At 39.9% G+C, this 288358-nt stretch overlaps 4 protein-coding genes and 1 non-coding gene across 19 annotated transcripts in view; 2 read left to right on the top strand and 3 right to left on the bottom strand.

Moving 5' to 3' along the window:
• The window catches only part of AKAP7 (A-kinase anchoring protein 7), a 134909-nt gene extending 118969 nt beyond the window's left edge, over positions 1 to 15940 (bottom strand). The window contains exons 1-3 of one of the 3 annotated variants that reach the window (XM_043457293.1): positions 15480 to 15940; positions 9996 to 10124; positions 2913 to 3052 (exon numbers count right to left, since the gene is read on the bottom strand). In XM_043457293.1, coding sequence (XP_043313228.1) covers positions 2913 to 3052; positions 9996 to 10124; positions 15480 to 15726 — 516 coding nt within the window. In that variant the 5' untranslated portion in view covers positions 15727 to 15940. The remainder of the gene's footprint in view (positions 1 to 2912; positions 3053 to 9995; positions 10125 to 15479) is intronic. The other 2 variants (XM_043457292.1, XM_043457291.1) reach the window with 2 other exon arrangements.
• A 4677-nt stretch (positions 15941 to 20617) lies between these two features.
• Positions 20618 to 20689, bottom strand: TRNAK-UUU. Its single transcript has one exon. It is a non-coding gene; the product is annotated as a tRNA-Lys (tRNA).
• A 44545-nt stretch (positions 20690 to 65234) lies between these two features.
• EPB41L2 (erythrocyte membrane protein band 4.1 like 2) lies at positions 65235 to 270476 on the top strand. 13 transcript variants are annotated; one of them, XM_043456950.1, is made up of 23 exons: positions 65250 to 65378; positions 121410 to 121522; positions 165456 to 165919; positions 166689 to 166901; positions 188670 to 188774; positions 202050 to 202092; positions 208022 to 208097; positions 209971 to 210189; positions 211738 to 211825; positions 215956 to 216108; positions 216598 to 216695; positions 221077 to 221249; positions 226283 to 226455; positions 231222 to 231284; positions 233192 to 233338; positions 234702 to 234803; positions 241049 to 241102; positions 241311 to 241871; positions 243713 to 243835; positions 245583 to 245681; positions 247341 to 247421; positions 251930 to 252035; positions 269219 to 270476. In XM_043456950.1, the coding sequence occupies exons 3-22, from the start codon at positions 165470 to 165472 to the stop codon at positions 252032 to 252034; spliced, it is 3126 nt and encodes a 1041-aa protein (XP_043312885.1). In that variant the 5' UTR covers positions 65250 to 65378; positions 121410 to 121522; positions 165456 to 165469; the 3' UTR covers position 252035; positions 269219 to 270476. The 13 variants fall into 13 exon arrangements, with proteins under 13 accessions (XP_043312884.1, XP_043312889.1, XP_043312890.1 ...); XM_043456949.1 differs by lacking the exon at positions 121410 to 121522 and having other exon boundaries at positions 65235 to 65378; XM_043456954.1 differs by lacking the exons at positions 121410 to 121522; positions 269219 to 270476 and adding an exon at positions 263570 to 264407 and having other exon boundaries at positions 65235 to 65378.
• On the top strand, positions 226462 to 231215 carry LOC122433906 (band 4.1-like protein 3). The gene has a single exon (XM_043456962.1). It carries the CDS (start codon positions 228375 to 228377, stop codon positions 228981 to 228983), a length of 609 nt encoding a protein of 202 aa, XP_043312897.1. The 5' UTR covers positions 226462 to 228374; the 3' UTR covers positions 228984 to 231215.
• Positions 270477 to 276330: 5854 nt separating the features above from the next.
• Positions 276331 to 282206, bottom strand: SMLR1 (small leucine rich protein 1; the record flags this gene model as incomplete). Its single annotated transcript, XM_043456784.1, is given in 3 exon segments — positions 276331 to 276590; positions 281946 to 282096; positions 282099 to 282206. Coding segments are annotated over 3 exon segments (345 nt in total), but the record flags the coding sequence as incomplete, so codon positions are not given.
• Positions 282207 to 288358: the final 6152 nt, after the last annotated feature.

Here is a 288358-nt window from a genome sequence, read left to right as displayed (position 1 = left end):
TTCATGCAGTCATTCTAATTCATTTTCCAAATCTATCTCTTAAAAATATGAAAATCATGACCTTCCAAAACTAAAGCATTCCAAATGTCTACTAATGTGTTTAAAAATCAAAGACCCATGTAAGTCTGAATCCTTTTTCCTTTAAAACTAGATGCCAGCAAGTAGAAGCCAAAAGTAGAGCAGCTCATTGTCAATGTGCTAGCTTCCAAAAGCTTGTTTGCAGGTCACTTAATTGGAACTTGGAATACAGTCTCCCATTGAAACAATGTTATAAATGCTGCTCCTTTTCCCAGGACTCCCCACAAAAGCCCATAAGCAGTTTCAAAAGAAATTAACATTAGATACTTTCAAAGAAACAAACAAAAAAGGTACTCATACAGAAGATATAAAAAAGATCTTCCTCATCTTGTCCTAGTCCCTAATCCTCCTCCCCATATAGGCTTTAAGCTTTGTTACCCACAAATCAGTCACTTGAGAGAGAAACATGAAATTCTCTGGTTTCCAGGTTACTTGAAACTTGTGTGCCCCACTATTACAAGTCATGGACCTCCTGGAAAACAAACTATCACTGAACCCATATTACAGAAAATAAACATGTGTAACACTGTATCTATTATTTGTAAATTTGTCCTGGTTGGAATTTGGCATTCTGGAAACATCTTCTGCCCTGAAATGACAGTATTTTGTGTGTGCGCGACTCTATTCCTGCCAAACTCTGTTCTAGGTACTGGGGAGGGGCTGTAAAACTGAGGAGGACCGACAAGTGTCAGATTTCAAGGATGACAACGGTGGGGGGAGGGGGTGACCTAGTCAGGGTGCTCACGGGTGGGAGAAGTTTAAGCTGAGATTTTTGGCATTAACAAAACCAAAAGGAGAGAAAAGAAAACTTCTAGCCAGAGAAAGATTTCCTGCAGGCAGGGGGGGATTGGCAAGTTCAAACAAGGTCAGAGGGGCTGAGGTGGAGAAGGTCAAACCATATAGAACCTTCTAGAATATGGTAAAGCCTTTGTCTTTATCCAAGTATCAATGGGAAGATACTGAAGCGCATAAGGATGAAGGTGATGTGTCCCAATTTGGGTTTAGAAAATAATCATTATCACCTTCACTTTACACCTCAAGACACTGAAACTACAAAAATTAGGTAATGTGACCAACATCCACAGTGGCATTTGAGATCCAGCTGCTATCTGAGCAAGGCTGGTCAGGTTCCAAAGCCTGTACTATACCCACTTTCTACAGAACCTGCCAGCAGCAAAGAGGCAGAAACAAAGGCTACAGTGGCTTACAGGATAAAAACTAAGGGTTGCAGATGGCCCTCTTTCATCTCCTCCTCCCATCTTTGTGACCTGAGTCCCAATCTAAATGTCAGAAGAAAGGAATCTCTCCACCCTCTCTCCCCTCAATACCCTTCCCCACCGGCCTTATCCTAGCACATCCCCCCACCAATCTTTACTGGACGAGGTGGGAAGCCGGCCCAGCGCTGGCAGGGGCTAGGGCAGGCTGGAGGGAATGCAGAGCGGCTGCTCGGACCAGGGGAACCAAGAACAGCTATTTAGAGAAGAGCTCACCCAACTTCTACACACACAGACTCTGGAGTGGAGCAATTTCTAAGCAAGAAACCAAAATAAGGAAACTGGCATCTCTTCCAATCACAAAAAATATGGGGATGTCACTTGGCCTGTTTCACATGCAGTTTCCTGAGGACCTAACCTGCTTTCCTACAATGCCCATAGGTACACAAGATCCTAAGTCTTGTGGAAAACCTGTCTGAATAAGTTACAAGTATTTTAATGTAATCTATAGTTGTCAAAAACATTAAACTTGCCATCAGCTAAACACTTAAGGGCTATTTTACAGTTAACCTACCACTACATACCAGTAAATTTAAACTTTGATTCTTTACTGTATCAAATTCTAAAATTCCGTATGGCTAGATAATTCCACTTATCTTTCTAAGTATCTTTTCTTCCCAAGTGAACTGTACCGCACAGACTAGAAGTTTCCTAGAATGCCCCAACAGAATTTGTTCTCTTTTATATTTATTTCTTTGATTTCAATTTTGTTTGCTCTGATATTTAAAAACTCATTAGCATTCTGTAGAAACATTCTAGTTAAATAAAGGGAGGAACAGCCTGAAAATACGCCCAGTTAAGAGATCAGAGTCCATGGTCAAACAGGAATTCAGATCTAGCTCTGAAGACATTAAACTGGACCAAGTACAAGCAGTCAGTCTTCCAAACGAGGTGTTCTCTCCTAAGGCGTTATAATTCCTATCTCACTGCTCTAAAAGGCTTACCTACTATAGTTTTCTCGCTCAGTCATATGTTAGGGTATCTTACTGTGGGCCAATGGGCTGGTTTCATTTCCTATTATTGATGCCACATTAAATTTTCAGACTTTTAATAGATTTCTACCAAGTTTACTGTACACCATTAAGTTGGTACAACAATGAGTAATTTTTGAAGAAACTATATTGCAATAGTCATTACCATAAACTGGACTAAGCAGCAACAAATCCCAGTTTACTTTCCCCACAGAGATTTCAGAATCTTTTTTTTTTTTTTTACCAGCTCTGTGTTTCTGAAAGATTCTTCCATTATGATGAACAAAACTTTAGAAAGAACCTTGACATGCTATCTGGCAACATTTTTTTTTAAGTGGCTTTTGTAAAACTGTCATTTAAATATGATTGTTTAAATAATATTTTTCAAAATTATTGATGAAATATATTCTATAGTCCCTGTATTTTATATTCCGTATGTGTGTGTGTATACTCCATATTTCCTGCCCAGCTAAAATGCCACCGAAGACTCTTAAAAGCTGAAAGCAAAAGGGCTTACAAGCATTTAGTGCACCTTAAATATAATGTAGAATAAAATATAGTAAAAATACTTCTAAAAAAAAAACAGCACCTCTTTGTTGGTGATCGGAATGGATAGGAAATAGTTGGGTTGATAATCTTTTCGCTTTTTTTTCCTCTTCTTTATTTGATCTTTATTGTTGCATCCATTTTCTTTACTTCTCTCCAAATTTACTTTAGGAACATCAGTGACTAGAGAAAAAAAGTGAAACAATAATATGTCTAATGCATTTAAACAAAGATGATATAATCAGTAAAAAGAAAAAAAAAAAGCACTATACAACTAGCAGTCATTCATAATTGTCATTTTCAAATCTAAAATAGGAATTGGCAAATTCTTCTGTAAAAGACCTAATAATAAATATTTCAGGCCTCGCGATCATACAGTCTTAACGACCTAAGTCAGCTGTAGACAAAACACAGCTGAATGGATACAAATGTTTTCCAATAAAACTTTCATTTACAAAGCAGATAGTCAGATCTGGCCCATGGGCCATGGTGCACTTACCTCTGATCTGAAGCATAACTAACAACCGTTCTCTTCTCCTTGCCACAATTTTCATGATGCTAGGAAAAATCATTTTTTCTCCATCCTGTAATATGTATATTCCTAACTTTTACAACAAAATCACTTGTGGCAGTGCCACTCAAAGTTCAATTTCTGGCTAATGTCACACTACAAACAATTAGCAAAAACTGAGAGGATGCTTTATAAACTTTCAGGGCAAGTAGGCAAAGTAATTTTGTCTATTAAATTCTGGCTTCTGTTTTGCAGATCTTTTTCTTTAATTTTTTTTCTAATATTTAATGGTATATTATGTATTTTACAAAAGTATCAGTCAGCAACAAATAAGAAACTAAAGAAAAAAAAAATAGTCCTTGACCATAGCTAACTTGAGAAACACTTAGCATGCTTTTTAAAGTCATCTTCAAAAGACATTTCTAACAACCAACAATTTTTATTATGAAACTATACTGCTAGAAGTAATTTCCAAATCAGTGCAAAATTCTTTTTTTTTTTTAAAACAGATTCTATCAGGGGCTTCCACATGCATGGAAAACTACCATTAATTTATATTTCAGGTTGTGTCTTCTTGAATAGCAGAGTACCTCATAGCAACTTTGTAAACTGCAAATATAACTATATCTTCCGAGGTATGATTTTGGAAAGGAGGAGGAAGTACCTTGCCTTAGATTCAATCTTATGAAGTTGGTCTCATCTTTGAGATCAGCTCTAACAAACCATAGTGACCAAGAGGACAAGATCTGTGCATATCTAACTAAACTCCTTATTTTACATACAATGAACAGAAGAGGAAAAAAAAAAGTTTTAAAAACAGTTCAGTGTCACAGAGTCAAACCTGGTATCCGGACCTTTCAAAGCTCTCCTTCTAGTGTAATTTCCACTGGAACAAATTGCTTCCTTCTTATGGTTCTAGATAAGTAGTTACTACTATGAACAAAATCAAAGAGCAGAAGAAACTGTCCTTATTCTGTTTTTCTTTGAAATATTAACAGTAAATAATTTTAAATGAGTGTTGCAAATAATATTTTAATGCGAACTTCTAAGAAAAATAGTAGAAAATGCTTAAAATTTAAAAATTAAGCATTTGTGGGAACAGACATGCTTTCTTTCTAAGATCAACATACCTGGGAACCCTAGAAGGAGACGTAGAAGATGGGTCAGTTAAGAACAAGGTGATCTGGGTAATGAGTCTGACTGTATTGTTACAGGTTAAGACAGAATTAACTGGTCTGTTTGTGCAACCATTTCTCTATTACACTTCTCCACAATATGCATAATGATTAATATGGTTAAAATGACATACCTTCACAGAGAATACAAATTTGAAATATAAATTAGCTTCTTCTATACATGTGAGCTTGTCAGGACTTTTATAAAAAGTTCACAGCACTCTTATCCGCATTGTCTTGTGTGTGTATGCTCAGTCGTGTCCAACTCTTTGCGGCCTCATGGACTGAAGCCTTCCAGGCTCCTCTGTCCATGAGATTTCCCAAGCAAGAATACTGGAGTGGGTTGCCATTTCCTCCTCTAGGGGATCTTCCCAACCCAGGAATCAAACCTGTCTGCTGCATTGGCAGGCAGGTACTAGCACCACCTGTCAAGTATGAGCTGAATTGCCTCATGTGATGCCCCTGGGTTTTATCCCCATGCAGCTTTTTTCATTTGGAAAATCAAATATGTTGAGCTGCTTGTAATTTCAGATACATATAAGAAACAGTCCTTACTTTGTAGTAACATGAACTAAACTAACTTTAAACAGAAGCCACAATATAATATGCTAATGAAGTAAGTACACATATTTTAAATCCACTTCTAAATACATTCCAAGCCCACCTCCATCTGCTGTTAGTAAACTGGCCCTCATGAACAGGAAACCAATTTTAATATAATCTGTGATCTGGAATAACAGAGCCAACAGCTATTACATCTGTACTAATTAAGATATTTTATGTTGAAACTGGGCTTCCAAGGTGACGCAACTGGTAAAGAATCTGCCTGCCAAAGCAGGAGACACAAGAGATGCAGAAATTAAATAAAGAACGGTGGCCAAACTAATAATCCAGTTGATTTTATAACCTTTAGTTCATCTCAAAATTAACATAGTAGAGAGAGAATCCAGAACCTATAGTCTACCTTTTCATTTTTCAAACTGCAAGTATCAACCCATTAGTGGGTTATGAAATCACCATAGAAGATAATTTTTAAAAGAACTTTTTAATAACCAGAATGGACAGCTTGGAATGGAAAGGAAAGCAAAACAAAATAACAGAATGGTAAACAGTATACTGCTGCTGGTATATGTAAGTATTACTTCATGAAATTTCAGTTTTTTACATATATGTGTATATTGGGTGGCACTGCAAAATCTATGTCTTACTTTGAACATAAGACACAGTTTTGCTGTGTTTTACTCAATATAAACAGTACTAAGCCAGAGGAACAGACCACTGAAGTCTTCAGTATTTTAGTTGTTTTATAGCTTACCTGTTTAAAACTAAAGAGCCTCCTGTCTGTAACTATTTATTTTTGCCATTTCAAATGCTCCTTAAGTCCATTTTGCAGATATTCAGAGAAGGAAAATCATAATCTCTGAAGGTAACAGTTATAATTTATAATAGTTCTAACAATTCCAGTATCATGAGAATGATACAGCATAAAGCCCGCAGTTCAGAATACAACCTCTTAATAAAAATAAAGAAGTAGAGCATTTTTCTACATTCCCTTAGCTTCCTTTTATCAATAACTAGTAAGCGTTTCTTTGAACTGGATTATCTAAATTTTTTCTTTTGTTGGACATCACAGATACGGTAAAGTTTAAAATAATCTGATGTGAGCTGGACAAATAAAGGGGGGACATAAGCCTGTATTTACTGTTACAGCACAGTTTAATTTACACTTGTAAGTAGTATGCTTGTGTTTTTCTATTTCAGTGAGTCCTGCTGCTTTATGATCAACTTGCTAGACACTTGTTTGCATATCTTCTATGCCTTTCATTAGCAGGTTTATTTGTATGACCAGAGTATAAAATCCCTTTTTTCCTCACTGAACTTCATTTTATTTATAACTTTTAAATCATAATCTAAGTTCTAAATTACAATTTACTATTATCTTTTTATTTTCCTTAGGTCGGGAAGATCCCCTGGAGAAGGGAATGACCACTCCAGTGTTCCTGATTGGAGAATTCCATGACAGAGAAACCTGGTGGGCTACAGTCCATGGGGTCACAAAGAGTTGGACATGACTGAGTGACTAACACTTTTATTTAATGCATATGAAAATACAATGAGCAAAGTATTCAAGTAACATCAAGTTTACAATAAAACCATTAAAGATCAATGACAATAGAAGCAAAATGTAGAAAGCTTTGGCCATGTGCCCTGGATCTTTCTCCGGATTATTTAGAGTAACTTTTACTGTTCAGCAGAAAAAAAGTATTAGTTGTAGTCAAGCTTGTAAACCCATTCCATAAATTTAATTTATTATACTTGTGAATTTTCATAATGATTTCAGTAGCCATTTTAATGTGCTCTAATGAATCTGGTCTTGTTGACAAACGCTGTAACTCATCCATGCATTGGCTTTTTTTTACCTAAAGCACCACATGTGTCATTTTAATGTAAATTATCTAATTTTCTTAAAGGCGTTTTAATTCTCTCAAAAAACTACAAGGAAATGAATTATGAGAGAAATTAATGTAATGTAGTCCATCTGTTATTGTTGGTTGACTGTTTTTACACTTGCTGTTAGCCAAAAGACTGAGTGAATTCAATTTTGCTTTTATATTCTTTTTTTGTTTTCTTGCTACTTATGCCATCAAATCTCTGAAGCAACCATTCTTAAAATTTAAGTATACAGCATAGACTATTACCTTCTATATTTCACAGAATTACTCTGAATAAGGAGAAGGAAATGGCAACCCACTCCAGTACTCTTGCCTGGAAAATCCCATGGACAGAGGAGCCTGGTAGGCTATAGTCCACGGGGTTGCAAAGAGTCGGACACGACTGAGCGACTTCACTTCACTTCACTCACTTCACTCACTGGAGAAGGAAATGGCAACCCACTCCAGTATTCTTGCCTGGAGAATCCCAGGGACAGAGGAGCCTGGCGGGCCATGGTCCATGGGGTGGCAGAGAGTCAGACACGACTGGAGTGACTAAGCACTCTGAATAATCTTCAGCAAATTACTAAAGCTTTCTAAAAAAATAATTTACCCCTCTAATTTTCTGTGAGAATTAAGCAAAGAAATGGAAAGCATTTAGTGATGGGCTAGAAGCACTTGATGATATTATTATAAAATACTGCTTTCAAGGGACACATTTTTAAATACTTATTTTGACAAACTTATTAAGGCAGAAAATCTTGGTAAGATTAAATTAATAAAGATTTGTGGAGGCAAGTTCTTTGCCACACACAATTGGAAGGACTTTACATTATTAATAAGTTAGTTGAATCCTGTCAACAATCTTATGAGACAGCTACCATTTTATACCAATTTTTGAGACAGTGAAAGCAAGCCCAGACACCTGCTCAAAGCACAGAACAGGAAAACGTAGGAGCAAATTCTGTCCCTTGACAGTCTGACTCCACAGACCTCACCTGTAACCGTCTCAGTTGAACACTATTAGTAAAATCTTGGTGGATAACGTCAAGGAAAAATGAGCTTCTCTAGCTCCCTGTTTACTGAATCAATGAAGCATACATCTTTAAAAGCAAGTTTCTAACCACAATTCAAAATCTAAATCGTATTTTTTCATGAAAAGAATCAAGAGCTCACAAAATTTGAAGATTAGAAAAAGGAATAAAGAAAAAAAAAAAACTGTTCAGAAACCTACTATCTTAACAAAATCACTATGAATTTTGGTGACAGATCACCTAAAGCACTTACACAATCGTAAACTAACATTACATATATTTCCCCCCTAATTTTTAACTTTGCATTTTACATAGGAAAGATTCTCTATTATAGAGTTTTCAGAAATATTTTCATAATATGCAATTCGATACTATGTGGGCTTGCCTGGTGGCCCTAGTGATAAAGAGCCCTCCTGCCAATGCAGCAGGCCGTGGGTAAGAACCACGGGTTCCATCCCTGGGTGGGGAAGATCCCTTGAAGAAGGGCATGGGAATCCATTCCAGTATTCTTGCCTGGAGAATCCCATGGACAGAGCAGCCTGGAGGGCTACAGTCCACACGGTTGCAGAGTTGCACACAACTGAAGCGACTTAGAAATGTTCCCCATTACATAGTTTCCAGAAATATTCTCATAATATGTAATTCAATACCATGTAGCCTAAAGGCACCGGTATAGCTTATTCAGCCACAGTCTAACGGACATTTGGGCTTTCGGGCAATATTTTTACTACTTAAAAACACTGTGACACACGTTTATAAATAAAACCTCTTCCCACAAGTAAGACTATGTCCTTACGTTAGGAATTCCATGAGTGACTCCACTCCATGTATGAACATTGCTTAAGATTCCAATAAATCCCATTCTAAAAGGATTACTACAACAATACACTGTCAGAAGCCACAAAGATATAACCTTAAAATCACAGAGTATTATTTTTGAGTGATATTCCCAATCTGATAAGTTACAATCATATTTTAATGTGCATCCTTTGATACTTATGAAGTTGAATAATTTTCCATATATTTATTTACTAACTGGGCTTTATTTTTACATCCTTTGCCAGGCACCAATCATTTTTTCTTATTTGGGACAAATATTTGCCTTAAGTCCTTTAATAATAAAATTTGGAATAAACATTACAGACTTCTCCAATAAATTACAGAGAAATACAGGACACGATTTACACTTTTTAAAAAACTGACTCAAGACAATCACTTACTATACCAAGTACTAAGACTCAATCTTTATTTGATATACATTTTTCTATTAAAACTTTTTTTCAAGTAAATAAGGTTTTAATCAATACTTTAAAATACTTTAGATCTGAAGTATTTTTAACATGCAACTTAATAGTATTAGCTAATGAGTAAATAATAACATGGTGATTTCCAGTATCTCTAAAATCTCCAATAATTACAAAGCCAGACTTAGAATTCGGTGAGGTAAAATAAGGATTATGATCATTTCAATGAGGAGAACTGAATGCCCCATTTAGGAAAGACATATGACTGAAAGAAGGAAAACTCACTGAACTACTGTTTTGAACCTTGATTTAAGTTAAGGTTAACTTAACCTTATCATTTAACTTAACCTTAGGGTCATAGTTAAGGATTACAATCATCTTGGGAGTTGTCACTGTTGTTGTTTAGTCACTCAGTTGAGTCCATCTCTTTTGCAAACCCACAGACTGTAGCCCACCAGGCTCCTCTGTCCATGGGATTTCCCAGGCAAGAATCCTGAAGTGGGTTGCCATTTACTTCTCCAAGGGATCTTCCTGACCCAGGGATCGAATTCACATCTCCTGCATTGGCAGGCGGATCCTTTACTATGGAGCCAAACAATTATTAATTAACTGCCCAAACTCAAAAACACAGCAATACTTAAGGTAAAATAATTTATTAAGAAAAAAATATGTATCACTAAATTTACTGTTCATTGCTTCTAAACACATATTTATTTAATAAAGTACTTACTTTCACTGTCATCTTTAATATCTATGGTAGCAAATGGCAAATCTACCAGAGAATCCATGGTGTTGGCTTCAAATTCTTCTGACATTTCTTGTTTGCTTGATACACTTTCACACTCATTGGAATTCACCCCTATAACATCACAAAAAGAAAACTGTATTATTTTATTTATTTTTTAATTCATATCCTACGCTAAAGCAACTCAACTAACTGAACTCAATATAAATTAACATCTGTTAAGAAATGGTAAAACTGGCATTCAAATATACTGTAAGCTACTTATATAGTTATACCATAGTCTACATTTCTATAAATCCATTTTTATGTTAAACAGCTTTAATATTTTCCTGAAGCACAGTACTCAACTCAGGGTTAAAGTTGAGTTAATCAACAAACCTCAAGATCCTTTATAAGACACATTTTCTTAATTCCAAAACTATGTTTTTCACATAACTTTTGAACACAAGCCAACAAGATTTTGGCAATCTCTTCTATGTTTATTTGTTAACAACATCAATTATGTGTTCTCACCTGTATAAACTCTGACTTTTATTTTTCCTTCAGAAAAGATATAAAATTTTTTTTCATTCCATTATTAACATGGGAAATTCAAACATTAAAATTCACACATTAAAATTACATAGCTCTAAATATGCTTTTCTAGAAATTCAATGGTTAAAAGCAAAAAGATCCTATAGTTTCGCTGACAGCCCTTCCAAGGACAGGTACTAATATTAGAGCGACATTTCACACTTGGTCCTTGTTTTTTTGTTTTCTTATTATGGGTAGAACAATTATATGCCTCAGGAGGAGGTTAAGGGGAAAAGAGTGTCTGTTTAAACTGATAAAGTCAATTGCTAAATTTATCAGCTGGTAGTCTCTCCACACCATTATCCTCCATGCTTTTAGACACAAACGTTGTTTGGACCAGAGCTGAACAAAATCCTGGGATACTTACATAATTTTTATTCTATATATTGACTAACGATTAATTTACCATTGAAGATATTAAAAAAGTCATTTCTTTCATTCTGTTATAATCCTCTATTTTCATATATTAGACCTTTAAAAACACACTCCATTAAGAATATGGCTTACAATATGCAAGATAATAAATATTCATGATAAGTTATAGTTAACAAAAGCCAAAAAAACTAAATTTTTATTGTAATTTCAGTAATCTTTAATATTATTTACAGACACACACCTGTTTTGTAGATAAAGCAAAAATGACAGCTAAAACCTTTTTATTGCTGATTTTTTTATATCAACCAGTCATGTTCAACACCAAAACCAAAAAAATTAATAGTACACTCTTAATAATGCTATTTATTTACATTACAGTTCATACCTTATTAAGCTTGACTGCCTGGCATGCAGGTGTTCAGCAAGTGTTATTTACCATGAATCTATTCACAGCTATTGAAATATGTGAGAACAAGTAAATGTTTCCTTTCTATTTTTTACACTTGTGTTGAAAAATACACAGCTTATATTTAAACAAAAGTTTTAATAAATCAATACATATCTTATATTTGGGCCAAATGCACCTACATAGAAAAGATCATCACTGATCACTTAGCTTACACAACACTATAAATAAAATGTTTAAAAAATCTTTAAATTTTTTAAAAAATAAATAAAATTCTTGAATGCAATGGTATGTCAAAATCAACAAGAGTCTAGAACTTGATACACAAAATTTTTTCTATTAAATTACCAAATAGCTGAAAGCCTTTTTGTAGATATGAATTATTAACAGGCTTTCCTGGTGGCTCAGACTTGGTAAAAAATCTGCCCACAATGTGGGAGACCTGGGTTCAATCCCTAGATGGGGAAGATTCCCTCAAGAAGGAAATGGCAACCCACTCCAGTATTCTTGCTTGTGAAATCCCATACACAGAGGGGCCTGGTGGCCTATAGTCCATGGTGTCACATCAATTATTAACTCAGAGATAAGATAATACCATTTCCAAGTAACTCTTGGAACTCCATGTTCTATGGTCATCCTATAGAACAATGTTTCTCAACAGGGCTCAAATCTGAAAGACTTCCTCCAGTTCTCTAAGATCCAGTGTTTCGGCAAAGGCTGGCAGACATGAACTAAACACACCCGCATCCAGCCCCATCACTTCATGGCAAATAGAAGGGGAAAAATGGAAACAGTGACAGACTTTATTTTCTTGGGCTCCAAAATCCCTGCGGAAGGTGACTGCAGCCATGAAATCAGGAGACGATTGCTCCTTGGAAGGAAAGCTATGACAAACCTAGAGACAACACTTTTTCAACAAAAGTCCCCATAGTCAAAGCTATGATTTTTCCAGTAATCACGAACGGATGTGAGTTGGACTACAAAGAAGGCTGAGTGTCAAAGAATTGATGCTTTTGAACTGTGGTGCTGGAGAAGACTCTTGAGAGTCCCTTGGACTGGAAGGAGATCCAACCAGTCCATGCTAAAGGAAATCAACCCTGAATATTCATTGGAAGGACTGATGCTGAAGCTGAAACTCCAATACTTTGACCACCTGATGCGAAGAGCCAACTCACTGGAAAAGACCCTGATGCTGAGAAAGATTGAGGGCAGGAAGAGAAGGGGGCGACAGAGGATGAGATGTTTGGATGGCATCACTGACTCAATGGACATGAGTTTGAGCAAACACCAGGAGACAGCTGAAAGACAGGGAGGGAAGCCTGGCATGCTGCAGTCCATGGGGTCGCAAAGAGTCAGACACACCCGAGCGAGCCACTGAACAACAATCATAACTACAGTTTCTTTTACAGAAGTACAAATCTTTGTTTTGGGACAACTGCCTTAAAACAACCAACCTTTGCACTTGCCTGGTGGTACAGTTTTGGGTAAGAATCTGCTTGCTAATGAAGGGGGCATGGGTTCCATCCCTGGTTCAGGAAGATTCCACACGCCTCGGGGCAACTAAACTCAACTCATGTGCCACAAGCAATGATGCCCGTGCGCCAGGACCACTGAGCTGGAGCTCTAGAACCTGCTAGCAACAACTACCGAGCCTGTGTGCTCTAGGACCTGCGAGCCGCAACTACTGAGGCCCGGGTGCCTACAGACTGTGCTAAACAAAAAGAGAAGCGACTGCAATGAGAAGCCTGTGCACCACAACCAAGAGTTGCCTCGGCTCTCTGCAACTAGAGAAAGCCTGCGTGCAACAACAGAGACCCAGCATAGCCAGAAATAAAGAAATAAAATAATAACCAACCTTGAAATAAAGGACTTTATCAAGGTAATATTAAACTCTTTTCACAGACTAGCCAATTAAGCAACTTGCCTCAGGTTACAGGTTCTGGGGCTAGACTTTGAATCCAGTTACTCAACCACCAAAACCTGCCAGCAACAGCACTTCTGGAAAGTTCACATACACAGTTTATGTTATAAGATACACAGTTTATATAATATAATACGCCCAGATATCTGTCTGGTATCTGTTCTGGTTAAGAAGAGCATTTTCATTTTAAAGAGCAGATATAAGAATGCATATGCACTTGTAGTATGTGTACAATTATATACGAAAAGGCTGACATAGTTGTTGTACTCAATACATTTCTGTTATTCCAATATTTCAAACAGAATCATTACTTTTATAAGAAAACAATTAATGCATATGTTTAAAATACATTATAAAATTGTACATGAAGTATACACTAATATTCAAATATATGTGTACTTCCACAAATGACTTCATCAAAGACAGACCAATAGAAGAAAAAAAGAATAGTCTGCCCTTCCTCACACAAACTTCAAGTTTCCTTTCTGGATAACAAAGCACAACTTTATTAAGCAAAATTCTCTTCTACTCACTCTACTAGGTAGGTATATTCCCCAAGAAGGTATATCCAATATTCCTGCCTGGGAAATCCCATGGACAGAGGAGACTGCTGGGCTACAGTCCATGGGGTCACAAAACAGTCGGCAGGATTTAGCAATTAAACAATAGATATATAGTAGGTACAGTCCCCAAGAATCAGTAGAGTCAGTTCATCCTAGCCAGTTCTGGCCTAGCTACTAAAAACACAAACATCTTACAGCTGGAGAAATGTTGACAGCTGTCAGCAAGTCACCTGACCTCCATGCTTGGGTTTCCACATGATGAAAAAAGGAACAAAAGTACAACCCAAATTACTAGCCAGAAATGGACAAAGTAAGCTAATAATATTTGAAACACAATGTAAAAAGGCATTAAACTCCACAAACATCTTAAAAGTATGCTATCAGCAGCCCCAATTGCAAGGCCACACACTGAAGGAACTGGGGTGGGAAACCTTTCTCTTTGACACTAACAATCCCCTACACGTTTCCCTTTATAAGTGCATCTCAAAAATTCCCGCCCTCGGCACTGACCTTCCAAGGTCTTCATCATTTCATTCCCTCAACAATTGTAAACATATTTACACTAGTTAACGGTTATTACATAACATTTTAAGATTTTCATGCTTTGTTTATTTTTCTATGCAGTGGCTCAGACGGTAAAGCGTCTGCCTACAATGCGGGAGGCCCGGGTTCAAACCCTGGGTCAGGAAGATCTCCTAGAAAAGGAAATGGCAGCCCACCCCAGTACTCTTGCCTGGAGAATCCCATGGACAGAGGAGCCTGGCGGGCTACAGTCCATGGGGTCACAAAGCGTCGAACACGACTGAGCGACTTCACTTTCACGCGTTTATACTTCAAAAATCTCACATGAAAAAACCCTGAAAGTCTCTCAGCTGTGTCCCACTCTTTGTGACCCCGTGGACTGTAGCCCACCAGGCTCCTCCGTCCATGGGATTCTCCAGGCAAGATTACTGGAGTGGGTTGCCATTTCCTTCACATAAGACCACCTTTTCTCTAACTGGCTTGTTGGTGCCTTTCATCAAAAGTCCAACCCCTAACTCGCTCTGCCCACCAACTTCAGTTCGCAGTAAATGCTGACATAAACTGGAAACTCATCCTCAGCCCTACTGCAGATCTGGCGCCAGTTTAGAGAGGTCACTTCCACACCGAGAATAAAATCCTACGAGGAAAGCCTAACTGCGGTGGTTCAAGCCTTTGTTTGTGATAAAATATAAAAACGGAGCTTTTTCTAGATTTTGCTGATCACACCAACACCAAAGGAGGGTATGTGTCGGAGGGTATGTGTCGGCATGAAGTTTCTAAAAGGTTAGAAGATCATCGGGAAAGAAAAGTGAAATTTAAAATGGGTTCACACTTCCGGCCTCCCGTCGCAACAACAGTGCGTGCAGTAACGAACACACTCGCTGACAAGCAGCGCTGATCATACCCGGTTGTACCGGGTTCCTTGCGGCTACACCGAATTCCGCGCAGAGCGGGGAGAGGAGCCCCAGGGCAGAGCGGGCGTGGGATCGCGCTCCAAGCGCCGGGGGCGCAGGCGGGGCGGCGAGGCCGGGCCCTCCCCGCGGCCGCGCCGAGCCCACGCCCCCAGACTCCAGTCGCCCCACACCGCCCGCTCGGCCGCCCGAGCTCACCGGCTCCGGGGAGCTCCATGCAGGCGGCGGTGGCGAGGGACCGGTCTCTGCAGGCGACGACGGCCGGGCGCTGCGACCCCGGGCGAAGCGCGAGGAGGGGGCGGAGGCGGGGCCGAGGACTGGCGGGCGGCGCGCGGGGGCGGGGCGGGGGGCGGAGGCAGCGGCTGGCGCCCGGGGCTCGGGCCGCGGCGCCGGGGCCTGCGGAGGCGCGGAGCCCCGAGAGCCGCAGTCCTCGAAGCAGCTGCATGCCCAGGCCGGGCGCCCAGAACGAGCGGAAAGGGCCGAGCAGATGCGCCCGCAGTACCCGGATTCCGGCGAGCGACGCAGGCCAATTGCGGGGAGGGCGGGGGGCTCCTCTCTGCGCGGCGACGCTCCGCCCCCGACCCCGCCTCCGCCCTCGACCCCGCCTCCGCTCCCGGGAGGGGCCCTCTGCGGTCTTCGGCCGGGCTCGTTCATCCCCAGCGGTGCTCCCTTTCCCATCCCAGGCGTCGAGGGGTGAGATTGGTTGCTGGCTGATTGGAGTCTCCTGAGGATCTATGTTTTTAGTTTTGCAAAGAGCTTTCAAAACATAGAATTCTGATTACAGAATATTTGAGAAGAGCAAGATACATACAGTAACGAGACCTTGTCTGTTATAATTAAATAATTTGCTTAACAGGAAAAAAAAAAAAAAAAGCCAAATTGTGGCAGTCTATAGTTTTAACAGTGGTTTCATGCCTGGAAATTAAATGGGAAGCAGCTACTTGTGTTTGCAGATTGAAGCAATGAGTAAAATGGAAGGAAAAGTACTTGTTAGTTTGTTTTTTTTTTAAGACTTTTAGCTTTAGATCAGAATTTTACTGGAGTTTTCTTTTAAGTGCAAAGAAACCTTGCAGTAAGAAAATTAGGCGTGTCTCTCAACAAATTAATGTAGCCTATTTTACAAGAGACAACGCTTATCTTGAAGGCACCCTAAAATGGAGATGAAGCAAGGACCTCAGTCATAATAGTTGACATTAAAACCGTACACAAAAAGTCATAAACCTCATTATCCTGGTTGCAAAATAATTCTAGCAAATTGGATATTTGGTTTGCATGCCCATAGTAATTATGAACTGATTCCGCTAAAGTCTGCTCTGTTCTGAGGGTGTGCAGATGAATAAGATAAGTCTTCTTCTCAAGGAGTTGGTCATTTAATAGAGAATTAAACATGCTGCTACTGCTGCTAAGTCGCTTCAGTCATGTCCAACTCTGTGTGACCCCATAGACGGCAGCCCACCAGGCTCCCCCTTCTCTGGGATTCTACAGGCAAGAACACTGGAGTGGGTTGCCATTTCTTTCTCCAATGCATGAAAGTGAAAAGTGAAAGTGAAGTCACTCAGTCGTGTCAGACTCTTAGCGACCCCATGGGTTGCAGCCCACCAGGCTTCTCCTTCCATGGGATTTTCCAGGCAAGATTACTGGAGTGGGGTGCCATTGCCTTTTTTGGAATTAAACATGAGTAATTGCAATAAGCAACAAACTAAATGCTGGAAAAAAAAAGAAATCCATAGTCAACAGTTGAAGGGGCTTAAAATATGCCACTTTAGCATTAAGATTATTTTTGGAGGCAACCAAGAAACATATTGAAGAACTGTCTGCCCTTCCCTTTCTGCTTAACACCAGAGCATCAATTTTACTTTGTGAAACTGACATAAATTTCCACTTGTAGAGGCAGTCCTAAGCACTAGATCTCTAGGCAATTCCCCTTGAAGGCACAGACTGTTTTAGTGTTTGATTTCCCAAGGGTATAGAGTTTATTCAATGAATAGTTGTTAAATGAATGAATAAAAGTTTTATAACCATCAGACCTGTGCTCCTATTAAAAAAAAAAAAAAAGAAGCAACAACCCAAATGAATTTCAAGGAAAAAAAAACAGTATCATGGGAATCTTAATGTCATAAACCTTCACCAGCCTGAGGCTAAAAATCAGCTGCTATTAACATTCATATCTAAATCTGGGTAGTTGAATTAACATATTTGCTTAAGCCAGAACTCCAGCCCTTAGTGAAATCCCTCCAGAATACATCTAATGTTTTACACTGTGCCTAACACCACTAATGAATCTTCGAGGCTGCCACCCATGCCCAAGCCTCATCTCACTGATCCAGTCTTCGTTCCAGAAGTCCTCTGTCCTCACATCAGCTGATTGGTGGTTCACTTGGTCATGGTGAATCCTCTCCGTCCTCAAGGTGACAATCTCTTGCAAATGAACAGACCAATTCATCCTCCATGTGCTATGCTGCATAGCAGATAGGGCACAGTGACTGATGTCAGAAAGATGATTTGGACCCCTGAGAGTTACAGAATTCATTGAGATAGCATGTTCCTTTTGTTAAAAACAAAACAATCCCAGAATGGAGTTGCTTATATTAAGCCCCATGTTAACCTGATTTAGAGTTTCTACTCTCCCAGAAATGGTATATTAAACCAGTCAATTAGGAACTGTCTGATCAGCTAGGTAATCTGCCTGATAAATCCCTGCCATCCCCTTAAGGAAAGTAACCTTGCAATTTGTGATTGTTGTTTAGTCACTAAGTCATGTCCAACTCTTTTGTGACACCATGGACTGTATCTCGCCAGGCTCCTTGGTCCATGGGATTTCCCAGGTAAGAACACTGGAGTGGGTTGCCATTTCCTTCTCCAGGGGATCTTCCCCACCCAGGGATCAAACTCACATCTCCTGCATTGGCAGGCAGATTCTTTATCCCTAAGCCATCAGGAAAGCCCAACCTTGCAATAACCAACTCAGTTTTTTGTGTAGTATAACTTTCTTGTTCCCACTCCTTCTACCTGTAAAAATCTTTCATTTTGTACCATTCCTTGGAGCTCCTTTCTAACTGCTAGGTTAGTTGTTGCTAGATTTAAATCAATTTTTGCTCAAAAAACTCAAAATTTGTAATATGCCTCAGTTTATCTTTAAACAGTTCACATACACCTCTTTTTCTCCCCCAGATAACAGTACACACTGTCAAGATAACTAGATTGGAAGGGTTCCAGTTCAAGCTGCCACACTTTTCCTGTACCTGTACCTTTGACCTCTGACCTTCAAGACCTGCTGTTAAATCGGCATATTTGTTCTGCAAGTCGTCTTCTGTGTGGTGAGTTCTCTCTTTAGTTCCCTCATTCTCTTTTGTGATACTGAAACAGGACAGAAGAGGGTAGGCACAACCTTTAAAAGAATGGCGTAGCCCAAGGACATGTAAACTAATTAAAACCAAATAGGCCCAAGATCGTGGACAAGTTGACTTCCACTAGACCTTGGGCCACCGGTCTCCTTGCTTGGCCCTTCATTAAACCTTTCCCTGCTCCTAACTCTGATGTTTTGGTTTGTCTGGCCTCACTCTGCATCAGGCACATGAACCTTCATTTGGTAACAGGAGAATAAAATCATGCAGTTCCATAGAAAAGTGAAAGTGAAGTCGCTCAGTCATGTCCAACTCTTTGTGACCCGATGGACTGTAGCCCACCAGGCTCCTCCGTCCGTGTGATTTTCCAGGCAAGAATACTGAAATAGGTTGCCATTTCCTTCTCCAGGGGATCTTCCCGACCCAGGGATGGAACCCAGGTCTCCCACATTGCAGGCAGATTCTTTACCACCTGAGCCACCCAATAGAAAATCAGCCGAGACTTTTGGTGACCCACAGTGACTCTGGATGACATTTCATTTTGTTGGAAGAGGGACATATGCTTAACAATAAAACATGTATGCTTTTCAACTAATGCTCGAGTATAGAGTTTGAGAAATCACTGTTTAGGACATTAAAAAATAATAAAGGGGCAGGGGTGGGAGATAGGAGGGAGGTTCAAGAGAGATGGCGTATATGTAAAGCTATGGCTGATACATGTTGGTGTATGCCAGAAACCAACACAGTATTGTAGAGTGATTATCCTTCAGTTAAATTTAAATAACTTTTTAAAAAAATAATAATAAAGGGGCAAAGGGAGGCCATGTTTATTACATTAAAAAAAAAAAGAAATCACTACCCCTATTTCATAAGGGCTTCCTAGGTGGTGCTAGTGGTAAAGAACAAGCCCGCAAATGCAGGAGATATAAGAGACGGGGGTTCGATCCTTGGGTCGGGAAGATCCTCTGGAAAAGGAAATGGTAACCCACTCCAGGATTTTTGCTTGGAGAATCCCATGGACAGAAGAGCCTGACAGATTACAGTCTATAGGGTTGCAAAGTCAGACACAACTGAAGTGACTTAGCATCCCTATTTCATAATAGTTTTATTTCAATAGCCAAATACAGTTAAAGGGTCTGATAATATTAAGAATCAGGATGAACATTTTAAATTATTTTAAATATTTCTGACTTCAAGTTTCTAATTTGTGTAAATAAATTTTACTGTTTTATGCAATTTTTCAATTCAGAAAAGCTCATAGAATAACTAACATTATCTATAATACATCAACCAGAATTCTATCTCTCTAGATACATATATGCATACACATACCACTATAGTATATATTTATAAAAATAGAATTATATTGTGTATTGCTTTGTAGCCTGCTCTGTTTCTTGCAACATATTGTGACAAATATTTCATGTCATTAAATTGTGTATTTTCAATGATTGCATATTGAATCTTTATATAAATGTATCACAATGTATTTAATCAATTGCGATTGTTCAGCTTTCTTTAAACACATCTCAGGTTTTTCATTACTAAAAATAGCTCTATGATAAAGCTTTATTCTATAAATCTTTGTATATATATATATATTATTTTATTATTTCCTTAAAATAAATTCCCAGAAAGAGACTTGATAGGTAAAAGATTATAAATCATTGTAAAGCTTTTGAAATATATATTGCCAAATTATCCACCAATTTTCATGCTTACAAGCAGTTTATGAAATTCTAATTCTAATTATTTCCTCATTTTTATTTTAAAGGTATAAAGGCTTGTTATTTTATTCATTGTAAATGAATTTGAATATTGTTTTATGTATTTAATAACCATTAGCCTGTCTTTTATAAAAAAGAATTTTGCTTATTTTTCTTCCAGGTTGTTTATCTTTTTTGACTACATCATAAAAACCTGTGTATTTATTAATGATTTTTTGTTTTGTTTTGTTTTTTTGGCCATGCTGTGTGGCTTTCATGATCCTAATTCCCTGACCAGGCATTGAACCTGGGCCCCAGCAGTAAAACTGCCAAGTCCTAACCACTGGACCATCAGGGAATTCCCTATTTATTAAAGATTCTTTTAATGATTTTAAAGCATTTGTCATATATGTTGAAAACATTTTCTCTAATTTGTTATTTGCATTTTAATTTCTGTGCAGTAGTTTTTTAAGATGGAGAATTTGAAAGTTTGCATATAGTCTTATGTATTAATTTTCCTTAGTGATAATATTTCTTTGCTCTAACAATTAAAAATGTTTTCCTTTCTCGGGACTATGTATGGAGACGTCTCCATCTTTATTTCTTTAATATTTCACTCTTTATGAATCTGGAACGTATGTTATTTATTCCCTGAGATAAGTACTTTTTTCCCTCCGAAGTCACCAGCCGCTCCATGCCATCTCTTTTTTTATATTTATTTGTTTATTTGGCTGTGCCAGGTCTTAGCTGCAGCATGCATGATCTTTAGTTGCAACATGAGAACTCTTAGTTGCAGAATGTAGGATCTAGTTCACTGACCAACGATCGAACCTGGGCCCCCTGCATGACGAGCCCAGAGTCTTAGCCGCTGGGATACCAGGGAAGCCACTCCATTGAACCTGGGCCCCCTGCATGGGGAGCCCAGAGTCTCAGCCGCTGCGGTACCAGGGGAAGCCTCTCCATTGCTATTTCTTGACAAAAAATCCGCAGTCAGCACTTCCAGGTCCTTTCCCCACACAGAACATCCTTTTTTTGTCAGGTCATACTTTCAGTCAGTCAATCTCACAACTAAACTGTGCTAATGTACTAATAATTCTCTATGAATTATTTTGTGAAAATACTGTATGCATGACAGCCATTTAACTGCTTAATTTCTATTTAACAATTATCATTATCCAAATTGTATTAGTCAGCTACTCACTTCATCTGTCTTTCCTACTAGAATGCAAATTCCATGAGAGTAAGGATTTTGTAGTGCTCACTCAGAGACTAGCACACAGACATATCCAAATAAATACTCATTGAATGAGTTATTTACTTGATGAATTGACTAAAGATTGAACCTGATCCTAAGTCGATGAATAACGGGAGTCGAGGATGGAGATTTGGGAGGTCTGACAGCCTTTGCCTGCTGTTTTGCCCACTCATAAGATTAGCAGTGCCTGTGGACATTTACTTCAATCATCTTAAAGTTACTACATTTTTGGATATTAAGTCTGCGTTCACATAGCTAATTAACCTCCAAAGCATGACTTCTGAAACACAGGAATACAGTAAGCAATTAGTAATTTTAAGTACTAATGATTGGCACTCTGCTTCTTCCCAACCAAAAAAAAAAAAAAAATAGAAAAGAAAATAAGCAAATCCCATTAAAACTATTGCCACAAGTTGTAGACAATCTGGGCAACCAATAATATGCCACAAATCTGTTGACCAAAATAGTTATATACTGTCTCAAGCTTCAAATTTGTGCAGAAATAGAACTTATTTATTAAAGTGAATACTCATTTAATAACAGAATGCCAACTGAAGAAACACACCTTTGTGAAAGATGAATGTTCTTCTGAAATTGTGTCATGCAGGAAATTATCTTGATGCAAAGTGGCCTTCAAGTCTTCTACTGGGCAAGCGAGTGCAGAGGTCATGGAACAGAAACATTCCCAAACCAAATTAAAATGCTCATGTCACAGAGTTTATCTAATCAATTTAAAACTACAGTAAGGAACGAGGGGAAAAAGAAGGAGTGCATTAATAGACTTAGAGTTGGACGTGACTTGGGTGAATGGGCTACACTACCTGCGTCTTAAGAGTGTGCAGTATTCATGCATGCTATCTCTCTCTGCTGCTCCATCAGCTTTCTCTCCTTATGGTGTGGTTTCTCTTATGAGAACCAGAATTGAGGATCAAGCAATCTCTAGCATATTCCTTGAGCCACTGACACACCTGCTCTGATGGAAAGATACAAGGATAAGTATTCCTGGCCACAGGTTCCTGATATACATCTAATGCCTCATGATTATTAGATACTTCTTGATTCTTCCATTCATTTTAACATGCATCTACATTTAACCTGTACATGCTTTGCTTGCTAACCACTGATCTGTACATAATACATCTTCATTCATTCATTCCATCTTTTGTTCTGCAACAGAGGAAACAATTATATTGTAATTGTTCTGTAATAGATCTGAGTATTCTCAAACAATACAACATGGACATATTAGAAATCTCTAACCCAATTCTCTGACTGGTTAATATGCTGCTGTATTACCAAACCTTCATAACTCACCTTGGATTTCAACTTGGCATCAGAAAACCTCCAGAACTCTGACCTTAACTTCTAGATTTCATTTAATTCTCCTGGTAGTGAATAGCTCTGATTCTAAGGAAACAATAAAAGGAAAAAGTTGTTTACCTGTTTAAATTTTCCCTTCAGTTCTAAGAGTTGTGATTTTCCCACCCAGTCTGCTCCTTATTAAAACTCTTTTACTCAGCATGTATCTTTTTATTCCTCCTTGTTTTTCTTGCCGCTGCTGCTGCTAAGTCGCTTCAGTCATGTCCGACTCTGTGCGACCCCATAGACGGCAGCCCACCAGGTTCCCCCGTCTCTGGGATTCTCCAGGCAAGAACACTGGAGTGGGTTGCCATTTCCTTCTCCAATGCATGAAAGTGAAAAGTGAAAGTGAAGTCGCTCAGTTGTGCCTGACTCTTGGCGACCCCATGGACTATAGCCCACCAGGCTCCTCCGTCCATGGGATTTTCCAGGCAAGAGCACTGGAGTGGGGTGCCATTACCTTGTTTTTCTTAATTCCTTAAAAAGAGAGAGAGAAAATGAGGGAAACTGCAGCAGTGGAGTCCCTTTGGCTATGTGTTTATCTGAAGGTCTCAGCCCAACTTGGCCTATCCTTAGATCCAAAAAGTGTTCTTATCAGGGACCTCCCTAGTGGCCCAATGGTTAAGACTCCAAGCTTCCAATGCACCTGATGCAGGTTTGATCCCTGGTCAGGGAACTAAGGTCCCACATGCTGCGTGGGCATGGCCAAAAAATTTATGCTATGAAAAGAGAAAAGAGTCCTTACCACCTTCCTTTTCCCTCCCTGGAGTTTTTTGTGGCCAGCCCTGCCATCTAAATTTCCACAGTAGGCCTGTACAAAAAGCATGGCCTTCCTTCCCTGCCCCAGGTCCCTTGCCACATATATTGCAAGTACCATATATATTCCAGGTAGAGTGACCAACTGTTCCAGTGTACACAGGACTGTTCATTTTTAGCACTGAAAAGTCCCATGTCCTGGGAAACCACTCAGCCCCTGCAAACAGAGACGATAATCATTCTCATACAAGTGGAAAGAAATGAGATCATATGTCCAAAGATTTCTATTGGCTTAGAGAACCAGGAAAGTCTTGAAAGACGAAGCAGTATTTGAAAGCAGATCTGAAAATGAGTGGATTAAGAAAACTGGAGCATGGAGGGGTGGTATTAGTAACACATTCAACCTTTGGGAGGCAAGATGGTAGAAGTAGATGCAAAAGACAGTGGGTCTACCAGTTTGACTGGATCAGGTGTCAGAGGACTGGGAGATAAGGTGAGAAAATTAGTTTAGGACCAGATTATTGAAGGTCTTAAATGTCAGACTAAGCAGTTGGGATTTTTATTACATAAGATTGGGGTTTGCTAAAGAACTGCCCTTGGAAGTGACTTGGTGAAGTGTGCCTTTAGAAAGACACATCGTTAAGGTCTGTGCAGGATTTATGAGGGAGAACAGAGTCCAAACCCCATGTCATTAGTTCACTGAGGAGTTCCAGTAATCCACGTGTGAGGGTCAGAAACCCAACCTAAGGTGATGTCCTAGAAATAAAATCAAAAGTCGTAGATTTAGATTTCAAGACAATAGTTAGTGAAACCTAGCAATCAGCAATGTGGAGAAAGAGAAAATTGATCTGCTGGCACAAAGATGTAGAAGTGAGGTGAACTGGGTGCTCCCAAGCAACCCAGAAAAGGACATCTAGTGAGACGGTGGGCACGGGGCTGAGTTGAGTGAGCAAGACGGCAGCAAGTGTGTGCTGGCTGACGGGACCCGTCCTCCATCTCTGACATCCTCAGGAGAGTCAGTAAATACATTCACTGATCTTAAGTGTGAGCGAGCTTGTTGTGAAGCTAAAGAGAAGGCTGAGGAACAGAAAGCGCACAGGATTCTGGGCTCAGAGGCTGGAAGGGCTGGTCCTATGGCTGCGAGCACCTGAGAATTTGAGTTCTCAAACATGCCTTCAAGTGAAAGCCAGTTTCACTGAATCTTGAGGGGTAGGAGTGACATTCAACTGGGTTCCATTTAAATGCTTATGGAAAGAGAGAGATACAGTAAAGGAGATATGTGGGCTTCCCATGTGGTCCTAGTGGTAAAGAACCTGCCTGCCAATGCAGGAGATGTAAGAGACGCGAGTTCGATCCCTGGGTTCTGAATAACCCCCTGGAGGAGGGCAGGGCAATCCACTCCAGTTTTCTTGTCTGGAGAAGCCCGTGGACAGAGGAGCCTGGCAGGTTACAGTCCATAGGGTTGCACAGAGTCGGACACGACTGAAATGACTTAGCATGCATGCATAGCTGATCCACTTTGCTATACAGCAGAAACTAACACAACATTAAATCAACTATACTCCAATAAAAGTCAATTAAGAAAGCAATAAAGACAAAAATCTGATTGAATAACATTAGGAGTATAAAGTCAGAACAAAATGAAGGCATTGATCTTAGATAAGAGAGATAGGTGGGAAGCAAGTTCATGGAGGTGGGTCTTGGTAGATATTTGGATGAGATTGTGGTTAAGGAAACAACTTTCTAAAGATGTCAGTTTTCCTAATGAAAATAAGTGAAGTTATTTGCTGGAAGGAGAAGATGACACTGAAGGAAGAATCTTGGTGATTTGGAAGTTTTATAGATGTCGTTGAAACGATGGGTTTATTCATTCAGGAAGAGTGTATGGACTTGGGGGACTATGGATGAAACACTTTCACCATCTTTGTGATAATGATCGAAATTTTTTTAAAAATACATTTCATCAATTGCCTGGATTATTACATGAAAGTAAAAAAGTGAAAGTCACGTCCGATTCTTTGTGATCCCATGGACTATACAGTACATGAGATTCTCCAGGCCAGAATACTGGAATGGGTAGCCTATGTTTTCTCCAGCAGATCTTCCTGACCTAGGAATCAAACCCAGGTCTCCTGCATTGCAGGTGGATTCTTTACCAACTGAGCTATCAGGGAAGCCCAACTTATTACATTTTTTCATTCTGGGTAAGGATAAGAAAGAATCATTGTAAGAAGGAATTCAAGAACATGATTCTTCTTCAGTCAAGTGAAAAGGAAACATTTACTTATTATAATGAACATGCTCGTTTGTATTATTACTCAGAGATAATGATGTTCTTAAATTGTTGGTTTTGAGACCATGTCTATTTTTATACTCTAAAGTAGTTAGTGCTCCTGACCACATTTTGGGCACAAGCCAAATTGGAAGATTAGACTTAACAGCTCTAATTATGCTTCCTGAATTTGATTAGTGCTGGGGATTAGGTTCTCATTTGATAGTTTATAAGATATCTTAGCTAGAAGCTGTATGTTTTCTTGACTATTTTTGGTATCAAACACATCATGTAAGCCACCATTATACTTTTCAATAGAGCATTCTGCATTAATTTGTTGTTATTACTCGCTAGTAAGACCTCCTAAATACTAAAAGGAAAATGTTAAGAGCTATGTCAAACTCCACTTTCCAGGGTCATCAAGGCTGTTATTTTTTTTTAATTGGGAGGATGATTGCTTCACAATATTGTGTTGGCTTCTGCTCAAAAAGGGCTGTATATTATTATTTGTTGGTTTCATTGTCCTGTTGCAGGGGGATTCTTTACCAGCTGAGCTACCGGGAAGCCCTGTTCATGTGCTAGAAAGTATTAATGTAGTTGATGTTTAAATTTGTTATTTTTAACTTTAAATGCGTGCTATAATTATTTTCAGGGAGATATTAATATATATTATGTTCTGGCTTAGCAGATTTCACATCGTTCTAAATTTAGTCATCTTATGGCTTATTTGGCATAGGTATTTCTCATTTTTAGCTGTGTAATTGATATTTAAAACAACATTACATGAGACTTCACTAGCAAGACTAATCTTATTTGCGTGCTAATCAGAGTATAATTGACAGTATGAGATTTTCTATGACTAATGTAAGAATTAGATGATATAAGAAATGAAAAAAAAGGCAAGTTTAAAAGTCTTTCAAATACATCCAGAGAAGTAATAATTGGCTATTTTCTAAGTGTCCTTGAAGACTTCCAGCAACTATATTCTAGTGTATGATGTAAACTTCACCTAAAATATCTTATTCGTTAACTGTAGAAATTATTTCAGTTCTTCCCTAAATGTCCATCTCGTATGTCCCCTTTATCTGATCTTCCCAACCAAATAGGAATATTCTCTACACTAAAAATACTCTGAAATTTATTTTCTTCTGCAGTAGTTAAAATAGTCTGCCTTCCATGATAGATAATCATCTTATTGGATAATTAGCACCTTAAGGAAGGTGAGCACTTCACTTAATATTTAAGAAGACTAGATTTTTTTTTTCTTCCAAAATAAATGACAAGTTGACTGATCCACATTGACACACCAAAGCCTTATCTCATCTATGCTATAAAAATAAAGTGGAAAATCTAGGCAATTTCCAGGTAATATTTTTAAAGATTTTTTTATATGAACCATTTTTAAAGTCTTTAAAGGTATATGGGATCTTAACTCCCTGACCAGGGATCAAACCCACACCCCCTGTGCTGGAATCCTGGGGTCTTAACCACTGGACCACCAGGGAAGTCCCCCGAACTAATCTTAAGCAGTATTTTTGAGTTGATGATGCAGTGATTTCCTCACCAAAACCTTTGAGTGGTCATACTTTTTTTTAATATTTGCCTTGTGTCCATTAAAGAGATTTGCCTTCCTTAATTTTCATGGCTGAATCTTAAAGTAACTGACCCCAAGATTTTAAGCTAATCTTGACAAAAGCAAGAAATTTACCAGCGATTTTACCTCAATTACATGCTATTATTATTACCTAATAATCTTTCTTCTCTCCAACAGTTTTTAAAAATCATCTCGTTGTCTTTGGAGCACTATAGTTTTGCTTTTCTGGATCTAGACATGAATTTATTCTCCTTATCTTCTAGGAAACATGGGTCTTCCTGAATCTGAGAATTAGTATCTCTCAACAATTCAAGAAAATATTCAACCATTGTTTCTTGTATTATTGCCTATTCCTCATAATCTTTCCTTCTTCTAGAACTCTAATTGAGTTGAGTTAGAAATCCTGCTTGTCTCCAACTAGTTTTAACCTCTGTGTATTATTCTTCATCTCTTGGTCTCTCTGGGATTCATCTGGATAGGTTCTTCAAATGTTTTCTCCAGTTCACTAATCCGTCCTACAGCTTTGTTTAATAGGTCATTCACCCAGCCACTGAGTTTTGAATTTCAGGCATTATATTTTTCATTCCTTCATAGACCTCTATTCGTTTTTCTTTCACATCTACTCGTATTTTTTTTCTAGGCTGTTGCTCATGTTTTCAGGTCTCTTTAATTCTTTAGACACATTAATCATGTTATTTTATATTTTAATGTGGTAATTGTAATTTCTAAAGTTTTTGTGGATTTGATTATACTTCCTGACTTTTTTCTGATTCATACTTATATTTCCTTTTTGTTCTTACATATTTTGTGATTTTTTTAAATTATGAGCTTGAAAAAAAAAAGAAAAAAAAATAAATTATGAGCTTGTGTTGGATTTTAATCTAAGGAAATTCTTAGAAACCTGGCATGAAGTTCAGTTCAGTCACTCAGTCATATCCGACTCTTTGCAACCCCATGGACTGTAGCACACCAGGCTTCACTGTCCATTACCAACTCCCAGAGCTTGTTCAAACTCATGTCCATCCAGTCAGTGATGCCATCCAACCATCTCATCCTCTGTCGTCCCCTTCTCCTCCTGCCCTCAGTCTTTCCCAGCATCAGGATCTTTCCAATGAGTCAGTTCTTCCCATCAGGTGGCCAAAGTATTGGAGTTTCAGCTTTAGCATCAGTCCTTCCAATGAATATTCAGGACTGATTGCCTTTAGGATGGACTGGTTGGATCTCCTTGCAGTCCAAGGGACTCTCAAGAGTCCTCTCCAACACCACAGCTCAAAAGCATCAATTCTTTGGTGCTCAGCTTTCTTTGTGATCCAACTCTCACATCCATACATGACTACTGGAAAAACCACAGCTTTGACTAGATGGACCTTTGTTGGCAAAGTAATGTCTCTGCTTTTTAATATGCTGTCTAGGTTGGTCATAGTTTTTCTTCCAAGGAGCAAGCATCTTTTAATTTCATGGCTGCAGTCACCATCTGCATTGATTTTATAGCCTAAGAATATAAAGTGTCTCACTATTTCCATTGTTTCCCCATCTATTTGCCATGAAATGATGGGACCAGATACCGTGATCTTAGTTTTTTGAATATCAAGTTTCAAGCTAGCTTCTTCACTCTCCTCCTTCACTTTCATCAAAAGGCTCTTCAGTTCCTCTTTTCTTTCTGCCATATGTGTGGTGTCATTTGCATATCTGAGGTTATTAATATTTATCCCAGCAATCTTGATTACAGCTTGTGCTTTATCCAGTCCGGCATTTCTCATGATGTACTCTGCATTTAAGTTAAATAAGCAGGGTGACAATATACAGCCTTGACGTACTCCTTTTCCTATTTGGAACCAGTCTGTTGTTCCATGTCCAGTTCTAACTGTTGCTTCCTGACCTGCATACAGGTTTCTCAAGAGACAGGTCAGATGGTCTGGTATTCCCATCTCTTTAAGAATTTTCCACAGTTTACTGTGATCCACACAGTTGAAGGCTTTGGCGTATTCAATAAAGCAGAAATAGATGTTTTTCGGAACTCTCTTGCCTTTTTTATGATCCAGCAGATGTTTGCAATTTGATCTCTGGTTCCTCTGCCTTTTCTAAAACCAGCTTGAATATCTGGAAGTTCACGGTTCACGTATTGCTGAAGACTGGCTTGGAGAATTTTGAGCATTACTTTACTAGCATGTGAGATGAGTGCAATTGTGTGGTAGTCTGAGCATTCTTTGGCATTGCCTTTCTTTGGGATTGGAATGAAAACTGACCTTTTCCAGTCCTGTGGCCACTGCTGAGTTTTCCAAATTTGCTGGCATATTGAGTGCAGCACTTTCACAGCATCATCTTTCAGGATTTGAAATAGCTCAACTGGAATTCCCTCACCTCCACTAGCTTTGTTTGTAGAGATGCTTCCTAAAGCCCACTTGACTTCACACTCCAGGATGCCTGGCTGTAGGTGAGTGATCACACCATCATGGTTATCTGGGTCATTAAGATCTTTTTTTGTATAGTTGAAGTTGGCTCAGACGGTAAAGCACCTGCCCACAATGCGGGAGACCTGGGTTCGATCCCTGGGTTGGGAAGATCCTCTGGAGAAGGAAATGGCAACCCACTCCAGTACTCTTGCCTAGAAAATTCTATGGATGGAGGAGCCTGGTTGGCTACAGTCCATGGGGTCGCAAAGAGACGGACATGACTGAGTGACTTAACTCACTCACAGTCTTGAAGGCTTGAAGTTACAGTCCTCCTAAAAGGATATGAGTTTGTTTCTATGTCACCAGGGGGCACTATTAATCAGGAACAATTTAAATTTGCTGCTGGATGCTTCATACCAGGTAGGTACAGTTGCCAAACAAAACACAGGACACATAGTTAAATTTAGATTTTGGATAACAAATACTTTTTAGTGAAATATTTGGAACATATACTAACAAACTGTGCATTTAGCTGAAATTTAGGTTTAACTGGGCATCCTCTATTTTTATTTGCTAAATCCAGCAACCATACACATATAAGTAGCTTGAAATTGGCTTCAAACTCACATTAGGGCTTGCTTAAGGTTATGAAGTGTCAAAAAAAAAAATTTTTTTTTTCCATTCTCCCAGGGCAAAGATTGAGACTGATAAATCTGCAGTATCTTCTTCTTTGAGGTAGATTTATTTCTTGCTCATTCTTTTTTTTTTTTTTTTTAAATTCTACCTATTTATTTATTTTACTTTTGGCTGCACTGGATCTATGCTGCTGCATGGGCTTTTCTCTAGTTGTGGCAAGCAAAGGTACTCTCTAGTTGCAGTACATGGGCTTCTCATTGCAGTGGTTTATCTTGTTGTAGGGTACAGGCTTCAGTAGCTGTAGCACATAAGCTCAGTAGTTGTGGCTCCAGAGCACAGGCTCAATAGTTGTGGCCCCTGGTCTTAGTTGCTCTGTGGCATGTGGGATCTTCCCAGACCAGGGATCAAACTGTGTCTCCTGCATTGGCAGGCAGATTCTTTAGCGCTGAGCCACCAGAGAAGTCCCTTGCTCATTCTTATGATAGTATTGTTCATTAGAGTCTCAGATCTCTGCAGTGATTTCCCACAGATCCTTGACTTTATCTGCTGTCCTCGGTTCAGCGTGTAATTTTCAAAATGTAAATTCAAGGTCCCTTAAGTTGATTCTTACTGTAAAAATCAGTTTTACAGATCAGTTACCTTTTCAGAGTCTTTTCTTTTTTCTTTCTTTGTTGTTGTTTCTATAGATTCCTTGCTGTCTTGCCAACTCCGTGAAATATTAAAAATATTTCTAGGTAGTTCATGCAGTAAGTCTAGTTGTTTTTGGCAGCAGGGGACCAAGAAGTTGGTGTTGTGAAGGGGAGTCATCCAGAGTATCTCAAATGATATTCTATCAGAACCAGATGTCCTTCAGTCCTTTTTCTTGCTAACCCTGAAATCTGGGTATTCTTGGTATCTCCTCCAGTTTTTCATATTCCTTGCCAGTCAGTGTATGTAATTTAGAAAAGCTAGTATCATTTGACTTTGATTTCATACTCTGCAGAGACTGGTGATCTATGCAGTGATGAAGCGTGGAAACTGGCTCTGAACTCTGTTTAATGACTTGGGCTCCCTGCCATATCTATTTCCTACCAGCCAATGCTCTTTCTCTTCAGTTAAAACCGACTTCCCTGTCTCCTAACCTCTTGAGGAATTTTATTAAATACAGGTTGATCAATGCTGCCATCATCACCACTCCAACTTGTCTTCCCAGTTAGTCCAAAGGAATCACATTCTTATTGGTGTGTCTTAACTACAGCTTCTGTAGTTAAGACTACAGAATTCTGAGACTTCTCGTGGAATTAGCCTTAGATTATTTTTCTAGTTACCTTTAGAAAGACTAGTTTTCAGAGCAGGGTTAGATTTCCCTGGGCACCCCTGCCTTCATGGGTGAGTTTCATCAGAATTTTAATTTGTTTTTTTTCTAGGACCACCCAGCAAGGTACATTCTTGGTACCAATGGTGTGCTGGAGCTGGCTTATACCAAATTGCAGTAGCCAATTGTTGAGCTTCAGGAATTTTGAAAGGTGGTGATTAAGTCCACCTACTACTAAAAATAATAGAAATGATAGTAAAATAAATTAAATTTAAAATAATAGTAAGCATAAAACTCTTACAAAGAAAATGTAAGGGTCAATCTTTATGCCTTGGGTAGGCAATGATTTCTTAAATATAAAATGAAAAATAAAATTGACAGGAGAGAAAAGTATCAAAATTGGACTGCATCACAAAACACATCTAAGAAAGTGAAAATGCAAGCTATACAATGAAACAAAATATTTGCAAATCATATATCTGGCTAAGGACTTGTATCCAGAATATATATTTTTAAAACTCTTATAACTCGATAATAATGAAAACAACAACAACAAAAATAAATAATTAAAGGATAAATAATTTGAACAGACACTTCACCAAAATAGATATACAAATGGCCAATAAGCGAGTGAAAAGCTCTTCAACATCATTAATCATTAAGGAAATGCAAATCAAAACCTCAATGAGATACTTACCCACTAGGATGGCTGTAATCAAAATACAAACAAAACCAAATATCGGTGAGGACGTGGAGAAATTAGGAATGTCCAGAATATGCATATCCATAGAAACAGAAAGTAGATTTGTGGTTGCCTATAGCTGGGAGGCAGGGGAAGGGATGGTGGTTTTCGGGTTTCTTTTTGGAATGTTGAGAATGTTCTAAAATTAGATTGTGGTGAAGGTTGCCCAACTCTATAAATATACTAAAAATCATTGAATTGTATCCTTTAAATGGATGAATGGTATGGTATGTGAGTTATATCCCAGTAAGCTTTTTATTTGAAAAAAAAGATAATAAATATCAAAACACACTATTTTCTGATTATTTTAGTTTACCTATGCTCTTGAAATTTTTACTAAGAGATGTTACCCAAGTGCCCTATTGTACATGATGTTAAACTGGCAAGGACTGTTTATCTCAACTAAGGTCTTGTTTATCTCTTTGTATCAGACGGCCAGATGGCAGTGAGTGATAATACTCTGTACTAATCCCTTAGGAAGACTCTTTTGCTTGAGCTTTAGATGTGAAAATAATGATCTGCACCATTGTAAGAAATACAATCATACCAGAAAGGGCTTTATGACAAATAAAATTATTAGAATATGGTACATAAACAAGATCTCTTCATTCATCCTGCTCACTTCATTGACAAATACTTGTTGAGAATTACAGAGAATACAAAACTGAATTGGATCCTATTTCTATGTGCAGTCAAGGCTCAGTCAAGAAAATAGTGTGTGTTAGTCGCTTAGTTCTGTCCAACTCTTTGCAACCCCCATGGACTGTAGCCTGCCAGGCTCCTCTGTGTATGGAATTTTCCAGGCAGGAATACTGGAGTGGGTTGCCATTTCCTTCTGCAGGGAGTCTTCCTGACCCAGGGATTGAATCCGGGTCTCCTGCATTGCAGGCAGATTCTTTACCATCTGAGCTATAGGGAAGTCCCTTAAGAAAATAGAAAGCAATTTAAATATTAAAGCTAGAGGTATTTAACACCAAGAAGTAGGTAGGACTTATAAGCTTGTGAAAGGGTTTAAGGAGTGAAAGTCAGAGGCGCTACCACCCGTTTTCAGATTCACCGAAAGTGAACCTGAGGGAAGACTTAGCTGGCAGTCCAGTGGTTAGGACTTCGCCTTCCAATGCAGGGAGTACAGGTTCCATCCCTGGTTGGGTAACTAAGGTCCCACATGCTTCATGGCCAAAAACACAAGACATAAAAAACAGAAGCAATATTGTAACAAATTCAGTAAAGACTTTAAAAATGGTCCACATCAACAACAACAAAAATCTGAAAAATTGAATCTGAAAGTTCTTGCTTTCTTGCAGAAACAAGAAGATAAAAAAGGTCTGAAATCAGTCATCATGGTTGCTCCTCTCCCCCACACTGGGGTGACAGGGTGAACAGGAAATATGGAAGGTGTTGTAAAAAGTCCCATCTTAAACACATGTTCACCACCACTGCTGGAGAAAGAGGAATGGCTTCTGTCTCTCTTCTACCTTCTAATTCATGCACTTGTGCATCTCATTGACAGAACCCAAGCTCTACTTAGAAGCCATTTGGCAAGTAACAGTGTGGAAAATGTAGTTATCATTCATCCGATCCCTGCAATGAAAGAAAGGGAGAGAATCAAAGGGATTGGAAATGGTGCTAAATAACAACAAAATAAGATATGACTCATTACCCTAAGGATAGTCAGTTAATTCTCTGAGACTGAATGTAGTGTGAGTTAGTGATTGTTTTTTAGCATTGAGTTAGCATGATTGGGTTGTAAGTTGCAGAAATTAAATCTTTCCCTTGGGTAACTTGCCATCCCTTGAGCCACTGGACTCACAGACACTTTACCAAGTTAGCAGGCCCTGAAATTTTAGGAGTTTATCTCCCACACTCTGGCATATGCCTTAAAAAACATAAAGGGTACTTGTGAATTCCTCTCACTTGTTTCAATCATCATTACATTACTAATATATAGTGGACCAGTGTGAAGTCCTGTGGGGTAGCAAGACTAGAAAATTTCCTGTGGGCTAGATTAAGCTTCCCAGGTGATATAGTGGTAAAGAATCCGCCTGCCAGTCCAGGAGACATAGGAGACTCGGGTTTGATCTCTGGATTGAGAATCAGTTCAGTTCAGTCGCTCAGTCGTGTCCGACACTTTGCAACCCCATGGACTGCAGCACGCCAGGCTTCCCTGTCCATCACCAACTCCCGGAGCTTACTCAAACTCATGTCCATTGAGTTGGTGATGCCATTCAGCCATCTGATCCTCCGTTGTCCCCTTCTCCTCCCGCCTTCAATCTTCCCAGCATCAGAGTCTTTTCCACAGAGTCAGTCCTTCGCATCAGGTGGCCAAAGTATTGGAGTTTCAGCTTCAGCATCAGTCCTTCCAATGAAAATTAAGAAATTATTTCCTTTAGAATTGACTGGTTGGATCTCCCTGCAGTCCAAGAGACTCTCAAGAGTCTTCTCTAACACCACAGTCCAAAAGCATCAATTCCTCAGTGCTCAGCTTTCTTTATATCCAACTCTCATATCCATGCCTGACTACTGGGAAAACCATAGCTTTGACTAGATGGAGACCTTTGAAGGCAAAGTAATGTCTCTGCTTTTTAATATGCTGTCTAGGTTGGTCATAGCTTTTCTTCCAAGGAGTAAGCGTCTTTTAATTTCATGGCTGCAGTCACCATCTGCAGTCATTTTTGGGGCCCAAGAAAATAAAGTCTCTCACTATTTCCATTGTTTCCCTGTCTATTTGCCATGAAGTGATGGGACCAGATGCCATGATCTTAGTCTTCTGAATGCTGAGTTTTAAGCCAACTTTTTCACTCTCCTTTTTCACTTTCAAGAGGCTCTTTAGTTCTTCTTTGCTTTCTGCCATAAGGGTGGTGTCATCTGCATATCTGAAGTTATTGATATTTCTCCTGGCAATCTTGATTCCAGCTTGTGCTTCCAGCCCAGCGTTTCTCATGATGTACCCTGCATAGAAGTTAAATTAGCAGAGTGACAATATACAGCCTTGACATACTCCTTTCCCGATTTGGAACCAGTCTTTTGTTCCATGTACAGTTCTATCTGTTGCCTCTTGACCGGCATATTGATTTCTCAGAGGGTTGGGATTATTCCCCTGGAATAGGAAGTGGCAACTCACACCAGTCTTCTTGCCCGGAAAATCCCTGGACACAGGAGCTTGGCGGGCTGTCGTCCAGAGGGTCACAGAGTCGGACACGACTGGACACTGACCACAGTGCAGATTAAGACAGAGAGCTAGAGAGTCCATATTGCCCTGGGACCGGACCCTGTGTACTTTTGGGTAAAACTAAGCTATTTCTGGCTTCACTTATTTAGCTTGAAACAAGAATTGGAGAAAACTAGAGCTTGCAGGCTGGCCATGTTTTTGTTTGTAAACAAAGTTTGATGGGATCCTTTCTAGTTCCCATTGATTTATACATCATCTATGGCTGCTTTGACCTTCCAACAGCAAACTGAGAAGTTGAAACAGGGACATTACTGATCAGTCAAAATATTGCCCTTAAATTAAAGACAACAGCAAAGTACTGTGTTTACTTCTAAAAGTAAATACTAAAATGTATTTGTACTAATTAAAGCCAAATACTTTTTTTCTGAGATTTGAAATAATCAATAACTATTTAAGTGAACTTTCAGTCTTCAGATTCTAATGTAAAATAGAGCTGTGCTGCTTTCAACCACTGATAAAAAATAAAATAAAATTTAAATTAAAAAGCCTGGGACCTTTTCTGGTGGTCCAGCGGCTAAGATTCCATGATCCCAGTGTAGGGGTCTGGGTTCAATTCCTGGTCAGGGAACCAGATCCCACATGTCACAACTGAAGATTCTTCATGCTGTAACTAAAAGATCCTGAGTGTTGCAACTAAGACCTGGTGCTTCCAAAGTAAATAAATAAATAAATAATATACATACATACATATATATATTCATAAATATAAATCAATAAATCTTAACACCTAGGGACAAAAAATCTATGTATAGTCTCTACCAATTGAACAAAGTTACTCACAATATTTGATTGACAACCAAATAGTGTTTCTAATGAAGCACATTAAAAAAGTTTTTTGTTTGCCTATTTTGAAAAAGCTCCAATGCAAATTTCAGCACAAGTCAAGACCCTCATTTAGAATTCACTGGAGGTCACTGCTGAAATGCCTTTTGATTTGAATGAAGAGAAGCTGGTCTTCAGTAGAGACCTAGGGGTCTGTGTTTATGGAGTAGAGTTAACACTTCGGCTCCAAAATCTAGAGGTAGGTGGTGAAAAGACAATTGCAGATGTTGATTCTCTGATCTCTTAATTTGTACTGCCATTTGTACTTTTTTAATATATATTTAAATTCTTATCTCCCCATATAATTTGCAGTTTTGTAATGTTTCATAGGGCTAGTGTTTTCAATATCCATATCATCCCAGAAAGTATTTTCTACTCACATTTTATAGTTGAGAAAACTGAGGCTCAGAGTCAGTCAATCACCAGCCTCACAGAGAAAAGGATCTAAGAGAACAAATATTTACCAAGCATCCACTCTATTATAGGCACCACCTTAAACCAGAACACATCTTGATTTTTAGACTCCAAGTCTACTATTTTTACTAGACAATTTATTAAGTCCCATCATTGTGAATATTGGGGCTGGCTATGTGGTGGTGGTGATAACTTTTAACATATAGAAGTATACCAAGCCCTGCCCCCAAATTGAGAATAAGCTGACTACGAGAAGGGAGACAGAGCTCTAAGACTTTGTGGCCAGGGCTTCCCTGATAGGTCAGTGGTAAAGAATCGGCCTGTCAATGCAGAAGACACAGGTTTCATCCCTGACCCAGGGAGATCCCACATGCTGCGGAGCAACTGAGCCCATGAGCCACACTGCTGAGCTTATGAGCCACAACTGTGGACGACCATGTGCCTCAGAGCCTGTGCTCAGAAACAAGAGAAGCCACCACAATGGGAAGCCCCCACAGCTTTAACAGGAGGGAAAGGGGCAAGGCACGACTTGTGAAACAATGCCCTAGCCCAAGGACACAACATAAACTGATTAGAATCAGATGGGACCAAGATGGGAGACAAGACCTTGATCCTCAATCAGCAAGTGAAATGATGCACCCAGAAGGGCCATGACAGTTCCAAGGCATGGTTAAAATACCAAGGACGGGGCAGTGCCCAAATCCTGGAACTCTCTGCCCCTTCCCGAAAATAGGTGGAATAATCCTCCCACTTATTAGCATATGAAATTACCCAGCCTATAAAAACTAGCCCCGTCACATTTCACGGCTGCTCTCGCCCTCTGCGATGGGCCCACACTCTTGTCTGTGGAGTATGTTTCTCTCTGTATCTGATTAAATCCACTTCTTGCCTATCACTTCATCTCTCACTGAATTCTTTCTGTGATGAGACATCAAGAACCTGAGCTTCATTAGGTTCTGAAACCAGGTACCGTGGGTTTTGGCTGGGTTTGAGTCCCAGCGCATGGGTTCAAGTCCCAGTCTGTGGTTAACAGTTTCACAGCTGGACAGTAGCTCCCATTCCGCGGCCGCTGCAATGAGAGAAAAGCCCGAGCAACAACAAAGACCCAGTGCAGCCAAAAATAAATAAACAAATGAAATTATATATCTAAAAAAACTTTATTGCAAAAAAAAAACTTGCTATTACTACATGAAGAACAAAGCTTAAGAAAAGGAAGTACTTTATAAGAGTTTATTTGCGACATTCTGAAATACCTAACCACAGGAAGCTGTAAAGTGTCTACGAATTTGGATTATTATAGATCAAACATCTTTTGAGAATGATTTAAATACAGTCCTGTGTAAAGTCAGAATCTGTATAACATGTTTCCCTTCTAGATCTGTAGAGAGATGGTTAGAGAGTCCTTGAAGAAAGAGAAGCAGAATGGCTTCTTGACATAAGAGAACACAGTTTTGGCTTAAGCCTAAGTCATTTTGTGATCTCTAGGGGACTGGAATGCAAAAGTAGGAAGTCAAGAAATACCTGGAGTAACAGGCAAATTTGGCCTTAGAGTACAGAATGAAGCAGGGCAAAAGCTAATAGAGTTTTGCCAAGAGAATGCACTGATCATAGCAAACACCCTCTTCCAACAACACAAGAGAAGACTCTACACATGGACATCACCAGATGGTCAACACTGAAATCAGATTGATTATATTCTTTGCAGTCAAAGATGGAGAAGCTCTATACAGTCAGCAAAAACAAGACCGGGAGCTCAGATCATGAACTCCTTATTTCCAAATTCAGACTTAAATTGAATAAAGTAGGGAAAACCACTAGACCATTCAGGTATGACCTAAATCAAACCCTTTACAATTATATAGTAGAAGTGAGAAATAGAGTCAAGGGATTAGATCTGATAGACAAAGTGCCTGAAGAACTATGGACAGAGGTTCATGACATTGTACAAGAGGCAGAGATCAAGACAGTCCCCAAGAAAAAGAAAAGCAAAAAGGCCAAATGGCTGTCTGAGGAGACCTTACAAATAGCTGTGAAAAGAGAAGTGAAAAGCAAAGGAGAAAAGGAAAGCTATACCCCTTTGAATGCAGAGTTCCAAAGAATAGCAAGAAGAGATAAGAAAGCCTTCCTCAGCGATCAATGCAAAGAAATAGAGGAAAAGAATAGAATGGGAAAGACTAGCAATCTCTTCAAGAAAATTAGATTCCAAGGAAATATTTCATGGAAAGATAGGCACAATAAAGGACAGAAATGGTATGGACCTAATAGAAGCAGAAGATATTAAGAAGAGGTGGCAAGAATACACAGAAGAACTATACAAAAAAGATCTTCATGACCCAGATAACCATGATGGTGTAATCTTTCACCTAGAGCCAGATATCCTGGAATGCGAAGTCAAGTGGGCCTTAGGAAGCATCACTACGAACAAAGCCAACAGAGGTGATGGAATTCCAGTTGAGCTATTTCAAATCCTGAAAGATGATGCTGTGAAACTGCTGCACTCAATATGCCAGCAAATTTGGAAAACTCAGCAGCGACTGCAGGACAGGAAAAGGTCAGTTTTCATTGCAATCCCAAAGAAAGGCAATCCCAAAGAAGCCTCAAACTACCGCACAATTGCACTCATCTCACACACTAGTAAAGTAATGCTCAAAATTCTCCAAGCCAGGCTTCAACAGTATGTGAACTGAAAACTTTCAGATGTTCAAGCTGGATTTAGAAAAGGCAGAGGAACCAGAGATGAAATTGCCAACATCCTTTGGATCATAGAAAAAGCGAGAGAGTTCTGGAAAAACATCTCTACTTCTGCTTTAGTGACTACACCAAAGCCTTTGACTGTGTGAATCCCAACAAACTGTGGAAAATTCTGAAAGAACTGGGAATACCAGACCACCTGACCTGCCTCTTGAGGAATCTGTATGGAGGTCAGGAAGCAACAGGAGTACATCATGAGAAACGCTGGGCTGAATGAAGCACAAGCTGGAATCAAGATTGCTGGGAGAAATATCACTAACCTCAGATATGCAGATGACACCACCCTTATGACAGAAAGAGAAGAAGAGCTAAAGAGCCTCTTGACGAAAGTGAAAAGAGGAGAGTGAAAAAGCTGGCTTAAAGCTCAACATTCAGAAAACTAAGATCATGGCATCTGGTCCCATCACTTCATGGTAAATAGATGGGAAACAGTGAAAACATTGAGAGACTTTTATTTTGGGGGACTCCAAAATGACTGCAGTTGGTGACTGCAGCCATGAAATTAAAATCACTTGCTCCTTGGAAGAAAAGCTATGACCAACCTAGACAGCATATTAAAAAGCAGAGACATTACTTTACCAACAAAGGTCCATCAAGTCAAAGCTATGGTTTTTCCAGTAGTCATGTATGTATGTGAGACTTGGATCATAAAGAAAGTTGAGTGCGGAAGAATTGATGCTTTTGAACTGTAGTGTTGGAGAAGACTCTTGAGAGTCCCTTGGACTGCAAGGAGATCCAACCAGTCCATTGTACGTGAAATCAGCCCTGAATATTCATTGGAAGGACTGATGCTGAAGCTGAAACTCCAATACTTCGGCCACCTGATGTGAAGAACTGACTCATTGGAAAAGACCCTGATGCTGGGAAAGATTGAAGGCAGGAAGAGAAGCGGATGACAGAGGATGAGATGGTTAGATGGCATCACTGACTCAATGGACATGAGCTTGAGTAAACTCCACGAGTTGTTGATAGACAGGGAGGCCGGGTGTGCTGCAGTCCATGGGGTCGCAAAGAGTCGGACACGACTGAGCGACTGAACTGCACTGAAGCTTGGCTGCAATGTACTCTGTGCTCAGTCGCTCAGAAGCTTGCCCTTAAACAAGTCTCAGCATTCACTGATCTTAAGGAAAGTAAGGGCATGCAAGAACAAAGGAATAGCAATCAAGAAACAATAGTTTAGCTTTAAAACACAAGTCCTAGTTCCTCCTCAAGGGATATACATAACAATCTGATACTGTCTTTGAGTTCTGCAGGAACTAAGACCCCTATCCAGTGGAGGACAGAATAACAGTGACCCTCCAGAGTCCAGTCTACTAAAGCTTTGACCTGTTGACCTTTGCCCCAATTCTTTTCTGAATTCTCCTCTGCTCAAATCCCTTCATGAATATGCAAATACTCTTAGTTTAAAACTTCCTCAGTTTTCCTGTTTGGGGAGACACTGTTTTAAGAAAGATCCCGTGTTTTCCTTGCTTGCTGCAAATAATAAACTCTTCCTTCTCCCAGTCTTTTGTTTGGATGTGTCCTAGGGGTTTCTTTTGTTTGTTTTTTAAATATTAATTTATTATTTATTTGGGGCTTCCTGGGTGGCCCTTTATTGTTATTCAGTTGCTAAGTCATGTCTGATACTTTGCGACTCCATGGACTGCAGCAGGCCAGGCTTTCCTGTCCCTTCGTATCTCCCAGAGTTTGCTCAAATTCTTGTCCATTGAGTTTGTAATGCCATCCAACCATCTTATCCTCTGTTGCCCCCTTCTCTCCTGCCCTCAATCTTTCCCAGCAGCAGGATCTTTTCCAATGAGTCAGCTCTTTGCATCAGGTGGCCAAATCAGGAGGCACTAAAGACATAAGAGTTGCAGGTTCGACCCCTGCGTCAGAAAGATGCCCAGGAGGAAGGGGTGGTAACCCACTTCAGTATTCTTGCCTGGAGAATCCCATGGCAGGCTACAGTCCTTGGGGTCACAGAGAGTCAGACACGAGTGAAGTGAATTAGCACGTACAAGTCTTAGTTATGTCTCTTGGGATCTTATTTGTGGCATGGATGCGGGATCTAGTTCCCCAACCAGGGATAGAACCTGGACCCCTTGCGCTGGTAATGCAGAGTCTTACCCACTGGACCACCCAAGAAATCCCTGGTTTTGTCTCTTGGCTCAGTACTCATGAAAAGACAAACCCGGTTTTCAGGTAACAGTTCTGTTATTCTATGATACTGTCTCTAATAACAAGATATTTATTTCCCCAACTTTAACATCTTATAAATCTGGTGGGAAGGAGTTATAATATCAGATATGGACATGCTTCTTGCAATTATCCATCATCAAGCTCTGTTCACATATGCAGCAAGAATAAGTATGCCTTTCTTTAACTTCTTGCTGCATGCTTCCAGATTCATTGGAGTTACTTACTAATTTCTCTGATAAACCTTTATTATATATACTCTAAGTGCTAGATTTGTGAAGAATATGAAATACTTATTAAATCTTTTCCTATATAACAGATTTTGTGTGGCCTAGTCAAAAGCAACACTAGTGGCACATAGCCTTGATGAGAAAGGATAGATAATATACAAAAGAAACTAAACAAGCATCCTTTTGCCATCTAGGACCGGAGTCAGCAGATTTTTTTCTGTAAAACCAGCCAGACTAAATATTTTCAGCTTCTCAGGGCCATTTGGTCTTTGCAACAACTACTTCCCTAGTGGCTCAAACGGTAAAGAATTTGCCTATAATGTGGGAGACCCAGGTTCTATCTCTGGATCAGGAAAATCCCGTGGAGAAGGGAATGGTTACCCATTCCAGTATTCCTACCTGGAGTTTTCCACGGACAGAGGAGCCTGGCAGGCAACAATCTATAGAGGTGCAAAGAGTCAGACGTGACTGAGCGACTTTCACTTTTTTAAATGTGTTTTGTTGCAACTACTTAACTCTCCATTAGCATGTGAAAACAACCATTGATAATAGATAAATTAATGAATGTGGCTGTGTTCCAATAAGGGCATCCCAGGGGCGCTCTTGGTAAAGAACCTGCCTGCCAATCCAGGAGACAAAGAGATGTGGGTTTGATCCCTGGGTCAAGAAGATCTCCTGGAGGAGAGCATGGCAAACCATTCCAGTTTTCCTGCCTGGAGAATCCTATGGACAGAGGAGCCTGGCAGCCTACAGTTTATAGATTCACACAGAGTTGGACCCTACTGAAGCGTGTTCCAATAAAATTTTATTTATGGACTTTGAAACGTGAATTTCACATAATTTGTATGTGTCACAGAATACTATCTTTTTTATTTGTTAAAAATCATTTAAAATATAAAAACCCAACTAAGCTTGCATACCATGTGAAAACAGGCTATGGACCATAATTTGTCAATCTCTGACCAGTGAAATTAGTATCGATGAAAGAAGTTACAGTTGTAGATGATTACAAAGGATGCAAGCAATATAATATTAAAATAAATATAAAACTAAATGTTAAATAGGGCTTCTCTGATCGCTCAGTTGATAATCCGCCTGCAATGCAGGAGACCCCAGTTCAATTCCTGGGTCGGGAAGATCCCCAGGAGAAGGGATAGGCTACCCACTCCAATATTCTTGGGCTTCCCTTGTGGCTCAGCTGGGAAAGAATCTGCCTGCAATGCCAGAGACCTGGGTTCAATCCCTGGGTTGGGAAGATCCCTTGGAGAAGGAAAAGGCTACCCACTCTAGTATTCGGGACTAGAGAATTCCATGGACTGTATAGTCCATGGGGTCGCAAAAGAGTTGGACATGACTGAGCAACTTTCACTTTCAGAATGTTAAATATTGGGAAGATGATACAGTGTATCTAGATGAAACAGACCTAGCTCTCCTTAGATAGGTAATTTCAGCAACTGGTAGATGAGGAATCTGAACGACTGAGTATGAAAAGATGAAAAATAAAAACACGAACCCCTCAGGTTTGTCATAGTTCTTAGCCTTATGTTGTCTGGAAGTTGAATTGTTTCCCATACAACTCTCTATACTTGGCTTCTGTTTTTTGTTGTTGTTGTTGTTATTTAAGTAACTGACCTGTATATTAATCAGGGTTTCCTGGAGTAACAGAAGCAATAGGGAAATAGATATACATATATTTATATATAGACAGTATCAAGAAGCAGTCAACAAGTCAGAGTCTTAGTCTGCTTGGGCTGTCATATCAAAACACAGTAGACTGTGTAGTTTAAACAACAGAAATTAATTTTATCGTAGTTCTAGAGACTGAAAGTCGCAGATAAAAGTCGATAGGGTTGGTTCCTAGTGAGAGCTATTACCCTGGCTGGTAGATAGTCTCCTCACTGCTGTGTCCTCACATGGCCTTTCCTTGGTGTGCGTACCGAGAGGGAGTGTAATCACCTTCTTTTATGTAGGCATTAATCCCATCGGCCCAGGCCTCAACCGCATGACCTCACCTGAACCTATTACCTCCCAAAGGCCCCATCTCCAAAAACCGTCACACTAGGGGTTGGAGCTTCAGTATACGAATTTGGGGAGGATGCGAATACTTAGTCTGTAACACAAAGTGAAAAAAAAAAAAAAAAGAAATTCACCTTTCCCCTGGGGAATTGCTGCTTATTTTCACTCACACAGTTATCCTGGCTTCAGAGGCCTCCATTCATCCTTTAATGCTCTGATCCAAACCTCAATTGGTAGCATAAGTAGGAAAATTAATTCATCTGTTGACTACTTTGTAGAAGCCAAGTAACATTATGGTGGTTAATTGTAGAGGACATGGATTGTAAAATAAGATCTCCTCTCAGTTCTCTGAGGACTCTGGTAGGAGTCTAGCTCAGATTGCTGCTCCATTGACTAATATCAGACTGCTGTAGATCAGGCTTTCTCAGCCCTGTCTACACAACAGAATCACAGAGCAGGCGTAGGCAGGAGAAAGGGTGAAAGATACCAATGCTTTAGCCCACCTCCTGAGTCTAATTTGGTAGCTTTGGTTCAAGGATTGAAGCTTCAGTATTTTTAAATGGTAATGTGCAGCCTCAGAGGTGCAGACTATGGTCCTACCATCCTACATTGGCCTATGCAACATTGTCCAGTACCTGCTGTGAGTTTTAAGGTTTAATGTGTGGCTGTATAGTAAGGGGATAAGCAATTTAAAAAGCTCTTTGACTCTCTAGAGAAAATAAACACTATCATGTTTAAAAACAAAACAATGTACATCAATGTGCACAGAGCATTTTTGACCATAGCCAAAAGGTGGAAACAATCCAAAGGTCCATCAACAGATGAATGGATAAACAAATTGTGGTATATACACAAGATGGAATATTATTCAGCCTTAAAAAAGAATGAAATTCTGATATATGCTACAAAATGAATGAACCTCAAAAAATATGCTGAGTGAAATAAGCCAGACACAAAAGGACAAATATTGTATATTCATAGAGAAAAGAAAATAGATTAGAAGTCACCAGGAACTTGTGGTTTGGTTATGGTTTGGGAATGGTTAGTTGGTATTAAATGAGTATTTAACAGATTTTCTGTTAGAGATGATGGAAAAGTTCTAGAAATGGATTGTGGTGATGGTTGTACAACACTGTGAATATATTGATACTTAAAGTCAATGAATTGGACATTTGTGTGCATGTTCAGACTCTTTGTGACCCCATGGACTGTAGCCTATTAGGCTCTTCCAACCATGGGGTTTTCCAGGCAAGAATACTGGAGTGAGTTGACACTTCCTCCTTCAGGGAATCTTGTCAAACCGGAGATTGGACCTGCATGTCCAGCATTGGCAGGTGGATTTTTTTTTACTACTGAGCCACCTGAGAAGCCCAAATTGGGCACTGGAAAAGGTTTAAATGGTAACTTTTTTTATTATGTATATTTTATCACAATAAAACAAGACAAAATAAAACCTCTTCTTTACAGGTGTGATACTTCTGAATGAAAATTGAAGCTGCTGCATAATTGTGAAGGCTACCATTCCACTAATAGTAAAAAGAAGAATCAGCAACAGTGACAGAGAAATCCCATTTAAAAAGGATTTTTTAGAATGTTATCAACAGTCTGAAGTCACTAGGAAATACCTTTACATGACATTTTCAGTCTTTTAAATATCAGTATGTGTGTCCAAGCCTTTTAAAAGAAAAATAATGCTTTCTTTGTTTAGAAAGTAATTTTTCTGAAAAAATTTGAAGTCAAAATTAACATTTGAAAATGAAAGTAATGACAATGTCATCAGCTTAATCTGGCATCACTGTATGTTTTTAGACACAACAGTATTAAGTGTGTAGTTCTCAGCCTTAAAGGTTATCAACCAATGATTAGCGTAATATTGGAACAGGTGCCATAAAGGATGAAGATTGTCATGCTTTTGAAATTTCTGACTCATGCTATATAGTCTGCCATAAAGAGCAGTATAAAAAGGGATTTGTTCAGACCAAAGAAAATCACATAATTAGTTCTTTTAGTGACATTAAAAAGTGCTTGTAATAAGATAATGTCTTTCTTGTAAATCAACCGTCACCAGCTCCCTTTTTATTCCATGACAACGAATGCAAAATTTTACTCAAATTTGGATAACGCGTCTTTCTTTGCTTACTATTAACTTGGTTAATCCCTTTCTCACACCTCCATCTCTCTCTCTCTCTCTTATTTCTCTGCCTCTCTCCCATATGAAATCTTTTCTCAAGGTAACATATTCCCAGAAATCATAATGAATGTAATGGAATAAAGTAACTCATGATTTCAACATTTGCTTTTGCCAACAAGTCTTTGGCTGTAGATCAGCAGTATGAGGCTATGCAGTGCAGGTAACCAGGGCATCAGAAAGCGCTTCTTCAAGCTGTTTACCAGCCTCTCCTGCAGGTGGGATTTTTTGCTGTGTTAAAAGTTCAGAGTTGACTGAGTGAATGGGGGAAGAAATGGAAATAGTCAAAAGCATTCAGGTTTATAAGACTGCTACAGCATGTCTTAGAGTCCTGCCCTCCCATGATTAAATTCCCCTCCGCATCTCTCTCCCACATCAAGGTAACTTGCCTCAGAGCTCAAAGGCTTTTGTGAGTGACCTTCTCTGTCTATTCCTGTCTTCTAACCTGACTAAGGATTTTTAGAAGCTTCCCTTTTCTTTCTTGCTTCCTTTGGGCCTTGGAAAATCTTTACCCGAGTAGCTGGGGCTACTGGACAATGTTGCATAGGCCAATGTAGGATGGTAGGACCATAGTCTGCACCTCTGAGGCTGCACATTACCATTTAAAAATACTGAAGCTTCAATCCTTGAACCAAAGCTACCAAATTAGACTCAGGAGGTGGGCTAAAGCATTGGTATCTTTCACCCTTTCTCCTGCCTACGCCTGCTCTGTGATTCTGTTGTGTAGACAGGGCTGAGAAAGCCTGATCTACAGCAGTCTGATATTAGTCAATGGAGCAGCAATCTGAGCTAGACTCCTACCAGAGTCCTCAGAGAACTGAGAGGAGATCTTATTTTACAATCCATGTCCTCTACAATTAACCACCATAATGTTACTTGGCTTCTACAAAGTAGTCAACAGATGAATTAATTTTCCTACTTATGCTACCAATTGAGGTTTGGATCAGAGCATTAAAGGATGAATGGAGGCCTCTGAAGCCAGGATAACTGTGTGAGTGAAAATAAGCAGCAATTCCCCAGGGGAAAGGTGAATTTCTTTTTTTTTTTTTTGGGGAGGTATTTTCCTACTGGTCAGAGTTGAACGTCACGAATGGGTTTTGGCTTAGACGCAATGCCATCCAAGGAGCTGTGTCTCATAGGTATAAGTATAGATACATGGTTGAGCCACGTTGCAGTCATGTGACCCAATCATTCATTTGTTTGTTCAACGTGTACTTATATGTTTATTTACTGAATTTACTGCTATATGCTAGGCAGTGTTTTACAGGCTAGATGTAAACCAGGTGAGAATCGTTGCTCTTGTGGACCTCATATTCTACATGAATAGAATAGAAACAGAAACAGGTAACAAATCAACAAATAAAACCTAAAGAACATAAAGGATGTTAAAGTGATAAGAACCAAGAAAAAAAATAGCAAAGCAGAGAAGAGAGAGAGAGGCTGCATAGCATTAAAGTCGTGAGAGAAGAGGAGGTAGCACCTGAGCAAAGATTCGAAGGAGGAGAAAGAACAAGTCTTGCATGAATCCTAGGGAAGGACATTCCAGACAGAGACTTCAACAAGTGCAAAGTATCTACCTGAGGTCGTTGTGAAGGTGTGTTCTGGGAGGAACAGGAAGACCAGTGAGGCTGCAGTGGAATAAGAAAAGGGGAGGGCATCAAAGGATGGTGACAAAGAGGTTGGCCAAGTCCCATGAGTCCTTGGAGAACATGGTAAGGACTTTGTGGTTCTTCTCTAAGTAACATGGAAAACTATGGGGAGGGAGGGGGTTTGAGCAGATAATTGACGTGAACTGATTTTTATTTGAAAAGGCTGATCCTGGATACATATTAAGTCTGAAGTGGGTAAGAGCAGAAATAGTGAAACCAGTTAGGAGAGTGCAATAATCCAAGGAAAGGTGATGGCATTTGGCCCAAGACAAGAGTGGTGGAGGTGATGAAAGGAAATCTGAAAATATTGTGAAGATAGTCAGTAAGCCAACACCTATGGATCCAATATAGGGTGAGCAAAAATGTGATGAGTTGAGATGATTCTGTCTGATTAAAATATTCTGGAAGCTATTGACATCTCAATTTGTTCCTCTCCAGTTGAAATAGATGCTCTCAATAATGCCAGTATTTACAGGTGAAGAAATGAAGTTAAGGAGATTAGATAATTTGCCTAAAGTCACACAGTTTGTAAGGGAAAGAACCAAGGCTTAAACCCAGATCTGTCTAATCAGAATCCATCATTTTAACCATCACTATTTAGAAATATACCTTTTAGACAAACATAAGAATAATATTTTAATTTAACTTAACTATCTACCTTAAAAGAAATTTTTTAAGTAGCAAGTGTCATTCTAAAGGTATATGCAAGAGAAAGACAGCTATGCACACTGAGTTATAAATTTGCTCCGTTTCCTATCATCATTCATAAAATGACTGCGTAATAAAGTGTGACCAGTTTATAAGCAGAGCTTTTAAGAGTAGGAACACTCCTTGCAGAAAATGGACTTGGCTGGAAAGTGACTGTAAGTAGGAGAATGTCTTCCTTTTAGTTTAATTTGTACAGCCTGATGGATGATCTTTAAGAAGCTGTCCCCAATCTGGGGAGGTGCGCTGTATGCTGAGATTTTAAATCATGAATCACCAGGCTTCATCCACCCCACACCCTGCTCTTTGATGTATTTTCAACTGTTTTCAATTCATTCTCCATGGACAGCTCAGCCTGAGCTGGTCCAGTTTGCCCTGTGTTTTGGTACATTCTGGCCTCAGGCCTTGCTCTGATTCTCAGCTATTATTTTTGCTTCTTTTCTAGAGTTCAGGGTATCAGCAAACAGTTTTGCAGGTAACGCTGCTCTTGATTTATTTACATGTCTTGTGTACTGCCCTTTCTATTTTTTGTTTGCCTGTTTTTTTTTTTTTTTTTGCCACACCATACAGCTTGCAGGACCTTAGCTCCAGCGCAGAGTCCTAACCACTGGACCACCAGAAATGCCTTCTGGTTTTTTGTTTGTATGTTTTCTTCTTTCTATTTTTTATTATTTATTTTTTCTTTTTCTTTTTTTTCCCCCTTCTTTTTCTTTCCTCTTTTGCAAACCCTTCTGTCGAGGGCTGACTTTCAATAGATCGCAGCCAGGGAGCTGCTCTGCTATGTACGAAACCCCGACCCAGAAGCAGGTCATCTACAGATGGTTTAGCACCAGGTTCCCCATGAACATGTTCTTGTTTTTAAGCAGCATTCCCACCCAGATCTGTCCTGACCATCTACATCTATTCATAAGACAGTGATTTAAACTCAAAATGCATTTTCTGTTAACACTGTGAAAAACTGTTTGTCCCTCAGACACATCTGTAAAAGCAAATGGCAGCATTTTTGAACAAAAAGAACATGAGCTTTAGAGGCAGGCAGATGTGACTAGTATGAGGATAAAAATGAGTAAATATTATAAGACGTGAAGTAGTATTGGGCTTCCCAGGTGGCGCTAGTGGTAAAGAGCCCTCCTGCCAATGCACGAGATGTAAGCAACTTGGGTTCAATCCCTGGGTCAGGAAGATCCCCTGAAGGACAGCATGGCAATCCACTCCAGTACTCTTGCCTGGAGAATCCCACGGACAGAGGAGGCTGGCAGGCCGTGGTCCATAGGGTCGCAAAGTGGGACATGACGGAAGCAACTTAGCACACACACGCTCAGCATCGGGTTCAATAGATTCAAGTTTTCTTCTTTTATCTGTGACTCACTGCCAAACAAAATATACACTCACAACGTTCCCCCTACACTCCTGTCCCCGAGGAGCTCTAGTGTTTCAAACTGTTGGTAACAATGGAAAAGTATGAAATACGTGGAAGTTTATAAAAACCTTTATGCAACATCCCCTTAGACTCTGAAGTGGAAAGCCAGTGTAACATACTAGTAACGGTGGTGAAAGAGGAGGAAGCAAGATAGCAGAGATGGGGGAAAGGCAGGAAACATTTATTGAGCGTGAACTCAGGGTGAGGCACTGTGCTAGACTCTTTCGGGTATTATGTACTTAATCCTCTTGGTTTTTAAAAAGAATGAAATGATGTCATTGGCAGCAACATGGATGGACATACCGGTTATCATGCTAAGTGAAGCAGGCCAGAGAAAGACAAATATCATATGATATTGCTTGTATGTGAAATCTGAAAAAAAAAAAAAGATACAGATGCACTTATGTACAAAACAGACACGGACTTATAAACATAGAAAACAAATGTATGGTTAATAAAGAATCAGAGACGGGGAGGGATAAATTAGGAGTTTGAGAGTAACATATACACACTACTGTAGAAAAGAAACAACAGAGTCTTATTGTATAGCACAGGGACTGTACCCAATATTTTTTAATAACCTTCAAGGGAAGAGAATCTAAAAAAAAATATATATATAGATATATGCATAACTGAAACACTTTGCTATACACCTGAAACTAACACAACATTGTAAATCAATTATACTTCAACTAAAAAAAAAAATCTCTGTTCTCTACAGAGAAGAACATCATGGCTGCAAGTTGACAAATCTTACCTAAGTTTATGCAACTAATATGTGGCGGAGCTAGAATTTAAAGTGAACTCTGAACTCTTAGGTCCATAATATTTCAATATGTTTAATAAACATCAAGATGAGTGCAAATAGTACCTTAACATTATTACTAAAATCAGCATTTACGTACCTATCATAAGATAAACACGAAGTCATTGATCTCCTAAAGGGTAATTGTTTATTTTAATTACAATGTTCTTAAGTGTCTAGGCTTAATGAATATGAGAAATTCAGGTCAAATGGCAATGGTAATTTACTTTTGTTTTTCATAGACTCGCTTTATAAGGAATTTACAGTAAAAATACCTTCCTAAATTTAACTGCGGCGTAACTTCCTCAGTTCTTTAATAGCTTCCAGATGTTTAGATAATTTTGTTTAGAAACTTTGTATATTATCAAAGTTTTTCCCTGATTAAATAAGACTTATAATAAAGCATGTCTTCTGTACCCTGTTAGACCTCATGATGTTGAAAACGTTTTTGAAGTCCTAACTTCAAAGTCGTTTACAGGGTTATAGTCTCATAATAAATACAGGATTATAGACTTTTCTGTGAGATTATAAAGGAAATGAAATAGAAATAATGACAAAATGACTTCCCATGTTCATATCTCTGTCTTTCAATGTTTACCAATTGGCCAGCAAAGCTGATATGTTGAAAAGTCTTATTGACATCAAAGGATATTTTCCCTAGCACAAAGGGTCAAGTGCTGTGCCTGGTCAACCCACAGACCACTGGTGACAGAGTAGTTTACTTAAGATAACGTCAAAGTGAATGACAATGTGTACAGTGGGGAGTAAAAAGTCTGGATCTGTTGGCTGGAGATGTGAATGCTAACGAGTTAGTGAAGGTGAGGAATCAATTGGGAAAACGGTGAAAGTGAACAGAAAGTGTTAGTCGTTCAGTCTTGTTGGACTCTTTGGGACCCCATAGACTGTAGCCCGCCAGGCTCCTCTGTCCATGGAATTCTTCAGGCAAGAATACTGGGGTGGGTTGCCATGCCCTTCTCTGGGGGAATCTTCCGGACACAGGGATCGAACCCACATGTCCCATGTCTCCTGTGTCTCCTGCATTGCAGGTCAATTCTTTACCATCTGAGCCCCCAGGGAGAAATATTAATGAGATGCTTGGTTAGCTACTGTGGTTAAACTCCAAATCTCAAGGAGTCTGAAGTTTAGAAGAAGAGTTCTGATTTTTAAAATAAAAGCAAAAAAGGCTTGGGACAGTGTGTGAAAGATTTTTAAGAATCTGATTTCTTTGTTTTAAAGATAGACAATATTTTAAGGCTGCAGACAGTAACAACAAAAAGAAAGACTTGAAATTTAAACCGTGATAATACAGTAGAGATGTCACATGTAGCCATTGTCATTTCGTGTGTGAGGTGAACTAGCGTTACTTTCACACTTCTGATAGAGCTTTGTTGGGTTGCTTGCTTCTCTCTACTGATCATCACCATCCTTTCCATCTGAATTGGTGTGAGTACAAAAACACACGATTCTTTTACAGAAGGATTTACAAGATAGCACTAAGTCCCTTATAGTAAATTCACTTTTAGAGTGTAGCTTAAAGAACTTTGAAGGAGGCATATATTGTACATATTATTGTAATGGAAAAGTCCACCTGCTTAGAATTAACCCCATTATATCCTGAACAACTGGTGAAATACTTATTTAGAAGTGGTTTTCAGTTGCTTTTATTACATTGTTTTCTGGCTCGTCTTTTACATCCTTTCCCCTGGGAATCCTCTTTGCTGAAATTGTTTTGTAATCCAACAAAGGAATCATGTGGCCAAACTGGAAAAACATAAACTGTTTACTTAGCCTATTACTTTTTGCCTTGATTTGTCTTTATTCTTTTTTGCTTTTTGGTTTTTGATGGATAACAAGATTATAGTAAGGCAAGCCTTTCTTGGCCTAAATAAATACTCCCACAAGCTATGTGTCCTATATTCTGTGATTAAAAAAAAAAAACACTTCTGACTTTGGAACCTATATGTGATGGGAGATGTATTTCTTCAGATGAGTCCATGTTCACAAGCATAATTATAATACTACCCTAATTTCTTGAAAAGAACAATCACATCTAATTCACTTTGTTATGTTGTTTAAAAAAAATGAGTACATACTTTGGGAATCAAGGTCATATAGGGAGAAATAAACTTCTACCATGTGTGAGAATATATATATATACATATATATATGTTGTTGTTGTGGTGGTTGTTTTGGTTGCACCATCTGGAACTTCCCAGACTAGAGATCAAACCCTTGCTCCCTGCAGTAAAAGCTCAGAATCTGAGCCACTGGACCACTGGGGAAGTCTACCATGTACTTATTTTAACGTCAGCAATTGATATTCCTAAATAGAAAGCAAAACTGAGAAATAAATATAAAACATGTTTATTTAAACAAGAGGCCTAAAATTTATCTACAATTTTGAGGGACAGAAGCATATTTAATTTTGACAACCATGCTCCTTTAAAATTTTTTTTCAGAAATAAAAATAAAAACTAGTAATTACTCACTTGGTAGATAACAGGTTGACATTAAGGAGACAAATCAATCCTATTCAATCAAATGTTAAGGGTAATATCTATGCTATTTTAAAGCTGGTTTTAATATTGTTAAGACAATTTGAAGCACATTCACCAAGTGAGGAATTATTTAATTCTCTCTGCTGTGGAGGCCTGAGATAAAAGCAGAGACACACCAGAGATATGATATAGATACACATTTTTTTCTCAGAATTTTTAAAAATTAAACTTTTTAAACATGTTCATACAGGAAAGTGCGCATTCTTAAGTACATCATTCAATGAATTTTTCCAAGGTTAACACATCTGGGTAACCACTACCCACATCAGGAAGTAAATCACTCCTAGTACCCAGAACCCCCTCTTGGTCATTACTCCACCAGTAAAATTAAATCATCTTTGATTGCTGTCATCATAGACTTATTCCTTTTTCTGAACATTACTTAAATAGAACTACACTGTATATATTCTTTTGTGTCTGGCTTTTTTTTATTCAGCATCATATTTTTGAGGTATACCGAGTTTTGCTTGTAGCTATAATTAATTCATTTTTATTGTTGTATTATAACTGACTTTATGAGTAGAGCATAATTTTATTGTTTGTGGATATTCTGTTATCTGGGCTTTTACAAAAAATGCCGCTGTGCACATCTGCATACATGTCTTGGTATTTTTATGTAAGCATTTCTTTAGAATATACTTCTTGGAGTAAACTTTTGAATGCATACTATATGCATATGTCCAGTTTTACTATATATTGCCAAATGCTTTACAAAATGCTTTTACCAACTCTCACCATTCTTAACATCTGGTGTTATTCTTTTAATTTTAGTCACTCTGATGGGCATATAGTGGTATAATACTGTTATTTAAATTTGCATTCCCCTAGTGGTTAATGGGCTTCCCAGGTGCAGTAGTAAAAAATCCATCTGACAATGCAGGAGATGGAAGAGTCTATTTGATAGACTTGATATCATATATTGACAGAACCATCCTTTCTCCATTTCCCTACAGTGGTTCCTTTCTCATGAATAAGTGACCATATATGTGTAGGACTGTTTTGGGGCATTTTATTGTGTTCCAGTGGTCTATTTGTCTATCCTTCTAGAATTATCACACATCCTATAGCTTTACAATAAATCTTGATATCAAATACTTAAAAAAACCCCATAAAGTTTGAATTAAAAGAATATTTTTAAATGAATAAAAGCAAAAATGTAACAGGAAAATGTGCAGAATATTTCAAGAGAATTTTATAGTCTTATTAGAAAACAAGTACCAAAAATCAATTATATGAGTAATTTTTTCAAGATTTTTGGGGAAAAAAAGACAAGCAAAATGAAAGAATAATAAATAGCTGCAAATACTAATTAGATAGAAAACACTTGGATATTAAAGTTTTTATTGAAAATAAATAAAATAAGCCTCTGGGAAGATGAACCAAGGAAAAAAGATAGGCACGATGACCTGGATCAGGAATGAAGTAAAGGATATCACTACATTTTGATATGCAAAGAGTAATTAAAAGCATTATAAACTATGAATGTTAATAAATTTGAAAATTTAGATGAAATTTTAAAATTCCTTGGAAAATGTTACTTACCAAAATGTTATCTAATACAATTATGAGCCCGTAATAATTCTTTCCACAAAGAAAACTCTAAGCTCATTTGGCTTTACCAGTGAATTACTTATACAGTTAAGGAAAAAACAAGATGAATATAAACTTTTTATTTTGTTTTATGTTTAAGGTCGACATAATTTGTGGCTCAGCTGGTAAAGAATCTGCCTGCAGTTTAGGAGACCTGGTTCGATCCCTGGGCAGGGAAATTCCCCTGGAGAAGGGAAGGGCTCAGTTTCATTCAGTTCAGTTTCTCAGTCATGTCTGACTCTTTGAGATCCCATGGACTGCAGCATGCTATGTTCTCCTGTCCATCACCAACTACCGGAGCTTGCTCAGATTCATGTCCATTGGGTCAGTGATGCCGCCCAACCATCTCATTCTCTGTCTTCCCCTTCTCCTCCCACCTTCAATCTTTCCCGGCATTAAGGTCTTTTCCAATGAGTCAGTTCTTTGCATCAGGTGGCCAAAGTATTGGGGTTTCAACTTCAGCATCAGTCCTTCCAATGAATATTCAGGACTGATTGCCTTTAGGATGGACTGGTTGGATCTCCTTGCAGTCCAAGGGACTCTCAAGAGTCTTCTCCAACACCACAGTTCAAAAGCATCAATTCTTTGTCACTCAGCTTTCTTTATGATCCAAGTGTCACTTCCATACATGACAACTGGAAAAACCAAATCTTTGACTATACGGACCTTTGTTGGCAAAGTAATGTCTCTGCTTTTTAATATGCTGTCTAAGTGGGTCATAGTTTTTCTTTCAAGGAGCAAGCGATTTTAATTTCATGGCTACAGTCACCATCTGCTGTGATTTTGGAACTTAAAAAAATAAAGTCTCACTGTTTCCATTGTTTCCCCATCTATTTGCCATGAAATGATGGGACCAGATGCCATGATCTTAGTTTTATGAATGCTGAGTTTTAAGCAAACTTTTTCTTTCGTCTCTTTCACCAAGAGGCTCTTTAGTTCTTCTTCACTTTCTGCCATAAGGGTAGTGTCATCTGCATATCTGAGGTTATTGATATTTTCCCCAGCAACTTTGATTCCAGCTTGTGTTTCATCTAGCCCAACATTTCAGATGATGTACTCTGCATACAATTTAAATAAGCAGGGTGACAATATACAGCCTTGACATACTCCTTTCCCTATTTGGAACCAGTATGTTGTTCCATGTCCAGTTCTAACTGTTGCTTCTTGATCTGCATACAGATTTCTCAGGAGGCAGGTCAGGTGGTCTGGTAGTCCCATCTCTTTAAGAATTTTCCACAGTTTGTTGTGATTCACACAGTCAAAGGCTTTGGCATAGTCAATAAAGCATAAATAGATGCTTTTCTGGAACTCTCTTGCTTTTTTGATGATCCAACGGATGTTGGCAATTTGATCTCTGATCCCTCTGTCTTTTCTAAATCCAGCTTGAACTTCTGGAAGTTCATGGTTCATGTATTGTTGAAGCCTGGCTTAGAGAATTTTGAGCATTACTTTGCTAGTGTGTGAGATGAGTGCAATTGTGTGGTAGTTTGAAAATTCTTTGGCATTGCCTTTCTTTGGGATTGGAATGAAAACTGACCTTTTCTAGTCCTGTGGCCACTGCTGAGTTTTCCAAATTTCCAAATTTGCCAAAAGATGGTGGAGAACAATGAGAGTTCCAAAATTACAACTTGCTGCTGAACAACCATCAACAGGAGAATGTTGGACCCCACCAAGAAACTATACCCCTCATCCAAGGGCAAAGAAGAAGCCCCAGCAAGATGGTAGAAGGGGCAAAATCGCATTTAGGATCAAACCCCATACCTGCCAGAGATGCTCGGAGGGCTCAAACAAACATTGTGTGCACCAGGACCCAGAGATCCCAAAGAGACGGAGCCAGAAGTGTGCTTGAGTGTCTCCTGCAGAGGTACAGGTCAGCAGTGGTCTGCCGCAGGGGCAGAGGCTCTGGGTGCAGTAGACCTGGGTATGACATAAGCCCTCTTGGAGGAGGTCGCCATTAACCATACCAAAGAGCCACCAGAACTTACACAGGACTGGGGAAACAGACTCTTGGAGGGTACAAACAGAACCTTGTGCATCAGGACCCAGGAGAAAGGAGCAGTGACCCCACAACAGACTGACCCAGACTTGCCCGTGAGTGTCCAGGAGTCTCCGGCAGAGGCACGGATCAGCAGTGGCCTGCTGCAGGGTCGGGGATACTGAGAGCAGCAGTGCGTGCATGGGACCTTTTGAAGGAGGTCGCCATCATGCTCGGTACCTCCACCATAGTTTGGCCTCAGGTCAAACAATATGGAGGGAACATAACCCTGCACATCAACAGAAATTTGATTAAAGATTTACTAAGCATGGCCCTGCCCATCAGAACAAGACCCAGATCCCTCTACAGTCAGTCTCTCCCATCAGGAAGCTTCCATAAGCCTCTTATCCTTATTGTCTGAGGGCAGACAGAATGAAAACCACAATCACAGAAAACTAACCAAACTGATCACATGGATCACAGCCTTGTCCAACTCAGTGAAACTATGAGCCATGCTGTGTAGGGCCATCCAAGATGAGTGGGTCATGGTGGAGAGTTCTGACAAAACATGGTCCACTGGAGAAGGGAATGACAAACCACTTCAGCGTTCCTGCCTTGAGAACCCCATGAACCGTATGAAAAGGCAAAAAGATAGGACACTGAAAGAGGAACTCTCCAGGTTGGTAGATGCCCAATATGCTACTGCAGCTCAGTGGAGAAATAACTCCAAAAAGAATGAAGAGATGGAGCCAAAGGAAAAACAACACCCAGCTGTGGAAATGAGTGGTGATGCAAGTAAAGTCCGATGCTGTAAAGAGCATATTTCATAGGAACCTGGAATGTTAGGCCCATGAATCAAGGCAAATTGGTAATGGTCGAACAGGTAATGGCAAGAGTGAACATCGATATTTTAGGAATCAGCAAACTAAAATGGACTGGAGTGGGCGAATTTAACTCAGATGACCGTTATATCTACTACTGTGGGCAAGAATCCCTTAGAAGAAATGGAGTAGCCATCATAGTCAACAAAAGAGTCCGAAATGCAGTACTTGGGTGCAATCTCAAAAACGACAGAATGATCACTGTTCGTTTCCAAGGCAAACCATTCAATATCAGGGTAATCCAAGTCTATGTCCTGACCAGTAACACTGAAGAAGCTGAAGTTGAATGGTTCTATGAAGATGTACAAGACCTTCTAGAACTAATACCAAAAAAAGATGTCCTTTTAATTATAGGGGACTGGAATGCAAAAGTAGGAAGTCAAGAGATACCTGGAGTAACAGGCACATTTGACCTTGGAGTACAAAACGAAGCAGGTCAAAGGCTAACAGAGTTTTGCTAAGAGAACATACTTGTCATAGCAAACACCCTCTTCCAACAACACAAGAGAAGACCCTACACATGGACATCACCAGATGGTCAATACTGAAATCAGATTCATTATATTCTTTGCAGCCAAAGTGGAGAAGCTTTATACAGTCAGCAAAAACAAGACCAGGAGCTGACTGTGGCTCAGATCATAAACTCCTTATTGCCAAATTCAGGGAAAGGCTACCCACTCCAGTATTCTGGCCTGGAGAATTCCATGGACTTTATAGTCCATGGAGTCTGAAAGAGTTGGACACAACTGAACAACTTTCACTTCACTTCATTTCCCCTTGATGTCAAAGTCTGAAAAGGGTATTATTAAAAAGGCAATATTACAGTCCAATTTCTCTCATGAATAAAAATTTTAAAATTCTAGCTACAATACTAGCAAACTGAATGTATCAGATCAGTGTATACAAAGGATACTACTTCAAAATCAAGTTTTATTATTGGAAGGCAAAATTGATTTAATGTTTGAAAATCATTTAATGTAATTTACCTCAAAACCAGATAAAGGAAATAAATTATTTATGATCATATTAATAAATTCAGAAAAAATTATTTGAGTCAACAAGTGTTCATGATTTAAAAAGAGAAAAAGCAGTGTCTTGGCAATTTAAGATTAAGAAGTATTTTTAATTTGATAAAGGATATTGACCAAAAGACTCCTACATGTACTCATAGACATAGGTACAAGGATATTAGTTTTGTTGTACGTATTGCATATAGAAGCAAAGATTTTTAAATATATACATGTCCATTGGTAAGAGACAAGTTCCATACATTTTAACCTAAACATTGAACTGTTAAAAAGAATGACACAGATTATTAGGTTTCTTTCACTCTGTCTTATTTGCATATATATTATAGATGACTCTTCCCTTGGGGAAATTTTAATTTTTTCACTATGGGTTTTCTTTACCCCTCCCCTCCAAGCCCCGTCACACCTTGGTTAACTCTGGACAACCAGACAACCTTATTAATTTTCTCTGTGGTGTAAGGATTAGACACTACTCTTATTTTCAACGTCTGTCCTTGTCTGTTGGTGTTTTCTAAGACATACCAAAAACCTTTTATTTTTTTCTATTAAAGCTCTAAATGAAACTAACTGGGAAACCTGTACTCTGGGTCACAGCGTTTCTGGAAGTCCAAACAGGTGTCAGTGTAGAAACAGGAAAGCTGCTTGACCAGGTTGATAAGATTTATCAAAGTTGGTGGTTTAGTTAATAGGTGTCCCAATCAGGCTGTTCTCACTTTAGACTTTCGTTCTCCGAAAAACTCCCATGTGTCTGGAATTCTTCTTGTGAGTCCCTACTCCACTCCAGTCAATAGAGCACCCAGTTTAACTTGCCAAGACAGCTTTGCTTGACATCACTGAGCTCAAACAAATAATCAGATCTTACCGCAAAGTCTCATGTCCATCCACCTTTGGAAGATTCCACTCAGTCACACTCTTTTAGTTCACCTACATTTTTTTTCTAATTAAGTACTTGACATGTACAACCATTAGGGTGAATGTCATACTCTTACAAAAGGTACATGAGGCTCTCAGATGAAGTATACATTGTTTTTTTATATATAATACTTTCACTAAGCAACTATTTACTTAGGTGTCACTGAACAATGGGTTAAATAGTTGTAAGCCAAGTGCTACTCTTTTTTTGGGGGGATGGGAATGGGGTGGCTCGCCAGTCTACTTAGCACATGGTGCATCAGATGAAGGTATTTGCTCAATCTGACTGAGTGTGAATTTAAATAAATCGAATTAGCATGCTTTGGGGTTTTTGCTTAGCTAAAACTTTCTGGGAAAGTTAAGTTTAAAATAACAAATGGATAAAACATTTAATAGACTAACAATCTTATGAAAACCTGCAGTGAATCCTAACTCAAGCTCCTTTTTAAAGCCTTAACACCTTTGTTTATGTGTTTCCTCTTAAAAGCTACCTACCCACTTTGTCCAATTTCCATGAATACCCTTAATGAGAATTTATCATTCTTTTCCTTATATTACTACTATCTTCAGTTAGAACTATTAGAACTGTTCTGCCTGTTTTTTGACATTAACCTCAAGATCTTCCCTGTGGTATCATTGTCAGTGACTTTTGGTTTTATACAATGACTTGAAGCATGTTACTTCTTTTCCTATTTTCTGGAAGAATTAGTTTAGCATTGCTATAATTTCAGGATAGGCTCGTGCTCAGTCACTTCAATTGTATCCTACTCTTAGCGACCCTGTGGACCGTAGCCCACCAGGCTCCTCTATCCATGGAATTTTCTAAACAAGAATACTAGAGTGGGTTGCCATGCCCTCCTCCTGGGGATCTTCCCGACTCAGGGATCCAACTCCTGTCTCCTGCACTGCAGGTGGATTCTTAACCACTGAATCACTGGGTAAGTCCTGTAGATAGGCTAATTGCTAATTAAAAAAACCAACCTCAAAATCTTATTGGTGCAACCATGATAAAGGTTTATTCTGTACCTACTTCTTGCTCATAATCCAATGTGGGTTATGGATGGGGATGAGGAAGGACTCTGCTCCATACAGTCATTCAGGGATCTTGGCTCTACTTTCTAGAGAATCTATCATCTCAGGGCCCAGAGTTCTCTGGGCCCTCTGCATCTAGCAAATAAAGTAAGAGAGATGAGCAGCATGAAAGATCACACAGGAGATTTTTTTAATAGGAACTATTCCTAGAGGCAGTTTACATCAGCTCTAACCACATTCCGTTAGCCAGAACTCACTCACATGGCCACATTTAATTGCAAAGGAGGCTCAGAGATACAGATAGTTTTGTGCTCCAGAGGAAAAGAAAATATGGTTTGGTAACCACATAGCCTTGTCTCTGCCATTATCTACTCTGTCAGCAAATACCTGTTTTATCCTTCCTTCCACACAAAGAACATATATCTTTCCTCCACAAGGAAAACAATGCAAAGTCTCCTGTCATGGAATCCTGCACAATGTCCAGGATCTCTGGGAAATGGGCAATCTTCTCCATTAGTATCAGTTGTGTTCCTTGTGATCTAACAGGCTTGATATGCTTATTTGCATTATTAGTAATAGTGGGAATGGCCTTTCAAAAGGAGATTGTCATCACACAGTGTGTCTTAGATGGAAAAGGGGCCTTGTGTTGCTTTTGAGGAAAAACCTGTGGAAAATTTTACTATACATGGAAAGGAGAAGGGTTGCTTAAAAATGCTGGCTTCTGTGATGAATTGTTTACCAGGATGACTGCCAACAATTCTTCCTATCACTGTATACACCTCCCACTCCTCCCAGCGAGAGATGAAGCCTATGAAGAAGAGATGAAGTCTGGAAAGAAGTCTTCTCAAATTGGGGCTGGCTCTCTGACTTGCTTTGATCAACAGGATGGAGCACATGTGAGGCTCTAGGACTTCTGGGCCAAGGCCTGCAAGATCTTGCAGTTTTTGCTTCTACCTTCTCAGAAGCCAGGTGTCACGTAAGGAAGTCTGGGGTATCCAGCTAAGAGGCTGCGTGGACAGAGAGAGGCCTTGGAAGATGAGAGTTGATTGTAAAGAAGAAATTAAGCTCCCCATGTGACAGGCAGCACCAACTGCCAGACATGGGGGGGAGGCCATCTTGGATCCTTCATTGGTGGATGAGCCTCCCAAGCTGACACCACATGGAGCAGAGATGAGCCATCTTGCTGAGCGCTGCTTGCATGGCGGCCCTGAAGAATCAGAAGCAATAGAATGGTTGTCATCAAAATTTGGAGTTGTGCAGTCACAGGGAGCACAAACTGCTCCAATGAGTGGCCAAGTGATAGTGACTCCTCTTGGCATCTGCATGGAGTCCTTGTAGCTTCTGGCAGTAGAACTGGGATGCACGCATTCACAGGGAAGCCTGAGATTGCCTCCATCACACAGCGTGCTAGGGCATTGCTGGGTCTTCTTGCCTGTGCATCATGGAAAGAAGGGTAGATTTCAAATCCAGAGTCACCCAGATACTTCCACCTGGTTGGGCTTGGTGCCCAGAAGGCAAAAGATAAAAGAATGAATCACCAGCATAGTGAGATCAAGATTTCTCAGGAGCATGCCTGTGTGAGTGAGTGGGTAAATAAGAACACCAAAGAAGTCCTGGGTGAATTTATAGTCCAAATTGCCAGACTGGCTTTGCTTGCAGATGGTGCCCAGAATTAAGGCTGTGATGCTAAACATGGATGTAGCATGAATCTCAGATCTGGTATCTACTCCTGTCTTTTCTCAGTGTCAGTCTCGCCTGTCACTCCAATCTGTCTGGTGGGAAAACCCAGACTTGCTCTTATCAGTCTGTTTTCTGAGGGATTAATATTATCGCCTTATCTGTGTAGCCAGTGTTGCAGCCTGCTTACATCTCTGCATATCACCTGTTCAGGACCTTGTCCTGCTGTCCGTCTGGTCCCTCTTCTTGCCCTGTGAGGACTCCTCTGCTTGCCCGGACCACCACCTGTTGTTTACTGACATCTGTGTGGTACCATGTTCCACCTGTTTTCTTCACTTCCTTATAGCTCCTACTTTGTGATCTTCTTACCTTCACTTCCTTCTAGGTCTTTGCTAAATTTGCTTCATTCCATTGAGATGTTGGGGCCAAGTAAGGCTGTGTCCAAAATAGAGTATAATTCTTCTACATAATAGCCTTTAGATATTTGATAACAGTCTTTCCATCACCTTTAATTGTCTCTTTAGGCTAAGATTTGCTGGTTCCCACATTATCAAGGTTACCCATCTATGGATATAATTTAACTTGTCAACATTCCTCTTAAAAGGTGGTGTGCAGGGCTTCCCTGGTGGCCCAGTGGTGAAGAATCTGCCTGCCAATGCAGGAGACACAGGTTAGATCCCTGGTCTGGGAAGATCCCTCATGCCACAGATCGTCATGCGTCACAGCTCTTGAACCTGTGCTCTGGAGCCCAGGAACTGCAGCTAGGGAGCCCATGCGCTGTGATGACTGAGGGCCACATGTCCTTGTGCTCTGCGCCAAGAGAAGCCACCGCAATGAGAAGCCTGCACACTGCAGCGAAGAATAGCCGCTACTCATCGCGACTAGAGAAAAACCTGTGCAGCTGCAAAGGCCCAAAATAGCCAAAAATAAACAAATAAATACAATTATTTTTTTAAAAAGTGGTATACAGAAGTGATTTGCAGACTTCAACAGATGATATAGCAGGGACATAATGTCCTCTGATAAGGACATTATGTTTTATAAATTATGCCTACATTTAATTTATTATAGTGCATTAACATTTTAAAAGGGTTTCATCACAGGTTGATTAAAGTTCTATGGGTCCTAAGTCTTATATAATTTTAGAGAGTCTTTAAAAAAAGAAAATGACACATGTGACGTTAGTTTCAAGGTCTGCATAGTTTTAAGACCTGTGTAGTTTCAAGTCCTCATTTCATTGTAAATCTGCCTGAAAGTTTATAATAGTATTGTCTCATAATATTCCCTGGTCTTCTTTACCAGAACTGCTTTCTAGTCAGACTTCCTCTCTGTGGTAGTTAACCTACCCTATTAAGTTTTACTTGAGTACTTGGCATAGGGGGCATTAACTAAGTTAACTCATGTGTGGGACAGAGAACAATCCCTGGCACACAAAGCAAGCAATAAATGTTAGATTTTATTATTTTTATTATTCACTGGCAGGACCTTAGCAAGTAACTTATCTTCCTGACTCTTTTTTCTTTGATGTAGTGAAGATAACACTTGCCCTGCCTTTTTCATAAAACTCCTGTGAGGATCAAAAGATAAAATGTTAATATGCTTTGTTAACTGAAAATATCATACACGTGAAAGGTATTATAACTGATGTTTCTTTTGACATTGGTAATTTTAGAAAAGACTGTTTAGGAAAGAAAAGACCCGGCTTTAGCCGAGGTGGAGTCTTTAAAGATCTCAGTCGAGGTGGGAGGAGGCAAAGAACAAGAGGTACATGTGTGGCCGACGCTGGAGGTAATGATCAGGACAAGCCGACCGACGGACATGCCAACTTTCAGAGAAGAAGAAAGGAGTAGAATCTGAGAGAAAGCGATCTAATTATACAAAAGAACCGGAAGAAATCGTCTGTTTGTCTTTCCACAACTGGCCTGAACCTCGGGTTTCTAGCCTTTTTTTTTCCGCCACATTCTGCTCCGCAGTCCGGGCTCCTAGGCCCCTGCCTGGAGATCTACCCACACTTTGGGTTCAGTATAAAAGCCCCTCTTCCAGAGGGCTTCCCCAATCCCTCCGGTGCCTCCCACAGGAGGAATAAACGGTTCCCTTTCACTGTCTTGGCTGTGAAAGCACTTCTTCCACTCTAGACAGAGGAGAACCTAGTTTTCCTTATTTCTGTTTCACCAGGGCCTAGCTTGGGGTCTGCCACCGAATAGGTGCTCAAGAAAGGTTTAGTAAGCGGATTCACTTTGAAGAAATAACTTTTGGAAGTTGATAAAAGGGCATTTAATATCTGGATGCGCGGGTAAGAGCGGCTTGAATACAAGCATCAGCAGTCATTATCTAGGGTAGCTCCCAGGGCGAGCCGCGTCCTTCCGCGCCGGGTATCCGGCGACCCCGAGCCGCTAATCCCGCTGAAAGAGTCTGTCGGATGGCCGGGGCGGGGAGGGGGCGTGGCCTGGGCGTAGGGGGCGTGTCGTGGCCCGCGGGGGTTTCCGCACCGGGGGCGCGTCCGGCGGGGGTGCGGGAGGAGCTTCCGCCGCGAGGGGGCGGGGCTGGCGCGCGAGTCCTCTGACGGCCCCAGCCAGGGAATTTCAATTTGAAACCTAGCGGAGGGAGGAGGCGGGCGCGGCGGGCCGACGGCTGGGGCTGGAGCGGGACTGGTCCCCGCGGCGAGCGAGCTTCTGAGTGCGGCGTCCGGGTAAGGAGGCGTGCGGAACTGCGGAATGGCTGGCCCGGGACGGGGGAATCCCGGGGCCGAGCGTCTGGTCTCTGCGGATTTGCAGGGGCGGCTCGGATTTTTCCTGTGGCTGCAGCTGGGAAGCTGATCCCGGGCAGGAAGCGGTGGCGGGACGGTCCCACCGGGAGGGGGAGGGCTGCCGGTGTTGGGGTTTTCTGCGGCTCCCTGTCTGCCCTCCTCCCCGTTCCCGACCCGGGACCGGTCCTGTTGCTCCAGGCCGGATCCCCGCTCCACTGCGGTCCCCCTGCTTCTCCCTTCGTGAGAGCGGGGGCCGCGTCTGGTCGGCGCCGAGAGAGGTGGGGGCACGGGGAGGGCTGCGCCGGCCCCGCGGGGGTGCAGTGGGGGTGCAGTGGGCTCAGGGTCACGCGTCCCGGGCCCCGCGGCGCGGCTGCAGGACGGATCCGGCTCCATCCTGGGCGCGGGCCGCGGCGCGCCAGCCTGTCCCGATGCGGAGCGGCCCCCTCCTTCCGGGCCGGGGGGCACGCGGCGGCAGCAGCAGCGTTGCCCTTCAGCAGGATGGTTTTGGGAGAGGAAACGCGGGCGAGGACGCCACGCGTCTCGGGGCGGGCCGCGCGCCTGGGCGCTCCGGGTAGCGGGGCTCGGGCGGCGTCACTCGCTCGGTCCCTCCAGACGAGGACCTCCCGACCAAAGCGGAGAGAAACGCACGTTTTGGTCTCTGATCCTTGCAGTCCCGGCACCCAGGCCACCTCACCAGCGATGGCTTATTTTTCTCCACTGTTTGACGGCAGAGAGTTGGGAACATTTTTAGTTGCGCTGCTGGGGTAGGGACCGGGAGCGAGCAGGGTTGGAATCAGAGTCTAAATCCCCAGCAGGAGTCCCTGCCCCGGGCAGCTCGGGAAGACGTCGGTAGTAATTTCTGAGATCTCTCATCTCCCTTGAGGTCAGGGTGTTTTGGCGAGGTTAGAAGAGCCCTTGCTTAGTCTATTATTTTGGGGAGGGGGTCTGTGTAGATCCTTCCCGCTGACTTGCTGCTGCTGCTTAGGACGCCTTAAATTGCATTCCCCACGAACAGCACAGCTGGCCGTTTTTAAGAGCTCTAGTGGGGTGAGACGGAAGGAAGAACCTAGAGGATCTGTGAATATATGTTCTCTTTTCTGAATCACATCCTTTCCTTAGTTTTTTTGAACTTCTCGCATCAGAAATGGCACGTGTATGCCAGGCATCTTATTCTTGTTACTGTTATTTAAGCTTTTTTTAAAAAATGAATCTCAACAGTTTATCCTTTATTCTTGCTTTTTTTTTTTTTTAGTTCTCCTTTTATTTTTCCCTTGTTTTTTTCCTTCTTTAGCCGGAATCAGCTATTTCTGTATTCTCGATGTATAATACTGTATGAGGAATTTGAGTTTTAACTCGCATCCTATCACATTTCCTCTTGGGTTTAGCACTTGAGGGAAACTGAGTCAGTTCCTTGGCCGCAGGAGCTGGGAGTTAAAATTCTGTCTGTGAACAGGTTTTACTCGGAAACGGATAGGACTTAATCCTATTCAGTTTCCTTTTGCAGGACTCTGCTGTGAGAAATCACCATCTTGGATTGTGATAAGGGCCAGCTGAGTACATCCATCAGGCTGACACAGCTTTTAAAGAGCTAGGTTGTGTCACCTGTCAGAGCTCCAGGGGTCAGTCCTAAAATTCAATTGGAGAAATCACCATCGAATCTCAGATGTCTACTTTATAGAGGTTATTGGAGAACTGTACAAGTGGTAATGGCTTGGAACAATGGCCTGGATTTAGGGCTAATTTAATCCTCCCTGTCTTCCTCACTTCTTGGGCAGAATTCCCACTGAAGTCAGTAGTGGGCTTGTGTGCAGAAGGACCGCTGAGAACAAGAGGCTGCTCATTTAGAGTAACAGGAGGGGACAGTTTCTTTCCTTTTAAAACATCCCTCTTTAAGAAAGACCTAATCATAACAGTGCTTTAATCTTTTATTTCTAGTCAAAGTTAGGCGTTCCAGAGAAAATACGTGGTTGAGTGGAGCCCCCAACTTCAGATTCTTGATATCTAAATTGGATGGGGATTGCCTAAAACAATTAAAAGTGATTAAAAAAAATCATTTAATGAATTTCAGTAAAATTATTATTAACTTCAATAAAAAATTTAAACTATATAGTATTCCCAACTGGGTATGTATACTAAACTGGGTGTATGCATATATATGTATGTGTGTGAATATATATATATGTATATAAAACTGGATATGTATATTAAAATCTGAAACTTAATTCCAAGTAAAAAGGAGCAGATTTGCAGATTTAAGAGACAAACGCAAAGAGAAGCCCACCCTCAAACAACTATGGCAATATAAAACAAGAGAATTCCGATAGCCCTTGCTGTATTTGGAGAGGTAGCTTTCAGTTCAGTTCTGTGTGCGCACAGGCATTAATGACTGGGCCTATCATTAGATTTGGAGGTTTCTAAGTTAGTTTTGTGTTGATCTGAGTTGGTAAGCTTGTTAGGTCCTTTGCTCCTTAAGTAACGTCCTTGTGGTTTACCCTTTCCAAATTACCCGTTCGAAAGAACTGAGTTTAGAAAACCTATCCAGTCACCAGGTCTTAAAAATAGATTTTTAAAAAATCAGAACCATGTCCACGTGGAATTCCCAACCACTTGCTTTCAACTAAAAATACTTGCAGAGATGACAAAGCAGTCCTTAACTGGAATATTTATTGGTAAAATTACTCTGTAATTTAGTAATATCGTATAGTTATGTTTAAGGTCGGGTTTTGCCCTGAATCACCACTCCCATGTAACTGACTAGAGAACTACAAAGGTTCTGTCTTTGTCATTTTATTTAGGAATGTGGGGTTTATGTTTTATGTAGCAGAATGCTAAATATTTTTGAAGATTTAGTTTTGTTTCTGTTTCCACAGGAAAGCATAGGCCTTTTTCCTTTGTTTTTTGAACTGACATAGTCTTTTTAGAGACTATGCGTGGACTTTCTGGAGAAGTACCAATTGCTAGTATCTGTTTAAGGCATTAATATAGTTTATAGGGATCAATCTTGCTGAGGATCCAATTTTGCATTTCTGAAAGTCTGTATTGTTAACTCAGAGAAAACAAAGGAAATATGCTGACCTCCCCCACCCCCACATTTATTTAGAAACATATCCAGTGGCCTTGTTTGTTTTTTTCAGATTCAGAATTACTGTACCTAACCACTGGCTACCCTTTACACATTTAAAAGCCTCAAGTAAATGTTTATGCTGGCTTCAGTACTCAGCAAATACTAGCCAAACTCTAATTTACTGCCCGTTTATAGAATCTTGGAATCTCAGGGCCGGACCTTGAGGAGTCAGCAGATCCACTCTCAGCCCTTGCCCTCAACACACAAACATTGCCAGCCTCCATGGAAGGCCTTAGTTCATAGAAGATTTGTATATGATTCCCCCACAGCTTCCAGACAGAGTGCCCTTTGGGGATGCCATGTTTTGGCATAGACCAGCAACCTGATACTCATAAGATTTCTTTCATTCCTCTGACAGAGCAGTGCCCCAGATTAAAATCTAAAATGGAGTCAGTGCCTGGTATCCTTAAGTATAGGGGAATGGCTTCCAAGTGTAAATACTGTTGTTACTTAGATGTTACAGGTAAGCCAAAGGAGAAAATAATTTCTAATATCAATTAGAAATAAATGGTGATGGTTAATGTTTAAAAAAATTTTTTTTTCTATAAAGTATGTATATTTTATATGAGAAAGGGAGTCCATTTGTAGAGTTATGTGAAGTGTCTATGGCGTTGTTGGTACTTAATAATTTGATGAATTAATTTGTTGAAACTTTATGTAATGTATTGGAAGTGCTGTTAGTGAGGATTTTTTGAAAGTTGGAATTAACATTGTAGAATCTGGTATGGTTGCATGTAGAAATGTTATGTAGGTTATATTTCATATAGAGGATTTGGTTTTCTTACTCTGATTATTTCCTCTTGTTCTGTGGTTGGCTTAATCTATATGGGTTTCTTAGATGCATGGTTTTCATGTCTAGGAGGGTAGATAACCTGTACTTTATTTTCCTAAATATCTGGTGGTTGGGATATCGTTGATTTAAATGAGAGTTTTAGTGATTTTTCTCAATTTTCTCATTTTTTAAAAAGTGATGTTGCTTCCCTCTTAGTATGGGGTAGATCTCAGGTGGCTCATGAGTACATCCATACTGCTTCAGCTTTTTTAAAAAAAAATTACTTATTAGATGGCTGTGCTGGGTCCTTGTTACTGTCTGTGGGCTTTCTCTAGTTGTCATGCAAGGACACGGCAGTGGCTTTTGTTGTGGAGTTCAGGCTCAGTAGTTGTGGCTTGTGGGCTTAGTTGCTCTGAAGCACGTGGAGTCTTCCCGGAACCCATGTCCCCTGCATTGGCTGGCAGATTCTTAACCACTGGACTGCCAGGGAAGTCCCTTCTGCTTTTTATTTCCCCCCCTCAAAGATTGAATTTGGACTAATTTCATATTCTTAGTTTTAAAATAGAAATATATTTTCATATCACATACACTCTGCATTTTGGTATTATTATTATTATTTTTTACTCCAGGATATTGTGCATGTGTGCTAAGTAGCTTTAGTCGCGTTCGACTTTTTGTGACCCTGTGGACTGTAGCCCGCCAGGCTCCTCTGTCCATGGGATTCTCCAGGCGAGAATACTGGAGTGGGTTGCCATTTCCTCCTTTAGAGGATCTTCCCAGGGATTGAACCTGCATCTCTTATGTCTCCTGCATTGATGGGTAGTTTCTTTACCACTTGTGCCACCTGGGAAGCCTGATATCTAGTGTATTAGATAGAGCCATAAAGATCTAAATGTATATAGACTGCTTCAGAAGTAATCTTTATAGTAATATGGAATCAATTTGAAGAATAAGAATTATCTTTTTATTTGCTCTGAGAACTATCATAAGTAAGATTTGCTTTAGTAGTCCAGCTGACATTTTACATTTGTAACTAAGTTGGGTGTCGTGGGGATGGTTTTGGTTCTTTCCAGGTTAAGAACCAGAGGACATGCAAAGAGTTCCAGAATGATTTTGTCATATGTTTACCTGTAGGTCCTTGTCTAGGTCAGTTAGGGGAGTTCATTGTATTGATATTTAAATTGTTCATACTTTTACCAAAAAGCCAGCTTCCTCTTGCTTTGCTCTTTTTATGGCTTTTATGTCTCCTCTGTGAAGGAATTTTCAATACTTGAAGACTAAGTAAGTAAGTAAGTAAGTGTTAGTCGCTCAGTTGTGCCCGACTCTGTGTGACCTCATGGACTGCAGCCCACCAGGCTCCTCTGTCCATGAGATTTTCCAGGCAGCAATACTGGAGTGGGTTGCCATTGCTTTCTCCAGGGGATCTTTCCAACCCAGGGATCGAACCCAGGTCTCCTGCACTGCAGGCAGATTCTTTATCGACTGAGCTACAAGTGAAGACTTATGTTACCCTCTAATTGCCTTTTTCCAAGAAAATTGTGATTTTAAAAACTTTTCACATAAGTCTGATTACCAACTCTCTAATCATTTTTTCTAAGCTTTGAATTCAGGTTTCCAGACCTCCTGATGAGTGTTGGAGCTGGACCTACCACCTTGATAAAAAAGTGCTAAGTTTAATCATGTTTTTGAGTTTCTTGTAGTCTATTAATATATGTACACATCCCAGCATCCTGAAGCTACTAAATTAATATGTAATGTACAGTTTGCTATAATTCTTACATCTTTTCCTTTTTGTCTAGTTAGTCTACTTGTTTTTCACTTCATCTCCCTAAGGTACGAGAATGGAGGGTGAGTATCATTTAGTTTAGATTCTTGACCTTGAGGTGAGAAGTGTGGGTTTGGTGGGGAAGGTGTTGCTCAGGGTGAGTGGGCCCCACGGGTTCATGAACTGTCTGAGACTGTTAAGTAAAGTGTGTGTGTGTCAGAGAGAGAGGGATTTTGGGGAGAAGATTTTGAAAGGGTTTTGGGAAACAGAAAATGTTGAAAACTGCTGATGTAGTTCTATTCTTATTTTTGAGATTAGAGAATCAAAGTCTTAAGAGATTTCCTTTTTTTGTGTATGTGTCACCCCATTGCACTTTCATGCCCCCACTATTGTGCTTATTTCCTTTCAGTTGAATTCTTTTAGTTGTCCCATTTTAGCCGATTGTCAAGGTTAAACTAAATTCTGGTATAATATTGGCCTCTTATTTTCTTACCTTGAACTTAATGTGCCACTATTTCCTTAAAAATCTCTTTGATGAAAATATTAATTAGAAGAGATCAGTGACAAGTCCACACTTTGGTATTGGTTAAACTGCCATTTATGCCAGTGGAACCTTAGGTAAATTATTTTTCAAGGACTCAGTTTCTTTATCTTCACTATGGGGATTAATAATCATAACCTACCTCAGAAAGTTAAAAGAGGACTAAATGAGCTAGTGCTTATAAAATGCTTCGCACAGGGCCTGGCCTCTGTGAAAATTGTTAGGTTAGGAAAAGATCTAGTGGGTTTCATGTGAATATGTGGTAAGCAGTTTTTTTTTTTTTGCAGTGATCAGGAATAATTATCTGTGTGGAAGTACAGTCTTCAATATGAAACTGTAATTTCCTATGGTGATCGCAAGTTAAAACCACTTTTTCACAATTTCAGTACGGTATCTCTAGAATTTTTTTTAACAAACTACCCACTGTTTTTGGCAGTGTTTAAAAAGCATATAGGTGGCAAAACTGTTTGGATCTAATTTCAGTATCACAGACAGATTTTAGTCTTTTTTATTATGTTGCTGGAGGTAACTAATTTGTAGTATAAAATTTGTATGTATATGCTATCGTATTATAACTTCCTTTGTAATTTCGGTGAGCTTGGTGCAAGAAAGTTGTTAATGAAATTTTTATTGATAGTGTTTAAACCTCTACATATGGCATTAAAATATGACCTTTTTACATCTAGTACATCTTTTTGTACATGAAGTAGATCTGCAGACATGTTTTCCCCATAACAGAGTGTTTTAACTTTCAATTAGTTGACAACATTAAGAAATCAGGAGGTTTCACAGAAATGTCTTTTTTAAAAAAGAAATTTTATTTATTTATTTATTGGGCTGCGCGGGGTCTTAGTTGTGGCATGTAGGATATAGTTCCTACACCAGGAATCTGACCTCGGCCCCCTTCATTGGGAGCATGAAGTCTTAGCCACTGGACCACCAGGAAAGTCACAGAAATATCTTTATTTTAGGTTTCTCTGGGGAAATTGGAGGGGCTTGGCAACCCTGGGCCCACACTTTTCTCTTGGAGCTGAGGAGTTCTGCCCCATCTGGCACAGATCATGCTCCCCCTACTTTGCCCAAGTCCCTCCCATTTTCCTTCAGATTACCACTGGACCTTTTCATTCATTTGCATCAAATACCTGGCTCTTTTAGACTGTTGGGTTGAAAACTCATCGAGTTTTCATTGAGTAAATGAAATGAATTTCAGTAAATGAGATGTAAATTCAGTAAAATGAGATGAATCTCTTTTTACTAAATAGCAATTTTGGAAGATACAAAAAGGACCCAATCTCTATGACCTTCAAGAAGGTGTCCTGGGCAGCGGGGCTTTTCTAGCTTCAGGGCCAGAGGTCATTCCCCACCTCTGCCTTAGCAAAGACTGACCTCTGGCTCACAGTCAGCCATGGTTTCTGGAGCGTGGCATACAGCAGATCCTCAGTCAGACGTGGAAAGAGTGCTCTCGAGGTTCTTCCCAGAGTCCCTCACCCCTTCTCAGAAGCAGACTGCCTGATCCTCTGAAGCCTAGTGTGACGCTGCCGAACCCCATAGCTGTGCCTTGTTTATATGTTATTCAGGTTTTTTAGAGGACCTTTTTTTTTCATTTCATCATTTAATATTTTGGTATATATATCTAGGCAGATAATTCTTTGGTAGACATGATTGGAATACCATCATCACACTGAAAATTCCTTGATTTCATAAAATATTCAGTTTTTGATATTCAAATATTTGATATTCAGATCTCCAATTATCTTAAGTACCAATTTTGAAAATGCTTGTTTGAATCCAGATTGGGTTAAGATCCTCATGTTATGATTGGTTGGTGTATCTTTTTTTTTTAACATTTTATGTTGGAGTATAGCTGGTTAGGAGGAGAAGGGGACGACAGAGGATGAGTTGGTTGGATGGCATCACCGACTCGATGGACACGGGTTTGAGTAAACTCCAGGAGTTGGTGATGGACAGGGAGGCCTGGCGTGCTGCGATTCATGGGGTCGCAAAGAGTTGGACACGACTGAGCAACTGAACTGAACTGACTGATAGTTGGTTAACAATGTTAGTTCTGGTGTGCAACAGAGTGATTCAGTTATGCATGTATCCTTTTTCAAATTCTTTTCCCATTTAGGTTGTTTGGTTGGTGTATCTTCTAAGACTGATAAGCTCTGGTTTCCCCTTCATCTCTTTATTTCTCTTTGCAGGAGTTTGTATGTTGAAGAAATTTGATTTGTTGTTTTATGTTCTCACAGCATGAATTTTGCTGGTTTCAACCCTCTAGTGTAGTTAACCTATTCCTTCTCCTTTGTATTTTATTTAAATAGGTAGTATTTTATTGTATTTTATTTAAATAGGATATAGGAAATTGGTCTAATTCAATTTCTTTATTTTCTTTCTTCCTGTTTTTTTGTACCATTCCTCCGTGATGTAGGCTTCTGTTTGACACTTCTTGCTTGCCTTCCATCCAGCCTTCATCCTGGCCGGAGGTGCTGTCCCATCAGCTGTGTTCTCTTGTTTGTCTCTGCTGGACAAGTGCATTTGATGCTAGTGGCTCAGCCTGGTTCTATGTTTCACTGTATGCCATCTGACAAGGCTGGAAGCATTGATAATAAACAGGTGAAAAAGAAAGAAAATTAACCTTTGGAGCGCAGACTGAACAACAACAGCCAGCTACTGTAGTTGGTGCTTTATACTTCTTAATATTCCCCAATCCTTCTTGTAACAGCACCTTGAAATAGCTGGTATGCTCATTTCACCGATGAAAAATTGAGGCTTAAAGCCAGAATAATTTGCTCAAGGGCACCCAACTTGTGTGCTGCTAAAACTTCTGTTTCTTCTGCAGGGAAGGGTGAGTTACTTGCTTTATTTGATTAATGCTATTACTCTGTAGAACTTAAAGATTTCAGACATTTATTGGCATCTACAGTATGTGACTTAACAGAAGGTAAACTTGTTTTCCTAACTGGTTTTTGCCTTCTAGTTTCTTTTGTTATGGTGTGATTATGAAGCAGAGTCCTGCTTTTAGCTGCATGAGTCTTGACTCAAGCTGGAATGGCAAGAGCCCTCCTTCATCTTGTTTTTCACATTAGTGTAATGTTGTCAGGCTGATGTTTCAATGTAAAAAAAATGTCCCAGAGTATGAAACACATCAGAATAAAATGTGTGCCTCCCTCCTTTTTTGTTTTATTTTTCAGGCTTTTTTTTTTATTTTTCAGGCTTTTTGTTGCTTCATTCACAGTGCAAATGGCATTCCCCAGGGGGCTAGTGTATGATTTAGAAAGTCAGGTACTAGAGTAGGGATTATAAAGAAAAGCAGTAGACCCTTGCTTTTCATGTTCCTTCATGACAGATTTCTGCTCCTTAGAGGCAACTGCTTTCAGTTCTTTTGGTTTTATTATTATTATTATTATCTACATGTTTTGTTTAAAACCATGATTTTCTTGCTTTCTCCACTTTAGACAGTAGTAGCTATTCACTTTCCACCTTGGTTGGGGTTATTCTCCTTTACTGACTCCCTCCTCCCCAACACAGATACACACTTTTCTCTCTTTCTACAACACATACAGTCAGCAGTCGAGCTGTGTATCCTGCTTTGGCTGCATATACTTTCTTTTACAGCTTTTTGCTTTATCCTGAAGTTAATTGCCTACTTCTTCCTCATTTGTTTAGTTTTCTTTGTTCCTATCCTTAACTCTAAACTGTGTTGAAAACTATATTGCAAACCATTTTCTTTTTTTATTAAGGACATCCTTCCTGGGCTGGTTTATTTCTAGAACTGCTTTGCAGTTATGTTCTGTACCTGTGTGTGTGTGCTAAGTCACTTCAGTCTTGTCCAACTCTTTGCAGCCCCATGGACTGTAGCCTGCCAGGCTCCTCTATCCATGGCATTTTCCAGGCAAAAATACTGGAGTGGGTTGCCATGCTCCCCTCCAGAGGATCATTGAAATTGCTCTTTTCCTCTCTTCCTAACTCCAGGGTGCCAGACTTCCTGTCTCTTCTTTATCTCTTACTTTACATGAGTACATCCTCCAGTAGTTTCCCAAGAAAGTGCAAACAAGATGAATTTCTTGAGACCTTGCTATTTGAAAGCAACTTTTCCCGCTCTTAAAATGCCTTTTTGTACTCTCAATTTGAATGCATTTATAGTATGGCTGGGTATAGAATTCTAAGTTAGTGGTTACTTTCCCTCTGAATTTTGAAGGTGTTGCTTCATCATATTAATATTTTAGAGCATCCCAGTGTTCTCTTGAGAAGACTGACCAGATTCTAATTTCTGATTCTGTGTATGTGGCTGGTTTGCTTTCTTTAGAAGTTTTCAGGATTTTTATCTTTGGACTTGGTGTTTGGAAATTTCATGATGATGTGCTATGGTGTGGGAGTCTTTTACTCATTGCGCTGAGCACTCACTGGGCCCTTTCAGCTTGGAAACTCTTGTCTTTCAGAAATATTCCACTCTGACAATGACTCCCTCTTTGTTCTCTGTGCTTTCTGGAACTCCTGTTAATTTGGATGTTGAATTTCCTGCAGTGCCTTCAGTTTTGATACTTTTTTCTCTCTGATGTCATCCCTTTGTCCTTTTGTTCCCTCTTTTCGGAAATTACTTCAGTGTTTTCTTCTAATCTCTCTACTGAACTGTTTTGCTTTTCTATTTTCAAAGCTGCTCCTTGGCTACTGAATATTCTTTCTGATAATGTCCTTTTCTTTTTTCGTGTATGTTGTTTCTCCAGTCCTGCCCATCTGGATGTCCCCCCTTGCTTTCTCTCTGTCTGAAATGTTCTTCCCGCAGATACCTGCACAGCTTACTGCCTTAGCTCCATCAGTTTGGCTTCCATGATCATTTATTTGAAACTACAACCCAGCTCCCATCCCCTTTACCCCAGTGTGCCCTGAATCCGTTCTTTGTGTTTCTTTCTTTCTTCTGCAGTGTGTATTGCTGTCATCTGATACCCTTATATTTTAGTTTTTGTGTATAGAATCTCCCCCCAGTAGAATGTAAGCTGGATGAAGGTGTTAGGTAGTTAGAATAGGAAACAGGAGTCCAAAATGGCGGTGACTAAAAGACAAGGAAGGGAAAAGCCCGTGAAAAGAGAACAAAAGAAGGTCAAAGGAAGGCCTGAGGGCCAGAGTGAAGACCTCAGGTAGAACAAACAGCACTCCTGGCCGAGCGCAACTTGCATAGGGCAGGCCCAGGGGGAGGAAAAAGCATATAAAAGGAGGAGCCAAAGCGCTTTCTCCACCCCCCACCCCCCACCCCCCACCCCGCGTGTGTGCATGCTGCTCTCTCCCCCTTCCCCTCCCTCCCTCCCCTTCCCCTTCCCCCTCCCCCCTCCCCATCCCTCCCCTTCCCCTTCCCCCTCCCCCTCTCCCCCCTCCCCCCTCCCATCCCTCCCCTTCCCCCTCCCCCTCTCCCCCCCTCCCCCAGCTGCTCCACTCTCTTCTCTTCCCGTCTTTGGGTTGGCGTGCCCTCACACTTAGAGGATGGATTCGCCTGCTGTCTTCTAAATAAAATAGAGCTGTAACCCTGGTTTGTCTAAGAGCTATAACGCGGTGTGTCCAAGACCCGAGAGCTGTGACGCGCCGAGGCCTTTCGTGTCCGTCGCTCCGAATCTTTGCTGTGAGGAGACAGAACCAAGGAGCGTACACTCGCTTGACAAAGGCACGTCTTTCTGTCTTGTTTTGTTCAGTACTTCTGGTACCTACCACAGTGCCTGTGCCGAGTAGGCACTTGGTCAATATTTGTTGACTGAGTAACTGGACCCCCTGTTTTACCAGGGAGAACCTCACCTCTGCCCTCTGAGTGCAAAGCCTTTCCTTTTTAAGTTCCCTAGAGTGAGCCTCTTGTCTTCTGGCTGCCAAGGTTTGATGAGAGTGTGTGTGTGATTTAAACATTCCTTGCCCTTATTTCCAACAGGTCCCTGTCTTCAGCCCTCAGAAGTTTCTGGAAGTTCCAGTTCCTAAGGCCCTCAGGGCTTCTCCAACAATCAGAGTGTTTTTCCTAGGTCCCCACCAGAATAGCAATTCAAGTTTAGACTTTCTCTGCTCTAAGTCAGTTACTTTGTACATCTGTTTTCCATCTTCTAAAATTCTGTTGATATATCTCATCTGCTGGCCTGTCCCCTCCTTATTTCTTTCTTTTTGTGGGTTTGTACCTTTTTTTTTTTTCCCTTTAATTTTCCTTCTGTCATTTACTGTGGTTTTCGGAGTGAGCAGAAATTAACTCATGTTCAACCCACTAGATTTAGGGCTTTCAATTGATAAAAATAAATTTCCAAGATTATTGTGGTACTCACAGTTGGTAAGAACTGCAGCCATCATAAAATTGTCCTTTTTTTTCATGCCAGAAGCTGAGTTGAACTTCAGTTATATATATATATAGAAAAACAGAAAAGTCAGGTGATTGAGTCAACCTCTAGGGTGGGTGGGAGTGGGTGACTAGTATGTCATTAAATAAGAAAGTGCTTCTTAGGAAGAGCTCAGAGAATGTATTATATTTTTTTCTTGTGATATTTCAAGGACTAATTCAGTACACACACTTAATCTTATGTATTTGAACTAGATTTAAAAATACACAGTAGAAACCAGTTTGATGTATATGTATCAGAAATGGCAACCTTATTGTGGAATTTATTGAATATCTTAGTTTGTCTTTAGACTGACACATGATTGGCATACATACATTTGAATATTCTTTGACTATTTGACTATTTGGTTATTAGAGGAAACTTTGAACTCATGTGGGTTCTGTTAAATGCTTTAAGGGTGAAAAATTTCATTACTAGAGCATAAATAGAGAGTGGGACTTATTCTAATGGAAAGACACACACATTAGGGGTTTTTGTGCATGAGTTTTGGGAAAAGTGAACCAAAAATGGAGGATCTGGATAAGATAGTGGCTGAAAGGTCTGAGAAGCTCTAGGATGATCCCAGGGCTCCTGAGTACATGTGATTAGTGTTAGTTAAGTTGCTGAGTGGGTTTTAGCAGTTTATTAATTCAGATACTTTATACATTAATGTAGAGGATGTTATAGGCAAATAGATCAGGGCAGTATCTCCCCAAAATGTGGTGGTATGTTAAAATGATTTGAGGTGGTACACAGATGAATCTTTTTCTTTTAATGGTTAAATACACATGTCAGTGTTTATCAGAAAAATACCCAAGCACTTCAAAACTATGATTCATTGATATTACATACTATAAGGCTCAAGTAGGTATTTTAAAGTGACAATAAAAGGATAAGTGTCACATCAGGAATAATACAGTGGCCGTTTGGATTTGGCAAGAATTATAAAGCAGGTCTGATTACTAGAGTTTGATAAACTTTGGGCAGGTTTAAAATAAGATTTCTCCTAGTAGATAACAACATAAAACTGCATATGCTGACTGTGGCGTAGACTTCTGTTTCAGGTAAGGAGAGTGAGTCAGGAAGGAGTTAAGCGTTCTCAAAGGCATTCAGCAATTTAGTAATGGAGCTTCACGCACAGCCAAGGTCTCCCAGTGTCCAGCGTTGTTCCCTCTAGTGTGTGTGTTCTTTTGATGTTAATGGAGTTGCCAATTGAAGTTTTCTTGGAGAACTTAGGAAGCCTGCCAAGTTTTATAGCTGTCTGTAGCTTTTATATATTTGTATCTTGAGCCCTGAAGGTAGACAGAGCTAGGTCTTCCAAAAATAGTTCAATAAATGTGTCAACGTTTTGAAATACTATTGAAAAAACGAGGAAGTAGAAGTCCTATGGGATTATTGGAAAACGGTGCCAAATGCTTTCACAAGAATTTGAAAAGCAAATGTGGCTCGGTGGTCATATGCTAGACAATGGTGCATATTCAGCCTTCATTTTGGAGCCCATTTTTATATGATAATCTTTTACTTTTCCCCAGTACTCTCTGTTTAATTGCTTTTAGACTCTGGGAGGAAAGCTGCTAAATGAACATCTTTCTTAAAAAGTGTCTTTAATTCACTTCTCTTAGGGAGAAAAAGGCAGACTTCTTTTTTCGTAATAAAATGAATCCAAATTGTGTATGGGAAAGGTTAGAGTGCTAAGTAATGAGTTGGGTCTCTCCACTGACAAAGGAATTGAGAGTTTATCCACGGGCTTGTAACCAGAACTGTTTTTGGATCTTGGCCATTAAAATCAACATCAGTAAAGCCAGAGTCCTAATTTCCTTAATGCTAAGATTGTCTGTTTTAAATTACGCACAGAAGGGAACGTGAACATTGCTCTCCCTTCCGCCCTCTCTGCCCACCCCCAAACAGAAAATCAGAGGTGCGGGGAAGATCGCCTCCACCCGGGCTGCTCTGCGGGGCGGCTGCACGTGTAGCTCAGACGCGGCTCCCACTTTTCTCCTGGTTGAGGCCAGTTCACTTTCATCCTCAGTGTGGCTGACTTAAATGGAAAGACTTGCGGGCGGAATCTAGAGCCTTCTATAGATCTGTGATCTGTCTTACTTACTCTGCGCAGCACTCATGGAACAATGAAGGATAATATGGCTCTTTTTTTTTTTCTCCACTGCCCAATGTGGCTCTTTAAGACTTTCTCTTTTTGTTGCTGCTGTTAGGTTTTTTTAAAGTCATGTTTATACTGTATCTGATTATTATGTTTTGAAGTGGTTTTTTTTTTTTTTTTTTTTAGAAAAAAATGTACCATTGTCAGCAATAGAAAAGTATTTTTCTTTTTTAAATTTTTTATTATGGAAAAAATTAAACATATTCAGAAGTATAGAGAAGCCTCACCCAGCTTTGACAAGTACCAGCACAGGGCTGGCCAGTCTTGTTGATACCCCCCACTCTCATGACTTTGAAGCAAATTCCGGATACTATATAATTTCATTTGTAAGTAGGTGAGAGTCCCACCCTCCGCCTCTGTGCTCTGTGGTCTCCAAAATAGAATTCATGTTCATTACTGATTTTGTAGAATTACAGAAATTAGTTCATTTACATCATATTCAGTTGTCACATTTTTGGAATAAATATCTGAATATTGTTTTGATCAGTAAAAGCAATTTCATCTGAGTTTTAACCAGTGAAAGCAGTTTCATCTAAATGCAGTGCCATGGACATAAAGGAAATGCTTTAGCCAGTGCTCAAAAATGTAATTTCTAAGCCAAATCTGAATGGATTTTCAAATTCTAGTGCATTCTCAAGGTAATGTTGATCTTCTATGAATTGTTTTTCCATGGCTCCTGTCTATGTTAATGCTAGATTTTAATATTCTTATTTATTTTTATTTCTATCTTTTATTTATTTAATTGCAATATGACTGATTTACAGTGCTGTGTTTTAGGTGTACAGCAAAGTGATTCAATGATTTTGTTTTTAGATTTTTCTTTTTTCTTTCCCTCTCTCAGTTCTTTTTTCTGCCTTTCATTCTTTTGCTTAGCATAGTTTTGTGTCAATATGTTGGAATAAGACCAGGTGAAACATTTTTCTTTTTTAGCTGACTAAAATTTAATGGGACTATGCGGTTATAAAATCATAGCAACTTGCCATATGTGTAGTTTTGTCTGGCAGTACAGTGGGGAAAGTATACGCCTTAAACAATGATCATATATTTGTTGAGAAATCACATGTAAAACATTGGCATAATAGCCAAAGCTGGCACTCACTTAATAGTTGAAGTGCTTTTCCTAATTAATAAGCATGCCTTTTATGTTGGAGATAGTTTACTTTATATTTTAATTTTTTTAAATTAGAGCATAGTTTAATATATATTTTGTAAAGGTATCACATATTGAATTATAAAATGCTGACAATGATAGATAATAGATAACATTTCTTGAATGCTTAGTATGTGTCAGACACTATCCTATAGGTACTTTGACACATATTATTCATTTAATCCTCACAGAAGTCCTGTGTGGTTGTACTGTTATTCTAGGTTTGCCTCTTAAGAAAACTGAGGCACCATAAGATGAACCAGTTTGCTCAAGGTCACTCAGCTAATTAATGGGAGAGTAGGGATTTGACCCAGGCCATCTGAGTCTAAAGTCATAACGACTGTCCTACATTATCCCTGAGAATATGTAAATTCCTCTTCATACCCTATTTGTGCTTGCATTCCCCTCCCCAGAGGAGCCATTTTGAACCAGAGCCAAAGCTCCACCATTGTATGAGATTATAATTTGATGACTGGGTGGGTATTTTTCACCGAGAAACTTGAAAGCTGTTGATGAGGCTCTGCTCCTGTTCCTTTAGTGGCTTTAGTCATAAAGGGGAAGCGTGTGAAAGTGGAGTGGGAACCACCCACGTGTCTTCCCCCACCCCCACCCCCCAGTAGAAGGCTGAGCCCATCTGGAATGCTCACAGGTCACAAAGCAGCTGTTGAAGCCAGTACTTCAGAGTAGCACTGAACCTTCAGTTGAGTACCTTGAAGTGCAGATATATTGTTGGAACGTTGGTCTTCGTTGGTCTGTCCTGAAAAGTGTAGACTTTGTGGGGCTTTGTCCTGGGTCTACAGTGACTGGAATTTTAACAGACCAGGTATCTGATATTCTTCCCTGTCTCCCTCCACTTTTTTTTTTTTCCTCTTCTGAAAGTAGCAGAGGATAGAAAGAAAATAGTTCACCAATTACTAAGTGTGACATTGGGCAAGTGGCATTGTTCTCGTGTCTGTTCTTCTCTTTAAGTGGTTCAGTTGTCATAGGTCCAAATCCATTTAAGATATTGTCTGTGGCTCATTCGTTTGTCTCCGTTGAGAAGGTAATTTAAGATGCCTTTCTGTATAGGAAAAACATAGACATAGAATTTTGGCAAAACACTTGATAATGTTTTCATGCTGTCTGAATGGCAGCCTTAGGGAAAAACTGTGTATTAGAGGGAATCTATGATGGTGTTTGTTACTGAAATTTTAATCTTTGTCATCTTCTATCCAAAATATTTTTGCCTATAATCTTCCTGATGACAGACAAGGACTGCTAATCAGATTTACAGATTTCATGGACGTGTGCAGGGAAACTGAATAAGGCTTATATAGATTGTCTTATTAGCTACAAAATGGGTTGAAATAAAGAAGATGAAAGTTGTTGGAAGTAAAAGTTGTCTATTATAAGGTCTTTGAAAGAGAAACAGGATAGCTAGACCTTCTTTTGAGTACTTCTACTTGAAAAGTAGTAGATAACTTTTTATTCCTTTTATTGACTTCTGGCCTCACCACCCCAGTGGAATTGTTCTTTTCCATGTTGCTCTGGAAACAACAGAGATTGCTCTGTCCTCAAGTCCACTGAATGCATTTTCCTTATATTATTTTTGACATTAGTGACCAACCGTATTGTCTTTGAAATTCTCTCCTGACATGTTAGGGCTCTTTTTCTATATTCCTTCTGTTCTTTGCAAGATTTATATATTCTTTCTGTTCTTTCTTTTCTTCTGACGACCCCTTCATTTCTTTTCTGTTTCCCAGGGTCCTCGGTCTTTGATTCTTAGCCTTGACTGTTTTCGTATCACCCATGACTTAACCTACAATCATAATTTGTTAACTCAAGTCTCTCACCAGGCTGTCTTCTTTTCAGCTCTGAATTCTTATATGACTTAGAGGAATCTACCAGTATCTCAAAGTTTTTTTTTTTTTTTTTAGTGAATATGTGAAATGTCTTGTGCTTAACCTGGAATAATTTGTTCATTTTTAGATACTACATTTTAAGAGATATGTTGTATGCACTAAGTATGTGTTTGTTCTGTAAGAATGAGTGGAAGCATAGACATACTGAGTCCATGTCTATGGAAGGGCTCCTGGAATGTTGAAGTTCGGAGAAAACATAGCACATGAGGAACTAGATGTTGAAACAGCTGAAAGAGTAAGACTTGCTGGGGTGGGCGGCTTATTAAGACTGTCTTTTGAGCACTGGCTTTCTAACTTTCTCAGGACAAAATCCACTTTAAAAATAGACTTTGTACCTTGACCCTTTATTCAGTGTGGAGGTCTAGGTGTGTATATATGTGAAAAACAGACATGCTTTGTAGATTTAGTTCTTAGCCTTACTTATGTGCTGTATGCTCAGATTTTCTTTTCTAAATAATGATGATAAAATGTCAGTTAACAAACCACTAACTAGATTTCACAACTCACCAGTGGCCTGTGATCTGTTTATCCTTTTTACATGGATAAAAATAAGGGATTCAGAGAAGAGAAGTTTCCTACCCACTATGAGAACTTTTTAACAGTTGAAGCAGGCAGAGAATGGAATGGATTGCCATAGGAGGGAGTGACATTTCCAGGGTTTGAAAGACCCCAGGGCTATGGCTGATTCATGTTGAGGTTTGACAGAAAACAGCAAAATTCTGTAAAGCAATTATCCACCAATAATAAATAAATAAATAAAAAGAAAGACCCCAGGGCTGATAGTCACCTCTTAAAAGGTGTGGGAAAGAGTCATTGGGTGAGGGATGGGACCTTGTGACCATTAAGGTGTCTCCCAAGTCTAAGATTTTGATAAAATTTTGATAAAATAAAATTTTGATAAAATGGTTCCCATTTTGATAAAATTTTCTGTTTGATAAGCTAACTTTATTCCATGTTTTATCAACAAAGAGAAGTTTGGGAAGTTTTAAATATATACAGAAGTAAACTGAATACTATAATGACACCCCTCATCCCAACCCGTGCAGTCTTATCTCTCAGCTTTAACAGTTTATCAGCTCATGGCCAGCCTTGTTTGATCTACATTTCTGTTGCCTTCACCCCAACTGTATTATCTTGAAGCAAATTCCAGGCATCTGATCATTCAAATATAAGACTTCTAGAAAAATCACAATACCCTTATTACACTTAAGAAGTTAACAACAAATCTTTAATATCAAATATTAAACTCCAAGTTTCCATGTGTTCTTTTTTTTTTCATTTATTTTTATTAGTTGGAGGCTAATTACTTTACACTATTGTAGTGGTTTTTGCCATACTCCATTTGTTCTTATTTTCTTTCATAGCTTTTTTTTTTTTTTTTTTTTGCTGAAATGGGGATCCAAGTTAGGAATCACACATAGCAGTCAGTGATTCTTTTTAATCTATAGGTTGTGTCTTTTGCATTTCCTTGTAATCTAGTTGAAGAAATTGGGTTGTTTGTCCTCTCTCATTCCCTATACTTTTGATTTTGCTGATTCCATCCCTGTGGTTTAGTTTGACCTGTTCCTCTGTCCCATAAATTGGTCGTCATATCCAGAAGCTTTTATCAGCTAGAGGTTCAAATTTTAAAATATTTTTTGGCATGAATATTTCATTAGTTCTATTCTTAAAGTTGCTCAGGGTATACCAGATTTAATTGTAAGGATGACTGGTTGGGTTTCTTAGTTCTTCATTTTTCAAAGTCATCCTAAGCCCAGTTCCCCATAAAAACAGATGGAACCACTTAGAAGTTTGGGAAGATGATAATCCCGCAAACACCACATCCAAATACAAATTACAAGTTTCTTGTCCAGCTTCATTTCCAAAAAAGAAAGGGAGAAAGCAGATGCCTTGGTAATTACTTCAGACCACAAATCAGGTTTTCAGCTAAAGTGAGACATTTTACAGTAAAGTCAGTCTTGGTTATTCTAGCACAGTATGGAAACCTTGCAGTTTTGCTGGTTAAATTTCCCACTCTGCAAGCAAGTATTGTCAGTGGTTACTCCCCATCCCTTCTTCGTTGGCCGTTGGACGTAAAAGAATAAAAATGGGAAGATGGCAGGTCAGAAAGGAGTGTATTGTGGTTCAGTTGCTAAGTCGTGTCTGACTCGCTGCGACTCCACGGGCTGCAGCACCCTAGGCTCCTGTGACTTTCCTTCACCATCTCCTGGAGCTTGCTCAGGCTCATGTCCGTTGAGTCGGTGATGCCATCCAACCATCTCATCCTCTGCCCTCCCCTTCTTCTCCTGTCCTCAGTCCTTCCCAGCATCAGGGTCTTTTCCAGTGAGTCGGTATGTATGCGAGGAATCAAATAACTGCGTTCTTTGGTGATCCTTTTGAAGGATATTGGTAATCTTCTTCCTATTTTTTTACTATGGAAAATTTCAAATGTGCTAATAGAGAAGATAGTATAATGAGTATCCATGTTTCCATTACATAGTTTTTTTCCCCTTCTCATGTTTAGCACATTTTCCAAAATTGGGTCAGCGGTCATGCTATAATTCAGCAGCATCTTTGTTTCATTTGCCTTAAGACTTGTAGGATAGGCCTTACATCTTTTCTTCTTTGTTTTGTTCGTGTTGGTAAATCTTTTGCTGGATTTTATTTTATTTTGGTTCATGTTTATTATGTTAGGTGGTAGGTGAAGAAGATTCTATTTGATGAAGATGCTGTGATTAGGCTTTATTCTCTGCCTTGTTTTAATTTTTTTTTTTTTTATAATGGAAGCTAACATTAATGTAGAGAGATGGAGAGAGTAGAATAATGAAATCCCATGTGCCCATCTCCTAGGTAATTATCAACATATGGTCAGTTTTGTCTCATCTATGTATCCGCAAATCCCTGTGTTCCCACCCTGTCATGCTGGATTGTTTTAAAGCTGATCCCAGACATTATATTACTTTACCCATAAATGGTTTTTTGTATGTCTGGTAAGCATTTTTAAAAAAAGACCAAACCCACAATTCCATTGTCACATCTAAAAAATTTAACACTTCTTTAACATCAGATATTCAGTGACTGTTCCTATCTTCCCATTTATTTCATAAATGTTTTTCTTGTTGGTTTCTTTATAGATCTGATGCTTAATAAGACTCCAAGTTGATTTTTGGTGGTGGTGGTAGTGGTTTGGAGGATCCATCATAGTTACTGGTATTTATTTCTTATTGCAACTTCAGGATGTATGGCAATATATGGTTGGCCCACTTTCTCCCGTCCAAGTACTAACCGGGCCCAGCCCTGTTTAGCTTCTGGGATCAGGGCACGGTCAGGGTGGTAAGGCCGTAGATTGCTGGCTCGCTTTCTGAGATGAAGGTTGCTTGGTGGGCTCGGGTGTTGTCAGCCAGCTCAATCCATCCATTGTAGTTTCTTAGGGAGCTTTTGCCTAGAGGTTTTTAGCAGCTCTGATAATCTTTGCCTAGATACATTGTTTCATTGCATTAACTTATAACCATGTATTTTTTCCTCTGAATTACTTAAACTATGGAACTCATAACATTTTGCCCCAATCTCTTTATTATATATTTGTAAAAAATGAAAGTTTTCACATTTAACTGGGACACTACCATAGTATATCACACTTGCCAATAGTTCTCTAATATTATCTGATATTGAGTTTATATGAAAATCTCTCCCATCACCCCATGACTTCCTTTATAGCTCATTTATCAAACTAGGATGCTGAAGGAGCATGTATATAGTTATGTCACTTAAGTCTTGTGATTTAAAACAGTCCTCCTCCTTTCTCTTTTCACTGTCTTTTTCTGACAGTGACCTGTTGGAAAGATGCAGGACGGCTGCCTAAGGTCTTGTAGAGTCTTTCTTTTTTTGCTGGGTTTGTCCGATTGTTTCCATGTGGTGATGTTTACCTTAGTCTTCAGTACTCTTTATTTTCTGCAAAGTAGAATTTAAATCTAAAGGCATGATTAGATTCAGAATAAACATTTTTGGTAAGAGTACTTAATAGCCAAGTTGTATATTTCATATCACATCAAATCAAGACCCACATAATATAGTTATCCCACTGTTAGTGAAGCTAAGATTAGGATGGTGACTAAATTCCTTATTTAGAGTTATGTTTTCCCCTTTGTGGTGGGCAAATAATCCAGGGGGAGTGAGACTTTAGCACCATACAAATATTTTGGTTCTTTATCAGTTATTCATCTAATGATGTTAATATATGTTGATGGTCCCGAATCAGTTATATCACGGGGAGTTGCAAAATGGTGATAAAATGGGATTAAAAATATTATGGTAAAATACACATAATGAAAATATACTATCTTAACCATTTTTAAGTGTATAGTTCAGTAGTGTTAATACATTGACACTGTTGCACAACTAACCTCCAGAACTATTTTCATCTTGCAAAAGTGGAACACTTTACCCTAAGAGTTTTCTCTTGCCTTCAGCTTTGTAAGCTTGCAATTTTCTGTGAAAAATAGCTTTTTTCTCATCAAGGTAGGCTATTTGATTACCATGAAATAGTTTTTAATTTAAAATGTAGGAGTAAACAATTAAAAACTTAATTTTCCCCTTTATCAAATTTTAGAATGAGCCATTAATATATAATAGTAATCTCAAGATTTTTTGTTGGCTTGTGGATTTTTATATATTCAATGTATTTCCATCAAGTACAGTCATTCTTTTTGATGTTCAAATTGTTCCAAGCTTGGCCAGTGGGAGTCCCTTTAAGTTGGCTCTTAAATCCTTTGGACATGACCCTGTCAGGCTTTGAAAGTAAGGGATATGTTTGTTTAAAGGCACTAAAATTTTCTTTGGAGAATAGGGTCAAATCTGTGTTAGCTGAAGCACAAATAGCATCCATATTATAGAAAAGTGCCATAGAGCAGAGTAAAATACCAAGGTCCTAATTCATCAACATAAGGAGAAATAAGGTGAAATTAGAAGACCTCTTAAGGCCTCTTCTCATTTTAATTGTGTGATCTTTTACCATATATAAGGTTGTTTTTATCATTTTGTTATTACTGGAGCAAAATATTTCAAGAGTTTGAATGTTGTTAGGTTTTGCCTTAAGTAACATCTCTATTACTTTCTTCCTATTCTGATAGTCAGCTTCCTGGGCCATGGATTAAAGGACTGTAAAATGGAAATGTGAGGGTTTCACACGCATGTTTCACAGTTATAAAGTCCATCCTCAGAGGAAGCATGAAGGGGTTTGCATCCTAACCTTTGCCTTTTATCCCAATAAAATGTGGCTAAACATTGCACGTAGAGAAGGTCAGCCTTAAAATGCTCGATCGATAAGCTGCTGTCTTGTTTCCTGCAGACAGCTTTATTTCCTCTCATTTGAGTAAACAGAAGAGGCTTTATCAAGAGTTTAAATGTATAACTGAATTTGTGAGGACCAACATCATAATACTTGTATCATGTTTTCAAACCTCTGGACGATACCATCTGACATTAAAAAAAAAACTTTTGGTTTTGAAAATTGACTTTTCCCAATGTAATGTGAATAATGGTCATCCCATAAGCAGTAATTCTTTTCCATTCAGTTTTCTTTTCCAGAATAAGTGTGACTCGGTTTTATCCTTATGCCCCCAGTAGTCACTATGACGACTTTTGGTTAGGAATTGGATATGAATTGCCAGTATTTTTTTGAATACTTTGAAAACATACTGAATGTTGGGCAGAAGTACAAATAATACAGCTGCATACCAAACTAATAAAAACAAAATGTTTTGCCTTGAAAAACAGTTTCTTCTCCTAGAAAGAAGTATTATGGAATTCTGTATTTATTCATCAGTGAGTTTAGTTTTTATGTAAATAAAAGACTATACTGTGTTTTAGTTAGAACTATTTCTTTTCAGTGTTAGGCGTGGCTAGTTTGTACAATAACCCTCTAAGATCATTTTTATATGTATGCGAAGATCATTAACTTTTTCAAAGAAAGCCAACCCTTTAAAAATGTGTTCAGTTGCTTTAATTGCAGAAACTATGAATATTGTTATATCTAGTAAATTAAGTTCATTCTGTGAATTTTCCAGATGGTGACAGCAACTGGAAGAATTTGATACATTTCTTCTCATTCGTAGTATTAATGAATTGTGAATTAGTGCAGTTGTAATCTGTACTGGATTGTCTGTATAAGACCATAGAGGCTTGCATGAGAAATACCCAGTGTATGTATTTAGATTTAGTTATTTTCTCCACCACTGTAACTGGATTTGAGATATCTTATACGGAGTATGTATGATTAAGTTGCTTAAGTAAAAAGCAAATTGAAGTCTGGTAAATTAGAAATTAAAAGAAAATATCAAAATGAAAATATGTATGGCCGAGTCCCTTTGCAGCTGAAACTGTCACAACATTGTTAATTGGCTTTACTCCAATACAAAATAAAAAGCGTATGTGTGTGTGTGTTTAAATCTGCCCCCACACACCCCTCCTTTTCCGGTACCTATCCCTGGTGGGTCAGTGGTAAGGAATCTGCCAGCCAATGCAGGAGATGTGGCTTCCGTCCCTGGGTGGGGAAGATCCCTTGGGGAGAGAAATGGCAACCCACTGCGGTATTCTTGCTTAGGAGATCTCATGGACAGAGGGCCCTGGGAGGCCACAGTCCACGCGGTCGCAAAAGAGTCCGACAGGACTCAGGGACTGAATAGCAACAGGCATACATTTTTATTGATGTTTTGTTTTGTATATATTTGTATATGTTTTTACACAAGTATTTTTAAAGAATATAATGATAAAGTCATTACTCTTCTCTGAAATGTCTACTGGAGATTATTGAAGATTCTTTTCCATGAATATTATCTTTAAATGTTTTGGCATTTTAAAGTATAAAGATGAATAACATTTTTGAAAAAAGGAAGTCATGATACTTAATAGTTGAACCTGATATTTTTTAAGTTTTTAAAAAATGACAAGCATTTATATTCTTGAAAGACAGTTCTTTTAAACCCTGGTCCCTGTGAAAGTGAGTCATTTCTTCCAAGGTACAGCTCATATGTCAGATTTTCTGTGAAGTCTTTTCTAATTTCCACAAGTACAGTTAATAATATCTCTTTTTCCTGTCTCTCCCAAGAAATCTGTTGGCAATTACCAGGTTGGATTTCAGAATCCTAAAAAGGTCAGTTTTTCTTATTATATGAATTTTTCCTGGGCAACAACCCTATATTACTTGTGTATTCCCAGTGACCGACATAGAGGAAAGCATTATATAGATGTTTGTTTGTGGATTGAATGAAGTGAAATTAAAGTTTTTTTTTTTGAAATTAAAGTTTTAATAGAGTTTATAGTATTAAATATTTTGCTTGTTTTGGAAGAAGTGAATGTTTTGACTGAGTTTGATAATCTTTCTAAGGTAGAGAAAACTCCGAAGTGCCAATAGTAATGTGAATTGACTTATAGAGAATTTGAAACAGATTCTTATATGGAGAAGATGATGGTCAGCTGGTAACAACTGCTTTTCTATCCAGCACTGACTTACCCATCCTTTCCTCTTTCCTGCCCCCCAGTGGAAAGGATAGCCTCCTTCTATTCTGTGGATAGGGAAGCTCCAAGTTGCACCCTAGAATCCTGTCCTCATCACTTTTGGCTGTCTCAGAGATACCCTTCTGTGAATTAACTGCTAAACTGTTTTGTCTGTTTTTCCTTTTAGACGGTGGTTCTCAACCTTGGCTATACATTAATGTCACCTAGGGACCTGTAGGGAAAAAAAGCCTGGGCTCCGACAGAGATCAGTTGTATTAGAATCTTTGAATCCTAGAATTGTAGAGTTGAAAGAAATAAAAGTTTTGTTTTACTTTAATTAATTAGCCCAATACTTCTAATTCAAGACGAGGCAAGAACTCAGGGATTTGTAAATCCTTTCCTTGGCTGCCATTCTCCATCTCTCCACCCCAGAATCATTGAGTTCCATCATTTAGTCTCCTAGTTAAGGACATCACTGGTGGCTCAGAGGGTGAAGAATCCACCTGCAGTGTGGGAGACCCCGCTTCGATCCCTGGGTTGAGGAGATGCCCTAGAGAAGGCAATGGCTCCCCACTCCAGTCTTCTTGCCTGGAGAATCCCACGGAGAGAGAAGCCTGATGGACTACGGTCCATGGGGTTGCAGAGTCGGACACGACTGAGCGACTACCACTTTCCCTTTCAGTCTCCTGATCGGTTTTTGCCCCCTTAATCTCCCCTTCCCAGTTTATTCTGTCCTTTATTTCCCCATGTTCTTTTCCTGTTCATTGTTCTCACGCTGCTCTCCTGCCCAGGCACCTCTAGTAGTTCCCTTTTGCTGTAAGCGAAGTTGAAATGAGCAGTTTGTCTACCCCACCACCTTCCTTCTTTAGCCAGAGGATTCTTCCCTGTCTTTTGTACAGTCACATGTCTGACTTTTTTTTTTAAATTCCATAAACTGTACCTAGATTTATTTCCTTCTTTCATTTTGCCCATTGGTTCCTACACCAAATCGTATAATCTTTGTTTCAGGATATTTTAGCAGTCATTTGACTCAGATCTTTAATTTGTAGATATAGAGACTGAGACTTTGAAATGTTCAATTACTACCACCACCCAAGCCTCAGACCCGGGTTATATCCCAAGTTTCTTTGTTCACTTTTCTCAAGACCTTTTTCTAAGATGCAGCTCATTCTAGCATTTCTCTCAGACTTTCTCTGATCACCTCGGTTAGAGAGTCTATTCTGGCCTCCAGTCATTGGTGCTGTTTATGGTCTCATGGCAGCGTTTGTGCTTCTGTGTTCATAATAACTAACAATGGCATTACTGACCTTTGAATGCTTGCTTACTAGTGCTTCCTAGTTGAAGAACTGTGAACACTAGTCAACTGGTCAACTCAGTGCTTATTTCGTTTTTACTTTACAACCACACGACAGAGTAGGTATTGTTATCCACATTATAGAAAGAAGAGACTGAGGTATCAGTTCAGTTCGGTCGCTCAGTTGTGTCCAACTCTTTGCGACCCCGTGGACTGCAGCACGCCAGGCTTCCCTGTCCATCACCAACTCTTGGAGCTTGCTCAGACTCATGTCCATCAAGTCGGTGATGCCATCCAACCATCTCATGAAAAGATCAAGGCTTAGGTTTGAGCTCAGATGGGTTTTATCCCAAAGCCAAGCCCATCTGTGGTGTTTGTAGTCTTTTTTACTGGTAAACATCTTTTATTTTTTCTTAAGGGTGGTAAGCATCTTTTGTTTTTCACTGGATTATAAATTTCTTGATAACAAGGAACAGGTCATTAATGTCTTTGTATTTCCTATAACATCTATCATAGAAGAATTCAGTAAATACTTACTGATTTCAGTTGGGAGGATCATAACTTGGGGGCTATGTTCTGAAGGTCACAGTATTGATGTGCTCTGGGGAGGAACAGGTAATCTGTGAAGCTTTTCTCAAGTTTAGGCGCCAGATCTAAGAAGGGGATGTAGGTGTGGCATTGACTGAAGGGTCTATGGAATGATGAGGACAGGAGAGCTCTATAACTTTCCATGTTTAGTGGCTGTAATGAGATATTATACCTTTATCTACCTGTGAGATTTTGCAAAAGCATCTCAGTGGCATATTGTTTTCTCTGGCTTTGTTCTTTGTATTGGGTGTTGCCTTCTTGAATAGTCTTGAATTTCTCTCTCAACCAGGGTATGAGCAAATATCTTTCCAAATATGATTGTTAAAAAAAAAAAAAGAAATCAAGAGAGGTCTCTGGCTCTTCTTTCTAAGAATTTCTTGAACTTTGTCTTCTCAACTGAGAACTTCCGAACTTTCGGGATCCTTAAACTGTGCAGGTACATTTTGATTATGGATGTGGGTTACATGAATGACTGCCCTTTTGTAGTCAGGCAGTTAGATGTGAAAAATCTTTTGTGCCTTCTTCCTATTAGCAAAGTGACACCCTTAAGCTTTCAGGCATATTGGCTTTCCATTTTTCTAGGGTTTGAGGTTATTAGTTGTCTTTGTTCTCTTGAAATACCGCTCCCCTCCCCCATAGAAAAATGTGCCAGCTTAATTCATTAGTGATCAGGAGTATGGGAATGAACTGCTTTCAGTTAAGGGAGGTAGATTTAAGGGTTACAGAGTGTAAAAGTGAAGTATAATTTTCAGGACATTTGAATAACCTTATTTAAAATTCTGCTGCTGCTAAGTTGCTTCAGCCATGTCTGACTCTATGCGACCCCATAGACAGAAGCCCACCAGGCTCCCCTGTCCCTGGGATTCTCCAGGCAAGAACACTGGACTGGGTTGCCATTTCCTTTTCCAATGCATGAAAGTGAAGTCTCTTAGTCGTGTCTGACTGTTAGTGACCCCATGGACTGCAGCCCACCAGGCTCCTCTGCCCATGGGATTTTCCAGGCAAGAGTACTGGAGTGGGTTGCCATTGCCTTCTCCTTATTTAAAATGAATGCTTATCCATATCTTGAGAGGGAGGATAAGTAAAATAAGCTAAACCAAGTGTAGAAAGCGCACTACAGATGGGACACCTAACTTGTTCCAGTCTTTATTTTATCATTAAAATAAAGTAGTTTGGAAAAGTGGTGTGGTTTTGGAAAAGTAACTCTGAGTTTCATTTTTTTCATTTCTCGTTTTTAATAACTTGGAGTGTATACTACCCGCCCCCATCATGTTCATTCACTTCAGATGTCAGATTCACAGTTTGTTTCTGATAGATATGAAACCATAAGTAATATTCTTATTTATTTGGGAAAATATGACTCATGTCAATTTGCAACAGTATTAATCCTGACTTGTATTCAGAAGCTGGAAATCTGGCTTTATGGTTCCCCATTTTCATTAGGGGGTGATTTGATGGTCATGAATCCTTTCTGTGCCTATGTCTTCAAGTAATGGTTGCTGAGTATAAATTTAGCCCTTGAGTTTTATTTTTATTGTGGTAAAATACACATTAAAAATACATAAAAATGTATTATAAATTTACCATTTTAACCACTTAGTGGTTATATTCAATAGTGTATAATTCAATAGCATTGAGTGTATTCACGATGTTGTCAATATCACTGCTATGTATTTCTAGAACTCTTTAATCTTCCCAAGCAGTGTCTCCATATCCATTAAACAGTAGCTCCTCCTTCTTCCCTTTTCCTAGCCCCAGGAAACTCTTATTCTACTTTGTCTCTGAATTTGCCCATTATAGGTACTTCATGTATGTGGAATCATACAGTATCTGTCTTTTTGTGCCTGGCTTATTTCACTTAGCATGTTTTCAGAGTTCATCTATGTTGTGTCATGTGACAGAATTCTATTCTGTTTTAAGGTTGAATTTTTATTCTAGAAATTATGCCACATTTTGTTTGTCCATTTATTGATTGATGGACATTTGTGTTGGTTCTACCTTTTGGCTATTGTGCCTGATACTGCTGTGAATATTTATATGCACATATTTGTTTGAGTCCTTGTTTTCAATTATTTTGGGTGTATACCTCAGAGTGGAATTGCTGAGTCAGGCAGTAATTCTTAAAACTTTTGAGGAACCATCACACTGTTTTTTCCAGTGACTGTACCATTTTACATGCCCTCATTAGCAATTCTCAAAGGATTCAATTTCTCAGCATCTTTTCTGCGCATATTTTTTCCATTAAAAAAGATTATCACTGCCATGCTAATGGGTCTCAGTGTAGTTTTAACTTGCATTTCCCTAAGGACTGAGTGATGCTGAGCATCTTTGGAGAAACTTCCGTTCCATACCTTTGCCTAATTTTAATTTTTTGCTCTTGTAGCTGTCGAGTAGTTAGACCTTGACTTTTAAATCTAATGTGATTATGGAAGCCACCATTGAAATGGCAGCCCACCCCAGTATTCTTACCTGGAGAATCCCATGGACACGGGAGCCTGGTGGGCTACAGTCCACGGGGTCGCACAGAGTCAGGCACGACTGAATGCCTGAGCATGGTGGTGATGATACTGACCTCAATGTTGGTAATGTTCGGTTGTTACCTTACTGTTGTTGTTCTGCCCTGGCTAGTAGAGAAGAAAGCATCCTCATTCATACAGTTTCTCACAAATACAAATTCTTTGTGCTTTGGGATCTTAAGTGATATTAAGTACACAGAACTTGGGTTTTCAAGTTCAGGACCAGAGTCCTTGCCTTGGGCAGGTTAGCGTGTCAGGATGACCAGCTGAGTTGAGGGTTGTGCTGCCTCACTACTGGTCCTTGAGACTGAAGTATGAATCTGAATGTACTTTGTAAAGTGGATACTTCCACTGATGAGTTTTTACTTTTGGCCCAATGAGACTCTGCAATCTATGTAAGCCATTTTTTTGAAGCATGAGAGGAAAAAAATGAAGGTAGCCTAGCAGTTTCTTCAAAGGGTCCCAAATTACTTTCTTTATTCCCCTGACATTCTCAGGAGCTAAAGGGAGATGAACGCTAGTGTATTTTGATGCGTAAAAGAAAACAAAGGAAGGATAAATCCATCATGCTGTTGCACGGCTTTCTAAACCGCTGGTGCTCAGCTCTCTGAGCAAGACTTCATTGTGCTGTCCTAAGACACCACCTCTTCTCTTGTTCCTAGTGTGATCACGTATACAAAGCCATTTGATCATGAGTGTATGTGGTCAACATTTCTTTGAGTGGCTTTCTTTTCCACATGTGTTTTTAGGGACAGCTCTCAGAGTTGAAGCCGTTCTGAGGTTCGCTGTATGGTTTAAACAGATGCGGGTTTCCTTTTCCCCTGTACACATTATTCTCTTGGGGTCAATGACCTTGTCATTTGTGGATGTGGTTACACCCTCTTCTTCCTCAAGAAATCACATGCGGATTCGATCCCTGGGTCAAGAAGATCTGTGGAGTAGGAAATGGCAACTCACTCCAGTATTCTTGCTGGGAAATCCCATGGACAGAGGAGCCTGGTGGGCTGCAGCCCATGGGGTCGCAGAGTCGGGCCCGACTGTGCAGTGCGGCAACAGCAAAGAGGAAAATAGACCTTTCAGTGTGAATATTTTAATAGATTTTTTTAAAATTCTCATTGGTATATTTTATTAAATGCTGCCTTTGGAGTTGGAGAATGGTTGAGATAGAAGATGTATTATTAGACCATCATTGTCAGAATTCTGGATAACACATCCATATTTTCCATGGTTCATTTTAGAGCAAATGTAATCAATAACTTATGGGTTGGATTATTTACTCTTTTGATTATGAATGTTTATAATTCTACTGAATTTTTAGTATGTTTATAAATTATTTTCTTTTTTTTTTGGTGGTAATTCATATAATGGAAGAACTGAATGAAGAAATTAGAAAATTTAACATTGGCCATAAGTTGGATTTAATTTGTAACTAGTAAGATTTCCAGTGAATTAAAGCAGATGATTCTAATGCTTAGAATTTAGCATCTATTCTTTCAACCTGCTTATTGGCACAACATAGTGAATTTGCTGCCTGTATTTTTGATTATTTTGGAGCCACTTTGGTTTCCTAGTCAGCTCTATGGAATTATTTTATTTTGTTCATTGTTGTTGGTTAAATTTTGTTTAATCATTGTACCTTCTTTGTTTGATCTTTGCGTGCTTCCTCATCTTACTTGTTTTTTCACTTTTCTACCTCGTAGTCTAAATGAACAGTTAGATAATTCTGCTTTTGAAGTACTTAACACTGGCAGTTCATTTTTGCCTTTTTATTTTGAGTTGCCCAGTAGAGATTTAACACTATGCTACACTTCAATATTCTATCACTCTTTGTAAACTTTTGAATCAGAGCATTTGGCACCTCTAGGCAAAGGATGTCATTTAATTTATTAGCAGCTGTTGCTATATACATGTGATTATTGTATTTGACTGCAAGTGCATTTTTATAAGATGAGTCTGGTAGAGTCATTATATAAATGATCCAGATTAAGAAAATTATTGACCACTGAGGTAAGTGCTTGAGAAATTGCCTGTTTAGACAGGCAGTGCATTTAAAACCGATACTGTTGATATCTATGGACCTAAGATAGGCAGGGGAGGCTGTATATTTTATTCTGATGTTACTGCTATACAAAAAAAAAGCTTGTAGAAAACAAATTACTTGCCATTTACTTTTCGCTTTCTGATGATATGAGATATAGCAGAGTGTTATGCAAGTAACTCCTGGCTGTTTAGTTAAGGGAGAAATAGTTTTTGTTAAAGTGGTTAAGGAACTGCAAACAATGGTTCTGAATAGTGTGTGTGCGTGTCTGTTGATGGCTGCAGTCCGCACGTGTGTGTGTGTGTGTGTGTGTGGCTGCAGCCCACACTGTGTGTGTGTGTGTGTGTGTTGATGGCTGCAGTTCACACGTGTGTATGTGTATGTGTGTGGATGGCTGCAGTCCACACGTGTGTGTGTGTGTGTCTGTGTGTGTGTGTGTGTATGGCTGCAGTCCACACGTGTGTGTGTGTGTGTCTGTCTGTCTGTCTGTCTGTTGATGCCTGCAGTCCACATGTTCTTCTCATTGGGTTCGGGGTGCTCTGTGGGAAAAACAAAACAAAGCAAATCCTCCCCTGAGGATTTCAGAGTTGGCTAAAGGGCTCCGAACAGTCAAGGCTTGGTTCAGACTTTAAGGCAGTGTGGCCACCAACAGCTGTGGCCTATTAAAGATCAACTTTCAGCAGTTTGGTAGCAGTTAAATGTCACTGGAATGTTTATGCACTTGCTTTGTAATTTGACAGGCATCTTAGATTTTCCAGAGTAAATGTATAAAATCTAAGTTGTTCTTTGACATGGGAATCATAGTCAGGATTACATGGAAGGAAATGCCCTTTTAACTTTTAGAATTAATTTGGCAGCTTAAAAACAGAGCCATGATAACTAATCCTTTCTGTTTAAAAAAATAATTGCATAGAATGAAATTATAGAATGTAAATTTAAAGTTTGAAAAAAGTGATTAATGTACTATTTACCCAGGTGACTCTTTAGAATTTGATTAGTAGAATTTACTGAAAATGCCTTTACACAAATGCTGAAGTGAGGAGTGGGGTGCGGTGATATTTTCAGATTTTGGCAAAGTAAACACGAAACTTTTAAGCTCTTTCAGTCCTAAACAACAGCCCTCAGCATTCACTGGATGCTTTTCCCAAATATAGACCACCAAAGAGGGAAGTAAATCTTAAGGAGATAAAATTTTATATGCCCTTATCAGAATTTTGGAAAGGAAGACTTCTAGGGAGGAAAATTCCCATGTAAATATGGATAGTTTAAGATTTTCTTTTTCCTTTTAGTATTCTCTTTTGAATACTGATTGGAAGACTGGAAGGTTGAAACGTTTGCTCTTTGATAAAAGCAACTAAGGGCTTCTCAGGTGGTGCAGTGTTAAAGAATCCGCCTGCCAATGCAGGGGATGCAGGAGACGCAGGTTTGGCCCAGACCCTATCTGGGAGGGGAAGATGCCCTGGAGGAGGAAATGGCAATCCACTCCAGTATTCTTGCCTGGAGAATTCCATGGAAAGAGGAGTCTGGCAGGCTACAGTCCACGGGGTCACAAAGATCGGACTTGGCTGAGTGCATGAAACGGCACCAAAAGCAACTGATCCTCAGAACTCCCGGGGAGAGCGGCTCCTCCCGACAAGGAGACCTCTTTCTGCTCTGCAGCCCTCTTCAGCCAAGTTCCGCAATCATTAGGGTGTTTTCTCAGTCATTCGAGCATTCACAAATGTGACAAGACTTTTTTCAGATGGTTGGAGAAGTGGGGCCACGAGGAGTAAAGGCCTGACAAGTTCAGATTATTTCAGAGCTAGAAACATTATTCTCAATAATTATTATTTATTATATCTGAGTCATCTGATTACTCAAGGATGATTGGAGAGCAGTAATGAAGAGAAAAATATATATGTAAGTATGTATTTATCTGTAGTAGGTAATGTACCCTGAAGACCTTTCCATGAAACTGATATCACTTAGCACCTGATTTGGATAATTTGAGCTTCACCGGTGACTCAGATGGTAAAGAATCTGCCTGCAACATGGGAGACCTGGGTTCGATCCCTTTGGATAATTTGGTGTATGATTTAGAGACTGCATGATCTTCTTTCCTGTTTTTCTGATTACGGAGACATAAAAAATTCATTTGTCTGAGGGCTGCTTTGGGAAGGGACATGTACTTTAGATGAGATAATATTTTAATGTTCAGAGTACTGGATCAGACATGAGGATTCCATCATCCATTTATAGTTAGTATTTTCCGTTTTTAAATAATAGACCAGTAGAGTCAACTTGTGTAGTCTGGTAAGTCATGAGCATCAGACAATGGGATATTTTTACTTCATTGCTTTATTCTCTAGAGAGCAAAAGCGTCACACTGTCCATTAGTGACAAGCAGCACATGACTGGGTAATCTCAGAAGGGGAAAATGAATGCGGCACACAGAACAGAAAGCTGTGTTGTGCCCATGGCATGAAGGACTTGTTTGGTTTTTACTTTTCTTAGGGGCCTCATAATTGCTTTATCTCTTTTAAAAGGAGTATTAATTCTCCAAAGATATCAATAAGTCTGATGTTGCTCTAGAGTAACTGGTTACATGAGTTGGTGATTTGATACGATCTCTTTTCATGGTAGTAATGAAGAACAAATTTACTTTGTGAATAAGAGTTTTTAAACTCATGTCCCTGATTTATAAAATCCTGTTGGAATGCTGGCTCTCTGTTTACCCTTAGCAGTTTTTTTGAAATTATCTTTTGAAATTATCTCAGCAGCCACCAAATAAATACACAACATGGTGGATGCTTGTATTTTGCTTAGGCGCTTATGACATAAATGATGATGTAGAAGTTTCACTTTGCCTTCTTTGGAAATGCTTCAGATCCTGGCAGTTTTGGATAAACTGTTTAAAATTCAGCAGAAAGTTGAATTGGCCTTGAAATGTTGTGCGACTCTTAGAAACATACTTTTTAGGTAGTTCTTCTTTAAACTTTCAAGGAACTGAAGATCACGGTCATCATTAAATTTCTAATTCCTCTGTTAGGAACTGAGTACTTTTTTTGTTGAATGAATGATTTTTTGGTTGTTATTGTTGGGAGGCTTAATAAGTTGATGTTTTCCCACTTTGGGGACCATTTGAAGGCAATGATTTTAAATGTACATTTACCCAGGAAATTGCATAGACACAGCTTTTGTAAACAATTATTATGAGAAATAGTCAGAGTTGCATTACATGGTTTCCTGATCTGACGGAGAAATGATTGGTCACTATCGGGCCTGGAAACAAATTAAGGGCTAATGGTCCCCAGAGGTTATGCCTCATTTATTTTAAAAGTGTGAACAATGTGCTATCCTTAGTGAAGTGTTATCTTGAGATAAACATTGGAATTTCATTTTTGCTGACATAACAGCGTCCTTATAAACTTCTCAGAGCGATGCCAGTTCCACTGCTGTGGCGTTTGGCTCATGAGCCACTATTAGCCATTGGCTGCATTCACTGTTGGCCTTGCATCTTTCTGGAAAACACTTGCATCTCTGCAGGTTTGTGAGGTAATGGGTAATAATTGTTTGACTTCCTAGGCAACAGCCTGCTCAGACGCACTGTGTCCTGTTCCAGAGGGAGCTATGTGGCTGCAGCCTGGCTGTGTGGGAAGGAGGCGGTGCATGTGCCTAATTGTCAACTTTTGTGGTATTAAAATACATACTTGAATGTGAGTGATACACACTTAGATGAGAATCTGAATCGTAGGCCTTCACGTGAAGTGTATCTCAGATTTAAAAAATCCAGTTACACCTAATGGTTCTGGCTTACAGAGGGAAGAAAAAATAAATTTCAAACCCAAACCTGATATAGACAAGAAATTTTAACTTTTTAGAATTTGGTTATTACCAAGTATTTTAACTCATTAGGAACACATGCATTTTCCCTATGTATTTTAGCCCATACATACTTGGAATGAGGGATATAAAAGTGATAAGAATTTTTGTACTTGAACTTATGCATTAACAATGAGCTAATTAGATAAAATAAGACAGTAATGAAAACAAATTTTGTATATTCCATTTGGGCTGCAGTGGGTCGTTCTTTGCTGCTCCTGGGCATTTCTTTAGTTGCGCTGAGCAGGGGCAGCTCTGCTGCGGCGTGTGGACTTATCACGGTGGTGGCCCTGTGTGCTATGGAGCGCAGGCCGAGTTGCTCTGAGGCACGTGGAATTTTCCTGGACCAGGGATCAAACCCGAGTCCCCAGCACTGGCAGGCAGATTCCATCCACTGGGCCACCAGGGAAGTCTGACAGTAATTTTAAGTAATTTTATGTGTTACATAAGGTATCTAAAGGAACTGATAGTAAGGGAGAAGGTTTGGGAAGAGTTTATAAATCAGATTATAAGGGAGGAGCAGAGGATGGAGGTTAAAGGGGTATGACCTGCGCTGAGAACGGGCTGAATGCAGAAAGGCCGGACTATGGCCAGAGGACCGGGGGAGGCCTTCAGTGCAACTGGAGGAGTTAAAACTTGATCTGAAAGACAATAGGGATCCATTGTAGCTGCTAAACTGTGGCAAGATGCAAATAAGATTTATAAAAGATGGACAGGACTTGGCAGAGATGTGCTGGGTGGTGTATGTGAAACACCGGAGAAGCAAGTTTACTGACGCACAGGGCCTCCCTCATGGCCTGACGTTTATGTTGCTCGGTTCTCTCTAGCTCAGGGTTTGAGCCTCTGCCTTAGGGAAGCAAATTGGATCTTGTCAGTCAGTATCTTCTTAATAAAAATGGGGCATGGGAAAGAGGAACCAGGCTTTTCTTCCTTCCACCTGCCAAGCAAGAAAACTAAAAATCCCAAACCTAGTACCTACAAACGAGTAAATAGTGAACTTTATTTTTAAGAGACAGGAGGTTCTGGATTATCAGAATGCCAATCTATTAACTTGTGGAAGGAAATAAACGGACAAGAGGAATAATTTGCACCTTTCTGTCTAATGTGAGTTTCTGCTTGTTGGTCATGAAGCTGTCAGATAGTGAGTGGTGAGTGTGGAGAAAGAACTGAAAGGTTGGTTATAGTAAGAGAAGGCTTACGAGGAATTCATTCATATTTTATGTATCTGTTACCTTCCTGTTCCTGGGCTAGATGCTGTCTTACTCATAGAGCGTCAGCAGAATGGATGCATTCCCTGCGCTCATCCATCCTCACAATAAAGCTATTCTTGCTAGGAGGGACTAAGTATGTGGCTCAGTCTGATCACATACTCTCTCCCTCTGAGTTCCTTTTGCTTTGTCAAGACTTGTCACACTCAAGTCTTAGTGACCTGGGGGCTGTTTGGTACCTTTGAGGTGACTTTGCACAGCTTTGATTCATTTTATGATTTTGTGTGTGTGTGTGTGTGTGTGTGCGCTCTTAAAGGACAATCTTATATTTGGGTTTCCTTTAGCTCCCATGAACTACATACAATATGAAATATGCCAAGATTGCTGCCAGGGAAGTCAACCAGGAGGTCAGCTCGGGTTCAGCTTCTGCTCACAGTGGTATTCTGGCTCTGAGCTACGTTGCTGCTTACACGGTGTTTCCACAACCTAGAGGGCTTGTAGAGAGGGTTGGCTACGGGAATGAAGACAAAGGGATGAGGCTACTGACCTTTGCAAAGAATAAATGGCATATGCTGATGATGACAAACATGAGTGAAGGAGAAGGTGGAGTTAGAAGTGAAAGCCTAAAAAGGGGTTGATTTTGTGGAAAGATAATTGATTTTTGACAAAGCCACTATAGATCATCCACGTGGAGATGAGCATGGGTCAGTGGTTTGATATTGTGACTCTAGTGATTGATTAAGGTCAGAAATATACATTTGGGCAATCTCCATTAGAAATAATGGCTGTCTTATCTTTAACTTTTAAAAAGCTCCTTAAGTTCTTTAGAATGTTGGTTAATGATTAACAATATTAATGTCTCTAACTGTGGTATAATGCTGCTTACTATGTACAGTATCTCTTGTAACCTTTAAAATAAGTAGGAATTAGATACTTACCCCTAACATATGGGTGGGGGTAGGGGTGGGAAACGGGCATACAGAGGCACCTAAAATCATAGGAAAGGTGGAGTTGGAACTTGCAGGTGTTTACTGCTGAGCTTACGCTCTTAATCACTATATCATATTGCCTCTTAAGTAGATAATTTATATGAAAGCAATTAAAAAAAGCATAAGGCTTTCAAAACAAAACAAAGTGGAGATAAGCAGGGTAGAATGAGACTGCCAGTGGAGAAGGAAATGATTTGGATTGAGGTTGTTGAATAATATCTCATTTTAGGAATATAGAGCAAGTGGACCAAGAAACTGGAGAATTCCAAACAGTTTGAATCCAAACAGAAGGGTATTCAGAAGGAGATGATTTACTGTTGATCATGAGCAGAGGATATAAGTAGGGGATAGGAACCGAATATCCTACAAGCTGGATTTTTCTCATTCGTAGGTATCATCTGAAATATCACTTTCTCAGAGAAGTCCTGAGATTAGTTGGGATGAGTATCCAGTGCTTGTTATAATTTCTGTTGCGTTACAGGCCTTTAATATCTGTTAAGCAAAGGAATCGCAGCAGTAGATATTTGGGATATAAGCTGTCATAAGACATCAGAGGCCTCTCGGTCTAGTCTGGGAACTTGGTTATTAAAGCGGTAATAAGTTGTTGTGTGCTCATAGTTGACACGGAGAAGGCGATGGCACCCCACTCCAGTACTCTTGCCTGGAAAATCCCGTGGACTTCGTAGTCCATGGAAAATCCCGTGGACGGAGGAGCCTCGTAGGCTGCCGTCCATGAGGTCGCACAGAGTCGGACACATCAGCAGCAGCATAGTTGACATGAATGCTTTGGTTAGTGGTCCTGCTTATTTGCCCGTTGGTATATGCAAAAACTCTCAGTACAACGCATGGCGCCTGGACGTATTAGTTGATGCTCTTATTATTATCATTTTTAAAGGTTATTCCCTGGTTTATTTTAAAGGTTATTCCAAGGTTTTGTGAGAGTTGGTTGGTTGGTTTTCTTTTAGAAAAAAAAGTTGCTCTATATTTGAATACATGTCATCTGTACTTTCCTGATTTGTTTGTTTTGTATCAGTTTGGTGGTTTTCACCAGGGTTTTGCTTAGAAGGGTATTGAATGTGGCTCTTTGAGTCTGTGTAGGATTTTTAGTGTTTGTCATTTATTCCTGCTTGCTCTCCCTTCTAACAGATAGTTTGAACCATCAGTGTATTACAGCCCTCCAGCCTTGAGAGGATGCTTGCTGAAGTGGTGTTCTTCCAGCTGAGCGTCACTGATGCAAGCGTAGTTTTCCAGGTAAACATCGCTAAGCCACATGCGGTGGGAGAGAAAGGCAGGGGTTGAGGCAAGCTCAAAAATGGTTTCAAGAGTGTGAGCAGCACAGTGAGAGCTGGATTGCGAGGGGCTTGTGGAAATCCTGTCCGTGATCTGAGCAATTTTGATTATAATCATCAGTGACGGGCTAGTTGATGCCATATATTCAGTTCAGTTCAGTCGCTTAGTCGTGTCCAACTCTTTGCAACCCCATGGACTGCAGCACGCCAGGCTTCCCTGTCCATCACTGACTCCCAGAGCTTGCTCAAATCTCATATCCATTGAGTCGGTGATGCCATCCAGCCATCTCATGCTCTGTCGTCCCCTTCTGCCTTCAATCTTTCCCAGCATCAGGGTCTTTTCCAATGAGTCAGTTCTTCGTATCAGGTGGCCAAAGTGTTGGAGCTTCAGCATCAGTCCTTCCAGTGAATATTCAGGACTGATTTCCAAAGTGAGCCTAAATTGTTGATTGTCATCTCTCAAATATACTAGAGATATTTAGCATGGAAAATCAATTCACTGGTCTCTTTGCTGTCATTTCATTCAACTGTGAATGAAACTCCAGTGTTGGTAACATCTTGGAATATGTGTAAGCAATAGATAGGGAGAGGAAACCACCTTGGGTCAAGGAGAATATAAAAGCTAGAATTACAGACTATTTAGAACATGGTAACGAGCGAAACACTACAGAGCAAAATTTGAGAGAGACCACAAAAGCTCTCACCAGAAATTAATAGCTTTAAATTACTGTCATATTCAATGGGAAAAGAAAAAAAACTTTGAAATGAGCTAAGCATTACATTTAAGACAATAGAAAAAGAACCAAGAATAAACCCTATTGTTTCAAAATAATACTGGGCTTTATACTTAACAGTATGATATAACAGTCTTTTAAGTTCAGAATAAAAAATTACTACTTTTAGTCATTTCTGTGGTTCTTGAAATTCAACAATACAATATTATAAGGAAAAAAATGAATATAAGTATTAGAATCAACATTATTTTTCATGGTTTATGTAATATTCTGTGCAGAACTCAGTTGAATCACAGATTGCCAATTTAAAAATGCTATGTAAAGATCTTATTTTTATTTCCTAATAATGCAGAATATCTATGAACAAATCTAACAAGATGTGTATTGGGTAAATTATAGAACACGGAAGGATGTAAAAGAATGGCTGCCAATTGAATGGAGAGTTGTTCATTGTCCATGGATGGGAATGATTGTTATTATAAACCTAGCAGTTTTCCCTGAGTACATCTGTAATTTTAGTGAAAATCCACTCAAAATCCAGGCAAGATTTTTATGGAACAGTTGATTGGAAAATTCATGTGGAAATGAGCAGGTGTTCAAGAATAGTCAAAATAATCTTAAAACGTTGGGAAGACTTGCCTTACCACACTCCTGTGGCAAGGATAGATAATTAGGCCAATAATAATAGGATAGATAATTAGACCAGTAATAATTAGACCTGATAGAAACTGGAAACTCCATATAAACCAGTATATTTTCTTTACCATCTGAGCCACCAGGGAAGTGTACTGAAGAAGAAAGACAAGGCTACAAATATGTTTTAAATGGATGTGTGAAAGACATTACTAGTTGCCTAGCTTGTTTATTCTTTATTTCTAACTTTACTAATTTTATACCCATTTAAAAATGACTGTCTTCTCTGATGTCCTTCAAAAGTCATCAGTTGTGAGCAATGAAATTTAAGCTAAAAATTTCTAAGAAAGCTTTGCTCCCTGAATATGGGGGTCTAGTTTTTCTCTTTCCTTTGTTTTTTTTTTTTTCTCCTTTTGCCTGGAATGTGGGTATAATGTCTGGAGCTTCAGCAGCTGTCTTGCAGCGAAGAAGCTGAAGGTACTGGTTAAGGATGGCAGAGCAGGAGGTTAAAAGGCTAGTTCGTTGATGACATTCTCAGCTAGACATGTCAGTCATGAATTGCCTATTCTCCTACTTGTAGTAATATGAGAAAAATGGTCTATCTAGACGCTGTAGTTGGACTTTCAGGTAGGGTTACTGAAAATAGCCTGTATCCTGCAAGGATTAAAAGCTAGCGTATGTGAACAATTCCTATAAATCAATAAGAAAAAGGAAGACAGCCTAATAGAAAAATTGAGGGCAACTGTAGGCAGTTCACAGAACTGGAAACCAAATGACCAGTAAGCATATGAATCTCACTAATAGGAAGTGCAAGTTAAAACAGAGGCTTTTCCATAACCGCAACTGTAAGACTAAAAATATTAAATGTTGGCAAACATGTAGAAAAATTGTTATCAGTCACTGTTGGTGAGAATATAAAGTGGGAGAACCATCCTGGGAAAACATTTTAGCGGTATCAGGTAAAACTCATGGTGTTACACTAGCCAGCATTGCATTAGACAGGTATCCTAGAGATTCTTGTACCTTTGCACAGAGATGCCAAAGAAGTGGTCCTTGAGATGTTATGACTTACAAATGTAAGTGTAAAGTTACACATATGAGCATAGATAAATCTGAAAACGTAGTCTTGAACTGAAAATGCAAGTGACTATGAATATGATGATAATATATAACATATGAAAGCAGTATGGAAACTGGATTAGTGGTATAGAATCCTCCTGCCAATGCAGGAGACTCAAGAGACGCGAGTTTGATCCCTGGGTTGGAAGATCCCCTGGGGTAGGAAATGATAATCCACTCCAGTATTCTTGCCTGGAAAATTCCATTATAGTTCACGGGGTCGCAAAGAGTCGGACATCATTGAGCACGCACGCACACACACTCTCACACTCATTGAAACTATGCCAGATAATGTCACCACCTGGCTACTGAAAGATACAAACCTTGGCAAATATTTTCTACTCATCAGTAAAGGTTCTGGATGCCAAAAAAATTAAAAAAAAATTTTTTTTAAATCCAACCAATTTATCGGTTCATTGCCTCTTTTATTCCTGACAGGGTCTTCTTTACTGAGGATATTGTGACCAGAGCTCCTCCTTGACCTGTGATATGATACGTTGTTAAGCTTTTAAAGCACTTGGTAAAATATTTGCATGTGTATTTTCACCTAATTATAGTAACTGCTTTCTGAGATAATGGACAGGATTTTAATTCTTATTCAAATTAAGTGGCATTAGTTGGTCTTAGCTTTCTGATTTTAGTTTAGTTCTTTTTCTCATAGTTTTATAGTTTTTCCAATATATAATGTCTAGGTATATTTCATTTATGCAGCATAACAAGTGATATTTTAAATATAACTGTAATGACTGTCTAATTGGAGTGATCTAGTGTAGAGTCTTTCTTTTTTTAAGTAAATAATAACTTGCTGATTTATTGCTTTTTGGGGGCTGATACAGTTCTTAAACTTTAAACCTTAGTTCTTAAATCTTAATATACACAAGAATTGCAGAAAATTTACAGTAAATTTACAGAAATTCTTTGACACGTCCCTCCTTGCCCCCAGCCTCAGAATCCTGCCCTTTCTCTTTCTCTGCATTACTGGATTAGTTTCTTAAGGGCTGTTCTCATTCATTTTGGTGCATAAACAGCCTGGTGGGGGCTGTGTGTCTTTCCGTGAAAAGAAAGTGAGACTCACTCAGCCGTGTCTGATTCTCTGCAACCCCCGTGGATTGTAGCCTGCCAGGCTCCTCTGTCCATGGAATTCTCCAGGCTAGAATACTGGAGTGGGTAGCCATTCCCTTCTCGAGGGGATAATCCCAACCCAGGGATCAAACCCAGGTCTTCCACATTGCAGGTGGATTCTTTACCGGCTGAGCCACCAGGAAAATCCATGTATCTTTCCTTATTAAGTACTTAATAGATGGTTGTAGGATGAATTCGGGAAGCACTTTCCAAAAGTGAATACCTGGACAAAGTTAGTACTGCACTAATTGTGGATGGAGAAGACTAGAAAGAATTTTAATACTCAGAAGTTAGGTGTGTGCTGAAATTGGTTTTCAGGTAACCTGTTAGGTATTATTTTCAAACACACGTTTCCTTAGCAAGATCACTTAAAAACATGACTATAAAAGGCAAGGGAAGGTTTTTACTGGAAACGTAACAAAATAAGAGTAAAGTGGAGAAAAATCATGTTATTTTGCACAAGTATAGCAAGCCAGCTTGAAAGTTTTCTCCTTAGAGAAGTTGTTCTCTAACAAGCTACTGGGAATTGTTCAGCCCATTGGCAGCAACACAGAAAACTGCCCTTTTCACCCCTTCCAGAACACAAACGTAGACGATTCATGGCTGGAACCTATCTTCAAGAGACTGCTGGCTTTATTGAAGCCAAATGTGTATGGAGTTTTTCATTTAGACACATGAAGGGCCTCCAGCACTCTTGCGATAGAGAAAGTAAACCACATAGAGATACTTGAAAAAAGCAAAAACACACAAACAAAACACCCTCAGCCTATTGTGTGCTAGTGCGCATGCAGACATCACCTGTTTGGTAAGAATTATGCCTCCTGTGCATTCTTTACCCGTCCATGTCAGTGTTAGTTGTGCTTTTTAACGTCCTAATTGCAGAATAAATACTAATTGAACACAGTGAAAGTAGGATGCAGACCAACAGAAATGAGAACCAAATCTATGCTTTTCATCTCTTTTGTTGTTTAAAAAAGTCCTTAAGATGAGTTTTTCTAGTGGTGTGAGAAATGTAAAAATGTAACAGTAGCAAAGAGGTTCTTTAATTACCCGTGTAGCTCAAATTTGAAGTAAACTTTCCCAGGCTGAACTTGTCTAACCTGGGCCAGAAAACCCATGTTTGAACAGTGAACTTGAGTGCTCTCTCATGCCAGACCTCCGGATAACCTTGGGCAGCTCTTCCTCTGTTGTTATTTACTTATTTGAAAGTAAGTCATGTGAAGATGTGGACAGTTAACTTAAGGAACACTTCTTTCTTTGGTGATTGTCTTAATAGGCTATTTCATGTTGATGCTGACTATCTCAGGACATCCCCTCACCCCCAAACCGGAGTAAAGAAGTCTTTAACAAGGAGGCCATATCTTCCTGCTCCTTCTATAGACACTTTCTCAGAAATATTACCAATTATATTTACTTTGAAGATGTTGTTAAGCTGATAAACAGTAATGTGAAATCCTTTTGATATTCTGTTGAAAGAGATGAAGGATGGGTTATTACTGGTTAAGTTTAAGGCAAAAAAAAAGCACCGAATGAAAGCATGCTTGCAGTTAGAGCTTGTTTGATATGTGCAATTTATCTATTTAAATTGGAAAGATTACAGTAACAGAGCATGCCTTCTGTGCTTACTAGTTTCAGGCAAGCCAGGTCCCTTTACCAACTCGACACAGAAGATTTTGCCTTTGAATTTTCAATTTTGATTCCCTGGTTTGCCATCTAGTTTTCCTCCCAGTATATAGGATTTATTTGCTGGAAAAATTCAGGTGCTTTTGCAAAGGGGTTCTGAACTTGAAATATTTTATAAATTAGTGTCAGTATTGGACTCTGAAAAATAAAGTTATCTGTTGTTAAAGTAATGAGTGTATGTAATTGAATTGAGTTTCCTTGGCTTATCATTTTTGTCTGTGTGGTTTTTGGTTTCTGACACTGTACCATTTTGGAGAAGTTACCTTTGAGTCATGATTGGAACTTATTTGAGGTTGCATGTCAGTTTGGGGAGACAGAAGTGTTCCCTGGAAAATACTGGACTGATTTTCAGTTTGTGAATTATGAGCTTGGTTCACCAGACTGCATTTTGGAACTTGACTCTCCAGGGTAGACTAGTGTCCAGCTTTATTCTGTGAGTAACTGCAGTTTGCCTTTTTGCCATTTGGGTTTGTTTGTTTATTTATAAATGATCTGTCTGTGAAATTTTAAGCCAAATGGGATACAAAGGAATTCCTGGTTTTCAAAGGTTCTTTAATTTTGCATTCAAAGGGCAATTTTGCCTTTATTTTTAGAAGTTAAATATGTTGCAGCTGTCGAGTAATTCACTACCTCCTGGCCTCACCTCTGCTTAAATAATTGAAAGTGAAAAATACAGATTGGTTTTGCATACCTGAATATAAAGCTAAATATTCAACTTCATCTTTGTAGCTTGCCCAAGTACCTGTATGTGATCCTTAAGACTGTGGACCAAAGAAAAAAAAGACAAAAAAAAACAACAACAACAACAAAGAAATAAGACTGTGGACCATTCATCAGTTAATTGGTCAGTTGGATTCTTTCCATCTTTGAGCTGTCATAAATAAAGTTGCTATGAACATTGGTATACAAAAAAAAAAAAGACTGGAAAAAGCCTAGAGTCAAGAGAAGATAGGAGATTTTTTTTTTTTAAATCAAAAGTACCTACTTTAAAAACTTATTTCGAACATGACAAGTTGAGAATAGTGGGAAGCCAAGGACAATTAAGCGTCAGGAAATGGCTTCACATGTTGCCTGTTGCGTCCTGGATGATTTGGATAAAACAGAAACAGCTGTAATGCCAAATGCCCTATAAATTTCAAATGCTGGTGTAAAGCGCGGTGTTAGCACAGTTTATGAGCTGACTTAATAGAGAGCTTTGCCCACAGGTCTTCTGGTGACTTGCTTTCAGCTTTCTTCACAAAAATGCAAAATATTTGGGGCCCTTTCATATTGCTAAATGAAAAATGGTGTGCATTTGGCTCAATAAAGCAAGTAGCCTTGAGAGATGGGCTTGCCTAGAAATTGACTACATTTTTGTGGGAGAACGGGTGAAAAGGGCAGTTTCCTGTGTTGCTGCCAAAAGGTCTGAACAATTTGTAGTAGCTTGTGGCTAGCAAACAACTTCTGTGAGGCAAAAACAGCAACTGCAAACTGGCTCTGGGTATGTGTGAGAAAATGCTCTTCTTTCCTACTTCATTGTTTGGCTTTATAGAAATTTTATACAGTGAGTTCTCAAACTCAAACGCTTAAAATGGTGTTTTGGCTGGTTTGCATAAAAACCTGGGGAAATATATTTGGAGGTAGCCCAAGCAGTGCATAATTTGGTACTTAAAAAAGGGCAGCATTTATATTTTGCTTTTATTGTAACCGTGGGTCTGGAGAGGGTTACCCATTTGTCTTCCGCCTTAAAAAGTGCAGGTAAATCTTGGCATCTATGGAGTGTGTTTCTATAGTAATGGGTTTTTTTTCTTTTTTTAGTTAACCTATGAGAAGTGTGTTTTCTTCGTTAACTTGAGTGTCGTGTTCCATTTTGTATTTGATGTATGTTTATAAAATATCCGTGTGAAACTATTGGTAGTTGTCACTTAATGGTACCGACAATGTGACAGGTGCCGTGCTTATGTTCTTAGATTGGCTACGTTGTCTACTTCTCTAGAAGAGGGAAGAAGCTTAGGGTGAGTGTCAGGTAGCTAGAGAATGGGTGGAATGGGCCAGGATTTGGACTCTTGTTTGTGCTTTCTTAATGATATCAAAATGGTTACTATTTCAGATCTTAATTTGTAGAATTAAAAATTTTTTTTTTATTTGGTTGGGCTTATATAAAGATTAACAGGCTTCCCTGGTGGTTCAGACAGTAAAGAATCTGCCTGCAAGGCAGGAGACCTGGATTCGATCTCTCGAGAAGGGAATGGGCTATCCACTCCAGTGTTCTTGCCTGAAGAATTCCATGGACAGAGGAGCCTGGGAGGCGACAGTCCATTGGGTCGCAAAGAGTCGGATACGACTGAGCAGCTAACGCGTTTTGGATAAATATAGACTTGGTTTGATTTAGTTTCAGTGTTTTCACTAAGCGCTTTCACCACTCCTGAGCATCTGTATACTTATTATTGCTTAAATGTTCCAGGCTTTACTTTTTTTGACCTTAAGTTTGACGTTCCTCTTCTGTTGGGGATATCTGTTAGCTTTTCGTTAAACTACAGACAATAGTTAATTGAGGCATGACCCTTTTCTTAAGATTTTGCCCTGTTCATCAACATCAGTGTCTTCTCTATTTAGTAAGTAGGCTGGTGTGATAATCTAGTGATTCTTTACTGAGATGGGGATGGATGGGTGAGTTTTGTCTCCTAGGAAACATTTGGCGATGTCTGGAGGTTTGGTTTCTTGGTTGCCATGACTTAAGGACCTGCTACTAGTATTTCTATGTAGAGGTCGGAAATGCTGCTAAAAATCCTGTAATGCACAGGACAGCTTCTGAGATGACAAAGAATTATGTGGCCATGATGTCGAGAGTGCAGAGGTTGGAAAACCCTGACCTAGCTAACACAGAAAGAAAAAGTGAAAGTGTTCATCACTCAATTGTGTCCAACTCTTTGCAACCTCATGGACTGTGGCCCACCAGGCTCCTCTGTCCATGGAATTCTTCAGGCAGGAATACTGGAGTGGGTTGCCATTCCCTTCTCCAGGGGATCTTCCTGACCCAGGGATCAAACCTGGGTCTCCTGCATTGTAGGCAGATTCTTTACTGTTTACAGGTAACCCCAGCTAACACAGGGCATAGACCAAACCAAATCTTATTAATTGGAAACCGTTTCTTTGTAAGATTTTGTTTTTTAAAAATAACAAAACAACTCTGGTAACTAGGCAAGTTTTTATTCTCCGTTCTAGAGGTCAAGGAAGAGGCTGTCAGTCTGCTTACCCAGCCCTAAGCCAGATGACACAAGGTGACCTTACACTGGATTCTTTTAACTGTTTTCTACCTTCATCCCCTCTCCTGACCTAAATGAGATCACACATTCAATTATTATCTGCCATTATCTTAGTCACAATTAGTTGACTATTAAGAATGGCACATGAAATAGCTTGACTTGAGGTGGGAGAAAAGGAAGAGAATGAAGGGAACATGCACCAAAAGTTGGGGCTTGGATGAAGGTCCTAGCTTGCCTCTTGCCAACATGTTAGTTCAGGTGATGAATCTGTGAGTGATCTTCACAGGTCCGCACATAATTACAGAGGCAACTGTTGATTAGTTTTTGTAAACTGAGAACAAATACAAGGGGCGAGTGAAATTTTCAGATAGGCTGAAAAAGCAATCTCTAGGCCTAATAACTATCACTTAGCCTACCATATAAGTAGGGAAATTGACTTTTGTATTTTATTGCCTTGTGACTTCTTGGGTCTAACCTTTGTGATTTTGATTAAATGTAACAAGTTGAAAGGAGCAACCTGTACCAGTCTCTTGATGTCTTTGCAAATACTTGGGATGCTGTCCCTCCTTTCTTTGCATCTTCATCCTTCAGTTCAGCTGCTGAATGGTGTCCGACTCTTTGTGACCACGTGAACCGTAGCATTCCAGGCTTCCCTGTCCTTCACTATCTCCCTGAGTTTGCTCAGATTCATGTCCATTGAGTCGGTGATGCACTCTAACCATCTCATCCTCTTCGGTCCCCTTCTCTTATTGCCTTCAATCTTTCTCACCGTCAGAGTCTTTTCCAGTGAGTCATCTCTTTGCATCAGGTGGCCAAAGTATTGGAGCTTCAGCTTCAGCATCAGTCCTTCCAATGAATATTCAGGGTTGATTTCCTTTAGGATGGACTGGTTTGGTCTCCTTGCAGTCCAGGGGATTCTCGAGAGTCTTCTCCAGCACCGCAATTTCAGAGATGGTTCTAATTTTACAGTCATTCTCTGCTCATCTCCTGTTTTGCAGATGGCTTTAAGTAGATATTTCTCGGAGTGGATTGTAATCATTGGCTTCCTCCCCCGCTCCCTTACTAGGTTACATGTCCTAGCAGAGTGCTGAGTGTAGAGTGGCCATCGCCTCCACATGGACGGGATGAATGGAGGAGGCAGAGCCAGGAGGGAACACCTTAGTCTTTAAACAGAGTAACAGAAAATGGTTGGGAGAGCTTTTGAAACTCAGGGTGCTGGAAAAGGAGCCTAAGTAAGTGAAGAGTAGGAACTGTTGTATTAGCATCACCTTGTTGGTGTTTTTGTGCTGGGCACGTGTTTTTCTTGTTTAAACGTTGGCAGTCTAGGTGACTGAGGTGGGAAGGCTAGTCTGTGGCCTTGGCCCTTTCTGCATATCTGCTGGTATAAGTGGTGTTCATGTCTTTTACCTGAAGTTCTTCCAGGCTATATTACCCTCTTTTTCTGAAGGGCTTTTATAGCTTTTGCGTGTTCTCAAATCTGCCTGTTTGCTGGCATATGTTATTTCAATCTGGATTTCTCAACCGCGTTAGGTCATGTCCGGCCCCCCTCCAGGAAGAACTGAGTTTTCAAGTCATAGAAATGACCCCTGAAACCGGGCAGTGATTTCACTGTGGCTGCCCTCTTAGGGCACATAGAGTTCTGGCCTTAACCTTTTATTGTCTCCTTGGGCAGATTTGCTTCCTTTGCTTTCTCTTCTGGCCCTTGAATTTCAAGAGCCGCAGCTTTATTTTACTCTGGGGTTTATTATGTGCCTGAGTGTCACCATTGGTGGCCTGGGTTGGAATAAATAGCAACTCTGTAGTGCATGTGTTTTGTTTTTCTGTTGAATTACATAAAAGCATTAGACATTTTGATTCAAAATAGAGATAATTATGAGAAAAGCTGTCTCTTTCAGTGAAAGGCTTACTAGCCAGGCACCAGTGCTTATCACTGTGGCCATGTCGTTGGACTTGTCCCTTGCAAATTGAACATGCCTGATTGCACAGGTGTTTGCATGGTTGAACAAATTATATTTGGACAATAAACTGTTGTGCCTGACAGTGATTAGAAAGGCAGGGCAGAGTTGCACATGGATTACTTTGGTAAGAGAATTGAGGAGAGAGTATTACCAAACATTTTTATAAGAGAAAGCAAAAAGACTTTTTATTCTTTAACAGTTAAATGCCCTTAAACTTAAGCCTGCCTTATACCAGGCAGGTTTTTTTTGTTGTTGTTGTTTGTTTGTTTTAATGAATGGCTAGTAACTTTTTTTATTTGCTTACACCATTGAGTGTGTTGAATGCTATCTGGTTTTCCCTGTTGGAGGACAACTATAGTTATATTGTGGCTGAGATCATAGGAAGAACCAGTATCCAGTGTAATATATTTTTGGTTTGTCATTTTTTTGGGCTTTATGCACAAATGTGAAATCTATGTCTAGGAGAGTGGGGGTGTGGGTTGACTAGGGAACTGTCTTAGGATTTCTGGAGCTCTCTGAGAGTCCAGTTAAAGTTTGTGGCCATGAATTTGAATTGAGAAAAGTTACCATCCGTTACTTATTTTTGTCAGTGGCTTGGGTGCAAGCCTGAAGTAAGCTGTACCTTAGGTGGAGCCAGAGAGTACATGGACATGCTGGAGGAGAGAGGGGCTGGGAATTCAAGGTCTGCTGGTGGCCCATGGAAGTCAGGCTGCTGTGAAGATGCGGCCGTGGGGAGGGGCTGGGGACACGGGCCGCTCAGGGTCACAGAGTTGTTGGAGTTGTGGTTCCCGGGGAAGGACAGAAGATAATCAGAGGTTGGAACGAATGAAAATGAGATAATGGTAGGCTTACATATGGGTCTAGGGCAGGATTTTTCAAGAAATCATTTTAGAAGGCCACAACTGGCATTTAGAAAGTGAAATGGCATAAACAGCAGGGGAGTTGGGGCCTTATCTAGTCTGTACAGAATTTTATGTGAGTTTCAGAAAGACTTGCCCCTTGGGAAAAGCTTTCCATTAGCAGTCATCACACCTTGGACAAACCTCACAGACTAGAGTGGAGCTTTGCCACCGCACAGAGCTTCCCCTTGGGGAAGGGGAAGGGGCAGGGAGGTGGGAGGAAAGAGGTGCCCCCTTTCCTGGCTGAGGCAGCCTGCTGGCAGGGAGAAGGCGCACTAGGGCTGGCGCTGGATTTAGCACACAGCGCTTAGGCTTTAGGCCTCATCAGAGTGGCCACTTGAAAACTGTGTGTCCGTTAAACCGGGGTGTGTATTTGTGAACTGGGTTGGGATGTAAAATGTTTTACTCTTTTACTGTGGGTCACAGAAAAAAAAAATGGAAAGACAGTGTTTGGGAACCGTGGGAATGGGTAACAGGGTACAGAGGGCAGGATCATGGGGTTCGCTCTTAGAGCAGGAAACAATACACACGCACACACACTCACACACACTCACTCACACTCACACCCACCCTGCTCTGTACCTTACAGAAAGCAGCGGGGGAGTACTGATAGTGAAAATGACTTTCATTTGGAATGCATCCTAGGTTTGGGGTTCAACCCCCTCTCTTCTAGCAGAAGCTTTGTATGTGGTCGGGAGGTGGTGAAGTATGGTCCAGACACTGGTTGAGCTTTTCTCTCAACCCTGGGTCTGGGGAGCTTTTCTGTCAGACTGAGGGAAATATACTGGAAAAAAGTCAAAGTGTGGGTCACAGCCGAGATCCTGTGATTCCGTAAAAGCTAAGTGGTGAGGAGAGGGGGCTTCTGATGTGTTCTGGGTCATAGGGAGAGAGCTTTCTGCAACTCAGAGTCACGGGGTTACCACATAACATGTGGTCAGTTGTAGAAAATTGAAAATTGATTTTTAGAGGGTTGTGAGGGTGACGAAGCTCTGTAAAAGCTCATGTGGACAGTCGTGGGAATGGTGAGTTAGAAGTTCTGGCTTCTTTCTTTTTCGGCTGTCTTGTTGACTTTAAAAAAGTAAACGAGCATCAGCATCCCCGTGTGATCTTGGCTCTGTCTTTGGAATGTAAGTAAGAACGGACAGACGCGTCTGGATGTTCCTTGTCCCCCTTCCCGTGCTCTGAGGAGTAAAATCTTGACTGTAAATTGTAAGGCCTCGTGTAGTGTTCTGGTCTGAACTTGAGAGGTGGAGAGTTTCGTTTCCCTTCCTCTGGGCCCTGTTGGTCAGGTGTTGGTAATGGCAAGCAGGCCACAATTCCATGGCTTTAAAAAAGGGATCAAGGCACGGTGGGGTGGAGAGTTGGGCAGTTTGGGTGGAGGCCCAGGCTCCTGTGCCTCTTCATCTCCAGTTGCCGAGAGTTGTCCTGTCAACCCCCTGGTCAGGTACCACAGTTTTAGGCTGATCCCTGCTGGAGAAGGGGTAGGGTCGGGATTCTTCACTGGACTGTCTCAGTGTGAACGAAGGGTGATGGACAGGGTCAGCCCCCGCTCATTCTTCTGGGGAGCGAATGTGTGTTAGGGGAAACTCCTTATGTGTGTTTTCCTGAAAATTTGCAGTTAAGCTTTATGGATTCATTGGACCCTCTTAAGTAGGCCTGGGGAGTTAGTACTGCCTTTAGTGGCTGTTTCTATGGGGAAAAAATAATAACAACTGACGTTTACTTACTTAGAGTCTGTTGTTCAGTTGCTCAGCCATGTCCGATTCTGTGACCCCATGGATACCATCCCCAGCTTCACTTTTGTCATCCTTATCTCATTCCCCACTGTGCTCACTCCTTCCCCAACCAAATCCTCGCTTCATCTGGGGTTGGGGTGTATGTATGTTTTTTCCTGTTTCCAAGGCAGTGACTCAAAATCTGGCCTGTCGTGAGTCAGTTCAGTTCAGTCCCTCAGTCGTGTCCGACTCTCTGCGACCCCATGGACCACAGCACACCAGGCCTCCCTGTCCATCACCAGCTCTCGGAGCTGGCTCAAACCCATGTCCCTCGAGTCGGTGATGCCATCCAGCCATCTCATCCTCTCTCGTCCCCTTCTCCTCATGCCTTCAGTCTTTCCCAGCGTCAGGGTCTTTTCCAATGAGTCACTTCTCTCTGGACTGCCTGTAGACAGGCGTGCAGAATTAGTCCTCAGGCCTGCGGGAAGTTCACGGTTTAGAGTTGCTGGGGTTTGGCCTTCAGGGACGGTCCTGCCAGTGATGGCTGTCCTCTACAACGTGTTTAAAGCCATAAAGTTGCGAGTGTAGGATTCCTCAGCAGAGTACAGTCACGTGTGACTGTGAGGTTTTCTTGTGCCAGGAAAGACTGTGTTTTTATGTTAAATAGCATTGGGTGGCCTAAGGGATTCTAGCCACAGCTGCATTCCAGAGACAGTTCAGAGCCATGGCTGGTAATGACATCACCACCGCAGGTGCCAGATCATTCTTTCTTTTTTCCAATATAGCCTGCCCACGCCTTTTTTTCTTAAAGGACGTTTAAGTCCTACTCTGAGGATTTGTTGCAGAATAAGTATGAAATCCAATTCTGGGGGTGTGTGTGTATGTGTGTAGGTAGAGAGATGAAAATAAAGTGCTTTTGGAAGATCACGCAGTTCCAGAAATTCCAGTTTTAAGTTACTTGCGTTCAATCCCTCCCAGGAGATTTTGATGGGGAAGGGTGGGACCGAGGAGGGGGTTCAGACTAGACGAGAAAAGTAGCTGTGAAAAAACAGGGTTGAGGGGCTTCTTCCCCCTGCTCTCCCTCGATCCAAGACTGGCCTGGAGTGTTTCCAAGAGAACTCTGATTTCCAGTGTATTTCACAGAGGCCGAAGAGCTCTGATTCCAAATGTCAAGCTTGGATACAAGGGATTGGATTTTTTTTTTTTTTTTTTCATGATAAATTTATGTGTTTGTTGAATAAAGCTTGCAATATAGAGAAACATAAATAGTAGAAGGCAGCCTCATTCCTACTTTAAGACATAATTTCTTTGTATTTTCATATTGTATAAAATGCATTCGGAGGTGACAGAATGCATTCGGAGGATGAACACTTCAGTAAATGCACATTTATGTACATTTCACAAGTAGGGCTCATACTGTGGTTTTGATGTTTATTTTCATTTAACTTTGTGTCCCATTTGCCTTGCCAAGTAGTTTTTTTTAGAATGCAGAATTTTAGAACTATGAGGTACTTAAAGAGATAATGAATCCTCCCTGTATTTCATAGATTAGATAATTTAATAAAATGAAGTTAAATGACTTGCTCTAAATTCTCGTTACTTTCAGAACTGGAATTAGAACTGGTTCCATCTATTCCAGTATACTTTTAACTGTCCCATTCTGCCTATTTTACTTTATTTACTGGCAAAAATTTGTGAATAATTATCTCTAGGATAAGTTAGAGATTGTTGCCCTAGATAATTTAATCCATCTCACTCTAACTTTGAGTATGAAAAAAAGTGAAACTTTGAGACTACTCAAACACACCTGTGTAGTTAAATTAATTTGCCCCAAGTGATTTGGAGACGTTAGAAACCATTATGAGATGACTGGATTGTTGCTATTTTAGGGTTATTTGATGTGAACCTGAAAGAAGTGAAGTTTAAAAATGTATGCTTTACACTTAGCACAAGCATATTTGAAGTGTTTCTTTCTGTCATGTTAAAACCAATAAATCTCTTCAAACTTTTTAGTGGTCTTGCCAAACTGTTAATTATCATCTCCTTTGCCAAATTTCCTCTACTCTGGAATTCTCTTTTCCTTATTTTGCTGAATTCCCATAGGAGTTCTTGGCTGTGTAATTCCTTTGGCAACTACTCACATAGTCTTACGGCATTTCTTCTACTGTTGTCTTGAAACAGTAACATTTTGTGAATGTTAACTTTCCATGAGATTGTGTGCATGAGACTCTTGGCTCCTCAAGGACAGGATGTTGTCTTGTCATTTTCCTTCCTTCCACTTCTCTCCCCTTCTCTTTGCCTCCTCTCCATAGTCCTAGCAGAGCACCTGTGCGCTCACTCTATTATTATTATAACTTGTTAAAAAAGTTCTGAGCACATTTAGGGCAAATCCGAGAACATGGCCTCCTCTCTGTGAGTTTGGTAGTCCTGCTGGTACCGCTGATTTCAGGAACATCTCTGCAGAAAAAGCAAGTCTAGTATGATTTGCACATTGTTTTGTTCAGCAAGTAGTTAGATGTCCTTTTTGAGGCAGTTGTTATGGATTCATACAATATTGGCACACACAGCCTCAGACCCACCCTCACCTCTGTTTGAACTTAGGCTGGAAGAAACTGTATAAAACAGCTGATGGGTGGGCTGCTGCAGGGCTGTCTGAAAAATAGGTGACAGAGAATCCTCAGATTTTGTTTTTCTTGGAAAAATTCCTCCACAGGAAGTCTTCAGCATATTTTAAATGCCGCATCTTGAAGAACTTAAGCTTTTGTACATTTCTGAACTTTCTGTATCTTGAGGGAAGAAATGGAAGGTGGGATGAGGGGCGTGAAGAAACTTAAAGTGTTGAAGTCTCAGGAGTAGGAAGTGGAGAAGAAAGGGAATAATGGCCTGGATACATTTGTAGGTGGAAGGAAAGAGTGAGAATGGAAAGAGATCGAGAAATAAGGATAAATAGCCAACTATTAGGGTGGGGACAAAAATCTGAATGTCATTTGGCAAAGATGCTTTTACTTTTGGTTTCTTCCCAAAACTTTTTCAGATGATTGCCGTGGGTGGGGAAACTCCACTAGAGATGACAGTGTAAGTGTTGGATGAGGAATATGACAGAAATAGCTTGAGTGACTGAGGTAGGAAGAAACAGAATTAAGAAACTTCTTTTTTTTTTTCCAGCAGTGCTCTGCCTTTCTTATAATACTGTGCTTAATGTATTCCAAAAAGTTTTTCAGTATCGTATGAAGAGTCTCGTTTTTGATCAACTCCTTTTTTCCTGCGGAGTTGCTTGCCTTAGAATAGGTGTCGAGCCTGCCCCCTCTTTCAGCTTGTTCAGCATGGAAAACTGTCAGGACACAGATGTGCTGCCAAAGGAGACTGATTCCAAGAGTTGACCGCAGGACAACAGCCACATCATTCTAGAGACCCGGTACACGTGTGTGATGTTTATGTGCACACACATGTGTTCTTTTCCCTTGAAGAAGTCTCGTACACGTGTGTGATGTTTATGTGCACACACATGTGTTCTTTTCCCTTGAAGAAGTCTCGTGATGCTAGAATGTGATCTTATTTCTTTTGAAGTCTTTTTTTTTTATTCATTATTTTTAAGTAATAATGGCTCTGCATGCTCTCCAGGCTATTGGGAATTGTTTTTCCATATGTTTCTGTTCGGGTTAGTGAAAAGAGGAAAATAATTTAGGGATGAATTTTATAATTGGAAAAGGAACACTGCCTCCTAAAAAGATGTTTATGTTTACCATTGGGTTCTAGTATCAGTCGCATTATTTCCTGACCCAGGGCTGGGCTGCGCCTGACATAAGCGTTAGGAACTGAATTGTGTCAGCACTGCTCCTTAAGGCGTTTATCTTAATCCAGGCGTCCTTGGATTGTGCCCACGAGCACAGTGGTGGCAGTGATCACAGAACTGGGCTGCTGGTGTGAGCTCCGAGGAGCGCAGTGATCACCCGGTGAATCCAGCCCCGGTGCACGTGAGTTGGTGTTTTTCTTTAGATGCTCTATTTTGATCACATTAGGGATCGTGGTTTTTAAGTTACCTCTGTGTCATTCTCCTGGGATGGGCTGATTAGCCCTGAATTCTGTCTCACGGGGCCCTGTTATGCAGCTAAAGTAAGTAGAGGATGATGGCCAGTGAGGTACCAGCCGCAGAGCTGGTTGTGGTACGGTCCAGATTTGGGTGTTTGGGTTGGCCAGCTTTCCTGGAAGATAAGCTTATGTTGTATTTACATAGATACGTCCTGAAAGTTCTGTATAATTACACAGTTGTATTTGAGTGTTCCAGAAGAATTAAATAGTACATCTCCTGCTTTCCTGCTGTTCCCTTGCACTTTTCCCTTGTTCCTGCTTTCTCCTGTGATCTTCTGTGTTACCCTGAGTGGAGAAAGGAGCAAAATCCTCCATACTTTTCTCTGGTGAATGCTTTGCACCAAGGAGAGATGACAGAAATGCTGTGGTTAAAAAAAAAAAAAAGCCACGAGTGTGCATTTTTGTACTGTTTTTACACCTGTGGGGAATTGGAAGTTTTGAAGTATGAGGTACACTGGGAAAAGAAAAACCAAGAGGAAAACGTGTTTTGGAAAAACAAACCTGGCCAGGAAATTAGGTTTCTGCCTTTTCTTACAATATTCTTTAAAAAAATAAAAATTCCCTCACTTAGCTCAGAATTTCTTAGATTCTCTTGTGTCTGTGATGCAAAGGATTGGCTACATTTTCAGGCCCCTCCCAGACTCATGATTCAGGAGGACTGTACATCCCCAAACATATTGTTGGAGGACTTATTTCAGAGCCATTTCTGTTTTCTTCTTGCTTCTTTTAGAATTCAGTACCTTTTTATAGGTGGTGATCCTTTAGGTCATTCTTAACCCATGAGAACCAGTCCATACAGGTGAAGATAGTTGTTTCACACTCCTCACATTGTCCTTATATGAATCTTAAAAAGATGGCATGACATTTCTTGTTATAAATGTGCCAAAATAGTGTTTATTCTGTTAGAGGGCCCTTTAATTTAATATTAGGCTTACTTTATTGAATCGTTAAGGTGATTATCTTGGATAATAGAAAAATAAGATGACAGTGCCAGGAATTGTCTGAAAAAACAGGTGCACAGTTTGTTTTTTAAAAAGCGTTTTCTTATACTCTCATCTCTTTCTCCTCAAATGTACTAAGCATAACTTTGTGCAAAGTAGTGTGTGTTTTGCTTTGGGGGATCCAGAGATAAGACAGACTTGTTAAGTATGGTGGCTTAGGGCCTAAGATGTGCTCTTAGGGCCGGTACTACAGAAAGTGCAGAGCTCTGGAAGGGGGTAAGGGAGTGTTGTGGGCACTTGGAGGAGAGACGGATGGCCGTCTTTGGATGGGGCATAGCTGGTGGCTGCATTTTGCCTGATGGTGGTGGTTGTGATGGGCATGCTTCTTGGCTTGCTCACTTCTGAGAAGAAGCTGGAGGAGTAAGCCTGGAGACTCTTGGTTTTCCTCCCTCAAGACTAGAAATCATCATGCATCCTACTGAGCAGAGAAGTTAGAAAGGAGGGTGTGGCCAGAGCCTTAGAAGACTGTATTTCAGGTGGAAGAATTTGGGTTTTCTTTCTGCAGTTTTCCAAATAGGTGAAGTGATGTGATCAGAGCTGGAGTGTAGGAAGAAGAGGTGGATAGAGAGTCACAGTAGGGCTAACAAATTTACGAGAAAATGTTAGTTATGAGAAAATTTGACCTGTCGGTAACTTTGTTACTGGTTTTACTGACTTGAATCAGAGTCTACCTCTTGTTTTTTTCCTACAGTACAAAAGTCATCAAATTGTTTTTTTAGGGCACTCTCCACTGAAGATAACTAAGTATATACCCTTCAGATAAAAGTGAGAAACTATCAGTTTGTCTTCCTTGTGATCTTTTTCCATTAAATATATTCAGCTATTTACTGTATTTTGTAATTAACCTTGACTCCTGGCATTCTCTCACAACTTTTTTTTTTCCCTTGAAGGCATTTCTAAAGTCCTTTTCATATCAGTGCTTTAAAGACATTACATGATTGAGTGGGTATATCACCACTTCACCTCCACCTCCATTTAATAAGCGTTTAGTTCCATTGTAGTATATGCTGTTTTAGGAATTTTCTTGTCCTGTTTTTGACAATAGTTTGTCTGTAATCCTTGTGAACATTGTTTGGTGTTGCTAGCTTGCAAGTCAAAGTATCTTGGAAAGAAAGTCAAAGTCTTGTAGCTACTGAGTGAAAGAGTTAGAGTTGAAACTCAGATCTGCCTGTTGCTGAATCGTTTTGTATCTGCAAGTCTGTTTCCTTATCTATAAAATGCAGGCATTGATAGTACATTTCTAATAGAGTGCTCATGGGAAATGAAGTGAAATGATCCATGTGCTGGCGTAGATTATAAGCCATCTTCTAAACAACATAGATGCATGGTATTTGTGAATCTAAAACAGTTAATTGATTCAACCGATAAGTAATTTCACATTTTGAATTTTAAAGGTAATTTTCTTTTCAAATTTAATGAAATCACCCAACTTTTAAAACCTCAAGCCCTCTTTTAATTTTGTGCACTGTAACACGTGAAACTTGTGTTCTCAATAGTTTCTTTTAATTCTTCCCCACAGACTGTCATTCTACACTTTGAGCTCTGTTTTGTGTTAATTTTTGCTGCCTTTCCCCCCTGAAATGCAATAGTCCTGTAGTGTCCTGGTGGAAACATTGTTCTCTTTGTTTGGGCTAAAGAAGTGCCTTTGTCATTCCTTTGAGACGTTCTGCAGATGCCATTTTGCAGTTCCGAAAAATATGTCGCTGTCCTCCTTCTGCTGTGTTATATTGTGTGTGTGTGTGTGTGGCTTGGTATTTTAATGAAGTTGTAGTGAAAACTTGACAGTGATAACTTGTCACGTGATGATAAAACATAAGGCTCTTTCTTGACTGTAGATATGTGGTCCCCATCTCTCTATAGCGTTGTGTGGTCCAAAAGTAGATCCCCTCCTTTATTCAGAGATTTGATGCTTTTTGACTAACTTCACAGAAAACTGTTAAAACAGCTTCTTCGAACAGGTACTGCTTTTTAAAGATCTCTTAATTTATATGTTCTTAATAGCATTTTAAGTGGCAAGTATCCCCTCTAATTTGCTAAGTGGCTTTAATCCTTGTACTAAGAAGTGGGGGCAAAAATCTTTTGGGAAATTGCCCTGATAAAATCCAGGAAATTCCTTTCATTCTTTTAAATCCAGTTAAAATCGAACTTTTAAAAAAGGCCTCTGATGTAACAGTGTCTGCAAGCATGTGCTTCGTGGAGTCCAGTGATTTCTTGTGGATAGTGCCAAGCTCGAAGGGGAACAGCATGAATGTATCCCTGTGTTTCAGGTAGATCTATGCCCCGTGGCACACGACCAGGTTGTTATGACTCTGCTGGGACTTGGCCATCTTCTTTTGTACTGCTTTTAAAACTGCTAAAGTAGGGGTACAGAAATGAAGGGGGAAACTCATATTTCTTTGTTTTAGTGGATTTTAGTTTATTAAAACATTTCTTAATTATATGTTTAGTGGGAAAAGCTTGTTAATATAGAAAAATACAAATAAAGCAAAATTTCCCATTGTCCACATTCAGGAACAGCAATTGTTACCATTACAGCTGAGCATTTCCAGGGTTTTATCTTAATTTACATATGAGGTAGAACAACAGCACTGTCCTTTTAAACATGCTTGTTTGCCCTTGGCAAATGTATATCTAAATTCTTCTCCTGTAAATTGAAGTATAGTTGATTTACAGTATTGTTAGTGTCTGGAGAAGGACATGGCAAATTCCATGGACGGAAGAGCCTGGTGGGCTACAGTCCATGGGGTCACAGAGAGTCGGCCGTGACTGAGCACATCAGTAGCACATTGTTAGTTTCAAGTGTAGAGCAAAGTAATTCGGTTATATATATCTATATTATTTTTCAGTTAGAGTTCATTACAGGATACTGAATATAATTCTCTGCACTATATAGTAAAGCCTTGTTTTTCTCTTTGATATATGGTAGTGTGCATCTGTTGGTCCCATACTACCAATTTATTCCTCTTTCCCTTTCCTTTTGGTGACCGTGAGTTTATTTTCTGTATCTGTAAATTCTTAAGATAGTAGTGCTTAATTTTGGAAATGTTACTCCATAGGGCATTCATTCATTAGATGGACTCACTTGAAAGTTCTCAATTAGTAGAAAGTGTATACATTTATTGCCTAAAGATATATGAGTCAGAAAAGGATAGGCGAATCATTTTGGATGTTTTCCAGGATCATAAAAGCATAATAGGTCTATATTAGAACTGTTAAGAAGCCTTTGAAACAAGGAAAGATCCTATCACATAAGCCCTGGCTCGTCTTGGACAGCTGGCTCATTGATTTCCAACAAGAGCTGATTCTGTGGTGGCCCGGCTCCTGTCATCTGGGGCAGAGGTACCCCGGGATTACAGTGTTTGTATATGTCTAGCCATCAGCTGGGCTGGTTTTAGACAGGGATACCAAGCCCTGTGTCATGCCATCCCATCTGTTTCTTTTAGAGATAAGTACGCAGTTGGTGTGGGACAGATCCTGTTAACACTAAACTCCATGGCAGAAATAAACTTCCCAGGTGGCTCAGTGGTAAAGAATCTGCCTGACAGTGCGGGAGACACAGAAAACTCCAGTTCGATCCCTGAGTCGGGAAGATGCCCTGGTAACCCACGCCAGTATTCTTGCCTGGGGAATCCCGTGGACGGAGGCGCGAGGTGGGCTGCAGTCCACGGGGTCACAAGGAATTGGACACGACTGAGCGACTAAACGATGTCAGCAACATTAAAGGCTGAGGTGAGAGGAGATCCTCCCCAGGGGATTGGTGGATGCTTCGACCAGTCTTCTTCCAGAAGAGAAAAGCGCCTTAAGCCTGGCTCTTATTACTCTAGGATCCAATGGGAAGAGTATTTACTTTTGATATATAGATGATAAGCCAGCAGGAACAAGTTTCTAGATCTTGTTATATCTGTGCTGTTCTGTTGTTTCATTCAGCATTCATTGAGTTAGATGTTCTGGTATGGTTAACATGGAATCACAGGTGATAATGGGAGGAGATAAAAAAGGGATTGAGGAAGATATGAGACACTCGAATTATGGCTGAACCCAAATGGCTTGAATAGATCCAGGAAAATTCTTTGGTGGGAGGAAAATATCAGGGGGATGGTGACAGAGGGGGAAGTTAGATGTAGCTGCTAAGTAGATTATTAGGAGTGCTACATTCCACCATTTGTCTGATATATATGTATATGTATATACACACACACACACACACACACACATACACACACACATATATATGTATACACACAGTTCCATACATTTAAGTAGAATGCATAATTGTGTGTACATCCTTTTAGTTCAGCTTACACAGGTCAACTGCAGGTACAATCCTTCCCCCTTCCAAGGACAGACCACATAAAGTTCTGTTGGCCTGCTGCATCCAGAGGCAGAGTATTGTCTCACAGAACACGCTGTCCCGGTGATGTCCCTCCCTCTGGCTTCAGTTCCATCCAGATCAGATGTCAGCGATCAGCCGCGTTGTTGAGATTTCCCCCCGGACAGTGCTCTACCCTGCCCTGTCCTGTTGTGTAGCCGTAAATTACCCTCTTGGATCACCAAGTTGTGTGGTTCGTGGGGTGTATGACTAGGTAGGCAGGAGCCATGGCTCTGGGGATAGCTTGTCCATGAAGTGTGATTCCTGATCAGATCTGACTGCTCCTGGTTCTGTCCATTTGGAGGATCGCCTTCACTCACTGTGTGTACCTCAGGGCCGTCTCTGAGAAGGGGCTGTGTTACTCTCCATTTAAGTCTGCCTTCGCCATCTCGGCATCCTGCATCCTTTGCCAGTGGGTCCTTCTGGAGTGGTAGACACTCCCTGCTAGGTTGGTTCACCAGACTTCCCTTTGAGAGTCTTGTGATTTGTGAGAGTGTGTATGTACCATAAGCTCACAAATAACTTGATTGCCTCCCCCGCCCCCATGTTTTATTCTGTTTTCTAAAAGTCAGTAACAGAGCTATTGTTAGGTTTGGTCACAAACTGCTTGTTTTTAACCTCCTACCTGGAAGCTGGGGTTGGTTTTTTTTTTTTTTTCCCTCAAGTGTAGACAGGGGAAGTGGACAGTCTAGACAGAGGAGAGTCAGCATTAATGAGGACACGGAAGCCTTTCTTGTCGAGGAGGCTGGTGTGGCTGCAGCTCGGGGTGTGTGAGAGAGAAGCAGAAGACGAGCCTCGTATCTGGCCTGGAGTCAGTCGGTGCGGAACCCGGGAGATTATACGGAGCAGTCTGGTGTCCGTAGTCCCTGCAGAGCCACTGGAAGCCTTTCAGAAATTTTCATTGCTGTTATTTCTTTGAAGGAAGAGGCATAATGGCAAATATCTGTGTTGCAGAAATACTACATGCCAGGTTTTATAGGGAATTACCGGATTTCCCTGGGTATCTGTGCCAGTGAATTTTACCCTCAGTTAAAGGCATCTACCCAAGGAAGCCTCCTTTTATATTTCTTTTATTTATGGCTTCTAGGTGAAATTTCCAACTCCAGTAACACTTTTGTATTTCTGTGCAATAAAATCTGGTGCTGAGGTTTTTGGGTGGTATTTATTGTACCGGTGACTAGGATCAAATATTTACTTAACCTAATTTTAATAGTAAACCTCACTGTTACCAGTTACAGTGAGTACTTTGTTTTTACAACAGAGTGATAACCTGAAGCTTGGCAGTACTGATTTAAGTAGGTGTCTTTGGTATTTGTTGCTCTTTATTATGAGACAGATTTGTGCCCAGTCTTACTGTGAGCCAGGCTGGGCATTTAAAGATGAGGACGAGGACAGAGCTGCACATAACTTCACAGTGAGGAAGACTGATGCCAAGAATTCAAAAACGGTCATTTCAGTAGTAGAAGTACCTATAGGGAAAAGAACAGCACTGTGAGCCTGGTGAAGAGTGAGGAAAGGGTCAGGAGTGACAACTGTACTGAATTTAATTTTTCCTTTTTTTTACTGGGATTTTTGTTTGTACTACTAATTGAGTATGACCTATCAGTCCATTCATCAAACATTCCTCTGGCTTCCTTTACTGTATGATAGGTGTTACATTGGGTTATGGGGGATATAGATGTAAGACTACAGTCTTTGCCCCTGGGAATCTATCGTTTACATGGAGAGACAGCCAGTCAATAGCAAAGAGGAATTGGGGGACTGGGAATTGCCCTTGAAAACTGGATAAGTAAAACATTTTTTAACTGTTTTGCTTAATAATTAATAAAATCATACCATGTATCAAGTAAATGAGAATCTTTTTGTAAATTACCTTCTTAATAGTTGTACAGGAAATATTTGTTGAATGAATGCATGTATCTTTTGTGTAAGAATAGGTTTTTACAAATTGGTATTAACACAAAAGAACGTTTGCATTATTTGCTACTGGCGATCCCTTCATGGATAGGATACTTTTTCTTTCCAATTGAAATTTCCAGGAAGTATCACTGTCCTAGGGTTTCTGGCCAAGCACTTTTCTGAAGCCAATGGGTGGGTGTATGTTTAGATCCAAGAGAAACAAATTATAACCATGGATGTGAACTTTTCACGGTCTTCTCAAAGTAAAAGCTTGAAAAAATATTTTTATGCTTCTCTCTTGCAAATACTAATATCCTTTTCTAAAGAGGAGTTAAAGCAAAGATAAGATGTTAAGTATACTAGGTATTCATATTGTTCCCATCCTTCCTTGTAATTAGTACAACACCTCAAAATGTTCGTTGAGAATTTTTGGCTGTAATTTTGAATCTTAGAACTTGGTAGAAAGAAGTATATATGTTCAGTTCAGTTCACTCACTCAGTCGTGTCCGACTCTTTGCAACCCCATAGACTGCAGCACGCCAGGCCTCCCTGTCCATCACCAACTCCTGGAGTTTACCCAAACCCATGTCCATCGAGTCTGTGATGCCATCCAACCATCTCATCCTCTGTCGTCCCCTTCTCCTCCTGCCCTCAATCTTTCCCAGCAACAGGGTCTTCTAATGTTTCTGGTTCTTCTGACTCTTCAGTCAGTTCTTCTCATCAGGTGGCCAAAGTATTGGAGTTTCAGTTTCAACATCAGCCCTTTCAGTGAACACTCAGGACTGATCTCCTTTAGGATGGACTGGTTGGATCTCCTTGCAGTCCAAGGGACTCTCAAGAGTCTTTTCTAACACTACAGTTCAAAAGCATCAATTCTTTGGCACTCAGCTTTCTTTATAGTCCAACTCTCACATCCATACATGACCACTGTAAAAACCATAGCCTTGACTAGACAGACTTTTGTTGGTAATGTCTCTGCTTTTTAATATGCTATCTAGGTTGGTCATAACTTTCCTTCCAAAGAGTAAGCATCTTTTAATTTCATGGCTGCAGTCTGTATATCTGGTGAAGTTCAGATATCATTGGACATTGACTCCCAGAATACCTACATTATTTAAAATAGCAAAGAATAAAAATACTACTATAGCATTAGATTTATGAAGCCTAGCAAAATAAACTGTGGGTATGCAATAGTAAGAGCTTTCTGTTATACAAAATATAAATTAGACGCATCAGAAGTCTCTTAGCTTAAATTTAAATATGAGTGTAATTGGGAAGCGGTAAAGGCTTTGTAAACTGTAAAGCCCCTATAAATGCATACTTGGTGTCAGTCAGTCAGTTCAGTCACTGAGTCACGTCCAAATCTTTGTGACCCCATGGACTGCAGCACACCAGGCTTCCCTGTCCATCACCAACTCCCGGAGCATGCTCAAACTCCTGTCCACTGAGTCAGTGATGCCATCCAATCATCTCACCCTCTGTCATCCCCTTCTCCTCCTGCCTTCAATCTTTCCCAGCATCAGGGTCTTTTCTAATGAGTCAGTTCTTCGCATCAGGTGGCCATCAGTCTTTCCAATGAATATTCAGGATTGATTTCCTTTAGGATTGACTGGTTTGATCTCCTTGCAGTCCAGGGGACTTTCAAAAGTCTTTTCAAATGCCACAGTTCAAAAACATCAATTCTTTGGCGCTCAGCTTTCTTTATGGTCCACCTCTCACATCTATACATGACTACTGGAAAAATCATAGCTTTGACTATACGGCCCTTTGTTGGCACAGTTATGTCTCTGCTTTTTAATGTTCTGTGTAGGTTTGGCATTTGGTGACAATACTTGGTATGGTACACAGATTTCTTAAACTGCGACCGCCCCCCACCCCCCTAATATGACTGCCATCATGGTCTGTGTTGGTGTGGAAGAAGAGACAGTCATGTGGTGCACATTCTACTCGGTTAGCTAATAGAAAGGGAAAGTGGAAATCAGAGTAGTAAAGAAGTATCACAGGCTTAAAATTGATATATGTTAGTTTCAGAGCCTCTGGGGGTTCCATGTCATGGACTTTGAACCAAGATTATACAGTTTAGCAACAAAAATTTGCTTATATAATTAGGTTTTAAGCATGTTCAGGACACTTCCTTATACCCTAACATAGTATAGCGACCACAGTTAGTTATAATATTATGAATTCTTTTTCTAGACCTTTCCCCATCTCAGTCTTATAGGAAATAAAACACCTCATTTCTGCTGTCTAGGGCTGTCTCTTTGATTTGCCATCACAATTCATTCTGTACAAAGCACAGTTTGCTTCTTCATGCCATTTCTCTTGTTCACATTCCTAATATTTAAAGTAGATTTTTTTTGTACACAACTTACTTAGGAATGGATCATTTACCTACTCTGACAATCTCTTTTAGTTGGTACATTTGGGCCATTTGCTTTTAATTAATTGTTGCTGGGCACCATTTTGGTCTTTGTTTTCTGTTTGTTCCATCTTTTCATTCTTTTTTTTTTTTAACCCCTTTCTTTTTCTGTCTTCCTCTGGATTGAGTTATTTTTCTTTAAGTCCATTCTATCTTTACTATTAGCTTATTCATCTATACCTCTTTTTTTTTTTTCATTTTGTTTTTTCTTTTTTTTACATACCTCTTTGTTACCTAATTTAACTCATTTAATTTGTCTCCAAACCCTCTGTTCCTCCTTCTATAACTATTTTAGTGACTGACTTTGCTGCCCAATTAATTGCTCTTTATCTTTCTCTCTTAACTCTGATGTGTTGCCAAATTCTTATCATTCTACCAATTGAATATTGCTTGAATTTATCCATTCCTTCCACTGATACTGTCTCTCGTCAGATCCTATAACCTGCACGACCTGAGCTGTCTTGGGGTACAGTTTTAGCTGTGGTGGTCAAAGAAATACAGGTCTTAACATTGACAAAGAATTGACAAACCACTTATGTGTTTACTCTGGTCTCTTGAAACACCAGAATGTGGTTTTATAATAACTGCAAAACTTAAAAATTCTCCATATCACTTTATGAATTTTTCTTATTCTTCCTCATCACAGTTTAAAAAGAGCTCTCATACTCTTCCCTTTCAGCCAGCCTCCCCCCAAACAGTGAACACCAGCTCTCAGCTTCAGTTTGAGTCCCCGCTGAGTTCTCTATGGATCTGTTCTTTAGCAACTCAGCCCGTTCCACGATAAATCAGTCAAGTTGCTTTCAAAATTGAAATTGCAATGGCAAAATTCTCTTTGGAGATGAGGAAGCAGAGACTGGCTACCTATTTGCTAATATTTTATTTTTTATACATTAATGCAGCTATCAGTTCTTAGATGGAGAAGGAAATGGCACCCCACTCCAGTACTCTTGCCTGGGAAATCCCATGGACGGAGGAGCCTGGTGGGCTGCAGTCCATGGGGTCGCTAAGAGTCGGACACGACTGAGCGACTTCACTTTGACTTCTCACTTTCATGCACTGGAGAAGGAAATGGCAACCCACTCCAGTGTTCTTGCCTGGAGAATCCCAGGGACGGGGGAGCCTGGTGGGCTGCCGTCTATGGGGTCGCACAGGGTCGGACGTGACCGATGCGAATTTGCAGCAGCAGCAGCGTTTCTTAGATATGCAATATCTATATAATAGATATGTAATGTTCTGTCTGGTTTTCCTGTCACCCCTCCTCCCACAGTTTAAAAAATTTTTGTTCTTCATATTGTAGTCAGAATTGTAGTTTTAAAGTCTTTTGGTTTTAAGCTTAAAATCCTTTCATGGTACCACTTAACTTTTCAGAAGAGCCTCAAACTTTGTAACATCACTTTTATTCTTGCAGTTTTGGATTTTAACTTACTTATTGAGTTTCAGATGTCAGGTTTCCTCTTTGAATTTAGCTCATATATCAGGTTTTCTGTCATGTCTAGGCTTTTGTACATGTTGCTAGCAATATTCTACTCTCAGGTCTCAATTTAGATATAACTTCCTCTGGATATCTTTTCTTCTGTGTTCTTCCTTTCACTGGCCTTTTCCTCCCTGTTAGATATACCTTACTCCAATTGATTCTTTTCCTGTCTCTTTTTTTAAAAAAATTGTTTTTTAATTGAAGGATGATTGCTTTACAGAATTTTGCGGGCTTCTGTCAAACATCAGCATGAATCAGTCATATAGGTATACGTATGTCCCCTCCCTTGAGCTTCCCTTCCATCTCCCTCCCCCTCCCACCCCTCTAGGTTGTTACAGAGCCCGTGTTTGAGTTCCCCGAGTCATCCAGCAAATTCCCATTGGCTGTCTGTGTTATATATGGTCATGTAAGTTTCCATGTTCCTCTCTCCATAGCGCTCACCCTCTCCTTCCGCCCCCCGCCCCTGTGTCTATAAGTCTGTTCTCTATGTCTGTGTTATCACAGTTGTTTGACGGTCAATGGGCTCTTAACAATACTAAGTACTTGAATCCATAAACATGGATTTACTTAGGTCTTTGATTTTTTTTGAATACTGTTACATACTTTTCACTGTACAAGCCTTATACTTCCTTATCTAAATTTACCTTTTTTTTTTCACAATTTACCCTTGTATTTTACTCTTTTTGATGCTAAGCGAGATATTTTTGGATTGTTTATTGCTTACGTATAGTATTGCTTACGTATAGAAATACAACTCAGTTTACATATTCATTTTATATCCTGCACCTTTCCTGTACCCATTAGCTTTTTAAATGTATTTTTAAGGATTTTTATTTATTACAATTATGTCATCTGCAAGTAGAGATAGTTTACTTCTCCCTTTCCTATTTGCATGCTTTTTATTTTTCTTGCCTAGTTGCCCTGGCTTGAACTTAAGCACAGCACTGAATAGAATGATCAGAGGTTGTGACGGGGGCATCTTGTCTTGTTTCTGATCTTAGGGGGAAGCTTCCAGCCTTCGCTGTTTAGTATGATGTCAGCTGTGGGTTTTTGTACATGCTCTTTGCATGTTGAGGAAGTTTCCTTTTATTTTTATTATTTTTAGTTTATTTTTTTAGTTTGTTTATCTTGAAAGGATGTTGGATTTTGTCAAATTCTTTTTCTATTGAGATGATTGTGTATTTTTCTTCTATTAATATAAATTGATTGAATTTCACTTTTTGAATCATCCTTATATTCCTAGAGTAAATCATACTTGATCATGATATAAGATCTTTTTAATACCTTGCTGAATTTGGTTTGCTACTATTTTATTGAGGGATTTTGCCTCAATTAGGGGTATTGGTTATAGTCTCCTTTTTTGTGACATCTTTGGCTTTGGTATCAGACCTTGTAGAATGAGTTGGGATGTTTGGGATTTATTTTTGAGTTGATGAAATGTTCTAAAATTGTTTGTGGTAATGGTTGCACAACTGACTACCCTAAAAAACATTGAGTTTTATGGTTAAAAGTGGGTAGCTTGTATGATATTAAACAAAAAAACAACAACAAACTGTTATTAGCTCCCTTACTCTGCAGGGAAAAAACCCACCAAAATAAAACTGTAGGCAACGTGACCTATCTTTGTTAGCCCAGAGGCCTTTTCCTTGTCTTCAAAGCTCTGAACAGTCTTTCCAGCTATCATATTTCAGCATTACTTCTGACTTATCTTTGTATGTGACTGATGCAGTGATAGTGGTCAGCCCACTGTCCTGCTCACTGCTCCTGCTTTGCCAGATGTCCAAACCATCTTGGGCATCTTGCTGCTTCAGTTTGCCCAAGGACTATTCCTGCTTGTCTTGAATATCACTGTCCCTCTTTCCCACCAATGACAGTATATCCTTTCTTGCAAAGTTCTGTTCAAATTTCTTCTGTTTGCTACTCTAGCCTGCCATTGTCTTAGTCCCAAATGCCTACATCAGATGATTGTTGTCTCACTTAAAAACTTGTTACGTGTGATCTGGAATTACGTGTAAGTTTGCTTGCGCAAAGAGTGGGATGGAATGTTTGAAATCAAAACTATTTTGGGAAATCTCGTATATGTATTTGTAGTGTCAAGAGGTATACACTTTATTTGATGCGTTTATAGTTAACTCACAAGTTTATAGGACTTCCCTGGTGGCTCAGATGGTAAAGCATTTGCCTACAGTGTGGGAGACCTGGGTTCGATCCCTAGGTCAGGAAGATCCTCTGGAGAAGGAGATGGCAACTCACTCCAGTACTCTTGCTTGGAAAATCCCATGGATGGAGGAGCCTGGTAGGCAACAGTCCATGGGGTCGCAAAGAGTTGGACATGACTGAACAACTAAACTTGCACCTTTCTCAGGTTTACGTAGATGGCTTTTTATTTGCACTTCTCTGGTCTCTTCATATGGTTCCTAGTGCTTTGAAGAAAGGCACGATGTGGTATTTTTGTTGTTTAGTCACTAAGTCATTTCCAACACTTGCGTGACCCCATGGACTGTAGCCCACCAGGCTCCTCTGTTCCATGGAATTTGCCGGGGAAGAATGCTGGAGTGGGTTGCCATTTCCTCCTCCAGGGGGTCTTTCCAACCCAGGGATCAAACTCCTGTCTCCTGTTTTGCAGGCAGATTGTTTTTACTACTGAGCCGCCTGGGAAGCCCATGATGTGGTATACCTAGCCATTAACATTATGTGCTGGGTAAGGATCTGTTGAAATATACATATATGTTTGGACATTAGAAAGATCAAGACTTTTCACTTGTTCTTTGAAGTTTTCCTTATGTATTTCTAAAAAAATATTTTTTGAGAACATGTATTAGAGTGAAGTGAAAGTCACTTAGTCGTGTCCGACTCTTTGTGACCCCATGGATGGGATTCTCCTGGCTAGAATACTGGAGGAGTGGGTAGCCTTTCCCTTCTCCAGGGGATCTTCCCAACCCAGAGATCGAACCCAGGTCTCCTGCATTGCGGGCAGATTCTTTACCAGCTGAGCCACAAGGGAAGCCCAGAGAATCTCCTTCCCCGCAGCAGGAGTCGAACCCGGGCCGCCTGGGTGAAAACCAGGAATCCTAAACGCTAGACATGTATTAGAGTAGAACATGTATTTATAGTAAGTCCTAATGTCTGAAGTCCATGTGCAAATATGAGGCAGAGGTAGTGAGACTGTTTATGTCAAGACTGCTTTTTGGCGTGTGGTGACGAATAACTGGGAGTTTGCATAAGCATAGTGGTATAATGTAAAGAACGTGTTTCAAATAAAATAGAGTTAGGTTCAAACCTCAGACATCTGTGTCATACATTGTCGTCGTAGGTTAAGCCAGGATCCAGGTTCAGGTTTGTCTGATTCCAAGACTGACAGTTAACCACTTTAGTATTTTGCATTCCATGCTTTTTAAGGCAAGTTAATTCATTTCTCTGAGCCTCAGTTTATTTCCTTATTAAATGAACTTGATAATACTTACTGTGCAGAGATGTTTTGAGACATAAATAGGGATGTTTGTAAAGAATAAGGCAGAGAGCTTGCTCACAAAATAGGCAGGCCTATTAATCCTAGTTAAATATTTTGTTTTTTCAAAACAATTCCAACAAAAGAGATTTTCAAAGTATATCTGACACAGAGAAAGTTGCTTATCTCTTGGCTTTAGAATATTGAACTCTTTGCTGTACATTTTGGCACAGTTTTTGGTGTTTTATTTCTCTAGAATTTAGATAATTTTCCAAGTAAGTCATTTGTTAGCAATTTCTTCCATTCTCATCTTTGTTGTTGTTGTTCAGAATGAGTTATTGTCAAAGAAGTAACAAAATTGTCATTACCCTCCCTTCTGAAGAATTTGAGAATATTTGACATTTGTGGTTAACTGCAACAGTTATTTATTTAAAACTTTAGGTTTTGAAGTTTCTGGAGTGAAGTTTAGGAAGGCTGATTTTTTTTTTTCTTTTTCGGTTGAAAGCTGTAGTAAGAATAAACTAGAGAAGTGGTTACTGGTTTTCATCTTGGGTGTGGAAGTATGTGTATGAGTATTTTGTTGATGTTGCTATAGGAACATAGTCAAAATCCAGCTTGAGAAACATCACAAAGTATTGATTTGGCTACTTGAATTGTTTTTCATATGTTGGAGTTATATCTAATTGATTTCAAAATGTCTTTGACTTTTTTTCCCTTTTCGGTCACAAATATCTAGGTATCAAAAGTTCAAGTCAGTATTGAGGATATTAACACTAATATTCATCTAGTTATTTTTGGTTAGTACTACTCCTTAGAGGTTTGGGGAAAATTTTCTATTAAGGCATTTGGGGAAAAATTTCTATTATGGCAGATCCAAATTTCCTGTTTGTGATGGTGATAGACTGTAATTTAAAAAATGTGTATATCCATGTATTATAGTTTCAGTTTAGTTGGGGATTTTTCTTAATGAAAAAAAAAATATATATATATTTATATATATATACTTTTTTCAAGTTTTATGAATGTTTTCTTTTACAAATTTATTATGGAGTTATACTGGCCATGCTGTCTATTTTTGCTTTTTAATAAAGCTGCAGTTTGGGTCAGGAGAAAGTGATTCCAGTCAGCAGTTTGTAGGGGAAAATAGCTCTGCTTCTGGTTTTTATAGACTCTCTTGCTCAAAGGAAGGACTGCCATTGAGTCAGTTACAACTTCAGTGGAAGATGTCTCGCAGCTGGGCCGTTTTGGTTTTGTTCCAGAGATAGTATTTGTGTGTACTGTCAGAATGTCTTAAAGGCCCACCCTGGAAAGGATTCAACTCTATAAAAGGAGTTTTGTTTTATAACCTTTCACATATTCTTATGGGGTTCTGGTGGTGACCGTGGTCTTTATTGTCTTGTCTTTTAAACTGGCATTTTATTGAGACACAGGCTTCACAGTTTGAGAACAGGAATTACAGTTACGGTTATTGTATCTTGTAAATACATTTAACCAAGCCCTTGGCACATGCTGTGATTGAAGCAAAACAAAATACCCTTCTCCAAACCTTGCGATTTCAGTGACTTATTTTTTTAGCTTCTTTTTCTGGGCATCTATAGTGATATGAAGAGGGCACTCATTTTATGATATTATTGATAATTTAATAGGTACTGATTTACAAATCAGTTAAGGTAGAAGATTATGCGGAGCATCCCCAATTTTGAAAAACTTACAATACCAATAATTTTCCATGTTGAAAATGGTTACGTTTAACCCATTTTGAATCCTGTGTTAACACGAATGCTAAGAGGATTATCATTGACGGTGTTCTAGGAGACTGACCATATTTCCTCTTTGGTTGCATTTTCCTTACACCTCTTCCTCTTCTAGTCCGTGGATGTTTCCAGGTCCCGTCTCTGGGCTAGAGATGCCCCTCTTGCCGTCCCAGATTAAATCCGTCCCTCTCTTCTGAGCTTCCTGGCGTTCATTTTCCTTTCTCTCCTTTGCATCTTGAACCTCTCCCTCTTCATCTTTCCCACCAAAAGCCTGCACCAAATAAAGTAACCAGAACGTCTCCTGAAAAGGTATATTGTTTCGCAGCCGTACTTCTTGTAGTTACTGTCGTTTCTTCCAGCCTCTTCTCTGGCATTAAATTTCAGAGATATAGTTTACTCCCCTCTCTTCAGTATTTTCCCTTTAGCCAGTTGTCTTTTTCTTCGACTATCCACTGGACCACTCTTTGAGGCTATCAGCAGTCTTTCGTGATGCCTGCAAAACCGTATTTGTTACCAGAAGCACTCTGCCCTTCGCCTGTTGTCCACTGCTCCCAGCCCAGCTCTTCTTTTGGGGCAATACCTGCTTGGTTTGATGTCTTTATCTTATTCTGGTCCTTCCCACCCTCCTTCATAGGTTCTTTGCTCCCTGCCCGGTTATTTACTATGAGCATTTTTTTTTTTTAACCTCTGTCTTGCCTTGGGTTTCATCTCTTCTGTAGCTTCAAATCACACTGATTGACCAAGTAGTTCTAAATCTTGGCATGGAAACCTAGGCTCTGTGGTTCAGACACATATCTCCAGCTGGCCTGATTTTTCACCCAGATGTCACACAGTCACTCAGTCCAAATGTGTTAAAAGTGGAAGCTTGGGCTTCTTTCATCCGTCTTTCATATTCTGTTTGGCAGTCTTATCTCTAGGTTCATGTTCCCACTGTCTGACCTTTGACTGCCAGGAACCTGGGAACTTCGTTCTCCCTGACTCCCACTGCTCAAATCCTGTCCATTTTAACTACTAAATATTTACTGACTTCATCTCTTCATTTGCTTCCTTGTTGCCTCTGTGTCAGTTTGGATGCTATTTTCTGCATCACTGGAGCCTCTCCTTAACCAGTTTCCTTTTATCGTGGCATTTGTTATCACATGAGTGCCGAAGCCATCCTCCCGAAATGCAAAATGAATCTTATTTTTCATTGCCTACAGGACAGAGTTGAAACATCTGAGCTTAGCGTACTGATCACTCGTTATTTGGCTACTGCCTCCCTTGTCCCAGTTCCTCCATTGCCCAGCCCGTATTCCGGGCAGATGAGGTGTGGACTCGCCGTCCTCAGCAGTGCTTTTTATCTCTGGTGATTCTGTGCCTTCCCTCACTGTTCCCACGGCGGGGAGTGTGCTCCGACCCGCTTACCGTCAGCCCTCCTTCTCCTTCAAGGTCAGCGCCAGCGTCACCTTGGAAAGCATTCTTCCCTCATCAAGTCAGTGACTGTTGAAATGTTCATGCCTGTGTTGTAGCTCTGTTCTCTTTGTAGTGTAATTATTTATTTAAGGACTCTTCTGGTGCACTGATGGAGCCAAGTTTTATACAGGTGCGTATCATGAACAGCTACCAGTAGGCAAAGGGTAATTCCTCATTCAATGAATGGATCTCAGCAAAACCTAAAATTACAGAATTCAGGATCTCACAGGTACAGATAATGGTGAGTCCTCTAGCTTGTGAAAGTCGCTCAGTTGTGTCTGACTCTTTGCAACTCCATGGGCTATATAGTCCATGGAATTCTCCAGGCCAGAATACTGGAGTGGGTAGACTTTCCCTTCTCCAGGGGATCTTCCCAACCCAGGGATCAAACCCAGGTCTCCCGCGTTGCAAACAGATTCTTTATCAACTGAGCCACAAGGGAAGCCTAAGAATACTGGAGTTGGTAGGCTTTCCCTTCTCTAGGGGATCTTCCCAACCCATGGATGGAACCCAGGTCTCCCGCGTTGCAAACAGATTCTTTATCAGCTGAGCCACAAGGGAAGCCTAAGAATACTGGAGATGGTAGGCTTTCCCTTCTCCAGTGGATCTTCCCGATCCAGGAATCAACCTGGGGTCTCCTGCATTGCAGGCAGATTCTTTACCAACTGAGCCATCAGGAAAGCCCCCACTCTAGATTAATGTTGGATATTTATTGTTTCAGGTGGGAAGGGGCTGTGGATTGAGAATGTATTATCACTTATGCTTAGGGTTTTCTTTCATAATTCAGATTTGGAGAGCTAAGTTTTAAAGGTGAAGCTACAGAAAGAAATGAGTGGAGTGAGAGTTTCAGAATATGGAGGTAATAAAGGTGTGGAGGGTGGAAGTACTCTGGGTCCTCAAACAAGTGCCCAAACCATGCAGATGGCAGGCTGAAGGGAGATAGTGAGGCACGCGAAGTGAGGACAGGACCCCAGACGGGGCTGCGTGTCCCCAGAGCCTGACGACACTGTACAGAGCTGGGCTCTGTACGTTGCATGCACCTTAGCATTTCTGTGGCTTCTCTGCTCTGCTAAACTTTCTGCAACATGTTTCTTGATAAGAGCCTCATGTTGGCAGGTTTCCTGTTTATGTGGTTCTAGTAGGGGTCTTGGAAATAGTAGTGGTTGTTTTAAAGGGAAAGAAAGAAAAGAAGGGAAACTCTGGAGGGTAGCTTTAGGGTCGGGGAGCAGTTTTCTTTCTACAGGTTGAGGAAAAAATAAATGGTGGTAGATTACTGTAGGTTAATGTTTGACTTAAGAATAAGTGTAATGGTATATTCAGCCATTTTGAGGAGAAAGCCTAGGTGAATTTTCTGATGATTGAAATTGTGTGTTTAATAGTCCTTTGCATTTATGTAACATATTGCACTTGACTAGTAGCTGTCATGTAGGTTCTCCTGTGATGCTCATAAGAATCCTATTATATAGGTAGTTTATCTGCTGGTACCTTCATCTTATAGACTTAGTTAAGTGACAGCATGGAGTTATGTCCAGACTGTTCACACGTGAATTTAATGTTATTGCAGATTGGGGAGATGAGATAATTTCTTGACAATGACTTCTTTATTTTGGAAATATACTTTTTGGGGGAGTGGGAAGGTGTAGGGTTTTTCTTGGATCCAGAGGGTAGGGCAGAGTTGAGGAGCTTTTGGGGGGTCAGCTGGGTGCCTAGCATCAGAGATCTTTGTTTCTTCTGGCCCTTGGACAGCCATAAAAGCTCTCTGTTGCTGGGTATCTTCTGAAGAGTGTCTCGGCCCTTACCGTCACATCCAGGCAGGACAGTCTGCAGTGGGGAAAGGCGAGTAGAGTTATTAGGCAGAATCTGACATCCAGGCTGGCTTCTGCTCCTGATTTACTATGTAACTTGGACAGGTGACCTAACTTCTGGGTTTCAGGTTACCCGTCTGTGAAAGGCAAGGACAGGAGGTACATAAGAGCTGAGATCCCTTTTGGTTCTTTATTTGTTTTATAAGAATCCCATTTTGCTCGGTCATGTGGATGGTATTGCCCAGGTGCTAGCAAGATCTTTGTTTCTGCTTTGTATGTGATGGGCTTTGTGATAATTATTTTTTTAATCTGTAAGGCAAGGAGACTCATTACCACGCTATTAGCAGAATCATTTGTTCATCTCAAATGAGAGATGAATGAGCCTAAACATTGTAAGCCTATAATGCCTTCCTGTCCTCCCCAAGGAACTTGTCCACTTTGCTGTGTCCCGACTGTACCTCTGTTACAGTCCTTATCCCATGTAGTATAATTGTTTATATATCGGTCTTCCCTGCTAGACTGTGAAATTCCTGAGGACTGGTGTGGGGAAAAACTTTCCAGTCCTGAGGGCTTAGACCAATGTCTGGGGCAAAGGGGGACCTCAGCAAAGTTTTCTCAGATGTAAGTGAAATGAAAATAATACATTTTAAAGTAAATGCTGAATTACTGTACTGGTCTGAATGTGTAATTCTGATAGTGATGCTTTTGACTTTTGAAGTTTAAAAAAAAAAGGAGGGGTGGGCATTTGTTACTGCTTTGTCCTAACACTTCTTAGATGGTTTCAGAACATGAACTTTTTGTTTAGAGAGTCCCAACTGCCAGCCCTTTATTCTTTTGCTTCCCTCCTGTACCTGCTCCTGCTCTGTCACCCCAAACCCCCTGTAAAAATCTGGGGTCATATGGAATTTTTCTTGCCCAGAGTCTCATAAATCTGTAGTACTTTCTAATGTTATGTTTTACAAAACATGATGGGAAAGAAACTTTGTGAGTGACTTATGTGCAGTTGTGCAAATTATTATGGGTTCAGCGCCTGAGAAAAGTTAAACTGTGGTGTGTGGTCAAAAGATAACTTAGCCAGAGGCTGTGGAACTAGCGTAGTAGTTGTTTCGGTTTTTTTGTTTGTTTGGTTTTTTCTTTTTGTCGACATCGAATGGCAATGATCCTATGAGATGTGGACTGTTAGAAAATTTTATAGACAAGTTGAAATTCATCCAGATGGAGAGAATCATAAAACTTTTCTCCACGTTTTGTTCAGGAAGGATAGTCTTGCATGATGATTGGTATATAGCAAAGTTGGATTCTCTGTGAAATCAGTAGAGTTCAAAAACAGAGGGGTTATTTTTTATTTTTTGGAGTACCTTTTAGGTTATTTTAGGGTTATGTTAGAAAATTGTACTTCTTTTTTTCTGGCTTGACAGATGATATATGCTTCTCCAGTGGAGGCTAGATGAATAATGGGGAGAGGGGAGACTGAAAGGAACTCTTCTGCTCACTGTCTTTCTGTGACACTGAGAACTTTATTTTCTGCACAGAGTTGGTGTCCTGTATGGTCTTGGAGCTTTGAGTCACCATCAGGTTACTGCATCCTTGCATCCCATTCAGTTACATTCCTTTTCCTCAAAGTCAGGAAATAAGACATTTTGTACAAGTCAAGAAATAATTTTACTGGGTTTAATTTAATTTATACATCAACTTAGCTATACAAATATAGGAAAAATATCCCCCACCCTATGCCCAACCAACTCCCTTGAATACTGAAGTAGTATTCTGAGGATAAACTAATTTCCCCTTTTCATGAAACAATAAAACAGTGTCAAAGCAAGCCTATATAGGATCTTCTGAAGACAGATGCAATAGATACACATTTATATGAGCAATTTTTTATATTTAAGACCTTTCAGCATATGTGTTTTATGTATTTCAATGTGTTTAAAGCCTTACTGGAAATAATTTAAATGGTACTGGACCTAGTTTGTAGCTTCTCTGCCAGAAACCCACAGAGTAATCTTATTTATAAGTTATTTCACTTCTTTGGGTTTAGTTTACTCATCTGGTAAACAAGGGTGTTGAAATTGAGGTAATGCAGCATTGGTGGAAAAGTGTGTTGGCTTTGAAGCAAACTGCTCTCCACTGTACCATCAAACCACTAGTATTGGTTTTGAAGCAGACTAAACTGGTGTAATTTCTACCTCTACCACGTATTGAGTATATGAGTTTTGGAAACTCATTTAAATTCTCTGGGTTCTCCTTTTATCCACTCTATTAATGACTTGTTCTTCTTCCAAATCAGTTCAGTTCAGTTGCTCAGTCGTGTCCGACTCTTTGCCAACCCCATGAGCTGCAGCACGCCAGGTCTCCCTGTCCAACACCTGTCCAACACAAAACTCACCTCTTATCTTAATTCTCTTAACCTTTGTTTGAATAATGAGAATCTGATGTCTCATGGGCAGGATTGAAGCCAGCAGAGGAGCTTGAGCAATGGCATTGGGTTCTGTGATTAAGAAAGTAGCTGCCTTAGTCAGCTTGGGCTTCCATAACAAAATACCATGTACTTGTTTACTTAAACTGCAAGTCTATTTTCTCACACTTCTGGAGACCAGAAGGCCAAGATCAAGTGCCAGCACGGTCAGTTTTTGGTGAAGACTCCCTTCTTAGATGGTAGATGGCTGCCTAACCTGTGTCCGCACAGAGCAAGGTGAGAGAGGGGGCAAGAATGAGACTGTGAGAGAATGAGCAAGCTCACCGGTGTCCCGTATTAGAAGGCCACTGGTTCCATCATGATGGCCCACCCTGATGACCTCACCTAAATCTCGTTATTCTCTCTCAAAGGGCCCGCCTCCAAATACCATCATCTTGGGGGGGGGGGGTCATGCTTCAGTATATGGATGTTGGGGAGATATAATTCAGTTGATGGAAGTAGGGGAGTTAGGAAGTAAGGCAGGCACAGTGGTGATGAGAGTTGCCTGGGGTGGACGGTAAGCATCTGCCTCTGTCAGCTTCGCTGGATCCAGTGCTGTCCGTCAGTAGTCCTGAGACTTCTGCATTCTGTGGAGCAATGCTCTGCTTAGTTGCTCAGTCATGTCTGACTCTTTGCGACCCCGTGGACTGTGGCCCACCAGGCTCCTCTGTCCACGGGGACTCTCCAGGCAAGAATACTTGAGTGGCTTGCCATGCCCTCCTCCAGGGGGTTTTCCCAACCCAGGGATCGAACCCAGGTCTCCTGCATTGTAGGTGGATTCTTTACTGTCTGATCCACCAGGGAAGCCCTATGGAGCAATACATTTTAGAAAAAGGTTTGGAGCCAGTTTTTTTTTAAGTCAGTATACTGAAGTAAATCTGCCATCCTACTGCTGGTTTCTATTGCTGTTTCTGTTTTAAAAAATACATTTAACAAATGTGGGAAAAACACAATCTGAATAAAAGATGGATTAAATAAATTTGGCTCTACTAAGTTCAGTTCAGTTCAGTCGCTCAGTCGTGTCTGACTCTTTGTGACCCCATGAACCGCAGCACGCCAGGCCTCCCTGTCCAACACCAACTCCCGGAGGCCACCCAGGCTCATGTCCATTGAGTTGGTGATGCCATCCAGCCATCTCATCCTCTGTTGTCCCCTTCTCCGGCACTCAATCTTTCCTAGCATCAAGGTCTTTTCCAATGAGTCAGCTCTTCACATCAGGTGGCCAAAGTATTGGAGTTTCAGCTTCAGCATCAGTCCCTCCAGTGAACACCCAGAACTGATCTCCTTTAGCATGGACTGGTTGGATCTCCTTGCAGTCCACGGGACTCTCAAGAGACTTCTCCAGCACCACAGTTCAAAAGCATCAATTCTGCGGCGCTCAGCTTTCTTCACAGTCCAACTCTCACATCCATACATGACCACTGGAAAAACCATAGCCTTGACTAGACGGACCTTTGTTAGCAAAGTAATGTCTCTGCTTTTTAATATGCTGTCTAGGTTGGTCATAACTTTCCTTCGAAGGAGTAAGCATCTTTTAATATCATGGCTGAAATCACCATCTGCAGTGATTTTGGAGCTCCCCAAAATAAAGTCTCTCACTGTTTCCACTGTTTCCCCATCTATTTGCCATGAAGTGATGGGACTGGATGCTGTGATCTTAGTTTTCTGAATGTTGAGCTTTAAGCCAACTTTTTCACTCTCCTCTTTCACTTTCATCAAGAGGGTCTTTAGTTCCTCTTCACTTTCTGCCATAAAGGTGGTATCATCTGCATATCTGAGGTTATTGATATTTCTCCCGGCAATCTTGGTTCCAGCTTGTGCTTCTTCCAGCCCAGCGTTTCTCATGATGTACTCTGCATATAAGTTAAATAAGCAGGGTGACAATATACAGCCTTGACGTACTCCTTTTCCTATTTGGAACCAGTCTGTTCCTTGTCCAGTTCTAACTGTTGCTTCCTAAGCTGCATACAGGTTTTTCAAGAGGCAGGTCAGGTGGTCTGGTATTCCCATTTCTTTCAGAATTTTCTGCAGTTTATTGTGATCTACACAGTCAAAGGTTTTGGCATAGTCAATAAAGCTCTACTAAAAAACTCACCAAATTGCCCTTTTGTGAACCAGTGAAAGCTTTGTGGGTAGATAGTGAAGTTTACTTCCATTATATAGAATGATTTTTTTTAAGTTTGTGTTTGTTCATTTTGACAGAGATTAATCTCTTCAGAGCTGCTACTGAAACATATTTTCATTAAGTTCCTGTAAAGGAAAACTTACTTTTTCTCTCCTAGTTGGTATGAGTGATATCTTGTTTAATTATCTAATGTTTTATTTAATAATCTATTTAATTATCTAATGTTTTATTTGTAATAATTCTTCTTTTAAGAAGACTGCTGTAGGGTGAATGTGAACATATAATACTCATTGACTTAAGAACTGTTTGGTAGGAGAGCAGTGTGGTGTGGTAACAGGGTCAAGATGTAAATATGTATACCTAGATTCAGAGTCTGTCTTGGTCCTCATTGGTTAATGTAGTTATCTATGCTGGGGGGAAAAACAACCAGAATTCAATGTGGAAATGTAAGGGACTAGGGGGATGGTCTTGTAGAATTAACGAAGGTTGGTGTTTTTCAATGCTCTCTGACCCGAATCTTAGAATAATTGCATTTCCCTTTAGTGACTATAAATTTACCTTGCTTCCATATGTATTTGTATTCATATGACAAATGGATGTAGGATTTCACCTTTTGTATCCTTCATTGCTCAATTTAGAAAGACAATATAATAATGAAACAAGAATTTATCTGCTTTGTAACTATATGATGGTACCTATAAATCTAGATTGAAACGGGCCTTCCTTTAAATACAGTGTGAATGAATAAGCAAGTTCTCTTACAAATGAATCAAAATAGTCCAGTTTTCAATATATAAAAGTGAAATACATATGTATTTGAATGGTTTTTCTATATCTATATCTATATATATATATATACACCAATTTTATCAAGAAATATGAGTATATGTTATATGCATGTACTTTTGGTGTCTATTTATAGGGTGGATTAAAATAGCAAGAAATAAAAGCAAAGTTGAGGAGTGCAAACTCAAAGCAATGTAAAAACAATACAAAAAACGAGGGAAAAATTCCCTAGCAGTAGTAGAATTGTAAACAGTTACAATCATAGGATTACAGTTGTGCCGTTAAAACTGTTCTTTGTGTAAAGTGTTCTTCATTTAGTGGGTAGAACAGATAGCAAGGGGATGACTTTCTTTGACCCATGTGGGTTTTCTAGCTGAGGAATGAAGTAACTTGGAACCACGCTGGGCTTTTCTACTGAGCATGCCCTTCTCCAGCGGGGTCTGGCCTGGGTGGGGCTGGTCTTGCTCATTACGCAGTTGGAAGCTGGATTTCCATCCTCTTTCCACAGCTTTCTAATGACAGGGAACAGCAGACAGCGGGCTCGATGTACTTCTATAAAACTGCGTATGTATTTCGAGTTGGGGAGTGTTCGGAAATTTCTATTGTAGCAGTTAGGTTTGGGGGTATATACTCGTTTTTGCTTTTGAAAAAAGTTTGCCTTTCGGACTGTCAGTATCTAGGAGACTGAGAATTTGGACAGTACTCATGTATAGAGTACAGAGTAGATGGAATCTGATTATGTGCACTATCTGGCAAGAGAATATGTTCAGTTATATTTGAACCAAGCCCTGTGAAAAATGTGTATGTATTTTTAGACTATTTGTTTGCATTTTCTAAGGCAAATGTTGAGTTTTGTCAAGTTATCTTTAACATAACTGCCTTTTTAGGTTTGACCTATGAGAATAGTGGAGCCAGCTGGTTTTAGATATTTATTCTACTGTTTCACAATTGATTTATTCAGTGGTACTATATACTGTACAAAAATGAATCATTCCTAAAGCACAATGAGGACTATGTAAGGTTAATAGCATACAGTTTTTTTTTTTTAGCATGTTAAAAGATGATAGATTTCAATTATCATGAAAATGAAACATTTTATAAGTTAACTCCTTTGATTAAAAAACATTACGGCTAGCAGAGATTTGAATTTGCTTTTTACTTTTAGCATCTACAGATTAATGGTCATTAAGAGCTATCAAGAATTATATATTGTTTTAATGCTGTCATGGCCTAAGTAAATATTAATTGAATAATAGGTATCAACTTCTTTTACTGAATATTTAATCTTTTGTCACATTGAAGAAATGTGAAAACCCACCATGTTGCCCAGATTCAAACATCCAAATTTAGAAAAAGTCGTCTTCATGCTTCTTCTTGATATAATTTACCTGCCTAACAACCTTCCTGGGGAAAGAAACTTGTTCCGTTGCTGCTTTCTGACAAAATGAAAAGCAGTACCATTGTGATGGCCAGATTACATCTGTAAGTTCCTTCTTTGCTGTTGACATTGCCCGGAATGTTCTTAGACCATTGAGGAAATTACTGAGTGTTTTGTGGGGGGAGGTGCATATATACTTGTGAAGTTTAAGCTTTCTGTTTTTAGGTTTAACAAAGAATTGTCTCTTCAAACTATTGACACCTCAGGTGAGGGAATAAATGTCTATGGAATTGATGCTGATGACCTGGACAGTCATTCATAGGACCCCCACCTTCCCTATGGACTGTCTATTTTGGAGTGTTCCAGTACTTGTTGTATGATATATTGATGACCTATTGTTTAGCATCATAGCTGGATCACAAAGAAAGTTGGAATGAGAAATTTTAAACTTTGGCTTGAAAATTTTGTTGGCTTGAAACTTTTGGTGGGTTCCAAGGGTTGGAATACCTAGCATATTCTTCAGTAGATTCTCTACCAAATCACTTTTACAGATGTTGCATTTTGAGAATCTTACCTCCAAAGAAACAAATATATTTAGCCAAAGTGAAAGCTTGTCCCTAGCCAGCATGACCTAAAAAGTAGTTGTTTAAAACTGACTAAGTAGTTTTGAATGTACTAATGCTTAGAGTAGAACTACTTGGGGAAAAGAAAAAGTTTTTAAGCATTCCAGATGGCATGTCTGTAATTCCATTGTAATTACATCTTTTCCCGCCTGGGGAAAGTTGCTTTTATCACGCTTGGAGGGTCCATATGCTAACGGTCTATGGCACCTTTAGCCAACCGACTGGAGGACTGGCCTTCACATTGGGATCTGCTTACCTAAGCTAGAAAAATTGTTCCGTTTATAGTCTCATATTTTAAGAATACATGTTATGCATTGATGTAACTCTTTGGCAGTGCTGTAAATATTGTAAAATGATAGAGGAGCTAACGACCAAAACTGAAAAAGTGAATTCCATTTTTTGACAAGGTTTAGATATTTATGCCTGTCAACGGCAGCGTTCCAAAGCTTATGGAGAAGAGGATTTGAAAGTGTGAGATCAGTGTAGGCTCCAGCCTGGTGGCCTTGTCATGGCCTGAGGAGTTGATTGAGTTTGACAGGCTTTTGTCTTATGACCTATTAAAATGCAGCGTCTGCAGCCTGTGCATTTATCCTGTGCAGTTAACCTTGGTGGATTTGTTGTTAGCTTATTTGGGAAAAGCCTCCTGAACCACTGTTATTTTTTAGCTAAAGAATTTAGAGTTTACTTCACACAGAAATAATATTAGACTGGTTGTAGATGACTGCTTGATATCAGGTGAGTTTTACGTTGGGGCTGAGTAAGGATCCCGCTCAGAAGGTGGTTGTGGGATGATTCAGAAGTGTATTCCCTGGTGTCTCTTATGACAAGGTGAGAATTTTGGTGGTGTTTTTGCTGTTGGGAGCCTAGTTATGACATCATTGGAAGAAACTGCAAGTAGGTATATTTTTCTTCTCCATAGAACATTCTGTTTAATGATGGTGGTCCAAAGCAATGTTCCCCGAACACTAGGAACATCACAAAAGACAGTTATCGAGAAGCTACCGGCTGCCTACCAGTGCACTGGGAACATGCAGTTACTTATTTGCACAACAGTACCCCCTTCATGGGAGCACAGGAGCAGATGCGGGGTGGGGAAGCGGTGTGGACAGGAAACACGACATCCTCATGCTGCTCAAGCCAATTTTATTCCTGCCTTTCCCTCTAAATGAGGAGGAAGCTGCAGATCAAGATTGGAGATGTTTGTGTGTGACCAGCTTAGGAATTTAATAAGAATCTTCCCATGCTGTTTTACTCTCCTTTGAAAACATTTCCTCAACTTTCAGAGAAATTATTTCCAAGTTCTCTGTTCCAACTCCTCCATCAGAGAATAAGGAATACTAATTTTTTTTTTTTTGGCCTACCTGTGTAGGCACAGATATTTTTGTTAGCAAAAGACAGATTTTTGTTTTAGCTTCACTCTGAGAAGGATAAAAAGCTGGCAAAGTTTCCTAAGGAACTCTAGGGGCTATTATTATTTTTATGAGATGAATACTTGATGAACTTCTTAAAAGATGTCTATCTCGCTGCTGTAAAAGCTTAGGTGTTTGAGCTTCTCCTGCTTTCAAGAACAGGCTATGCCTGGTAAGGCGTGGGTTTGTAAAGTATGCTGAATCGGAGGCTAGGAGAAATATTCTTTTGAGAATGTAGAGATAATCTTAAAGGTCATATGCTAAGAAATCAGTTTTATTTTAGGCTGTCTTAATGCAGCTGCTGAGCTGGAATAGATTGGAAGGCTTTTGCACCCAGACCATTCATTTGTGAGGTCAGAGCTATGTGACGGGTCAAAGCGACATCATCACTTGTGGCAGTGTGGCATTCAGGTTGTCTCCAAGAAAGCCGACCGATCGTGCTGGGTTCACATAATGCATAAAACGTTTTAATGCATGAGTATTGTCCTCCTAATAAAGTATTTAAGTCTTCAGTTTGCAGACTCCACTCAGTGATGTCTTTGTCTCCATATCTGCATCTCTGCACTTCATCCACCCAGTCATCATCCATTCCCCATAATCACTGCTGTTTTCGTCATGCTTATACAGATGGATGCGTGCACGTGGATTCACACACTTAGGCCTCCCGCTCACATTACTTTCAGCCCACAAGGCGCAGCTTGTCTGATGTGCTGTCTGAATCTTGCTTTTTGGACTTGTGTAACTGGGAGATATTTCTGTAATAGGTGGAAACCTTCCCCTTTTTCTTTATAGCTGCATAGTATTCTGTTGTATGAAGGTCGCATAGTGTCACCTATTGATGAACACTGATCTGTTGCTGTTACAAGCAGCGTTACAGGGAATCATCGGTGTGTAAGTGTTGTACATATTCAGATGTATCTGCCCCACAAGCAGAGTAACTGGTTTAGAATGTGTGCGCATTTGGAACTTTGATACCTGTTGGCACACTGACTCCCATTGGATCTGTCCCAATTTACTCTTTTACTGGCAGTTATCTGAGAATGCCTCTGTTCCCATAATCTTGCTCAGTGATTACATGATTAAGCTTTTGGATTTTTCCATGCTAAATTTTTAAACTGTATTTATTTTACTATGAGTGTGGTAAGCATCTTTTCATGGGTTCATACATTTCATGGGTCCTTTGTATTTCTTTTTTTTCCTCTTAACTTTTTACTCATCTTTCAGTCACTTTTTCCCCTATTGGATGGTTGGTCAGCCTAGCTGACAATTTATTTTGGAAGTTTTTTCTTTAACTTTTTATTTTGTATTGGAGTATAGCCTGTTAACAATGTTGTGATGGATTCGGATGAACAACGACGGGACTCAGCCATACATACACCCATGTCCATTCTCCCTTAAACTCCCTGTTTTGCAGTTTTGATGTTGAAGAAATTTATAACCAGGGCTATTTTATTAGGCTTTTTATTCAAATTACTTAAATTCTGCTATAGAGCAAATATGTTTCTAGCAAATACAATTGAGAATGAGAATTAAGTGCTCTTTAAAAAGCATGATACCAAAAAAAGAAAAAAAAAAAAAAGAAAAAAAAAATAAAAAGCATGATACCTATTTGTGTTTTATGAGTCTTTAACCAAGATTTCCCATGTGTGACTTCCTGAAGAGATGACAACGGTGGATGTAAAGAAAACCATGGTCAGCTTTTCAAACTGGTTGTGGTTTCTGAATTTAAATTTCCAAAAGTTCTGAATTAATGGCAAGTGGTTTAAATATGTATTGCTGCTAAGAGTAGGCTTCTCTCATCTGTGTTACTGATGTCTGGTACATAGGTTATGACAGTCCTCAGAAAACATTTGTTTGAAAGGAGGGGCTAAGAGGCTGATAAAACCCACATCCTGAAAATGGGTAAAACTTATCAGGGGCTCTGTTAAAACATGTTGCTTTGGATTGTAGACGACCACCAAATGGTAGTAATAGTTTATGGATTTTTGTTTTTCAACAAATAATGAACTTTAAGGAATTGTGCTAGATGCTGGCTATATGACAGTGAACTTGTTTGAGACTGCTGGCAGGATTGCCCGAAGTCTTTGGAGCCAGATGGCCTGGGTTTGGATCCTGGCTCTTCTGTTTACTGGTTGTGTGGCTCTGCTCATGGCATTGATCCTCATTTACCTTCTTCTTCTTCTTTTTTGAATTTTTATTTTTTTTGATATTTTATTTTATTTTATTTATTTATTTTTCCTTTATTTTTATTAGTTGAAGGCTAATTACTTTACAATATTGTAGTGGTTTTTGCCATACATTGACATGAATCAGCCATGGATTTACACATATTCCCCATCCTGAACCCCCCTCCCGCCTCCCTCCCCATCCCATCCCTCTGGGTCTTCCCAGTGCACCAGCCCCGAGCACTTGTCTCATGCATCCAACCTGGGCTGGTGATCTGTTTCACCATAGATAATATACATGTTTCAATACTATTTGCTCAGATCATCCCACTCTCGCCTTCTCCCATAGAGTCCAAAAGTCTGTTCTGTACATCTGTGTCTCTTTTTCTGTCTTGCATATAGGGTATCATTCCCATCTTTCTAAATTCCATATATATGCGTTAGTATACTGTATTGATGTTTTTCTTTCTGGCTTACTTCATGTATAATGGGCTTCAGTTTCATCCACCTCATTAGAACTGATTCAAATGAATTCTTTTTAATGGCCGAGTAATATTCCATTGTGTATATGTACCACAGCTTTCTTATCCATTCGTCTGCTGATGGGCATTTAGGTTGCTTCCATGTCCTGGCTATTATAAACAGTGCTGCAATGAATATTGGGGTACCTCATTTACCTTCTTGATCCTCGTTTACCTTCTTCATCTGCAGCATGAAAGTAATTTTAGTTTCTACCACAAAGGCTGTGAGTATTAAAGGAATTGCTTCATGTAAAATCTCTAGAAAAGTCTTCAGCCAATAGCTGATATTTTCATTATTTATTGTTATTTCTATTCTTACTATTAATATCCTTAGTGAAGATTCAAATATTCAGTTCAGTTCAGTCACTCAGTCATGTCCAACTCTTTGCGACCCCATGAATCGCAGCACGCCAGGCCTCCCTGTCCATCACCGGCTCCTGGAGTTTACTCAAACTCGTGCCCATCGAGTCGGTGATGCCATCCAGCCATCTCATCCTCTGTCGTCCCCTTCTCCTCCTGCCCTCAATCTTTCCCAGCATTAGGGTCTTTTCCAATGAGTCAGCTCTTCGCATCAGGTGGCCAAAGTACTGGAGTTTCAGCTTCAACATCAGTCCTTCCAATGAACACCCAGGACTGATCTCTTTTAGGATGGACTGGTTGGATCTCCTTGCAGTCCAAGAGACTCTCAAGAGTCTTCTCCAACACCACAGTTCAAAAGCATCAATTTTTCGGCACTCAGGTTTCTTCACAGTCCAACTCTCACATCCTTACATGATCACTGGAAAAACCATAGCCTTGACTAGACGGACCTTTGTTGGCAAAGTAATGTCTCTGCTTTTTAGTATGCTATCTAGGTTGGTCATAACTTTCCTTCCAAGGAGTAAGCGTCTTTTAATTTCATGGCTGCAATCACCAAGTGCAGTGATTTTGGAGCCCCCCCAAAATAAAATCTGACACTGTTTCCACTGTCTCCCCATCTATTTCCCATGAGGTGATGGGACCAGATGCCATGATCTTAGTTTTCTGAATGTTAAGCTTTAAGCCAACTTTTTCACTCTCCTCTTTCACTTTCATCAAGAGGCTGTTTAGTTCTTCTTCACTTTCTACCATAAGGGTGGTGTCATCTGCATATCTGAGGTTATTGATATTCTTCCGGCAATCTTGATTCCGGCTTGTGCTTCTTCCAGCCCAGCGTTTCTCATGATGTACTCTGCATATAAGTTAAATAAGCAGGGTGACAATATACAGCCTTGACCTACTCCTTTTCCTATTTGGAACCAGGAAGATTAGTGAAGATTCAGATATAGTCCCTTCTTTTTTAGAATCCCTATATGATGACTGTGGCCCAGCATTTATTATGAGTTTATTTTGTGCCAGGCACTTTATGTATAGCATCTAATTTAACCCTTATAGTCACCCAGTGGGTATGTATAAATATCCCCGTTTTGCTGATGAGGAAACTGAGACTCAGTGAGCCTCAATAACTTTTCTGTGGTTCCATGGCTAGTATGAGACAGCTGGAATCCTAACCCTGGTCTCTTCAGTTCCTAGACTTGATCTCCAAATCATCATGTTATTTTATCCAAAGATTATAGCTGGTTTCGCACACAAAGAATGTAGCTCCGGCTCTGGCCTTTACAAAAATTCAGGGCCCCGTCTGAGAGAAGGAATTTGAGCAAACACAGTTCATTGATAATTCTGAGCCCACAACTCAGTGTCCGTAATTGATTAACGAGGAGCCAACAGCATTCTGGATGTCTCTATCACCTTGATGAGGGTGTGAGGCTGGAGCGCCCCAAATGACAAGCTTCATGTGCATTTTGATTATGAGAATGATGGTACGGAGCTTTGGGATCCTTAGTGATTTATGCATAGCCTCTGGTATCCTGAGCTCTGGGAAAGGGCAGCTGTCCCTCGGTGACCCTAGTTGCCTGCGGAAAAGGCTTTGCCTCACTCAGATTTTTTTCTTGGCTTGATTCTTAATGAGAACAGCAGAGACTTGCTTTTAACAAATCAGATTGTTAGCACTTATCTTAGGTGTTTTGGGGCTTCGACATTGTGGAGAATAATGCCTTGATTTTCACATACCCTCCTCTCCAGTGTACGAATAAGGGGAATCATACTTTGAACTCTAAGATAGTTTCTTTCGTTTTTATTTAGAGTTGATAGAATGAAGAATTAATGGCTTATCTCACTAATATTAACTCCAATGTGCTGTGCAGTGCTTAGTCGCTCAGTCGTGTCTGACTTTTTAATGACCTGTGGACTGTAACTTGCCAGGCTCTTCTGTCCATGGGGATTCTCCAGGCAGAATACTGGAGTGGGTTGCCATGTCCTCCTCCAGGGGATCTTCCCAACCCAGGGATCAAATCCAGGTCTCCCTCATTGCAGGCAGATTCTTTACCAGCTGAGCCGCCAGGGAAGCCCAAGAACACTGGAGTGGGTAGCCTATCCCTTCTGCAGGGGCTCTTCCTGACCTAGGAATCGAACCGGGGTCTCCTGCATTGCAGGCAGATTCTTTACCAGCTGAGCTACCAGGGAAGACCATTATCTCTAATACTAGGTTTTCAAAGATTGAACATCTGGAAAAAGTGGGGCATTTGGACAATCATAGCTTTTAGGCTTGAGGGCTGTAAAACCCAGTGGGGAGTAATAATCGCCTGAGTTGGTTCTATATGTATTCCTACTTTCTTAGGGATTAGTTTCTAACGCTTGCCTCAGAATATGCAGAGACTAATAGTGACTGCAAGGAACCGTACCCCCTGGTTTAATTGTTTAAACCATGGGGAGCAGTATGTTATCTCACGTGATGGGAAGCTCAACTCCAGGACCTGGTCACCGGTAGCATGCCCAGCAGGCTGGTCCTCTTCCCTGTAACTTTTGCCAGTGCCTTCTGCTATATGTCACTTTGTCTCCAGGCCTTCCCCCCTCATGGATTATTCAGGATGGTAACAGCACTTCTGGGAACCACATACACAGTGTTTAGAGGCAGGAGAGGGGGCCTTCTTTTCTTGTGGCTCTTTCTAGACAGAGGCATCCTTCCCCAGGAGCCCACCAACGGACTTTTACATGTTTTCCTGGCAGAGGGATGGGGAGCTACCATGATTACCCTACGCCAGCACACCATTACCTTGTGGCCTGACCTGGAGCCAGCCTCTGCTGGCACGTGTGTGGAAAAGAGAAAAGCTGAACAAAATTTGAGTTCTGTTAAAAAGTAGTGGAAAGGCTGGAGGAAATTCATGCTCTGAATGTAATCCGATCCTGCCTAGACTTGAGTTAGCAAAGGGCTACAGTTCATATCTTTTGTATATGTGGGTTTAATTTAAACCAGATGTTTACTTATATCTTTATAGAATAGTTCTCTCTCTCTTATAGGCCCTTTATCCCTTTAAAAGAAACCAAACGATGTAATGTGTTATTAAGGTAACTAGGGTGGGCAGCATTGAATTATTTAAAAAATAACTCTGTTTACCCTCACCGTATAGATAATTTAAACTAACAAATAGTCCCTTTGAAATGTAGTTGTATGTATTTGGACATGGGATATAGTATTTTCTAGACCTTTTGACACTGAAGAAAAATAAGCCTACAAAGGAGAGGAATTACTTTCAGTCGGCTCTCAGCCTGCCTGTTTTTGTTATTACTTCTCTCTCTCCAGATATTTTTCTTCTTTCCTCCCTTTCTTCCTCCTCTTCTTCCCTCCTTCCCTTAAAAAAAATGTTGACCATTTTTTGAGAAGCATCGCTCTTACTTCCTAGGTACAGTTAGGTGACTGCTTAGTCATTCCTTTTTTGGGGTTGCTGTTTTGTTTTTCTCACATTCACATAAAAGAAGGTAGTAGGTGTATTAAAAGACCTTTTCTTGGGATCCAGGAAATTTGTTTTCTTAGGATCCAGAGATCTGTTTGGGGAGATGAATGTAAGAAAGTGATTGTGGGTTTCAGAAAGTGGCTCTCTATATCCTCTGCCCAGTCACAACGATGGATTAAAAACAGGATTTGTCACACTGGAAAGTGACCAAATTGGAACTGTGTACACGTTGCCAATATTTTTAAAGTTTGTCTTTCTGGCACATTTTGTTCCTGTCTCAAAGGAAAGCCTCTTGCCATACCTTACCCCCATTTTTCAAGTTTAGAAATGCATGTTCCCCATTCTGTAAATCTTGAATTCCCTAACGAATGGATCGAGCTCTGTCGATAGAAATCAAAGACCTCCTGTTGCTTGTGATCTCAGCAGAGGATGGGAGCTCCTCAGTCGGCAGCAGCTCCTGCCCTCTTCCTCCTGGACACGGGTTTTATTAACAGTGAGGACTCTTAGAGTAGTGCTGCTTCTCTCAAGGTTTTAAGGAAACATCTGGACCCAATAATGAACATGGACTTCTGCTTGAAGTTCTTTGTAGGAGTGTCTAGATTGTGTATCTTCTTGCTTGGCTTTGCTTACTGTCGTCCTCTTTTTAAGGGCTGGTGTGTTGCTAACGTTGTTGGCATAATATTACAGGATAGATAGTTTAGGCTAGTGTTAGTGACTGCACCTTGGAGCCTGCCTCCTTTTTTCAACATCAGAAAAAAGAGTCGCTTCATGTAATACAGCTCTTTACCTGACCTGTGCTGCTCCTCTGGTGGTGATAGTTTTCTGCTTGGTTGTGTGTTAAATGATGTGTGCTTTTTCTCATGGAGCTATTACAATAATGAACGCTTTTATCAACCCAGATGGAGCTTGCCAACATGGTAATTGTGTCAAGAGCTCATGCCTGTCTAATGGGCTGACTGTTCACAGCAGTGTTCTTTTTGGTGGCTGATAAGTAGGGTGGTCTTTACTTAGTATGTTATGTAACTATCTTAATGATGGATTTTAGGTATTTGTAATTAAAGCTGAGTGGAATGAGCGTTGCTGGAGTTTGAGTGCTTTCTGGTTCTGGCTTTGCCCACCTGGCTTTGTAATCTCAGGCAAATCTCCTAGTCTTGCTGAGCCTCAGTTTCCTTGTTGATAAGATAAAATGAAGGTATTAGTCCAGACAACACTCATTCAGTAAATATTTATCTGATGTCCCTTATGTGCCAGTCTAGATGCTGGGAACATAGCAGTGAAATAAAAGAAAGATCCCAAGATCTCAACCCTCAGGGGGCTTTCATTTTAGTGGAGGGCTTGCGTTCCACTGCAGGAGTTTCCATTTTAGTGGGCGGTGGTATTTAAAGGCTTATCCACATTTGGAGCTCGGAGCGGTGCAGGCATGATAATTATGGTGAATGGATGTGCTATAATCATGTTTTCTTGATGGTGGTAATTTGTTCAAGAAACCGTTTTATCAACAAAGAAGGTAGTGTTTAAGTTTGATCTAAACACGATCTCTTGAGACTATTTTAAGAATGTACATATTTACATAAATTATATCCACCCTATTGTTGAATATTTACAATCCAATTAGCCATTTCCATTGTAACTTATCTTGTAATTTCCTTTGATGGGCAACACTGCTCGGCTTTGAAATGCTTAAAACAAGTTTTGCGAGTACATGGTGCTTGAAGAGGGCTGCTTTGTGAGGCTTGGTGGTGCAGTATGGTTTATCTGTCCTCTTTGAGTCTGTAGTAGCACCTTGGTTTTGGTTTTGACCCATCAGCTCAATTGTGGTTGCATGGCCAGGTAGTAACCTTCAGATACGGTTTTCTTTGTGGTGAGAACGCCTCTGTACATTTCTTATTTGCGGGGGGGAGGGCTTCCCATGTGGTGTGGTGGTAAAGAACCTGAATCCGCTTACCGACACAGGAGATGCAGGTTCAATTCCCTGGTTGGGAAGATCCCCTGGAGACAGAAATGGCAGTCCACTCCAGTGTTCTTGCCTGGAAAATCCTGTGGACAGAGGGGCCTGGTGGGCTACATTCCATGAGTCTCAAAGAGACAGACACACCTGAGCACACACACATTTGCACGCTGGGCTAATTACAGCAAGTCACAGAATAGAGTCATGTTATTCTGTAGTCATTTTGATAGACTGATGTGAATCTTCTTTTAAGGAGTAAGCCATGGGCTCTGGTTGATTCAATCTTTGATATACAGTGGAGCTGTGACTGCATTACAAAATATAGGTGCACACACCTGTGTGGGCCTCCATTCATTGGCCTTAGACAAGTCACTTAACAAGTAACCTAACAAGTCACTCTTCCATTTTTTACTGTACAATGGGGCTAATACCTGCCGTGTGGGATGTTGTGAGAAGCAGAAATCATATACGTGATGTCTGACCTGGTAAGCAGTGAGTGATAGATTTTATGATTAAAATGCAAATAATAATACTTTTAAATATAAAGAAAATGTAAAGAAAGCTGAGTGCCAAAGAACTGATGCTTTTGAACTGTGGTTTTGGAGAAGACTCTTGAGAGTCCCTTGGACTGCAAGGAGATCCAACTAGTCAATCCTAAAGGAAATCAGTCCTGAATATTCTTTGGAAGGACTGATGTTGAAGCTGAAACTCCAATACTTTGGCCACCTGATGCAAAGAACTGACTCATTGGGAAAGACCCTGATGCTGGGAAAGATTGAGGGCAGGAGGAGAAGGGGATGACAGAGGATGAGATGGTTGGATGGCATCACTGACTTGATGGACATGAGTTTGAGCAAGGCTTGGGAGTTGATATTGGACAGGGAAGCCTGGTGTGCTGTAGTCCACGGGGTCGCAAAGAGTCGGACACGATTGAGTGACTGAACTGAACTGAATACTTTTAACATAATAGTGGAAACTTTAGTTTTATATTTCATTGCTTCTGAAATATTTTGACCCCAAATCAGCTTTAGTTGATCAGTCTCCAGATTGTTTCTCACAGCTAAAGTAGTTAGAGAACTGCCAATTATCTTTGTTAGCTTAGGAAAGTATGAGGCATTTTTATTTTAATTTTTACCAGGACATTGATTTGGCTCTTCAAATGTAATTAGAGAGTATTGCCAAAAGTCAGCTTTGCTCACTTCATGATTAATGTAAATAGTTATTTCCACTTAATTGGTACCTGGAAAATGGTACCTTAAAGAAGGAAAAAAGATTTTCTGTGCAATATGGGGCTAGTTCAAGTACTCATATAAAAGTCTTACTGGAAGACATGATTTTGAGCTTCATGCATGTAAAAATAAGATGTAAGATTGGACATGCATTTAACACAGTTACCTGACTATTCCCTCGTCTGTAGCACTGCCCTCAGGGACATCACTGTCCTCTAACCCCCTTGTTTGACTGTGTGTTTCTTCTCGCCTTTGTCCTTCTGCCCGGCTCTTAAATGCTGGGGTTAGAAGGCTTTTCTTCAGAGCCCTTGAGGCTCAGACCACACTTCTTTCCCTGGGTGATATCACTGTCACTTGAGCCTTTAGCTACCTCTCACGTGGCGACAGCTCCCAAATCTCTAGTGTGTGTGTGGTCTTCCTTTAAGACTCGTGTGTCAGGTGGCCAGCTGAATACCTCCACAGACTCCTTAGTCACGGTGAACTAAAAACCAGGTTTGTGTCAACCAGACCTTCTTTTCCTTGTGTTCCCTATTTCCGTGAATGGTTCTAACATCATCCCAGTCTCTCGTGACCCAGGACTTTTCCTGGACTCGTTCTTCTCATTGACTTGCTGATTGCAGATAGATGCCACATCATGTTCAGTCTTTGTCTTGACCATCAGATTCATTTCTTACCCTATACCTAATTGCTTCTGCCATAGTGTAGACCATTATCTTCTCATGCTTGGATTATGGCATCAGCCTCCTAGATACTTTCCTATTTCATTCTTTTCTCTCATCCTCTACTTATAACAAGGTTGGGCTATCCCAAATATGAATTTGATTACTTTACTCCTCTACTTGAAGTTCTTATTTGACTTCTCATTGCTTTTAAATCAACCTCCAGACATTTCTTAGCATGACATTCAGAACCTTTTGTGTTCTAGCTTCAGCCTGTTTCTCCTACTTCATCATCACCAATTCACCTTCCTCCTTCCACTCACAAGCCCCCACTTCACTTGTCCAGTGTGTTATTGTTCAGCACTTTTGAGTTTCCTATGGAAGGAGTGTTCTCATGTTTCTCCACACTTGCCTGTGTCTGGCACATGCTTCCCATTTTGACCCATTATTTTAAAGCAACTCAAATGTTGACTTTTGTAGAAAGACTTGTCTGATAACTCTCTCGTTCTAATCCTGGTTAAGTGTTCCTCCCGTGCTCTTTGAGCAGCATGCTTTTGACTTATCTGTAACCCACTGTCCTTGGAAGGTCGTCTTTATTCACGTGCTTCGTACTTGGCACATTGCGACGGTGGTTGGTGGCTTAGTTGCTATATTGTGTCTGAGTCTTGCAACACAGTGGGCTGTAAGCCGCCAGGCTCCTCTGCCCATGGGCTTTTCCAGGCAAGAATACTAGAGTTGGTTGCCATTTCCTCCTCCAGGACATCTTCCCCTGCCAGGGACTGAACCTGCATCTCCTGCATTGTAGGCGGTCTCCTGCATAGCAGACGGATTCTTTACCATTGAGCCACCATGGAGGCCCTATGCCCATGAAATATAGGCTGACTAAATGAATGTTTTTATGCCTGCCTATTGGAAGTATATAACAATTTAAAAGTTATTTTTTAATTGAGATATTACCCCTTTAAAGTTCACAATTCAGTGATTTTGAGTATATTCATGAGGTTGTTCAACTATCACATCGAATTCCAAAATATTTTCATTACCCCAGAAAGAAACCCTGTACCTATTACACTTGCTCCCCATTCTCCATTCCTTTTAGCCCTTGGCAACCACTAGTTTACTCCTCATCTCTGAGTATTTGTCTGTTCTGGAAATTTTATACAAATGGGTTTTTGTATCTGGCTTCTTTCACTTAGCATAATGTTTTCAAGGTTCATATGGAAGCATGTATCAGTACTTCATTCCTTTTCAGAACTGCTTACTATTCTTTTGTGTAGATGGACCACGTTCTGTTTATCCATCCGTTAGTTGGTGGGCATTTGGATTGTTTCCATTTTTTGACTGTTGTGAATTGTGCTGTTAGAAAAGTTCATTTACAAGTTTTGGGGTAAACATATATTTTCTTTTCTTTTGGGCGTGCACCCAGGAGTGGGATTGCTGAGTCATACAGTAGCTTTATGTTCACTTTTTTGAGGAATTGCCAAACTGATTTCCAAGTGGCTGTACCATTTTACATCATTTCCAGCAATGTTGAGGGTTCCAACTTTCCAGCAAGCTCACCAGTATGTGTTATTGTCTTTGGTTATAGCCATACTAGTGGATGTGAAGTGGTATTTCATAGTGGTTTTGATTTGCACTTCCCTAATGACTAATAATGTTCGGAATCATTTCAAGTACTTATTGGTCATTTTTTTTCTTTGGAGGAATTCTACTCAAAGCCTTTGCCCATTGAAAAAATAATACTTTTTTGTTCTTTACTATTGAGTTGTAAGAGTTCTTTGTTCAGTTCAGTCGCTCAGTCGTGTCCGACTCTTTGCGACCCCATGAACCATAGCACGCCAAGCCTCCCTGTCCATCACCAACTCCCGGAGTCCACCCAAACCCATGTCCATTGAGTTGGTGATGCCATCCAACCGTCTCATCCTCTGTCGTCCCCTTCTCCTCTTGCCTCCAATCTCTCCCAGCATCAGGGTCTTTACAAATGAGTCAGCTCTTCTCATCAGGTGGCCAAAGTATTGGAGTTTCAGCTTCAGCATCAGTCCTTCCAGTGAACACCCAGGACTGATTTCCTTTAGGATGGACTGGTTGGATCTCCTTGTAGTCCAAGGGACTCTCAAGAGTCTTCTCCAACACCACAGTCCAAAAGCATCAATTCAGTGCTCAGCTTTCTTCATAGTCCAACTCTCACATCCGTGCATGACCACTGGAAAAACCATAGCCTTGACTAGACGGACCTTTGTTGGCAAAGTAATGTCTCTGCTTTTTAATATGCTGTCTAGGTTGGTCATAACTTTCTTTCCAACGAGTAAGCAGCTTTTAATTTTATGGCTGCAATCACCATCTGCAGTGATTTTGGAACCCAGAAAAATAAAGTCAGCCACTGTTTCCACTGTTTCCCCATCTATTTGCCATGAAGTGATTGGACTGGATGCCATGATTTTAGTTTTCTGAATGTTGAGCTTTAAGCCAACTTTTTCACTCTCCTCTTTCACTTTCATCAAGAGGCTCTTTAGTTCTTCTTCACTCTCTGCCATAAGGGTGGTGTCATCTGCATATCTGAGGTTGATATTTCCCCCAGCAATCTTGATTGCAGCTTGTGCTTCCTCCAGCCCAGCGTTTCTCATAATGTACTCTGCATATAATTTAAATAAACAGGGTGACAATATACAGCCTTGACGTACTCCTTTTCCTATTTGTATATTTTGTATACAAATATTTTGTATAAAAAAATAGTTCTTTGTATATTTTGGATATTGGACTCCTCAGATATATGATTTGCAAAAGAAGTGAATAATTAAAAAAATAAGTGTAGTACTGATATGTACTACAACATGGATGAACCTTAAAAACATTATGCAAGTGAAAATGCAACATGTTGTATGATTCTGTTTATTTGAAATGACAAATAGGCAAATCTATACAAAGTGAAAGTAGTTTCGTGATCTCAATGGGCTGCAGAAGGGGAGGTTGGAGAGTAACTATTAATGACACAGGACTTCTTTTTGGGATGATGAAAATGTTCTAGGATTAGAGAGTGGTGATGGTTGTACAAAGTTTTGAATATACTTAGAATCATTAACTGTATAGTTTAAAAGGGTGGATTTTATGGTATGTGAATTATACTTCAATACATCTTAAAAAAATGAAAATCCAATGTACTTTGTTTTTTGAACTTTTCAAGTTTGTACCACTTTTGAAGATAGCTGTGAAATTTTCCATTGGTTAGGGCACCAGGTCTTTGAATTCTTTTATCATTGGCAAGCAAGGAGAGTGTGCTGTGTCTGCTGTTCCTGCCTAATTTTTTTTTATTTAAAAAATGTTTTTATTGAAGTATAGTTGATGTACAGTATTATGTAAGTTATAGGTGTACAACATAGTGATTCACTATTTTTAAAGCTTATACTCCATTAACAGTTATTATAAAATACTGGCTATATTCCCGTGTTGTATAATATATCCTTGTAGCTTATTTATTTTGTACTCTGTAGTTTGTACTTCTTAATCCCTTACCCCTATTCTGCCCATCCCCCTTCACACTCACCATTGGTAATCAACCACTAATTTGTTCTCTGTATCTGTGAATCTGTTTCTGTTTTGTTATATTCACTAATCTATTTTTTAGATTCTACATGTAAGTGATATCATACATTATTTATCTTTCTCTGTCTGACTTATTTCATTTAGCTTAGTACCCTCCAGATGCAAATGGAAAAACTTCATTCTTTTTTGTGACTGTGTATTTCATTGTCTATATACGCCGCATCTTTATCCATTCTTCTATTGAGGGGTATGGAGGTTGCTTCCATGACATGGTAATTGTAAATAATGCTGCTATGAACGTTGGGGTGTGTATATCTTTTCAAATTAGTGTGTTTGTTTGTTTGTTTCTGATATATACCCAGAAGTGAAATTGCTGAATCACACAAAAGTTCTTTCAGAGTTTGGAGAAACCTCTGTACTGTTCCACAGTGGTTGCACCAATTTCCATTCCGAGCATCAGTGTTTGAGAATTCCTTTTTCTCAGCATCCGTGTCAACATTCGTTATTTGTGTTCTTTTTGAGGATAGCCATTCTGACAGGTGTGAGGTGATGTCTCATTGTGGTTTTAGTTTGCGTTTCTTTGATTAATGATGTTGAGTATCTTTTCACATGCCTGCCTGTTCTTGTTTTTTTTTTTAATGTCAGTGGTACTATGATACTTTGAAAGTCCCTCTTTCTTTGTGTAAATTTTAGACAACCAGATACTTTTAGATTTAGTTTCAGTTTTGTTTTCATTAGTTGTGATAGGATTGAATACTAGATGCATTTCCTTCACTCCTATGTCGTCTTCATTTGGTTTAGATTGGGAGCCCTAGATATTTTTCTATCATCACATACACTAAGAAAATTGTGTATGAGGTTGGGTGGTGTGGAGTTTGGGAGTTTTGATTATAGATTTAGTGCTTTCTTAAAGACTAACTTACCTTGGAATAGTGATGGTGAATTATGGGGTTTAATATTGGAACAAAAAAGATATTTGTTTTCATTTTAATTTTCTCACAATTAGTACCCAGTACTTAAAATTCACTTTTGTTATACCTAAAATTTTTTTAGATATTGGTTTTAATTTCTGAAATTGCAGTGAAATATGTCTCAGGATTTTCTAGCATTATCAGGAGCTTAATATTGTAGCTTAATATCAGTAGCTTTAATATTGTGAATGAGGAAAACTGAAGTATAGAGAAAAGTGATTTTCCCTAAAAATTTGGGGAGTGAATTATTTTTTCATAGTTAGATGAAATTGAACAATAATTACTTTTTCTAGAACTCTTGACGATTTAAAGTTTTCTCTGTACTGTAAAATTAACCACAGTTAATTCTATTGTGATGCTTGTTTCAGTTCTTCAATTCTGATAGAGATTTCTAAACGTTAAGGATAGCAGTCTCCATTTTCTCTTATGCTTCTGAACCTTCTTTTTAAAATGTGTTTCCTCCCTGTCATCTTTCTGCCATTCTCCTCCCCACCCTTCCTTACCCTGCCCCTTGCCTCCAAACTAAAATGGGGAGAGTTTGTAAAATAACTCTTGGTGGCTTTGTTTTGTTTATAGAATAAGCTGTGACCATGACTACTGAAGTGGGCTCCGCATCTGAAGTGAAGAAGGAATCTGACCAGTTAGGAGGAGATGCAACCAAGGAGAAACCGAAAGAAGTAGCGGGAAATCAGCAGAATCAGACGTCTGATCCAGAGGAGGAAAAAGGTTCCCAATCATCTCCTCCAACTGAAAGCCAAAGTAGCCCACGCCGCCAGAAAAAAGAGAAAGATCCATCTGAGAGCCGGGGGATTTCTCGATTCATACCCCCTTGGCTTAAGAAACAAAAGTCCTATAACTTAGTAGTGGCCAAAGATGGAGGAGATAAAAAAGAGCCTACCGAACCTGTTGTGGAAGAACAGGTTTTAGACAAGGAGGAATCTCTTCCTGAAGAAGAAAGGCAGGCCAAGGGTGATGCTGAAGAAACAGCTCAGAGAAAACAACAGGAGATTAAGCTTGACGTCAAGGAAGAGAAACCTCTGGTGAGCAGTCCGGAGACACAAGTATTTTGAGAAGTGATTGTCTGGAAGTGAAGGCTTTGATGGCATAACCAGGTTAACAGAAAGGATTTGTTTTGAACCATTTCCAGATTTCTTGAATTCAGATACTGCTTTGGCTTACTGTATCTGGAATATGGATCTTGGAGGGTCTACCACAGCATTCTCTTGTTATTCCTTTTAAAGCTTTCAAAATAAAGAAAAAAAAAATCCCCTGTATATGCAGATCATAAAAAAGTCATATCTATTCATTTTAGGGCTAAACAAGTACTCTCAGGCAAGGATCACCTTGCTTCTTAAATAATACACGCTTTTGTATCTTTGATTTATTTAAGTGTTCAAGGGGGTAGGAAGAAGTAGATTTGTATGTGTGTGCATTTTGGTTGCCTATTGAAGCCTAAGTTTTGCCATGGTTATGTAATTATAATTAGGAGTTTTATTATTTAACATGATATTGAAATGTCATTGCTGGGACATAGTTTCTTTTACTCATTTAATGCTGGTTGCCAAAGTGGCAAAATAAGAAAATTGGCAATGGATTGGGGGAAAGGTGTGGTGAGATACCCTTTCTGACAAAGTTTCAAAATCTTTTAAAATCTTAGGGTCAAAAAAAATAAAATAAATAAAATCTTAGGCTCACAGTGTTTACAGTAATCACAGTTCTTCCTAAAGATCTTTCTTTTTAGTGTGTGTCATCTTCTGCAAGTTGGTCACATTTACTATGAACTTAATTGTTTTTTTTCCCCCTCACCAGCCTGTTGAAGAAGTAAGGAAGGAGAGAGAAGGAGAGGTGAAGGAAACACAGGAAGCAGAAGTTATGGATGAAGCAGCAAAAAGGGAGACAAAGGAGGTGCAGACCAATGAGCTGAAAGCAGAGAAGGCCTCTCTGAAAGCCCCCAAGAAGACCAGAACTGCCCAGTGCAAAGTGACCCTTCTGGACGGCACCCAGTACTGCTGCGACCTGGAGGTGAGGCAGGGCGCGGGGTGGGGCGCTGTCTGCGTGTGTGTGATGACCGCACAAGTATCCTCTGCCTTCATCTGTGGCCTGGCACTGTGAACAGATTTTTGTGTTCCTGCGAACTAGCTTGTCAAAATTTAACATTAAAAAGAAAAAAAAAAAAAAAAACTAAGAAAACACAGAAGAGGGTCGTTATTTCTATTAGAAACAGTAGTTCCTGACCCTTTATAATTAGCAGGACCGATGTTCTGCCAGGCTGTATCGATCATGTGCATTGGCTGGTGTTCATTCTGAAAGGGCATTAAATAGCTTGAAATGACCTGTGGCCCTAAGTGTTTCACTTAAGGAGAAACCTTGCAGTAGGTTGAAATCTCAGAGTAATGAAATTTCAGCAGTTTAACCTCAAGTGTTTTCATCCCGAGACAGGTAATGATTTAAAATCTAGCTCATTTAATTAAAAGACACTCTTGATTTGTAAAACTTACCGTTGATTAGCACCGATGCTGACCAAAGTCAATGTAATTTTTTAAAAGCATTTAATGCCTTATAATTTTATGATAATCCAAAGTTTGTTCCTTTTCAGAGCTCAGGTACTTTATTTACATGATGTATAGTTTGCTGTGTTGTGCTTAGTCGCTCTGTCGTGTCCAACTCTTTGTGACCCCATGGACTGTAGCCTGCCAGGCTCATCTGTCCATGGGGATTCTCCAGGCAAGAGTTACTGGAGTTGGTTGCCTTGTCTTCCTCCAGGGATCTTCCCAACCCAGGGATCGAATCCAGGTCTGCTGCATTGTAGGCAAATTCTTTACCATCTGAGCCACCAGGGAAACCCAAGAATACTGGAGTGGATAGCCATTCTCTCCTCCAGGGGATCTTCCCAACCCAGGAATCGAATTGGGGTTGCAGGCTGATTGTTTATCAGCTGAGCTACCAGGGAAGCCATACATGACGTATACTAAAAGCTAATTTTTACTGAAGACTTATGTCAAGAGCTTTGAATGGGTTGTCTCATGTAACACTGATAAGGTTGTATATGAGGTAGGCATTATTATGGATAGTCCCCATCTTACAGTGAGGGAATACAAGGCTTTAAAGAGGTTAAGTAACTTGCCCCAAATTTCATAGCTAGTTAGTGGTTGAATCAGGAGTCTAGACCTTTGACTGTGAAGGTCTTGAACCTGACCACTGAACTCTTATCAGCGCTTCATAGTCCTTACTCACCTTTGCATTAGTTGGGTAGAACTTATTTTACTCATTCAGTTACAGTTGTTCTCATATTTTAGCTGTTTTGAGAAAAGGAGTAGCAGCAGATGATTAAAAACCCTTGGAGCTCGCACAGAATAATGCGGTATGTCTCAGGAGTAGAGGTGGGGACAGTGAAACAGAAGAATGGTGTTCTGAGCTTGACTCAGTTGCACTGTTTGGTCACATGTCCCTCGTTTTTCCTACCTGTCCTAGAAGTTAGGAAGTTTAGATTTTAAGAATGAACTTGTTCATAACTTGTTTTGTGACCTTGCATTATTTACTCAGTCTCTGTGTGTCAAACTGAGGCCCAGAAATTGACTTCATCTTTAGAATATAATATTACTTAGATAATCTAGAAGGCCCCTGTCATCTCTGAAGTGCTTTATATCACCAAACCTTGTGATTGACGAATGTGCTTTATGGTTTAAATCTATTTTTCTTCTCTGTTTTTTTAAAAAGTCATGATATATTTAAAAATACAGAAATGTAGTAATAATAGTTGTATATTCACCATAAAAATTTTAACCAGATTCATCATTCAGCCATGTGTTTTAGATGTTTTAAAAATAAATAAAACATTAAAGATGTTGCTAAAGTGTCTCATTCCCATCTCTTTGTTACTATGCATTTGTTGTTATATCATGTGTAAATCTACTTTATTCATTTCGGCTGCTATATAGTCTTCTTTTGAATGACTAACCAAGTTTATCCAATCCCCTGCTGGGGCACTATCGCTTCTATATAGCTCAGCAATCAGTGCTTCAGTGAACATTATTGTATGTGTTTCCTTGTTTATTTGTGTAAGAGTTTATTCAGGGAAGAACACCTCAGGGTAGAATTGATAAGATGTAGTTTTACTTCTTCAGTTTCCCTAGATTTGGCAAAGTGGTTGTACCAATTTAAATTTCAAGCTGCAACCAGCTGTTTGATTTTTCCACATTGTCATCATCACTTTTTGTTATTAGATTAGTTTCAACCTATCATAATGGTATGAAATATCTCAAAATTTTAGTTAGCACTTACTTGATTATTGTCAACTTTTGCTAGGTTATACCATAATATCAGCCTCCCGGTCTTCTGGATGCATAATGACAGTGGTTTATTCCTTGCTCATGTTACATGCCCTTGATGGGAGTGGGCTCTGCTCCATGTCTTCTTGATTTTTGAATCAAGACTAAATGTGTATCCTCTACGATAGACGGAAAGAAAACACAGTGGAACCACACTGTGGTCCTTGAATCTTCTGCCTGGAAGTATTATATCTTTATATATAGATATAAGATATGCTACTTATATATCTCATTGGCCAAGCAAGTCCTGTGGTTAATAGGTGGGCAAGCCTGAGCCCATCACAGGAAGAGCTTGGTAAATAATTGAAAACGTGGAAATAATCCTACAATTTACTGAAGAGGCTGAGCATCTTTTTGTAAGTGTAGTTTTCTAGGATTGCTGTAGGATTTAAAAAAAAAAAAAAGACATTCTTTATCATATTCAGGATATTCTTTTCTTAGTTTCTAAGATTAAACTAGAAAGTTTTGTGACTAGATGGTAAAAGACATGACTAGGTAGTCAATCTTTTCTAATGTATTTTCTGCATCAACTGAGAGGATCTTTTTTTTTTTTTTATCTGTTAATATAATTTATATTAATGTTTTGTAATATGAAGCTATCGTTGAATTCTTAACATAGATACTTGTGATCATTTGGCATTGATTTTGTATTTTTAACCTGTGGTTTTTGCATATTTTTTTTAACTTTCTTTTATCAAATTTTCTTCATCAGATTTTGTTATCTGGATTATGTACTAGCTTTTAGAGCTGCTTGCCTTTGATATTCTCTAAAAAATGTTTTGATAAGTTAGGGATTTAACCGTTCTTTGGAGATCTGGTAGAACTTGCCTTTAAAACTGTCATGGGCTGGTGACCTTTTTGTGAGAAAAATGGAATTGGGAGGTTTTTTTTTTGTTTGTTTTATTAAATCATTGATTTGATTTTCTAATAGTCTATTTCTGGTTTAATCAGTTGTAGTAATTCATATTTTTAGTGGAAACTGCCCATTTCATGTAACTTGACAAACCTATGAGGTTGTTCGTAGTGTTCTTATCTTGTATTTTTGGTTTTGATTTCTTTCTAATTTCTTGTGTTATTTGCATTTTCTTGATTATTTTTGATATAGAGTTAACTATTTAAATCTTTTCTTTCAAAGAAACAGCTTGGTTTTGTTTGTTTCTTTTCTGTTTTGTAAATTTTATTGTTTGTTTTTTCCCTTGGAATTATTCTGTTTCAAGAAATTCCCCAATTTCTTGAATTGAGTATTTGACCAAAAAAATGTATGTTTTCAGGGCTCTAATATTCCCTTCAGGTATCTCTTGTTGGGTGCACAAGTTTTAAAATACTGTACTTTTAATTGTCATTCAGTTCCTAATATTTTCTCATCCCATTATGGGTCTGCTTAATTGATTAGAGAAGTAGAGGAGTCTTTATGTCAATGACTATATTAATTTGCAGATTGTCTTTTCAGCTAATAACTAATTAGTAAATATACCATCATAAGAATGAGCTTTTGAGGACAATATATAAATCTGAAATAATCTTACAGCATATAAAATGTTGAGTAAACTTTTTTTTCGGTCAAGTACAAAGCAAATGGAATTTGAATAGACTTCAGTGAGGTGACCCCACAGCAGATTTTATGTACCAGCAGTTCACTGGGATCCTAGGCAGCACGTTTATATGTGACCAGAGGCTGTGTAGTTCATCACTGTCACGGCAGTAGTTGTAACGATGCCCACATGATACGTGGTATTCCCTCTTTGGATGAGTTTCTGTTTTATCCAGTTCTCTTCCCTATCTTGGTTCTTTGAGTTCGCAGCATCCTTAGACTGTGTCTGATCCTGAATCCCACTGCAGTCACTTCCGCTTCAGAGCAGAGCTGGACGGCAGCTGTCACGTGGTTGGAGCGCTCGTCCAGGGTCCCAGCACTGACCTCAGAGGATCGGCGATGTGCTGGTGCTGCTCCCCTCGGCTTCTGTAGCTCTCTGCCGGAAATTGGCGTCTGAGGACTGCCTGGGGGGAAGTGTGCTGTGGGAAACTGCAACGATTAATGAACTCCAAAGTACTTAAGGAAATGAACACATTGTGGGAAATAAATACTTTTACTTTATTTGGCCCGGGGAGATTAGATTTGTTTCCAGTTGTTTACTGTCATTAAAGATGACAATTATGTCTTTCATGGCTTTTAGATGCCTATAGTTATTGCTTGCTTTTTTTTCTGTATGGACATGTATCTAAGTTTCAACTAGAATTTCAGATTATAGCCCACCCACTGAAGATGGCCTAAATGTCCTCACTTAGGGCACCTGCAGCAGTAGAGGAAAGCATGGCCTGCTCAGAAAGTCTTGAGTTGGAACAGCCTAACTTATAAGGACCTTGTAGAGGAGGATGAGGTTCTACAAGGCCACAAATGTCAGGATAAGAGGATTTAAACTGATCAGTAGAGTGAAAGGGGCTGAGAAGAAATGGACCAGAGGTTTACAGTTGTTAGTATATAAGACCTAGCAAAATTAAGAATGCTACTTAATTTTAGAATATGACTGTAGTAATTTAAGGGAGACTTTTTTATCCACTGCATTGGTTATGATGTACACCAGTAGTCTTTATAGATACAATTTAATCAACGTGATTAGAACACTGGGAAAGTTAGACAGTTTCCTGTTTTTGTATCTGTCAGTACCTTTGGTTAAGGAAAGCAGCACTGTTATATCATTTAATGTCAGTGTGACTGTATTAACTGAATAATTTTTAAAAGCAAGAAACGTAGTTCTTGGGGATATTTTTGTTTGGTGTCTTAATATCATCTCTGCTTGAGATTATTTGCTTAAAATACAGAGATCTCCACATAGCGTTTTTTTTTTTTTAATCCCCCCGCCCCCTTCTTTCTTGGTTCACTACTTCTGTATTCTTTTTCCTGTGGGCCATCTGCATGTATTCTTGAACCTCCAGAAAGTGAAGACGACCCAGGGAGCCATGGCAGAATCGTTTTCAAACATTGTTATCTCTGAAGTCTGCATTCTTTTGAAGAAAGAGAGTGTGTGTTAATACTGAGTGAAAAAAAAAAAATGCTTCACACACAATATTTGGAGCATGTATTGGATAATGGTGCATTTTTGGAGAACGATTTTACTTAAGTACAAAACAATATGGAAATGGCTTGATTTCAGTTAATGTTATTGCTGCAGCCCAAACCATGCATTAATTTTGACGCAAGGCTGAGTCTGTGCATTTGTTCCAGATTTTTGTGTGAAGTATTTTTTTAATTAAAGTTAGTAAAAATTACAATTTACATTTTATACTAGTTTATCATCTTGATAATAAGCTATCTCAAATACTTTTTGAGAAAAATCTTTTCATTGAAGATTATGATTTTTTCATGAAGAAAATTTATAACTTCTATTCTCTGATATGTCTGTTTTTATCTCACTGATAGATATAATGGTATATGAGAAACTCGTTTGTTATCAGAATAAATTGTAAGAATTTTGGGGTGTTTCCTATACTCTGCATGCTGGTTCCAGAGACACCCCTATAGAAGGACTCTTGTGATATTGCCACTGAAGTCATTTACATACTTGATGTGTTAAAACAGCAGGGCTTTTTCCTCTAAGGAAAAATACAGTAAGATTTAGTTGGAGCTATGGGTATAGAATCAGGAGATCTGTGCTTACTTTTCTTTTGGCTCTTTGGATGTCTTGGAGAAGTCACTTCCTCTTTTTTCTTCTCAGATTGCAGATTAAGAATGAAAATATTTGTTTCCTCTATTTCTGGGATTGAACTGGCTTTACTACAGCTGATAAGTCTGTGTGTGTGTGTGTGTGTGTGTATATAAAGTCTGAAAATAAATGTGGAAGTTCCTGTAAGACTTGGGAAGCATGAGTGAATATGCATTCTGAGTTTGAGTTGCTCACATTTTCCTCTGGCATCTGAAAGTCGTTCCCACGTGTTGATTTTGTCTGAGAATTGAGGGCATTGTTCTTGCCCACATAGGAATGTCAGTGCCATTTTTTCTCAGCACTGTGAATAAAGCTATCAGAATGTAGGCGCTCTTCGTCAGTGTTCTGTTGATAAAAACTATTTATCAGGCAGTAGAATGGTGTCAAGGTCTTCTTGCCTTTCCTATGTAGAGTACTGGCCTCAGAAATGCAATTTGATATCATTGCTTTTGAGTGTTTTATTTATGTACTTGATTGTTTATGTCTGCTGTCATCCTCCAAGGCTGTTCTTTCAGATTTCTGTAACTGACCCTTATTAGGTTTACTAGTTAAATAGTTTTAACTATCTGTATCCTTGGCGAGCATCTGGAAGTTGTGTCCCTCTCTAAACTCCTATAAAATAATATTGGATTTAAATATGACTTAAATAGAACTGTGAACAATTTAGTTGGCATATATTGTATGCGATTTGAAATTCCAGTGACATAGGTCCAGATGGAATGTCTGTGGCTAGCTGTCCATTTATCCCTTTAGCTGAAAGAAGGAATTTAAGGCAAGATTCTATCTAATAATTTTTATTTAGTAAATGGGAAAAGGCTTCCATGTCATGAGAGTAGTTAAATGCTTTGGTCCAGCTTGAAGGACACAAGGGGTTCACAGGAGCAGAGCAGGCTCATTAGCTGGGCTTCAGGGCACTGTTATGCCCGCAGACTGTCTTTTGATATGTTGCTACAGATTTTCTGTGCTTTCCTCTTCCAGCCAGTTTGGTCTTCTAATCAGGCACTGAATTGTCTGTCCTTTCTTCTGGTTTCTGACCCAGATCATCTCTGCCATTTTGACTTCCCCATCCACACGCGTCTTCCCTGTCTTTTAATGTCTAGCTTAAATCCAGCTTTCTGGATGTTTTTTCTTCCTCTGAACTTGATTGCACCAATAATTGGGCAATTACTCACGTGCCGCCTTGTGAAAGAGTCTCTTGTATTGTTGTGCTGAACATCAGTTAAACTCTTTATGTTACTTCTTGATTTCTTTTCATTGCTGTGTTGTTTCTTTACCTGGATTGTTAATTCCTTGAGAAAAGGAATTTCTTTTCTCTCCCTGTAGGGCATTAACACAGGACTTCGCCTCTAGCACTACTCATAAAATATTAATTGTTGATTTCTCTCTGCTTTCCTGTACTGTTTAAAGTTTTTATCCTTCTTATCTAAGCTAAAGGATTGTGTCTGCTTGTTCCCAGTTCTTTTCTCCATCCTCTCCAGTTAGAAAAGAAAGATCACTGTTGTGTGTGTGTATAATCCTCCACCCTCTCATATTTCTTCTTCTATCCACAGCTGCACTGCTTTTTAAGTGCTTAGAAACAGTAGGCTAACTTCTTGTAGAAACACTTCATGGGCTTAAATAAATGAAAATGATTTATCAAATTTCTATAAAGGCTATGAACTGTCTGGGCGTGAGAGCGATGCCAAAGTGGATAAGGAGTGGTCTTGGCCCTAGAGGGAATGCAGACTCCCGAGTCTTTCCTGTGAATCTGAACTGCTGTAGGTCAGATGGCTGGCTGGCTGGGTATAGCCTGAACTTGAGGAGGAGAGTAAAGTTAACATCTTACTCCCTGCCTCTTTTTCTCTAATGTTCCTCTTTTCTCTTGCGCAAACTAAAAAAATGTTATGGTTTAATTTCTCTGTAGTCAAGAATTCAACCACATGCCCTCTCTTTTGTCTTCCCCACTGTGGTTTCACAATCAGGGGATTGCCTTTTTTGCTCTTGTGTCCGTGGTTTTTGAAAGCATTAAACTTGACACTTGAAGCTCCCGGCTCACGAGTAACCATCCTGATGTAATTCTGAAGGCAGCATCCACTTCTGTCTCCTTCTGACACCTGCTGCCAGGCAAGCTGACTCACAGGCAATTTACTACTTAATAAGTTCTTCCTTTCACCTCAGGGTGGTAGTAGACTGGGCAGCAGATCATTGAAATGTTTTTGTTTTTCCTGTTTTGGAATGACAATTATTTGAAGGTTGAATAACCTCTGAAATGGTGGGGAAAATCATTTTCAGAATAAGTTTTGTACTTTAAAATCTGTTCAGATACATTTTCTCGATCTTTCAGGAAAGTAGGCATTAAAAAATGTTAACTCCTTATCAGAGTTCATCAAATGAGGCATAATTTTATTTCTCATTCAACAAAAAACAAAGTATCTTTGGTTAAACCTATTCTATTCAGAATCCCTGTTTTCATTACTCTCTTATTTCCAATCTCTTTTCCAGTGTTTTCCTGAGCAAATTAAAGATGTTTCTGACAGAGTTTTTATTTCTCAGCCATTAGGAAATTTTGCCAAATATTCTCCTCCTTGATCCTATCTTCCTATTCCCACTCCCACTAAGATTTCGATGGAGATTGAGTGCAGGAGCTTGAATGGGGGAACAGAGATTTGAGAATCTGGCCTTTACCCGTGAGCATTTAATTTATTTCACAGAAGCTCGAGCTGAGGCTGTTCTTTCCATCCATCCTTTCCATAGCAGGATCACGACTCGGTGACTGAGTGGAAACATGCGCAGAATTTATCATCGCTATTTACAGCACTGCAGTATAGTACGTTTGGCTTCCCAGGTGACTCAGTGGTAAAGAATCCATCTGCCAAGCTGGAGACATGGGTTCAGTCCCTGGGTCAGGAAGATCCCCTGGGGTAGAAAATGGCAGCCCACTCTTCCATTCTTATCTGGAAGATTCCATGGAAAGAGGAGCCTGGTGGGCCACAGTCAGAACTGAGTGACTCAGCGCACACACACACACACAATATAGTATGCTAGCATTTGGATCTTAAAGGGATTAAAGGCAATATAACAAAATAAAATGTGGCCTATACAAAGCTACAGGATTAGTCAGAAAAGCAGTTTCTTCAGGCAAGGTGGCTAAATGATTAAAGTACTGATAGATGATCTGTCAGATTGCCATTTTTATATTTGTTATATTCTGTAGCAGAGTTTTACATAAACTCTGTTAGAACAGTTATGATTAAGAATCTTCTTCTTCTTTTTTTTTTAAACTGGAGAGACAGCCTCAAAACTACCAGCTGAACTACTTTTCATAACTGTGTGTGATATTTGTGGATTCTGGCATTTTAACCTGTTTTGAAGTTGTCTGAGTTTGTGCACCATCTAGTTATTAACATAGGAAGGAAACTTAATCTAAGTCTTACCAGGATCTGCTTGTTATATCTATTGATCTCTTTTCATATTTCTGTCAGCAGCAATTTAAAGTGAGTCAAATAGGAATGCTCTAGTAAGCGTTTTTTTTTTTCTTCTATAGCACAGAAAGCCTGTCTGAAATCAAATGTCAGAATTCATTCTAGGCAAATAGTTTACAGAGAATCTGCTAGCCTACAGAAGTTTGCTGCTTACACTTTTTGAAATAAGTTCGAATGCGAACGGTACTTGGCAGTTTCTTAAAATAATACTTAGAGAAATGTGGTGTGCTTCTCTGGCCAGCCTGTTTCTATAATCTTAACAGTTTTAGTCACTGTTGTTTTTTAAGAGGTTATAGTTTTCACAGATTTATGCTAAGTTACCTATTCAAAGTGAATAATAGGAAAAGCTGGACAAAAAGAATTTAAAGCTTTTACTTCTTAAAAGTTATTTACTGATTGGTTACTGACCTCCGTTGTGTATGCTCAGTTGTTTAGTTATGTCTGACTATTTGCGATGCCGTGGATGGTAGCCCGCCAGGCTCCTCTCTCCATGGGATTATCCCAGCAAGAATACTGACGTGGGTTGCCATTTCCTCCTCCAGGGACCTCCATTAGTGATGATATGTAATTTCTAAGAAAAATAGAAAGTTAAGGGTGTCATATTTCCACAGTGTTTATGAATTTGGTCTTGAGTAGTATTCATTTAAATACATATTGTGAGTTTAGAAGTAATTTTTGTCCCCCAATATTGATTGTTTTCTTGTCTGGGAAGATGATAAGTATGAAGTATAATTTGTCCTCTTACATTGCTTGTAGGTTTTACTTTCAGAGATAAACTTTTCATGTGAAATAAAAATACATACAAGGTTGATTTAAGTACTGTTTTTGGTTTAGATAAATACAAGTGCAGAAGTGCCAAGTTATTATGGGCTGGAGTTGGTAAGAAAATCTTACATCAAGGAGAAAGACTCTTAACTTTGAAGAATGAGGTATTGTTAACTTAAAGTTAACAGAACTTTTTGGCCAACCCAGTCTTTAGGGTAGGAGGAGAAGGGGGTGACAGAGAATGAGACTGTCGGATAGCATCTCTGATTCAGTGGACATGAGTTTGAGCAAACTCCGAAAGATAGTGAAGAACGGGAGACCTGGTGTGCAATACTCCACGGGGTCGCGAAGAGTCGGACACGGCTTATGACTGAACAATGACATCATTATTTAGGAAGGGCTTCCCTGGTGGCTCGGTGGTAAAGATCCCGCCTGCCCATGCAGGGTTGCGGGTTCAGTCCCTGCGTTGGGAAGATCCCCTGGAGAAGGAAATGGCATCACCCTCCAGTATTCTTGCCTGAGAAATCCCTTGGACAGAGGAGCCTGGTGGGCTACCGTCCATGGGATCGCAGAAGAGTCAGACATGACTTAGTGACTAAACAACAATAATATTTAGGAAAACTCAACAATACCTAGCCTAATACCTTTTCTCACTTGAGAATGGTTAAATAATAAAATCCAAGCAGAAATTTGGGGTTACAGGAAAAGTCTTAAATGCCTACTTCCTTCTATGTCAAGAAAACATAATAAAATTAAACTTTGTTAAGGACAAGCCATGCTTTGCCTGGCCAGTGTTCTCATTTTTGGCCTGGGCTCTCTGGATTGGCTTTCACTGGTTCTCTCATCTTGCAGAACCCGAATACCGTTGGTGTTCAAATGGTTTAATCTCTTCACTTCTGCCAAATATTAAGAAGAGGTGGGCTTCCACCCATAGGAGAGGTTGCAAAGAAAACATAAAAAAAAAACCCAAAATTGGATGGACACTATTGCTTACCCTTTTCCAGTCTACTTTCCAAAATTTTGTTGGCATTAATCCCATTCTCTTTCTCCTTTCCATTGTCGGGGGAGAGGGGAAGAATATGTGCGTGTGCACACAACACATCATTTTAGAATAGCTTCCATAGGGAGCAGAGCTAAGTGTGCATTTCAGTGTACTGTCTCTAATTAGAAGTCCATTTTCTACTTAGGAAAATCTGAACAATGAGCCTGTTTTATCACCAGGATAAAGTGAAGTGAGCTCTTCCCCTTAGAATAGCACACATCAAAGTTGCCAGGAAGTTTTCTGGATATCTCATTATAAAAAGACTTTGAATCAGTTGTAGCAGCTTTAGTGGCATCTGTTTTGATCCTGTTTGTTGTTTTCGTGCAGGTGTTTTTTGTTAGTCTTCATTTTTTTTCCTCCTCGTTTCCTCCTGCAGGTGTCCATTTTATTGTGTGTATATTTGTAATTGGGCAGAGCAGAGGTGGGTCAAAGTAGAAGAATGGAAATGCTATTCCTCTTAAAATACATTATTTTTTGACAGTTGATAGGTATGATTTAGTTTTTATTCACTTGGTTTGGGTCATTAGGTACTTATATAGAGTTTGTGGCTTTGTTCATCAAACATTTCTGGACATTGGTGACAATGTTGGATGTGGGGGGCGTTCTTCAACAAGAATGGACTTGGGAGCATTTCACTGTGTAGGATCTGATGCTCGGCAGTAGGATACACTTTAACTCTTCATTCACTGTGCCTGCGACAGTCAGGCAGAGGAAAACTGCCTTTGTTGACCAGTCCCATAAATGTAGACATAAGAATGCCTGGAAATGAATTTACTGTGAGAGATAACTGCTAGGAAAAATAAACATTTAGATTTATTTCCTTCATAATAAGAAAGTCACGAGGTGATTTCAGATGCTACATCTTAAAGAGATCTTTATGAGCATGCAGTGCAGAGTAAGTATTATAACAACAGGCGTCTTCAGCCTCCTGTAGCTTGATCCACCATGGAGGGTGAATACGTCTGTCCGCAGGCCAAGAGTAACTGTGCTTTCAAGCCAGATACCCTTCTTCCTAGTGATACTGCTTACTTCTCACTTTTAGTTATACCTGTTCTTCCCCCTTCAGGAAGCCTGATTGGATCCGTAGATTTGCTGGATACACATACGTGCACCAATCCACCTGCCCTTTCTTCCACTGACATTTTAGACATTTTATTCCCGAGTCTCCTGCAATTAGATTATTTCATCAATCACATGGTGTTTTTACTTAAGATTTCCTAGGAAATGTTAAACTAACTCCAGATTCTCCTAGAAAAGTTATGATGGACTGTAGTATTTACAGTTGGACGTGTTACAGACCTCACAGGGGTGGGGATGGCAGTTGAAGATAGGGAATGATTGACCGGAAACCCACTGACCATGTAAAAATATTGTTTCTGTTGGAAAAGATTCTGAATTTCAAGCAGATGTCACATGTCACACACAACTGCATTTTAGGGCAGAAGTAAGATAGGAGGGCTTTGAGTTGACCATCTGAATATGTGAATACATATGAGCAGAGAAGTATTATAAAGGACATTTCCAGCTTATGAACAGGTTCTATATGTACATCATATTTCAGAAAATTATTTATCTGAAGTGTATGTTTTCCCACAGAAGTAATGTACAAATGATTAGACTTCCAAGTTGATTTATAAAAGTATACATATAAGTTTCTGAACTGAGTTCTGGGTGCTAAATCTCAGAACAGGTGGATAAGGACAGAATTTCTACCTCATTTTTCTAATTTAGGCCAAAATTTAAAGTCCCTTTTTTTCCCCATATTTTTTTTCTATTTCTTAGTGCTTTTTACTGCCTAGATTTTCTTGTTGCTAGCTCCATGATGATATTCTGTTACTTTTTTGTAGTATTATAATACAAAAGTGTGCTGTTACCTGCCTACTGTTTCTCTATTCAGAATCAAAATTCTTCTAATCCCAAATGTTAGTAGATCTCTCAGCTAAGTAAAGAGAGAATTAGCAGCCTGAGTGAATGATTCCAGTGTGTGGATGATTGCTTATATTGCCTTCTAGGAGACATTAGCCTTTTAACAGAAACCTGTTCATGCTAAAGCTTCATAAGTGGTCGGATTTCACTCATGAAGCCAAGGGAAGTGAAAAATGAAAGCAGTTTGTGAGGGAGGTAGAAGGTTGTATTCGAGGTGGACTTTTGGGAAGGCATGCTCTGACACTCCTTAACTTCCTTGCTGAATCTCCATGTTTCTGACCCCTCACAGTTATTCCTCTTCTGTAGCTGAATTAGTTGATTAGAAATAAAGGATGTGTGGCTGTGGACAAAAGATTAAAAGTTTGTTTCATTTATTAAAACTAAAAGTTAGCATTTATTTGCCATTTTCCATGTACCATAAAGGTGAAACATTTTTCTATCTTATTTGCCATCTAAACTTATCTGATTGCTCATCAGATGATTTGTGTGCTCTGTTAAGAATTATGAAACATTTCAAAACCCAACAGATGGGAGTAGAGAAGCATTTCATGTCAGTACTGCATGTAGACTTGGGTAGACTTGGAATCACTGAATCATGAAATAGGGCTTTATAACATAGGAGAAAGGCAAGCTCCTCTGTTCTTGAGGAGTTAATTAAGGCATGCATGTGATTTTATTAAAGATGAGCCTGTATGCTGCTTCCAACTACACTAGGATTTCCTTTAATATTATTGTAGGATACAGTTACTTGAGCATATTTTTCAGTTTGTTCTGGCCTAGCATATGTTTTGTTTTGTAGTAGCCTTTTAATTTTTATTTCTAGTTCCTAGAACTACACTGAATAGTGTTTTATGTCATTCATGTCAACAGCACTGCAGAATTTCCCATGTTCAAGAATCCTAGGGAATGGAAAGAAAGATTTCGTAATGAACTATGAGAGGATTTTTCACTTTTCCTCCCTCCTCCCTTGGAGGCTGCTCTTGAAGGAATTGCGGGCTTTCCAGGTGGCTCAGTGGTAAAGAATCTGTCTACCAATGCAGGAGATGTGGGTTTGATCCCTGGGTTGGGAAGATCTCCTGGAGGAGGAAATGGCAACCCACTCCAGTATTCTGGCCTGGAGAACCTCATGGACAGAGGAACCTGGTGGGCTACCGTCAATGGGGTCGCAGAGAGTTGGATGCTACTGAGCACGCACACACTTGAAGGAATACTGTATAGGGAAAGTGAAAGGTGCTCAATTGTGTCTGATTCTTTGCGACCCCATGGACTCCAGGCCAGAATACTGGAGTGGGTAGCTTTTCCCTTCTCCAAGGGATCTTCCTAACCCAGGGATCGAACGCAGGTCTCCCTCATTGCAGGCGGATTCTTTTTTCTTCTTATTCTCTGTAGTGTCTTATAAGAAACCTATCATATGTGAAGGTTTTATAAAAGATTTATTTTATTATATATAAAATACCTATAATACATATTATTTTTTGAGCAGTCAGAAAAACGTTTTCAAGTTTAATGATAAGGGGAATGAACGGAACTTAAAAATCTTCCTTTATTATGATGATATTTACTCTGGAATTACATTTTTCATACACGCACACAATTGTTGGATGTGATTTCTTCCTTTTTTCCAGGATTTGAATGAACTTTGGGACTGAGGTGTGTCATTCAGATGGGTAGGAAAAGAACGACCCGATAAAATGATGGCCTGCAACTATTGAAGACACGCCTTTCCCCTTCTGTATGGTTCTCTTTGATTTCCTCCACCCCATGACAATGTCTCAGTTGTTGTGTTTGGTCTGTGTATACCTTTCTTTCCCTGGCCTTTTATACTTGCACAGTGTAGATTTGAGCTAGCGCAAAATACATAGCTCAAGGCTGTGTTGTATGGATTGCATTGTATACTTCCCAGCACTGTCTCCTGGGTGCACAATAACTGCAGTGTGGAGGGCCCACACGGAGACAGTGATGGTGTTTTATAAAACGCCACTGGTGTGCGGCATCAACTGCAATCTGCCGGGTAAGCAGTTGCGCAAATTCCTCCAAGTCAAGAGGCCTCCAGAAATGTCATGTTTTGGCCTCAATAGCAAATGCCACAAATAACAGCACAGGCACGGGGACTCCGCGTCTCAGATTCCAGCCTGCCTTTCTTCAGCTGGGCTTGTTGTGGATTGCTGAGCCTTCCCAACCCCTCCCAAAGGAAGTTCCCCAAAGCTAGTCTTCTAATCTTTGAAGAATACATATTTTAAGCCTACCTAAATTGTCTTGCTTTGTCTCTGTCTTTTGGACGTCTCTCATGGGTTATGTCCTCTTTTAAAGAAAAAAAAAAATCTTGATACCTGGGATATAGACCAAAGGACTGTTTTTATTTTTATTTTTTTTTAGTTTAAATTCTCAAGCCATTGATTTTATACTTCTGTTCAATGATATTCTTGGAGTTAAGGAGAGGTAAATGGGGGGAAAGTTGATTGTAAAGCTTGCTGGCATTTAATATAGGAAGTAAGCTTTCTTTTTGAAGTGTACTTGGCAAGTCGATTAACTGTTGTATGGCTTTACTTGTTTAAGTAACTGGTGCTACATTATCAGAATAGAGATGAACACAGTTTGTACTCTATAAAGATTCTAGTCTAAGGAGAGATATAAAGCAAAAGCACGCTTCAGATAGCAAGAAGAAATAACAGCGACTGATGTCCTAGGGAAGGAATGTGTAAAGACTGCAAAACCCCACTGTCTCCTTTTGGTTAAAGGTGGTGCATGGCTGGCTCTTAAGAGAAAGGAGCATGTTGGTTTTTCTGCTGACGTCATTCCTTTAGTTCCTGAGAAGTATTTGGAAGTGCTCTAATTACTAAGGAAGAGTCTTAAGTACAATGTAGAACTGTGAAAATAAAATGTAGGTCTGTGGCTGTTCTCCTAGAATCTAGTTGGCAGTGTGAGTCTGGCTTAGTTCCTTGAATATCTATGGGTTGGTAGTCCATGAGCTCTAGAGCCGGGAGCTTGCGTAAGACTGAGAGCCAGAAGACCTGATTCTAGACTCAACTCTGCCAGCTTAAGTGCCAAGCCATTGCCCCCAGCGTATCTTTTGGCCTACAAGTGAGCTGAGTTACTCAAGGCAGCCCTACTGTTGGAGACACTGGAGTGAGACACGCTGTTGCTTAAAGAACCCGGTCTGCAGAAGTAATAAGTATCAAAAGAAGTAGAACTTAAGAGTAAGTACCATAGATGTGAAATAAAGTACTTGATGGAGAAGGATAAGTATTAGAAGATTGAAATAGGCTTCATGGAGGGGAATTTGGAGATGTGTCTTAGAGGTAGGGTTTTAACATTTGGAAATTAAGGTAGAAAAGAAATTACGAGCTTGCCTTGGCAAGTTAACTGACCTTTTTATGTGGGACTAGCAGCACCTGCCCATAGTTACTACAACTAATGAACCAGCCACATATACTAGTATCTTAATGCACATTGTAAAGCAAAATATCTGTGTATTCTGCTGGGTTGAAAAATGTGTTTGTAGTCCCTTCACGCACCACAATTCAAGTTGTTTATAGAAAAATCAAAACAATGATAATATGAGAAAATTGCCTTCCTGGATACAAATGTAGAGTACTAATGTTTATGGACATCGCAAATAAGAATTCAGTTCTTTAAGAGGAATTCAGGAAATCAGACTGAAAAAGTTAGATCAGTTAAACTCTCTATAACCTCAGTTTTCTCATTGTGAAATGAGATTGAGTGTAGTAACTGAAAGCTCTTTATAATGATATTTAAAGTCAGTTATTATTTTAGAATAGTTCAGAAAGTTTCTGTGCTCTCAGCTGCCTTTTAATGCATTCACATAATGTGCCAAATATTTTATTAAGTACTTTGTTACATTTAACTTTTTGATCACCGTCATAAGGTGACTCAAGACATGCCTGAGGTTGCACAGTGATTAAGAGGTAGGGCTGGTGTTCAAATCCATGTCCCATTCTGCTCTGGTAGTGATGCTCTGACTAGCATATTGTTGAGATCGATGATTCACATGAGTGGTGGTGCATGCCAGAATCTAGGAGGGGAGAAGGAACAATTTCACTTTGCATGTCCCCCACACAGTTTTTTTTTTTTTTTTTTGGTTACACTATGTGGCATGCGGGATCTTAGTTGCCCAGACCAGGGATCAAACCCTTGCCCCCTCCAATGGAAGCGTGGGTTCCTAACCGTTCCTGGACCCCCAGGGAATCCCACCCTCAACATTTTTATGTACTTGTATTATGAAGTGTATCTTGATTCCTCTCCTCCAAACAATGAGGATTATTCCTTATGGAGTGAGTTGTGAACAGCGTGAAGGCAAAAAGGAAGTGGTGAGCCACTGGGTCGTGTTGCTGTCCGAGCACACTCAGGCAAGGTTGATTATAGATTAATATTTATGAAATGTGATAACTTGGTATGGTAAATATGTGTCATTTACTATGTCTCTGATAATTTGGTATGCATTCTTTATGAAATTAGAAGAAATATGCTAATTTGTTTGCCTTTTTTAATTAGCTTCCAAGGCAGATCAGTTTTAGGTGTTTTAAGAGTAACTTCTTGAGTTTTCTATGTTTTCTTTCTCTACTCCTTATTCCCCAGCTCCTGTTTCTTCCTCTCTTGTCTTGATGACTTTGTAGTATCTATTTTTTTCTTAAAAACATGTCAAAATCTTTTGAATGTTAATGTGTATAAATAATTAATGGAATAAAGTGATTGTAGGTTAATGGGTTTTATTTTATCTGACTAGAGATCCACTGGGTTTCCTTAGTTTGAGAGTTTTAGCATTGATCAGCCATTACTCTTTTAATATTGCCTCTTTCTTATTTTATTGTCTTCATCTAGAATTCTGGGAAGGTATGTATAGAATAGATCCCCTCTTCTAGCTTACAGGTCTGAAATTCTTTCATAGTCTTTATCTGTCTGTGCTTCATTTTGGGTCGTTTTTTCAGATCTATTTTACACCTTTTAACTGTATCAACCCATGTCCATTTGGATTATAATTTAATTAGTTTTATTTCTAAATGTTCTAATTGGTTCTTTTCAGAAGTTCTGCTTTTTGATAGTTACTTTTTCCTTGATATTTTAAAATACTTATTTCTTTAAATATATAAAAATGCTAATTTTGTATTCTGTACTTGATAATTCCATTGTCTACTGTCTCTGAATTTCTGACTGATATCATATCTAAGGCTCAATAATGGTAGCTGGTTTCCTTATGTGTCTTTAATCTTTTTGATTGTACTTGTTGGGATTTTATCTATGAGAATCATTTATTTTCCATTTCGTTAAGAGTCATTTCAGATGCCACAGCCACGGTGAGGTTATGATATTTCTCAGCCGCTTTTACTCATTCCATTCTTGGTGCTTCTCCCGTGCACTTTTGCATTTGCATCTTTCAGCACATGCCTGTTGGCTTTGTTGCTTTTTCGTCTTCCCAACCAGTTAAGTTCCTTGAGGGTGGAGATGCTGAATGAAAGCTTAAGTAATACTTGTGTGCAATTAAGATCTTATCGAGCATTTAAAATATCTATTTCCTGGAGAAGGGAAGCAGAGAATTGTGGAGAAGCAATCTGAGCATCTAGAAGATATTTTGGTGTTGGATGTGGGCTAGTGAAAGAGTTGGGAATAGAATTCAGCTGTGATTGGGTGAGGCGCTTGGTTTGGCACTGTAACATACACTATCTTCCTGGGTTTATTTGACCCTCACAGTGAGCTGTGAGAGAGCTGCTGTCTCATCTTACAGTTAAGGAGACGAAGTGGTTCATCCATTGTTAGACTTGTCCAATAATAGTAAAGTGCTTACGGAAAGCTGAACAAGGGAGGGACGGGGTCTGACTCCGACCCCCGTGTGAAGGCCTCCCGTTGCTGCCCCGCGAACCAGCGCCAGGCTGCGGCAGCGAGCTGTGTGGATACTTTGCTCTGAACCTTTTAGGGGAATTCTGTCCATGAGAGCATGTTTCTATCTTTGAAATGGAAAGCAGTGCGGAAGTATGATTTATTAATAAAAACTGATGGTAAGGCAATGTTGGAGCATGTTTTTCTCTTTGAACTGAGGTATGTGTTCGTATTTATAGACGTCAGTTGTCTTAGCTATCCGTTTTACCCTAATTTCAAATACCATTCCAACCAAATAAAGTAGCATGAATCTCCTTTGAGGCTGTCACATTTCACCATGATCTTCCAGGGCTAATCCGTTTCAGTAGTTAGCTTATTTGAAAGTAGTTGTCATTCTGTCAGAGGTTTCCTAGAAGTAACACCTTTGCTTGGAACCTATATCTGATTAAAGGCCGACTGCCTATATAAGCATCCATTGAGTTCTTAGTGTCTTTCTAAATAAGATCATCTCTTCTTTATAGTAGGTGAAATCTTCTGTGACCTATTTTATCCCTCCTTATAAGTACTTAGTGTGTGATGAACAAGTAGACGGATGTGGCAAGAGCTGCAGCAGTTTTCCCCCTTTGCTATCTTAGATAAGAACAATTCCTAATTACAAAGTAGTCACTGAAATTATCAATACAACTATGGTCAGTCACTGTGAGCCTGAGTGGTAGCTGTCACTACATTTAAAATAAGTATGTCACATAGAGTACACTGTATTATTGTATTTTCATTTGATTCAACAAGCATCTATTATGCTGGGCAATCTTCTTCTCTCTAGAGACTGAACAATATTGTTGAAATTAATGTCAGAGAAATTGAATTCTATCTTAGATTATTGATTACCTTAAAATATTTTTCGCTGTTGTTTGCAGCCAAGTCTCATATCTATTCCAGGCACTTATGAAGAAGAGATAATGGATTTTACTGCACATTTAAAAAAGTAACTATCATGATATGAGTCACCTTCTCCTTATAAAGTCAATTAAAATACCTTCAAACTCAGAGTCTTAATTATATAGATTAGTAATGGCTTGCAGATAATGAAATTCAGAAACTTTCATTTTAGAAGATTAATGCTAAATTTCATGTAAGTGAATTGAGTTATTTTTCATGTTTTAAAACTCTCCAACTTTTAATAAGAGCCAATATTGAATAAGCCCTCACTGTCCACACACTGTTCTAAGCTCTCATCATGTTATAAGTCATTTAGCACTTAACCACCTCCTGTATGGTAGATTCTATTATCTTTTAATAGATGTACAAATTCAGGCAAAGAGAACTTAAGTGTCTTGCCTCTATGTAAATACAATCTATTTACATAGATTGTAAATAGTGGAAAGGCATTTCGAACTTTGGAATTTGGAATCTGGAGCCCAATACTCCCACTTATTACACTATATCTGTGTGTGCTTTAAATGTGTGGATGTGTAAACACTTATCTGTTTCATGTATACTTTATCATTGTTTGAATCTGTAGCGAGGTGGATAGCACACTGCTTGTAATGTTGAAATCATGTAATCTCTCTGGCTTTCTCCCTCTTTCCTCTACTATTTAATGTAATTCTTTTCCTAAAAAAGAAGTGTCTAACTATGAAAATTTGATAATCAAGGTTGCAGATTCTGCTTCACAAGTGTTGCAGGCATGGATTTCTTACCTCTGCTTCCACAGGCAGAGGACAGAAACACACACTTGAATCAAGTTTCCGTGAAGACTTTATCTTCTGAAAACCCTTATCAGAGTCGTCCCGATTTGAAATTGAAATGTCTTTTATGTCTTACTCCATTTTTAAAGATGTCTGTGTGGCAAGCATTCATTTTCACACATTGGATGAACTAACTAGTAGACATTTCAATAATGTGAGGCATTTGTCTCGAGGATGAACATGTCTGTCTTCTGGCTTGTTCCCGTCTCACTTGCAGTCCAGGGGTTGTTTATCTCCATGCAGGGGAAGGAGGGGTGTGTCTGACCCAGCTCTGCACTTGGTGGTTCCCAGGGCTGTGCCTTTTAATTGGAGTCACCACTTTATGTTTTGACATTGATTAAACAGTGAATTTTTCTTCTGAAGCTGTTATAGGCTTTTATATCTCTGTTGATAGTAGATTAAATCCTTGGAGGCAGCTGATTTACTGTCTCAGCTTCATTCTCTTCTATTTTTAAGATTTGTTCTAAGGAGTGAATGCCATATGATCTTCCAGAAAAAGTGTAACTTTGTATTGAAAAACATAATTTCTACTCTACAGACACTCTGGAATAAAAATCACACTTAAGTCGTGATGGAATGATTTGTGTTAGGGTACGTGGAGCTTAATGATTTTCCTGGGGAGAGTGTACCCGAGCCACTTTGAGGAACTGAGGGGGGCAGCTTGGACATACTTTTGTACTGCTTTAAAAACAAATAAGTGAACTCTTTAAGCATTTTAATTTTTTTGGTTTTTGAAATATTAACATGGAGTAGCAGTAAAGCCTAGGCCGTCTGGCTAATCATGCTTTCGTTTTGGAATTTATGTTTTTTTTGGGAGTGGGGAGTTTAAAATGAAAAGTTATGAATCATTTTCGGGTATTATTTTAATAGAGGATTGGAAAATATTTCATATTAATTTATGCTAAGTAATTTTATCTGATATGTCCTTGATTTATAGCACTCATGGACCTTTAGTGCTTGAAAAGTAAAGATGTTATTCTTTTTCCTCAGAAACGTGCTAAGGGGCAAGTGTTATTTGACAAAGTGTGTGAACATCTCAATCTCTTGGAGAAGGACTACTTTGGACTTGTGTTTCAGGAGAACCCTGAGCAGAAAGTAAGTGAAATTATCTTAAGTTTGTTTATATTGTCTTAAAAAAATACTGTGTGTTTCTCTTAACTGGTGTAAAATTTAGTTTTCAAATAACTTATTTCATGTTATTATTATGACAGTTTATGTTTATTGTGGTGGTGGTTTAGTCGCTGAGTTGTGTCCGGCTCTTCCAATCCCTGTCAGGCTCCTCTGTTGATGGGATTCTCCAGGCAAGAATACTGGAGTGGGTTGCCATGAACTTCTCCAGGGGATCCTCCCAACCCAGGGATTGAACCCAGGTCTCCCACATTGCAGGGAGATTCTTTACTGTCTGAGCCACCAGGGAAGCCCAAAAAGCAGGGAAGGAGGAATATTGGAAGAAATATCAGGAATACCCATCTGTACTTATCTGGAGGTTCAGGAGAGCGTTTGCCTTGCTGAATAGATGAGTGGTTGGTAGGGATGAAGGTGTTCCTTGCCCTGTTGTGTGGGTTATTGGGGGCAAAACAGAAGGCAGAGTCCAGTTGACACAACGTGGTAGAGTGAGTGATTGATCGATTGATTTGGGCTGTACCAGGGTAGATTTGTGATCAGTTTATTGTCTGCAATTTTGTTGCACTTCTGTTTTTCTAGGATTCTGTTTCTGAACCTTTTTATCAAAGGATGATGGTATAAACGGGTTTATTCTTACTGTGTGCTTAAGATGTCTCTGCCGTTTGATTTAGTAAATGAATTAAACAGTCCATAATAGCCTGTTTTTTATATGTACATACTGCAAGAAAAAAATAAAATAATAATACAAACTTTCCCCCAGTTACTCTTATATTTTCCCATGGAGTCAGAGGAAAATGTTTTAATATACCCTCTTAAGTTGTTTTCCAGAGGTGTGCAAATTAAACTGACAAAGGATGACTTTTATTCATGTGAGTAAGTGGGAGTTCACAGAAAACTGTGACTGTAGGAAGTGGTCAGGGCATCTTAACAGGGGAAAGAGGTAGGAAAAGGCCCTTACGGAAAATGAGTGACTTTTAGGGAAGGTGAGGGCCCTGTAGGAGAACAGGTGGGAGACAGGCTCGTTTCGTGCCAGTGTCTGTTTAGCTGAGGGCTTCTCCTCTCAGTGATGAGTCAGTCTTCCCTGGTTGGAAGGAAAAGGTATTCTTTTCCTTCCAAGAAAGGGAAGAGATTTATGACAACCTAGTTCTCCTGCTTTCAGGTAAAAGGAAAGCCTGTTCTTACGTGTCTGCAGCTCAACGTGGTGTTTATCCACCGTGGTGCGTTCTGGACCCCCTCCATGGTGACTTGAATTGGACGCAGACGTCCGCGCTATAAGAATCAAACTGGCAGGTCGGAAGGGAGTGGAGTTTGCCAGAGCCCACTGTCTTCTGAGTAGAGGTGACTTGATATATCTGGAGAAGGAAATGGCAACCCACGCCAGTATTCTTGCCTGGAAAATCCCATCGACAAAGGAGCCTGGTGTGCTACCGTCCGTGGGGTTGCAAAGAGTCGGACGTGACTGAGTGACTAAACGACAACAAGGTCTTAGTTGCAGCCATTAGGGATCCTTAATCGCTGCATTTGGGCTCCTCATTTGCTGCATGAGTGATCTAGTTCTCTGACCAGGGGTCGAACCCAGGTCCTCTGCACTGGGAGTCTTAGCCCCTGGACCACCAGGGAAGTCCCCTGAAGTGGTAGATTTGATCAGCCAGGACTCTGTGAAGATCTGCCTGATCCCAGAGTGCATTGAGATGGTTTCTGCTCCAGGACCTTCCTGATATGCCGCTAAGCAGGACAATCAGAGTGCTCTAATGCTTGATGCTAATTCCAGGGACCTTCAGGGCTTCTCCCTTTCCTAAGCATATGAAAGAGAAATATTCACCAGTTCTGGCAATTAACCAGACTTAACCTCTAGCCTTCTGTCTTTGTCAGTTTGAGCTTCTCTAACAAAGTGCTGTAGACTGAGTGACTTGTAAACAATAGACTTGTGTTTCTCGTTGTTCAGGAGCCTGGGAAGGCCGAGCAAGGTGCCCGCTGATTCAGTGTGGTGAGGGCCCCTTCCTGGCTCATGGACCTCCTGTGGTATCCTCACATGGTGGAATGAGCAGGAGGGCTCTCCAAAGCCTCTCTTATAATGTCGCTGATCACACTCATGTGGGCTCCACCTTCATGACCTAATCACCCCAAAGGCCTCAACTCCAAATACTGTCACATTGGGGATTAGGCTTCAGTGTATGAATTTGGGGGAAGGACACAAGCCTTCAGCCTCTGTCACTCTCCTCATTGTTAAGGAAGTTCTTTCTCTACTTCACTTTCTGAGTACTGGGACTTAACTCTGGTGGAGAAGATACTGATGCAGGATGAAGAGTGAAGGCTGGGTCCAGGGTTATGCCCTGAAAGGAAGCCCTTTGGAATCTTTAGACGGTGGCTGTGGGCAGACTCACTGTGATGGTTCTGAGGATGCCCAGAACGCTTGGTCACACTGTGACCTTTGCAGTTACCTCCCAACATCTAATATTCATGTCAGAGTCAGTAGGTAGGTGAATATAGACTGTAAAGTTTTATTTATCCACAGGCCTTCATTATTTGTATTTATACATTCTGGTAATGAAATGCAGGATACAAACAGTGATGATTATATATAAACTGACTTTTCTCAACTTGCTGCATTTTAAATCCTTGATACCTAATTTGTGGTTTAATTCCACATTGAAACTGAAGACAATTAAATTGCATGCCTGCCCACTGAATAGTGTGTAAATGTTCTTATTAGAACTCTGTTTAGAATATTTTTCTTAGAAGTAATAACATATTAGACATTCAACTAAATAAACTAGGTGCTCTTTTAGACTTTAAATTATAAGGTAGTCTTGATAATGTTTCCAACCATGTGCTCTTCTGTTGGCCCTCAAAGCTGTAAAAGAGAAAGTGATGGAAATTTGGCTAGGAGCACTTAATCTTTCTTAAGAAGGAAAACCATCAATATGTTGTAAAATGTGTAGAATAACTTCTGTTATAAACATGATATGCTGTATTAAGACATACAGTATTTCTGAAACATTAGAGTTGCATGGTGAAGAATGGTATTTAGATAGTAGGAGTCTCTATTTTTTATTTTGCTGACTCTTAGTATATGTGCCTGATCCGTGTTTTTCTCCTGAGTCTCAGACTCATATACTTCACTCTCTACTGGACACTACACTCACTTGTCTAAAAGGAAACTAGTCTTCTCCTTCATCTATTCCCTGAAGAGTAGTTTTAAATTGCTTACACTTTTTATACCTCTTTTCATTGCTTGTCAGTCAATAAGTTCTGTCTTCTACCTGCTGGCATCCTTCTCCTGGTTCTCTTTGTCCAGTGTTCTTGCTTTGGTTTAGGCCCCTGTCATCTCTTGCTTTGAATATTTTATCAGCCTCCTAACTGGTTTAACTGCCCAGTCCCAGACCTCTGTGATCATTCTTCTCCCTACTGCTAGATCGAACTTTCGGGAAGGCATAGCCCATCTTGGCACTCCTTGCTTAAAGCCATTTAATGGATGCAATCTAACCCTCTTAGTGTGGTTTACAAAGCTCTTGGTCAAGTGACTGTGGTCTACTTCTTTGTCTTCATTTCTCAGTAACTCCTCACAAAAATCCATATTCAATTCACACCATATTTCTCTCATAAGGGAAGCTTTGCCCGTCCATAGCATATCTGCTTGAACATACTATCCCTTGTATTTGGAATATCCTTCTCATTTTTTTTTTCTTTTTTTGAATCTGAATGTCTATTATTAAGATCCAGCTTAGGTATTCGACTCTATGAGATTTTCCTTGGTTGTTTTCCACCATCATCCTTCCTGGCCCCAACTCAAGGAGAGTTAACAGTTCTGTCTTCTAGACATTTCAGTTCAGTTCAGTCACTCAGTCATGTCCGACTCTTTGCAACCCCATGAACTGTAGCATGTCAGGCCTCCCTGTCCATCACCAACTCATCCTCTGTCGTCCCCTTCTCCTCCTGCCCTCAATCTTTCCCAGCATCAGGGTCTTTTCCAGTGAGTCAGTTCTTCACATCAGGTGGCCAAAGTATTGGAGTTTCAGTTTCAGCATCAGTCCTTCCAATGAACACCCAGGACTGATCTCCTTTAGGATGGACTGATTGGATCTCCTTTCAGTCCAAGGGACTCTTAAGAGTCTTCTCCAACACCACAGCTCAAAAACATCAATTCTTCGGTGCTCAGCTTTCTTTATAGTCCAACTCTCATACCTGTACACGACTACTGGGAAAACCATAGCTTTGACTAGATGGACCTTTGTTGGTAAAGTAATATCTCTGTTTTTTAATAAGCTGTCTAGGTTTGTCATAGCTTTACTTCCAAGGAGCAAGCATCTTTTAATTTCATGGTTGCACTTACCACTTGCAGTGATTTTGGAGCCCAAAATAATAAAGTCAGTCACTGTTTCCATTGTTTCCCCATCTATTTGCCATGAAGGGATGGGACCAGATGCCATGATCTTCGTTTTCTGAAGGAAAAGTTGAGCTTTAAGCCAACTTTTTCACTCTCCTCTTTCACTTTCATCAAGAGGCTCTTTAGTTCTTCTTCACTTTCTACCGTAAGGGTGGTGTCATCTGAGTGTCTGAGGTTATTGATATTTCTCCTGGCAATCTTGATTCTAGCTAGACATCTAGACATTTAGCACAAATGTCCATCTAGATGTTTAGCACACACCTTATTTATCAGTCTTTCTCCCCATTGTTCTAGAAACAGTGTAGCTTCTGTGTGTCTAGACAGTATCACATATTGTAAAATTCAACCTGTGCACCATCTCACACCCATTGAGAAGGTCACTGTTAAAAAAAAAAGAAAATAACAAGTGTTGGCAAGGAAGGATGGTGAAAAAATTAGGAAACCAACCTGTATTCTGGTGATGGAAAAGTAATATGGTGCAGCTATTAGGGAAACAGTAGAGAAGTTAGTCAAAAAATTATAAATAGATTTACCACTTTTGGGTATATATCCTGAAGAATCATAAGTAGGATCTCGAAGAGGTATTTGTACACCCACATTCATTGCATCACTACTTACAATAGCCAAGAGGTAGAAGCAGCCCAAATGTTCCTTGATGGATGAATTAGATAAATAAAACATGGCATATTCAGAATATGGTGAATAGAATGTTTTTGAGCATTAAAGAATGAAGTCTTGTTAATCCTGTAACATGGATGAACCTAGAGGATATTACACTGAATGAAATGTTTAGTCACAAAAGACAATTACTGTGAGTCCCTTGTATGAGGTATTCCCTAGGCAGACCCATGGAAAAACAGAGTAAAATGGTGGTTACCTGGATTGGGGTGAGGAGATAATGGAAAATTGTTGTTCATTGGGGATAGAGTTTGTTTTGCAAGATGAAAAAGTTCTAGAATCTGTTGCACAACAATGTGATATAGTTAGTTCTGCTAAACTGTACAGTAAACGTTGGTTAAGAGGATGAATTTTGTGTTTTTTTTTTAAACCACATTAAAAAAAATTACCACCCATGTGCAAACTAGTATGCATCTGCAACTCTAGCAGTGAATAATTAAGACATAAATTCTGCCTTCACGAATGTCCCCACTTAGTTCCAGTTGAGAAGACAGAGTGAAAAAAAAAAGGAAAAAACCCAAATTACTCAGTTAATAAATTTTGACTACTGCTCTATAGGAAGAGTTCAGGTTACTACCAGGGAAGACTTCCTAGGAGAGAATGATGCTTATGCAGAGACCTGAAGTTTGAGCTGGGCCAAGGGGACTTAGGAAGCACACACATAGGGCCCTGAGTAGGGACAGCTGACCTCTTGGAAAATGAAAAGACGTCTCTTGCGGCTAGTGAGGGGAGACCGAGTGTTGGTAGGGGTCAGGTTATGCAGGGCCATCTAGGCTGTATATTTATTTATCAAGGCTTGGGAGATCTCCTTTATGCTCAGAAAAATGATGGCATTGATAAGCTGATGCAGTGATATGAGACAACCAGTCTTGCCTTTAAAAAGATCTGAGTGTGAGCAGGACTCCAAAGCATAAAAGGAGCCTCAGTTGAGGTTATGGCAGAGAAAGTAGACAAGCAAATGATTTAAAAGCGATATGGATTGCTTGCTGTTGACAGTCCAGCTGAGATCATAAAACTGTGATGGCAGCAGAATACATTTTGCTTCTCTTATTGCTCTCTGCAGCCTGGGCATAGTAGTGGAGAAATGGGGTGTTATGTTCAAGTGGTTATGGTAAGAGGGCAAAAGGTTGAGAAAGCCAGAGATCCTGATGCATAGGTAATCAAGCTAATTGATTCATAAGATCACTGGGAGGAACGTAAGCTGAAATGGGCTGATAGACTGGGAGAAAACGGCTGGGACCGAGGGATGAAAGTTCTAAGTTGAAGGGCAGGTATGGTTAGAATAAATGGGGAGAAGACTTAGGAGAAGAAATGATTGCATCTGAGAATGGAATGATGACTTCTAATGAGGCGGAGAACTCTGTGTGGTGACAAGACAGTGTTCAGCCATGAAAAGGTTTGACTGAAATCAGAGAGAAGCGAAGGTCATTAAGGCAGGATTAAGGTAAGGTTAAGTTTGGAGGAGTTCTCCATAGGGTTGCCATGGACCAAAAAAGCTGTTAAACCAAGAACTCATAATTGTGTATTTTTAACTCTGTAGTTTCTCGTCCAAAATTTGGGATGAAAATGCCCACAAAATTAGGCACACACTTTGTTATCTAGACCTTAACTGTAGAACAATGGAAGAATAAACAGTGGGGTGTCCTTTCTGAAATACTTTGCAGAAAATGAATGCACACATGTAATTGGCATTGCCAATATTTAATTATTTCACATATAATCTGATTTTCCTGTGTAACTTTTGTCTTGTGTAATTTTCTTACTCCTTCTTGCTTATGTAGATAAAATCCAGTTCTTAAGACATCTGGGCAAAAGAACTTTTATTTTCCCCGATATAAATTTGTATCATGTCTTTTTTTTTCCCCACAGAAACTTATATTGTTGCACTAACTCAGCTCATGCATTTTCACCAATGCAGTGCTACAGGATATAGGAATTTAAACTGCTTTTTTTTATGCTGAATATTATCTGTGTTTATAGATGTTTCAGTCACTTATTTTAACATATAATAAGAAGGTGAGGTAAAGCCATGGTTATTTGTATGAACACTTTCCAAGGAGAGGAAAGTCTAATCTTTATTTTAGTGTAGTGCTATATCTCTTATGGTTGGAAGCCTTTCACGTCACTCTTGAGTATGAAAATCTATCATTATTAATGTTGGAACTTTTTAATGTCTGCTGAGAACTCATATAAGCTTTATTGTGGAAAATTTGTTAAAAATACGTGAAATCAAGCAATGTGTTATTCTTTTATACACAGAAGTCTAAGTCTATATAGTGCTTGTATTCATGTCTAAATGGAACCATCATTAAGAGTTTTGGATTGTCTTTAAAGGGAAAAGACTGTCTTGAGTTTTTGATGTTAATAGAATTTGGCATCTGGCCCAGGGATTTTAATGTCATTTTGCTTCCAGCTATATTGAAAGGGGAGCTTGTTTGAAGTGTAGCTGATATCCACAGCTAAATTTATAAAAATTGATTAATGCATTTCTCTGATAGACCATTTCCTCCCCTCACCAAAACTAGAACTAAAAACTCCAATATTAAACTATTTGTTGTATATAAACTGTTCTTTAATAAAATTCTATATTCAATCCGGATACACCTTATAATACCACAGATAGGAGTTGGAATCATGTTCTCCCAGACGCATGGTGAATGTTTCACTGTAGCTTAGAAGGCCTGTGACGTTTCTGCTAACACCAGCATGATGGCAGTGTTCTGTTAAACTTAATTTAGACAGAGGTATGTACAGTAAAGTAGATCTGCTTCAGTGCTATAAATTCTTAAAGGAAAATGCAGATTTCAGACAAAATTATTGTTTACCATCTGGTGATAGGGTGTGTGTTGGGTTAACTTTAATGTCTCTCACTGGCAGAATTGACAAGCACCAGTTTTTAAGGCATGACTAGTCTATGATTCTTCTGCTCAAAGGGTGGTCCAGGGCCCAGAAGCATTGGCATCCCCCAGAAGCTTGTTAGCGGTGAGAGGGTTTCCAAATCCTCACCCCAGGCTCACTGTCTGGTGATCTACATTTGGACTGGAGCTTCAGGTCATTTACATATACATTTAGGCTTGAGAAGCACCGATCTAGGGCATAAGTGCTCTTTTGAAGTGGCAGAGAGAATTACTGGAGTTTGGAATGTCACGAAAGCCGAGAAAGCAGGGGGCACTAGTAACCCCAAGTGGCTCGGTGTTGGGGTGCTCACAGCCTCTTGGTGGGGAGTGAGGCTCTTCACAGTTCTCGTGGACATCTGCACCATACAGTCTCTGAGGTTTTTCTAACACCAGCATCCAATGAACGTAAATATAGTGATTCGTAATGAAGCTTTTATATTTTTCTAGGTGTTTCTGTTAGAAAATAAATGAGAATCACTTTATTTCACACGTTTTCTGAGACTCAGTATTGAAAATGTTATAGGGAAGTGACAGACGGCTTGATATTAACCAAAACTGTTCTACAGCCTCAGATTTGTAGTGGAGAAGAGAGTAGTAGGGAAAAATTGAAGGCAAAAGGAGAAAGGGATGACAGAGGATGAGATGGCTGGATAGCCTCACCGACTCAGTGGTCGTGAATTTGAGCAAACTCCGGGAGGTAGAGAAGGACAGGGAAGCCTGGTGTGCTGCAGTCCATGAGGTTGAAAAGAGTCAGACACAGCTTAGCGACAGCAACAGCTCCTTAATCCTAAGGAGCTTCTCCTAATTAAGTGGCAGAAGGACTTGAGTGTGAAAGAAAAAATATGTGTATAGCTATTTGCTGCTTAGTTTAAAAACAATTTTTTTTTCTGTAACTTTCCAAGGCAGATTTTTGTTTTGTTTGTGGTGGATTCCTTTGACAGTCTGGTGAATTCTATGCACTGCTTCTTTTTTATTTTTGTATTCAAGAAGTAGTTTTATTCAGTGGGCTAATTGCCAATTTCAAAATATTTGGTATTCATTACTCATAATTCAGCGTGTTTCACAATTTAAGTTTTAAACGCTGAATGAAAGATTAACATTGACATATAATTGGGATTTCTTTCCAGTCCAAACTGCATCTTTCAACCATAAGACTATGATTTAAGCTATTGATAATTTTATGTAAAATCATATATGGGATGCATCTCAGAACAGTGTTTGAAATATGTGATTATAATAAAGTACACAGGCCTATGAAGGAAACCAGTAAATAACATTCTAACATATTAATTTAAAAATTGAGATAAAGTCATCATCAATATCTAACCCCTACTGTGATTTCAGAATATTAGCATAAGTGATATTTTAAGATCTGCAACTACTCTGATGTGCTGTGGAAAAAGTTTTGATTCCTATCAGTGACAAAGCTAAGAGCACTGTTGATATTAGCCAGAATTTTTCCCCTCTGTATTCATAACTGATTGTAATGTTGAATTTCAGCTAAAGGTTAATGAAGATAGAGATGTAATACTCTTTCCCCCTGATTCATAGACTTTTGATTTCATTAAGATAATTTTAATAGCACAGATATTCTAGGACCACATTTTAATTTTAATTTACTTTTGTTGGAAGCCTGTGATAGGATTCTCTGAGGAGGGAGGGTTCTGATTTTTTTCTCTCATCTGGCCCATGACTGCAGTGACTATATTTTTTGAATCTAGAGTCTGATTTATTAACTTTTTGTGGGTAGAAATAGTCACATAAACATTAAATTCTTTAATATATATAGTACATCACCTTTGGAAATAAAAAATTACGTGAAAAGAGATATACACAGAAAGGTGATGGGCCAATTTAATTTTATCATTGACAGAAAACATCTGCTATTAAAAGCATTGGATAAAGTCCTTTGTGTGTGTCCTTACTCTTCAGGAAACATTTGAATGAATGTTTGAAAAGAAGAACCCCATGAGGTAGATGATGTGATCTTCATCTTAAAGTTTAGGAAATTGAGGCTTAAATTAAGACTAATGAGCCCAAGATCACAGAGTCGGTGGAAGGCAGAATTTTGCTCTACATGTATCCGATTCGAAAATCTATGTATGTGGCAGCAAATGTTTATACAAGGCGAGCGGTGCAGCGTAGTCTGTCATGGGTGTGCGTGTGTGTGCATTCATGTCTTTCTCTGGCTTTGTCCGTCTTTCTGCATCTGCTTCTTGATCTCCCCAGCACTTCTCAAGTATCAAAACCAAGAATTTGTAACGAGTTTTATATCTACTATTTACTTGTAATTGATAATGCAGAAAATTTAGACTTGGTATTATTTTTAAAAGTCATGTTAGGGCATTTTTGGGTTTTTTACTTATGGACTTAACGAACCTAGGCAGTAAAATTATATCCCAGTCATCATGATTGAAGGACTCATTGGAGCTAGTTATTCAAATAAAAATAAGCCTAAGAAAAATAATCTGTAGTCTTTTAAGGTGACCACAGCAAGAGGAAGGAGGAGGCTGACAAAGGCCAGGTACTCACCAACAGGTATTAGCTTGTTACTGACTGGGGGGTTTTTGCAGAAACTCAACACCGGTGGCCAGAGATGTGCTGTGTAAGTGAATATTGAACTGTTTCCAGTGAGTAACATTTGGGGACAGAAGATGTGTTAATACGTCTCTGGTCACTAATGTGTTAATTTAGTACTTAAACTGGTTGCCTGGGCTGCCAAGTCCTGTGAAGGATACAGGAAATGGGGTCTCTCCTGGCCTTACAGAGACCTCCTTACTCCTGTGGGAGTGAGCATGGTTAGCTGATGGTGAGCAAGGGGCCACCCGGGTTGGTGGATGCAAGGAGTCCGCTCTGCTGCCCCTGTTTGATCACATGAGTAGCACTCTGCCTACTTAGTCTCTGAATGGGCTCTGAAATAAAGAGAAGCCACTTCAACCTTAATATTGTGCGTGACAGTGTGGTGAGAAGTGGCCCAAGAGCGAGTCGGTCTGACCGTGGCTGGCTGGGGCACTGAAGCTTCTCGGTCATTCTCCTGGGTCTGCGGAGCTGGTATCGACTGTCCCCGCGCTATCCAGAAGCTGTCCGCTGACTTCTCCATGGCTTCGGTGCTTCAGCTGGGAATGGACGGTGCCAGGTGGCGGGGTCACAGGGCTACCCCCGGGGGTCCCAGAAGATGGTATTGCTTCCCCCGTTTCCCTCTGAGAACAGAGAGGTGGTGTCTTTTTCCTTCTGTTCCACGGGCGGCATCTCTAGCAACTGTCTCCCGGTGAGGCTGGGGGTTGGGAGGGTCTGCTGAGGCCTGGGAGACCAGTAGTCCCTCCTCCCCTTCTCTTTCTCTGCGCTCGTGTTCTGAGGGACTTCTCCTTTTCAGCGTGGCACTGGTTGTCTCCGATTCAGTTTTTCTCGCTCTGGTGGTTCCTTCCTTGGATGAAACGCCACCACACTTTGCAGCCTCCTTCCCTCTTCTCCCCCAGCCGCTCCCTGGGCTGCGCTGGAGACTGAAGGATGTGTTTTCTCATTCTTGGGCCTCATGAGAGCGCGCCGTTTGTGAGCCAGCTGTCGTGGACCGCAGCTGCAGGGCCGGGAAGCTGAATGCAGGCTGTCTTCTCGGGGAGGAGGAGAGCCGCGCCCTGCCACAGCCCTGGAGCTCCCGTGAGGGGGTCCCGCAGGCCCTGCGCTTCAGCGGGCCACACAGCTGGGCCAGCAGTCCTGTGAAACTTCGCCCAGGCTCTGGCAGCTCCTTGTTGAGAGGGTTGAATATGACCAGTGTTTGAACAGAGCATGCACACCTTGGATCCTTGCTGCCCCGAGTGTAAGCCCTGAATGGCACAGTAAGACCCATGCTTTTGCTGTCAAAGCACCCTGTTATTACTACTACTTCATAGTGGGTAAGATGATGTTCTGTTGTACCCATTCAGTGTATTGTTAAGATTGTCTGTTATAATTTTCTCTATAACGATAAATCTTTTAACTGTTTGCTTTATATATGCAAATAAAATTCTATTAATATTTAAAATACAAATGTTATAACACATTACTTGAGATGCTTTTAGAATGCATGAAATTTATTTTTTTGTAAAGTCAGTTATTTGAATCATTTTAATATATCTCCTAAAATATAATTGTTCTGCTAGTGAGGATAAAGTAAACTTTAATAATGACTTGAGGATAAGGTAGGAGACATATAAAAAATAAACATATAGCATATATAAACATGTGTGTGTGTGTGTATATATATGTATGTATATATAGTTATTTTTGGATACGCCTTTCACCTGTAGCTTTGAAAGACAAATATTTAATGTCCTTAAATGATTTGAACCTACTAGTTCAAAATTTGGTCTTTTTGCCTTTAAGCTATTACAATGTTTTCCTGGAATCTTTTAAAATTTTCTTCAAGTGTGGAAATAAAGGAGAAGTAGAAAGAAGTTGCTTAGGATCGTGACTCTTAACTCAGAATGAGGATTTAAAAAGATCTTACATGGCTTACTTCACTCTGTATAATGGGCTCCAGTTTCATCCATCTTATTAGAACTGATTCAAATGAATTCTTTTTAATGGCTGAGTAATATTCCATGGTGTATATGTACCACAGCTTCCTTATCCATTCGTCTGCTGATGGGCATCTAGGTTGCTTTACAAAAACCACTACAATATTGTAAAGTAATTAGCCTTCAACTAATAAAAAAATAAACGGGAAAATAAAATAAAAATAGAGATCATAAAAAAAAAAAGATCTCACATGAAGACCAGCTCCAGTCTGACAGTGCTTCTCCATGGCCTTGTACAGAGGCAGGGAAAAGCCACGGTCTCAGGAGGACTTGGCCTTAGGAGATGAGATGACTGTGTTTGATTGGGGTATATGTGCTTTCAACCCGTGGTTTCCAATGCACATTTTGTCCTTCATGAATAAGAGCCCATCATTGTCCTTGACTGAGCTATCATTTCAGTGTCTGCAGGGGCTGTTTGCTCTTTGTTCTACTGCAAAATAAAGACTTATATGTACATATATTATGTCTCCTCATTTGGGTGGGTTTTGATTTCACATCCTAGAAAATGAAGCCCAAGAGATCCACCTTAAAGTGTTTCAATATTTTATTTATAACACACACATACACTTTCAAAAACAAATCGGTACTAAGCCTAGTGGAATGCTAATAGCATAGGACTTTGTTAAAATATGTTTATATTTAAATAAGTATGTGAACTGTCAACTGTTTCATTTTGGACTATGGAGACTGTTTCTTATGGGTTAAGTAACCTTTTTTTCTCCCCTTGCAGAACTGGCTAGATCCCGCAAAAGAAATAAAGAGACAGCTGCGAAGTGAGTATTAGATCATCATACTTTTGAACTTATTAAGTTAATATTTATGTCTATTTTTTTTTTTTAGTAAAATTCATAGGGATGTAAGCTAGAATAAGATAGTGATAGAATGATAGACTCTAGTTTGCATTCATACTATATAGCAAGTTGAAACTCATACTATTTTGTAGAGTTATGACTATTTACTTTGGTGATGGTTTAGGGACTCCTCTACTGGTCAAGAGGTTCTAGATCCCTAGTCTTAAATATTTGCTCACGATGTCTACCACTGTGAAGCAACACCTGATCTTTATCTCTGGGGAAAACAATGGAAAGCCACTCTTCTGTAACTTGCCCTTTTTATAGAAAATGTACCTAAGGGAGCCCTGTTACCCTTGCTTTGCCTACTTGATTTTGATGGTGGGTCCAGTTAGTTTCGGAGAAGGAAATGGAAACCCACTCCAGTATTTTGCTTGGAGAATCCTGTGGGCAGAGGAGCCTGGTGGGCTGCGGTTCACGGGGCCACACAGAGTCGGTCACGACGGAAGCGACTTAGCACGCATGCATGCATTGGAGAAGGAAATGGCAACCCACTCCAGTGTTCTTACCTGGAGAATCCTGACGGAAGCGACTTAGCACGCATGCATGCATTGGAGAAGGAAATGGCAACCCACTCCAGTGTTCTTACCTGGAGAATCCCAGGGACAGAGGAGCCTGGTGGGCTGCCGTCTATGGGGTCGCACAGAGTCGGACACGACTGAAGCGACTTAGCAGCAGCAGCAGCCAGTTAGTTTAATTGATAAGCCGACCTCTGGCCCCAGAAGCATGTGGATACAGTGTTCCTAGATGTCCTGGAGTGAGGGTTTGAGGGGTGAAGATCACAAAGAACCATCCCCCCTTGGACCACTGGTGCTCTGAGTCTGGGTTTGTTCTTGGTCCTGCTTGTCCCTGTCTTCCATTTTCCCATTTGTTCTGTTGTCTCCCTAAGTGACTGATGTATCCCTCTCTAACCAGCTTTAGTCCTCTCCTGTGATTGGTTTTGTAATATCTGCGTCAGGAATCATTAGCATCACACAGGAATCTCTGATAGAGGATCTGGCTACTTCATTTACTTCGGGGTCTGTTAAAGTCTGAAGCAGAAAAGGCAGGGAGCCATGAAGAGCTGGAATATTTAGACAAGACAACAGATTTCTTCCTAGTCCTTTGGATGCTGGGCCCCAGAGCTGTCCAGGGAGAAGCTGTTTCCCTGGGTGCTGGCTGCAGGGTGCCCTTGGGACTGTTGGTTTCCTTTCCCTTCTTGTTTGTTATTCCCTACATATTTCTTCCCAGCATTAAAACACCGAAACACATCTCTGCTTTTCCCTTCTATTTCTTTCCATCTACTTTCTGTCTCAGTTTTGTTTCTCCACATTTGTTTTCTTCATTTCTTTCTCTCTGTCTCTCAAATTATTGATCATTTGGGCAATTTTCCCTGTCATTTCTTTCCTTTTGTACTCTCCTTTTCCAGTCTGAGTGTATAATTTATTTTTTTCCCATTTCCTCTCCTTGTATACTCATCTTTCTTTTCATGTTTTAAAGATATCTTTGATTAGAGTAACTTTCCTGATTTGCCCAGGACTGAGGGCCTGACGGGCTTCTCAGGCTGTGGGGCTTTTAGTGTCATCTGGGGTCACCCTGTCTTTTGACTATCACCCCTGGCTTTCTATCCATTCCTCTGTCCTGCATTTATCAGCTTGATGTTTTATCCAGTTACCTTTGGTCCCTAATAGAAAAGGGAGAGAATAAAGGAAAGTAGTAATTAGACATAGATACATTATGCTTACATTATGTACGAAACTGTATGAGAAAGCTTTAGAGCTTTTTCTAGTCCTCTCTACAGTTGTTAAAACTTTGCAAAGTTCATGAATTCACAAAAGAGACAGATGTTTGGTTCTTTCACTTCTCTGAAACCAGACCTGCCAAGTGACCCAGCCTGTGGACGAAACAGAATAACCTCTGAAACACGATTGGTGTTCTATTGAGTTTGTTTCCTATGGTTTTGTTCTGGCTTTTGTTGGATTATTTTTATGTGCTACTCATTTCAGAGTCATGGAGCTATCCTAACTTTTAGAGGGCAAGACTTTCTTGCTGATTATGAATCACAGTCTTACATTTTGATTATTTGTGAAGGTTTTTTTCCTTTCTTTTTTCTTTTAAAGAGTTATTTCAGAACTTGCCCTTGTGGTTTAGCAAGAGGAATAACAGTAACACATAGGATCTGGCTTTTCCAAACTATTGGAGCTGGTTTCCTGAGTGAAGTTCTGTACCATCCTGAGCATGAAAGTAGGCTGAGGAAATGAAGTTTTAGCTGTTGTATTTTTACCTCTTTCTTTCTGCTTGTGTTAAAATGCACAAAAGAACTGTTTATTCTATCTTAGGCCAGTCTCTGCTATGATTTTTTATTCAGTTAAGAGACAACTAGCAGAGGTAAACATTAATCTTTGTTGAGTTCAGTTCAGTTGCTCAGTCGTGTCCAATTATTTTCATCCCCATGGACTGCAGCATGCCAGGCCTCCCTGTCTATCACCCACTCCTAGTGATGCCATCCAAGCATCTCACCCTCTCTTGTCCCGTTCTCCTCCCACCTTCAATCTTTCCCAGCATCAGGGTCTTTGCCAATGAGTCAGCTCTTCGCATCAGGTGGCCGAAGTATTGGAGTTTCAGTTTCAGCATCAGCTTCAGGACTGATTTCCTTTAGGATGGACTGGTTGGGTATCCTTGCAGTTCAAGGGACTCTCAAGAGTTTTCTCCAGCACTACAGTTCTAAAGCATCAATTCTTCAGCCCTCAGCTTTCTTTATAGTCCAACTCTCACATCCATACATGACTACTGGAAAAACCATAGCTTTATTGGCAAAGCAATGTCTCTGCTTTTTACTATGCTGTCTAGGTTGGTCATAGCTTTTCTTCCAAGGAGCAAGGGTCTTTTAATTTCATGGCTGCAGTCACCATCAGCAGTGATTTTGGAGCCCAAGAAAATAAAGTCTATTACAGTTTCCACTGTTTCCCCATCTATTTGCCATGAAGTGATGGGACCAGATGCCGTGATCTTAGTTTTCTGAATGTTGAGCTTTAAGCCAACTTTTTCACTCTCCTCTTTCACTTTCATCAAGAGGCTCTTTAGTTCTTTACTTTCTGCCATAAGGGTGGTATCACTTGCATATCTGAGGTTATTGATATTTCTCCTGGCAATCTTGATTCCAGCTTGTGCTTTATCCAGCCCAGCGTTTCTCATGATGTACTCTGCATATAAATTAAATAAGCAGGGTGATAATATACAGCTTTGATGTACTCCTTTCCCTGTTTGGAACCAGTCCGTTGTTCCATGTCCAGTTCTAACTGTTGCTTCCTGACCTGCACACAGATTTCTCAAGAGGCAGGTCAGGTGGTCAGGTTTTCCCATCTCTTGAAGAATTTTCCAGAGTTTATTATGGTTCACACAGTGAAAGGCTTTGGCATAGTCAATGAAGCAGAAGTAGATGTTTTTCTGGAACTCTCTTGCTTTTTTGATGATCCAGCGGATGTTGGGAATTTGATCTCTGGTTCCTCTGTCTTTTCTACATCCAGCTTGAACTTCTAGACGTTCACTGTTCTTGTACTGCTGAAGCCTGGCTTGGAGAATTTTGAGCATTACTTCGCTAGCGTGTGCGATGAGTGCAGTTGTGCGGTAGTTTGAGCATTTTTTGGCACTGCCTTTCTTTGGGTTACGTGATGGTAAAGAATCAGCCTGTAATGCAGGAGTCCGGAGTTTGATCTCTGAGTTGGGAAGATCCCCGGGAGAAGGAAATGGCAACCCACTCCATTATTCTTGCCTGGAGAATCCCATGGACCAGAGGAGTCTGGGGGCTACAGCCCATGGGGTCACAGAGAGGTGAACATGACTGAGCAGCTAACACTAACAACCAACAGCCGATCAGTTCCTGTGTGAAAATAGCCTCAAAATCTTCATGTTTGCAAATGTGCACAAGTAAGACTATATAGATACATAAGACTATGTTTATGTATCTTAGGCTTGCCTGTATTAATATGTAAATAATCCATAGCTAGACACACAGTTTATATAGCTAGGTAGAAATGATAATATCAATAGTATATAACTAAATAAAAAGTTGAGCATTATTGGTGCATTTTATCAACTTTATTTATTTATTTATTTTTAATCAACTTTAAAACTGAAAATAGATCCTGAACTATGTGTTCTATTAGAAACTTATTCCTGTTGTCTGTCCTGGTTAGCATGTGCTAGTGTTAATACCTAGAAGACAAGTAAATAAGGATCCATTAAAAAACGAAATGATAATTCTGTGATGACTTTGCTTAATTATGGGTTAGGAATGACCTCTAACAAGTACACATGCATCACAGCCAACCTGGTGCTGCTGGCCAAAAAATGGCATGTTTCTTAATACTCAAAAAAGTTCCATATCTTTTTTTATGATGTTTTAAATGTGTAGAGGGAAGCAAAGTCTGTTCCTGAAATTCAGCAGGATTGACTTGTATTAGTAGAATAATGATGTATTCAGCCCAGACTCAGCAAGGGTGCTATGTAATGCTGCGTGTTCACAGTAGACATTCGATAACTATCCATTGACTTTTTTTAAAGTTTATTTGTAATTGGAGGATAATCGCCCTACAGTGGCGGGTTAGTCTCTGCCGTGCATCAGCCACGGGCGTGCCCCGTCCCCTCCCTCGGGAGCCTCCCTCCCACCCCGCTTCCCCTCTGGGCCGTCACGGATGCACCAGGCCAGCTGCCTGCGTGGTACCGCGCTTTCCCGTGAGTTCCCTGTTACACACGCAGTGCTGTGTGTATTTCGGCGCTGTTTCTTCCGTTTGTCCCACCCTCTCAGTTTCCCCGTGTCCATAAGTCTGTTCTCTATGTCTGAGTCTCTGTCCCCGCCCCGCAAATAGCTTCATTGACTTTTGAGTGGGAGATAAATCAATGTGTCTGTCGTGAGAAAAGAACAAAAGGATCCCTTGAGCAAGAGAATAGGATGCAAGAAATTTTTCTTCAAGTCCAAAGTGAAAGCAACTGTAAAGCTTTCAAATAGTGTATGAAATAGCACACAGACACACACCTTTTTTGGCTTCTATTTGGAAATACCATGAACTGTGAGTATAACTCTACATTCAGGCCACTGGAATTATTTTGATCCCTTTTGGAAAATAATGCCTGCACTGTCCCCTGAGTTGTGTGTGTCTGTTTGTTGTTGTTGATTTGTTTTTAAAGCCATCTGAAGCATGATAAATCAAATATTAGTTACATGGTAATATAGATAGCAATGTTTTAACTTTTGTTAGTCATTATGACATGGTTGCTTACTATATTTACTCTTTAGGCACACTACAGCAAAGTGTATGTTATATGTGCATGTTTTTAAGCCTACTTTATAAAACCTGGGAAATACTTTTATTGTCTTTAAGTGTTATGATGTTTTATCACTCTCTCAAATAGCCCATTAATCATTTCTTGAATGGTTACATTGATCATTTGAAACCCCAACAATGTAGAAATCCTAGATTTCTTTTTGTTTTTAAGTGTGGAGATTTGGCATCTAGAGATCCTGTGGTTAAAACAGATCTTAAACTATTATGTGAAGGTTATATTAAAATTTTTGCATTCTAGCTCACCATGTAAAGGAACCTCACATGTGAGGCTACCAGTGAACATTTATGAAAAAATGAACCTTATTATTCTTTAATGATGGGTTATTTATGGAAATGATTTTTATTTTTTATTTCATTTTTGCTTTGTCAATGATATTTTCTTTAAATTAAGAAACAAAATTCTCCAAACTGATTTATGTTGGAACTGATCTATACTATATGAACACCGATTGACTTTTAAGTTTTATCTGTAAATAAATGGTCATTGTGTTGGTCAGATGAATAATCATGATCTTTAATAATCACAGATCTTCCTTGGCTGTTCAGCTTTAATGTGAAGTTTTATCCTCCTGATCCCTCTCAACTGACTGAAGATATCACCAGGTACTTTATGTTTTTATTAAAAATGATTCTTTACTTACAGCTCTCATTTCTGTGCCCTGGGGGAATGGTGGTAATTTCAGCATTAAAACAAAAATATTTATTCTTGAGTAGAGTTTTAGAAGTTTCCTGGGAAATGAATATTCCAGAATACTTTGAACTGTTTCTAGTTTCAAAAATTTTGTTCACTTTTCTTTAATTCCCCACTTATATTCAAGTAATGGATTTTTTTTTTAAATTGCAGCAATTTTGTTTCCTATGTTATACTGTCAAAAATTACTGGTACTTAATATTTCAAATTTTAATACCATTTTAAGATGGTTTTTATTGTGTAACCCATGTGTGCCTGTGTAATGATCTTATATTACAAAGGCGATGCAAAGGTAGAAAAATGAAAAACTTTTTTAAAATTTATTTTTGGAAGTCTATTGAACTATGATTTTTTTACCCCACCCCCACCCTGCCCTCCTCTCTGGACAGCCCAGTTCCCCCCCTACCCTGTCCTGAACTGCATGCCAACAGTGATAGTGAGCTGACTTTCATCCTTAAGAAAATAATGGAGCACTTGTCATTCCTAGAAAATTAAGGAGCACAAGTTCTTGTTTACTGTGGGATTATGATAATGATAAACAGAGTCCTTGCCCTGCCTGGCTGGAGATTAGGGTGTAATACAGGTGTAACTGACTTGGGGGATGGCTGATTCCTTGTACTGGGCCACGTTCTCTGCCTCAACAAGAGTCCTGGACCAGAAGCGGCTTGTCTGTCTGAATGCATTGGGTAGAGGCAAGAGGAGGACAGGGCCGTGACACGTGCCAGGGAAAAGGCTCCACGGGAAGAAGCCCGCAGCCCGTAGGAATGGTAGTCACTGAACAGTCTTCAAGAAGGAGGGAGGATCCTGCCGTTTTGTTGGGTGGGGTTGATGGTAACCTTAGCAAGCAGTTAAATTTAAGAGTAGAAATTGGGTTTTAAAATGTTACCACAAAGAGCTGATAGGGAGACACCGCCCCCCCCCCCCCACCAGACCCAGATCCTCACCGAGTATAAATAATGTGTTTCTGCATGTTATTTAGTAAAAGCCAGTATTTTTTTATAACTGTATAATAACCCACCTGGAGCCTTGAATGATATAATATTATGGTTATGGCTACTAGCCACTGATTCCCAGTTACCATGCTATGTGTTTAATTTATATTATCCAATTTTTTGCCCTTACCTTCAAAGGGAAATAGTTATTCCCATTTTACAGACCAGAAGTTAGTCTTAGGCATGTAAATTAATAGTCAGCTCTGCCTGACTCTCAAACCCATGCCTTTTCTACTGTAAACTGAATTAGCTGCCTCTTTGGATGGGGTAAATGGGCGGGTGAGGGCTTCCAAGTATAGACTAATTTGTAATTATTATTAAAAGATCTCAGGAAAAGAAATTAGCATGAAAACGGTAGAGAGAATAAAGGGTGGGTGACCTTAGCTTTTCTTGCAAATGCTTAAAAACTGCAGCTGTTTCTTAAATTTTATTAATCTCTACAACTTTTGAAGGGCATGCTAATTTTGATTGGTTTTAAGTCCAAGGAGACTAAGTGATTAGAATTTCACCTGCAGTCACAAAACTCTTTATTGTAATTGTAAAAATACACTGTTGCCAGAATAGCAGTTCAGAATTTCCATCTATTACTTTGCCCTTCTGATTCAGTTTCTGTAAATAGATCACAAAATTAGGAATCCATGGAGGACGTCGGGCTTCTTGTTATGGAATACTTTTTTGCTCTGGATTTGAAGAGTGCCATATTGTATATTTTTTTCCAAAGGAATATTGGAATTATGAGTGTTCCAGTCTTGAGTAACTGTTCTCTCTGCTCTTTCTTCCCTGTTCTTCACAGATACTTCTTGTGCCTTCAGCTCCGGCAGGACATTGCCTCGGGTCGCCTGCCCTGCTCCTTTGTGACTCACGCCCTCCTGGGATCGTACACACTGCAGGCTGAGCTTGGGGACTATGACCCGGAAGAGCATGCCAGTCATGACCTCAGTGACTTCCAGTTTGCCCCCACCCAGACAAAAGAGCTGGAAGAGAAGGTGGCAGAGCTGCATAAGACCCACAGGTCTGTAGACTGGCTTCCTGGGGAGCCAGTGGCCGTGGTGGGTTCAGATAACTTCCCTTAGAGCGTTGGCTAGACATTTGGGTATCGCTGACAGGATTATCAGTTTGCCCTTGTGAAGCTTCACCTAGGACTGGTCAAGACAACATGGAGTCATTGAAATATCCTCTCATTGTCTTTATGACTATAATACGAGGAACTGTGCTCACGGGGCTGTTTTCATTTATTAGAAATATTTACATTTCCCTGTGACATCTCCTTGCCCTATCCCAGTCCTCTCCCTTCATACACACGTGTGTGCGTGTACACACACACACACCCTTGACACAAACATATGTACTTGTTTGGCACTTCTTCTGCCTTTTAATTGTTTTTATCACCATATTTGAGAAAGCCAAGGAGATAATGAAGCATCAGGATTTGAATCAGAAATGTGAGTGGCAGTGGACACAAAGGGAATGAATCGACAGTTGGTTTCTCTGTCCACAGAGGATGACTTTGGTTTAGCTGAGGATTATTAATTACTTAAATACCATGTTACACTTTGAGAACTTTTACATCTGTGTGAAAACAAATGGCTTTCTTAAGCACAAGTTTTTAAAACTCCCAGTGACCAAGTCCCATATTGCAAAATTGAATTTTTCAAAAATTTTGATTGAAATGATTTGAAAGGAAATTTCAAAGATCAGAGGTCTTTAACAGACCACCTTCACTGACTTGTCTTTAGAAAAATAAATGCAGTATTTGACTTTAAATATTTTCTTAAGAACTTTATTCCAATTCTGTTCAGTAGACATGTATCATATAATTTGAAATTGAAATATCAGGTGCTGAAATGCCATGGGAAATATGAAGATTAACAGAAGTCTGCTTTCTAGGAGCTTAAGATTTGTTTAGTTGGGGTATGTCAGCTGTAAAATCAAGTACAGGTACTTCTGATCTTTGGTATGATCAATCCTAGTGAAATAAAATTTGTCTACTCAGAAAGACACAATGACTTTATATTCTTTTATTTTTAAAGTTAATTTGTATTGTACCCATTACTGCTGGGCTTTTTTCCCTAGTAGAAAAAAAATGAAAGCAACTTTCTAAGATAAAAAGGGTGAGGGTGGAGGGGCACCTCTTTGCAATGAGTAGGTTCCTATTGAGAATGCGAACAGCCGACTCATTGGAACAGACCCAGATGCTGGGAAAGATTGAGGGCAGGAGGAGAAGGGGGCGACAGAGGATGAGACGGTTGGATGGCTTCACCAATGCAATGGACATGAACTTGGGCAAACTCCAGGAGATGGTGAGGGGCAAGGAGGCCTGGCGTGCTGCAGTCCATGGGGTCTTGAAGGGTTGGACTTGATGTGGTGATTGAAAACATCAACAAGAAGAAAATGCTGGAGGTTGAGGGTTGAGCCTTCTTACCTGTTTCTTTCTTGTCTGTGCATTTAGTTGGGCCAACCCGTTTGTCCTAAACTCTAAGCTTATGCACGCCTTTCCCCATTTTGGCTAGATTTGCTTTGCATCCACCAATAAGATAATGTTATTTCTTTTGATCCTTAGGGGCTTATCTCCAGCACAAGCTGACTCTCAGTTCTTAGAAAACGCCAAGAGGCTTTCCATGTACGGTGTTGACCTGCACCATGCCAAGGTACTGGGAGTGTGACGGGGAGCTGCCTCTTCCTGGTCTGTTGACTGAAGTTCTGAGAGGGCTTCAGTTTTAAACGAGCCTGCTTCACTTTTAGCAAAGACTACTGCCCCTCACCCGAGGGCCTCTATAGTAGTTCCTTGGGGTTTCTGGTTGTGAGGTGGGACCATTGATTCTCCCCCGTATTCTTCCTTCTTTTCTCAATGTTATGAGTTGATCCCTTTTCATATATACTTACTATAAGACTCACCTGATCAGCCTTCTTTACTCCTCATTCTGTCTTTACTCTGTGTCCCAGTTTTTGCTCTGCCAAGTGCTGCCTCGTGTCTAAAAAACGTCTCCTACTTAATGATCCTAATTTTCATGATGCGGTAGTAGGGAGAGTCGGGATGGAGGGTGGGGTTGGGGATACAAAAGATAAGGGGAAAGATGTATTTGGTTTTGAACAATACATCCAGAATCAGCTCAACATGAGACGGGAACCTATTGTTGCCTGCTTTTAAAACACCCTGCCAATCCTTCCGTGTTAGGAAGTGCAGGTTATAGGAGTTAGAGGATTTGAGAAATCTCTAGGAAAGCCCCTCACTCAAAGATATCCTCTCTCTTGGCCTCAGATTATTAATTCTTGCTTTTGTGTTAATAGTACTTCATATTTGCAAAGAATTGCCTTTTCCTCTGTGTCTCCCTTCTTTCTTTAAATGTTTTTTTGTTATTATGAGAGAGATACACATTCATCATAAAAAATAGAGGTGAGCAGAATATAAAAAGGCAGAAATCGGTTTATGCAGAAAAAAGCACTGTTGATTTTTTAAAAATTTCTTGTTTTATTAAAAAAAATCTGAGCAATGTCACATTTTTTAAATGGGATTATACTATGCGTATTATTTTGTAAATTTTTAACTTGCTCTTAGAAAACACTGTTCCATGTTAGTAAATGCTCTCTGACAGCAACACTTTTAACTGCTAGATGCTGTATCCTCTTAATTTGTAAAAACACTTCCACATATACTATCTTATTTACGGTTTGGATGTTTTCATTTTTACAAAAACGACATAAAACAGAATGCAGCTGGCTTGTTACACTAGCTGGCTTGTTGCCCCCAGCCACATAGTGTAAAGTGGCCCCATCTGTGTGATGTCTGCTGACGCATCCTGCTAGGAGGTGAAACAGATCAGTGTCCTGTAGCTCATTTCTCTGTAGGATGGGGACAGGCGGAGTCAGCAGACACACAGAACTAAAGGAGGGAGCAGAGAGCAGATTTGGTATCCTAAAGGCCCCCGGAACCCATATCGCCTCTAAACCCTGTTATTCTTGCCACACGTGAATCTTCCATCTGCTGCTTTTGTTGATCATTAGTGAGAAACCAGTTTTTAGATGGTAATCCTGGAAGGTTTCGGGATTCTTGTTTTTGAAGTTATGGAGAAGGGGATATCAGAGGATGAGATGGCTGGATGGCATCACCAACTTGATGGACATGAGTTTGAGCACGCACTGGGAGTTGGTGATGGACAGGGAAGCCTGGCGTGCTGCAGTCCATGGGGTTGCAAAGAGTCAGTCAGACGTGACTGAGCAACTGAACTGAACTGATGTTAGAAAAGTTAAAAAGTTGCTGGTTTTGTTATAATTTCAGTTCTTACTGTGTGGTTAGGAGTATATCACTTTAAAAAAGTCAGAATAACATGCATTTATTCAATATATCATCTGATGGACTTGTTAGATAATACCTGATGAGCAAGATATTTGTAGCTCATTGAAAAAAAAAATCTGTAGCAATTTAAAAACACTTTTCATGTAATTTAAAGTTTTGTGTGTTTATACATTTTTCATTGCCTTGAGAGCATGTTTACAAGTTTTTAATTACTATTTTATTGTCAAAAGAGTTTTTAATGGCACACTTCTGTCAGGACAAGGTGAGGATGTTGAATGAAAGGGCTCTTGACAAAGACAGATGGAAACCAAAGAGCAGAATGATACCTGTGAGCTGTTAACAGCTGCTCTCCTCACCTTCTGGCTGTGGATTGGTGAGGCAGAGAGTAGGGGAGAGATCCGTGTGGAGAGGGCTTGAGGGGAGCTGCGATTGTCAAGGACAGAGCCACCCCGATGCCACTGCACAGGGAGGGAGTCTGGGTGTTAAAACCCCTGGCCTTTCTGGCTTCTCCTCTCTGATCATATCTGAGAACTTCCCATCGGCTGAAGCCATTGGACGTCAGTGGGCGTGGGATCCTGTTGACGTCCCGCGTGGGGCGGCTTCCTGAGCCAGTGAGCACGGCGGATGGAAGGAAGGAAGGAAAGTGCTCCCTTTTTATTAGTTTATTTTATTGACTTTGTTGCTGAGTGGCAGAAGTCAACCATGGAGAACTAGGGCTTTCTTCCCTTTAGCTTCTTTATCTGTAATTTCTATTCATACAGATACTGATAATTCTAAACAATATGTGGAACAGTCGAAAATCAACTGATTAACTTGGATCCAGATTGTGTTTATTTTTAAGTCAGATAAAGTAGCTTCAATGTCCGGTTGAAAGATTACCTCACACGGGTGATGGCTTTGTTGAATGTTTCAAACGAAGGTTGCCTCCCTCCTCGTGCAGAGAACATGCTGTCTTGGGCATCTTCCGGCCGCTCCCTGTGGCCTTGGTTAGTGATGTTTTGAGCAAATGCATCTTTTGTGGCTGGTGCCACGTTGCTGGGTACATGTGACTGGTTCAGTCCAGCTTTCACTCTGTTCCTAGAGAGGACTGTGACCATCAGGATATCAGTGAATAAAAGCACCTGATAGATGAGATTTTTAAACCTGCTCAGATGGTCTAATGTGATATTATTTATACATATGAATTATTCACATATCACAGCGGTGAATACAGTTGACATCAGTTACCTAGCACTGTGGACTTTCCCGGTGGCTCGGACGGTAAACAATTTGCTTGCAACGTGATTCAGTCCCTAGGTCGGGAAGATCCCCTGAAGGAGGGAATGGCTACCCAATCCAGTATTCTTACCTGGAGAATTCCGTGGACAGAGGAGCCTGGCAGGCTACAGTCCATGAGGTCACAAAGAGTCAGACATGACTGAGCGACTCACACACACACACACCTAGTACTTCTGTTTTTAAAAAACAGATTAAAAATTGCATTTAATTGTTCTCAGTAACAAGACAGTTGAAATGTTACACATTTATTGACTTAAACCTAGACTGTATGGGGTTTGTTTCAGCATATTTTGTGAGAATTTTTCTATGTTATTAATGATTTCTGAATATGTAGATATCTCTGAATAATTTTTCATATCTTGAGTGAGATCTAGTTCTCTTAAAGATCCTTGAGTATTATGTATATTAGATCTTCCAATACTACTTGAAATGTGAGGAGACAATTTTTTTTTTTACTTTTGTCTGTAAATTTATTTGATTTTTAAAAATGTCTTTCAGGCTGATGATTATTCTAGAAGGTTATCTTTTTCAAATTAAAACACTGAGGAAAGAAAACAGTATTAATAAGTTTAGGAATAGTCTACCATCCTTTGAAATATGCTAGCTGAAGGAATGTTGTAATGAAAACTAGATGTTAGCACTTAAGAGTTATTGGAAAACTGCTTGAAAGAATTCAAGGATTTCAACACTGTCAGCCTATAATAGAAACTGTCTGTGAGAGGTTGGTGTTGTGCAGAATATAGGCGTTATTTAACAGCCATTAGCTGGCATAGTCCATCTGAGGTAAATTTGCCTGCAGTAAAATGGCCGACTGACCTTAGGGCAGGCTGACACACTGTCCTCAGGAGCTGAAACAGCCTCTCACGAAACAAGTTTTCTCTCCCTCGCTTCAGGATGTCTAAATCGAGGTCTGTTTCCTCCCTTTTGGGCTTTGCAGCCAAGCTCGAGAACACGAGTGAGGCCTTGTGAAGAACACTGCGTCCTGTAGCCATGTTGCCATACCTAACGTCTGGCCCGTCAAGTGGAGTATCTAGGTTGAGGATGTGTCAGGTCTCCTGCTTCTGTTAACATGTGTACTGTTGCTGAAATTGAAATACAGGCCCGTTAAACTGGCATTCTTGATCATGGTTTGAGGGAGATTGTTGCTTTTCCAACCTGTATAACTTTCACAGCTTTAATCATGGTCAAATGGCTTTCTCTTGGCAGGACTCAGAAGGCGTGGACATCAAGCTGGGTGTATGTGCTAATGGACTCCTCATCTACAAAGACAGGCTGAGAATCAATCGTTTTGCTTGGCCGAAAATCCTGAAAATCTCCTATAAGCGCAGTAACTTCTACATTAAAGTTAGGCCAGCAGAGGTAAGCAGAGTCACGTAGCCCTGGGCATATCTAATTTGGCTTTGTCAGTGTTCTCCTTTATGGCCATGACCTAGCAGAATTCTTTTCCATTGAGTTTTAAGAAAATGAACTATTATTTATTCCTCTGTGGTTAAAAAAATATAGTCACATCAGGGTTTTGATGATAAACTTGCATATATATTCCTGTTGGTAAGAAAACAAGTATCAGCCACAATTTCACAGAGGAGAGAAAGTATTATGCGCCTGCCACACCAGGGAGGTTCGGTTTTCTTTTGAATCAGCTAAGTGGTCGAGATCCGTGGATGGGGAGGTGGTGAGATGAATTTTAGTGGACATTAAAGGATAGCTGGTTTATGTCAGTGGTTGGTATTTGCCTTTTTTCCAAGGGGAACAATTCGTTTTTAGTGAGATATCAGAGCCCATGATTTTCAGGAACTTCTATTCTGCTCTTAAGGAGATATGCTGATTTGTCTTACGGATTTATTCTAGCTGGAACAGTTCGAGAGCACCATTGGCTTTAAGCTGCCAAACCATCGGGCAGCAAAAAGGCTATGGAAGGTGTGTGTGGAACATCATACTTTCTACAGGTAATTTGAGAAAACAGCCTGGGATTCACGTGAGCAACCCTGGGTACCCTTGAGATCACAGGCGGCGGCAGCGGATAGAGTGGCAGACACGGCCACTCCTGTGCGGTTCTGCGGGCTCCCCGTTCGTGCATCTTTCTCTGTCACCTGGCCGTGCTCCTCTCGGCTTGGAACTGGTCTTCCGCCATGGTCCAGAAGTCCAGCTGCCCTTCCTTCTACCCGCCCGCCTTGGCCCTTCTTCCGCTGTCACTCACCGGGTGTCACTTAACTGCTCTTACCAGCTCCCTCTGCTTTCACTTCTTTCCCAGCGAGACCAGCTCTGGACCCTGCCCCTTGGCTAGTCTGTCAGGAGTGTTCTAACCCGCTTAGCCCCGGTCATTGTTGCACATCAGCGTCTAGTCTCCTGGCAATGGATTAATCCTGTGTCCTGATCTCATCGTTTCTATACCTGCGCTTGCCACCCAACACCTTCAATAGCATAACTATTCTCATAGACACACTCGCACAGTTCTGTGGGCTGATGCTGTTGCAGAGCAGTCATTCCCTACGTTGGCTGGATCCTCAGGGCCACCATCACAAATGTGCATGGTCTTCTTCAGCCCCCTGCCCCACTGCTCAGATGCCCTCCATCATTGGGAACGCTGATAGTAGATGCTGTGGGTCATGAATGTTCTTGGTTTCATGCATCTTCTCTTTTTGTGTATAACTAAGCATCATTTCTCTCTCTTTCACTCATTCTTCCTGTCTTGTCTCAAGAAAGAGGAGTCGTTCTTCTGCCATGATCCCAGGCCTCATGTAGGATTGCGTTCTGTAAATCATGCCCTTCAGTGGGTGCCTTTGACATCTTTTTTGGACAATAAATATGTGTGTGTCTTGTTCCCTTAAAAACAAAAGAAAGAAACAAACGAAAAAACCCCAGAAGATCCCCTCAGACTGATCAGCCTCCTGTGGCTTTCGTCCTGTCTTCTGTCGTACTTTTATTCATGGGCATGATTTTCAACTTCACTTTTCTTAGCAAAGTGCGCTGTGCTGGTCTTTCCTCCCTTGCCTCAGCTTCCTATCTCTGCAGTCTAGATAGCTGTGTACTAGACCCTTCATCTTTAAAGTTTCTGCTCTGTACTCTTAAGGTCTAATGCTGTCCCTCCACATCCTAGATGTGTGACGAGGGTAAGTCACTCAACCTTTGTGAATCTCCATTTCATCATTCATGTGATGGTAGTAACAATAGTCCCTACATTATAGGGTTGCTTTGAAAAGTGAACGGTATAGCCCACATGAAGCAAACTTAGAACCATTTCTGGGATGTAATAATGTTTGCACTCATCATTATTCTTAGTTTGGTAGCATAGTGAGCTGTTTGTCTACTTTCAAGACTGCTCTAATACACTCATTTCAGAGGAGTCATATTACCACTGACTTAAGTCACCAAAAAATTCTTTTGGAGAAAACTCATAAATGCTTGTGTTCAACCCTTTTTGTCTTGTTTTGTTTTGATGTCTATTTCTGTTTAATTGTAGCTTAATTGCTTAAAGATTTCTTTGATCAGGAAATTAATCTGTAAGCTAATACTTGGCGTATGTGGTCATCACTGTCAGTTGGGCAAGAAAGCCCTTTTATCTCAATGTGATGTAAAATAAAAATCCTCTGGCTAATGGCTTTCCCCCTTTTGCATTATGACTTATATCTTGCATTTCTTAGATTTAAAATATTTTTCTTGCATTTCTTGGATTTGTATCTTTTGCAAACTGGACATAAGAGAAAATGCTCAAGTGGAGCTGCTGGTTCTGGGAAGGAGTGGCCTGTGGTTGAGTTAGAGTCAGCAGAGGAGAGCCTGCAGAGGCTGCCAGAAGGTCCAGCCTCACCCTCCTCTTTGCCTCTAGTCTGTTTTTCTCCTTTTAAAATAATTCTATTTTATAGTGGCAGGATCACTTAACACATTTTAAGTATTATTACTGACTGGTACAGTGGGGCATCCCTCATAACCCAGCTGGTAAAGAATTCGCCTGCAATGCAGGAGACCCTGATTCGATTCCTGGGTTGGAAAGATCCACTGGAGAAGGGATAGGCTACCCACTCCAGTATTCTGGCCTGGAGAATTCCATGGACTGTATAGTTCATGGGGTTGCAAAAGTCGGACATGACTGAGCAAATGTTACCCTATTTAGTTAAAAGTTTTTTCCTAGTGATTAACAACTCTCGATTGCCCCCTCTCCCACCCCCTGGGAACCGTCATTCAAGTCTTTGAGTCTGTGAATTTGACTATTTTGGATACCCCATATAGGCAGAATTATGTACTTGTCTTCTGTGTCTGGCTTGCTTCACTTGGCGTAATTTTCTCAAGGTCTATCCTTATTGTCACATATTGCAGAATTTCCTTCTTTTTTTAAGGATGAATAGTGTTCCATTTTGTGTGTATCCTGTATTTCCTTTATCCATTTATTTATCAATGGATGGTTACATTGTTTCCACATCTTAATTATTGTGACCATTGCTGTATTGAACATGGGAATGCTCTTACCTCTTTGAGATCCTGATTTCAGTTCTTTTAGAAAAATACTCATGTGTGGGATTGATGAATCATGTGATATTTCTATTTTTAATTTTTTGAGGAGCCTCCCAACTGTCTTACACACCTTCTGCACCATTTTGCACATTCTACCAACAGTATGCAGGGGTCCCAGCTTTTCCACATTCTCTCCAGCATTGGTTGTCTTTAGTTTTTGAAATTTTGTGGAGCAAGGTGTATTTCTTTTTGGGTCATCAATGCATATTTCTCCTTTGAGATACTTTTTTACAAATGTCTGGTTTTTTGTAGGTACTGGTCTCTCAGTACCTACAGAGCATACTTCATGAATAGATGATGAAAATAAATGCGAATTTGTCAACTTGTTTTTCAAGGAGAATGAGCATTTGTTAATTACTGCACCAATGAGCTTGTCAATGACCCTTTTCTCTATACATTAACTGCTTTCTTACTTAGCGTTCTTTGACCATAGTTAGGTGGATTGCCAGGTAGGGAAACCTACCATAGTCAGTCGATCAGAAAACAGCACATGGTAAATGACCCCCTTTCTCACCTTGCCCCTGGTCCTCATGGTTGGTTTAGGCTTTCAGTGCCTCGGTTTCTTCCATGTAAAGAAAGAGAATACAGAGCACAGATAAGAGTTCATGTCCTGTCTAAATGTCTTAACATTCTGGCTTTCTAATTTAAGAATATAGGGCTTTTTCCAAAGTATAGTTTGAGGCACCGGTGTTTTCAGATTTTGCTTTCTCAGCAGCAACTTCTGTATCTCCTTTGAAGGTCTGCATAAAATGGATGTTCTCAAGAAACACTTCTGCCACCCCCCATGACAAGACTCAAGCCAAATGTGTATCAGTTCTTTTTTCATCAGTTTCATTCTAACATGTTGTATTTCTGGGTTAATATGATTGAGAATTCTGAATCAATGGGAAGCCACCACTTGAGTTACTATATGTGGCTTTACCCTAGACTTGAATCTCTCTTCATTGCTTGTTAAGCACAAGATTTCTAAAAATTGAGCAGAAATGCCTGACATACTTGATATACGGTAAAGAACCCTTTAAGAAATCACGCTTCTCTGGAGAATGATAAGAAAAATTTTGGTGGAGTTCTCTATATTCTGAGACTGTCAACTGAAGTCGTCTTATTTAATACATTCTCTGAGAGCTCTGGGATTATCTGTTTTGTTAAAATGCTTTGCTAGCTTTTGATCAGGCAGTGAAAGCAAGATCATTTCGGTTGTATACCAGGCAAGATTGGCTCATTTACTAAAAATGTGTTTTCACATAAGTCTGGAAGTGGTTGACATCAGTAAGGTTTTACCTCATTCATTATGGACCTGGGGTTTAAGCAGCAGAATCGCTGCCAATAAAGGGTGTTAGTCATTTCTGCAGATCTGCCATGTGCTTTACGGGGAGAGCATCACTTGATGGAACAGATTCTTGAATTAGATGTTCTTTCCCAGAGAAATAGACATAAATATTAAGAATTGCTAATGGTAATGGATTGCTGCTTGGCACTTAAGGCTAGGAGCAAGAATTCAGGCATATGTGTTTATATAAATGATTTAAATTAATACAAATAAATAACCTTTGGTACACAAAGAACAGCTGCGTTTTTGCTCAGGTTGAGGAAAACATATTACTCATGAATACATGAATGAGGATTTATTCATCTTATCATGATCATAAAGCTCTGTATATAGGAGGGTTTATAAACAGTGTTCACTTTTATTAGATTAAACAGCATTTTTTGGACCAAATAATCATACTTAATGAAGTGAGATATTAAATATATAGTTTTGAAGTTAAAAAAAAAAAATCCATGAAGTCTTAATTTTGTTCCCCTTCCCCACCTTCATAGGCTTGTGTCTCCAGAGCAGCCACCAAAGGCCAAGTTCTTGACCTTAGGGTCCAAATTCCGCTATAGCGGCCGCACGCAGGCACAGACCCGCCAGGCCAGCAGCCTCATCGACCGGCCAGCGCCACACTTCGAACGCACTTCTAGTAAACGGGTCTCCAGGAGTCTAGATGGAGGTAAACACATTTATTGTATTAGGATTCTGAATTCTAGTCCTCTTTTTCTAATCCATTGGGATTAGAAAATATTGAACTAGTTATTAACAAGGCCCCTAGAAATACCTAGAGGGATAGCCTCTAGATATTTTTTTTCCCCTGAGTAAATAAACTACTATTACTTACACTTACATGAAAATAATTTTATAGTGTTTTGAAGTTGTCATTCTGAACCTAAATTTTCTTGGCACTGTCAAAACACACAGATGTTAGAGTTTTTGATGAGATGTTGGACAGACTTCTTAATTGTGATGTATTTTGTGTGATTTAATTTCTTGAACTTATTAATTAATGGCAAACTTGGGTTTTTGGTGTGGTAGCATATATAGACCCTTTATTCAAAGAAATGCAAAACATTCATTGCATCATCATAGTTTTAGGTTTAAAAACTCTTATAAAGCTTAACAGACATTCTAGCATATAGGAAACCATTTACAGCTTCAAGGATTAGTTTAAGTACAGTGTTCTGACAACAAGAAAGGAAATATTATGTGTTCATCTGTTCTTACACCCCAGGAGAGACATGTACAAATTCATATACATTTTTTCTATTCGAATTCTAATTAGCTACATATTTGTAGTTTTTAAATAAATTATACGTGGAAATAAATTGATGTTGCTTCCCTTCATTTCACATATATATATATATATCTTATTACCCTAATTTTGGGTTAATAGCAGGTTTTCTATAAAAAAGCTGAGGTTATTTTTTTTTAAGATATTTAAAAAATTTTTTCCTTTCTACCTACTAGCAAGTAACTGGTATGGATGCTTTTCTACCAAAAGTAGTTTCCCAACATATTTTGGTTGCTTAATCTCAAAACATATATGCAAAAGATCCTTTAATGTTGAACTGGGTAAGTTCTATTTTACTGTTGTTTATCAGCAAAATCCTATTTTTGATTGTTATTAATATTGCTGATAATCATTCTGAAATACAAACTTGAATGGCTTATGTTTCATATAAGTAGCTAAAGCAGGCTGGATATGCTAATAGATGAAAAAATCTTCTCTCATTAGTGAAGGATTGACATTCATTGGCTTAGATCTATTTTTCCTGGAATCAACATAGGAAACAGATCTGGACAGACACAGAGATAATTTGGCGGGCATTTTGGTATATATAGTTACTGAATCTTCTGGAGAATCTTTCATATAATTTATGAGGCCACAGGAAAAAATGTGCAACGGGATCATAAATCATGGTTTGAATAAATGTCCACATCCCCAAATGTAGTGATTTACATTTAATGAATTATTGGTGTATGATAGTTGTCAGAGTATCTTTCAGCTCATCAACAACTGAGCACTTTTTTCCAAGTAAATCCGGAGAATGTGCCCGCTTGTGTAAATATTTCACAAGCCTTGCCCCTTGCCACAGAGCATTTATACAAGTGCTGAATAAATGCGATCAGTGTTGTTTCATGCCTTGAGAGAAATCATTCCTCTTTCTGTCACACTGTCTGTTTCAGCCTTTGTTTTTAAACTGTGAGGTTTTTATAGCTCATATGTGGTGAGTGTTTAGAGTTGGAGAAGAGCAGTGAAGCAGGGCCTTTCCTTGGAGGTGCATGAACTGGGCTCAAGGAAGCCCGCCGTCTTGTCCGGGCAGTGAGTGCAGCGGGTGATAGTGGGTCTGTGTCTGAAAACAAGGATTTTCACAAGTAAAAGCAACAAACATGCCACAGTAATCCATTATTTTTCCTTTTGTGTTTAGGACACTGTAATTCATCAGATGGGCAAGTCATCAAAAGGATTATTGTGTTATTGTGAAAAATAGGAGGCTTTTCATGCCAATACATGACCGGGAACTATTTGGTTAGGGCTTATGTTCTTTTTTTTTCCCTTCAGAGCAAAGCTAGGCTGTAACCTGGTACTAAGCTTTATTTTCCTCACCACACCATCAATATACCTCTTTTTGTTGTTATTTATATGTATTGTAGTTTGTTTTTTCTGTTTTTAAACAGACTATTTAGATATATAAATATTCAATTTAAGGCTTGACAAAATAAATTTACTAGTGATTACATCGATTTTTACTCTCTGTGTGATATCTAAAGATCAAATATCAAATAAAAATCAACCTAGATAGCTATTTTAGAACAGTGAGATTCCAGGATTGCACAATAAAACCTGAAATGAGACAAATCAGTCATTGAGAGTGCTAACACCCAGGATGCATGTGAGAACAGGGAACTCATGATTTCCTGAAAGTGGAAAGTGTGATGAAGGACATTACAGACTGGGTAAGGTCTGTCTGAGGAAGCACCATTTGGGTTGAGACTTGAAGGATGAGAAAGGATCTCCTATTCTAATAGGAGATAAAGATTCCAGGTAGCAGTAGTAGTAGTGGCAAGTCTGAAGGTCGTAAGTTTGGGGACAGCTTGATACAGTCCAGGAACAGAAAGAAGGCAAATGTAGTCAGAGCTGATTAGTGATGGATGGGGAGAGGTAGGCTGGGAACAGATCACACAGGACCTTGCAGGCTTTAGTGGGGAATGTGGTTTTTGTTCCAGGGAACCACTGAAGACTGTATGTGTTCATATGTACACATGTGTACACATTTGTGCCAGCACATAAGTGTACAGGTCAGTTCAGTCACTCAGTCGTGTCCAACTCTTTGCAGCCCCATGGACTGCAGCACGCCAGGCTTCCCTGTCCATCACCAACTCCCAGAGCTTATTCAAACTCATGTCCATTGAGTTGGTGATGCCATCCAACCATCTCATCCTCTGTCATCCCCTTCTCCTCCTGCCTTCATTCTTTCCCAGCATCAGGGTCTTTTCCAATGAGTCAGTTCTTCGCATCAGGTACCCAAAGTTTTGGAGCTTCAGCATCAGTCCTTCCAATGAATATTCAGGACTGATTTCCTGTAGGATTGACTGGTTGGCTCTCCTTGCAGTCCAAAGGACTCTCAAGAGTCTTCTCCAACACCACAGTTCAGAAGCATCAATTCTTCGGTGCTCAGGTTTCTTTATGGTCCAACTCTCACATCCATACATGACTACTGGAAAAACCATAGCTTTGACTAGAGGGACCTTTGTCAGCAAAGTAACGTTTCTGCTTTTTAATACTGTCTGGGTTGGTCATAGCTTTTCTTTCAAGGAGCAAGCATTTTTGAATTTCATGGCTGCAGTCCCCATCTGCAGTGATTTTGGAGCCCAAGAAAATAAAAGTCTCTCACTGTTTCCATTGTTTTCCCGTCTATTTGGCTTGCCATGAAGTGTACAGTGCTGTCTTTAAAAAAAAAAAACAGCACTTGATTAATGCCGTGTCTAGAACAACTGGAGAGGATGAGGGAGGAAGCTCAGGCCGACTGGTTAGGCACAGTCCTGGTGAGTCACGGTGGTTCTGTCTCAGATGGTACAGTTAGCCATTTGGCACTGTAGGCTAAGCCTCTTGGGTTTATACTCTCAGGGCTCTAAAAAGGTTTAAGGCCTGACAAAACTTAATAGCAGCAAACTGAAATCAGTAACTGTTTAATAAAAGTATGCAGTGTCAACATCTTGCCAACTTAATTACGCAACTTTAAATTTGATATTCATTAAAATTTGATATCATTACATTTAAAACCATTTCTAGGTCAGAGTTTCTCATTTTGCAGTCAGTTTCTGAGTATGCATAATGAGTGCTTAGGGACCATAATCTTAGGTATACTTTTCAAGGAAAAATTATTAAAATCTTTTTAAAAGTTCAAAAAAAACTCTAGAAAATAATTATACTTAATGTATGATGTGAATTTGTTTTAATGTTTAATTGGATTTGGTGCAGGCTTTCCAAAGTATGAGTGTTTAAAAGCCATGAAACTCTTAAAAGGTACCTGGATGGTAAAATAGAGATGGAAGGTATTTGCCATGTTTGGAAATACATACAAGGACTCTATTGGACGTGCTGGCTGTTGAGGGGTAAAGGAAAAGACTTCCAGGTTTCTGACTTCAGTAATTTGCTGAAAGGTGAGACTAGAAAAGAAGGAAGTTTGGACAGAGCATGTGAGGGGTGTGGATTAAGGCTTCTTGTAACACATGAATTAGGGGTCTAGATGTTGCCCAAGTTCAGTATGGTGGGTCACACACCGTCCCTGCTCTTCAAGAGCTTGTAGCCTAAAGGCCTGTCTTTATTGTGCTTCCCTGGGAGCCTGGAACCAGAGCCAACCATACTGTGTCAGGAAGATGCTTTTTATGCAGGTGAAATGACTGCAGTGGTTGTCCCACTCTTTGGAGGAGAAACTAAAGATAGAGGCTTTTGCCAGTTGCTGCTCACTTGGCCTTGTTGAGATCTGAGGCCATCTTGGGTTGCTCTGCCGTATGACAGAAATGTCAATATAGTACATGTTCCTGCCCATCTGTATGATAGATGAAGGGACCCAAAAGGCCAGATTTGCTAAGGCAGAAGGTTTCTATGTATTAGGCTTGCTGAAGGTCAAGTCGAGGCATTCAGGAGGGAGGTTAAAAAAAATAAAAAACAGTAAACATAAACAGAGAAGTTAATTCTCTAAAATCTACCTTTCCTGTCTTGCCACAATTTTGTCTAGTGTTCTAATTAAAGGTTCCTTTATGGAGGAATTATTAAAACTTATTAAAGCAAACCATTTTAATAACTAGGTGATTATTTCACAATAGATAGATTCAGAAATAAGTGCAGGCAAGATTAAAGAAACCCCAGAGAGCTGAAGTACTGCTCATGTAATTCTGAGGTACTTCCCCGACTCTGGTGTTTCATCTGGTCTTAGAGCTCCTCCTACTGGCCAATTCCATGATCAGTATCTCTCCTTCAAAAATCTGTGACTCGAGACCTTGGTGTAATTTAATGGGTTACAATTCAGAGTATTTTTTAAAGTATAAACATGCGTTTATTTGATTTGTTATTTTCACGATCAAAAGAATCTTCCGGTTTCTATTAATTGTCTATAAGCTGCCTGATTTTCTGGAAAGGGAGGTTTTCATAATGTTTTCTCGTTTAAACATCCTAACGCGATCCCTGTGATCACTCGTCACTAGCTCCAATTGATGCTGTGGACCAAAGTCTTATGAAGGATTTTCCTGGCCCTGCTGGGGAGATTTCAGCACAAGGCCCTGGAGTTGTGAGCACTGCCGTGGTACAAGATGGTGATGGCAGAAGGGACCTGAGAAGCCCAGCTAAAGCCCCGCATATGCCGCTCATTGAAGGAAAGGTATGGTGAATTAGTGGAATGTGCAGTTTTAAATGTGTGCTGAGATCAGAGGCTGTCTATTGCATTTGTTTCAGAACTCAGGTATCATTTAAAATCAGTCATTGTATTTTCTGTTGGTAAAAGTTTCCACCTTTCATATGTGTGTAGACTCTTGCTGTTTTGGACTGAGTCTCTAACCTTTTTCTGGTTGTTATTCAAAGCAAAATATTTCAACGTAAATTACTTTAATCCAAGTAAGTAATTTATTGACCTTTTGTCCATCTTTATAATCATCCTATTTAATTAAGCCCCCCAATTATAAAAGCTATAATTTGAAATTCATATTTGGTTTGTTTCAATTAAATTTTAAAATATAGCCTATGTCTTGATAATTATATTGACTTGAACATTTTGAAATGAAGAAAGGTGGTCTTTATGAAATTTATGGTTTTTCATTAATAATCTGTCACTGAAGAAGAAATTCTTAAGCAAAAAGTAATTGTTTTGTGAATACCGTGTGAGAAGATGGTGTATGGCTTTCGGTCTTATTTGGTGTGCATGCCATAATGAATGGAGAAATAACCTATATTGTGTTTTCAGACTTATTTGGGTTATTTTATATTACCATGGGCAAGTGTAAGTATAGTCACTTAGAAGTTGATCTGAATGGCTTTGAGTCCTTCAGATCTCTTTTCCATATCCCACAGAGAAACTTTTGAATAGGTAACATTGGAAGTAAACATGAAAAAGAAATAAAATCATCCTGAGGATTTATAATATTTCCAGAAATTTAACTTTGAAAATTTATAATGTTTTCAAAATTCTAAGTTGGAAAATTTTAAAGATGTGTAACATGAATTCATAAAGAGCCTACCAGAAGAAGTAACTGCCAGTGTCTCAGGAATTCCTGCAGTGATGGCTCCCAACCCCAGCAGAGAGAAGGGCTCAGGTACCATGGGGGCCCTGCCCTATGCCGCAGGGACAAGCGCTGCAGGTAGAGAGAGCCATTAAATCCTTTTCATCGCTTTGTTAAAAAGTCTTTATCCTGTTCTACAAAGGATTTGGTTAAAAATTAAGAATAGCAGATATCACATCAAACAGTATCCATCAATAACTGAATAGGTGTCAGGAGAGTTTATGATTATGCTACCAATTCATTAGAAAAGACCCTGATTCTGGGAAAGATGGAAGGCAGGAGACAGGGGTGACAGAGGATGAGATGATTGGATGGCGTCACCGACTCAATGGACATGAGCTTCAGCAAACGTCAGGAGATAGTGAAGAGCAGGAAAGCCTCATGTGCTGCAGTCTGGGGTCTCAATGAGTCAGACACAACTTAGCGACTGGTGTTAACCAGCAACACACTGCCAGTGTACCCAGTAGAGTGGCTACTTCCATCAGAAACAGGAGAGCCCGGCGTCACGGCAAGTCTCTATTCCATCCTGCATAGTTAATATGATACAAAAGAAAAGTTCTCTTAAATTCCCAGGGAAATTCTGCCTGTTTTTGGCAAATGACTCAGTGTGCCTTTTCAGTGATACTTTCAATGTTTGTCAGCAACCAGGTTTAAAAGTAAGAATGCCATCTGAGTTTCATAGGATCCGTTTGCAACCAGTCAGGAAACACTAATTGAATCAGGCTCCACCTGTTAAGTTGTATGTGATGAAAGTAGTCCAGTTTTCCTCTTTTAAAAATGGATCATTTAATTTTCTAATGATACTGTTAATACAGCCGTTACTTCTGAGTAAAAGTTTTCACTAACTTTCTTCTTTTCTCCTCTTTCATTCTTTCACCTTTGGTTCTCCTCTGATTGTATCGCTGTGTAACTTCACATTCAACCATGGGTTTGCTTTCGAGAACAGCCTGTTTCCTTGTGCCCGCCTTCACCACTCATCCGCTGTGCTTCATCTCTTTCCCCAAACCTGTTGCCAGTCCCTGAGATGGACTTCCTCTCTGACATTTCAGAGGAAGACCCCTTTGGGGAGGCCGATCGCATCACTCTCGACAGCTTAGAGCGCCTTTCCACAGGCGAGGCGTCAGAGCAGGGGCCCTGTGTTCCTGACTTGGGTCCTCTTGAAGCCCCTTCTGAGCCTGCTCGCCCCCCTGCCCCCGAGCAGGCTCCAAAAGAGGCCGACCACACGGATTCCGAGTGTGGGTCCTTGTTCAGTTTCTGCAGATGCTTTCTGCCTCGCTTCCCCTCGCTGCTCGATGAGGACGGGTCCCTGGCCTTCCCCAGCCTCCCCAAGGTCTGGGTCTCCTTCCTCCCCGCGGACGCCCGGCCCTACGTGCCCGTCGCCTCCGCCTCGTTCTTCCCCTCGCTCATCCTCATCTTCGGGCTCCTTCTCTCCGCTTCTCAGTCGGTGCCCTTTTCTCTCACCCTTTCCCTCCCTCTGGCGCTCTCCCTCTGCTATCTGGAGGCGAGAGCTGCCGCCCTGACCGCTGCTTATGACTGTGACTGGAGTGACAAGGCAGAGGAGGAGGAAGCACTTACGGGCTGTCCTCCATCAGCTTCAAACCTGTGCGGGCAACGGCGCTCCACTTCTCCTTAAGCCTTCCTGATGCAGAGTGTAAACATGCGCATAAACCTCAGCATGGGTTGCCCCCAAAACAGTATGATCTGCACACCTTCACACACACACGTAGCTTTAGTGCATGAGAAATAAGTGTAATTAAGCATTTCCCCTCACTGATATTCATTGACTAGGTCCACACATTCTACGTTGAGTGCAAAGTTATTGGTTTTTAAAATAAATATCTGAACCATACTAGGCCACAAAAGAAGGAGAGGGGGACCTCCATAGTAGTCTCCCTTAAGTAGTCCCCCTTATTAAGGGGGACCTCCTTAATAGTCTGTTTTGGGTCTGTCCATTTTGCACATAAATGTTAATGCTGTTCCTTTAGGATGGAAACTTTATTTTGGTATAGAACTTCGAATACAGTGGACATAACTGATCGATATGTATTAATAGAATTCCTTAGTGTTACTATTTTGCTATTAGAAAGCCAAGCTTGTTCTTCATTAAGGAGAATGCACCTGTGACCGTTACTCCTGATGGGTGTGTAGGTCTAATCTCAGAAACTCTTTGTCTCCCTATTATTGTAGCATTTGGGACCCAGATGAAGTTCATGTAGTTTATTTACTTTTATTTATTTATTTATTTTTTTAACTCAAAATCATATCTGTGAGTCCCTGTCAGGTATTTTTAAGGAAGATACTCTTCTGTCTTTAACAAATACGTATGAAAAATAAACCACAGCATTTTGAAAATTTAGACTCTGTAGCCCTAAGGTTGGGTCAGACCTCTTAGTGTCCTTTTATTTAAAATTAAGTGTCTGGTTTGAGGATTTCTGCCCCATAAAAGGCTACTTCTGCAGTACTAAGCTGTGCTTAGTGTGTTTCTTTTTTTTTATTGTTTAGCTAAATGTGGTCTGGGGACCTAGTGTCCTATATCCTGTAGGTACTATTCATACATAGAATAAACCACAAAATTTAGAGCAAATCTAAGGAAAAATGTGAAGATAATTAAACACAGGGGGAGAATCCATGATTCCTAAATGTTACCCAAGGAATGCCAAATATTGACATTTTAGAGAAGTGTTGACCAAGGAATTAGAAGATTATTCTTAACAGATTGTTGAGTGGTTGTATTCTGTTTTTCCCTCTTGATCAAAAGATACTCTGAGTTCCCTGTTTACCTCTCAAAAATGCTTGAATGGCTAAAAAAAAAAGTACAGTAAAGAAGAAAAATAATGTATATAATCCTGCTCTAAATGAACACGTGAAAGTTACACTATTTTCCTTTGACATCTGAATCAGTATTTTTCCTTTATGCTATTCCGTTCCATGAGTCAGTAAGTCATCAGTGTTTCTATTAGTTTTAAATACACAGATTTATTCTTTGGATCGTTAGATAACTGAGAATTGTCCCAACTATGAATAAATATGCTTGTTTAAAAAATTTTATGAAAGAAAAGTGACTATAAAACTCAGGAATAGTTTTTACTGTCCACCATTTTACGTAAAAGTAGCAAAATAAACCAGTTCCTCCCCAAGGAAAGAAATCTATGTAGGGTGAACATTTGTCCCTGATTGAGAGTGAAAGCTAAAATTTGCATCATTACACTTTGCCCTTACAGCCAGTTGACTTAAATATTTCAGGTTAGAGCAGACTGAATTATGCCATTTTTACACTCTCATATTTTCATTCCTGAGTCAAAACATATTAAAAAGCAACACATTATCTGGTGACTGAGAAAGAGTGAAGCTTCCCTTCTCTATTCCACCTTTGCAAAGGACCATTTCCATCATTTGTACAACATTGTAGGTGAAGAAAGACCAAAGTGGCTTAATATTCTGCGTCTTCTGAGGGCCAGACAATAAAGGTTGGTAATGCTGGTTCACCATTTAAGTTCAAATACAGCTTCTTTGCACTGGTGATAGTGTTTCCAATAATACTCCCCTTCTCTCTGGCTGCTTGCTGGGTGACTTCAGGCGAAGATGGAAGAGGACGAAGCACGGCTGGAGGAGGTGGATATTATTCCCCAAAGTTAAATACCTGGTGGTTGCTGCCTGCCATTATGATTGCACGGCGGGGGGGTTGGGGGAGTGCACATTTAGGATTTATTTGTGACTTTTGCTCATTGTGGCTTTAGGTTCTTAAGATTTTTATTTCTCTTTTAATGTCTTAGACTGTCCAACTCTGAGTCATTTCTGGTGCTTGCTGATTGATACACTTATGTTTATTTGCCTTCCCCCCTCCCTCCCTGTGTGTGATTTAATTTCACAGAAAAATTCCTTGAGAGTAGAAGGAGATAATATTTATGTCAGACATAGCAATTTAATGTTGGAGGTTTGTATAATTTAAGAAAACAGCTCTGTCCGAATGGCTGCCCAGGCTGCTGTGGACGGGGGGTCACGCACAGGCTGGCTGGCTGGCGGCTTTCAAGCACAGTGCACGACATGCATGGGGGAAATTCAACGTGGGAGTGCATGTTAGCATTCTGACTTTGTTCTGTTCAAGTGGCTTAGGTAGGAATATGTCTATGAGAAGTTCTCAAAGTGACAACTGGGAAAGAAGAAAAGATTCTGTGTAATCAAATGAATAAAGTTTTTATTCATTAATCTTTAAGTTCTGCAAGTAAACCTATTTTCTCTGAATGGACATGATCCCAACCTTAATGTATATTAACTGCAAAAAATATTTGTCAATCTGGCATTAATTCATTTGGCCCTAGATCTGTGTCCATGATTTTTTTTTTTTTTTTTGGTGAAGTAAAGAAGTACCAAAATCCATGCAGTTAGGAATGTGGTCCACTTAAAATCTTCCTTTTGAGAAGATGCTAATTAATGGGATTGTTTTGATTAAAAAGAGAGAAGCAGTGAAATAAAGTGAGAAAGAAAAGAGGAAAAAGAAGCCTAGCTGCCCAATTAGGAAGGTAAAATGTATTCCCCATGTCACACGAGAATGGTTTTTTGCTTCTTTTCCCCCTTCTTTTAGGATAGGATATAGCAATGTATTCAGTGGAAAACTCTGGTCCTCAGTAATTTGACTAATCTGTTGGGTTGCTTTAGCCAGCTTTAATAACTGTTGGAAATGTATTTTTGCATAACTTACTAAAATGCTCTAAAGAATAATACATAACAGCGCTTTGAACAAATGCAAGAAATGTGCCTGATCTCAAGCCACAGTCATTTTTCCATGCCATGCAAAGATTTTTAGATTTTCCTGAGTTTTTGCAAATGGCAATAGGGGCTCCTAGATGAGCTATCCGTACTATGCTTGTGCATGCATATGGAATATTTCTTTACTCAGATGCATGACCTATTTCTCAGGGAATAGTGGAATTGAAAGCTGTAATCCACAGGTGGCCCCATGATTTTTGAAATGTAAGAAAGCACTTAAAGTTCAGTTAAAACTTTTTTGAATACTACCTTTTATTCCTACAAATACCATTTATCAGGACCAATCTAAAAAAAAAATCCCACAAGTAACATTTGTCAGGGCCTATTTCAATGAAAATTGACCCGGTAGTATTTCTCACATCCTTTTTTAAGGACCATTTGATATGTGGATGGCTGGGTCCCACATTTATGCTTGGCAAGAACGTGAAACCAAGATGACGTTCATTTATTTTAGAGAAAGACCAAACAGAAGCAGCTTCTGGCAGCTGTTATGTTTATTCCATAAGGATTAAAAACCATTGCTGGAATTTCCTGAAAAACGTCAACCGTTGTTTCCCCACCACCATTCCCCCCTTTTTTTGTATGATCCTGGATCACATTTCCTATCAGGCCCAATATGCTCTGAGTCCACCTTTCTCTAATTTTACTTTTTTCATTTTATTCACAGAATGCAGCTCTAGTAGTAGCCCAAATCTGAAAAGTGAATTTGCAGGAACAAAGTACCTTTCAAACTTAACTATGAGAAAGAAGGTTTATTGGCCATGTTGAGTTCCATGGCCGCCTCCTTATGATTTCTTAAACAACTCTGAACAAAGAAATCAGAACCCTTTAAGCTGTGAATCATAAAAAAATTACACATTGGCTTTAATTTTCAAATTTGGACAAACTCATATTTGTAGGTGGTGATATGGCTTTTGAGACTTGGCATTTTTCTTGCTTTATTATGTTTTTTTAATCATAAGTTTGCTTTGTCTTATTTTTGGTTTCATTTTTTATTTTTATCCTATTGGGTTTTTTTTTTTTCTTTTTTCCCCTTTTGGATTTTTCCCCTTTTATTACGTTACACATTGCTAGGACCTGGATAAGGCCCAGGAAGAAATACTGAAACACCAGGCTAGCATTAGTGAACTCAAGCGCAATTTTATGGAATCCACACCTGAACCACGCCCTAATGAATGGGAAAAACGACGTATCACACCTCTGTCCCTACAGACACAAGGGGTATGTGACTAGCTATTTGTTGGCTATATGTCTCACTCCAGCTGTTCATAAAACTTAGGTTGTTAATCTGTTATGTTGATTCTTATGAGAAGTTAGAAAATATTCCCATTTTTTAAATGTAACTGCTAACAATTTTTTAAATACTAAATATTTATTAACAGCGTGTAATACTTATTGACATAGTTCTTGGGTAAATTGTATGAGTTTCAAAACACTTTTCAAATACTTTCAGAATAATTTCACTATTTTACTCGAGTAAATTGGTAGTAATGAGTTGTTACATCAAGTGACTTAAAAGCCAATGTATATTGTATTTAATAAGTTTTTAAATTATTGACTTCTAAAGTAAGAGTTTGTTTAATAATTAAAGAATTAGTAATTAAAGGGATGTAGTAATATAGACCATATTTAGAATGATTTAAGGTTATTACTGTAAGGATAAAGAGTTAAATTTAGCTTTGAAGACTGCTGGGCTCTGTTGAAAACTGGCAAAATGTTAATTATATAACTTAAATTGAAACTTCTTAGTAATGAAATCCAGATTAATGTTTTAAAAATTTTTTCACCCGTCTTTCCAAACTCATCCTTTTTCTTTCCACGGTTTTTATTTCTCCACCACCAACATAAGCATTGCCTTTAAAATATATTCTTAAAATATTTCTTCATTTGCGTCTGCATCTGTTCTTTTCTGATGCTCCAAATTCTCTCCTTCTGTCAACCAAGAACTTCATTAGCTCATTTATTTTGCTTGAGGAAATAATGGTCATCCTATGTTTAACATGCAGTTTTAAAAGTGTGTTCAGAAAAAAAAAAAGTGTGTTCAGGTATTACCCTACAGTTTCTCTCTTTTTCCTTTTCGTTTCACCCCTCTCTTCTCCTTAAATTCATCATCTAGTCTGACTTGAATGTTGCCAAATTGTAGGCATTTGAATTCGCTATTTTCATGCTTTTTTATTCACCTTTTTCTTAAAAAGCAAAGCTGTTATTTGCTTTAAACTTCTGTGTGACAGTGGAAGGGACAAATCTCTTTAAAGCTGATGAGCAAAAGAAAAATCGCTAAACCGCAAAGATTTTTGACACTATTAAGATTTAAAACACCATAGCAGCGTCTTCTGAAGTTGCATACTACATTTAAGTTCTTATTTTCAGCTTTTCTGAAGATATTAATGTCCATATTCCAGAATCAACCCTGGAGTGTTGTGTTTTCTGGGGAGACTGATGGTGTGCTGAGATTGGGTCCCCCTTTATGTGCCGCTTCGTCTGGCTTGTTCCACTGACCCACACAGTCGTTTTCTGTTTGTGTTGCTGTAGGTGTAATGTGTTTGTCTTATTTGTTGATTATGTCTATTGTTTAAAACAATAGAGCAAAGGAGACCATCTTTTCAAGGACATTTTATCCATGAAGGAGAAGCCTCAGATGGTGGCAGCGCGGACAGTTGAAGAAAAGCCCCAGGAGGCAGACAAGGTGTTCACCTCGCATCCTTGGTCTACTCTTGCTTTTCTCCTCTTTTCCTTGATTTCTGTCCGCAGCCATGAGATACGTCTTTTCCCTTGTGTCAACCTGAATTTTTAAAAGTAATTTTTGAGTGCTTGAAAAGATAACTCCATGGGATTATTAGATGAGAATCACCATATTGCAGAAGGACTTGATTTAAAACTCCACAATTTGAAATGCAGACATCATAAGCGATTTAGGTGATAAGTGACCCCTCATTTCAATGGATGTGGCTGGCAGTTGGAAAACCATGATTTCACGTGACAGTGCACTGTTTGCACAACGCTCACTGCGGTGGTGTTAAAATAACAAACTATGTGTGATCCAGATTACTGTTTTACTGATTACATTTGGAATCCCTTTGAATTTTTATTTTTAAGATTTTTAAAAAAATTTTTAAGTGAAGGAAAGTTGCTTTACAGAATTTTGTGGTTTTCTGTTATAGATCGACAAGAATCAGCCATAGGTACATGCACTTTTAATGGGACAAAAAATTTTGGTGCACACAAGCAGCCCCTCAGATCTGTCTGCTCCTGCGTATATGAAGTATCTGGCATTTCTAGGAAAGTTAGTTTTCTGTTGCTTTTCCGTTCTTATTCCTCTGTTTCTACTGAGTTTGTTTAGCCAGCTGACCAACCTTCTGTTTGCTGGGACTGGCATGCCTAGAGTCTAGTGTGGGAGAGAGCAGACATGCACATTAGTGACTGGAAATTTTGGGGTATAAAGAAGTATTAAGGAGATGACATACTTACTATGTGTTATCGGAGGATTGAGAAGGCCTGAGAAGAGGTAACATTTGAGTTGAGGCCTTAATGATGAGAAAGAAGGTGGACACATGACATTTCTTTCATGTGTAAGGAAGAGCAAATGCAACAGCCCCAAGACAGAAATTTCTTTAAAGGACTGAAAGACCAAATGACAAGGTCTTAGAAGAGTCATAGAGGTCAGACCCCATCTTGGCAGGATCTTTAAGATCATAGTAACAATTTGGAGCTGTTAGAGGAGTGAGTGAGGGGAAGCCATTGGAGAGCTTTAAGCTGAGTAGTAATATAATCCCACGTGTCTAACGAAAATCCCTCTGGTGCTGAATGAGGGATGGATTATAGGGGATGTGAATGACAGCACAGATTGGAATAAGGAGAAAGTGTTTCCCTCCCACCTCGTCTTGATTTTGTTAATCAGTAAAGAGTATTACTCATCAGAACGTATGCTGGGGTGGTAGAGGAGGCAGAATAAGTGGAAGATGAAGCTTTGTACTAAAAGGATTTGAGGTCTAGGTGAGATGAAATATTTTTGCAACACTGCAGATGTGAAAGATAACATCATAAAGTTAAACCAAGTAGCATCTATATACTTGAAAGGTTAGTTTGAAATCCAAGGCAAATCAGACTCTGTATCAAATGATGATTTCAATATCATATGCTTTGAAATATTATATAGTTTTGAAAATTTATCCTCCTGAGAAGTGACTCAGATGACATTATTTGATCAATTTAAAGTGATGTCCTTACAGTAGGAAACTTTGGGATTTTGGTGAAGCTGTTTAAAATGATCATGTTTTCTGGATGTCATCATTTAGTAGTGTACGATATAAACCGTGTACAGTGAAAACTATCCATTCATTATTGTAGAAGTTAACATTAAGATGATGTCATGTGAAATTTAAATCTGGAATTCACCCACTCTTAAACTCCTAAATGGTTTATCTGCAATTGAAGTTATTGCTTTTTTCTTATTCTTCTCCTCTGTAGCACATGCTAGAAAATATGTACTTATTTGACACATGTATGGGTTGTTGTAACTTTGATCATCCATTCACCCAATAAACATTTTTGACCACTTACAATGTACTTCCTTTCCCACTCCTCAAATAATACATCACTACTATTAGTTGAAAGTTAAGTAAGTCTACTGGAGTATTTTGACTTTTAACAGAGTATCTTTTAAATTGCTATCTTTCTTCCGACTTCATTTTGCTACTTAATTTTTCAGAGTTTCTTGATTTTCTTTAAATTGCAGTCCTTAATAAAATGCAAAATAAAAATTATACATAGGTATAATTTCCCCAGAATTCCAAATGTCTATAATAATGGGTTTTATAGATTAAAAAAAAATTGTTTCTTGTTTAGCAGTCGATACATCAAACTTTCAAAATGACTTCAGTATATTATGAATGATTTTGAGAGTAGGGCAGAAAATTTGAAGTCAAATTACTTGGTCTTTAATAGGCAAATTAGGGCTTCCCTGGCGGCTCAGATGGTAAAAAATCTGCCTACAATGCAGTTAGACCCGGGTTCAATCCCTGGGTCAGGAAGATCCCCTGGAGAAGGGAATGGCAGCCCACTCCAGTCTTCTTGCCTGAAGAATTCCATGGACAGAGGAGTCTGGTGGGCTGCAGTCCATGGGGTTACAAAGAGTGAACATGACTGAGCGATGGGCATACATACATATAGGCTAATTATTATTATTAAATATTATTAATTTTTTGCATAAATATATTCTCATATGTTGTGAGAATTATGACATACTTAAACTTGTATAGGGCTTCCCTGGTGGCTCAGACGGTAAAGTGCCTGCCTGCAGTGCGGGAGACCCAGGTTCGATCCCTGGGTCGGGAAGATCCCCTGGAGAAGAAAATGGCAACCCACTCCAGTATTCTTGTCTGGAAAGTCCCATGGATGGAGAAGCCTGGCAGGCTATACAATCCATTGGGTTGCAAAAAGTCAGAAATTACTGAGTGACTTCACACTCTTTCTTTCTTTGAACTTGTATAAAATTTTTCTCGAGAGTCTAGTAGAGATTACATAGACTGTAGTTTTAAGGTACTTTTGGAGATATTTTATTGACTACTTCGATGCATAGTACTTATTTAAATTCCCCAGTGATCTTTTACCTAGTAGGACACCATCTCCACCTACCTGACCCTAGGGATGATGTAATTACGGAGACTCTTAATTCAGCTGAAATTGTCCAGAAGCTTTTTTCTCTCCTGACTATTTTAAGTGCTTATGCACCTTGCTCTCCTCATCTCTGAAGCAACTTAGCATGCTTCGCATCTCCTTGTAGCTACCACTCATCCCGGTTAGGGCACTGTCCCACGAGGCACCCCAGAATGCCATTCATTTATTCATTTGTCTCTGATCTCTGAGCTGTGCCATTTGTTAGGACATATTATTGCACACATCTAACGTGAGAGGGAGCTACACGATAATTCCTTACCATTGGTATTCTAGGTATAATATCTGAGATAGTCCCCAGCTTCCCTGTTGTACCCTCAGGCAGATTAGGGACCATCATTTAAGGGCTAGAAGGGTGAAGATTAAATTCACCTTAGTAGCTTTTCAGGGACAGATGATTTTCACATTGCTTAGCGTTTACCCTCTGAAGTTTTTCTTCCTGTTTAGAATTTTTTCCTTTACCCATTTCTTACTGAAAGAAAAAGAGACACTATTTCTTCATCCCATGGCATATCTAGCATATCTGAGGGAGCTTCAGTGGGTTACTTTCACAGTGCTTGTTGTGTGGACAAGGTGGTGTAGGGAAGGGAGAGAGCATAGGAGCTGAAATAGTTAAGCCCACACGCAGAACGTGCAGTGGACCTCAGAGTGACGACGGAATTGGCAAGGCCCAGAGTGCCTAGTTAAGAGCATTGGAGGCAGAGGGTTATGGACATCCAAAGTCTAACACTGAAATAAGTGCAGCAAGTGGAGGGGCCCCGGAGGAGGCTGCTGAATGCAGAGAGGCCCCTGCGGAGAGCTCCCTCAACATTATACGAAGTAGCGATTGATGGGCAGGTGGGTCAGTCATACTCAGCTTGTGATAAAGCTCCCGTGAGAAACCAGAGAGGTTAGTGCATTTCTGAAGGTTAGAGCGATCAACAACCCTCAAACAGGGTGGAAGGCCAGCATCCCGGCAAATGGCCACAGATGCCTGCCGCAGCATCGTTAGAATCCTTGCCTTTCTTTCGGTGTATGCTGGTCTGTGATTCTTTCTTGTGTAACCTTCCCTTTCTTTCAATAGGTCACCGCTGTCTGTTCTGACTTATTGCTAATTCTTTGCTCTTCCTTTTCTGACCTCTCCAGAGCCTAGAAGAGGAGATAACATCCATTTTGTTTAGTGAAGAGGGCTTTTCTGATAGCATGAAAGCCTCCTTCAGCTCAGCCACCACTCGGACAGCAGAGGGCACTGCTGTGAACTCTAATGCACCTTCTGAAAAGCTTTCCTCGCCCTTCTCACGGTTGCCTGAGGTGCATTTTGCTTTGTTTCCCATTTTTTAAAAGTCACATTTAAGAGTGATTTTTATTTTTTGAGTATTAAGGAACCCTTTCCTCCAGTGCTTTCATTGGTGAAATTAACTCTTCCTTGGAGAAACATTCAAGAAATAATGAGTGAATTTGAACACGAGGAAAAGACACTGATTGGATGTTTCTCTTGCTTTCTATTCTCCCCTCTCCAGTCTGCCTAAATTGAGAGAATCATTTAAACCAGCCACAAAGGTACAGAGTTTGGGGTGTTAGGTGGAGGGAAACCTTCAACTACGTAGAAGCTAAAGCATTTTTTGCAGAAGTTTTCAAAGCCAAAATGTCTTTTAAACGTCTTCAGATGGCTTGTTATTTTAAGAATTCTGCTCATAGGGGAAAACTGAAGTGCCTGCCAGAGTCAATTTAAATTATCTGGGGAATGACCCCTAAGGGATTCCCTGAATTTGGGCAGAATCCATCTGGCCATTTGAGGTTCAGTAATAAAAGTAGTAATAATGAAATATCTCCTTTAGAAATGTTCTGATCACTGGATATCTTTATTTATAAAGAAGTTTGTAAGGAGTTACAGTTGAATGTTGCCTAATTAGCAAAGTCAGTTTAGAGGTTTCCAGTTTAATGTGCGAAACCTCAGTTTTCAGTAACACTGGAAAGATGGTTCTCTTGTTCTGTCAGTGACATGATTTACATGGTATAATGTTGAGCATTCAAAATGTTCCTTTACCATACATTTAAGAATAACAGTGCAGGGCAAAGATGGTCTGTGAGTATATGTTGATAGGTGTCCTTCCGGGACTTTTTGCTCATGGTTTTCCATGTTGCCGGAGCAGATGAACATGAGCTTGCGTTATTTGCTGTAGGAAGCAGCTCCAGTCCAGTTAGTGTCTTCACAGTGCGGGTTGTTTCTGCCCAGAGGGTTCAGAGGCGCAGCGTTCTTCATTCAGCATCGAGATACCTTCCTAAATAAGCAGGCTACTGTCTGTAGCTGAATTTGTAAAGTCAGAGCTCACGGCATTAGTGCTACTGGAATGCCAGAAACTTGGCTAGGAATTATTTGTATCAGTATAAATTATCCTTTTCAAAATATAAGGAAAATTTTAATCTTTAAAAACAGATTCCTTTTTAAGAAAGTTTCTACCCTGATTATCAATATATTTGGTCTTCAAGCATTTATTTGAACATTTAGGTGCTGTACTTAGCTAGAGTAAATTTACTCCCCCCAAAGTAGACATCTGCAGGGGGGCAGCAATGAGCATCTCAAATAATAAACTTGGTTCATTTCAATTTTCAAATGGAGGAGCTAAATTCTAAGCGAAAACACTTGGAGCCATCACTGACATCCACCCTACTGTTATAATACCCCTTTTTGCTAATCAATAACACAGTTTGGGATGCTAATAACCATCTCTGAAATGGCAACACTTTTGTGTTAATAACTATCCGAGACCAACTATAATTTTGCCAACTAAAACTGATTTTTAAATAAGCCAGCAAACTATAAAAATATCATCTTATTGATAATTCATTTAGGAATTGTGTTCAGGCCATGCTGTGTGTGTGTGTTTGTTTGCTTTTTTCTTCTTAAGTCTGATTAAAATCAATCTGTCAATAGATTTTAAAAGTCTTAATATATAAACTTTAAAATAATGAGTAAGCTTTGGTATAATTCCATGCCCCACCCCCTCCCCCACGCCTTTTCAACAAGAAGGAGCTTATAGATCTGAGTATAAGAAAAGCATTTCATTTCTTTGGGAGGATGCTGGCTATTTTTGTGTTTTTGTTTCCTTCCCTAAGTTTCTTGCGTTTGTCTGGATTGTCCTTCACGTGACCTTGAGCAAAAGGTTTTTCTAGCTGTTGATTCTTGCTGCTCTGCTTTGCAGTGTCAGATGTTTGCTTTGGTGGGTGTCGAGGTAAACCTTTATTGACCTGTGTCCTCGGTTGCTTTTTGTTCCGCAGAAACGCGCTCCTGAGTCCGAAGGGCCTTGCGCCGGAGCCGCTGATGCTGTTAAGGTTCTCCCTTTTACCATGTTAACACCATCGCCCGACGTTTCCAATCCTGCTCACGTTTCCCCCCCGCTTCCCTTTCAGTCCGCCATCATCATCATCATCTTTGCTTTTCTCCATGACATGAAACCTGCCATCGGTTAATTTGGGTTGCCGTCGTTTTGATTTATTCATCTATTTTTGTTTCCCCTCATCCATTTTTGTTTCTGTGCAGAGTTCACTTGAGACTCTGAATGTAGTGGAGGAGAAGAAGCAGGCAGAGGTTGGGAAAGACGAAAGAGTAATCCCCGAAGAAATGAACGGTAAAGAGCTGTCCCCTGGGCGTGGTCCTGGGGAGATGCGGAAGGTGGAGCCAGGGCTGCAGAAAGACTCCACCTCCCTGTCTTCTGAGAGCAGCGGCGGCAGCGAGAGCGAGGAGGAGGAGGACGTGGGGGAGTACCGGCCCCACCAGCGGGTGCCTGCGAGCACCATCAGGGAGGAGGAGGACGCGGAGGAGGCGGAGGAGGCCCCCGGCCAAGCAGCCAAGGTAGTGGACAGGGAGCGCCCCGTGCCGGCAGCCAGCCCGGGCCCGCGCGCGGGGGCCGGCCTCGGCCCGGCGGAGACAGGGGCCCAGGAGAAGGTAGTGGCCCCCCAGCTCCCTGCCGAGAGGAGTGCAGACCCAGGCGCTGTTGAGCAAGACGCCAGCGAAGAAGCGGAGGCCGAGCCCCAGAAGGTTAATGGAGAGGCGGCCCTTGTTGACACTGATGTTTTGCCAGAGATTATTTGTTGTTCAGAGGTAAATGGGAGCTCAACGCTAGAGCCGCTCTTCAGGTGGAGAACACCTGCCTCTCCTCCTCTCCTGTCCTCCCCGTTCTCCTTCAGCTTTTCCGACAAGATGCTGAATTTGATCTCTCCGGGGAGGAAGGGGGATGGCCCTGCTCTGTCGATTTTTCCGCCCTCTGGGGTCACAGTTTCTGGCATCTTTACTACAACTGGATCTCCTGAAAGAGTGAACTTTCGACAGCAGCCACTTCATTTTTTTTTTTTCCCTTCTCATTTCACACTGAAATTTTTCTTTGCACGTTTTCAGATTTTTTTTTCAAGGCTTATCTTTAAGTTGCACTGCCTCCTCATACTAAATGCCTGAATTCTGTTCATTAGGAAGTTGTGTGTGTATTGCTAAAAAATGGTCAGTGTGAGTGTTGCTGGTGTCACGACTGGGTTTGACCTTCTGGCTCATTCTCTCTTCAATATAAGATTTTCAGGAATGGCAGCAGGCTCCTATTACCGTGGTGCTCAGAATTCAGCATCTAGCAATGATGAAAACGTTATTTCTTGAATACCCCTGGCATTTCAGGTTTTAGATTCCAGGGATTGTACAGTCTGGTCAAGGGACTTAGCTTTCCTTCTGGGCAGTGAGAAGCTAAGCAAAGGATACCCTTCTCTTTGCATTCTGTCCTCTAGTCAATTCTGGATTATTTGCAAGTTTGGTTATATGTTTTGTGACTCGTCTCGATCAAGCATGAGTCTTTCCCTTTTTCTTTTCAAGAAACAGAACTTTCCACACTCCCCTGAGATGAAGTCTTGGTCATTTAGGTGCAGGGTCTCTGATTTGGGAGTTAAAGTTATTCTGACGAAAGATTTACTTCTATGTGAATGTTCCTTGATTCTAAAGTTAAATGCCAAAAGTAGAGGGTTTTCCATATTTGCTCTTGTTCATGGGGTGGAAAATCTTGAACTGACTTTGTCTTGGAATAATTAACTGGATTTATGTTACTTTTAAATTTCTGATTTCACTTCAGATGACATTTTGAAAGTCTTTGAATGCTTTGAACTATTGCTTTCTGCAGAGATTTCCTCTTTAAATTATTACACTTGGGAATTTTCTCTCAAGGAAAGCACTGTAGTGTTTTGGTAGCAGTATAGTCTGTATTAAGCATACATGCTTGGCAGACTCCAATGTTAACAGCCTGTGACCCTCTGTTTGGATGTTTTAAATAGTTCAGAGCATTAATGCATCAATGGTGGAGTAACACTATAGATATATCACATTTTAACTTATGTAATACAGAAGAAACACTGTAAGATTTAGGTTAGTATAACTGAAAACAATGCTGCTTGAAGATATTCTTTCTGAAAATGGGATCTCCATGTCAGCGGGGCAGCAAGGACTTTTTGGCTTACCCACCAGGTATGCCAATTAAAGACCATGAGCCTTCACACAGACCATGTGGTTCTTTAAACTGTAACAAAAAATGGAGGCAGGTCACTTCTCATCTTTAATTCTGTTTTATTTTCTTTTCAATTTGATCACTACTTGCTTAAAACTAAAGTTTCTATATCACTGTACACCAGGCTTGACACGTAAGTAATATGGGACCGTCGTAATTTGAAACCTACTACAATTTCAGGAGCCATTGTGCTAGCTTATTCTTCATATATATATCTATACACATATATATGATTTTGAAGGAAAGTGTTTTTCTTTTGTGTCTTATTATTTCCTTTTGCTCTTTTCATTTGCATATGAGTGTGTGTTTGGATATATTTGAGTTATTTTTGAAGGCTCCATGAAACACATTTATTTATTTATTTTATTACCTCTAGAATTTATGTTTCCCTTCCTTTTCACTTCAGCCACCAGTGGTAAAAACAGAGATGGTAACAATTTCTGATGCCTCACAAAGGACAGAAATCTCCACCAAGGAAGTCCCTATTGTCCAAACTGAGACCAAAACCATCACTTATGAGTCTCCACAGGTACAAAAGCTCTAGACTTGGACGGTTTGGGTTCTTTTTTACTTAGCTTGTTTCTGTTTCCATTCTGTCTTCTCCTAGTTTACATTTCTGACTTTGACATAGCTTTTTAATTTTCATTTTGTAACTGTACTTTAGCCACATAACGTGCTGCAGTTGAATTGCTGACCCAGTAATTATGGGGGAAGCGTATATGTGATTTTTTGGGACAGACTGTACCAATGTTGTTCTTATTATTTTTATAAACCATTTCTGGCTTGATATATCCAGGAATGTTTATATATACTTGGGGAACAGATCATCTTACAAGGTTTATTGAATCTGATGTAAATTTGTGGATTCATAGAATTAGGCTTTTATCCCTGCCACCTTCCCACCCCTGACTCCATGAAGACAGAGCCAATCAACTCACTTTTGTTTGTATGTTCACATACACATCTGTGCTTCTCCTCACAGTTGATTATTTTCTGAAAACATGTCGCCATTCTTACGTAAATATGGTAATACTATGCATCTAAGTAATTATCACATTCGTGTGTTTGATTTTTGGTATTCACACATTGATTCTGTAAAGATTTGAAGTAAGAATTAAGATATTTAACCTTAAGAGTAACAAAATGGGGGAAATAGTCATCATTTGGAAATGGAACCATTTAGAAACCTAGACAACTCTTTTCTCAACTGAGAAATTTAGTGTTCTAGAAGGTACCATGGTGGAGGATTGCAGATTATTATCCTCTCAAAATATGTTTTTCATGCTGTAATGCATTTATGTGTGAAACAGTCTTTAAATTTTTTTTTAAGATATGCTCTCTGTAAATGTGCATAGGTTTCTTATGAATGGGTGTGGTGGGAGAGCGTGTATTCATGTGTTTCTATTGTGGTAAGTGCCCTTGTAAAGAAATACAGGAGCATGACCTGAGTTCGAAAGATTTCCTCCTAACTTATAGTAAGAAAGACTCTGAACCTTCCAGTTATTTCCTGTGTCAGTGTCAGGAAACTGGAGACAAATATGTTTGGTGGTCTTAGCATAAACTTGTAGGCCGTTAATGTGCTGCATTATTTGCCCTGGTAAACTAGAACTTTCTAGTATCAGAACAAAGAAGTTAAACCGTAGATAGACATATGTCTAGATATAAGATTTATGTGTGAGAGATACATGCACACACACATCTAGAGAGAGTGCCTGCCAGGTGCCATATGCATGGTAGCTGTGTATATATGCACAGACTATCACGGAACAGTGTCATTTAAGAAAGAAATCTAGAGATAGGCAATTAACCAAATCACTTAAGTGTAGTCTCTCCTAGTCAGGCTCTGTTGCTTAGTAATATGAGAAAACACTTATTTTTACCCACCTGTGCTTAAAAAACCAACAAACCCAGTACTTCTGGTCACTGTGGCAACTTCTCTGCTTGGTCCTCTGGTTTCTTCTTCTAGATTCTGCAAGTGGCCCTCAGTCAGATTTTCTCACAACTCCCCGGCGGGTCCCAGTCCCATCTTCTACTCCCATTCTTCCTTTTTTCTCTCTCTGCTCAGCACGTGCACTTAATCCTTGCCTTTACTCTTTAGATGGCTAGCCAATCTTCGATCAGTAAATCGCCGTTACAGACATGCAGGGGATTGGCAGCTAGCATCTTCTGCCAACTGCATAGGTCTTAAAAGATGCATGTTTGACGGGGAGGGGTCTTCTCTGACAATAGGATGGAAGTTAAGCATTACTTTGTATTTTCCCCCTAAATCTCCAAAGATTGATGGCGGGGCTCGTGGTGACTCGGGCACGTTACTGACCGCACAGACCATCACGTCTGAGTCCGTGTCGACAACAACAACCACACACATCACCAAGGTAAAGCAGTCCAGGGGAATGTACATTGCCAACAAAATCTTTTCTGAATTGTTTCTTTGTTCCTCTTCACACTGCAAATTTTTACACACAGTGCCCTGGAATAAATATGCATAGATTTAAAGTATGCAAGACATTGGGCTCCACTGACCTTTGTATTTAAACCAAACTGCAAATTTGTAAAGTACAAGGGGTAAAAATAAGTTCAAAATAGCTATATCTGAGAGAGCTACAAGAGCGGAGGGAACTTAATAAAATAGAAGCACAGGTTTGGTAAGTACCAGTTAGCTCTCCTGACTGAAGCAAAGGAGTGGAGACCACCACTGGAAATTTTCGCCGACTTATTCAAATAATGTAAATTTCCCCCATTGATTTAAGGTTCTAGTATGTGGATTTGGGGCATTTTTTCCAAATCATTCTCTTAAGTGTTTAACATCTGATGACCAGTGGTTGTTAAAATGTGGTCTCTGCACTGGCAGTAACAGTCTCATCCAGGGGCTTGCTAGCGGTGTGAATACTGTCGCCCCGGTCCAGATATTCTGAAACCCCAGGAGTGTTTAGGAAGCCCTCTAGGTGATTCCAGTGTATGCTGTGGTCATCACATTTCTAACCCAGTAATGCCTGCTGCTTCTATTAGAAACTGAAGGTCCCGAATGTATCCCTTTTGCCCTCCTCACTCAATATTTCAACGACAAAAAAAACTTTGTAAATTAAAAAAGTCCCCAAATGCATGATGGTATTGGTGTTCATTTTAAAGTGTATCTAGCTATTAAAACCTAATGGTCTCTATGGTCAGCCCTGTGTCTTACACTTAGGTGTTATCACCCATGACTGTGTAAATTTATCAGTGCTGTAGAGGTTGGGTCTGTGCTTTCTCAGGACTGTGGTATTTACTCATGGTTTAGAGTGTCAGAGCGTATGATCTCTTAGCCTCTATCATGCCCGAGGCTCTGTCACCTTGCTCCAAGCCAGTGACTCTGTTCGGCAGCTTACTCAGAAACTCCTGCTCCTGCGTCCCCTCCAGCCTTTGTTCAGCCACGTTCTGTGTTCATGTCACAACCACATGTGGAATCAAACCAAACATTGGATGGAAGTCTGTCACCCTCACCCATCTTACATATCTGAAAGCAAATCCAAGTTCTCTTTCTGTTATTGCACTAAACCAATTGAACAAAATTGCCAGATGGATTTGTATGAAGCCAGTAGAACAATCAGAGCTATAACATCAAGCAATTTTCCAAACCTAACTAAACCAGATGTCTAAATGATTAGGAGTCCCTGTAAATTCTACATAAACCAAACAACTATTTCTTCCTTGCTTGCTTCTTTTCAAAATAATGGCCAATCGGAAATGAAGAAACTCAGGAAATTGTCATGAAATGTTCCAGTGGAATTGTTTGGATTAAATGACATCTACTGCGTCTTGATCTCACCTGAATTATGATAAGAGAGCTTTTAAGGTTGCTTTCAAATTGGATGATAGAATTCTACCTTGAGCTTATAGATAAAGAAGTTTCTAGAGCGTCAGTGTTCCCCACTCAGTGTCAGCTGCCTGATGGTTATCAGAAGGTCTCGGTGTGCTCCATTTGTGTTTTCTCTGGTTACGTGTAAATGTGTTTTAGTGATTGCTAACCCCCCTCCCTTTTCCTTTGTGACCTCTAGACTGTAAAAGGTGGGATATCTGAAACAAGAATTGAGAAACGCATCGTGATCACAGGAGATGGAGACATTGATCATGACCAGGTAAAGATCAGAGTATCTGCTTCTGAGATTGATCATGCTCATTTCCTAAGTTTCTATTGTGCCATATCCCTTCTCCCAGGACCTCCTGGATGAGTCCACCTCCTAAGCTTGGCATGAGGACAGCTCACAGCCTAGACACACAGCCTGTCCATGCAGCCTTCCTAGAAGCACTGAATTGCATAAAACATGGGCTGCTTTTTCATTTCCCACTAGCTTTACATGCACCTTTGGGTCTAAGCTATTAAAAAATTTTGGCAACCATCAGGCATTCACGTGGGCCTGATTTAACGGTAAGTCATCAGTTATTAGAAAATAAATGGCATTTTCATGACCTTGGTTTCAGAAAATAAGAAAAGCTGCTAAATTTGACTTATGCCTGTCTTTAGGAACTTATCAAGTATTTTTTAATAGCATTAGAAAAGTTGGACTATTTACCTCTAGGTGTTTTCCTCTAGTCGTTACCATTATTGAGGGGTAGGAGAAGGTAATATAAGGTCTCTTACAAAGTAAAAATTTACATGTATTCAGAAAAGATTTTTTTTAAAGAATAATAGTGCTTTCGTTCTACTGTTGAGCAGAATGCATGCCTTTCAAAAGCAGGCAAGGAATGGAATCACTGTGACTTGGAGAGTTGTTTTAATTTTAGACTGCAGTGCCAAGTGGTGATGAGAATTTTTTGTCTTGTTACATTCTCAGTGATTTTTATCTCAACTTTAAAGGAGACCAAGCTTTTTTCTTTTACAATAATTTGAGGAAAAGGAAATGTTGAATTAGCCATCTCAGCTGAGAAGTAGGAACAAATGATGGTTAACCCAGCTTTGAACACTGTTGGACTTGGGAAAGAGAATTTTAGAGAATAAAATTTCTTGTTTAAGAAGAGCTCACTGTATGTGGCTAAAGAGGAGTAGAATTTCTTCTATGCCTAGAAAGAAAATAATTCTTTTTTTTTTCATTACTGTATACAGAATTTTACTTACATATTTCATAATGTATTTTTTTAAATTCCAAGAGAGTTCTTAGACGTAAAGGATTGCCTTGACTCTATTTTGACTTAGTAGTGGGGATTCTTAGTACATGACTGTACATGTGTCTCTTCACCACTAGGAAGTGAATCACCTCTGTGGAGACCAAGCCTCTGGTTTCCCATATAGAGGACTTATTCTACTTCTCTTCACTAGGACAGTGTTGAATTGCTCTGACCTTAAGTTTGAATAAACCCTATTCTTAGTCTGTTTCCCTCTGGGACTCCCACTCAGCCTTTGTTGAATGTGTGCTGGGCAGGAGCCGACATTCTTTGGCATGATGCAAGGTGGGAATTGGCGCCTTCTCTCAGCCTTTGTTTCTCCTGCACACTCTCTCCACTCAATGAGGCCCTTTCAGACTTTAAAATGCCACTTTTTCTCTTGAGGGATTACTCTCAGGTTTTATTTTATGTGTGTTCCCTTGTCCTGTTTTACCTGAAAACTAAAATCTCCGTGATACTGCTTCTGAACAGCAGATATTAAAAACACAGCCTGAAATGTCAGTTCCAAAATAATATACATTCCTAACTCTTCCATTAAAAAAGAGTCATGATGGTGCGTCACAGCTTTAGGTGTTGCTGTGAGGACACACACCCTGTGTGTATGATGTTCTGTTTTAGCCCATTTTAAAACTGGGAGGGAGGGGAGGATAAAGTAGGTTGGGATTAACACACACACTGCTCCATATAAACAGAGAAACAGCAAGGATCTGCTATATAGCACAGGGAACTATATTGTGTCTTGTAATAACCAATAATGGAAAAGAATCTGAAAAAGAATGGATATGTATCGCTTTCTGTACATCTGAAACTAACACAGCATTGTAAACCAGCTATATACTCCAGTTTAAAAAAAAAAAAAACTAAAAATGAGGTCAGATATCCAAATGAAGAGACATTTACCCTTTTCATAACTTGAATGAAAAAGTTAAAAGTTTTAAACTTTTTTGAGTAAATGTAATTGTGGCTTCTGGGGTGCTTGTTATCCAAAGCTCATGGTGTATTTGCTTTCCCCATAAAGCCTGTGAATGAGACTAGGAAACTATTGAAAAGTGAAGGAGGAAAATCACTTCCCTGGCAAAAACTGAGGTTGATCATGCAGTGACTTTCATGTCATTGGCACCTTTTTCAGTTCTTTGCCCACATTAGAAGAAGTTTAATAGTGGAAGGAAATCCTTCATCTGAGCAAGATAGGGAAAAAAGGAATCTTTTTTTGTGTTGGCAAATGAAAGAGGCATGCTTCTATAGAAACTCGCTTTGCAAGTTCTGCACCTGATGGCTCTCAGCTCTGAACCAGGGAGGGAGAAACAAGATGGCAGGAATGTTTCCTTTCTAATAAAATAACTTCTCAACTTGGCAATGTGATGTGATAGGTTTCTCACAGTCTTGATTGTTGCTATAATACATTAACATTTTACAGTATTTAATTATATGTACTGAGGTTATGGAAGGAAAGGAACTGAAGGATGACTGATTTCAAATGCATTTGAAGATGATAATAGCAGTTTTCCATTTTCCCTACTTTTCAGCTAATTAAAGTGTGTTTCGTGTATTCCACCTTCTCTTGGGTATCATGTATATTTCCTCTTTAACAAGTGCACTGGTTTAACGTAGGCAGATCTTTGTGAAAGAAAGTGAAAGTGCTGCTTGCTTAGGTGCATCTGGCTCTTTGCAACCCCGTGGACTGAGGCCCTCCAGGCTCCTCTGTCCATGGAATTCTCCTGGCAAGAATACTGGAATGGGTTGCCATTTCCTTCTCCAGGGGATCTTCCCGACCCAGGGATCAAACTTGGGTTTCCTGCATTGCAGGCAGATTCTTTACCATCTGAGCCACCAGGGAAGCCCAGGCAGACCTTTGTCACGAACATAAATTCAGAGTGTCTGAGAAGCTGGTTGTAGCCACGTTGGCCCCCATCAGAGTTGGCCTTTCTCAGATGGGATTCTGCAGACCAGCCGGGGGTAGGCCAAGTGTTGATTGTTGGGTCTCCGCCTTCCCTCTGCACGGGCGCCCAGACTTAGAGGCCGCCTACTGTACGGGGTCTCCTTCCCCACGCACACTGCAGTCTTCACATGGCAGCACTTTCTGTCCTGCTCTGAGACCAGGTCCCCACTCCACTCCTGCCCTCCCGGCTGCCTGCTGTCCCCATGTGACAAAGCAGTTTTGCTGCGGCTCAAATGGAAGCCTGATCTCCTAAGTTCTCTCTTGTCCCAACACAGGTGAGTCGCCAGAATTTGTTCCCCAGGAGGAACTGAAGCACCTTCAAGTGACTTCCAAGCTGAGTAAAAAACTTGCGGTGTAAAAAATAATCTTCTGTTAGCTTTATGTTTCTTTGTGGAAGGAGGCTCAGGGTTTTGCTCCCTAACCTTCCAGCTGACAGAAACAGCGTTACAAACAAGAAACGCAGTTGTCCTTGAAGTCAGGTGACAGTCACAAGAAAATCCTGCTGCTTTTTTCAAAGGCCTGTTTTCCTGATGAGATACAACTCTCTCCTAGTAAGACTTCTTTTTCTTGTTTTCACGATCTGTCCCAGAAGAGTTCTGTTCTGTGTGGGTTTTCTTTTACTTTCTCCCTAAGACCTCTTTAAACACCTTTCCCTCTGAAAAATACGATCTTTCTACTTTGTATATAATCTTCATATACAGTTTACTTTCTGATCAAGCACAGAGAAACCTTGTCTGCTTTCCGGGTCTAGGAAAGAGCCCATGAACCAATGGAGTGGTGGCTGAGGTCCTTCTCCGGCCCTGTAGCCCCCAGAAGGATGGCCCTGAGAGAGCCCGTTAACCTTTGCACCTTCGCTGTTTCCACGTAAAAGAGGGAGCCGTGTTTTATTATCTAAAGATTAGTCTGTCTTCTCTTCAGCTTTTACTGATTGTCGTCATTGTTGCTTGCAGTTTTAATCGTTCTGTGTCCTGAAAGTTGATATAATTTTCCCACAGCATTCCTCAAGCAATTACTGAGAGCCTCAGAGAGAAAAGATGAGCTGAGCCTGGTCCTGCTGGGGCGTGTGTAGGGATGGGTGGGCAGGTGAGGCAACTGGATAACTACATGTATCACTAGAGTGTAGACGGCAGACAGCATGCCGAAGGCTTTATGCCCTTCCTTCAGTCCATCCCGCAGGCCTTGACGTGATCTTTGCAGTCTCGGCGCCAGTGTCAGGTAATGGATGAAAATTCTGAGGTCAGGGAAGATCTGTTTTCTCCATGTTTCATGCTCTCCGTGCCAGGCTGGGTGGAATTCAGGGCCAGAGTGTTTCTCCTCCATGAATTGTTATCTGGAAATGGATGGGAGAAGTGGGAAATCTGGGGGAATGAGATGGACTCCCTAAAATGAACAGGGAGGCCATTTCAGATCTTCTGGTAATGGTAAAGCAGTGAATGCATTGCTTTTTGCTGGAGGCTGGATCGCAGGTGATGGGCGTGCTCGTGCATTGCCACCCCGAAAAAGAGCCTCTTTCTCTGCTCACCACGCTGTCTCCTGACCCCGCAGGCGCTGGCCCAGGCCATCAGGGAAGCCAGGGAGCAGCACCCCGACATGTCGGTCACGAGGGTGGTGGTGCACAAGGAAACCGAACTGGAGGAGGGGGACGAGTGAGGTAAGAGCGTCGTCTGTGCCGTGTCCCCGAGCCCGCCGAGGGACGTGGAGGCGCGTCTGCGTCACAGGGCCGTCTCCTGCCGTCCACCCAGCCTTTCAGTCTTTTTTTTTTCCATTTATTTTTATTAGTTGGAGGCTAATTACTTTACAATATTGTAGTGGGTTTTGTCATACATTGACATGAATCAGCCATGGAGTTACATGTATTCCCCATCCCGATCCCCCCCCCCACCTCCCTCTCCACCCCATCCCTCTGGGTCTTCCCAGTGCACCAGGCCCAAGCACTTGTCTCATGCATCCCAGCCTGGGCTGGTGATCTGTTTCACCCTAGATAATATACATGTTTCGATGCTGTTCTCTCGAAACATCCCACTCTCGCCTTCTCCCACAGAGTCCAAAAGTCTGTTCTGTACATCTGAGTCTCTTTTTCTGTTTTGCATATAGGGTTATCATTACCATCTTTCTAAATTCCATATATATGTGTTAGTATACTGTATTGGTCTTTATCTTTCTGGCTTACTTCACTCTGTATAATGGGCTCCAGTTTCATCCATCTCATTAGAACTGATTCAAATGAATTCTTTTTATGGCTGAGTAATATTCCATGGTATATATGTACCACAGCTTCCTTATCCATTCATCTGCTGATGGGCATCTAGGTTGCTTCCATGTCCTGGCTATTATAAACAGTGCTGTGATGAACATTGGGGTGCACGTGTCTCTTTCAGATCTGGTTTCCTCGGTGTGTATGCCCAGAAGTGGGATTGCTGGGTCATATGGCAGTTCTATTTCCAGTTTTTTAAGAAATCTCCACACTGTTCTCCATAGCGGCTGTACTAGTTTGCATTCCCACCAACAGTGTAAGAGGGTTCCCTTTTCTCCACACCCTCTCCAGCATTTATTGCTTGTAGACTTTTGGATAGCAGCCATCCTGACTGGCATGTAATGGTACCTCGTTGTTGTTTTGATTTGCATTTATCTGATAATGAGTGATGTTGAGCATCTTTTCATGTGTTTGTTAGCCATCTGTATGTCTTCTTTGGAGAAATGTCTGTTTAGATCTTTGGCCCATTTTTTGATTGGGTCATTTATTTTTCCGGAATTGAGCTGCAGGAGTCAGTCTTTCAGTCTTAATCGTCCCCAAGTTCACCTGCTCAGGTGACCTGCATTCAGTTAATTATAAACTCTGGGGATCAATGGGCATCATGTGGTGTTGATAACTGCCACGTGTTGAGAGCTGCTGATAGTCAACATTTATGTGTTACTGTCCTATTTTGTAAGATTAGTATAAGTAACCTTATACTAAGGTTGTAACATTAGTATAAGTTATCTGAGTGTTCACAGTGACGCTCTGAGAAAGATGCTATTGCCATTGTTAGATGAGGATCTTTTATTGTAGGGGCCCAAGGGCAAGATGAGTTAAGTCTTTTAAATGTGCTCATTAAGAATAATTGTGTATCAGAGAAGGAACCATAAAGGGAAAGATTGCTTTGACTATACAAGTATTTACAATTTGAGCCAAACCAACAAAAACAAAAGTAAAGGGTAAGTGATAAAGTTCAGTATGCTTGGCAGAGAAAGGAATATATTGTCATTTATGTGTCATCAAAAATTGTAAACACTTAAGTAAAAAAAAATAAGGCCTTTCCTTGTGGCTCAGCTGGTAAAGAATCTGCCTGCAATGCGGAGATCTGGGTTCGATCCCTGGGTTGGGAAGATCCTCTGGAGAAGGGAACGGCTACTCACTCCAGTATTCTGGCCTGGAGAATTCAATGGACTATATGGCGTCGCAGAGAGTCGGACACGACTGAGTGACTTTCACTTCACTCACTTAAGTTTAAAAAAAGAAAAAGAGTAGAGGATTAAGCAAGTAAACCATGTAGAAACTTAAGCAAAAAGTGTTTGGCCTCATTGCCTAAATCAGTACAAATGAAAAATTCACTTCTAAATGTGGCAAAGTTTATATTAGCGAGAGTTAGGGAGGTTGTGGGAGGGAAACTATACTTACGCTGGTGTATAAATTAGTAGTATTTCCTGGAGGGCAAGTTAACAAAACATTATATTAAACCTGCTTACCACTTGAACTACTGTGAGGAGTTTCTTAAATAATCAGAGATGTATACAAATATTTATCTTCAGGACTATCACATTTTTATATATGCTAGCAAGAAGTGTGAAGCAGTCTAAATGGCCCGCAGTAGGGAGTGGTTGTACATTGTGCTGCTTCCATGTGATGACAAAAATACATATCGCCGTTAAAGGCTGTATTAAAGAATTCTTAAAAAAGGAGTAAGTGTTCCTAATTGTGTATGTATTAGGATTTTGAAAAGCAAGTTTTATTATACAGCACATATAACTAAGATTGCATTTTTGTTTTTAAAGTCATCCATACATTGATCAATTGAGAGAGAGGTCCCCACTGGAATGGCGTGTCACAGACCACGTCTTCCTCACCGTGGCAAGGCCAAATGCTGTCCCATCGCTGGGAGTGAGGGGTCCTGCCAGAACACAGCCTCCCTTCTGACTTACTCATTTTTCCCAATGTGATAGATAGATATGAAATGACGTACAACTTACGACATATAGTGACATGTAACTTAATGCCGTATAACTTTCTTGGTTTTGCTGCTTCTTGATAGATTCTCAATACTAATCTTCCATCAATTTTATGTGTTGCAAGTATCTTCAGGTTTGTGGTTTATCTTTTATTATTAATAGAGGTCAATATGTTAATATACTCAATGTAGTATTTAATATGTTAATGTAGTTCAACCGTCAAGTTTTCCTTTATGGCATATGCTTTTTCCATACCCTGAGGTGTTAAAGATATTTTCAATCCAGAAATTTCCATGTTGCTTTTCATGAATCTTAATCTATCTGAAATTTTTTCTGTGTGATTAGAAAACAGTGATTTGTTTGTAGCCAGTGTTCCAGCCCTCTGTTGAAGAGCTTACCCTTGACCCATGTAGTCTTCAGGTCAGAGAGCAAGTTTCTTACAAGCCTGGGTGTGTTTCTGAGCACACTCATTTCCATCAGTCTGTGCCTCCCCCTACCCCAGTGCCTTATAGCTTTAAAATTAGAATTTATATCTGGTAGGATAACACCCCTCCGGTTCTTTTTCTTCAAGAATGTCTTGGCTGTCCTGGATTATTCTTGGCACCTTGTATTCACTTGTGCAGTGAACACATACACACAGCCTTTGAAGTATGCCTGTCTCAGGGGTCATCTTTTATAAGCATCCTCATTAAACAGATTTAGGCGGTTAAAGTATAAATTCACATGTAAGGTGGGCAAGCTAGATAAACTTAGGAAGATTCATTCAGTCATCGAAAACATATTTAACAAGTGCCAAAAGGTGCCGGGGTAGCTTAGGCAGTGAGAGTTCGGATCGTCAGATGGGCAGACAGCACAGTCATGGTCCCCTTCCTTCGGAAGAGTCCACTCCAGGCGGGGAGGTGTCAAAATGAACAAAATGTGACTGCATATCTCACAGATGTCTGAAGGAAATAATATGCGGGAACAAAGCAGAGGGTTTGACCTCTTGCCAGACTAGGCGATTACTGGAGAAGCTCAGTTTTGAGTTGGAATCTGAAGGACAAACGAGAGCCACCTCAGTGTGTCTTAGAGTCATTTTAGCATCTCCGTTCCTGCCGGGCCACACCACATTTCTGAACAATCTGCTTTGCTGATACTGTCAGGGCTGGGACGAATGTGTTTCCACGGCTTCAGCTCCCCTCTGGCTGCCCTGCCAGAATCCCACAGAGGCGGCAGGTCGGTGGAGACAGAGCAGCATTTCAACATCAGAGAAGAAGGAGAAAGTATTGTTTGTGCTGTGTTGGCCCCATGTCCCTTTTCAGGTGGGAAAAGCTCTCCTCTTGCTTTAACCTGACCGCTCCCTTTGGAGTGGTCTGACCTCTTGGTCAAGCGTTGAAAGTGGGGTGTGGAGGGTGGAAAGGTGGTCAAAGAACAACCTGCTGACGGAACTCCCAGTCTGCCTCCCCTAGCCGGACGTTTGAGGCAGAGGAGCTAAATGCAGCTCTGTGAACAAGGAAATGCTTTGGAGGAGCACTTCCTAAATCTTTGCATTGTTTTTATGTCCTCTTAAGGACTACTCTCCCTTACCGTTCTATCCTAAATGCGTATTTATGAGGTTTCGGATGGATACACAATGTTACCAACCTTGTCTCCACTAGAATGGTGTCCCCACTGGTCCTGATGAGGAGGGAGAAGAGCCCAGGCTTGGCGGGGTGATCTGTGTGGCCTCAGAAAGAATGAGCCCCAGGAGGGGGAGCTCCCAACCCTGCTTCAGCTGGCACCATCAGCTCTGTGAACTCAGACTCCTTGAGTGATGACTGATGTAGGAAGAAAAAGTGAATGGCGCCTCCTTTTTACTGACAGCAGTGGATGGCCAAAGGATGAAATGAAGGAGGAGCGGTCTCTCATCTATTCACTCATTTTGTTCTCTCTGTTGTTGTTCATTATACAGATATGCTGGAAGGCTCATTAGTGTTATCTGCTGTTTTACCATGGAGATTTTAAATCAAACAGGTCTGCACTCACAGCAGAATAGAGTCTCAAGTTTTCTGATAGATTCTGGACTGGATATGGTGGGAACAGAGATGATATCTCTGAATCAGGATGGGGCATCACAGATGGCTTCTCTTGAATGTCACAGTGAATCAGAGTTGGCCCAGTGAAGAAAAGAGTGGAAGGGGGCCATCCACGAGCCAGCATAATCTGATTCTGTGAACCCAGCACTCCAGGAATTGTGCAAAATGCCATGCAGCTGACTTGCAGGGCACTTGTAGGAGAGTCATGGGAGGTGAGCAGGGCAGAGAGGCAGAGGCCTGATCATAAACAGTCAGAGAGGCCGATCAGAAGAGGCTGAAGTTTATCCCGAAAAGCTATGGGGTATTCCTTTGTATTTGAGAAACAGTAAGGAGATAAGGTTTGTGACTTGTTGACTGTTTGCATGAGGATATGGAAGTTAGTGAGTTGGGAGGATGCAGGAGCTGGGGAGAATCCCAGATAATGCCCAGGTTTCTGTCTTGGGCAGATGGGTGGTTGGTGGTACCTGTAACTTTAATCATAGAACACATGAGTTTTATTTTTCATTTGTCATGTGCAATATGGCCGGTTCTCTGAGTGTAGCCGTCTTAAAGCAAAAGTGTACGTTGTTGTTGTCATTGTCTGGTACCATAGGAGAGGCCCACTGTCATGGGAATTATCGTGGAAGCTTGGAAGTAAATGTATAAGTCTCTGACTTAAACATACACACATAGGATATGCTTAATTGGAAATTTACCAGATAGTCTGAGTGTCAAGAGAAAGTGGAACAGCAGTTTTGCTGGGTTCAAATCCAATTCATCGTTGTGTGATGTGGGCAGCTTATTTTATTTCACTGTGTCTCAGTTCTGCCATCTGTAAACTTGGGGAGACAATAGGAGTTACCGAGAATTTGTTAATCAGGCACATTGTAAAAACTTTTTGTAACGTAAAAGGCCAACCATGGACCCTTTTGTTCTTAAAAAGTCAAATAAAAATTTACAATTTTCAACCCCAGAGATGCTGAGTTTGAGATGCATGTGGAATAGCTCCATGGAGAGGTCCAGGAAGTAGCCAAGAGCTTTCAGAGAGAGAGACCGCTGCAGGCTTGAAAACAGGAGGTGGACACATCTGAATGGGTCGTCCACTGATGAAGTCTTTGGTTTGAGTGACGCTGCCCAGGACCGGGTCAGAGAGTTGGGGCCTGGGGACCGGAGGAGCTCTAGGAGGAGGAGTCAGATGGCAAGAAGGTAGGAACCGGGAGGAAGGGCGCCACAAAAGCTGCAAGAGAAGCTAAGTCCGAGAAGGAGAGTGTAACCAAGCATTAAATACGGCAGAGGAACCAGGGACGTGTTCCTTTGGAATTGGTGGTCCAGAGTCAGCCTGGGGGTTTTGTCAGAGCTACTTCAGTCACATAGTGGAGAGGGAGCGGAGAACAGGTTGAGGAAACAGGATTTACACAGAGTGCTTTCAGGAAGCAGGAAAGCTCAGTTACTGGGCCTTTTGCTTTTCCACCCACCTTGCCTGCCTCCATCTGAGAAGACAGAGCGTGTCAGTCTGACAGAGCCACCAAAGCTAGTGCAGTGCTCACTAAAAACCGGGTACATGCCTCATTCCTTTGAGCCTGTCCGATGGCCCCTGAGTTCCAGGCTCCGACCCACCCACAGTAAATAACTCGGAGTTAGTGGTGGTGCTCTCTGGGCTAGCGTGCATCCATGAACACGTTTCTAAGCAAAATGATACTGTGTTCCAATCAGCAGTTCAGACTCAGGGTGATGTTCACGGTTTCAAAATGAACTGGAAAAGCCAAACAGGAAATTAGCATCAAGTGTCTACCTCCCTTGACAAGAGAGAGCGATGGTGTTGGCGGAACGGAGCTCTAACGGATCACAAGCGACTCATTTACATGTGAGTGTCTCCCTGTCCTTGGAAGAGAAGCACCAGCCTATCAGCTTCCAGATGACTCTTTTCAGTTCAAGAGCCAGGGATGTTTCAGGCATATCAGTTGCTGTTGTATTGCATTCTTATTTTATTCTGTTTGCCTAGTTGTACTAGTCTTGTACCCCCAAATTAGCGTCTTATTACAGCTTAGTTTTCAGTGTAAGTTAACCTAAAATGAAGACTTCTGCATAGAAATGAAGTCAGTTTGGATTTGGTGAGTTTCAGGCACTGCCGGCTTTCACTGCGGAATGCTGTGGAATGTTCCATTTAACGTCTGTGAATCTGACAGGTGCTGTAACTGAGTTCCTTCCGGTGCATCTGAACTTCCCCACAGAGGAGGCGGTGGATGCCTCTGCTGTTGTGTAGCACCTGGGAGTCTGATTCCCCAGGGCTTGCTCTTAGGACAGAATCATCATTGACTGTTGTTTTTGCAAATGAAACTGTGTTTTTTCTGGTAATAAAAAAGGAGAGGCAATCATAGTTTTTTGAAAGGGAAAGATGGTAGAAAATGTAAGTGACCTGTAATCACTCTGCTCCTAGAGATAGAGAACCCCTTTCCACAGTGTATGTGTGTGTGAACACACCCAGATGCCCTTGCACATGTGTTTTCATGTCTCTATTCATTTAGGCCAATCCTGTTGAGTCTATCATGTATCTGGCATTTTTCTCCATTGTATACAGTGTCTTCACAGTTCATAGGAGGTGACTTTGCCATCATTATCTGATCAATTTCCAACAGCCATCGAATGGACACAGGACGGCTTCCTTGACCCCTTTTAATGGCTATTTAGAATAATTTCTCAGTTTTCACAAGTAAATGCACAGTGGCGAAGATTGTAGTTGTATGTACATTTTGAGGCCATTAATTTCATTGTTTCTCTAGGACAAATTTTTAGAAATTAGAGTTGGTGTGCCACCAAACGTTTCTTCTTGACATATTTCCCACCTGTCTTCCTTAGAGGTTCTGCAGAGTTAGACACTCACTAGCAGCTTAAGAGTCTCCCAGTTTCCCTGCACACTCACCAACACTAAAGATTGTATGATGTTTAAAAAATCTTTGCCAACCTGGTGAGAAAAGAGCATTTGTCCCCTCCCTTTTTTAAATTGTGAGGATAGAGTATTTTTAAATCACTATTGTTCATTGCTTGGAAGTACACGTATTTGCACATATATGTGTATACATATGTGCACATGAACACAGCTTGCATTTCTTTGAATTGCCATTTTGTGTCCTTTGTCCAACCCTTGGGGACCCCATGAACTGTAGCCCACCAGGCTCCTCTATCCATGGAATTCTCCAGGCAAGAATACTGGAGTGGATAGGCATTCCCTTCTATTCAAGTGTTTATCATCTTTGATCTGTTACAGAGTTGTTAAGAATATTAACCCCTTAGTCACAAATTCTGCATGTTTTCTCCAGTTTTTCATTATAATTGAGAATTTTAAATGGCGCTAAAAAGAGAGGGCGAGGCCAAGACAAAATTAACAAATTGGAGACACACAGACCATATCCAGAGTTTTGGTTTGTTTTTCAGCCCAAACAAACTTTAATGTTTAGCATGTTACAGAACTGGAATTATTGATGCTTCAAATGGGAAGACACCCAGTGATCCTAAAAACGCCAGAGCCTACTTTCTGTCAAGGCCACCGTGGCTCAGTAGGTGCTGCCTCTTTAGGGGGAGAACAAGCTCTCCAAGTCTCCTTCCCGTCTCTTCATTTTGGGGTCCTGGTACCCGTCTCCCTACTTATATGTTACCCCCCTCCCGGCCTTTGAGGAATATGGAGGTGGTGACTTTATTGTACCCTAGTGCAGGGGTGTGTTGTAGAGGATGGAAATTAAAAGAATATTTAATTTAAAACTTCACATAGAGCATCTTCTTTCCCCCCAAAACCCTAGAGATTGAAATAATTTGTCATTGGTCAGTTCTAGGCAAGAATCATAAAATGCCATCATGTGTAGAGCTGAGTATAGTTTAATTTGTTTCAAGAACTTATCTAATGTTAGACATCCCAGATACTAGTTTTTAAATAGTAATTTTAAATTTTGATGTAATTTTGTGGGTGGATTAGGAGATTTTGCTGGGGGGATAAATTAATAAGTCTCTGTATGTTCTTAAGGTATTCCTGTGTTTATTAGGATTATACTCCCAGGACATGTTGGCCCTACATTTATTTTACTGTCACACATCAAAATACTTCAGTTAGCATTGGAGCAGAGTGAGAATCTGGTCTTGTTCTGTCAGGTAGGGCACGTGTGGCTCTTGAGCATCTGAAATGTGGCTATTCCCAATTGAGCTGTCCTGTAAGTGTAAAATAACAGACCGGATACTGAAAAGGTAAGAAAAAAGAATGTTAATAAGTGAGGGAGTTGAGTCTAGAGATGAATTCTTTTGATTTTCATTAACTTTCCTATTTAAGGAAAATACAAAACAAATACTAAGTGAGTTTTAGTCATATATGTTTCAAAACTTTTTCTAAACGATAAAAGAGTTTTGTTACTTTTATTTTGCACAACTTCTATTTTGTTTGATTTGATTAGATTGTTCTCATCCCCACTTGTGAACCTAAGATTGACAATATTGAGTGTAACCTTACCATAGTCCACTTGTTATTTAAAAGAAGCTTTAAGATTTTGTGGAATGCTTTCAAATCCAGTTCTCACAAGATTTGAAGTCGGCAGAGTGAACCAGAAGACCTGCCTCTCGCTTTAGGGCCAAATACTCACTACTCTTAGAAATCTTTGTCAAAGCTGCAGAGATTCAGGAAAACTAGTGTTTTAAAGAACTAAGAGTCTTCCTGGGATATCTCAGAAGTAGTTATTCAACAAAAGAGAACAGAAAAAGGAGCCTGAAAATTTTCCACTTAAATCAGCAGATGAAACTAATGGTGAGGACAGGCCAGTAATGCTTTTTCCGAGGGATAGGATACAATTCTGTTTGTGTTTTCCCTCCCAACTCTTGCTTTTCAGCCTTGCCTTGTGGGTTAGTCCCTGTTACTTCGTGGATTCATTAATGTACATTGGGGACATACTACATTCAAGGGGCTGTGATAGTTGTGAGAAAATGCATAGGAACAAGTGTACAAATAACATATATGGTTTTAAAAAAAAGTGTTTCAAGAGAAGCCTTGAGAAAGGGCCGTGAAAGTTGTCAGGAGAAGCTGTTTCTGATCGTCAGGTCAGGGAAGACCTCCCCATGACGGCAGCGGGAAGTTTCCCACGTGCTGAGTGCGGGGAGCACCGGCGCACATATTGGGCAGAGAGGAGAGAGCACATAGGAAAACCACGGGCCGGACATCAGGAGAAGCAGGTCCTACATGGGGCTGGGGCTGGTGTTCCCAGCAGGGGCTGGACAGACTGGCAGAGGCAAATGGCAGAGTTACTCTACGTGAGTATCTCAGTTTAAACTTTGCTCTGTTGGTCATTTGCAAAGAAGAAGAGCATTTTTAGCACCATCCTTTATCAGTGGTATGCAGGATTAGATTGAACGAATGTTTGACTGAATGAATTACTCTGTAAAGAAACCATTATATTGGTTAAGGCAATTATTAATGGAAAAACAGAACAGGACCTCTGTCTTTAAGAGTAGATTTGAACTGAGTTTGGAAGTAAAACCAGGAATAAGGTGTATGTGAAAATCCATTGTAATAGTATCAGCTCACATTTATTGAGTGCCTACTCTATGCTGAGCTTTGTTGAAGGACTCTACCACATATTATTTCAGTTAGTTCTTGCAGTCACTTAGGGTGTACATGACAACTCTGAGGCCTAAAGAGGTAGTCCCTCCCTCACCCAGTCATACTGTCAGTGCCTGGCAAAGCCAGAGCTGATACTCAGTCAGTTTGACTCCACACTGCATATTGCTTTGCTCTGAGGGATTCATGATGGGAATCTTTCAAATATAGATTTCCACCAGTGGATTGCATTGACCAAAAAATTTGTTCGAGCTTTTCCGTAAGATGTCATAGGAAAACCTGAATGAACTTTTGGCCGATTCAGTAATTGAAGCACACCTCATTTTAGAAAAATGTATTCTGGACAGAATGTCTTTGAGGCTGCAATATGTAGCTAAGTGAACAAGTAAAACTTTTATAGATTTTATAGAATAATTATGTTTAAAAATGTGGTAGAATTGATGTTGCTTTTATTTGACAGGATATTCCAAAATTGCCATGTGTAGTAATTCTTTAGGGAGAGTGACTGGAATGTGCATAAAGGCTCTAACAGAAAGCTTACTGTTAGCTTTGAAGAAAACCCTCATGCAAACCTCATGAGAAAAGTGGCCTCCACATAGCATTAATGTATTCAGGCAAACCAAAAGATGCAAATTATTTGTGGGAGAGGTATTTTGCTGAATTATTTGTGGAAGAGGCATTTTGTGCCATTTGACTGAAAAGGAAAAGACATTAGATTTCATTTTTCCTTCTCTGTTCAGCAGTCACACAAACATCTGTGAGAACAGGAAACAGCAGTAGGTCAGGAAGCAGATTCCATAGATGTAGTTCTCAAGCAAAGGTCTCAGAACACACAAAAACTATTGAAGTAGTCCAAAGAGTGTTTTATGTGAATTTTATTGATTAAAATTTGCCACTTACAAATTAAACAGTTTTCAAAATATTAAGTTAAAAATAATCGCCTAGTGAAAGAAGCCTGAGAAGGTGCCATGTACTGTATGACTCTAACTCTGTGCCGTCCTGGAAAAGGCAAAATGGTTAAGACAGTAAAAAGATCTGTGGTTGCCGCCGATCTCGTTAGAAGAGTCTTTAAATATAGAGGAGCTATCAAGCTCAAGGGGCCCGAAATACAGTTTTCCAGAATTATCATTTTCACATGAAAACTTGAATTTTATCATTGGTATCAAGTTCTGTCAACTGTTTTCCTTGAAGTGACAGGCTCATCTCATTTTCAAGAAAATGCGTGCCAGAAATCCAGTGCCAGAGTGGTTTCTGCTCACAATTCATGCATTCATATGAATTCAGTTTCCTTCTCGACATCGCTGCACTTTTTGTATGCAGAGGGAATGTGTTATGCGTTTTTATTTCATCACACAGAATATTAAAAAGATGTACGCTGGAGTGGAGATGTAAGAAAAACTGAGATTTTTTTCCCCGTTTCACCGAGGACATCCTTGAGAGAAACTGACCAGCTGGCTTTCTGCTTCACTGTGCGTGCTTGGTGGTAAAGAATGCGGTGACTTTGGGCAGTTTGGTGTCACTCCCTTGGCCCGTGTTAAGACGTCGGCAGGTCTACTCACTATTGCTTCTGCATCATCACTGAAAGTGTTCACACCGTGAAAGGGGCACGTAGTGTCTTAGGATGATTATGAAATAGCTTTGACTTTATAACCCCCTGAAAGAATCATGGTGACCCCCAAGGTCTACAGACCACACTTGGAGAACTGATGGGTCTAAATTATAGTGGTAATACAAGCATTGTAAGAATTGACTATTTCTTGGTCTAACCAAATAGATTATTTATCATACTTGTGTTTTTTGGCCCTAGGGTTTTACAGTCTTACAATGAAAATTCTGTTTTAAAATTAAAAAATGCAAATTGAGAGCCAAGGAAGAATAAAATGAAACTTTAGAAATAACTGAAATTCATAAACTATCGTATTTAAAACTGTTTCACACTTGAGTACATGCGCCTCATTTTTATTGAAATAGTTGCATTACCTTACAGAAATAATTTACTCATGTTTTTTAAATCTCAGCTATATTACTGCCCTCTGGTATAATAATTGAGTCATCATCATCCTGAAAGGTTTTATATTTTCTTGCATTATTTTGTGTTAGATAAAGGCCACAGTTTTGCATTTTTATTGAGACTCCCCTCTGGATGAGTGCTTTCCCACTCATCATTAGGATGATCTTTTTAAAGTGCATATTTGCTGTGTACTGAATCCATTTCTGGAGTAGAGCATGCTCGAGATTGAGGCCATGTGAACCCCCATCTCTGGAAACTCTTTAAGTTTGTGCCTTTCAGATAATTTTGTAGCACTGTGCTTGGCTGATTGCCCACACTCATCAGGCACACTGAGAAAGATAAATTTACGAATTCTCTGGACCCTACATGAAGACTTAAGGCAAAGTAGGCAACCAGCATGTATGCTTGAAAAATTGAGATGTAGAGTTAGACCTGTAATCAGATGAAAAGGCTGCATTGATCTGTTCTCTCATTGACTGATAGAGGGGGACACAGGCTAGGGAATATGACTTAGTAGCCATGTTCACTGACATTGTGTAGTCCAGGGGTGGGAAACTGAAGCAAGGAAATAGCAGTTTGGTTTTTTGTTTTTACTTGACCAATATTCAAATACATAAAGTATAACTTATACTTAACTGTTGGAACCATATCCAAACTCAAGGTGAATGTTATGACACTGTCAAAAAGTGAAAGCAGGTTGAATTAATGCTATAATTAATGTGTGTCAATTTGCATTGACAATCCAGAATTCTATGTCTGTGAGTTAGAATCAAAACTTAAGAAAGCTTTTAAAAGTTGTACAGGTTTTCATGAAGAACCGTGCCTAGCTTCAGATTGATTGGGCTATGTAATAAATTATTTAGACCCAAAATGTAGTTTGTTTAAAATGGCCAAATAATAAAGTTTTGTTGTTTATTTTTTTTCCCCCTGCTAAAAAGACAGAAAAAATTTAAATGTCAGATGCTTGTGTATTAATGGCATTGGTGAGTCCCACCTTTTCTTCTTCCCAGCTCAAAAGCTGGATGTTTAGTACTTGGGAATATATTTCTCTAGGTGTTTAAACGCAGAACACAATAAAAAAAGATAAATGAGGGCTTCCCTGATTGGCTCAGTGGTAAAGAAGTCACCTGCCAATGCAAGAGACACAGATTGGATCCCTGATCCGGGAAGATCACACATGCCGTGGAGCAGCTAGGCCCCTGTGCACCATGGCCATTGAACCTGTTCTCTAGAGCCCAGGAGCCGCAAGTCCTGAAGCCAAGAGCCCACACTCCACAACAAGAGGAGCCCCTGTGATGAGAAGCCCGAGCAGCAACAAAGACCCAGAAAAATGAATAAATAAGTAAAATTGTAAAAAAAGATAGGTGAATGTGTAAATAAAATCTTTCATACTATAAATTGCTTCCTGTTCATCCAGAACAGTAAGGAACTGGGATGTTCTGACACATTGAATATCTAATTAACTCAGAGTTACTCAATTTATAGTTTTTTAAAGAATGAGAAAAAAATATAGTGAATATTAAAATTACAGTAAAAATAATTTTCTTTGATTCTGAAAGTTGTTGGGAATCCTAAGAGCACATTAAGGCTGTCATTTGTAATACTTGTCATTTGTAATACTGTCATTTGTCATTCTGTAATACAGAAAGAAATGGATTTATTTTACTTTCTAATGGTTTGATTGTGAAAAAATGAAAGTACATGATATTTGGATTTACATGGGTAACTAATTTTCTTTACATATATTTCAAGAAATGTTGAAGTTCTTTGAAACCAAGATCTCTTTGATGCAGTTTCTGTATATTCCTAGATTCTTATTTGTCTGCTAATGACTGAAACAGACTTAATTTTAGCTTTCTTTTACAAATTAAAAATTTAATCTTTGGTGAAAACAGATTCAATGTAATAAAGCGTCCTGGAAATGTGTGAAGAAAGTGGAGAATATAATACTACTTTTCATTCTTTATGAAGATTTCCAGGGGTTTATTTTCTGTAACATAGGCTAGGCAGAGTGGAAGTTGTGTTCAACAAATGATACTTGTTCACTAAGTAAAACAGAGTTACAAGCTCTCAAAAAAAAAAAAAAAAGAAAGAAAATAGGAATAGACAAACAGCACAACTAAAGGTCACATTACGCTCTAATAAATTTGATTGGTAGCTTTAGCTGACCCCTTTACTGCCCCCACATTTCTGTTCATGATTACTAACCTAAAAAAAAGAAGACTGTTTTCTCCATTGATTTTTTTTTCCCCCTTCCTATAATCAAGCAGAAGTCCTATTGAGTAATGAAATAGCCTAGAGCAGACAGCAAGGTGGGGAACTGTGAATTCGATTAGGCAATCTGTCCTGAATAATCAAGAGGCTATACTAATATCTGTGATAAATCTACTTGGTGGGAAATTTTTTCATTAAAACAAGGCAATTTTATCTAATCAAAAGAATGTACAATCTAATTGACTTTGGACCAATGCTTCTTGGAAAGGACATTAATTACTGTCTCCACTGCCCTCTCTAATCACCTACCATTTGCCAAAAATTTCAACCAAGCTGAAATAGAAAGTGAAACAATTGCCTTCTTAAAACTCCTTTCTCTTGCAGAGACAATGCACCATCCTTACATTTTGTCTGCCTCCCTGTCCACTTTATTTTAGTCCACTCTCCTACCTACCTACCTTTGATAGTTGGCTTCCTCAAGACATACTCACGTGAGACTAGTTCCATCGGTTGGTCTCATGTGTCCATTGGTGCCAACTTGCCGATCTACATCCCTAATCTTATGACCTCACCCAGGCTCTAGGCCTCTCATTCTGCTATTTTTGAGGTCCCAGATTCCACACCTGTTAGTCTCCTCTGGTGTCTCCAGTCAGAGCCAAGCTTCTCCTCTTCTGGGTTTGTCATGCCTTATGTCAACTGGCCCACCCCTGGTTCCCTGACTCATTCTGAAGTCATTGCAGTAGATGGATAGTTGACTGCTTTTTATTTTTTGTCTGAATGCTCTCTCTGAATTCATTATTTTTATGTTTTATTGTGTTGGCCACAAAGTACCTTTCTGGAAAAGCCCTAACTAACTTTGCCACCAACCCGGTAAATCAAGCTCATACTTCTCAGTCTGTTATTAAAAAGTAGATCTCGTGTTTTTTTCTTGCCTTTGATTACTCCCCATACCAAGGCTTAGCCCCCATCACTTCCATTCCTCCACTGTCCTCTCTCTCCCCCACCCCCTGCCTTATTCATTCCTGTCCTCCACCCCATAATCTGTATACTCAACTGTTATGTTGGTGCAAAAGTAATATGTGGTTTCGGGCCCTGAATTTTAAATTGTTATAACTCGGCTCAAGCACATCTTTATTAATCAAAATAGGAACAATTACAATCAACACATTTTTGCCAATGAGAAATAAAATTGTTTATTCCTATAGCATAAAAATCCATGCCTTGGGATTCTACAAACTCTTGGAAATCATTTTCTGTATCCTAGTTGTGGAAGCATTTTCCCTGCAAAAAAGTTGTCAAGATACTTGAAAAAGTGGTAGTCAGTTGGCAAGAGGTCAGGTGAATATGGCATATGAGACAGAACTTGGTAGCCCGATTCGTTCAACTTTTGAGGCATTGGTTGTGCAGTGTATGGTTGGGCATTGTCGTAGAGAAGAATTGGGCCTATTCTGTTGACCAATGGGGGCTGTAGGCATTGCCCTTTTTGGTTCACCTCATCAATTTGCTGAGCATGTTTCTCAGATGTAATGGTTTCACTAGGATTCAAAAAGCTGCAGTGGATCAGCTGGCAGCAGACCACTAAACAATGGCCATGACCTTTTTTGGGGGTGCAGGTTTGGCTTTGGGAAGTGCTTTGCAGCTTCTTCTCTGTCCAGCCACTGAGGTGGCAGTCGCTAGTAGTTGTATACAGTCCACTTTTCATCTCATGTCACAACTGGACCGAGACATGGTTCATTGCAGTTGCACAGAATTAAGACAACACTTCAAAATGACGATTTTGTTGATTTTTGGTCAGCTCATGAGGCACCCATTTCTGGAGCTTTTTCACCTTTCCAATTTGCTTCAAATGCCAAACAACCATAGAACGGTCAACATTGAGTTCTTGGGCAACTTCTCATGTAGTTGTAAGAGGATCAGCTTCAGTGATCCTCTCCGTTGATCATTGTCAACTTCTGATGGCCAGCCACTATGCTTCTCATCTTCAAGGCTCTCATCTCCTTTGCAAAATTTCTTGAACCACCACTGCACTGTATGTTCATTAGCGGTTCCTGGGCCAAATATGTTGTTGATATTGTGAGTTGTCTCTGCTGCTTTATGACACATTTTGAACTTGAATTAAAAAATCGCTTGAATTTGCTTTTTGTCTAGCATCATTTCTATAGTCTAAAATAAATATAAATAAACAGCAAGTAATAAGTCATTAGCAAAAATCATAAAGCAAGAAATGCACATTAAAATGATGTATAACGTAACTGCATTTATTTAAGGATATATTCCAGTATCAAATGGCAAATTTCAACAATGCAAAATTGCAATTACTCTTGCACCAACCTAATACCATATACTTTCTCCCTTTCTTACATCTTTCCTCATTCTGTTCTCCTAGCCTGAGGCACCTTTTATTCATTTCAATGAAGTCAAAATTATTTTTCCTTCTTTCTTGAAGCTAACTTTGAAACCTACACTGGTTTTAAAAATATATTTTTTAGATTTTTACTATATGAATTACCTCTGTTTTATAGTTAAAATTTTTGGTCAGATTCTTACTTACCGCTTGTTTCCACTGTGCTCGTCAATCCTCCAGGTATTTTAAGGCCCTCAAGAGCGAATCAGATTCTCATGTTTGTCTTCTGGTAAAGTACTATTTACTGTAGAACCAGGCAAATAGAAATTGTCGATTACTTCATTTGGAATTTAATGAATTTTACATTTCCCCCCCCCCCCAAGCCTCTGTCTTTGGAATATTTAAGCCTTCTCTCTCTGTTTTATTTTCCTCCTAGAAATTCATTTTATAGACAACACTCAACTTTGTGAACCTGAAGAATTTTGACCATTCCAAGTCTTAATGCCACACCACTGCTCCAGCAAATTTATACCGCGACTGGTTCCAATGGCCAGAAGCCTGAAGAATTAAAACGCCAACACCAAACCTTACCTTAACAGCTCTGGTCTATACCATTCCCCCGCATTTTAATATATTGTTTTGTTTTATAACCACTTCTAAATATCACTTCTTTTCTTTCTTTTTTGTTTTTTTAGTTAGAGAGTTTTGTCTTTTGTTTCCTGTTTACTTTGTGTACAACTACCTGCTTTCTGTGACTCATTTTGATCAAATGATAGTGAACAAAGCCAGCCCCAGCTGGTACGGTGCTGTTCACTGGATCGGGTGCTGTTGTGCGGAAAGGAGACTCTGTGACTCATTTTGATTTTGAGAGTGGCTTTCCTTCTTCCGGATGCTTCCCACTGGGTTCTTAGAAGTCAATATTTACAGTTTTCAGTTTGCGGTAAAGACACTGTATGAGAAAATGTTAATGCAGATTTAAAAGTGTTTCTTACATTATGAAAATTTTCTAATGTTTTGAAAATTTCCTTGGGGCTATTTTTTGATAATGAACCCTTTTGACTTTCCAGTCCTGTGACTTTTAACTTTGGAGCAGGAAGTCTGGGAATCTGCGGACTGGAGAACTATGATGAAGTTCGCTGACCACACACTGTGTGCAGAGACCCTGCCGCACCGCGGTGCCCGTCCTTCTCCGACACGGGCTCTTCGGCAGCATTCCAGAAACCAGAGGGGAGAGGCAACGCTTTCTCCCCTCCTACTAAAACATTCAGGCAGCTTAAAAACCTTAGTGCTTTCTTTCCTAACATGTCCACATTTCCATACTTTCCACTATTTGAACACTTGTGTAGAACACTTGGCTTTGTATTAAACCCCTTTGTCTCCATGTAAAAACTGACCTTTTGTTTATCAAGCAGGTGTATCTCTTTCAGATAGCGTGATGACTCACAGGTGTGAGGATGCTGGGTTGGAGGAGTAGGGCCATGGTGGGGTTTTTTGACAGTTGTAAGAAAGTTACACCAGTAAAGCTGATGCCAGAGACCTGATAGGGACGTATTAACTGTATTGAACATTCTTTGCTTTGCTTTGCCCCCATGTATAGTTATGCCAGATTAGATATCTAGCAGCTGCAAGTTGTATTAAATGATATTTTGCTTTCTGTAATACTGTTATAAAATAAAGTTTGTTTATTCTCTAAACTTATCATTTCTTTTTTTATGAAGGTTTTGAAAAATAAGCTCAAGTCCTCCTGTCAGTCAGAGGTTCTAGTATTTTGTGGGATGTAGCATTTTTTAAATCTGTTACTCAGATATTTTATAATCTCATGCTGCTGCCAGCTTCACCAATTTCAAATGGCTAAAACAATGTCAGATGTTTGTAAATCTACTCTTTAGAATTCCAGTTCCTTCTGCCTGGTTACATAATCCACCCCCCAGCTTGTCCAAGTTCTCCAAGGCATATTTTTGCTTGTTTTCTTTGTGTATTTTTTGTTTTGTTTCAGGAAATATTTTAGCTGCACCATCTAAAATCTGGTCCTCTGCTTCAGTTTTGCTTAACAGTCCACTGACCCTTAATGAATCAGGCAGAACGGGCTGCACCCGTTTCTGAGTAGGATGGTTCACTGTGAAGCTTATGCCCAGACTCATTTTCTTTCAAATGTTAAAAGCATTATACAGCAAATGACCAACATGGTATGGTATGTTTCATTCAAAATATTCTGAAGAATGTCTTTCCCTAGTTATTTAAAGTGAACATGTTAAATATAATTTGCATGGCTGTCTTCTTTGGGATCAGTTCCCATGGAATTCTCTCTCACCTTGTGAAAGATCTTTCTTGCTTTCTCTAGAATTATTACATAAACAACTCCTCCTCTCTGGGGAAACCTATCTCAGCAAGCCAAGCCACAGAGGTATAATGGAACCAAATACGACTCTAAATATAATTTGCATCAGAAAGTGTGTATATGTAGCCTTTTTATTTAAAGCAGAGGTTGACATTGCCAGAGTTTTTTGAGAACCACATCCTTCTAAATTTCTAATGATAGCTACAGTGATAGGAGACTAAGTGTGTCTCTGGCAGCTCCAGAAATGACAAGTTCAGTCAGGGCTCAGTTTTAGCAGCTGAGATGGCAAGGACAGAGTTTGGGGTCCCAGAGATATTCAGAATATCTGTGGGGGCTTGGTACCCAAGAAGCATCTGGGAATCATGTTCATCATGCCACCTGTGATGATGACAGCAAGACCTTCTATTTTAGTATTTTGTGTTTCTTGCAAAATAATTCTCAGAATGTTAAATTTTCATTGTGTGAACTGAGCTTAAAATCCCAAGAGGTAGAATAAGAATGTAGGTCAACAGTTCACTGCTATGAGACATCCAGGTGCTAATTGTTTCTTAAGTCAAAAAGCAATATAATTTGAGGATGACAAGCAATAATTCCTTTTAGTTATATAGGGTTTTTATGACTCTATCACATAAACCTTCCAGTGATCTCGTGTGGAACGCAGGAAACAGAATAATGCATATTCCACAGGCCACAGCAGGATGAAAAATGATATTGTTAAAAAAAAGCATAGAGTTGGTGAATTTTTGGCATTTCACTGTCATGAGTAGTTTCTGTTTCCCTTTGTGATGCACACAGCATTCCTCACTGCATAGACCACAGTTCATGGAGTGATCATCACCAGGACCCCGGTCATAAAGCAAACTAGTGTAACTACTGCCCAGCGTGGACTTTTAAGTTTTCCCCTTACTTATGGATAAAATTGTATGATGTCTGTGAAACATCATATAATTATCTGAGAATTCAAAATAACATGAGGATAGGGAGGAGTGAGTTGTGCATTAGGTGAAACGAGATTGGCTGAGTTGATAATTGCTAAAGCCAGGAGGTGGTAAGTAGGGGTTGATTATTTCATTCTGTTAAAATATTCCATGATGAAAGGCTAAGAAATCCCATAAAAGCGCCATAATTTAAAATGAAATCCAGTCTTGAGAACATTGCTCTTCTGAGTGTAGTGCTCTGGTCAGTTTCCCGTAGGGTCTTACACGCTTGCACAGGACATGTGAATGTCACCGCTGACTCAGTGAGCATAGGCTGACGGGATTTGCAGAAGTCCACATGGGCTTGCGTGGATCCTCGCATGCACCTGTTCGTGAATGTGCTGGGATCAGGCCACAGCGGGGAGTTGACCCCAAAAGAACATAGTCAGCTGGCAAATCCGAGGTGTCCAACTCCTGATCCTTGGCCAGGGCCCAAAACACTGACCCTCTGAATAGTCATGATGCCAAATTGGGTGTATAGTAGCTTCAAGTTGTATAAAATGTTTTGCTTCAGAAACACAGGCTTTAGACTCCTACAGCTGGGCATTGCAATGCCTTATGCTGAGTAACTGAACCGCGTGACTTCAATGAAGGTACTTAAACATCTGTGAAGTGAGGGTAGTAATACATCCCACACCAGGCATGTTCTCATGGTTAGATGGAGTAAAATGTGTAATGTGCCTAGTGGAGCTCCTGGCACAATAATGCCCTCCAAAAAGTTTACCACTGTGAGTATTAACAGCACTGCGTGAATTAATCCACCAAAGGTAAGTAATGGGAGATTCTGCCAGTCTGAGCTGTGTTCTTATGAGAACTTTGCAGAATAGAATTCTGTACCATTATGGACTAAGTTACTTGGGAAGCCTCTAGGGAAAGTTTTAATTGTATAGACTATAGACCCAACTTGCCTGTGAGCCCTGCAATGTCAGAAACCCGATATGGTCTACTCATCCATCGTAAGTAAGGTGGCCAGTGTAAGAGGCAACACAATTTTTTCCTAAGATTCTTGACTACAGGCTTCCTTACCACAGACTCCTTGATGGACTCCAAGGGTCTAGGCTTTCTCCCAATATATGCAAATTTACAGGTATACTCACTTTTCCTAGAGATTTAAAAAATTATTCCTGGCTCTCGCTAAATTCTCATAAGGCTCTTTATTGCCTTAATAAAGGTTTGGAATCTCTGCTCTTAACAATTTGAGTTTGGGAATATGGATGTGAATTTTCTTAACAGAAAGAATTTTAATCTGGTGGTGGTGGTGTTTTTTGTTCAGTCGCTAAGTAGTGTCCGACTCTTTGCAACCCCATGAACTGCAGCACATCAATCTTCCCCATCCTTCACTATTTCTCTGGGTTTGCTCAAACTCATGTCCATTGAGCTGGTGATGCCATCCAACCATCTCATCCTCTGTCGTCCCCTTCTCCTCTTGCCCTCAACCTTTCCCAGTATCAGGGTCTTTTCCAATGAGTCAGATCTTTGCATCAGGTGGCCAAAGTATTGGAGCTTCAGCATAGCACCAATCCTTCCAATGAATATTCGGGTTTGATGTCCTTTAGGATCATCTGGTTTGGTCCCCTAATTATAAATAAAAATTTTTAGATATGTACTTCCTGTCTATGTTCTGTCACTCATTTGCCAGGGTGAATGCCTTTGCATAAATGCTGATAAAATGAGAGGCTGCTTCTGATAAGCACACTAATTATAAATTCAGAAAGCAAGACTCAGGAGCATTTGTTTGGAAAAATTCTAACTTTTTATAAGTAGTCAGAAAATTAATTTACAAAATGTGTTTCACCGTTACGATTTTTGAGCTATAGTTTTGCCAAAGAACTTAGATTTCAAAGAAAAACTGTTGTTGGTGTGTGAAAGTGTGTGTCCTTGATTTTCCAGTTGCTACTACTATAATATATCTAGAAAATACTGGAGGTTGTTACCTGGTCAAGCTACTTATAAATACATTTTTTCTTTAAAGGATTGTGAATAACACTTTAGAGAACATGATGTGTGCCCTTCCCTGCCCCATTTTGTATTTTATCAACATGTCTAAGCTTAGAATGTAAAGTCATGGACTTGGTGTCCCAAGGCCACATTTCCAAATTACCGACACAGTTAACAAGATGGATGATATTAACAGCTTTAGGTTCGCTCTGTAAAATAAATTTTTGTTGTTGAATAGATGGCAATATAACAGCACTTAACAGCATCCATTGTTTTATTGAAAGTCTCATGTCGGGGAAACGGATTTGAGAGTTCATTCAGATACTAGAACATTAGAAATAAGGTTAGTAATTATTGAAGGGAGACCACTTAGGAGCATGTTTGGCCCCTGATGAAATGCTTCGGCACATAGGAAGAAACAATATAGGATGAAATATTAAGGAGACCGCCAGCCTGGTCTCTGTGACGGCAGCCATGAGCAGGAACTTGCTAGACTCTTAGCAGGTGGAGAGCAAAGATGTGACTGGGCAGCTGATTGGCTGCAGTCTGTGAGTACTGGATTTGTACTCATCAAATCCAGTACAGTGCCTTCAAGCAGATGGTAGTAAAACCCTTGGACTTGGTTTCTCCATGAGAAAACTAGTTTCTATTTCTCTCTGCATATAAAAACACTCATGACTCTACTCATGATTTCATTAGAAATTCCTTGTACTCTCATCTTACCCAACAGCAACAAAGAAATCAGGTCCTGCATTGTACAACTGGGTTATGTTAAAAATATGTATGTTTAGAGCTCCTCTGTTACCATAGTAGTTGAGATGCATTTTCTCTGCTCGGGCAAAGGTGGTGGAATGCATCTACCAGAGTCATCAGTCAGGCTTTGGGAGTGCCTGTTTCCAAGAGAAGTTGGAGCAAACCTTAGTGGCCGAACCTTCTACGCCTTCTGTCAAAGAAAACATTTTTACATAAGCTGATTTCTGCCAGAGGCTATAACGAGATCCCTCCCAGAATTGAAAGAATATTGTTACTCCTTCCATATGGCATGCACACTTATACTAAATTACCTCAGTCTGGAAGCCCCAGCAGACATTTTCCTTGTAATCAAATACAATAAAACCCAGAAATGAGTGTCCTCCAGTTGAACAGTGAATTTCGTATTATGCAATAAGTGCAAATGGAGACGATAACTCATTGGAGGCATATGAAGAACCGGAGAGGGAGGGAGGAGAGGGAAGAGAAGCAGAGAATAGCATTCTTGCTTTGGATCAGCCACATGATCTTTTGCATATTTCTATGTCACTACATAAAATGCATTTCTTTCAGGTGAACAAATTCATTGTTTTATAATCTAATAGCCTGTTGGATTCATATGCAAACATTGGAGTATAACCAAACTTACACTTAGGACATGTTAAGTGTCTTTTGCTAACATTAACTAGGAAACTGTGATGAGCAAGGTAGTAGTTTTAACTACTACTTTGAATTAAATGTTTCTTCTCAGTTACCTAGATTGGCTCTTTGGGGCTCTCGCTGAAAGAATCCTGCTAGTGAAATCTCTTTTTTTTTTTGCCTGCCTCCCACCCCCATTCCACCTCTCTCGATCATCACAGAGAGTAGCACTGACATTTATTTATATGCTTCCATCTGTGAAATAGCCAGTGAGAAGCTGCTTTGTGGCACAGGGGCTCAGCTTGGTGGTTGCTGCTGGTGAAAGGTTGACTTCTTTCTGAATTTAGAAATGCTCCCTGAAGTTTGGTGTTGGAGGCAAGGTCTTGAGTTATTCTCCATGTGAGTTCCATGAACATTGTGTTCTTTACTTTTCTCACCAAATGGCCAGTGTTTCCAAGCGGTGTCATGCTGAAAGCTGCCTTCATGATGATTCATACCCAGTGAAGAGAGGCTCTTGTTGTGGCTTCTCACAATGATGATGGGATTTGCGAAAGCAACTGAGAAAGGGGAGAAGCAAACCGAGGGCCAGAAATAAGGCCTGAAAAGGTGACCTCTGTGCCTCGCTGAGTGTCAAGAGGAGGACGTGGGAACTCACAGTGGGAATCCACAGGCACTCATCTTTTGCTATTTGTTTGATCTCTACCAGAGTTTCTTCACCTCCAAAGTCAGAATAATGCCACCTTCCATGGAATTATGTAATAATGATGCTGAAGAATTTTAGTTAAAAAATAATGCCCTTCAGAGTAGACGTGGTTCTATAAAAGTTTATGTTACAAAAGTTTTTAAGTATCCAGTCCATAGACCATCCACCAAAATCTTGGGACTCGGAAGAACTGCTGGTTAAGCTGAGTCTCATAGCTGTCCCCTTGGACAACAGCTGCCACTTTTCAATATAGGTCGGACCAAGCATCTTAGTGTTCTATCTTGCTGTGGATCTGGTTTATTAACCTACTTTATTGCTAAGCCATTGACTGTTACTCTCTGATCAGCGGAAATCCACTGTGCTTTGGCCACTGATGGTCAGGTCCGCTTCTTTCTCTGGTAGGGGGAAAAGCCAGCGTTGAGACTGTGTTGGTGATCAGGAGTCTGTGACAGTTCTTCATTAACTGAAAGGAAAAATACTAGTTAATACTTCAGAGGCAGCTGAGTGCCGCTGGTCATTCACAGCTCCTAAGGTGTAATTGGCCAGCACTTCTATCCTGGTGGTTACAGAAATCGTGGCCATCAGAGCAACTACTACTGCAGGATCGCTCCTTTGCTTCTCAACCTCTCCCCCCAAAAGTGTAAATGCTTATTTCTAAAGAATGGTCATGGTTAGACTGGGCAAATTACCACTGTAATAAAAATCATTACATGTTAAGTATATTTTATATTCAGTAGATTAAGTGTTGATTAAATGTATTAAGACTTCCACATTCAATAAACATTTATTAAGCCTGTCTAATGTAAGGCCTAGGGATATGGAAATGAGTAAGAGAGGGTTTGTGTCATGGTCCTCCACGCCAAAAATGTGTTTCAGCATTTATAGTCTTCAGACACGTCATATTTGTCCCCTCTTTACCTTTTGGTACCTTTGACTGAAAACTGAGATTCCAATTTTCACTTACTCCCTAATCCCTTAAAATATAACTTCACTTAAAGCTACTGAAATATTAAACTTATCAGTGACATCATAATTACTAACTCGTGTCATCTTCTAATCCCCAGTTTCCTCCCTCTAGCATTTGACACGAGCTCCCTTCCTGTGACCCCCCACCCCAATCTTGCTCCTCCCCTTGGCTTTTATTATGTAAGCATCTTTCTGTATATGCTATCTGTTCTGGTACTTTCACCCGTTACCTCTCTCACAATAATGAATTTTATCTTCAGCCCTGAAATCCTGACAGTTATCCTTTGAGATCTTCCTGACACATCAAAAACAAAACAAAACAAAACAAAAAACAGTCTTCTTTCTGACTACCACCAACATGTATAACAGAAACTATTGTTACTCTTTAAAGTTTATCTTCAGAATTATAATTAGTCACATTATCGAAGCCAGAGACAAGGAGTTTATAATCTCATAGGAGATAATGCATGTTTATAGAATTAAACCTGAAAATGTTCTTTTTGGCCCACATGTCAAATCCTAGCAATTTATTCCTTGCCAGCCACTTTATATGCCATGTACCCCAGGGCGCGAGCACTCTCTCTGACTTTGTGTGATCCCACATTGCTTGTCATCTTAGTCAAGAGAGGGTACACAGGCATTGGAGGCTATCAGGTCTTAGGTTACACGAGCCTCAAGTTTTAACAGCTCGTGTTTGTTGATCACTTTTGTGCCAAATACTGTGAAAATCCCTTTGTGGGTCTTATTTGATTCTTATGTTGTAGTCACTTACTCTTAGTTTACAAATGAACAAATGAAGGTGTAGAAAAATCAAAATGAGGCAGTTTGCCCAAGATCATAGAAACTGATGGATTTAGGATTTGATTCCAGGCAGTCTTGACTCCAGAGCCTGTACTCTCAGCCTCTCAATTTCACTGCCTTTCCAAAGAGATAATTGCTAGTTCAAAGGTATTGCTTCAGATAGCCCATGCCTTAGGTTATAGCCTCATTGCAATATGAGTAATTTTTTCCCTCATTCTTCATTACCAAAGGCTAACTGTACAACAGATGCTTTGAATGAGGAGCCAGGATACAAACTGTGGAACTGAGAATGGGCGATCTGAATAATGACACAAAGAACTAGAAGTGTGAAAACCTAGGGAGAGAGACCAAAGGAAACCTGTCTTCCGCAATGAGCTGTCCCTCCCTAAACCGAGTGTCTGTGCCAGGCTCAGTGCAGAGAGCAAGAGAAATAGCTTACAATACTGAAAGAGCTTGTAATTTGGCCGTCATTTCATGTTAATGGAACTTTTAGGAGAGCATAGAGAGATTAGACAGGTGAGAATAGGCAAGTGGCCGTGAGAACATCAGAGTTTGTAATTGAAGAATATTCGGCAGGCAATGACATTGTCTTTGTTGGGCCACAGGTGAAGAAATGTCATCTCCTTGATTCAGAGCTGAGTCTTCATGCTGAGAAATCACCATCATCAATAACTACCCTGTTGAAGAGATTGATAATCCCCTCAAAAATTTTGTAAGATTCTTGCCTTCTTTAAATTCTCCCACCATTGGCTCTCATGTTGGTGATAAGCTTATTTGCCTGGGCTGAAAGTATTCCTCCATTCAGCAGATACCTACTGAACACCTACTCTGTATTCAATACTCCAGGGGTAGTGTTAGCTGAAAGGGCTATTTCTGGGGCCAGATAGCCTGTCTCTACCATTTTCTGAGTGAGTGACCTTGGGCAATTTACTTAATTTTAAGTACATTTTTTATAACTTATTTTATTTTTAAGTAAAGGTAATTTTGTCTTGAGGTTTAATATGGCTACTGGCTTCCCAGGTGGTGCTTGTGGTAAAGAACCCGCCTGCCACTGCAGGAGATGTGAGACATGGGTTCGATCCCTGGGTCAGGAAGATCCCTTGGGGGAGGGTATGACAGCCCACTCCAGTATTTTTAGCACACACACAGGTATATTTTAATGATAGTTATTATAATGACATAAACCCTCTCAGAGTCCATATTAATAAATCAGCAGGTGCCATAATGACTGAACATTATTCAGAAAAGGCACTGTTAAAAACCTTACATGTATTACCTCACTTAATCCCCACACCAACCCTACAGCTACATCCTGCCATTAATTCTATTTTACAACGAAGAAACTGAAGCTTCAAGAGTTTATGTAGTATGCCACTTAATTGGGCATGCATCCTAAATCATTTTAGTTGTGTCCAATTCTGTGCGACCCCATGGACTGTAGCCCACCAGGCTCTTCTGTCCATGGAATTCTCCAGGCAAGAATACTGGAGTGGGTTGCCATGCCTTCTTCCAGGGGATCTTCCTGACCCAGGGATTGAACCAGTTTATCTTATGTCTCCTACACTGGCAGGCAGGTTCTTTACCACTAGCACCAGGGGACAGTGAATGTAAATGGATTATTTTATGGAGACTTTGAGGACTCTAATCACTTTCTGTAAAGATTGTTTGATATGTTAAGAGAGCTTTTACACAGTTGATTTATTCATGCTTTGACAGACCAGTCAAGAATCACTGTTCCCTCAATGGAGTCTTCTGACAAATGTATATGTTATGGTCTATTGAAGATTAGAGTACATACTTAACAATTTTTCTTTAAAACCCTCCATTTTAGCTATGTTTTTCTTCAACTAATTGTTACCAAATATGTTTTATTTTTAAATACCCAACCTGTAAGATAAATTGCATATGTTAAAAAAAAAAAAAAAAGAAAGGTTAGGCAGTGTGACCTTTGTTACAGAGCTGAAATTCAAACTCCCATTTGGTTTGACCCTTTCACCTGAGATCTTAACAATTTCACTCTGTTAACTCTTAACTTACTCTGATTTCTCTAAATCCTTTCTTTTTTTTCTATTGCTAACCACCAAAGCATGTATATATGTGTGTATGTGTGTGTGTGTGTGTGTATATTTATTTATAAAGTTCAGTGAGAGACGCCTAGCCACACTGAACATTTTCAATACTTCAGTTACCTCTTTAAGAATGTCAGTTGCTGAAGGTCAGAACCTGATCACTTTTCCTGACCTAATTTTACATCTAACTGCATACAAAACTTTCAGGCTTTTGAGAGACACAATTTCTTTTTCATAGTGACTGTTTTTGGCAATGTTGCTTATTTTAGCAAGCAATTTGTTCATGATCAGGGTGATGGTATTTTGAGTAGCACTGAATGTAGCAGTTTAGAAATCTCAGGACTTGGGGAGGTAAGATCATCAAAACTTCCACCCACGCAGAGGTGACATGTCCCTGGCAGAGGCTGATGAAGGGTTTGGTGATGGAAAGTTCAAGAATCAGACCTCTACCTCAAGAACTTACTCAAGGCAATGGAAATAGATTTAAGAGTGCAGGATGTTAGGGAATTTCCTTTCTTTGCAAAAAAATTGATGTTCTCTACATACTAATTAAATTTTCATGCACTGTTACCGCCTAAGGCTTGAAATGTGGGATTAATGATTATGATACCTCCACGTGCTTTCCATCACATCTTAAAATGCATCTCTTGCCTGATGGACTAGGATGTATGAGGTAGGCAGCATAATTTTCTGTTTCAGGATGCAAGACTCGGGGGTTCTGTGAACACACTAGTTAATCTGTCAATGTCCCTTTCTTTACAGGACAAAATAGGAATGATTACACTTGCCATAACCCTGTTTGTAAGATTGATGACATGACGTTTGACCATCTGTTTACAATTTTTAAGTGGAAGCTACTAAATAGAGATTCAAACTGGTGATATTTTATTTGGGGCCAAGTAATCTCTTTTGCCCTCAAACTGGAGAGAAGATATATAACTGCTTGCCCTTAGGAAAACAGTTACAGAAAGAACTATAATTTTAAAAGCTATATGTTCTCAAAGGTTTGTTTGTTTGTTTGTTTTCAATAAGAAAGGGAAATTTGGAATTGGATTGGATCCACATAAAAATGAAGGCACGCCTCGTCTAAGGTTGTCTGCTCACACTGGAAAATGTAATCAGGAATGACTCCAAAAAAGGATATGCAGATCCTAGATGGGAGCAGACAGAAGCAAAGGAGGGTGGGAAAACAGACTTCAAGTTTGTTTTTTGGCTAACACAACACCATCCAGCTTAAGGAATGTTACTGGTTTTTGTTGATATTACTAAAATAGCTATTAACCTCTCATATTAGTCTAGCATTTGCTGAGTACATTATTAACACTTAGTCAATCAAACTACGATGCAGTTTCATTCTTTTCAGTTACAGCAGAATAAATAGTCTCAACCCAGGACCCAGCAGCACCACTTTAAGCTTCCTGAGGTTTCTTTTCTTCCCCCACCTAAAGACCACACTTTCATAGTAAATTCACACCAAGCCATCAGATATCTATTAGAGCTTGACATTTACCAAACACTCTGATAGCATAATGATGGCATGTTTCCTTAATAGAAGTTTAATGGATGAGAAAGAAGTGTATGCACACACACTCTCAGGGACTTACACACGCACGCACGCCTGTCAGGCAGACAGCAGACCATGTAACACCAGGTAATGTTTGTGAATATATTTGCCTGAGAGAGACAAGTAGTCATGTGTCCAAATTGCTGGTTCCCAGTTCATCTGCTTCGGGGAGCTACAGTGAAGGATCCCTGCATCAGGTCTTCAGAGCCTAGTGTACCATCCACACTGCTGGTGAGATCAAACTTGCCATGTTCCCCCGTGAAGGTATCTTAAGAGGGTATTTATTGATGAGTCCCTACACACTCAAAAGATGTGTGATCCCAGGCCTCCCAGAAAGACGGATAGTCCATGGACTTGTTTCTGATGTGTGCCCTGGGAAAGGACCTCTAACCCCTGCCCGGGGTGGCGTCTCACTTACCCTCCATCAGCTTGATCCTGAAGTAGGCGATGAGAAGGAGCAGCAGCAAAGTCACAGGCAGGAAGATGCCAGAGAACAGGAACCAGCCTGGAAGCTCTCTCGGGAGCTCTGACAGCACAGGGCTCATTGCCAATCACACAGATCCCCTACCCCCGGGCCAGTGGGGTTTGCACTTTGGGTGAGGTCAGCTTTGCTCAGAGGCCACACTTGTTTTCTTCTGGGGCTCTGGCCTTTGCTCAGCGCATCTCGGTGGAACTTTTTGTGGACTTTGCTCTATTTAAACAGCCCCATGAATTCTGAGAGGATTGCTGGCAGGTTACTCTGTAACTCAGTTACAAAGTATAGTGGAATTGAGAGTTGATTCTCCCAGGCCATTCCAGAGGTGAGTGTTTATTTGGCGAGGTTGGGAATGACACTAGGAGGCCTAAATTTCTTTGTATTCAGTTTATTTGATTTGAAAAGTACCTAACTTCAAGCAAACCTGTTTTATATATATATATATATATATACACATACACACACACACACACACACATACACACATATATGTGTGTGTGTGTGTTAGTTGCTCAGTCATGTCCAACTTTGCAACCCCCTACGCTTTAGCCTGCCAGGCTTTTCTGTCCATGGAATTCTCCAGGCAAGAATACTGGAGTGGGTCGCCATTTCCTTGATATATATATATACTACCAATATATTCATACTACCAATATATTCCCTGATGTAGAAAAGGACTTATCCTACATTTTCTAAATTTCAGAGAAAAAAAATCACCATGTTAATGTACCTGTGTCTAGAAAACCTGAAATTTCCTTCATACAGAGTTCTTTCCATTTGTAAAAATTCTCCCTAGTATGTCCTGCTCTGAATGATTTTCCAAGCAGTACACTGCTTTATTCAGTTATTTGACAAATACTTAATTCTGCTATAACCCAACCTCTTGACTAGATGCTGGATGTGTAAGAAAAAACCATTGTACCTGCCCTCTGAGAGTGGAGATGGACACAGAAAGAGAGAATGGCTCAAGACCCGATGATGGAAGGGATGGTAATGTGGCCCTGGTCCTTCTCGCCTTGGTGCATCAGCTTGCGCTTGCTGCTTTAGCAGTTGGCACCCTCGGCTGTCTTCTGCTCACACATTCCTGTGGCCCTCCACTGGCAGTAGGACGTGCCCCTGAAGGACGGTGATGTGGCTTATGTGGTGACTGCCAAGTTTCTGAGAAAAGACTAAAGGGCAAGGGTAGGAGATTGTGTTAACACTGGCTCATAAACCGAGTTGAGTTGCCATCCACTTAAGCTTTAGTGAAAAAAAAAATTGAAGATACCGATCTACTAAACTACAAGCAACTAAAAAGTCACTTCTATAAATGAAAAGTCTCCTAGAGAATTTGGAAATTTTGGGGAGGGAGATGGGTAGCCACTCCGTGGGTTGATTTCTCTTTTCACGCTCTAACCCTGCCCCCCACGGCCACTTGGCTCCTGCCTCAGCGAGTGGCTGGCAGCCTCTACCAAGGACATGCCCTTGTCACTGCCTCCAGAATTATCTCATCAAGGGTTTCACAGGGCGATGCAGAGTCTCTGTCACAGCTGTAAAGTTTTCACCCTCATCTCTAAAACAGTAAAATGGGGAGGGTCTCTGGGATGCTGGCTTCCTAAGCAGTAAATAGACTCTGTCAGACCTACCCCTGAGTATTTCATATTTTATTATAAAGGACATTGCTTTTAAAATTTTGATTCCTGATTGTGACTGGTATTAAACGTTTTCTTAATTTATGAAAAATACCACATCACTGGGAACTTTTAGAAGATTAGATATTAGGATTTGTTAAACATCCTTTAGAGCTTGAGAACTTTTTTCAATAAAGGCTATTTTCCAAATTCACTCTGGTTGTTTGGGTTATGCTAAGTAGGTCTAGCAGATAGAAGGATGGAGATTGAAATACTGGTAATCAGCCTATTTGATTGACCAGAATCTGGGGTGGGGTTCAATAGAGTGTGCAATTGACTACCATAACGAGAGCAAATTCTTTACCTACATTTCAATTCAAAAGAATTGAAAATTCTTTTCAACATGTGGTGGGAATAATCATTAATGTCATTGGAAGATGTATATCTGTGAAAATAGAGGGACATGTTACATTAGGGGTTAAATTCTGTTATTTCCTTAGTAGTAAGTGAGCCCATTGTTGATTTCCATGACAATTTAAGGCACAAGTGATTGCAGATGTTGATATAAAATTTCTAGAGGATGACTTTTACACCCTATTATGTCCTTAGTGACAGATGGACAAAGCCTTTTTTAGATAGCTGTGACCTATTGAAGGTGATACCAAACCCACCAGGCCTCTGACTTGAATTCTGCATGCGTCTGAATAAGTCATAAAGGATGACTCATTTCAACGACATGCCATAGGGCTGTGAAGGTTCTGAAGTTCATCACTGGAAGATGCCAAAGTGCCATTACTGATATCTAGAGAATCAAATTACACAGAGCAGCAAAACCGATACAAAAAAATTAAATACAAATGAAACGGACACACTTTAAATGAAGTTCTCTGATTTGATTATATGGGTGATGTTTTGCTGATGAAGCATCGCTTGCGGTAAATGTAGTCGTGACTGCTTCAGTGTGAGCCTTTTGGGTGGGAAAGCCTGTAGCCTCTGCCCCTTGTTACCTGCCCTTCTGAACTTGGCTCATTAGTACATGTCAATTAAAGGAGTGTCACTTGGCACCAGGGGTGCAACAGTCAACACAAAATAGGGACTCTGAAATCATGTGGTAGTAGTAGGTTATAAGGTGTTCATTCAGCAAAAAAGATAGACATGGAAGTGACAATAAAGAATTTAAATTCTTTCTGAACTTTGAGACAAGGTCCATAGGACTTCATTTATTTATATTTCATGTAACAAATATTTATTGAGGGCTTAACATGTGCCTTGGAGGCACTGTGAATATAACCATGAGTTAGACAAACTCCCTGTCCTTATACATTCTGGAGGGTTAGACAGACCATAAGCAACAGGCCATAAGCAATAGTAACAATTATTGAACGTGTGCATTGTTCCAGAGAACAGTATTTCCATGTTCTATCTCTTTTTTTACTTTTATTTTGTCTTTTTTTTTTTTTTTGGCTGCACTGCATGGCTTGTGGGATCTTAGTTTCCAGACGAGGAATTGAACCCAGGACCCCTGCGGTGGAAGCCTGGAGTCCATTAGGACCACCAGGGAATTCCCTCCCATGTTCTATCTCATTACAGTCTTATAACAATGCCTTTGAAGCAAGTATCAATTCTGTAAAGCTCATGAAACTTTCATAACTCATCAGTGATCACACCACTATGAGGTGGTAGGGCTGGAGTTTGAACCCAGACCCCAAACACTTATCCGCTATACTCTACTGCCTCTCAACGTCCTAGAGATATAGCAAGTCATGATAATTGCTCTGTAGGAAAAAAGAAAAAAGAAAGGGCAGGACAAGGAGAGAAGAGCATAACTGGAAATTTTACTTTTAGGTGGGTGGTCAGGGAAGGAGTATTAGCCTTCCAGAGCTACTGTAACAAAATCCTACAGACTGGCTGGCTTAAACAACAATTCTTCAGTTCTGAAGATTGGACATCCAAAACCGAGGTGTCAGCAGGGCTGGTTTCTCTTGAAATCTCTCTCATTGGCTTGTAGATGGCTGGCTGGCTTCTTGCTGTGTCCTCACATGGCCTCTTCTCTGAGCTCAGGCAACCTACGTGTCTCTTCCTCTTCTTATAAGGATTGGATTAGGGTCTCACCCTTACAACCTCATTTAACCTTAGTTACCTCCCTAAAAGGCCCTGTCTTCAAATAAACTCACACTGGGGGCTATGGCTTCAACATACAAATTTACGTGGCGTTCCATTATAGAAGATTCAGTGCATTATAGAAGATCGCTCTGAAATGCAGGCTTTTGAGCAGAGGCTTGAATGAAATGAAAGATGGAGCCCACGTGCAAATGTAGAAGCATGGAGTTCTAGGCAGAGGGAGCATCAGGTACAAAATGCCTGAGTTAGGACTGTTTTCAGCTTGAGAGGAGATGCAGAAGGAGACCTATTGTGGCTGGCACGCTGACAAAGGGGGAAGTTGGTAGAGGATACCCTTTGGGGGCTTCCCTCATAGCTCAGTCGGGAAAGAATCTGCCTGCAATGCAGGAGACCTGGGTTCAATTCCTGGGTTGGGAAAATCCCCTGGAGAAGGAAATGGTAATCCACTCCAGTATTCTTGCCTGGAAAATCCCATGGACAGAGGAGCCTGGCAGGCTACAGTTCATGGGGTCGCAAGAGTGGACATGACTTAGCGACTAAACCACCTCCACCACACTTTTGAGAAACTCATCTGAAAGTGTGCTTGCAGGATGGTCTGTGAGACGCTCATTCTACTGCATTTTATTAGACAGTGCTTGGAAATGGATAAATGTAGAGAATACTGGGGTAAGTAGATTACTGCAAGGTCTCTCAGAGACTTTACTTCAATAGAGTGCATTGTGAATCTCCAAGAGGGATACAGCATGAGTCTTTGCAGACTTACTGGACCACTGAGTTTTTTTTGCCAGACTCTCAGGAGATTATGGTTTGCAGAACATGCTTCTGGGTATTGACCACCAGGTAAGGAGCTTTTTCCAGGCACTCTGAACATAAAGCCTTCCCCTAACTATCATTTGTGCATGTGTTCTAAGTTGCTTCAGTCGTGTCCAACTCTTTGTGACCCTATGGACTGTAGCCTGCCAGGCTCCTCTGTCCATGGGATTCTCCAGGCAAGATACAGGAGTGGGTTGTCATGGCCTCCTCCAGGGAACCCTTCCCAACCCAGGGATCGAACCAGTGTCTCTTGCATCTCCTGCATTGCAGGCAGATTGTTTACTGCTGAGTCACTGGGAAAGCCCAAGTATCATCACACAGGATTGGTATTCTTAGGTACAGAACAGCAGATAGGAATCAAATTATTCTGAAAAAAATGTGTTTTTTTTCTTTTGTTTTTGTGATTGTACTAGTACAGATTGACCCCAGCAGTTCAAGAAGCATCAACAATGTCTCATTCATTAAATTTTCTAAGTATCAGCCCAGCCCATCCCACTTTACAGTTATTTTGTTGGTAGGGAAATGTTCTTGTCTCATTCATGAACTTTTTGCAAGGTTATTTTGTTCACAGGAAAATGGTCATTGGAACAGACCCACTTGAAACAGATTCCCTATAATCCCATCGTATCTGGGATGGTGATAACAATTTGATGTTTCTGGTCACTAACAAGTTATGACAGGAGTGGGTGGCTCTCTGGGAATAGTTTAAGGGTGAATGTTTGCCCTTAAGGGTGAATGTCTCCCAGGGTCTCCAGGGAGAAGAGGGCACTTTGTCACCCAACATTACTTGTTGCTTGAATAAATTTGGGGCATAAGAGATGGAAGTTCTGTTCAATGCAGCTTTTCTTTCCCTTCATCCATTATGCTTCGGTCAATCAACACATTAATAAAATAAGCGATAAGAATAGGGACTGATTTATGCTAATTTGAGAGCTAGTGAAGTTTACATTTCAGCACCCGTTATTTCATGGATCCTTCCAAGACCCAGGGAGGGACACTGAAAATATATACATGTGGTCACATGCTTTGTCAAATTTGCAAAAAAAAGATATATTAACTGTAATTTATATCTTTCCACTTCAAATTCCTGTCTGTCACATACTTTGTGTCAGGAAGTATCAGAGCAGTCATGGAAATATTGGGGGCAGCTCTAGGGAAAAGATGAGTTAGGGAGATTTAATTTTGACTTAGGGGAATATCTGTGTGTTTTGCAGCCTTTTCTGTATGTAGTTAAGTTTTGGTTAGTTGTCTTAGTGTGGCAGTGACTTTCAGGGACACTCACATCACTGCCTGTACTATAATTCACACTGTGACCCAAATCTTCAGGGCAAAAGGTCGTATCACAATTTAAATGTGTCTTATGCAACTTCACCAGTGTGTGGGAAGTGGGAGAGAAATCAGATTTGAAATGTTAGGAGCCAGATTCTGTTGTGGAACATTCTTCCAAACCTCATGCATGTAGGATTATAAGTGCAAGACTGAATTTCACTCCTGCTCTGTCAAAATGAAAGTTTTCTCCTGTGATGTATTCACCTACATTTTGTTGTTAATTGAGTATAATAGAATTTGTCAGAGTAGTAGTTGTACTGCAAACAGTAAGTGCATCTTTGTGTGATATTGTACATTTTAAAGATCCCAAAGCATTGGGTTACATTTTAGGGTGTATGATAGATCTTATCTTAACAAAGTGTGGCAGTTTGGGTCAAAAGAGAGCACTGCATTGGGATCTAAGGAAACCTGTGTTCCAATAACAAAAATATATATTCATGAAAGTTCAAAGTATGTAATATAAGGAAATTTGATTATATGATT

Source organism: Cervus canadensis, chromosome 33, assembly GCF_019320065.1.
Source record: "Cervus canadensis isolate Bull #8, Minnesota chromosome 33, ASM1932006v1, whole genome shotgun sequence".
Lineage (NCBI taxonomy): Eukaryota > Metazoa > Chordata > Mammalia > Artiodactyla > Cervidae > Cervus > Cervus canadensis.
Note: the sequence above shows the minus strand (reverse complement) of the source record. Positions and strands in the feature narration are given on the sequence as shown.

What these genes read in the sequence shown, in the direction of transcription:
- EPB41L2 (XM_043456949.1), top strand. Translation starts at nt 165,470, where the DNA reads ATGACTACTGAAGTGGGCTCCGCATCTGAAGTGAAGAAGGAATCTGAC. An exon ending in AATAAAGAGACAGCTGCGAA is followed by an intron (nt 202,093 to 208,021) that starts GTGAGTATTAGA and finishes TAATAATCACAG; the next exon opens with ATCTTCCTTGGCTGTTCAGC. An exon ending in CTCCAGGAGTCTAGATGGAG is followed by an intron (nt 221,250 to 226,282) that starts GTAAACACATTT and finishes ACTCGTCACTAG; the next exon opens with CTCCAATTGATGCTGTGGAC.
- LOC122433906 (XM_043456962.1), top strand. Translation starts at nt 228,375, where the DNA reads ATGGACTTCCTCTCTGACATTTCAGAGGAAGACCCCTTTGGGGAGGCC.